General features: G+C 30.8%; 12 protein-coding genes across 28 annotated transcripts; 5 read left to right on the top strand and 7 right to left on the bottom strand.

The window, feature by feature from the left end:
- Window positions 1–19,381: 19,381 nt before the first annotated feature.
- LOC113403070 (uncharacterized) lies at window positions 19,382–21,910 on the top strand. Its single transcript, XM_064217341.1, has 6 exons — window positions 19,382–19,568; window positions 20,295–20,460; window positions 20,707–20,819; window positions 21,062–21,154; window positions 21,275–21,405; window positions 21,640–21,910. The coding sequence occupies exons 1-6, from the start codon at window positions 19,461–19,463 to the stop codon at window positions 21,836–21,838; spliced, it is 810 nt and encodes a 269-aa protein (XP_064073411.1). The 5' UTR covers window positions 19,382–19,460; the 3' UTR covers window positions 21,839–21,910.
- Window positions 21,911–22,530: 620 nt separating this feature from the next.
- On the bottom strand, window positions 22,531–30,770 carry LOC113402942 (palmitoyl-protein thioesterase 1). The gene is made up of 6 exons (XM_026643317.2): window positions 30,699–30,770; window positions 30,334–30,446; window positions 30,009–30,246; window positions 28,507–28,671; window positions 24,378–24,654; window positions 22,531–22,925 (listed from the first exon to the last, which is right to left on the bottom strand). Exons 2-6 carry the CDS (start codon window positions 30,413–30,415, stop codon window positions 22,800–22,802), a joined length of 888 nt encoding a protein of 295 aa, XP_026499102.2. The 5' UTR covers window positions 30,416–30,446; window positions 30,699–30,770; the 3' UTR covers window positions 22,531–22,799.
- A 1,235-nt stretch (window positions 30,771–32,005) lies between these two features.
- Window positions 32,006–51,224, bottom strand: LOC113402932 (uncharacterized). The gene is made up of 2 exons (XM_026643296.2): window positions 50,846–51,224; window positions 32,006–32,440 (listed from the first exon to the last, which is right to left on the bottom strand). Exons 1-2 carry the CDS (start codon window positions 50,998–51,000, stop codon window positions 32,131–32,133), a joined length of 465 nt encoding a protein of 154 aa, XP_026499081.1. The 5' UTR covers window positions 51,001–51,224; the 3' UTR covers window positions 32,006–32,130.
- Window positions 51,225–80,701: 29,477 nt separating this feature from the next.
- On the bottom strand, window positions 80,702–95,792 carry LOC113402907 (peptide methionine sulfoxide reductase). The gene is made up of 5 exons (XM_026643264.2): window positions 95,590–95,792; window positions 91,430–91,590; window positions 87,537–87,657; window positions 84,844–84,980; window positions 80,702–81,666 (listed from the first exon to the last, which is right to left on the bottom strand). The coding sequence occupies exons 1-5, from the start codon at window positions 95,635–95,637 to the stop codon at window positions 81,432–81,434; spliced, it is 702 nt and encodes a 233-aa protein (XP_026499049.1). The 5' UTR covers window positions 95,638–95,792; the 3' UTR covers window positions 80,702–81,431.
- A 1,557-nt stretch (window positions 95,793–97,349) lies between these two features.
- Window positions 97,350–133,469, bottom strand: LOC113402906 (protein phosphatase 1 regulatory subunit 16A). Of its 3 annotated transcripts, none has more exons than XM_026643262.2 (10): window positions 133,237–133,469; window positions 131,534–131,625; window positions 119,451–119,602; window positions 117,111–117,559; window positions 115,249–115,374; window positions 114,719–114,794; window positions 114,361–114,502; window positions 113,772–113,889; window positions 102,918–103,419; window positions 97,350–102,004 (listed from the first exon to the last, which is right to left on the bottom strand). In XM_026643262.2, the coding sequence occupies exons 2-10, from the start codon at window positions 131,611–131,613 to the stop codon at window positions 101,757–101,759; spliced, it is 1,893 nt and encodes a 630-aa protein (XP_026499047.2). In that variant the 5' UTR covers window positions 131,614–131,625; window positions 133,237–133,469; the 3' UTR covers window positions 97,350–101,756. The 3 variants fall into 3 exon arrangements, with proteins under 3 accessions (XP_026499047.2, XP_026499048.2, XP_026499046.2); XM_026643263.2 differs by lacking the exon at window positions 133,237–133,469 and adding an exon at window positions 132,763–132,860 and having other exon boundaries at window positions 102,957–103,419; XM_026643261.2 differs by lacking the exon at window positions 133,237–133,469 and adding an exon at window positions 132,763–132,859.
- Window positions 133,470–134,091: 622 nt separating this feature from the next.
- Window positions 134,092–171,272, bottom strand: LOC113402934 (sodium/hydrogen exchanger 3). 12 transcript variants are annotated; one of them, XM_026643300.2, is made up of 20 exons: window positions 171,141–171,272; window positions 154,360–154,590; window positions 148,888–149,158; window positions 144,372–144,635; window positions 143,924–144,149; window positions 143,621–143,848; window positions 143,257–143,474; window positions 142,879–142,962; window positions 142,420–142,628; window positions 142,211–142,336; window positions 141,976–142,133; window positions 141,716–141,866; window positions 141,215–141,355; window positions 140,307–140,397; window positions 139,783–139,869; window positions 138,932–139,132; window positions 138,169–138,222; window positions 137,871–138,050; window positions 137,032–137,380; window positions 134,092–136,858 (listed from the first exon to the last, which is right to left on the bottom strand). In XM_026643300.2, exons 2-20 carry the CDS (start codon window positions 154,468–154,470, stop codon window positions 136,666–136,668), a joined length of 3,342 nt encoding a protein of 1,113 aa, XP_026499085.1. In that variant the 5' UTR covers window positions 154,471–154,590; window positions 171,141–171,272; the 3' UTR covers window positions 134,092–136,665. The 12 variants fall into 12 exon arrangements, with proteins under 12 accessions (XP_026499085.1, XP_026499086.1, XP_064073355.1 ...); XM_026643301.2 differs by having other exon boundaries at window positions 154,360–154,544; window positions 171,141–171,269; XM_064217285.1 differs by having other exon boundaries at window positions 154,360–154,686; window positions 171,141–171,255.
- On the top strand, window positions 145,305–147,731 carry LOC135193696 (uncharacterized). The gene has a single exon (XM_064217321.1). The coding sequence runs from the start codon at window positions 145,392–145,394 to the stop codon at window positions 147,729–147,731; it is 2,340 nt and encodes a 779-aa protein (XP_064073391.1). The 5' UTR covers window positions 145,305–145,391.
- Window positions 171,273–178,385: 7,113 nt separating the features above from the next.
- On the top strand, window positions 178,386–187,166 carry LOC113402930 (uncharacterized). Of its 2 annotated transcripts, none has more exons than XM_064217306.1 (10): window positions 178,386–178,692; window positions 179,138–179,310; window positions 180,540–180,605; window positions 180,880–181,017; window positions 181,756–182,019; window positions 183,026–183,170; window positions 184,202–184,343; window positions 185,025–185,223; window positions 186,390–186,528; window positions 186,767–187,166. In XM_064217306.1, the coding sequence occupies exons 1-10, from the start codon at window positions 178,441–178,443 to the stop codon at window positions 187,124–187,126; spliced, it is 1,878 nt and encodes a 625-aa protein (XP_064073376.1). In that variant the 5' UTR covers window positions 178,386–178,440; the 3' UTR covers window positions 187,127–187,166. The 2 variants fall into 2 exon arrangements, with proteins under 2 accessions (XP_064073376.1, XP_026499078.2); XM_026643293.2 differs by having other exon boundaries at window positions 180,877–181,017; window positions 186,767–187,165.
- A 543-nt stretch (window positions 187,167–187,709) lies between these two features.
- LOC113402939 (mpv17-like protein 2) lies at window positions 187,710–189,744 on the bottom strand. The gene is made up of 2 exons (XM_026643311.2): window positions 189,563–189,744; window positions 187,710–188,565 (listed from the first exon to the last, which is right to left on the bottom strand). Exon 2 carries the CDS (start codon window positions 188,551–188,553, stop codon window positions 187,921–187,923), a length of 633 nt encoding a protein of 210 aa, XP_026499096.1. The 5' UTR covers window positions 188,554–188,565; window positions 189,563–189,744; the 3' UTR covers window positions 187,710–187,920.
- A 634-nt stretch (window positions 189,745–190,378) lies between these two features.
- On the top strand, window positions 190,379–196,423 carry LOC113402945 (nuclear receptor coactivator 5). Of its 2 annotated transcripts, none has more exons than XM_026643320.2 (8): window positions 190,379–190,516; window positions 190,616–190,889; window positions 191,361–191,491; window positions 192,418–192,564; window positions 192,937–193,051; window positions 194,026–194,225; window positions 194,621–194,793; window positions 195,753–196,423. In XM_026643320.2, exons 1-8 carry the CDS (start codon window positions 190,510–190,512, stop codon window positions 195,999–196,001), a joined length of 1,296 nt encoding a protein of 431 aa, XP_026499105.2. In that variant the 5' UTR covers window positions 190,379–190,509; the 3' UTR covers window positions 196,002–196,423. The 2 variants fall into 2 exon arrangements, with proteins under 2 accessions (XP_026499105.2, XP_026499104.2); XM_026643319.2 differs by having other exon boundaries at window positions 192,418–192,570.
- Window positions 196,424–196,464: 41 nt separating this feature from the next.
- Window positions 196,465–200,117, bottom strand: LOC113402944 (cell division cycle protein 27 homolog). The gene is made up of 4 exons (XM_026643318.2): window positions 199,921–200,117; window positions 199,759–199,834; window positions 199,485–199,632; window positions 196,465–199,223 (listed from the first exon to the last, which is right to left on the bottom strand). The coding sequence occupies exons 1-4, from the start codon at window positions 199,942–199,944 to the stop codon at window positions 197,354–197,356; spliced, it is 2,118 nt and encodes a 705-aa protein (XP_026499103.1). The 5' UTR covers window positions 199,945–200,117; the 3' UTR covers window positions 196,465–197,353.
- A 531-nt stretch (window positions 200,118–200,648) lies between these two features.
- Window positions 200,649–216,848, top strand: LOC113402946 (transmembrane protein 184B). 2 transcript variants are annotated; one of them, XM_026643322.2, is made up of 8 exons: window positions 200,649–200,953; window positions 201,754–201,904; window positions 206,969–207,134; window positions 207,712–207,938; window positions 209,588–209,789; window positions 209,902–210,137; window positions 210,235–210,319; window positions 214,651–216,848. In XM_026643322.2, the coding sequence occupies exons 2-8, from the start codon at window positions 201,755–201,757 to the stop codon at window positions 214,800–214,802; spliced, it is 1,218 nt and encodes a 405-aa protein (XP_026499107.1). In that variant the 5' UTR covers window positions 200,649–200,953; window position 201,754; the 3' UTR covers window positions 214,803–216,848. The 2 variants fall into 2 exon arrangements, with proteins under 2 accessions (XP_026499107.1, XP_026499108.1); XM_026643323.2 differs by lacking the exon at window positions 214,651–216,848 and adding an exon at window positions 210,685–212,101.
- The last annotated feature ends 337 nt before the right edge of the window (window positions 216,849–217,185 follow it).

Raw genomic sequence — 217,185 nt, 5'->3', positions numbered from 1 at the left:
CGTAATATGTTGAAGTGTATCTAATTTGCATTCGTGTGTATGTAAACAGTGTAGAAATAAATAATTCAAATAATCCCATATTCATACTAGTCGAAACATATTCGAAGTGTAATTCCAAAGAAAAAAATGCAAAAGCAAAAAAATACAAAATAATATTTGTTATATTTTTATAGAAAATAATTCCTTTAACGTGCAGGGATAAATATTTCTATAATGTAACTACTACTACAACGTGACGTTTATTTTCAGAATAATATACATATATGTCAAAGCTACATTGCTTAGTAGGTTTGCTTTAATAATAGTTTGTTTTTATACAAGCCGTATATCCCTCATTACAGAAACCCACCGGATATCATACAGAGCGGATTTTTTTTTTCATTTCCATACAAATTTTAATTCTCCATTTAAACTGAAAAATTTCATCCTGTTAGAATGGTTTAGGTTGTGCTTTCTCAGTCAGTCATTTTAAATGTTATTTATTAAATGTAATATGTAAATAAATAAATGTATTCCAACTATATTATAATTATACCACAGTATTACAGATATTGTACTTCTCAAACTTGCTCGAACGATATTTGCGCCTGCAGTGTACGCTAAGCGATCCCCAAAGACTATGCATATGCGCACTGCTGCAATCAGCGATTGCTGCCATTGTGGCGCAGATTAAAATTTTAGGGTTCACCCGCTAATGTGATTGCACTCTTTTCTCGCTACGGAACCAACCGGCTCATGCTATTAATCGCTATTTTAGGGGCGGTGTGTTATTTTTAATCACATTCGAGAATTGACGGTTGTTATGAAGGGTATTGAAGTAATCTGACAGTGTTCTGTTTAAAAAATATTAATATCTATCTATTATTTTTAATGTGAAAAAGGATTTACTATTTATAAAGTTCTTTCGATATTTAATGTTTTATGTATTTTATAAAGATTACTTTAATAATTATAAAATTCGCTATTTTGTGTTCGCTAATTCGACTTTCGTTACCTACCAATATTTAATTATAATTGATTAAGTTTAATAACTTTAATGTTCTTATATTACTTCTTATTATAATTTTATAGAACGCAAAAAATATTTCTAACAATTGTACATTTCAATTCTAGTTACATCAAATAACTTACATAATAAACGGATCGAATGATGATAAATATCTCAACAAGCATCCCCGAGTAAACTTTTTAATTTGAATTTTCATTTTTCAATAGCGGAGAGATGATTGAATACACAAATTGATTGCACGGCGCGCATTGTCGGCTATCGGCTCGCAAAGTTGATTAAAATGTCTACCTCCTCACCCCTCCCTCCCCCGATCACCATCCGCCACTACTTCATTAATCTGATTTGTTTATGGTTTAATTGTTTGTATATTTCAAACGTTTTTTAAAATCCATTATAAAATACATAATATTTTTTCTATCTTTGTACACTAATATTATCTAAGTGGATTTTAATTTAACAATGTTTATTATATAGTACGCGAATAAATCTAGATAATTAATTAATTACTTAAGAATATTTTATAAATTTATTTTTTAATTCTATTGTTAGTTTCTAAAAATTGTAGGCTTTCTTTTAAGAATGATTTTAAATCTAAAGATTAAACAGAATGTTAATAATTACTTAATTTAGTAGTCTCGATAGCTAGTCCAGGTTAGCGGTAGTAATTAGAATAAGTACCTACCAGCCGCTCGTCAATAATTCCACATTAGTGTTATGTTTTAAGATGGTGAGTAAGCTTGGGTACTAACGTCTTAGATCCCATGGGTGGCAGCACACCAATGTTGTGAGAAATAAAACTACGAGGTTGTTAATATGCGTTCCTTAAAAACGCCGATAATTATAGTGTAAGGATATTAAATAACATAGCATTCTTGCCACCATTCCACGCGGTCAAGATTTATACAGTAACTATTTTTAATTCATATTTGTATATATTTAACTTAATGTTATCAATTCTTTTGTTAATAAAGATCTATATATAGATCGAGATAGAAGCAATAACATAGTCATTTTAGAAATTAAGTATATATAAACAGCAGGTTATATGAGTTAAAAAAAAAATTGGTATATATTGAAACGTTTCGTAATTTGTATTATTAAAGAATAACATTTCACATACATTCGGTATCTCTTTACAGGAAAATGCGCCAAACAGATTATCAATAAACATTAATGCGAACATCTCATTTCAAATAAAATCTCCTGGGAATATCACTTGATTTTCATTCGGCTCACATTTTGCGAAGCATTCATTCAATATTTCGGTATAAAATAAATGTATTCAATATTCGATATTAATGTATTCAGCAGCGCCGGGCCGCAATTTTCATTTTGTAATTTTTACCGAGTGCGCATTCGGTAGCTGTCAACATCTCAAAGAACCTCAGGTTCTTTATAATCAACTCATTGTTTGGTGCAATTCGTAAGTAAATATAATATAAAAAATAAACCTGAATGAATACATATAACAACGTCTGAATCTTTACATATAACAACGCCGTAATATGATATTTATTTTGTCTACTTTTTAATAAGTCATTACCCAAATAATATTATGGATACAGAAGTTGGAAGCACAAAATCATAGATAAATAATTTATATTACATCTTATCTGTATTTTAGCGAAAATCATTGAATGTTCCTAATTAATAATAAATAAATTAATCGTTGTATTTTTTCCTACTTTATGCATTCCTTTTATCAATTTCTGTGGAATTGTTTTTTTCGTGCTATAGGTAGGCGGACAGGCAAATGGGCCACCTGGTGGTAAGTGGTTATCACCGCTCATAGACATGTACATTGTACGTATGTATGTATACGCTGTAAAAAATAGTAACCATTCCTTACATCGCCAATGCACCACCAACCTTGGGAACTAGAATGTTATATCCATTGGGCTCGTAGTTAGACTGGCTAACTCAGCTTACTATGTATTCCTGTTTGGCGGAAGAATATCTAATAAGTGAACGGTACCTTAACTAGACAGGCTTGCACGAAGCCCTACCACCAAATGGTACGGAATTGTTGTGTTCCTGTTTGAATGGATAGTGAGCCAAATTGATTACGAGCAAAAGGAACATGTTATCTAAAAATACGCGGTCATCGGTATATTGATAATGTAGGGAAGATTTTTTTTCATTACATAGGCATAATAACTTAAAGCCTAAGTCGAATAACAAAATACTATCCACAAAAAAAATTATAAGGTTAAACATCTTACGTCAAACCGAACATTCAACTGAAAGTACTTCAATGTTAAGAAAATAATAATCGAAAATTACTAATAGTTGAATTAATAATAGTTTTGTTTTTATTAGAGACTTTCAGAAAGGTATTATGGGTAAAGAGGTTTTAGCTGAAATAATTTTGTCTTGATCATACTGAGAGAGCAAAAAAAAAACATATGTATATCTATAGTCCATAATGTTTTGTTTTTTTTTTCTCAGTAAGGTGTTTTTTCGTAACCTATTGTCTTGCCACTACAGTGTGACACCGTTAATTAGTTGCTCCGTGCGTGTCGCGGGCTCCAGCGAAGTAATCAATCTTGCACCTGGTTTTTCAAGGATTTAGTGATAGTTGAAACGACATTAATAAGTCCTAATATGTATATTATGTAATTTTCCAGAAGTATTATAACTAAAACGATAGTTTTTGGACGTGATTCGATTTAATTTTTATTGTAATACATAATAAATATTATGTATTACAATAAAATACATGCCAAAAATATTTGTATACAATAGTTGATAGCAGAGCTTTTATCGATACACGAACAATACAATGCATTTTTTTTATTGAACTCCGTAACACATAACACGAACATTACACGCAGAAAAAGTTGCGTACATTAGGCACTAGAAGTTATACTATTATACACAAAGTCGTTTTTATTATTGAAGATTGAAATAAGAATCATATCCAGTGTGTCTATAACATGTGTGTGCCTTACCTTGCGGCCTCACCTCACCTACGACAATCATCTGTCTAGTGCATTAGTTGATGACGTCACGGGCTGGCGCTCTCGTAGCGATTATATGAGCCACATTGTCACACGATAATTCGCCTTAAAAGATTGGAGTACCATTTTATAGTTAAGGTGAGATGCGAGGAACATGTTCTTTTATATTTTTTTTATTATCGCTGTAATATACGCTGAATAAAACAGTAAATTGCTACTCGACTGGGATATGTTGAAAGTTTTATTATCTCAACAAATCGTATTAAATTTTAAATATAATACCTAGTTAATATTTTGATCTCAAAGGTAAAAAGAATATTATTTTTATTTCATATGGTAACATAAAGAAAGTATGATATAAAAGGCTTAATAAAACCTTTGAGGTAAAGATACAAACAAACCGGTTGCAATTTTCTATGTTATTAAGCTTCGCTATTTGCGTTACAAAGTAGAAATAATAGAATTGAGATGGTTACAATTATATTGTATTTAGACTCTAGGAACTCCTTCTATCACTAAAACTGTTATTTTCATAACTATAAAGGTAAAATGTAACCCCTATCAATTTAGAATAATGTTTTAAACATACAACAAATTTTCTGGAAGGTATCCGGAAGTTATAGTGTCTTATATATTTATATAATAATCTTCTGGCACTATACTAAGTTTAGACGAAGTATAGCCAATGGAAGTAAGGTACGTATTTTATGCGATTTGCTAATAACTCAGCTATATTGTGCACTACTAAGATGAATATATCTTTACATAAAATACAATACCGTTACACTTAACTACTTATACCCACTTAAATTTTACTTCCAGAATGCTGATTTACAATTTCGTCGACGTTCAAAATGCCATCTTTTCGCAAATCCATCGTGAATATATATATCCATACGTTAATCAAGCTCTCGGTTGGAATAGAGTATAGAGGATATAAATATATATATTACAGACGATCTTAAAGCTAAGCACGATATTATAGTAAATAAGTAGTAAGTAGGTAGGCAACCGTACTTGTCTCGTCACGAAATAAAACATTTTCAGATGTGCTATAATCTTAGCTACATTTTTTCAAATGAATATGTATACAAAAATATATAATTATACAATTTGTATGTTCATATATACAATAAAAAAAATACTTGTTATAGTTTTGTGTAATTAAATACCAATTAATTAAGTTTTCGTTATGACTTATAATGATTTATTCCAAAGCTTTGAGTAAAAATAATGTGTCTTATTAATTACATAGTTTATGTAACTATATACAGCTACATAATTATTACTATCTGTATCTATATAACAAATATACAATACAATTAAATCATTCGTCAATAAGTAATTCATTTTCATTTTCTAATTTTCATCTACATTTTTAAAATTGAATACAACCGTCTCAAGAATTCTACAAACAACAAAAGAGCAGGTAAGTACATTATGATACAATACATTCAAAAGGACTAAGCAATCGCTAAGCGAAAACAAGAATAAAACACACAGAATAGCATTGTGGAAGAATGGAAATTTTATAATACCTAAAACGAATGACTGTGCAAGGCCATTGTTGTACCCACAGAATATCCCAATTACGTTGCGGTGGAGAGAATATAATCAAAAGTGATCCTCCGGTAAGGACAGAGGGAATGAAAATTTTTAATTTCGAATGCAGTTTGTTAAAGCGCAGAATACGCTCCGGGAATTTTTAACTGAAAGTGGATAATGTATAAAGAGACTTTTGTTCGCGTCTGATCATTATTGTTGGTTTGTTTTCACTTCGAATGTACCAAAATTTATTTTGTTTAAGCTTATATATTGAACTTGTATCGCAATTGTATTTAACATTGTAAAAAAAAAGCAGAGACTAGAGCTACATACATAAACAATTGAAAATCATGCGTTGAATTATTTTAATTTTCATCAATTTTTTTTTTAATCATAATTTATTTATATGAAAAACTGAAAAGCCTATAACAATATTTTTATAACAAGTAGCACTTATATTTGTTTGATTTTCTCTGTATTAAATACTCGAATGCTTTGTTTTTTAAAATATATTCGTGCTTGAATCCATCTTTGAATGGTTTCAGGTAAATTTTCCAGAACCACCCCTGACCAAAGATTTTTCAGTTTCAGTGAGGGCGCGCGGCGAAGGTAAAAAGTAAAAATTTCATTTCGTTTCACCACCTGAAGTACTAACCGTATCCGGCTACGATCCGTTTGATCTCAGTTAATAAAATACACGTACGTTTCGCATACAAGACTCGCTTCACGAGTTTACGTCTCTACTATATATTCATGCTAGTTTATATCAGTTTTGTTTAGCTAGTGATTTTTTTTTAATAAATAAATAATCTAATTACATATACTGTTACATTAAACATAAGTATCCTTATATATTATTTCATTACTTACAATAAATCAAGTAAGTAGATACATATATCTACTTACAATTGAATTGGATTTTACAAATATTGCTTTCGTTTTTTTCCTTATTAAAAAAAAGTAAACTTAATCCGATATGGTCACAAATGTTAAAATTGCGAAACCAAAATTAATGGTATTGTATTTTTTTTTCAGTAGAAAAGCACAGACAGTATTACTTTGTATACAAGTTACCTGAATAGTTTCCGCATTCGATACGAATGAACGGTAACCGTATTCGACGGGCGGCGGCGGACGGAAAAACAGGTAATCCTTTAATTAAAGCACTGCGGTCACGGCAAAGACAGAGTCCCGTAGGGTGGCTTGACAGAACGAGAAATAGAGACTTGTAAAGCTTACATGTTATGGCTTTGACAGTTTTTGTTAATTATAAAGAACATACGAGTTCGGAATTTAAAATTGCGAATAATAAAAATAGCTTTTATATTTTTTTAATTTAATTTTAAATCAATAACATTCGTTCAATTGAATATAATATAGTAGACGAAGATGTCGTCATAATAAAACAATAATAATAATATGCAACGGAAAATTTCATTCACTCGTTCACTCATCATGAGTTTTCGAAAATAATTATGTACGTGAAGTATTTTACGTGTATTTTTTTACTGGACGGATTTTGGTTTACGTCCATAGTTTTTATTATGAGGTAAATGAGAATCAATTATTGTACTAACAATGAATGAAACGCTCTCTAAAATTTTTTTTTTTTACAAATGGACATAAAATAAAGTACCTGCTACACATTTTAAGCTTGGCTCTTCAGTTTATGAGTAGTTAAATATATTTAAAGAAAAATAATCTCCTTAAATATAAAATATGGCGACCCTATTTAAACTAATTTCTATCGGCACGCTTCATTTCGAGTAATTACTTTTACGCTTTACTTTTGCGGAGTAATTTACAAACGTTTCTCTAGATTCAAAGTTATCTGTGATTCATTTATCTTAATTAAAATCACTCTATTAGCTATTTTAGGAGACTTGTACACTAAAACGTTTAGACAGCGTCCAATGAAGATTACATCATGAGTTATTTGATACCTTTAAATATAAAATGAATGTTAAATTCGTTCATTAAGTGCCTATCTGTAAATGGTTGAAAATAAATCTGTCTACAAGTCGCAAACATGTGTAATATATAATTTTTATTATTAAAAATTACAACAGTGTCCTGTCTAGGACTTTTGCAAGCCAACTGCTTACCCATCATTCCACTGACAAACGATTCTTATTTGTAATTCTCTGTTCCAGGTTAAGTAGTAAGTATGGGATCTAAGATAATATTTGAATACCCTGGGTTGTATCTATTAATACTGATTAAAATACATTTAAAAATTATTTAACGGTAACGATTTTCATATTCATTGATTCCAATTTAAAATTAATATATTATTTATGGAATGGAAGTAATCATATATAACATATTTTATTTTCAATCTTTCTATCTGTCGTGTGTGATAATCTTCACCACTTTTGTAACCGAGTTTATTACTGATTTAACTAAATGAATTATGTATATTAGTGGCATTGCTGATGTGATGATATGATTTCGCAATGTCACGTGGTTATATCAAACAAAATCGTTATTAATTTGACGATTTTTAGAATTGGATTCAATTATTTTTGACTAAAACCAAAAATATAAAATGACTGACTTTGATTATTGATATCACCATTTGCAAAAGTATTAAGGAGTGGTAAATATGCAAAGGTACGTACGTAAAGTAATAATAATTACGTTCTTTTTAAAAAATCATCTTCTATATAAATTATATTTTTGAAAATATTAGAGGTGACTTTTTATGTTGGTGTGGTACAAACTACGTAAAATGCAATGAATAGAAAAAAACATATGTCCACATTCCTGCGTGTTTCGCAAAAAGAATTTAAATAATGAAAGAAATGTTAAAACGACAACCTTAATAAAAACGGCTTTTTGAGCAAACAGATTTTTTTGATTGCACTGATCTCAATAAGGATAAAGATATATTCAGTATCATCTCTAAAACCGGAAAAAAATTAAAATCCTTTCAAATGTTCACTAAATTATCTGTAATCTAATATTTATATGATTTTAAATTAATTTACCTGTTGGGATGAAAACAGACGATAGCTTAAATAATAGTCAAAATCTAGTGGTCAATGATGTTACAGTTTACAAGATATGACGACTGATATAAATGCGAAAGTGATTTTGTTTATTTGTTTGTTCGTTTAACTTTCACGTCTTAACTAATCAGTCGATAATCTAAATAGTCAATCATCATAAAATGTTTCTTAAACGTTGTCAAGAGTATAGAAAACTGTACCTAAGGTAACGTGTACAGGATATATCCTGGTAACAAACCACCAGGGGTTTGGTACAATGTGAATGATATGTACCTACATTTTTAATTGTTACGCATATAATTGCGTATGTGCGTGCATCTTTACCGATGATTGCGGGTTCAAAGCTAGGCAAGCATTACTGAATTTTCATGTTCTTAATTTGTGTTTATAATTTTTCTCGCGCTCGGCGGTAAAGGAAAACATCGCGAAGAAAACTTCCTTTGTATGATTTCAACGAAATCCTGCCATATTGTATCCACCAACCCACATTGGAGCAGCCTGGTGGAATATTAACCAAACCTTATCCTCAAAGGGAGAGGAGGCTTTATCCCAGCAGTGGGAAATTTACAGGCTATTAATGTTGTTATGTAAGTGCGTGTTACGAAGTTTATTTTTATTATAAGTGTAATATATGTATGTTTTAAATGCACCTTTTGAAATAAATAATAACTTGTAATGATAAACGATGATCGATTTGAAAAAACAAATCTTTTTAGTATGTAAATTTTCGATAGTCAGTAATCATTCGTTCACTAATTAAACAAACAGCTGAATTTAAAATATACATAATAACCTATCATTTACAATGTTTAATTCATTCAGGTAGTGTAGTAATTAATCCCTTAAACCTTAATCAGGCTGTAATGAATTAGTCCGACCGCACGCCGCAAATCCACTAATCCGCCACTCGATGGTAAATTCTCTTTGGTATAAAATTAATTACTACATAAACTGTTTGAAATGAAATTTTGAAGGATATTATGTTTAAACGTGAATATTTTTTGTATACTTAATAAATACATTCGGATAAGGTTTAAGTATTATAATTTTTCATTTGAAGTTACTGTAAAATAAAAAGTGTAGTAGTTCGATTTTTTAAGTATTCCATTCATACAAAACAAAATCCTGCTGATTTTCTTTCGCCGGTTCTTCTCAGGTTCGAGGTGTTTATTTCCGAACTGGTGGTAGATGTTAGACGATCAATATGCAAGAGAGCAAATGTAACACTTCTGTATTGAATAAAGATTTTCGACTTGACTTTGACTTTGACCTTCTGAGTCCCCCTCAATGTCCTTTTTGTTTGTTGTTAGATGGAGGACTGTATGTGCCTATGCAACTATCTATGTTTATTATAACTATTGAGTTGCGGTGCGGTGATTATATTATTATTAACGTCAAATGACGTGAGCTGGATTTTAAAATACCTTTCTGGTTCCCCATGTAGCTGTAACTTACTAAACAGAAACACGTAACCTTTGAGAAAAGTAGCTATCGAGTATCGCTGCTGCAAATAACAGATAGTGTTTTCTTAATAAATTGTTAACTTAAATCTGGTTTATTTTTTATATATTAGATAGAGATTTAAAAAGGTAATAAATGAATGTACCAATCGTTGGTTTGTAAACGTTGAACTGCTTTTGAGGAGATGGTTTAGAGTGTAGTCACGCTGCTCCATCGCGGTTGGTGGATACACATATGGCGGATTTAGTCCCACACATGAAGATTTCCTTACGATTTTATACTAAACTGGTGAACGCAAAAAATAATTAAACACCAAAAATCAGTGATACGTTTCTAGTTTTGAGTCCGCAATCATCGGTTAAGATTCACATGATTCTAACCATTGAGGCATCTCGGCTCACATACATCATACCTACATGAGTAATGATCTATAGTTACATTTAAAATATTCCGAAAATAATTTACCTAAAACCAAACAGTACAATATTGATATAAATCATAGATATGGCTTTGTTTCTGTCCATGGATTAGGTAGGATAAAATCTCAAGAGTTGATTATAGTAAAACCACGCAAATTGACCACCCCGCACTCTCGTATTGAGGCGCGATCATCTGTGAGGGGGCGGGTGGCAATTATTGAGCAAATGTAATAGCCGCATTGTGATAGAGCGCTCAGCGTTGAGCTCAGACGAGCGCTGATTAGTGAGCATCGACAGGAGCAGAGTCGAACTTTGATACCATTTATATAAATATGTTTGAATACGATTGATATATTCATGAAATAAATTATACCTTCTGCAGTACGATACGTATTCGTTATAAGAAGAGGTGACTGCACCTTTTTGTTTTATAATTTTTAATTAATAAATATACTTTTGTATTTTCTTAGATTAATTCCGTCGACGAACAGGATATGATTTTTCGATTAGGATTTTCGGTGAGTTTTGCGCAATCTATTCAAATAATATATTATGTTATGAATACAAAAAGATCGCCTAATATAGCTACTTAATATAAAACAATGTAACTTCCCCCCGTCTTTATGCTTAGATATTTTAAGTTACACAATGAATTTTAATGCGGTTTTCATCAATAAACAGAGCGATTCAAGAGGACGGCATAATACATACATATGTATGTATGCATACTAAAATAGAGAATTTCAACTATCATAACCGGAAGTAAAAGAGAATTTATATTTGTTCTTCAATTTAAAAGTTTTATATATACCCTTATTATAGCCGTGTGAAGTCGAGACACGTTGCTAGATATTTAGTAAATCAAGAGGCAGAGGTTACGATAAAATTTTAGCTAACATTATTTTACGATTGAAATTAATTGTTAATTATGTTGGATTTTTTCTATACGCATAAAATAATTTCTGTATATTGTAATAAAAGTTATTATCCTTTGAGATGTATATTGTTGTACCGTCGACTATTGATATGACAAGCATCAAACAAGCTTATAGCCGCGATCGGTTTTGGTTGCATCTCCAATTCTCATCCACAGATCTGATTATTATTTTTATTGAAATAAAATACAAAAAATTACATAAAAAATGGTCCAGTCGTGTTTGTGTGATTCTCTAATATACATAATTCACAATTTAACTGAATATATAATATTTCTGCGTTTTTTCAATTCTACGTATTTTTTATACATTTATAATAATTACAAAACAATAACAAAACAGCACATCTCCAATGTAATTTCAGTTCTTGATTATATTTGCGACGAGCCACGGACACGCCCCTTCCATCCCCTATTATATTAACCGAAGATAGCAGAAACGACTAAAGTACTTTGAATTAAATAATAACTTTAAACTCTATTCCAAAGCGTATAAGGGTCAATATTCTGTAAACAATTATACATTATGTAATCACATAGTCCTGTTCTGTTTTGATTTGTCCATAAAATAATACACTTTGAGCTTTGTCTGAGATTCATTGGAAAGTAAGTGATGTTTTAGCATTCAATGAATTTAATTAATTAAAGCTGTAATTTTTATTTCATTTTCTATATTTAAGTAAGTATTAATTGATCTAATTGATACATACAATACAAATCACATTTAATATTATGATTTATTTAATCAATGCACGAATCGCTTTCTTGTAACGACGTTACATACATACCTATTTCTAACAATCGTATTATACTCATTTTGATACCTATTGTCCACTTTTCTTATGTTGTTTACGTTTTTATAACATTTTTTTAAATACTTAAATATACTATCATAATATGATAATTTTTCATATATTGTTATAACAAATGGGTTAATTTAAAAAACAATAAAGAAAATTTGGCTTAAGCTTAAAATGAAACGAAATTACTATACGTTAATGAAATTCAAATAATAGTTTTTTATATTAAGCCGATACTGTACAAATATAAAGCCCTATTATTATCTTTATTCCAATACAGTTCTGATAAGAAAGAAACATTAATCAAATGCTTACTTTTAGCTAAAACTAAACATTTTAATACAAACAATACGTTCATCATTACCTGTATTTCTCGGTTTCGCTTTTGAAAAGAGTTCCAAACAATTTCTCGCAAAATTTTTATTCTTTGAATGTGCAATGCGAAACGTTTGTATATAAATGTACAATGGCGAAGCGCGTTACTTGCATTGCTAAGAGGTTCTATTGTTTAATGCCACAATTAGTTGCGAATTCTGCTCCGAATGAAAGAAGCTGCCCAAGTCGCCGACTGGACATCATAGCGAGGCGCAACCCTCTTTGATACTTGTATAGATTTTTTAAATTGTATTCTGTGATTTGGATCTTGGATCAGAGTTAACTTTTGACGTGATTACTTTGAACAACTAAATTTAATTTGAATTTTTTCTTATAAGTGCCTCGTACATTGCTTGAAATAAAAGTTATCATATAATTAAACTACAAAAATAATGGCCTTAACATAATAAATTCCATTTGTCATAATTATTATAATACAAGCAGATACCATACAGTAAATATTTAAATTATTTCGTCTTTGTTTTATATAGAAAATTCATTTACGATAAAACTAAAGCTAGAAATATAATATAATCTAGTGGTTATGTCCAATGACTAATGTAAACATTGGCGTTTTCAAACTTGTAATATCTACCGCCAAATGTGTTACTTGTTGTTAAGATAACAAAATTCCCGCTAATTTTGCTGATTATCGAACGCGACAAATCATTGCGAACTTTGTCACTAAAATAACAATAAAGTATCAAAACGTATTCGTCAATGTGTACCATATTTGGGCGGACGGACGGCGCTCAAGGTGGCCGTTTTCCGAATACCCGTCTAACAATGGGATATTATGGAGTGGACTGACGTGACGTATCATGGATATGTCTTACATATAAACTTTTTTCACATTTCAATATACAACTATAATATACATAACTATATAATATTTGTTTATTTAGCTAAGCAACTATCTAATACATCATATTCAAAAGAAATATGTAATTAAATAAAACAAAAGTTAACTATGTTCTTACAAGAAATAATTCAATGAAACGAAGTTTTCGTGTTTATAATATTATTACGTTTTACTTGCGTTAAGTACTCAGGAATAATCGACGTGTTTCGGAAAGTACAAGGCAATGATGAGGAACATCATCAATATGCTATGTTCAAAGTATTTAAAATATAGTCATGTAAGTAACTTAAAATTATAAAACTAAAATACGAAATCGCAGACACTTATTAGTATTTTTTTATGAAGTCGAGTCCATTCTATGACATGCGTGCCGTTCGCTCATATCAGTAATGCAACTGCCAAAACAATCATCAATTTAGCAATCACGCTCTGGCTTTCGGTTCTTTACTCACGGCTACCACTCATCCCAGGGCTGATCGTCCTTGGATTTTGGGAGAAAAATATTACATTTACATGTAAAATGATGCTACTCATTTAATTCGATGTACTCATAATTTTTATTTTTATGGAGTATAAAAACGTATAAATAAACGGGAAGCGTTATACAGAAGTTTTATCTAAACAAACTTTTGTATTTAAATACCTGAAATATTTTTAACGGATACTTTACAATAAAAATTGGTAGTTATATATGCAAATAATAATAAATCCACTCATAATATTAACGTAATAAAAATTTATAAAAAAATTGAAAAATAAATTAATAAATAAATAATTTAATAAATTTAATTAGGAATAAAAAACATTTAAAAAAAATCAGAATCTTTAAGAATATATCATTATGACGTTTACAGACCAAGCCTTTATTATATCTCGAAATAGTCCAAGTCGAAATTAATTTGCCTTCAATGGTACAAACGCTGGATAATTTTCTATCTGGTTATATTATAATTTTATATATAATTTATATCTAATTATATACATACATATGCATGTTAGATATCAAGTACTGTACATTATTTAATTTAAATATATTATTATTTAACTGTAATGTATTTATATATAACGCGACTAAAGTATGTGTTTATTGGTGTACAATAAAGAGTATTTTGATTTGATAGGCGGTTCAAATGATGACGCGAAATGATTCAACAAATTTAAAAGTATCTTATACCTATTTACATTTTAATTTGTCGTATATCTTTATTATTATGTTTAATCATTTATATTAGGTATATAGATTCATTTTATTGGCGATTCGTCGAACTGATGAGGTGTAAGACCGAAAATTGTAATGTCGTTTGAGAGTACGACGTTAAGAGAGACATCCCTACATCCGAAATATGTCTATTTCACGTTCACCTAGCCTCTATTGTTATTAAGCCAAAAAAGTTTCCATATTTTCATTGTTATGCTCTTTTGTTTTATGGAATGCATAGGCTTTATATACTCGGTTTTTATATAAATTGGGAAAGAGTTATACGGCACATGAATTTTGGGCATCAGGTATATTTGTACGGGTGAGTACAAATTTACATCACTTTGTGTGTGTAACATACTCAAATGCATATTGTTCATTAGTACATTATTGTATTTAAATAATTATACGTGACTGATTTGTCATTTTTATTTAAAATTTAGAACAAGATCGGATCAATTCTGTATAATATTTAATAAACCTTTTGCATATATACAATCGTCAGTGGAAAGGGTTCTCCCTTTTCCTTTCCTAACGCTACAGCGCCAAAATGTACTTTTGGGAAATAAGATTTAAAGTGACATAATTTAAATCTTTTGTCTAGTTTTTTACAAAAAACGTGGCACCGACTTGTTAATATATTCAATGTGGATTATTAAAAAAATATTACATTTACATGTAAAATGGATGCTACTCATTTAATTCGATGTACTCATAATTGTTATTTTTATGGAGTATACATATATCTAAACGCATAAATAATCGGAAGCGTAGTTTTTTACAAAAAACGTGGCACCGACTTGTTAATATATTCAATGTGGAATATTAAAAAAAATGTGATATATATCTAGAATTTATTAACTAAAAATCTGATAAATAATATACAAGTTTTCAGAATGTAATCTAAATATTGTATTAGCAATTACGACGTTCAAGCAAATGCAATTTTATACTTTGGAGGAATTTTGGAGACATATCAATGGGAGGATTAACCTGTCATTAAATTTGTTCGATACATGCAAGCTCCCACGCGAAGTTTTCGTAATATGAAATAAATAATAAACAAAAATGACCACATTAAAAATCAATGGTTTACAGCCTCTGGGCCACCAGTCCATCTCGTCCACAATCCACAGGGACAGGTGGCCCTTAGGCGGCTCTTAAACAATATATCTAGTATGCTATACGTAATTCATAAGACATAAATGTCACGTATGATTATGGACATTACAAGGATATACTTGATTGAAAATGACGCCGAAATCAATTAAATTCTCATAAGGCACAGGTTATTTATTATACACAATTATTTTCTTGCCAACTAAATTGTCAAGGTAAATGTCAGTATATTAATTATTATTATTATGTGACAAAGTTATTTATTGAATTAAATGTAGCACTTTTGTACAATGACTAAACACAATGTATTAACGATCATTCTAATAGAATGCCGTAGAATTAAAATCTACGAAGTATATAAGAACCAAGGGGGTACTAAAATTCGTCGTTACAATAACACATTTAATTCGTAATTTGTGCTCTTGTATTGCCAGTATAATAAATAAATTCATAATACTATGAAATCTTACTCAGTGCTGTTAAATTAAAAAAAATAATAATTTCGAAAGGTGACAAAACAGAAATGTTCTTTGTAAGAGTTCTTTGTAAAATAGTTCACGGCATGTGATCGTGTATAGAGACACACAGTTATCGGAGCAAACCACACATATACGACCTTAAATAATGAGGAAGCGCATCTCATCTTCGCGACGGTAATTATTTCTCATTCTCAGCATACATCTACCTGCCGTGATGAGGTTGCACTATGCATTAGGTGATGACGTCACTAGTTGATGAGAAACTGTTGCTATTACTATAGCCTATTCCAATGGCAGGAGAAGTGAACACAAATAAACATCTTTGACATTACATTCACATAATATAATTACAAGGATCTTGAAAAATCTAGGAATTCGGAAAAAAAAGGGTTTGGAATTGAAATTGAATTAGAGTTAAATAAGTAGTTAAGTGGAATAAATTTGTTATAAATAAAGATATATGAACGAAGAACTGTTTGTAATCCGAAATTAATACAGTTGTAAGTCAATCACAATGAATATGTGAATCTAATGTTTTGTTCTCTTTAATCCTTCTGCCATTCGAATGCACAATAGTATATATCGTACTAGGTACTGCGCCGACTTTGTACGTTATGGCTAAGGTTTAATTTTGGAGTATTTTGTTTCCTAATCTTTTTAGAGTTATAAACAATTCATTAGTTCTTTTCTATGTGATTTATCCTAGAATATACAGCTAGCACAAACACAGTACTCCTTATCTAACCGAAAGAACGCCACATCTTTTCTTGTTTTACTGTTTATTATTGAAATATATAGTCACTTGACATACAAGTATACTATATGACAATCTATTCTCCCAATAAATGTATTTCACATATCTGTCACAATATATAACTTAGATGTATATCTTTATACCTATACTTTACTGACTTTACCATTCGCGCTTCGACTGTCGAAATTAAAAATATATTGTTACGTTTTCAACGCAAAGCATGTCGTTAAAATCACAAATTCGGGTTAAAGTAAAATGAAAGTACAAATAAATAAAATTTCAATTAGATTTTTAGTTTTTAACAAAATGTAAATAAAAAAAATATATTTATATGACATGGTCAAAAAGACATTTTCATTTATTTATTTTCGTATTAACACTACTCTTTTTCTACTGTTTTCAGTGTTGGTGGAATTCAGATGTTGGACGTGTAGTTCGACGAGTTGTCTAACCAAGTTAGTGGTATCGACATTCGTATGGACGATTAGTTCAAATATTTTCAACTGTTCCAATGCTTTCCAATCATCCTTGTGTTTAACAGCCACATTAAACAATTCACTTAAAACCTCTTTAGTTTTCTTTATCATACTTAAAATGAAACCAGCTCTGTAAGGCCCTTCATCTCTATGTTTTTCTTTTAATTCTTTCACCGTTGATATCTTTCTTTCGGTGTCGTGTACAGTCTGTTCGACTAGTGAAGCGATTTTACTTTTAAGTGTTTCATCCTTTTCATCATTATTTGTATTTTTGTCTTTAGATCTGAATTTAAAATCGGAGTTTACAAGCCAAGATCTTCTACCTACATTGGGTTTAATAGACTTATTTTCAAATGAGTTATCCAAAGATGTATCTGTTTCTATAGAGTGTACATCAATATATTTCAGTCCGATGGAACTTTGTATTATATGTAAAATACCTAAAAATCACAACGAGTTTCATATACTACATATAGAATATATTCGAGCTTTATACCATATATTAAAAATAAAAAGTATAATTGACTTTGAGGGGTTTCGACAATTCTCTGGCGAATACAACGTGTGACCGAAACTGATGCATATCATGATGGATTCTTTTGCATGAAATTTCTTAAAACATAATCTATACAAATCTCTCTAAAATCGAGGCGTATCTACGCCATTCATACGCCAGCAGGTCATCTGACCTGCTGTAAAAGGTCAGCCGTTGGGACGTCACTATGTATTTGTAAATGTCGTTCCACTATCACAGAGAATTGTTTTTAAGGATAGTGCCAGACTATCCTCAGCCATCCACAAACTCAAATACAAAGATGCAATAGTTTCTCCTAAATGTTATAACTGGAAAAACTATTTTGTTACATGATTGGAATTTTGAACTATTAAGTATTAACTTACCGAAATAGATACCGAATTTTAACAGCATACTAAATTAAACTGTGAAACATTTTAAAACTAATCAGTTTCCATTACTATCAGCGGAAATATCATGAGTGACCATACTCTTACTTGAGCGACCATAAAAATATTTTCTCATTTCCTTGTAATGAGTAAGTTTTACAATTAGATTTTAAATGCTCGTAATATTTGTTATCGGTATCAGTTATTAGTAGTTACTATAATATGATGGTTATTATTAAATGCAGTTGATTTAACAAGTAAATTATGAAGTAAAATATTTTTTCGTATTCTTCTTAATTATTTATAAAGAAACAAGACTTGTAGGCGCAAGATGGTCAACTTTGTAAAACGCCTAGGGGTGTTTTATAAAATTGTCCTCCCTAGTGGACTACACAAGTATCTATATTAATGGAAACTGTTTAAAGAGTATATCCCAGATAAATGATAAATTATTCATTATGACATTTAAATAATGCTGAGATTTTTTTCAGTAAAATAATTGTTAGTGAATTCTAAGATCCTAATCCTAAGAAAATCCTAGAGCACATTTATACATTGTATCTTGCTTATATGAATATAATTATTTACATATGAACAATAAAAACTATTTGTTTGGATTTAATTTTAGAATATATTTTTAATCATTTACATTACAATTTGACTTGATTGATTTATGTATTTATCGACATTTTACTGGCAATATCAGGATTATTCATGATAAGTTATATTGTTATATTACAAAAGAATAAAGATAATGTTGGAAATTAGCGATTCGTAGCATACGTGGTGCGCGGGAAATCTTGAACGTAACTGTCGATTCAAGATGGCTCCCGCGCTACCCTCGACGCGACGCTTCCCTAGAGCGCCGTTCAACTTCCATTGACACTCTTTTCCAACCAGTATGAATAAACAAGATGGCGCACCATGCGCCGTCATATTTAAATTATGTAATTGTTTTTTTTTTTTTTAAGTGACATTGTACACGCCTACACATACATGAGCCAAACGCTTTATAGCTCGTGATTTTTTCTCGTCGTTATAAATGATACTGAACCAAGAAGAATATAATCATTCAATTAAACTGTCACATTACGTCATTATTGTGAAAAAATATATAAATATCTTTTTGAAAAATAATAATAGATAAATCTTACAATGTTATCATTATTTACAAGAAATCTCAAAAATATTGAATTACAGTTTTGTTTTGTACGAAAATGTCACAGTCTATTTGGAATTAAAGATTTGGTTCGCCTAGAAAAGGTAGGCTAAATATTGTGTAATAGTGTGTTAAATATTTAGTAGTTATGTCTATTTAAGCACAAATATATTAGCAGCTAATAGTTGAAATTAGCTTGAACTTTAATCAGCTGAAAATCATTAAGAGATAACCCAAATTAATTGATTTTTTTCTCCTTAAAAGTACCTTTTTTATTATGATTAAATAGATCAAAATTATAATCTGAGAGTAAATATAATCTTACTAATATTATAAATTATTATACGCAAATGGAAGGATGGATGTTTGTTACTCAATCGGGCTAGAACGGCTAAACAGATCGGAATAAAACAACAGACAAATTATAGTCTGGTATAGCATTATACATATCGGTTACTTTTTATCCCTAACACCTGCAAAGCCCCCTCCTGACTTCATTCACACGCCGGCAAAGCCGCAAGCGGAAACTGAATTTCATAAGGTGTATATTTAAAACAAACTTATTCATATTTAATGAACGAATATCTTTTAAATTCATATTTTTATGATTAAAATTAGATGTTGACAAAGAAGTAGGTAATATGTCAGCTGGTAAATGGTAAATATACTAGAATACCTATTACATATACGAAATATTAACCATTCAGTCCAATTTTATTCGTTTCAGTAATTTCTTACATTGATTCAATCACTTCATCTTCAAACTAGAAAATCGCAATACAAAGTATAGCTATTTGTCAGTATCTATAGCTGATTTATTTTCTCGACAGCCGCATACTTTCACCATTTCACCCGTTCAAAGCAGTAATCATGGAATTGCGATCGATATGATAAAGCAATATTACCTGAGAGAACATGTTCTTGTGCGCGCGCGCAACATGGACCTTTCCGACGATCGAGCAATTGACGAATACCTCACCGGCATATTGAAGCAGGGTAAATCTAAAGTCATTATAACACAGACACTTTAAATGAAATATATAAAAATAAGAAAGTGAGCGAAAGTCTTTCGAGACGGAAATTATTTCAGAAAATTAAACTTTATTAATGTTTTATTAATATTTAAAAATGGAAGTTTAAGCTATTTTAATTCAATTGTATAGATATGTATTTAATATTAATAAATACCCTAAAAAGTTAATCATTGTGGAAATATACTTAGGTATAGTAATATTTTAACAGGTAATTCGCTTTTCGCTAAAACCGAAGATGGTACCGCTGCAGGGATCTGTATGAACTTCGTATCTAGTTCAGTGGACGCAAAAAATCTGCGCAGCTATGCGTTTTACAGACAAGTATTTACACAATACGATAAGTAGTACAAAGCTTTATTAATTATTCCATCCAATACTCACTTGTACATATATTTTTAAATAAATTTATAAAGCAAAGGAATATAACAAACGCTTTTGACTATTAAAAATATTAACCGTATTCTTATATAGCGTATACTCGTAGATATTAGTCCTATATCTATCGAATAAAATTACATTTTAAAATTGCATTTAATCTAGTCATATTCATAACTTTTTGACAGGATCCTAATACCAAAGATTTTCTTTACTTCACCGCGAAATTACAAGAAACGCCTAATCTTTGGAATATATATAAACAACGTGAAGTTTTTGAGGTTAGTCAAAAATTTAATGCTTTATTATATTTCATTTAATAATATTTAATTTCCCTATTTTAATAATTATATAATTTATATTTTAATAAAGTAATTTTCTTTTAATACGCCGCCATATAGATGAAAATGCTAGCCGTATTACCGGAGTTTCGTAGGCAGGGTGTGGCCACCATGTTAGCTGAGAAATCTAAAATTCAAGCTCAGGAACAGGGGTACCAAGTTATTCGTATGGACTGTATTAACCCTTATGAGTAAGAGCGATTTTAACTATTAGTGTATTTAACGCATAGTAGATGCGTGTATTGATGATCTAGCTTTGAGCAAATTTGCAAGCTCATCTGGATAGATATTAAAAGTTATTGGTCCTTCAATCCTAAATGATGTAAATTCCCAGTGTATTACAAATACGAGAAGTTGTCTGTAGACAAAGTTGACCACTTATAATTTTTACTTAAAAAATACAAAGATTTTTTTTATTATTACAGCTACAAAATAGCCGAACGTTGCATGTTATCATGCCTATTAAGGTTCCCTCTACACAAGTTGCGCGGCGCACATGCACCGTTTATTAAGCGAAGTTCTGAACACAATAAGTACGTGCGGGTGTACGTCACGCACGCGCAGCAAGATTTGCCTGATATAATTGTAAAACGCCACGAAATAGATGAAAACATGATTGAATGAATGTTACAACTTAATTTTAAAACTCGTTTAAAATATCTTGCTTCAAATACAAGTTGATTGATTATTTAGTAAAATTAAAAAAAAAAAAAGGTTTGGCGTATGCAATTCCTTTTCACGGAAACTTAGATATCATGATTTAATGTTTTGATTTAATTCTCTGTTATCGTTTTGTTTTGGATGTTTATACTTATTTTGGTCATATTTTAAATTGAAATTATAAATAAAGGTGAAGTTCTAATAAAATAGTTTATTTCTGCCCTAATGATGATGGCCGATTTCAGACACAGTGGCCAGTCTTAACTCCCTCTGGTCTGGTCTCTCTTACTCTCCAGCTACACAGAACATAATATAGTGCTCGAGTGTGTGCATAAACTCGGGTCCATTCTACATATAATTCCGACGGGACGGCAAATCTGACTCGACCGAAAGAGAGCATCGAGCTTTATGAGGTACGGTTCACACTTCCAACTACCAGACTTCGACTTTAAAAAAAACTATATCAGCCCAACCTAGGGTTCGATTCCAGTATCTGGGAAACTGAGGCCTAGCTAGGAACCGTAACAACGAGGCAGTCGCCTACTATACAATGTACCCACCTATAATATAAAGGATGTCTACACACAACATAAACAAAACAACAATTGTTATATATTTATTTATTTGATAACCATTATATTAAAAAACTAAGCAAACGATATATTTACTTAACCCTCTCCCTGTCCTGCGTATCACATACAATTCATGCTCGTGACCTAATTTTGGACAGGGAACCTGTTTACTCACGTCAACGTCCTTAACACAAGCTTATATAACAACAAAGTTAATAGGATATTGATCGTTATAACTTATCTAACTAATGCCAATAACTGTTTAATAATTGCACTTCAAGCATAATTAAATTCTTTAATAAGATCATTAATGAGATTTTTTTCTATTTTGCTGATCAGTCTTATCGCGGTTATTATAGCAAGTATGGTTTTATAATGGTATCTATGAACCAGTCTTCAGAGAAACGAAGATGATCGCCCGGTTGCGAAAGGAAAACTAACTTCCCAGCTTCGTCCATTTTCTTTAAGCCCAATCGATCCTGGAATTATACAAGATTAATAATTACAATACTAATATTTTCTTCTTTTTTTTTAAAGCGGGTTTCTTTGCTTAAACTCGTTGAAAAAAAAAGGTATTTGAGTTAATAATAGGTGACAAGTCGTTAAATTCGTTTTTATAAGTTTTTTCGTCACATATATTTAACTTTCAAACCTTTTTTAGAGGGAAAATTTTGAATACCACCTCGTAAAAAATTCTATCATCAATAAAGTTCTATATAAACATTAAGTTTATAGTATTTACGCTTTGACAAATTTGTGTAATTAGTGTATAAAAATCTATTATTATATTCAATTCATATATATGTATACTCCACTTAATGAAGATATTAATAAACTAAATATTGGTAATATTTAAAATTAGAAACTCCCAACGGTTTAGTAGTTTTTTTATTTACGCCTCCCACTCCTACAATACAAATAAAAACACCGAAGCTACGGAATAAACGGATGTAGAATGTCCTGTATAAATATTTCGCACGTGCGCGGTTTGAATTAAAGATCGTTCGCGTAAGAACCTGTTTTCACGACTGGCAACAATATTAAATTGATATTACGTTATGTTTGTATGACTCGAAAAATTTTCTTCCAAGGAGTAACACCGCGTTCTTTATAGAGTACTTACAAGCAGTAATTAGTCGGGTTTTAGTGTCGATGTTTTTCATAGATAACTTTATTATTATTTTTATGTCATATATGTAGGTAGACTGGCAAATAGACCACTCGATGAAAATGATAACCACTTCCGAAAAATATTGGCAAGATAATGTGCTACCAACCTTGGGAGCTACGATGTTGAGTCCCTTGTGTCAAATATTGTAAATTAAAAAAATATGTTTTAAGATTCAACAATATTCTCATAACTAATTTAAACGCTGACATGCATATGTAGAATAATAAGGTATTTTTTTAATATTTTTGTTTAATTTCTGTTTATCTACCGATTTACAGTTCTACAGTTCGGTGTAATTCGGTCGTAAAACACGCTTCTAAGAACAGACGACTATATCTTACTTTCGTTGTCGTCAGGACTCATGCATAGTAAAATAGTGAACGCTCTCCCTTGGAGTCCAAGCTTGCTTCAAACCAAGTGTCACTAAATTCGGTTGACTGGTTTGGCCGTGAAAGAGCAACATACAGAAAGGCAGATAGGCAGAGTTACTTTCGCATTTATAATATATATATATATATATATATACATATATATTGGAATCCATGTTGAAATATGTTTGTTTTGTTCGTTTAATAGACTGAGACTTGACTGATGAATGAAAATAGACATATTTTATGGAGAAGCTTCATTTTGTGTTAGTTGGCGCTGCAGCATAACAATTTATCTACGGTTCAACTGAACGCCACGACAATTACAAACAGACACAGGCAGGCCAATGTCTGTAGTGTTTTGCTAGTGTTAAATAAAAAAATATACAAACCTTTTTGTAAATAGCTGATTGTTGTAAAGTTATAAGATCTTTCGCCTGTCCGGGGGCATAAAACCCGAACCACTCAGTTTCTCTGGGCTGCACGATGCTGTCGCTTTCGAATTTGACCATCACGAAGTGTTCCAGTTTTATCAAATTGTCAATGTATGTTTGGTTGATCTGCAGTTCATTGTTGATGTCTGCGAGGAACTCGCTGTTCTTCGCGTATTTTTTCTCGTCTAGTGGATCGTGCCAGTACGTAGCTTGAACGAGGGAGTTTTGAACCCAGCTGTAATAAATAATCACATCAATTCAAAACAATAATTCCATATTTACTATTTAATTACTACCGTAATTAACAAACAGAAGAGCTTTTCTGTGAGAATAATACTTTAAATACAAAGTAGAACACGATCTTAAATTATCAGTGATATGCGACTTTAGGCTGTAATGATTATATAATTTAAAGGTTCCACGCATCAAAATAGCACTGACGCGCACGTTACGTACCGTCAACGTCATAGCCGACAGGGTAGATTTGTTTTATTGCAGCTTGAGTGAACTCACAACTATAGCCACTTGGACTATATCATATATAATGTACAGACTTATTTTAAATATTTTTAATAAACGTGCTGTAATATCGAATTAGGACATCCATGTCCTGTAATGTGATATGTATACAGTTTTGTATTATAAATAAATAAATAGTATACCACCGTAAATCAAGTACGAAACTCAAAATGATGAAATTTAAACCAATATGCGACATGACAATAATAATCATTTAAAAAGTGTTATTGCTTAAATTTAGATGCAAGCATTAATTTGCGTTTAAGTCTATATATCACTGTAAGTCGGTTTTCAACACTCTACGATTCGATTCGATCGTGATTACTCACATAGCACTTATTCTTGTAAATCATTTATATATTTTTCTTAATGAATTTTGAGAAAAAAAAAACAAGCTTTGAAAAACGGGGGACTTTATAAAGCACTGAAATATTGTTAGTACACTCCAAGATGCGATTTATAAACGAATTATTTTCCATGTGATTAGTGATTTTCTAAGTTCATCTCATACTTTGTTTCTGATTTCCAAAAATATCCAATAAACAACATTCATCATCCCAATGATGTAGTTCATTAAGTTTAATTATTGTATAAATTATTTCTGTACAAAGAGTATGACTTTAAGGTTACTTCAGGTCGAACACATATCGAATTTTAAAAGCTAAGGCGACAGATACTTGAATTCAAATAATTTATCGCTGCTATTAATCGAATATATAAAAGATTAATTGTCAGAGCGCCTTGAACTCTATATTGGATATAAAACAGTATGTAACTCGAATATAAACGTGAGTTGACTAACTTAAATGGACTTGGTCTTAATATATAAAACTAGTAACATTAATTCCTCTCTTATATTTAATACTATTATATAAAAAAATGTTTATACGGGATAATCTCCAAAACTAATGAAACAATTCTATATTTTATTCACCGATAGAAAGTTACATTATACCCAAGTGCTATATTTAAACATTACATTATAACTTACATTATAATTAATATTATTTTCTTTATTAATAAATTGCACGCGTGCGAAGCCGGGGCGTGTCGCTAGTAGAAGATAAAATATTGACAAACAATAACCGCTAAGCTTATCTGGGTTATTAAATGTCTCATTAATGTATCATTAATATAAAGGTCAAATCTTATAAACATAGCTATTAATAAATAATTTAAAAAAATCAAATGCTTCGTACAGAATTCACAAGTTTAAACTATACTGATATAAAGGCAGTACTAGATATTAGTACTAGATATATTGCAGGTTCACACCGAGCAAACGCGTCCGAATTTTCATGTGCTTAATAATTTTTTACAATTAATCTCATGATCGGTGGTGAAGGAAAACACCGTGCGGATACCATGTGTATCCACTCTGTATTTCCACCAACCCGCATTGGAGCAGCGTGGTGGAATATGCTCCATACCTTCTCCTCAACGGGAGAGGAGGCCTTAGCCCAGCAGTGGGAAATTTACAGGCTGATTATGTTATTATGTTTTATTATGTATTGGAGCAGCGAACAATGACCTCTGCCTCAAAATGAGAGTAGGCCTTAGGTCAACAGTTATTTAGAGGCTCTAACGTACTCACACACACTGTATATTTTAATACAAACACTCTGTATATAGGCTAAGATATGACAAAGTACTTTCTACGATAAAATTTCAAAATAAAAACCATAAACACTGTTAGTGGAAATTAAAAAATATCTACAAAAATAACATTCAACCGAGCTCGTTGTAATATAAACACTGATATACGATAACCTCTGCCTGGACAACTAACTCGTGTGACCTACGTCTGAGATATTATTCAAGCATACATATATACACTTAACACTCGCAGTGTTGAAATTAAGCAAGGATGCGTCAATAAAACATTTTCCTTAAGAGACTGACGAAACATTTTACTGACAATTATTTTGTTGCAAATGGTAACACATTAAATACTTATTATATATATTTTAGCAGGAAAGAAAGAATTAGCACTATTTCGGTCCTGACTAATTATTTAAATGATTTTGTACACTGTAAATGCATACTGAAACATGTCATAATTATTTTAGTAACAACACTCAAATTTGTAAAAAAAAAATGTAAATTACACAGATGATACTAGTTTAAAAAAAAACACTTACTATATAATGAAGATTTGATAATCGAAGTTCAAAGGATAATTTTTTTTTAGGATGACATTTAAATAAAAAAACATCGACAAGTTCCAAGTGATATACTTTTAAGAACAACAAAACAAGGATGTATGTTTATTTTGGTATTCGGTAAACGTGTTGCGTAAAGGCACATATATAAGTAGATTTAGAATATCGATATTTAATTATCTACGGCGACGCGGCGGCACGACGATTAATTCTAGCACAATATATTTTTTTTTTGACAAATATTATTGAAATCGAACACTTTAACTTTGAAATAATAATGTACAAAAATATAAAAGCACGAGTTTTAGACCGCGGCACTCGAATTTTAGTAACCCCTGAAAGTTGTCAGGTGTTAGGCATAAAAAGTAGCCTATGTCGTTCCTATGTTTGGACTTCAAGCTTGCTAAAATTTGGTATAAAACCAAATTTAATCTAAATCTATTTGACCGTGAAAGAGCAACAAACAGACAGACCGAGTTACTCGCATTTATAATATAAGTATAGATTAGCAAACTGTCTTATTGTTAACCTGGGGACAGGAGGTCTGATTCTGGATATTTTCGGTGTGATAATCTAAATTGTGTCTAAATACGATAATCATTCAAAGTGGAGAAGCGCGCTTTCGTGATTGAAAGTGACATATACCAAAGACAAATTAGTGTTTTCTTAAAACGAATCCCTTGCACAAATTCAACATATTATACTACACTTTACTGAAGAAGTGATCTTAAAGTTCTTAAAAGATAGTCATAAAGATACATCGGCATCTCACTTCCACAATCTATATTTCTATTTCGTCACCGTACAAATGATACATATCTACTTAACTACATGAGTCTGTATATGCACTTAAGAATTTCCTATTATTATACAACATGGTCATAATTTATCTCTTCGGTAATCGTAATTGTCAGTCGTACAATGTACCTATTGCATAAATTCATTGTTACAATTAATAGGAATACTGTATAATAAATATTTATCATAGATGATCATAGTTTTAAATTCGCAATAGTTATTCTATCTATACGAATATATTTTTTTTTTTTATAAAGCGTCCTGAAAAATCTATTGAGCCATGGGCATAAAACTTCTACCAGAAGATGCAGTACGTTCGAAAATGTTTTATTATATAATACTTGCGCTTCGTAGTTTTAATTTTAAATTTAGACTCTCATATAATATAAGCACAAATCTATGTGTAATGTGCTAATAATGAATACTGTTATGATAATAGAAAGTAGGTTTTTAATAAGATTTATTATTTTATTTAATATAGAACAATTCAAAAAAGCTCGTAAAACTTTTGTCGTAATAAGTTTAAGTAATAAATAATTCGTCAAACGAATTTTTCTGTAGTAAAAGAAAATTTATACATATATATACAGTAATAAAGAAAAAAATACCTGTAATATGCTGCATAATTGAGTAATTTCCGAACGTAGTCACAAGTTTCGTGCTGCAAAGCAAAGCAGTGAGGAAGACCGTACACGCCCTGATGTTGGCCACCAAGCGTGATCAAATTCTTTATTGGCCCCAATTTGTGGCCACATCGCTGCACCACTGCTCGTCTGTCAAATAGTAATTTGTATTGTATTGTCTGCCACATGAAACAGGGTTTTGGAATAATAAATGAATAAAATTCAAACTTTCTTCCTCGAGAAGAGAGACTTTGGCCAATCGTGGGACTGGTATGTTACTGATATATAAGAGCCAAAATAGGGTTCAAAGCCGCAATTATTAATCCACACGTGTTTAAAATCTGCATGTGTCAAATAAATGGAATTGCTGAGAAAAGGGATTTTAAGACATTACTGTTTTTTTGTGGTAATAGTTTAAAGTCTTTCTATACAATGAACAGTATACCTTGACATCTTAAAATGTAAACATTGTTAACTTGTGCTATCATTACACAATGTCACTCAACAAAATGTTAGTAATACAGACTGTATTACAAACATTATATCCAAACATGTGCATAATATTGATACTTTTTCTATGTAAGTGCTTGACATCAATACTCCTTTAATATTTAAATTTCGAATACAATTTTTTTTTACCTCCAAAAATGATGGCTGTAACTAGCCATCATTTTTGGAGGTAAAAAAAAAGTCAACTTTATGCTTGTACCAGTAGCCAGTATTTTTTTTAAATAACCCTAGTAAATTCTGTAGTAAACAATACATTCCTAATATGATACAAAATTTAAGTCCACTATTTGTTAAAATAAAAAAGTATTGTTTGAATTAATAAACAATTCATGGCCAAGGTAGGGCATTGACTTAGCTTTGTATTCAGTGAAGCCCATTATGGAATCAGTACAATTTGAATTAAATAATTATACTACAACAAAGTTAGTTACAACATGTAAAATAAGTACTATTAATAAAATATACAGTGTAATAATGTCTTATTATACTTCTATATAATATAATTCATCAATCTAAATATTCTAATACTGTCATTGACAGTTTTAAAAAAAACTTAAAATTGTGAACCTTATATTTATACATAATTTTATCAATAACTCATAAAAACACATATTAGAATGTGCTATACTATACTGATAGCATAGTAATGCAGTATTTTATCAGTATATAAATCAGCATTTACATTAACATTCACAGGTACTTAGTTACCATTTTTTTTTTAATTTACATACAATTAAATTATGTGTTCAATCAGTATAATTGTTTAAGTTTTTTGAACTTTAATATTACAAAATTTATTGAAATATTAAGAAAGTATTAGCTAACATCAGATATTTATATATTTTTTATGAAGCAATTAATAAGTATTTTTTGAACTATACACATATGATTAAAAATATTTTAATAACATAAATAAGATCACTATTCTTTATGTACATTACAATATAAATGATTTTTCAAATCAAAAAAATACTCACAGGAATTGACTTCCTTGTGAGAATCCAATACCATTGAATCCATTTTGAAGGTTTGGATCTTGGGCCAGTGTTTCACAAACATATTCCACTTGTTTATTTGGATGCATAAAATATCCATTTTCTAAATCTTCCACCGTAGAATTCCCAATTTTTAGAGAAACTACATAAACTCCAGGAATTTGTTTTTCTAAAAACAACTTGAATAGACCAAGACTGTATGCTAAACAGCATGTGTCACCTATAAAAAAATACATTGTATAAGTAATTTTCAAAAATAATTATCTTATGAATAGTTTTACAAAATAAGGGAATGGCTTGAACTTACCCATTCCATGCCATAAAACTATGGGAGTAGGCTCCGCAGAAACATATTTCAACATTAATAAAAATCCGAACCACCACTTCATTATGATAAATAATATTATTTATTCATTAAACCTTAAATCAAAAATATTATTTTAAGTTACAAACGTTAATTTAAGTTGATACCTAGAGTACTTACATAAATAAATATAAATCAAATCGATTTAAAAAATTATATTTTAATCTAATTAAAAAAGCGGTATTGTCATAAACTATTCATTTTAATTTAAATTATATATTATTAAAATATTTAATATAAACAACCCTCAATCTAAATTATTTAGACCTTTTCTTTTATTAACAATACGCGGAACAACATCAACTTACACAAGTTTTAAGTAAACATTTAATGAATACAAGCCGAGTGCTCCGAGTAGTAGACAGTGGTCTTTGCAATAAACAGTTTTCCTTTTCTTAATATATGTCAAAAGTGTTTTCTTGTCAGCTGTCAATGTCATCATATTTTTCAATTAATTGCAAGTAGCAGAGCCACCTACCAGATTAATGTAGTACTAGACGAAGAAACAATACCTTGTTATAACTTCTAGTTAGCTTCCAGTTTATGTTGTGAAAAAATAGATGGCGCTGAAAACACTTTTATTAAAAAATAAAAGAAAATGAACAAGAAAAATATAGAATGTAGTTGTCTTATTAATATATTATATAATACATAACGTACTAAACGAAATGAACTTGGGCCATGTAATTTGTTGAAGGGGACTAGCTTAATTAGTTATTCAATAAAGAGCCAAGTCTTTTTTCCCAGTAGCAATATTCAATCAGCGGCCTAACAACATTTCAAATCGCTATTTTTACGTTACAATATTTGCTGAAAGTTTAATTACTAACATTTTATTTAAACAAATACATAATTATGTTCCTACTTCCAACCTAACCTAATCAATATATTTGAATGTTTTGATGAGATCTTTAGGTAAATACTATGTAGGTGGCTGGCTGAACGGCACCATTTTTGTTAAGGCTAAGCTGTTGTTGTAGGGCAAAGTTTTTAATAGAAAATAAATACCGTGATATAAAGTTAGAAATAAAACTTACTTAATCTTTGGGTTTTGAACATAATTTATTTGTAAAACATTAATTTGACATTCAAAATATATATCTAATGACATTAAATTTCAGGTTAGACCTAATGCTTTTTTATTTCATTATGTTTTACACAAATTCTCAAAGGATATATTCCTTCATTAATTCAATAAATATTAACAGTTTCAATTTTTAATTTTTAAAATGCGAAACTATTTTGGTATACGAATATATTTTAATGTTAAATATATAATTCACATGTCTTTATATTTTTAGTTAAAATTTTTAAAGAACATCAATTATAATTATTAACATTTTATACAACGTCATCATTAAAATCATAAAAAGGTGGCACAAAAATGCTTAATAGTAAATAATAATTAAATTAACACTTACAATATTATAAAAATATTATTTCGTAGGTTTATAATGGTCAATTAACCTACATTTACTAGATGCACAGCTTAAAATATCTTAAAATCTAAATCACTTTTTCATTTTAGGCTTTAGTTTATAAATATTAATATTTAGCAATTAACATTCTATCTGAATCACAGTCTCATATAAATCACTAAATCTACCGATCATCGGGATCGTGTTTACTAGAATTGCACAGTCCATTAGTACGTGTTACATTTTGTAACACGGTCAAAGACAAAAACTAGCATTGAACTAGATTATTCAGCCTCCTTCATTCATTCAGATCTTAGTAAAATCAGAGAATCCTCATTGAGTCTGAGTGTTTTATGATGTTGTGTTCTATGCTTAATTGCTTTGGAGCTTCAAAGTCGCTCGAGTCCGAGGAATCTTGAAGCCTACGTCGATTGTAAGATGCTATCTTTTTCGTACGCGTGTCTGAGTCATATGTGAGGGTGGGATGAACACCTTTTTTTGATCTGAAGGTGAGGCGGTACGGTGTACTGCTTTGGACATCTGACATCGATCTGATGTGTCTTCTGAATTTTGATTCCTTTGATAGTGGTGGGAACATGAATGAAGTTTTTGTATCATTGTCTTCAACAGACCTGAAAACAAGAAAAATATTTCGTTAAAAACATATGTTACACTCCTACATAGAAACATTACATATTTAGGTAAATTCGTATTATACTTATATTTAAAAGACTTCAATAAAAATATAACAGATTTCAATCTATATTTACTAAATTGCAAATGAATGTTTTATGAAAATTCAAGCAGCTCATGTTCCAAGTTAGAACCGAGGTGGGCACTATAATCTAATCTAGATTACAAGTTCAGACTCCATTTTATATCATTTAAAAACTCTATAGTGTAGCTAAAAGTGAGTTCGAAGAGATTGGTAAATATTTAAGTATGGAAAGTTCGTTCTGTGAAACCGGTGGAAGGACGTTACGCGTAAGTTTGGTAAAGCATCAAGGAATCGATAATGTTTTCTTCGTGTTTTCGTAAAGAAAACATTATCGATTCTTTTGCAACTGAGACTTAATTTATTTTGCTTTGACACTGAAATGCTGTTTCCTGTAAAGAGATGAAAAAAATATTATAAAATTTGGATTCGAACATTATTAGTACCTATTTATTTATAGTTGAAAGTGAAACCAATATAAAAATAAAATACAAATTTAAATATACATAAATCTTAATGACGTCACTATTATAAAATGATCTAGTTTGATATTTGTTTTAAAATTTCCAAAAAAAATATAGATCTATTAAGTATAATATAGTTCTCGTATACCCATAAGCATAAAGACGCCATTTTGATGTATGTATACATCGTATATTAATTTGCCGTAATTGTATCAAATTCATTATAATTTAAATAAATATTCTCAGATATATTATAAATTCGAAATTCAAATTAATTTATATTAAATAAAAATGATTAACATATTTATATACTTAAGAACGTCACTCAAAACAATTGAGAAACTAATCTATTCTTATAATTAAGTTAATAAATATAATATAATTAAATATAAATAACTACTCAAACACAACAAATACAAATCACAAGACGTCATGTGCAAATGTTTAACAAAACAAACTAATATAATTGTTTGCTGATAAGGTGAGGCGTTCTTGTATTTTTCCTTTGTTTTAGGTATCTACTAAGTTACGTAAAAATAAATTATACGTATATATTATACCAGTTTCATGTTAATTTTAATATTAGATAAAATGGTTCCTATTAAACTATCAGTCTTGTTTCTAAAAGAATAAGTACGAATGATATTACATACTATACCCCTTTCTACAGTTGTAAAGTCGTACTTAAATTTATAGTTGCATAAAATTTACATTATTTTAATAAAATTGATAATCATTTTACATTTTTTTCAATTTTAAATCAATTTACTGACGAATTGATTCCAATAATATTTTAATGATTCATAATAAAGTTTCCTTACGTTAAGTCCCTACGTGTAATTACCAATATAATTTAGACGTTATAGTTAAATTCAACTTCATCAACTCATTAAGATAAAAAGCGAACTAGGAATGTTATGTCGAGTGTTCCGTTAATGATGTTAATAACTTACAATATTACAATAACTGCTCTTAATTATCTGTATTAAAACTATTAGTACTTAGTTTAATTATATACGACAAATGTAAATTTAAGAGAATAGTTAGAAGGATATTTTAGGATGGTAACACAGCTCAGGAGTAAAAGGAGCCAGGCCGTTTGAAATACAAATATAAATAAATACTTCATAATTGTTAAAAAAAAGAATAATCATGATGTGTTTCTTTAAAAATCGGTTGTAGATCGGTTGATCGGTTGACAATCAATTAGTACTTAAGTGTATTGCTTCTATATTGAATAAGGTTTTATGCTACCTCGCTTCATAGAGCCCGAACGTAATTTACTTTTCATTAAGTATATATATGTTTTTGTTATGACAGCATTATGGGTTCGTTGTAATATATTGCTAACTTTTCATAATAATTAAAAAGGTGAAAGTAACTTCACTAGCCATCTATTCCCTTTCAAAAATAAATACATATATTTTCGACAATTCAAGAACCTAAAGCCTAGAGCCGAGATGGCCCAGTGGTTAGAACGCGTGCATCTTAACCGATGATTTCGGGTTCAAACCCAGGCAGGCACCACTGAATTTTCATGTGCTTAATTTGTGTTTATAATTCATCTCGTGCTCGGCGGTGAAGGAAAACATCGTGAGGAAACCTGCATGTGTCTAATTTCAACGAAATTCTGCCACATGTGTATTCCACCAACCCGCATTGGAGCAGCGTGGTGGAATATGCTCCATACCTTCTCCTCAACGGGAGAGGAGGCCTTAGCCCAGCAGTGGGAAATTTACAGGCTGATTATGTATGTATGTTATAAGAACCTAAAACATACATAAAGTGTAAAAAAAATGTTATATTTTGGAATAAATAATATCAGTGATGTTGTCTATGCCGTTGATAACAATTAACCTGTGCCATTATCTTTCATCCATTAGCGACACACGATTTCACTTTTATTTCTATCTATAAAAAGACTAATATCTATAAAACATATCATTTAATATCTTTATATATATGTACATATAGTTTAATCACGTCTATAAAAATCCACATAATTAGCACAGAGCAGATCAAATCAATTTGTTTATTGTTTTGAACCCAGTTAAATGCCTGTTAACCAATATCTAATGTATCGACTGCATCCGCGGGTCCTCTCAATAAATATAAAAAGGACATAATTAGATACGAGTATATCTGTGAATCTATAGAATATGAAAATCAGCTCGTCATACAGTGATAGCGATAGAACGTCCATCCGTCCGGGACATCCCGGATTTGTCTCAATTTGATAGTCGTCCGGAGTGCGTCCGGACTATTTCTGACGAGTATTTTGAGAATACCTTATAAGATATGAGTTCATTTCATTAACTTACATTGGTGTTAATGGAATAATCAGTTCATTAATATGCCTTTTGTATCATTTGCGGTTTTATTTGTGCAGAATAACTTTACATAAAATTACAATCTAGTAAATTGATTCAAATGTTCTATTAAGAACCTACTTGAATACATTTTATTTTGATTTTAGACTTTTATAAGTATGTACTTTTGAATCGTCAAGCGCTACCACCGTTCGAAATCCTCAACACATTAGATATTTGAGTTTCCTTTATTCTACGTTGCCAAGTCCATTCTTTCACTGAGTATAAAGGGTTTTATTAGAGAAATATTTTTTTTTTTTTAAATGAGTCTGAATAGAATCATCATGTGACTTTATTAATTAAATGGAATCAATTAAACAGGTATGCACTGTTAAGTAAAATAATCGGTATTATATTGAGGCTGATGGAACTAATAAAATCGCGTTTCAGCGTGTTCTTGAATGATTACAGCTATCATTATCAAGGGAATTACCTTCAAGCGTTCCGTTTATATTTTGTATGATCAATTTTATTTATTAAACAATTTTTTAGGATACTTATTATAATAATATATAATATCTTAAGCAATTGTCTATGGTAATTTGTCTTTTATTTTTATATTGAATATAATGTACGCAATATAATCTTATGAAGTGCATTGTATCATGTTTCAATATTAATATATAGATATAACAATACGATTTGTATATTTAACTTTATTGAAATTTAATATAATGTTGAAAAAAGGTTAATTAAGACATCGTTTTTGTAAAGTCTTCCAAACTTAAGAATTATATATGTCCTTCTTTAAGCAATTATCGGTATATAAATATTTGGTAATCATCATTGATAACAATTGGCATAATTATAAAAACTAATTTATTTTGGTGAAAATTATTATAGAAATATAAGTATATCATCATCATTATTACATAGTATAAAACTAAGTCGCTTACCACTGTCTGACCCTCTGTATGTATGCTTAAATCTTAAAAATTACAGAACGGAATTTGATGCGGTTTTTTTTAATAGATTAATTGATTCAAGACGAAGGTTTATATGTATAATACATGCACAATATAGTAGAGAAACACTGATAATTTTACAGGTTTCTAAAGTGATGTCTAAATAAACACATTTTTTGCGCTTACATTGCAAATTCTGGCTGAACCCTACGAGATAGATCAAAATAATTTACTACAGTGTTGTATACCTTAAAAAGGTCTTCAAAAACCACTATAACCCACAATAACCATCCTTTACTTTTTTACGAGAAATAATGGCTTATTTTCGAAGCGATTTTAAGCAATACGTTATTAATACTTATTCAATTAAGTACCTGAACATTTTCGACGATATTTCACGTTGTTAGACATTCTGTAGTAAGTATATTTAGTGACAGCTTTGCACCCGGTGCGAAGCCGGAGCGGGTCGCTAGTAATATTATCTATTAATGAATCATCTTACTTCGGTTATGTTCATTGGACCCTGCCTATTTAAGAACCCATTTGCTGTTTGATTTATATTTTATATAAATAAATAGGTTAAGCTGGCATGACTTTAAAATTATGTTATATGTATATTATTTTCGTCAGCAATTTAAAAATATTTGCCAAATTAAATGATGCGTCGCATTTTAAATGAAAATAAAACATCAATAGTCGTGCCTCAATAACTCGTATCTAAAAGTCGAGCGCTCATGATCGCTACGTCATACTTTGAAGGCCATAGATTCAAGGAAATTGAGTGTTCCGTGACCTAACAGCATTGCAAACAAATAATATAGGAGAAATGTTACTGACATAAAACAGAACACGAACTATCAAAATGATTTTAAAATATTTTTTCTTGAACTGGAATATTTTGAATGATTAATAAATCTTTAAAGTAGGGAAATTAAACAGAAAGGTAAAAAAACGTAAATTCTGCTGAAGATACTTTTTTCATCAATACGCGATTTTCTCCATTTTAAAGCAAAGGTAATATTTATAAAGTAGGTACCTACACAAAGTATCAAATTGTTTTTATTGTTATAGGAAATGATTAAACGTTAAAAACAATTACGTAAATAATATATTACAAGCGATGGCTTATTCATTGATTAAATTATTTTTGAGGTGACGAAGCAATATTCCAGATATTGTTATCATACTTACGTTTTTGATTACTAGAATCAAATTACATTCAAATTAGTTGTTCATTTAACATTCATTTTCATTCATTATAGACGGAAAATGTATATGTTTATAACCAAGTTAATGATATAAGGGATTCTTAATACTCAGTGTTTATTAGCCGTATTTGTGTGTATGAAAATTTGACAGTGCTTATAAAAATATATATATTCTATACAGTGGCACTAGTATTTTAATTTATATTAAAGACTCAAGTCCATACCATGTGACATCATATTACCCCTGGGATAGATTACATCATTCGCTATTCAATATAAACTTATTAAAATTTGATTTTGTATTTTATATAGGTCAGCTTGGTTTATATAAACTATATTAAAAACATTTTTGAAGGTTGTTGTTTACGCCTTTAAAGACTGTTGAATGTTACCCACATCAGATATTAATTTTAAGTGCCTAGTGATAAGTTGAATTTTTCAATAAATAAACTAATTAATTAATTAATATTAAATAACTTAAATTTATATTACAATAACGACTAGATATAGATAGATAGATATACTTGATATCTTTAACGCCAAAAGAACTCCGTAATCCATAATAATTATAATTATAAAGCTTAAGCTTGTTTGTTTTAACGCTATAATATCAGGATCCGCACAAAAGTTTTTTTGTGGAGATAGTCTATTTATTGAGCAAGGTCATAGATTACATGAAATAATCCTCTAAGCCAAGTTTGATTTAAAAGTACTATAGTCACAAACATTGTGGTATAAACCATCATAACTACCATTTTAAACGATCGCAGTCAATCTTTTAAAGAGGTTAACGGCGGCAAAACGAAATTACATATTGAAAGTGAAGGGTAATTAGTGATAATAACTTTTATTACTGCTTGAAGATACACATAACCTAACCGTAACAAACGTGAAGAGAAAGTGTCAAAGAGAACTGTCAATTGCGACATGTATAACTATGAAGTACTATATTTTTTATGGTTAGAGGGTAACTGAAGAGACAAAGACTTAAGGCTACACATTCAATAGGACATAATTAAATTGACATTAACATCTATATCTCTACATTATCTTAAAAAGTATAATATGATAAGAGAGAGAACCAGACGTATCTAGATGTCGCCACATTTGTAAGAAAAATATTTGAAAGAAATCAAATTAGTAAGAAAAGACATTTTTACAACATTATTATATTTTATTTTAATTACTTATATGGAATATGCAAGTCATAAATAATGAGCAAGAAAAATAAGTATATTTCCTTATAACAATTATTTCGATGACGGCATCCGCGGATGTTCGCTCCATTTGTTTCGTGTCATTCCTACCTTCAAATCGCTTCTAAAGTTTTTGTTTTGATTACCTTATTCTCATTCTAATTTTAAACTTCTTTCTTCAAATATAGCACATACTAAAGATACTCCAAATATTTATCAATCATTTTTAAGATACGTACGTAATATTTGATTACAGAATTTTCAGTCAACTCGACCAATTTAGCTGAGAATACACACTGATGCCGGTGACAATTAAATCTAGTATATATATTTTTAAATATATTTAATTTAGCTTGAAAATATATGTCATTAATTTTATCAACAAATATATACATATATAGATAAAAATGATATACCGAATGAATAACAGAAAATGTTGAACAACGCAAAAATTCCTTCTCAGCAAATCTATCAATTCTTTATCTGTGAAATCAAAAGCGATTGGTTGGAAAATCCGGCCCTTGTTTAAAACTGTTAACGGATTGATAAACAAACATATTCATAATAAATGCTTCGTAACAAATCATTATATTATGTTTTTTTTAAGAAAAAATTGTTTTGAAATTAGAATAAATTAAAAACATAAATTTATTAGTTGTAAATTGTTAAATTGGCGATTTACTATTAAGTACCTAGTATGTCTCATTTGTACGAGCATGGATAATACATGAGCTAGTGTAGTCGTTGACACATGGGGCATTAAGACTAACTCCTATAGTAGAACGTCCACAAACGGTATAGCGTAATAAATACTTCTGAAATATACAATATGTTTAATCATTATGGTAAAATTAAAAAGGAATTTATGTTAATTTCTATCGGTATAGACGAATATAACATTCACTATTAAATTTATCGAACATATACCCCATTCCAATGACAAGAGTAGAGACAAATTAAAAAAAAATATATTATTATTATTATAAATTATTAATCTATGGTATTTAGTATGGATTTGCAATATTTTTTTTATATAAATCTACCACTATCTGCCGCTGTACAGTTCGCATTAATTAAAGTTAAAAAAATACATATCAAGTCAAATATCAGCTGATGTAATGACTTCACTTGAAATTTCACAGTTCGATCTAAATTCGTTCGAATATATAAACGTAATCATTAGATAAGTTATATGCTTTCGATAGAATTATATATCTAGGTGTATGTGTAACCAAATTGATGACAAGTGATTAGGCAATTGCTGATTTTAGTTAATATTTTATGATATTTAGATAGCGTAGTGTTTGTGTTGTGTTTAGAAAATGGGAAAAAATATTGATAAATTTTATATCACGTTTTATTTTATCAGACAGAATTAATCCTTATCTTAAATAATGACATCATTTTAAACATAATATTGCACTACAATATTGCAAAGGCAAACGTTTATACTTTGTAATATTGAAAAAAAACTTACTAAAACATTATCTAGTTTATATTAAAAACAACTTGTTTTTATTTATATTTCCCTTAGTAAATAAGCTCCAAGTAGCTTAGGTGCAATAATATAGTTCATTAATACAGTATAAATTAAAAAAAATACTTTAAAATGTAAAAACAGGAAAACTAGATCATATGTGTAATAAAAAACCTACTAAAATATATTAAAACTTTCTTCGATCCGAAGCATCATAACATGTTAGGTTATGATGCTTAAAAAGTTAGGTTTGAAATAAGTGACACCACCGACCATAGACATCTGCCCTGTAAGAAATATTATTCATTACATCAGAAAACATTTTTATTGACAATCACGATGTGTTTTTACTATATTACTAAGTCTTGTCATCAGACAAATCAAATAAGAACACGTTTGACGTCAATTTCAGTAATCATTTCATTTTTTAAAACATTATTTTCAAATTATTTTGGTAGAGGCATAGGCGGTTGCCTATATTGCCTAACGAATGATGGTCTGTCTCCACATTTTTTATTACGTATAATGTATATACTCCTGTGATGAGCAATAAGCTTTATCTATTAAAAATAGCCTAGCCAGAGTTCAAGTAAATAGAAGAAAAAAATTATAGACAAAGTGGAAAGATAAGGAGACTATATTGGCAACAATCTCTTCATCTCTTTCCAATAAATAAATAAGACGAATAATCTAAATGCAAAAAGACTAATCAATAAAATAATAAGGAATCCGACCACAAATGTAATGAATCTGTTAGATTAATATATAGTTAATTTACTAATAAATCACAATAGACGATGTCTTTTACAAGTATATATCACATCGTCCTTGCTATAGGCAATCTCTGTTCGGTTATTTTTGATATTTTCCTAGTACTAGTTTGTACCAAGTACTGAACGGGTAATAATAGAGATTGTTATTGATTATATCAAGTATTTAAATTTTATGTAAATCGGAATAATAATTAATAATGTGGTATAATTACAGACTGTTACTTTATATTTTATAATACTAATATAAATCAAAGTTCATTTTGATATTAGTTAATTCTATTGTTTGTCCAAATACCCGTAAGTATACCTGATTTCGCAATTTATTTTAAGCTATGAGATATTGTCTTCGCTTTATCATATATATAATTTTATTTATCATATATTAGTATTATTTTTATATATGTTACATATGTTCGTTTTGTTCTGTATGTTTTGTGGTTATTATTACAAAGTTTTATTCAACTTGCAACATTTATTAGATAGGTTAAGTCAATCAATCAAATCAAATCAAAACCAAGATATACTTTCTTTCATCCCCCGGAGATGGAATTAACATGTTAATTGTTAAGCGTGATTCTACAAATAGGATTGACTCTACCTACATATTACTAGAGTCAATTTTTTTTTAAATTGTTTTAAGGGACAAAACGTAATACTATTAAGATAATATCTCTTCTACGTCTAAGCAAAGTATCTTATAAGATACAAATGGTATATAGAGCTAAGCCCTTACAATAGTGAGCTAATTAAGAAGCTATTTACGTAACGATGTCACGGAGCAATATTACAAAACTATATTAACACAATTAGATCTATAAAAATAGGCGGCAACACGGCTCAGTTCTTACATTCAGATCAAGGCGTAAATTGTTGTAACCAAGTTTTAAATAGGTTCACATACACTTTTAAGCTCATTGGTAAACGTTAACACTCCTAACTTCGCAGGTTTCAATCAAGCCCCTTGCGCTTTTGCCAATCACATGTTATTCAATGATTACTGTCAATGTAGTTATTTTCTTTCTGACATGTCACGATCGTGTAACAATAATAATCATTCGATAACGAATAAAACTTACATCGAATTGTACGATGTATATATTTATATGACATCATATACAAGAAGGGTATGTGAATGTCTTTGAGGTAAAAATGCTGAAAAATTTTGGTATTTGTTATAGATGAGAATTTAAAAAAATAATAACTGGTATTACGTTTAGAGATAGAGTGGAATAGAAGTAAAAACACACTGCAGAAACTCCAAATAAAGGGGAATGGAACAATCGAGTAATATTGATTCAGCTGTAAATTTTGTACAGTAAATAACATAGTATATAAAACAAAGCTTTAAGTATATTTTATTAGATAAATTGTAATATGGTATGTTAATGTTATTGTGTACCTCATAGGTAAATGTTCAATTCATTGAAATACATTTCTATTGTCTCAATGGTATCGCTTAGTAATTTTCAAGATGGCTTCGAAGACCTACATTTAACCGTACAAATAAACAGAGAAATTATGAAAACAAGGCGAGTGCCAAATGGAACGAATAATACATATGTCTGAGAGTCTAAAACAGTTCGAATAAAATTCGATTATTTTGAATTTAGAAGTTGAAATGTGGGTTCATAGTGTACATATATTTCAAGAACAAAAAATGCTATTATTGTGGATTCAGAAGCTGAAATTACTATGTAAGGTCGATATGATGGTATATACATATTAGAGTATCGACAAATTGTTCATTGAATCGCTGAAGGTCAGTATTCACTAGTTTGTGACAAATATTTTAAGGCCTCCCGACCATCGCCTTTATTTTATCCTCATCGGTGGCTCTAAGATGTGTTTCATTGTGCAAGTTATTGTATTTTTTCCAGGTGTGTATGTGTGTGTCGTATGTTCGTACTATACATATATCTTTGTGAGTGTTTCTTGACATTGTAGGCCGACTAACGAGACCAATTCTTACCATTTAGATACCACTGGCGTTCATAAATAATTGAAAATGTTGATACTGACAACATTCATCCGTGGTTTAGCATAAGCGATGCTACATTAACCAGTAAGGGAAACATTTATGAGTTTGAAACGTATTTTATCAAGTCAGTTGTTGATTAACGTAACCAGTGAAGCAAATAATTGGCATCAAACTATAAACACTACTTCATTACATGAAACTATCGCTTTGAACTTGACCTCTATGCTATTAACATCTAGGACATTTGGACATTATCCAATGAGCTATTATAAAGAACACTCGATTTTTAATGATTCATTTCTGATGATATTTGAAAATGACAATCGTTCATTTGTGTTATTTTTACAAAATATTCTCATTAAATAAATTTAATACAGAGTGACATATTTTTGACTATTTATTGTACTACAAAACTTATATTATTAAGTCGGTGCCAAGCTCTTTGATAATAATGCGCATCAAACATATGATCGTCCTCCTTTTCGATAAATAAACGTTAAATCTAAATCATTAATTAATATATAAAATGATTAAAATTAAATTATTGTTATCATTATATAATCCAAAAACGATAATTCCAAGACGAACTCAAGTCGGAGAAGAAATTATCTTTAAATATATATTAATTTTACTCTAAATGGAGCCGAGATGGTTAGAACGCGCGATTCTTAAGCGATAATTGCGGGCTAGAACCCAGGTAAGCGGCACTGAATTTCCTTGTGATTAATTTCATTTCAATAATTCATCTCGTGCTCGGCGGTGAAGAAAATTATCGCGAGGAAATCTGCATGACTGTGTCTAATTTTAATTAAATTATATCAGCGTGGCGGAATAAGCTGCACCTTCTCAAAGAGAGAGAAGGCCTTAGCCCAGCAGTAGGACATTTACAAACTGTTATTGTAATTGTATGTTTTGTAGGGCACGTTTAGCGTTTCATTAGTGAAACCTGTGTCTTTTTCCTCTATATACGGAATCGATGATGTCAGAAGAAAAAATCAAAAAATACTAAATATTCGTTATACAACGTTTATATGTAAGGCCGTGAGAATATAATATGATTAAAGTATTCAAGCGTACGTACGCGTTAGGCCAACAGGAAGTTAACGTTAATCGTAATGCAGTTTATTTCACTTGAATCAACTTAATGCTAAGTGATGATAAAACACGGAAACGAATAAAATAACTACATGATACAAGTATTACCTTCTAGTGTATAAACATGATAGGAACTCAATTATTTATGCGTCAATGAAATTGAATGCCAAAATGCTAATCGTTATTAGACAAAGGTGACAATTATATTTGTCACCTAAAAAAAAAAAACTCTTTTAAGATAATCGTTTTATGATTAACGAAATTAGTAAAACGGTTTTTTTTTTCTTCAACTGATATTGACTGATTTGTGAGGCTTTTTGCAAGCTTGTGTGGGTCCAACCACGATGCTATTGTTCAACCTCTAAACATCAATTACAAGTATCGCTGTTTCGATTTGAAGGGCAAATGGAATATTACATCTTATTACCCCTGTCTGGCACATGATGGTATATGGAATGATTAATATTTCTCACACTGCCAATCTCTATGGGTGCAGATAATCATTTTTGTTGTGTGCATATAACTGTGTTCAAAATTAATTAAATACAAGAAAAATATGCCCGCCATGTGAAAAGTTCGAACTTGACGCGGCAAGTTATCTTTAAATCTGCATCGGCAATTATGTGATAATATTTTTCAGTTACATGCAGACTAATAACAAAAATGTGCGCGTCTCTGGGAAGCTAATATTTTAGTTCCTGTCAGCCGTTAAAATTCATAAATTTATTTAAAGAAAGTTCTCTATTCAGCTTGAGGCCATTTTGAACTAATTAATCATGAACTCGGAAGTTACCGCCAAAAGACCTTCGTTCGCAAACATACATACTGACTCACTTGTTATTTTTAGACGAATGCGCCTATAATAGCTTTGATTACGATGCAATCAAATGCGAAAAGGTAACACCACACTAGGATATAACGCGTTGAAATAGTCGGCGTACATGATTCGTACCACGTGCTTATTGTATAATTAATGTTATTGTTTACCTATAACTATAACACGTAATAATTCGGCTTTCGAAACTTATTCAATAAAAAATAAAAACATTATAAATCGAGTTATTAAAAAGCTAACTTGTTTAATAGATTATATTTATGTACTTTAGTTGTGTATTTTTTATTGACAGAATATTAGGTTAGTATATACACGGTCATACCAGTTTTTTTTTTAATTATCGTATTTGTAAGGACTTTCAAATTGTAATTTGCTTGTAAATTATTATCTTTATAAGGTCTCTTTCCTTTATAACAACAAGTCTTTGAAGCCATTAAAGACTTAATATGATCACAATGAATCTGTGGATGTCAGTGAACTCACCGTGATATCTTTGTGTATTATTTGAATTTGGAGAATAATTTTACGTGACGACAATGCTTAAACAAAGAAATATGTATAAAATCGAATGCACGTTAATTTCAAACTTTCCCAATATTCGCTATCTCTTTATATAGAAGTTTCATGATACCAACATAGTTTCATGAGAAAACATGTTGGTAACATAGGTCAGCTATGCAATTTTCAAAGGAAATCACATTATTATGTATGAAATAATTCAAATTTGCAAACCGCTTGGAGGAACTGGCATGAACGCGTCATCACGCGATTCAATCGTTACAATGTTTATTTTTGAAGCAACTTGAAAGTTTCCGTACTTTTAATTTTTTGGCGCGCACGTTTTTGTCATTATCTGTAATGTTATCAGCTTATATACATTTTGTCACTAATCACTAGTGTTGCCATGCGAATAATTTAGATATAATTTTATGTGATAAAATTATTATTTCGATAACTTTTTTTTTGTTTGAGTAAACTTTCGGATCTCAACAAACAAATATACCTACTTATTGTTTAATAAAAAACGTTACATAATGACGTTTTTTAAAATAATTAGGGTCAAATATTTTAAATTCAAAATCAAATTGAACCTGTTATGAAACAATTTCATATCATATAATGAAAGGGAAAACGTTTACCTATAAGTATAGTTATGATGTCATATGTTACTTGCTGATTTTTTATCCAATTACGATATAAATACATAAAATGCATTAATCTATATTTATGACAATAATCAAAAATGTGCCTATCGCGTCTCTATTACAGCGCGACTTTCACTTAATGAAAGTAAGCGAGTATTTATATATGGTAACACTGGATATAGTTGATAGTAGACGTTGTATAAAAAGTGCACCACAAGAAAAACGCCCTATTAATTTAACAGATAAATATTAATGACGATTGGTCACGTGTTTGATAGGAATTTGTATTGGGGATCTTTGCTTTTAAACACTGGCATTGTATAATTCAATCTTTATTCCATCATTGGGTCCACATAAGAATAAGATCTAAAACAGTAGTTCCCAAACTTATTTTTCTCGTGGACCACCTATTGGCATGTGTCCGTAACCACAGTTTGAGAGAAACACTAAAATATGAACTAAATTTAAATTTGTTTAATATTGCTTTTAATTCTATCCTTAGTAACCCTAAGAGTATTTCAGCAATTAAAATCTATGAATTTGTTAGTGATTCTCAAACTGATGAAGGGAAAAAAAATATAGGTACCTTTTTAATGTAGTTAATTTATATTATTAAGTGGGTTCGTTGTACTACAGGTATTTTATACAATATAAGAACAGCTCGTTCGAAGTTTAGGTACGAATTCTGATGAAATTCAGTTTAATGGTAATCATTTGATTTAACATACGAGACACTCAACTCGTATGTTATTAAGTAATGATCTCGGAAAATTAAATAATAAAAATAAAAAAAGCTGTATTGCCATGCTTATTAGCCATTTGAACCAATTCTATAAATGCCACCGCAACGAAACTATATCAAGAGAATGGCGAGAGGATCGTATTCCCATTGAAAATGTCATGGTTGTATCTGTGAACTAGCATGACTTTACGCTATTTATTAAAAGGTTAGGGATTGAAATATTAACAGAATTTAATACAGTACAATTTTCCGTCTTTGTATAAAATAGACTGCCAGACGGCTAAATGGCACCTGATGGTGAATTGTCACCATTGCCTGCAGACATTGGCGCTTTAAGAAATATTAACAAATTCTTACTTCGCTGATGCGACGCCAACCTTGGGAAGATGTTGTTTCTCGTGCCTGTATTTACGCTGGCTCACTCACCCTTCAAACCGAAACACAACGATACCTATAACGATAAGTATAGGTACCTGTTTTGCGGTAAAATATGTTTTGAGTGGATGGTATAGTATAGTCAAAGTATAATGTATTTTGTATCTTCATTTATAAATAAAAAAAAGACTAACATGAAATGCTACAAAATATATTTTAATTGTAACGTATGAAGTATATTAGGCGGGTGCAGATAATTATTTAAAACCAGATCTGCCAAGTTACCAGTTCCTAGGAATGATTATTATTAATATTTTACCCGGCGAGAATGACGCTCGATCATCGATGCTATGCATGTTTCTGTTGCAATTACCATAAATATTTCTTATAATATATTTAACCTTCTCCAACGATGCCAGTTTTAGATAAAATAACGTTTTAAATAGTATTTTAAGATTATCCATAAAATGCAAATGATTTTATTATTTCTAGCTCTTTCTGCTTAATTGAAACTTAAAACATAGGACTTTTGAGTATAGTTAAAAAAAAAAAGATTTTTATAGACATCACACCATTGATTACCTCCACTGTGACAGCACAGCTGGTCCATTTTTCATCCACGGAATTGGAATCAAAATCAAAATATTCTTTATTCGAGTGGGCTCATAAGACCACTCTTGGTAAAGTAGATCCTACGAGAACATACAAGATACTCACTATTTATATTGCGATTCAACGTGGAATTATGGTTTTGCTTAAACCTTCTAATACCGTTCCATGCGGCCATAATTGGTCGCGACCGTGATTTTAAATTTTTTGTCAGTGGTTATTTAATGATTTCGTAATTAGTCCAATGTTTAACAAAATTATAATATTATTTAAATAAGTATTGATCACGAACAATAAAAAGGTATTCATCTAATATTTAATTAAAATAATAATAAAGACCAACGTTATTTTCATGTCGACAACGGTGACGTCATACCTACATATACGTCTAAAAAATGGCCTGTCAAATGTTATTTCGACATGCCAACCAAAGTTAATGTTATGATTTTCATAAAAATAGACAAAATTTCAACGAAACTTAACAACATTACTTTGAATGTTACCCACATCGGTTATTAATTTTAATTGCTTAGTGATACGTTGATGGTCTAAAATTATAACTTAAGCCTATTATTTTGTATCCGTATATTGGTACTGATAGAAGATGGAGAAAGAGCTCCATCGACATTCCTGCTCTCATCGAACCCTCTAGAATTTGTCGTGATGATAGGCAAGAGTTAATGGCGAGACGCTAATTCCCTGGGAATGGGGACGGGCCCTATTGTGGGACGATGTTATGCATTGACGGTCCTGCCTCATGGCAAGGAAACGGTGTTAAGGCAAATGATACAACATGCAAACGACGAAAGTATTAGTCTTAAACTAAAATATTAGTCCCTAAGTCAAAATTACGCTAGTTCTTTGTAGTAAGAAAAGCAACAACGGGAATGCAAAATTAAATTTGTCGAAGCAATCTTGACCGTCCATATCCTCGTGTATTGTATATTTACTTATCATTTTGTATAAGTCTTCATACATTCTCATAAATAAACATTTACCATTTATTAATCTTTTGAATTGACGATGTTTGTTTTGTAACAATATTCCAATATGTATCAAACAAGATTGTATTGATATATCAAGTAAAAATAACAACAAACACATTGTTTGGTCCATTGCTGGACGAAATAAACATCGGATGATTAAATTAATATATGTGGGAATCATTTGTGTTTATCAATATTGACTTCGGGTTAGCAAATATGTAGGTATACACATAATTTTATATATATGTGGAAATGATCTCACCCACAAATGATTCACAGAGAATTTATTAGCGTTATCAATATTACAAAATTGAAACAAATACATTTATCATACAAAAAATTTGCTTTTTTGGAATATCATTTGAAATTGCTAAGATATCAAAAAAGCAGACACAGATAGAGCAAGACACAAATTAGAATATACCTGATATTGAGTTTAGATGACGTAATTTAAAAAATACTCTTATTACCGGTTTCCGACAACTAGGTACGACTACATACAATTTAAACGGAGCTGTTACCGACAGCTATAAAATAATGGATGAAACAGCATAAAAACTAGCTTTCACATTATTACCGGAGCCAAACTGAGATGGCCCAGTGGATGGAACACGTAGGTCTTATCATTTGAACAGAAAATCGTAAGTTCAAATTCACCTCCATTGATTTCATTGCGTTTATTTTATTTCGATGTAGGAAAACAGCGTGATGAAACTTGCACGTATCGGATGAAACAAACCACATGACTGCCAAACCGCACAAAAGTGACGTGGTGGAATAATCTCTAAAATTACTATTTAACAGTTAAGACTTGATAAGTCCTACAATCAGCAGTAAAGAGTTACTACAATAATAAATTCCTCCAAAAAACATAAAATTAGTCAAAGTCAATGATTATATAAGTTTCTACTTATTGGCTCAATATGGTTATAATATACATAATATATAGATTTACAAATTTAAATTTAAATTTTTTGAATTTTTAACAGAGATTATACAAACTAAGACGCCAATTCTTAACAAATTATCATTTTCTTGCAATCGAATTAAAGCATAATTGTTGCCGTTTAGCCGTTTTCCTATTCTATTAACGTAACAACGATCGAGTTGCGATTCAGTCGAATTTCGATAAATAATTGGGATCTTATCATAATCATAATTGTAATTGAGGAATCGGCGAACTTGAATCGCACTAGAATCGGAAACGTAACATTACCGTTATGTTAGTAGTTTATCCCCCATTATTACTTTATTTTTGTAAATCGATTTCCGAATGGGACTTCCATAAAGGGGAATTCCGAGAAAGATTTATTAAATATGTATTTACTACGAGTTAACAGTGGTAACATAATTGATACTTTTGCTTCACTACCTTTTGTATATATTACGTACCTACATTCATTGTATCAGTGTTGAACTAAATATGTGTAAAATATTTATTGTTAATAAATATTAATAAATTCTATTTTCAATGTGTGAACGACGTTGTTGGATTTGATTCCCGTTTGAAGAACTGTCTTCACAAAAATAAAGATAATATTGTACCATTATATAATGGAGTAACATTATTAAAAGAATTCAATTAATTAAGAATATTATTAAATAAGAGTGCTAACAATATATACCCTTGGCATATTTGTTAACATCGAAACGATTTTTATTATCATTCTAAAGAATTTTGTTCACAAACGAGTTTGAATACTTGGAACAGACGACTTGTTTTAACATTCTTTGTGTATAATCTTAATAAGTATAAAAATATGTTCCTACAAAACATTATCATACACATTATTATTATATTTTAAGTATTAAACCAAAATATATTTGCGAAATTCGACACTAATTTTCGTTACATAATAAACAAAGGTGCAGAAGATCGCTGTCAACTGGCACATAATTTAAATTATTTGATAACGAGTATTGAACTACTTCCGCAACATTTACACAACAAAACATTTCATATTGCCTTGGAATTCGATAAAAACTTTATTAATAATTATTATTCCAATACACATCTCGGTTTTTTATCATAATAATTACACATACAAAGATAATCTAGTATAATCTAAATATTGAAGGCAACGCACTTATTAAATACACAAAATAAAATAAGCAGACGAAAATAATGCACACGTGACCAATAAAGTAGGTATGTAGGCACTTACTTTTGTTTAAAATAGTCCGATATTTGACTAACTTTCCAGAACATCTGCACCAACAACATGAGTAACGTGTGGTTGATCCATGTGTATAGTTTGTAACAGGTCTCCATTACGCCTCTTTCTCGATCCCAGAGAAATGGTAACGGCACCTCAGTCATTCGTCAATCCTTAATTTACAATTGTAATTTAAAATATCCGATAGAACAATCCGATTGCGAGTACGCCGAGTTTAAAATCGATTTCGAAACGTGCTACTCGTTCAGCGTTCAAGGGTTGATTGCTGGCTTATCACTAGTGAAGTGCCTTGAATGAAAATAACTACAGATACGCGCCAACAAGTTTGACCGCGCTCGTTCACCGGTGCACGCGAACTGAACTTATGAACTGACTGACGCTATGTGAATTACTATCGCGATGACGACACATGACTCAGTATCGACTATTTGATACCTCTGTTTAAAACTTTAAAAAGATGTTGATGGAAATTTGTATTCGAATTCTATGTTAAAGTAATAGATTTTTTTTTAGTACTGATGAGGCACAAATTTAAATAATGTTCTTCGCTTTGAAACAACACAAAGCATTCTATTGATTTTGAGATAAGGATTTTTTTATCGCTTTGTTAAAAAAATATACCGATACTAATAATACTTATGGAATAATAAATAATGGTTGTGTCATAGCTATAAATTTAAAGTGGTTGTTCCAGTTTAAAAATCCAACTACTTGTAGCGATAAAAACCATGATAACAGTAGTTATATTAATTTGTAGGTTATGCTGGTGGCGTTATCATATAAAAAATAAAACTACAAAAAGGGTTAAATGTATCTTAATAAAGTAATTCAAAATAGATATTGATCTTGTCACTCATAGAGGCGCGTTCAATATACGTTAATTTTTTTTTTAAATAAAATAAACTTTACTAATAATCTAATTTGTATCTTTATGCTATCTTTACTCTTATTCTTCTCACTCACACTAAGACAACATGTAAACACGAACATCACTCAAGTCATGCACACGCCGATAATGTGACGTGGAGGGGCGCGCCTTCATTGGTGCATAAATCTGTATGCTTGACTAGTTGATTATGGATGAAAGAAAAACATGTTATATATTGTGAAATAAAAAATAATCACAAACACATGCAGTTCTAAAGTATAGTTTGCGTAACGATTTTTAAAAATATAATTTACCCTAAATCTATTTCAATTGTTGATTCCATTTAATTTTAGAGAGTATTTACGTAAAATTATATATACCTACTATTATAAAAAGTATTTTTTAGTCTTTTTTTAAAAACCGTACAATTCAATAAAAATCTTTAGAGAATGAGGCAGGAAGTTGGGAGTCAGATTCATGTGTTACGATGTATAACAGCTGTGTGTAATGAAATTTTATCACATTAAATTTATAAATTTTATGTATTCGAATTTAAACGTTAAATACTAAAAATGTAAGAGAAGCTTAAAATTATCGCAATACGTTTTTTAATTGCGATTTATTTTCAATGCTACTTTCAATGTTAAGTTTGTTGTTCATATTATTTTTGTAGAAAGTAAATATTTTAATATAATACATTTACATTTATTTGACGCCATTAATTTTAAAATTTTGGCTCAAAATCAACTTGCGTTACAATATATGAGTAACAATAAATTTAAATTTAATTTTCGAATACCTACTGGTGGTAATTGGGCAATGGCATCTCTATAAAGTTGCCACCCACGCTCGTCGTATCCATAGTCTCCGTTGTTCTACAACCTAACAACAATGTTTTGTATTTTGTTTAGTATTACATGAGCCAAATATAACAAGGGAAGTCGTTAATTATTAAAACAAATAAAACGCGAAATAGAAATATTAAGACAAATTACAATTGAAATAAATCCGAAAGACTTTTCTTATATAACTTATTTTATTTTCGTTCTCGTATGCTCATGACGTCATAAGTGGTACCCATTAGCTATTTCATATATTGCTAACATCGGTATTTTTTTTATTTATGCCGAAAGGGCACATAATTACGACAATATCACGCGCGAACCAACATCAGTAATTTATGGTAATTGTGACGTTTTGCTCTTTTTTCAAGATCGCAACAATTTAACAACCTGATCAAAGTATCTTTATTGAGTGGATGATACCTACGTAAATAGATCAGTACCTACTGAAAGTTATCACGAATAATACTAATTCTACTGTATCATAAATAATATCGCGTGTAGTAAAATTCGACTAGTTTGTCGACGTCTATGCCGCAGTACCTTTCGAATGAAATGTTTTACTTGGTGGTAGGGCTTTGTGCAAGCCCGTTTGGGTAGGTACCACCCACTCATCAGATATTCTACCGCCAAACAGCAGTACTCAGTATTGTTGTGTTCCGGTTTAAATTGTGAGTGAGCCAGTGTAACTACAGGCACGAGGGACATAACATCTTAGTTCCCAAGGTTGATGGCGCATTGGCGATGTAAGGAACGGTTAATATTTCTTACAGCTCCATTGTCTATGGGCGGTGGTGACCACTTATCCTCAAGTGGCCCATATGCTCGACCGACAACTTATGACATAAAAAAAAGAATTTTTCGAATATTATTTCCTTCTCCTCATTTATAATAAATAATAAAAAAATGTAGAATAAGCTTTATCTACACAACATGAGAGTAACCATTTGAACAACCGTTAGCCATAAAAACTAATATAAATTATCTGCTAATCTGAAAAAATACATTGTAGTTATACAATGATTAATGATGTATTTCTCACGGATTATTCCGGCAAGTATTCTCAACGGTATTAGTTAACTATGCGGGTATTAATAGTGCACAAGTATGTCCATAAAAACAGGTATGGTCTTTATTCTCTCACCCTCAAATCGTTTCTTGTCATGGCCATCAGATATTCCCGTAGAGAGATCGAGGTACAGGAGCGTAACAAACCACACAACGGGAAATTTATTGATTTGAGGAAAGCCTAATAACTCTTATTTATTCGACCTTTAGACAACCCGTGACTCATTGATCTGCAGCTGAACAAGCTAGTTATTAGAATTAACAAAGCATCTTGTGATAAGATATTTAAGATTCTTGTTATATTCATACATATCAAGGTTAACAGCGGACTTCGATAAGCTCTGCGTGATCACATACAGCTGTAACTAATAAAAACAACGATAAGTTAAGAACGTCCTCGACGGGTCAGTAACCTCTGCGAACGAAACGGAACTAGAAAATGGTCAAGAGTTAATTTATTAACCCCCTGGGGTGGGATTAAGGTCATTGGTGACATTTTTAACTGTAGACCTGAAAATTTACTACCATCTATGTGGTTCTGCGAAATTAAACTTAACGTTTACATTTTATTTAATGGAAATTCTTTGTTTCACTGTTTGAAATTCGCGATTTACTTTTGTATATTAATAAACATAAGTTTGGTTAGTACTATGTGCTGCGAAGACCGTGATTTTGTGTATTGTATCGTATTTTGTAGATGACAAATATCAATTTCGTTACGTCTTAATAAATTTTGGATTACATTTGAATTTTCAATTATCCCTGTTAATTGAAAGTGACGCAAACCACAAGACAATAAGTCAAAAAAATTTACTAATACGTAAAAAAAAGAAAATTTACTTTACTTGGTGGTAGGGCTTCGTGCAAGCTCGCTCATCTGGTTAGATATCACCCCCTCGTCATATATTCTACCACCAAACGCTACTTAGCATTGTTGGGTTCCGGTTTGAAGTGAGCTAGTGTAACTAAAGGAACAAGGGACATAACATCTTAGTTCCCAAGGTTGGTGGTGCATTTGTGATTTGAGGAATGATATGATGCATACAGTGGCCCATTTTTTCCGCTTAAAAAGCCCACCTTTGAATCCTTTGTTTCTTGACATAAAAAGTACAAATATATAATAACAGTCTCATAGTTATTATTTTTATGAGCTTAAACAAAATAAAATGTATACAATCAAATTTCTCTCAGGGCGCCAGGCCCTTCATGAGAAAAAAAACTTACGACTTATATTCAAGTATATGTTTAAGTCAGTCAGTCAGTTTAAGTCTTTAAAATATTTCTCTCTTATGGTAGTAATGTAATCAGAAAATAAATCATGAAAAATCTATTTGGTAATCATTAATGAACATGACATACTTGTATGTATGTAGGTCAGACGTTTTAAACTTATGTGAAACCGTGATAAGAATAAAACAACTAAATGTGTAATTATACTTACCTTGATCACAGATTACGCACTATAATGTTTGTATAAGGAAATTTTAAGGCCATGAAGAAGAGGATATTCTAATTGCGAATTTACTTACTCGTGGTTAGGGCTCGTGAATGGAAACCGAAAATCGCAGGTTCAGATACGAACAGGCACCAGCAGGTTTTCATATAATCATATCCAATCACGTGCTCAGCGGTGTAGACACATCGTGAATTCATTTATGACAGATGCAATTCAGCCACATGATAGCATAATCCCTTATCTTCAGGAGGAGAGGAGCACTTCGTCGTATGCAATACTATAATTAAGAAAGACAGTCTAGTGTATACATCGCCTGTTATGAAGTAGTCAGTGACCATAGAGACCAAAAAGGCCAGGGGCTTTGAAAGGAATATAATTGTATAACTATTCTTATGCCGTAAATGTAACGTCAATCATTGGATCTCAGCCATGTTCTAACACTCACTTCACAAACACAGATAGCAAAGCAAAAAATAAAAAGTATTGGTGTTTGGCGGTAGAATAATTGACGTGTATGTGGACGGGCCTGAAAAAGGTTCTACGACCGCCGGTGGACGGTATAATGACTATTACCGATTAGTGCCATTTTTGTGACTTAAACGCAAATTGTCACGTTTTCATTTTATCAAAATGTACAGCTCGTATCGCCTTGAACTATTTAGTAATATAAGAACTTGCAAATGTCCACTACATTTGAATTAGTACGTACGAATATATCACCCATTCCCTTTATTATTCGTTCCCTTTTATTCATAATATATGTTTTAGAATAATATCTTTAACCAGCCTGTGTCATTTGACCTTTTATGAAAATACTCCTTTCATAGTTTATTATATGCGGATGTACAGACGAATACGATATCTTTAAAAGTTTAACATCAGCGCTCATACTTACACTTTAGTTCGATACCGTATGCAGTTAATTTATGAGACCAAAACATTGCGACTAAAATAACATTTATTAATGTTATCAAGTACGCGATAATTGAATATTCTATTGTCTTCGTTACGCTTGAATACTACGACCTTAATAAAATCTTTGTTGGCACAAAATGCTTCCCTTAATCGGCGAGCAAGGTCCACTATGAGAAAGGTATACATATAATATAACTCCGCGCCGTTCTTGCCAAGACTTTGTTATTTAAGTACGAAATTTATATTAAATATAACAAAATATTTAAAGAATCTTAAATTACAACGCAGTAAGAAATATTTAATTAGTAATACAAATTTAGTATTTTTGGTGTATGTAAGTCGTATTCGTATAGTTTTGCAGTGAAAATATTTTGACCAATTTTTTTTAGGACAATCCAAAACGACTTTCGATCTTTCACATCTGCCGGGTGTCCCGTGATGCCTAAATTTTTATATATTATAAAAGCGGGATAACGAGCCAAACATCCACGTGATGGCAAGTGTCACAATCGCCTGAATACATACATTGGCATTGTATGATTGTATTAGAATTTCTTTCATTCATCAATACTGGAAACGAATTTCTGCAAATTCATGGGTGAAATCGAACTCTAAGATTCTTCTGCATTGTGCCTTTAATTATACCATTATATCTTATTCTAAAACCACCGCAATACAAAGTATAAGTCAGGTAGATGTTTAGTGTGATACCCATTGAGGCGGGATACAAATGTTGTAAATAGTATGCATAACCTTCTTCCAATTCTTCTTTAGTTTAAACTGCAACGCTTTATCTAGTCATGTCACCGTGTTAAAAAATAATGTTAGTAATGTAATGTACCATGATGCGCTTATCATACGTTATATTTAGACATAATCACTGGAAAAAACGTTGGAAAGCTTTGTTAAACCTTTGGACCGTAACCGTGATAAAAATATATTGCACCTACTTAAAGTAAAAATATACTTATCTTGATATAATTTAATTCAAATATAATTGTGCTACGAATGTTTAAATAATGATTGCAAAAAATGACGTCGTCAGTAATTTTATCTGAATAAACATTTGTTTTCTCGAGGAGGGTTCTTAACGTCACAACGCGTAAAGATTATTTAAATGAGAAATTCATGTAAAAGTTATAACGTCCCTTCATCTAGAAATAGAATCCTATTTATAGATCAAGGGATGTTATATTAAAGTTTGATAGTTAAATGCGTTGTTACAATTTATAATAGTTGTTTTGTAATGAAGTGATACGTCTTAATAATATAAAAAATACGCCTATACAATCTTTTCCAGTTTACAAGCTCATGTAACGTACTAGAGTAAAAGTTTTAGTGATAGCCGTTTTTATAGTTTATCCTGTGCTCAATATCATAGTTTTAGCTTATAGCAGAATCATTAAAGGATTTCTATTATTCATATTAACTATTATTTTTTTTCAATTAGGGTCGATCAATATTAATATTATGTCGCGTGATCGGTAAAATGAAGGCTCGCATGTCTAAACGGACGGCGTTCATTTTTTAATCAGTTATCACATTTAAAGGTCAGATTTTATTGGATATTAGTTTTCATATTTTAGCACGATTATTCCGTACTTCGTGACACGTATTACGAGATCAATCTCGAATATTGGCAATCTTCGCGTCTAGAGATAACAATAAATAATAAAATGTAATTATTAACAAATGTGCTCAATATAAATTTGTTTGACAATTGTCAAATATTTTTTGACTATTACTAAGCAGAAATACTATTTAAGTAACTACTAAGATTTTTTCGGGAATACGTACGTATAAGCAGACCAGCATACCATGACATTTCAAAATAAATGTCAAGTTACATAAATACATAATTATGTAAAAGCAAAAAATCACCAATTTATTCAGACGGTACAACATATTTATTAAATTATCACAATTTGTAATTCAACTAATATATATCATTGAAATACTGTATTACATTAAAATTACTTGGCAATATAAAGTAGCAGTATTATTTATAACCACGCCAAAGTACCTAATTACGTAGCAACTACACCACAAAGCATTCATCTATCCAATCAGAGTACAGCGTCTCATCTCATCGTGTTTAGTCTTTATTATCGGACTGATTCGTTTGATGGCTGAGCCGTTAGGAGCAAACTCTGTTTACATTCCAACAATGTAATGAAGACTCTTTAAAGATATAAAACACTTGCTCGAACTTGGCTGTATCCCGTTAAATACATTTTTGTATAAATTAAAAGTATTTTTGACACATAAACTTGGTGTTATAACCTCAAATAGACATGTAAATAATTTATTTGAAGTTTTTTTGGCTCCATTTTTTATTTTACTTGCTTAAACAACGTATGAACAATAATTCATTCATCACACATTCATTCATCATCATTGATCATTGTTCACACAAACATTTCTTTAATATTGGAACAAGCTTTTATTTTAACTTTTTATTAGACATTAATATGTAAATATTGGCGCGTGGGTGCGTTTTTACGCTGGGCCTTTTTTATTTCCGCGCTTTTTTAAAGTCAGAGCGCAAAGAGCGCAATATTTATACATAGGGATATTAACAAAATGAGCGAGCAAACGATTTTTAAAGCTCACCAGTCCGTGTGTAAATCAAAGATCACACTAAATATACCTAGGACATGATTTTCTCTAGGATGTCGACAAGTATTTAAATGTGTATTTATAATAACACATATTTTATGGTTAATGATGGCACGTAGATAAATATTGGACAACATCACATACATTACTCTGATCCCAATGTAAGTAGCTAAAGCACTTGTGTTATGGAAATCAGAAGTAACGACGGTACCACAAACACCCAGACCCGAGACAACATAGAAAACTAATGAACTTTTTCTACATCGACTCGGCCGGGGATCGAACCCGGGACCTCGGAGTGGCGTACCCATGAAAACCGGTGTACACACTACTCGACCACGGAGGTCGTCAAATCTCTAAGATTGCTTTTCTCGTTCTATATTTTATGAAAAGAAAAACTAAAAAAGGTATTCTTAGCGCAATGCAATGGCAAAAGATGATTATTTAAGCGCTCCCTCGTTTGAGCATCGTGAGAGCATAGTTGTATAAAAGCTCCGAGCGCATTTTACGCAACACTTATTTTAACTCATGTGAACGATCGCTTACTGACAGGTTACGAGTCTTCGTACCTGGTTAACCATCCATTATTTATGTACAACCTAAGACTTATATATTTAACCATTATTATCACTTGCTAGATATACTCTTAATGAACCACGTATTACTACTGATAATAATGTCTAGTTATCAACAGTACACGTTTGATTCTATGCCAAATTTGATGTAACATTTATTCAATCAATCCGTACTGCGTCCGGGTGAAATGAAAATTTTACATATCAAGTCCAATCTAAACCATCTTCGGACTCACTATAGTTATATATACACAAAAAATCATCGAAATCAGTAAAACCGTTTAGGAGGTGTACAGTTACTTACACAAGTATAGAAGATTTGTTTATTCACTAGTGGGTCTGCCGCGAAACTTAACGTTTATTCAAAATATTTTTAGGAATTTCTAAACCTATGACAGGTTTTGTTTTGATTTCATTGTAACTCCAAGTCACTCATCTACATTTGGCGCCAAAATGAATGATGAAACCTCTTTTAAAGGATTTTTTTTAATATCAAATAGTATACTAGTTCAGTATATATTAGTTTTTATTAGAAGTTTGTCATAAACAATTTACTTTAATTTTGTTCACGTTTTTCATTGTTTTCTTATACATCCAGAGCGCCGCTCTCTAACCGGCTAGTAACATTTCTAAAAATAAATTATTTGTTAATTCCTAACAATTCAGTAAGATGCCATCAAGAATCTTCTTTAATTTTCTGCACTTCTACGGCTAGAGCTCTTCAAAATGAGACCATAACCGATTTTTTATATGCAGCTATCGACCCATAATCACTGGGACAAAAATCGGCTTACGCTAATATATAAGATTTATTTGGGTAGCCAACGTGATATACAAAGTATCTAATTCTATATAAAAATGAAAGTCTTAAAAATATGACCATGTTCATCACTCTTACAGGCTAACCCGTCATGTAATAACAAGAATAAAGAAACAAAAAAAATAATACTGTGCTTACTAAAGAAGAAAACAAATAGATAATATAAAAAAATACATTGTACAAAAAAGTACATTATATAAAATTAATTTATGTAAATATTGCTTTATAAATTTTAATTAAGCGTGTCGTGTTACTACTTTCAGTACAAAGACGCAAAAATATTATAGAAATACATATGTTTTAAAATAGTTACATAAATTATAAACTAAGTTATATATATAACTATTTTCTAAGAGTAAACAAATACTCGTAAATTTATAATTAAGTATTGGTTATCTAAAACGAATAGGTACAAAGGTCCACATTAATAAAAAAGATATGTATTAGAATCACCTAGAAAGTTACCGACTCCACCTAGTAATAGGAGGGCCGCTGACCTCTAGACGTGACCTGACTTTATTACTTACTTTACTTGATATCATAATGTTTCGTTACTAATGTTGCCATCGTAATAAAATGTTGAATCAAGTGTAGTTTAAAAATAAACAAAAAAAACGCAGTTAATATATGATATTACCTGTTTTCTGTGCGTTGGATGAATATTATATACTCGTATATGTTGACATTTGGATTCCGCGACAATTATTCAGCGACCTTTAAAATAAAATTAACATCATGTTTAATTTGGAAGACATTATAAAAAATATACGAAGTTTATTTATATTTTAACATGTTATAAAGTTTATTTTAACATGTTATGTTATGTTATTTATCATTTATATTTATTTCACCGTTACTTTACCCTTTTTACTAACCACCCAATGTACCACAAAAAAGCAAAACTCTTTATTGCTGCGTTTCAGTTTGCTGTGAACCAGTGTGATTACAGGTACAAGGCAAAATATCTTAGATGCCTTTGTTTACGACGTACTGACGGTGTGAGCAATAGTTTATACTTCTTATACGTGTATAGGCGAATAAGATATTATGCCAATTTCTTGTCTGTTGTAAAATAAATAAATTATTGGATTTTTATTCATTTGCCTTATGTTATATTTTTATGGTATACTGTTTCTACATTTTTATTTTCGTAAAATAATATTACAATGTGCAGTCTTAAATACATAGACATAAAAGAGTATCGGAATATCGTGAAGAAATTAATTTACATACAAAGCTAGATATAGTCAATTAGTATTATTAAGGGTGATTGAGCCTGTGTGACTAATAGGCACAGAGGGCATAACATCATAGCATTCAAGGTTGAGAATGGTTACTATATCTTACCGTGCCAATTTCTAAGGCCGGTGATGACTTACCATCAGGTGGTCACCATTTGCTGTATTAGTCATTCCAATGAAAATGTGTTCAAAATTATTGACACTTAGATATAAATAGCAAAAGTATGTGTCTATAATAAAATAGGGTATTAACTACGGCGCTGTGAAGGACTTTAATGTTTGGGTAACACTAATATACCGCTATTTTTATAATAAATGCTTGTTTTAAACTCGAAGCAATGAAGATTATTTAAAGCTATTTATTGTACCTTCGCTTTTCACGCGTTTAGCGGTTATCATAACATTTCCAAGGTCGCAGGGCTTGTATGAAATTAGACAAACGACTACGGATATAACCCAGAAAATATCATAAATATGATTTACAGAAAATCCGATGTGACTCAGCGGCTAGAACAAGTAAATCTTAACAAAATTAAAATTGCAGCTTCAAGCCCATCCAGTTGTGGTAAATATTTTTTTTTCGATTAATGATACATGATGTTTGTACGTATCTTTTCTTTTAGTTAGATTTACGTTTAATTCGATGGGCATCCATGTTTTTATTTCTTTATATATACATTCCAAGTACTGGGTTTATAATTTTAATGGTATTTCATCATACTAATGTAATAATACTTTCTGTTTAATATTGATGTTATGATTTCTGAATAATGATATGCATTAATAATTTATTCAGTAAGTTTTGTGCACCTCGTCTGGGGAAGTTTTTTTTTTTTTTATGTTAGAGGTGGCAAACGAGCAGGAGGCTCTCCTGGTGGAAAGTGACTACCACCGCCCATGGACATCTGCAACACCGGGGGGCTTGCAGGTGCGTTGCCGGCCTTTCAGGAAAGAGTACGAAAGAGTTCCTCCAAAAATGACATATTCTACCTAAGGTGCGGTAGAATATATGACGACTGTGTGTTTCTAATGAAAATATGATAATATAATATTTCAATAAATAATAATTTCCAAATAAGAGAAAATAACATAAAAACTGAATGGTACATAAGTTCCGAATTCAAATGTATTACATAATTCGATCGGTCTTATTTCATCCAACAGTCTGTTTCATGCAACCTTTTTTTAAATATTTTATTTTTAAATGCAGATAAAATAAATGTTTTATTAAGTTGAACGACAATATTGACAATAAACAAATAATAATATGTGTGTGGCATAGTTTTAGATCATTTTGCCAGAGAGCAAATTGTCAGACCAGCTGCTTTCCAGGCGTGTTATGAATCACTTCGCTCGATACCGATTCAATTATTATATTTGTATATCTCATTTAAAAATAAACAACGCGGTCAGGACAGATAACTCGGATGGTTATCTGAGACCAATCCCGCAGCCTCGCTAATTCTCTGATCCATGTCGGGAACGATCCATCGCAAGGGTTTTAGTGGGCTAGTATTCCATATAACACTAACGACAATTACAGTTGAAACAAAATCTACTGATACCATTTACTCTGTTCATAATTAAAACACTAATGATTAAATTGAATACGAAAATAAAAGCCAAATAATTATTATCTCTATGTCGTCCTAAATGAAAAAATATTTAAAAATGATAACTATACAAAGGTCTCACAACGATTTTTTTATATGATATAGGTAGGCAGACGGTTAAATAGGCCACTTGATGGTAAGTGGTCACCACCGGATTGTATTTGCATTATTTATTCACCCTTTACACCGAACAGTGCTGATATATATAATAATAGCAATACTTCTAGTATTGCTATTTGTCCTCTTTTTTTATATCATTGATAGGCAGGCAGGCAAACGGGCTCTAACCTACCCATAGACATTAACGCTCTAAGAAATTTTAACCATTCCGTCACCAACCTTAGCAGCTAAGATGTCCCTTGTGGGCAAAATTACACTAGCTCACTCACTTGGCGGTAGAATATATAATGAGGTTGTACTACCCGGACGAGCTTTGGAAAGGATAGAATTATTTTTAGAATCCTATTAAAAACTAAAAATATTTTTATAAAGTTAATTTATGATCGTCACAAGACAATAATTAAAATTTCTTGCATCAAGTTAAAACATAACACGCTACGTATTTAAATAAAAAATATGACATTAAATGTCATTTAAGAGAGTTCAAGTTAAACTAACCACTTCATTGAAATCATCAAAGCAGCAGGCGTCCGCCATCCAAACGAGGAAGCAATTGACTCTGAAATTGGCCTAAAGTGACCCCTGAAATTATTGGCCTGATTCAACAACAAAAACGTTTTTGTTTTTTTTTACAGCTTTATATTGTATGATATACTAAGAATCTATACTAATACTATAAAGAGGTAATATTTGTTTGTTTGTATGTATGGTTTAATAACTGAAACTATTGATACATTTTTTTTTACTGGTAGTAACCGCTATATTCCTGAATTCTATGGTGTATAAATTATATTTCTATTATATAATTTACTTTATTAATAAACTGCACCCGTACGAAGCCGGGGAGAGTCGCTAATTATCAATAAAAAAATAGAGTAAACATATATTTTTTTTAATAAAAAAAACCCGACACTGGTGAATATTTATTTTATATAAACTAAAAATCTTTTTTATATTTTATATAAACTAAATGAAATCTTTTAATTGAAACTGAATAACGCCGACCAGTGCCATTTACATAGCGCTGTTGAAATTTGTTATGATAATGATGTTTAAATGATCATTAATAATAACACTATACTATTTGCTCGCCGTGTCATTGTTAATTATTGTCTTGCAAATAATTAACATACATTGAATATTTGTATTTAATTTGCTATTAACATAGTTTACGATTAGATAAAGTTCTATTGAAATGTACTCGCTTTAAATAAATTTACAAGTCAAGGCCTATAAAAAAGAATTTACTATATATAGACATAAATTAATATTTTATAATTTCATAATTTTTTTGAACGAAATTCGACGATTCCTTTTTGTGCATGTTATAAAAATTAAATTTTAAATAGCATTGATTTAATTAAACAATAATTAACAATATTTAACTTAATGGTGTTTACATATTAATATGTAAATAACATGTATTAGGTACTATCTTGATCTTACAAAGTTTCGCAAAAATACTTAGTGATTCCGTGGAAATGACGAAAAGTGATAGTGTTAAATAAGTATCCGTATTCCTAAAACCCAAACTTTATTTAAATGGTTTTTTTTTGTATAAAATTAAATATTCACAAATATTACACTATATCTAAAATGAATATTAGATGTGATTGTCTACGTTATCCTACTGTCTTTCTCTCAGGCCCTCTCTCTATGAACGGTAAAGTAAAGTTCATTGTAAGATGCACGTTTATAATTCGTATATCGATTTTGATTAAAGTTTTTAGTAAAGCAATAATTAACTTATTAAAATGATTAAAATTTTACTTTATTATATAAACTATTTTGCACAAAATTTACTTAACTAAGGCCGGAAAAACGTTAAATCCAACATAAACGATATATGAATTTAATCAATCAATTGGAAAAATTACAACTATTTACTTAATAATAGCAACATTACTTAACTCTATATATATATATATATTTATATCTGTCTGTAAAATTAAATAATTTGCAAATTTTTATAACCCAAGTGTGACACATCAAAAATATATATATATATATATACTATACTTATAAAAATATGTCTTATATTCTGGTGGTTCATTGGAATGGGTTCTTGTTTCGTTCTTTTTGCTCATTCACTCAAAGAGATCGAATCTTAAACCCGATTGGCGTTCGGCATAAAAATAACTACCTATTCACGTGTGAACGTTTTTCATACTGAATGTGTCTCATGTCACCTTTATCTTCAGTAGAGCTATTCTGTACGAACAAATTCGAAACTCACCATAAAACACGATCCTGAAATGTCAGAAAGGTGACATTGACTACAACAATAATATAATTAGCGTAGCGTAACGTAACCGTTACTCGATTTTCAACATGTCAGGTAGGTACGGAGTGAGTTTTAACATAATAGCACTGTTGATTAAATAAACAAATCGAAGCATTAATTTCTACGTATTTATTTATGAGCTACAATTAATATTTAATAGATATCGTGACAACCTTAATAACCACTACGATGAACTTGACGAGGATGGAATATAAACGGCGTAATTATTTTCGAAATAACGCTAATAGCTTTAGTTATCTTGAATTCAATAAATGTCTGTTCGGCATATCCTTCACTCTTGCTAATTACTGTATCATAACATGTACATTAGAAGTGAATAGATTGCTATTTATATTGAAACATACAAAATAAATTTAGAAAATAAAAAAATAAAAGAATCTCCTTAACGTCGAAATAAATCGTACTGATTGTAAAATATTTTTACGGATTCACGCAAATACTACTGTTTCGTTTAATGCAACTTTCAGATTGCAATATCTTTTTCGGAATAGATATATGGATAAAGTAAATTTATCTGTTTTCCTTTGAAACAGGAAATCATCAGTCCAAGAGCACTCGTAATTCACACAACACTATAAATTAAAAAAAAAATAGGTACACATAAACACTTTTAGATACAACAATACCTAGGAACTGTATTTCAATGTAAAAAACTTTATACATAAGATTTACAGATAAAAAAAATATCTACGGAAAGGTATGCGACAAAATATATCCTAGTATTCTCTATTCTATATTTATGGGTTAAGTCACAGAAGCTATTTTTACATTTAAAAATATTGTAAAACTACGATAAGTTTATTTCTATTAATTTAAAAATAAATACGTATTTATTAATTAATTAAAACGTTAAATTAAAATTAAAATATTCGTTTCAATACAATTTGAAATAAATTTTTTAAAGATCATTATCAAACACAATAAAGAAAAAAAGACGTGTCGCGCTTTTGATAAATCACTTGGCTCAATACGTGATCATATTTTACATCTTCATATTTAAAAACGTATACCCATAGGATTGAAATCTAAATTAACTCGTGCGAAGCCGAAGTCGTGACGGCTAGGCTAGCTAGTGTTAAATAAATACGCAACAAAAATAGTAGGTACTCTTTTACATCTATGAGTGCGACTTCGGTGCGCGAGCACTCATGATTCATAGTTCCTTTACGTTTACGACCACAATCGAGTGAGACGTATATGAAAAATGGAATTAAATTGGGCACTAATTCATATCTTAATGTTTATTGCGCAGCAGATAACTAATAAAAATCCTAACGGGGTTTTGCTTTATGTCACCTTAACCTTGATGATAAATTAAGATTCTGTTAGAAATTATTTAGAGTAAAAAAGTGTATTATTTGGATTACAGTTTTTTTTTTCGTTGTTGATTGGTAAACATTTTTTTTTTTGAACGCGGTTCAAAAAAAAATTTTTAATGCATAGGAAAGCGGACTATCAACTGGTCTGAAGGTTAATGATCAACGCTGCCATAGAAATTGGTACAGCAAGAAATTGAAACCATTCCTCATTTCGATAATACGGCACGAACTTTGAGAGCTGAAATGTTATGTCCCTTGTGCCTGTGACACTGGGAAGTTATATATATATCAGTGAGTAAATTTATTTATTAGTCAGGGTCACGCGGCAACATCTGTTAAGGTCAGAATTTTGTTTTAGCAAATCGTATAACAATGGTCAAATGTAATAATAATAATATAATGCACCAAAAACATAATATACAGATAACTTACGACTAAAAAAAAGAAATAATGAAGAAAATAAAAACATATATTTTAGTATTATTTTATATTATTAAATATTTAGGTAAGTTCATAAATTAAATTGGATAGAAAATTATATAGAGTATCATTTTAGGACTAAGAAATGAGAAATTTTCGTCGTATAAAGTTATCTGGACCTAATACATTAGAGCTCATGATTATGACTATAAAGTAGAATATGATAAAAACCAACTGTCATTGTTATCTAATCAACACTAGCTTTCACTCGTCAGTCCTCGTCACTGAAGTGACTTTGAATTATTACATAACCATTCACAATAGGGCTCACGAAGCGAACAATGAACTCTTGTCTGACAGCATACTGACACCATGTCACTTGTACGAAACAACGTTTTCGTCATTCTTACTTAAACGTAATATAGGACAAAACACATCATAAAGTTAGACTTAATAGTTCTATAATGTTATTGCTCAAAACAAGGTTAATGCTAAGAACGTAAAGCAATTTTTCCTACGCCTGAGATCTTACCCTCCCATAGGATTGTTTGAGTAAGGGTATAAAGAGCGCAATTTTGTTTGCCCCATTTGAACCCGGCTTTTTTTACCGCTGAGAACGGCCATCGTTACCGAAATTTGTCCGGAAGACATCACTCACAATGCTATTATTGCTTTTACATAAAGTTTTTATTTAATTCTGTTCTTTTTATCGATCTTTGGTTCGTTTGGTTGGTTGAAATGTCTGTTAAAAGTCCAAACCTTAGTCCACAACACTGTGGTATTAATAATATTTAATATACAATGTTGTAGAATTTTATCCAACACATGCAAGCTCCATAATTTGAAAGAAAAATATCCTAAGGATATTTTACACGTATAAAACAATCATGCTTGTCCGGATCTTTGGATACCTTGTCTTCAATTAAAACCCGTGTGTTCATACACCGCTCTTTACATCCCAAATGTTTAACCTGAACTTCAGAGGTAAATGATATTGATTGTATTGTTGATGAATGAAATTCATCCCTACTTAAGTTTCTCAATCCAATAACGCCTACTTTGCCTGAAAAAACAAAAAGTTTAGTATAGCACCTTACAGACTGAATCAATTCAATCATATAAGAATGTTATTCTATAATTAAACTGCGTGATTTTTAACGTTAATAACCTGTTCATACTATTCATTTTCTTCTCAATAACATTTTTTTTTTCATAATGAAAGCACCGTCCATAGGCTCCCAAGTAAATACGTATAATATTATTAATTATTTACAAATGTCATTAGGTTATAAGTCAATATTAAACACGCCAGCCAGGTGAGAATTTGTTTGATATCGCTAGACAATTACAACAAACACGCGAGGACACGGGCCTTACACGTGTAATACACGTGTACTGTTAATAATTTCACTTTAAGTTTTGCTAATCATAATAAGCTCATTTGTGTTTTGTTATCACTTATTAGGTATACACTATAGTCTATTCCGATCGAAGAAGAAGTAAAGTTAAACAAACATTAGATTTATGTTTCATGCGATTTGCTAATAACTCGGCTATAGTGTGAACTTATTAATTATTAATTTATTCTTGATTAATATGACATTATTTATAAAACAACACAATACTTTTCTACTTAGCGACTTATATTTTATTTTTCAAATTTCGATAAGAGTTTCGTTGATGTTCATAACGCATTTTTTTCGTAAATCCATAATGTATTCATAGATACATCAACCTCTCGACCAATCATATCGCGTCAAATCAATGTCAAATGTTGTTTATGTTCTTTTGTCTTTGGAATAGACTATATATACTAACTATTCTCTCCGGACTCTGTTATGTCCTCCGTCATAAACTACTCATACATAACCTTCTGGCGTACTGTCAAATATTATAGAAACTAACTAAAAGACAATGAGATTTAGACATAGACAATTTTACTTATTTTTAATGAATTGATATATTCCTAATAACACGTTGCAATAGTTTTTCTAAAATATGTTTAGATTCTCTTGCTTTCAATAGATATTTACTGAAATTTACCATTGTTCTATGTTATTGTACAACGTTATACATATATTAATTTGATTCAGTGAGCCAGTGTATCTAGCCTCCAGGGTTGGTTCCAGGGATGTACGGAACTTTTAATATTTCTTACATTGCGTATAGACATACGGGCTTGTTGGCCACTTATCATCAGGTAGTAATTTATTCAATATATAAACAATAATAAAAAAAACTCTTAGCTACTACTTGGTATGCGTTGCAATGCCTCTTTAAAGGAATGCTAAGCTTAAAATTATTATTAAAAAAAACGCGTCATTTTACGCGTAGAGAACATGATTCTAGAAGCCTTGGCACGATTGTGCGAACAAAAATACTAAAAAAAACTGCAACTTAACATTATCTACTTAGTAGGTAGTAAAATTTTGTTACACAAAATAAAAACATTATGACTATGAAGAAACATTGTTGAAATTTTATGATCTATAAAGTAACAGACAACATTCTGCGATAAACTGATAGTTTTTTCCTAATGACTAGTAATATAACATGTTGAATTTTATGTTTCGATGCTTCCTAATTTGAATCTTTAATATTGATATTCAAAATATTTTTATAATTAAATATAATTGAAGTTTAACAGATAAAGTTGCAACATTTAAATTGCCTTCATTAGAACAAATAAGCTTTTTATTAACCGTGCAAATACGCTCCATTTTACAGCCAAGTAAGCAATGGTAACGATTACTCATACCCAAATGTTAATTTTCCTTTTAACTTTATATTAAAAAAGAAATACATACAACTTTAAATAAGATTTTAAATTAACATGGTTATTTTTATTACTAACATTATCTAAAACGGGATATTTACCATGTTTTTTATTTTTATTTGGTGGAGCTCGATATTTCGACATTATCTACGAATGTCTTGTTCACGAGACTCATTCAACTCATTCGACATTATCTACGAGTCTCGTGAACAAGACATTCGTAGATAATGTCGAAATATCGAGCTCCACCAAATAAAAATAAAAAACATGGTAAATATCCCGTTTTAGATAATGTTAGTAACTTTAAATAACTCTTAAATTTGACAATGGTATTTAAAGAAAATTATCCTTGTATTGTATGCTTTGTTTTGTATTGAACCATTAAATGGGAGTAAACGTGATCTTGAAAACAAAGCTAAATGCAAAGATTAGCACATCATAAAAATGAGGAGTGAACAATACTCACGTTGATGATTCAGCTCAAGGTAGTAATCAAATAACTTATGTAGTCATTATTATTATTACCAATTTTTGCGGAAAACAAAGAATTCCTCTCGAGAAAATACGTATAGTCTGTTACGTTACGGTTCATAGAGGTAAATAAATTCCAAGCATTGAAATACCTCACACTTATAAATTATGTTCTAAACAATTTAATTTCAAATATTTTTCAGAAAAATAATTTGTGCAAAAAGATTTAGACGACCATCAATTTAATTTACTAAGTAGTGATGTTCGAACAGGCGCAGACTGAGAGTGGTCATAGGGGTCAAGAGAAAATGATACATTTGTCAAATTGACAAGCTACCAAAAGACAATTTACAAAAAAATATTAAAGGAAGCTATAATTCGTCGACGACAACAAAATTAAATTATAATTGCTAAGTCGTCACAAAACTTGCTTGAGAAAAAGCATATTATCCACAGATGGCTCCAGATGTCTCAAATATAATCAACCGATTGCCAATAAGATTAGAAGATTTACTGTATAATTTTATCCATACTGTTATACTTATTAATTCCTCGTAAGTTTTCTGTGCAGTAAAGTCTAATTTAACAAATAACTCCTCCAAATCTTTGTTTCAAAATAAAATAAAAATATAAGTACTGAGCCATATTTAATTCACCACCAAAAGCTAGTCATTTTTGCGATTCAACGGGGAAATGCTGCTAGCATTCTTGCCTTCATAATTTATACAGTAACTATTTTTAATTCTTATTTGTATATAGTTAAGGAACTAATGTTAATATGTAATTCATGTGACTAAAATAAAAAATATATTATATGTTTCTAAGTTTGTAATATCTGTGTTTTTTTATTCAACTTATTATTAATTTCGACTTTTTATTCAGATAAACATTGCCTTTCACATATTTTAATATTGAAAAGCTTCAGAAATATTATGAAATATTTAAAATACACGTTAAAGAATACTCGGGGAAGAGTTGTACGATATATTAGTCCGGGATCGGTTGGCGAATATTTTTAGGCATCCAATTAGTTAAAATACACTGGTTAAAATGTGTGGCGAGTTATATACTACGGTAACTGAAGTCCGAAATGCGTTACTATGCCCTATTAATAAACTTTTGCGTTTCTTGTGAAATTCTCCAAACATTACACAATTTTTTTTCATTTATTTATTTTTGTCACTAACAGTATATTGCCCATAAAAAATCCAATTGCCCTTGAACGAGATTTATTTTAATAATCATAGATTAATTTTCATTAGTTTAATCAAATCAAATATTATTTCACTACAAACTATTGGCGCCGGTGAGATCACTCGTCGCTCAGCGTCAATCAAGCTTATAGTAATTATGAGGATGTTGTATTTTGTTATCTAGGATTTTCTTATGACCTTGTTTACGTTGATTATCAAGGTTTTTAAAAAGGCAATTGACCGCCTGCCAACAGATGTGAAATAGAAATAGACTGGTTATTGATATTGATATTAATATTATAAATGCGAAAGTAACTCTGTCTGTCTGTCTAATACGATTTTACGGCGAAACCACTGAACCGAATTTGATGAAAAATGGTACGGAGCAAGTTAACCCCGTGGAAGGACATAGACATTTTTGGACCTATATTAGAGCGGGTTAAGACACAGGCGACAACTAACTTTATGATTAAAGAAAACCAATAGATAAATGAAGTAAAATAATTAAAAACCCAGAGTTCCGTTAAAAAGATATAAAACATTTATCTTATTATTAATAATGTAACGAAGTATGCAGTATACGCTCCACGCCCATATGGGAGTAAAGAGCTGCTCCGGATAGGGGGTAAGAATGACGGTATAGGAGAGCGTCATGCCGTTTGTCGTTACGGCATACGAATCGGTCTTGCTCTTAAGGAACGCCAATAGCTTTTCAAATTTTAATTTATATATTATTTACATTATGACCGCACATCGTTCCAACTTAAATTCCGTGGTTGCCGGAGCAATGGCAGTATCCGATGGATTTTATTAAAGGTGAAGGTTACACTTATCATCAGATGGCCATTTTTTTCACCTCTTTTAAAATATAATTAGACAAAGCTTGTCCGGCCTTATTTTTATGTATTCAGAATTTAAAAAATATGAGTTTATGTTTGAACAAATAATAATAATAAAATATTTAAACGCTAAGCTCATTGTAATTCATCATGACTTCCGCCCTGAAAAGGAAAAAAAAAATCGATAGAATGATTAATTGTTCTCTTAGAAGAGAGAAGCTCGGCAAGCTGTGAAATATTACATACCCGACAGAACTAAAAGTCTGTTCTTTTGGAAGTCAGGTCAGGATTTCACACTCCATTTCACTTCCATCGTTTCTATGTTTAATTTTTCTGTTCGCAATCCTACTCTCTTAACACTTTCATAGACTGTATAATAGACACACTATCTAAGTAATTATTATAGCTTCCATAGATGCATATCCCAGAAAATGCAGCAATAATTGTAAATTACTTTGAAGTAAATAAACTGTAGCACAACAATAGTAGAGATATATTTGAGCCAAAAATAATCTTGAGAATACTAATTAACCATTTTATTTTAAAGTATTGATGATACGTTTACCAAGTCCGATATCGATTTTCGATATTTTGCAAATATATCACCAAATGTCAATCGAAAACAATAACAAAATCTATTTTAGTGGCCATTAAAAAACCCAAATCTGAGTAGAAGAAATAAATGAGGGAGGTATAACTCAAAATCAAAAGTTATGAAAGAAAAATTGTTGCCATGTTTTAAAAATACTCTTCAATTTGAGATAGAAACAAAAAAAGCACCACAAGTAACAAACAATTTCATTATTTTTGTTGACCAATGTAATTAATAAACGTCTGTGTTAATAAAAACCTTTTGTAGACCTTCCATAATATAATGACACAGACCAACTGATACAGAAGCTCGTATTAAATTAATATTCAGAAATAACTCAACGTAACTTCATAGTTCGTATGTACTTCAATTAAAGCAGCTCCGTATTTCTTATTATAATGAGTTTTATAAATACTTATTGCTCCGCTCGCTTATGAGAATCAAGTTTCTTGTTACAATCTATTTTTATATACCAATGAGGGAGTTGAACTTGATAAGAATTGTAAATTATTATTAACTCTGTACGCAATATGATAAAGTATCTATTATTAAAGTAATCATATGATCGCATTATTTTACTCTTGTATATGTATTTCCTATTGCCGGTTGTGTATAATAGATAGCTTATACTGCATGAGCGCAAATGGTTCTGCTTTCAATTTCTGACAATGACAGTTGATTAATTATTTTTTTGTCGGGCAGCATCTGAGATGTTTGTATTTAGAATGTTTGCAGTGTTACACTTCCGTACTTCGGTAAATCTGTTGGTCGTATTGTCGTCTCATACGATTACGAGAGTAAACTAAGTGTGCACGTGTTTGCACACTTCTGTACTGATTCTGATTTGAGCTAGCTCTTGCAGTGATATGGAAATTCAGTTTATAGACTACAAATTAAATCGATAACTAAAAATCAATCAAGCATAGTATTAATGTTTTTTTTTTTTTAACTTCTGTCAAGTATATATGTTATATATGTTATAAATGCACTGTCACTGACTTTCAAAGTAGAATACAGAGAAACAAAGTTATAGTTAGCAGTTGAATAGTTAATTAATGGTACTTACCCAGACGGGTCTGCGCAAAGCTCTATCCCCGCTAGAATCATTCCAACTTTCATAAATAAATCTTTTCACAAATATAAGTAGGTACTTGTTCGTATAGCCATTCACGGATTACTCTTTCATCGATCAATTTAAATTGTTGCACTACGTAACATAAGATCAATTACAACATAACTTGCACTAAATACATCTAAAAGTGACTGATGTATTTAGTAATTCTTAATATAGACCTGACAATGATTAGTGATGCAAAAATACTGACAATCAACTATACGTCTGAATCAGATTAATTTCATTTCCGTTTTAAAATGTTGTCTTGACTTTTTGTCAAAGTAAAGTATTATAGTAATATTGTAGTATTCTTGATACTGGTTATTCTTGCGTTCCTAAATAAAAATAATACCAAAGTTATTCTATTATATTGCCGGACTTTTTATTTGAGATAAAAAATATCCTAATATTGATTCAATTAAATGACCGAAAGAATTACAATACTAATAGTCATTGAGTGTATAAATAAACGTATTAAACAACAAAAAATAATATATTTTATTACAACCAGATTCAAGTACGATGAATGCTGTTGATGATTAATTTACATTTGAGTCATTAGTTTCAATGGAACAAGAATACCGCTTAACCACATAATACGTATTACATTACTATCAGTGAGTACTTAACACTTATACGTCATATGTATTGCGTAAGTAATATTTACACTGACGACGATGATCCTAAATTGGTTTTTGGATCATCTACTTAATATACTGTTCATATATGTACGCGCGAGAGAAAAGTGGACCGTAGTTAAGGAAAAAAGAGGAGTTGTTACCTCAAAACTGGGCTTTGACTTATTAAGACACGTTCTTCTTGGGAGCGCTCCCTTGGTCTTCATACACTCGAAGAACACAGCCAAAGGGATGGGTATATTACAGGAGAAGGATAAGTCCGTTAGACAAGCGAATTTCAAAAGCGCGGCGCACTCACATTACACACGTTACCGCGGCTCACACGAGAAGGGAAGAGAAAAAGGAAGTACGTCATACGTCAAATCATTCCATAGACAAATATTGCCGTTTCAATGTACGCATAAACCTAAATACGCTACAATATATGTTTGATTTCAAAATGTTTATTTCGAAAACGCATGTGGTGTCTACTACCATCAGGTCGCCCAACCATGGGCCATGATGCCATAAAAAAGTGGTCATCAATTTGGTTGGTTTACATTTTAGTGCGAGTCGTATCTGATTATTGTTTACAAACAAAGTGAAAGAGGCATTGCAACGCATATTTATTGTCTAGTACGATTGTAATTTAGGAAAAAACGAGATCCATCTCTCTATCTTTCGTTGTTCCAACAACGAAAGATAGAGCTCCAGGTAATGCGGTCTTCTTCTAAAATATACGTTAAAACGTACAACTTTATTATGTTATAAATAATGAAATAATGAACGTCTATAGAAGTTATTTTATTTATATATTTTCATAACTGGAGTAGAATTTTTTTTTTTTGGCTTCGACGCGGTTCGGAACGGCTGTCCCTCCCTTGCCGTGTTTCACGCGTAGCTCAACGGAGCTCTCCTCTTCTGGGGGAAACAGTTACCTATATACTCTACTCTGATGCAATAAGATATAGTAATTTTAAAAGATAATAATTGAAGCATCAGAATGGTATCACCCATTATTATTTTATATTAATTAGCATATCTGTTCCTAAACTATTCTATGCCGATTTTGCGAAAATTTCTACATGAAACATTTACTGGAAAATTCTAATATGACATCATGGCATTAATTTTTTTTACGTCCGATAAACAATGGCAAATAAATAAATGTACTTAATCAATGTGAATGACCTCACGACTATAAAGTCACACGACTTTAATAGCTAATATCAACATGCTCATTACATATAATAATTGCTAGAATCTCATATTTTCAGTGCATATGTAATAATTGACGTTAATATATATTAAAATAAGTATTATTGATCTTACTTAGTACATTCTCATCTAGGTTAGTACCATTCCCTCACCTAACAGCACCACTTCACGTAATTACAGACACAAGGGTATAACACCTTATTTATCATAAATGTCATAAATGTGTAAGAAATTGTTAATATATTTACAGTACCAGTGCCAGTCAGCACGTATTATCGGGCGGTTTATTTGCTAATCTGCGTTCCATTTATAAAAAAAAAAAAAACAATTTATGTTCACAATATTATTTTTACAGTGCCCGTATTTATCGACATTTATCATCAGGTGGTACATTTGCTCCTCTTCGTTCAATTTATTAAAAAAAAACATAAGCTACATTCAAAATATTAAACACATTCATAAGTGCGGAAGTGTTCTATGTCAAGTAAAGTATGGCTTACACAAACTCGCCGTGGGAATACGCAGTCTCAATGGTTTTATAATGTTAATTACGTATTGTAGCCGAATATGTTTTTCATAATAATGCAAAATTTTCACATGCATTATGCATTATATTGTTGATATTATTGATATGTGATAGCACAGGGGTTGTGTTTCGTTCATTATGATTACGGTGACATTCATTCATTGTTTTTACGACTTAATAATTTCATTAAAGTTGGCAACTGACCTGCATCATTAGAACGCGACGTTAAACGTTACAATGTAAGTATTTCAGTGATACGATCATACGAATACGGAGTATAGTCATTACAGAGATACGAATTAACTTTAAGTAACAGCATAGTTCAAAAAAAATATGTTGTCGTTTAAAAAGGAAGTAAAAATAAAAATATAACCTCCAAGCATAACAAATATATACTCAATAACAATGCTGCGATTATCCGTGTACACTGGTCAAAAAAATACTTATATTACAAAATAACCTTTATTTTTAAGAAAATAAGATCCATGAATGTATTACGTGGTGTCACTCACTGTACGTCGAGTGGACGAAGCGAATTATCTTGTTAACTGAAAGACATCAACTGATCCGGTGCAGATTCGGTGTGCTGGCACTTGGCCTCTGACCAACAAACACAGTTAATAAAATTATGTGATACTAACAAGTGCAACTAGGGCTCATGTACCGAGGGTCCCTTGCAATATTGCGACGTCACACGGCGGTAAAAGGTGGACTATGATTTGTTATTACTAACGTTTCGTTACAATTTTTATTTCCTTTGAAACTATGTACCGATGTATGATAGGAGTTAATCCTATAATTTTTGTAGGAAACAATTTTATCTTTGATCAGTATTTATTACAATAAACAAGAACAACATTTAGACTTGAGAATTAAATATCCGAAAATTGAAATTATCATTTATTTGTGTTCAACGAGTCCAAATACAATTCAAGTAAAAAAGCTGTATGATTGAGAGGTTGAGCTGTATGATGGAGAATGCGGAATCCGAAAATTCCATATCGATTTTTAAATGAATGTAAGTCGCGTTGAAAATGCACTAGCGTTGTTATTGCTCTTGGACATGTATTTGCGATATTCACTCATGTACAAAGTATTGCTTTTGACCTTTTTTATATCATTAGCGGACAGGCAAATTGGCAATCTGATGAACCGCCGCCAATAGACAATGTCGCTGTAAGAAACTTTCAAACTTCATACCGGAATACAGCAATACTATTGCTGATTGGCGATAGAATATATTATGTAATGATGTGTGCCTATTTACCACCAAGTAAAATATTTGACCAGTAGTACCTACCCAGTCTTATACTCCATTAAAAAATTATAATGATATATATATAATTAACATTTTCCAAACTACTGATAGTGTCAATATATTTATAACAAAAAACTGTTTATAAATACCACAATGCGATAGAGCCCTCATTGCGATTAAAACATTCTAAGTCAAAAATTACTCGCTAATGAGTTATTGACGTACATGTTGCCGTTATATTATAAATATACGTATTTTTAAAATATCATCTGGTTTTCATTAAGTTAAATGTTATTTTCCTTTTGTATATTTACTGCTGCATTTCCAAATATAGCAAGGATTCTACGAAGAAGTAAATTGGTATGTCAGAGGACAAACAAGGAATATTTTCTCCTAATATGATATAACAACTAATACAGTTAAAATAATACAAGCCCTAAAACTGTGTGAATAATTTCAAGCTCAATTGGTTTTGTGAAACCGGCATAAAATTTAGTTGCAAGATTTTAACTGCACAAACTAATAGATACAGTTCTATAAAAACTTTAGAGAAAATCAGCAAGTGCCGGTCCATTAACTGGTATAAACTCTATCTTCTGGTAATAGTGTCAGAATTTCTCCTGAATAATCCTTTATAATAATAATAGTTTGTGTTAATAGCTCAATTCTTCGTTCACCTTCACCGCTCAGTACGAAATAAGCCACAAACACAAATCAAACACGGAGGTCGTCGGTTTCTGTACAAATGTTCTGTACATATGTACGTATATCCGAATGGAAACCATCTTGGCTCTATATAAAGTGAAACAAAAACGCAGATTTTTTAAAATTTACTGTGAATTTTAATTCTATATTGTTTGTTATAATAATGCCACTATAAAAACTCTTCCATTTATCATTGGCTACATTTTGGAGTCAGCGCACGATTTTCAGCCGAGATGGCCCAGTGGTTAGAACGCGTGCATCTTAACCGATGATTTCGGGTTCAAACCCAGGCAGGCACCACTGAATTTTCATTTGCTTAATTTGTGTTTATAATTCATCTCGTGCTCGACGGTGAAGGAAAACATCGTGAGGAAACCTGAATGTGTTGAAATTCTGCCACATGTGTATTCCGCCAACCCGCATTGGAGCAGCGTGGTGGAATATGCTCCAAACCTTCTCCTCAAAGGGAGTGGAGGCCTTTAGCCCAGCAGTGGGAAATTTACAGGCTGCTAATGCTAAAAAAAAATAATAATGTGGGTCTCCCGACTTCAATTATAGTTGAGCTGATGGTTAGTAAAACTGGGGTGTGGTCAGATGACCCATCAGCACAAGACTCGATCTTCATATACTGATGGGAGAGTCCTTTTGTTAGGAAGAAGTCAAGTATGTCCGGGATTCGATTGTGATCGGCCGGCGAGTAAGTAGGTTCTGATGGTGCAATTGTATTTAGGTGATTTATATCGACGCTCAACTTTAATTGTTTTCTCCTAGTTGTATTAAGTCTTGAATCCCAGCGAACATGTTTGGAGTTCCAGTCGCCACCTGCTATGAAGCGATTGCCTAGGCTTGAGAAGAAGTGAGAAAACAAGTCGGAGTCTATTCGATGTTTCGGTGGGCAGTATACAGCTGAGGCATTAAGGTGTCCACATCGGTCTTGTATTGCGAATGTAGTGGCTTGTATTTGCTCGGTTTTATACTCAGGCTGTAGATGGTGCTTTATTTTGTCTCGAATAATTATAGCTGACCCTGCATGAACTGTACCGTTAGGGTGGTAAAGGGGTCTGAAACTCGTCAAAAAAGTCTTACGTAATAAATGAATGGCCTAGGGATTGAGATAAAAATCATTTTGAGTATTATACTCATAGGATAGTTTTAGTTGGTGAAATCTTTAAAATAATAATCAAAAAATCATTGAATTTTTAGATATATTTTGATATTATTTAAACGATAATAAAACTTATGGACTTTTAATTCAAATATATTGTTTATTTCATAATATATATGTTCTTAACAAATTGCGCAAAAAGTACACGTTGCTAAGTATATACAACTGCGTACAAAGCCGTATTCATTATTCCTTTGTAGTCAAACACATCGTGATTGTAATGTTAAATAACTTGTATGCAACGATAATATATTGTTGTGAACCGTTAGTTGTCCTACTGAAAAAAAAAAACTAATTTAGTTTTCACCTCGAATTTTCTATTCCTGCCAAAATATAGAAATATTATTTGTTTTGTACTAGAACAACAGTAACAAATAGTTTTTTTTTTTTATTATATTATTCTTTAAAGTAAATATCTAACGAACCATATTAACATTTATAGGAAATTTTGTAAATAAACGTACCTATTTTAATTTAATTATTTACCGGTTTATTATTATCTAGAGTCTAAATACTGTTTTTAAAACATTCGTTAGTATAGTAGCGCCATCTATCAATTCATTCAGACTTTAAATTGACAGTGCCGCTTACAAGTTTGATCAATCGTTCACAGATAAAGGTTTTAACAATTTGCAAACAGATGTCTCTGCTAGTAGCAAAAATGTATTTTTCGGCAACAAAATACGCGAAGCAATATCCGATGCGAATAGGCGAATTATATAATAAAGTACAGCTAACTTACTTATATAATAAAACTTTATAAATAAAACCTTTGCCGAAACGAGCTTCACTAAGTTTTATGTATATGTATGTATATTGTATATTTATTGCAAAAAAAAACGTCTTCTCATTTATTATTAAATTATGTATATGTATACGGATACTTGTGGACAAAGAAGAAAGTGGTTCAGAATAATACGTATTATTAAAACTTTCAATTTTAGAGATTTATTTAAAATAGTTTCTTTGTGATTTTTATTGAAAGAAAAGATGACATATTATGGTATCATCTTTTTTTTTTGTTTGATGATCTTGTTAAAATTACTTGAGAATAAGAGCAATATAGAAATTTAAGGTCTTCCGTTTCAAAAAAAAAATGTGAAGGAAAGAATATGCTATGTGGATATTATGACAACGATATATGTCACATATTGGATAACTAAAATACTAAATAAATGAAACAACTGTCTTAATAAAATACGTTTTTTTGTGTTTTAATCTTCACAATATAGTCTATTCTTAAAATTACGATCGAAATTGATTGAAAATTTAAAAAAATATATGAAGTGTTGTCTAATGGATTGATTTAGGTCGGCGCTACACTTGGGTGCAAACATTCGAGCAAGTATTTGATAATTTTGTACATATATTTAGTATATATCTATCGATAAGCGATTAATACTATTATAACTCAAGAATTTGTAAATGTTAGCGTTTATGTTCGTTGAACTTTTTTTTTTAATATATGGCACCGACATTATACTTAATACAGAGAACTTGGCATAATGAGAATAAAATTTACAATATTTAAATGTGTCATGATATAATTGCTAGTATTCATTTTAAACTAACATTGTAATGGAATGAAATAAAAAATGGTCCTAAATAATATTTATAGATCAAAATGCAATGCCGCCCCTAATGCTATCGCTGTAGGAAAGATAAAAGATAATTTATTATAGATTTGTTCATATTAATAATTTAATAAAACTAGATCAATTACGAAAACATAAGATATTTTTATAAGGGCAGCATTTGCTAGGTCCATACATATGTGGCGGTTAACCTTTTTTTATATTCCACATTTTATTAATTGTTATCAAGTGAATTTAAAATTTATATTGATATTTATAATGGAATTAAAGTGGATCTCTAATAACTTCCGATAGATGTATGGAGCTTGTTTTATAGTCTATAATTTAACATGCTAATCCACCGCCCTCATTGCGTTCCAATTCACGGCGGACATACTCCGCCTGTTTCTCGCTTAAGCCAAGACGAGTGACCTCTTGTTCGAACTGTGTCATCCCGCCAACACCCACGAGGTAGCCGTTGAGTCTAGCCGCCAAATGTGAGGTCTGCAATTTTGAGGAGTCGAGGCCCAAGCTTCGGCATAGATCTTTGTGTCCTTGCAATCGGTATTTTTGATGGTAACTGAAAACATTTTGAATAATTTTATATAAAATTTTGTACTTAATGATTTATTTTTTTGTTATTATAAATAGTAAAGGTAAACATTTATAATCTATCTTTAATTTTTTACTTTCTATCCAATGATGAAAAGCAAAATTATACCACACTTAAGGCTATAAATAAAGCTCATTGTGGCTTTCATATATAGTTTAATATATATTAAGTTAGCATGGTTATTATTAGCAGTTAAAACAGTTATAACAGCGAATAGCTTGCAATTTAAGAATGGGGTCAATGTCCACAAATAAGTGTAATAATAAATTAATATTGATCGAGGGATCAAATAAGTCAAATCTCCAATGTATATTTATCAAAGGAATCAAATGTTAACTGATCAATCATGATCATTGATCATAAATTGAAACACAATGGTTGAGATTCAACACTTCAAAAGCTGTCCGACTTTGTCATATTATTTGATTTAATAAATAAAAGACGGCGTAATGATTGGTTATCAATATCTCTCTAGTAATGAAAATGATAATCCAAAATGGAATATGGGGAATATGAAGAATCAACCTGAACAACTGGACCCAGACCCTAATAAAATATTTTACACAATGTCAATCAAAATATATAGCTTTACAATGTTTTGAGTTGACGATTATGTTTTTGCTAACAAAAATTATTAAAATATTTATAAACCAGTTACAATGTTATAGATCGTGACCGTGGAACATTAAATTAGATATGGCAACATTGAATTTTATTTGTCATACTTTTTATGTGAGTACATAAGACTTTGTATGAAATAAAGCAAAAAAAAAAAAACTAATTTAAATATTTAATTGATCTTAATGATACTGTGCACTAAACTTGAGCAATATGGTATCCACGGTGACCTATTGCGTTGGATAGTCTCATACCTTGACAATAGAAGCCAGTTAGTTGCTATTAAAGGAGAAGTTTCTCTTCCAGTCAAGGTTACCTCTGGCGTCCCAAAGGGATCTCATTTAGGTCCCCTGCTCTTCATCACTTTCATTAATGATCTAATTGAAAGATAAGAATCGCCTTGCTTATTGTACGCCGATGATCTTAAAATTTTCACTATTGTTAATAATTTTGAGGATGCTATGATACTCCAATCAGATTTAAATAGTGTAGATAATTGGTGCAAAGAAAACAAAATGTTGTTAAATGTCAACAAGTGCAATGTTATTTCTTTTACAAATAAAAAGCATAAATTTCAGTTTAACTATAATTTGAATAATGTTTGCCTGGAAAGAAAGACCATCATTAAGGATTTAGGTGTTTTGTTTGACGAGAAGTTGAGGTTTAATAGTCATTATGATTACATAATTAATAAGAGCACACGTCTTCTCGGTTTTGTTTATAGAGTCACTAAGCATTTCAAAAATTCTTACAGCTTTCTACGTCTTTATAAATCCCTCATTTGTAGCATCTTTGAGTATAACTCATGTTACATAATTTCAATTTATTTTAATTTATATGTTTTGCTGTAATTTAGTAATTTATTAATTTTTGATTATTATATAAAATAGTACCAGACTGCATTGATATATAATTAATATGAGCATGCCGTGTACACATGCTAAGGAATGTAATCTAGCTCAAAATTGTGTAATTCCGTAATTTTAATGTATGTTCTGATTGTATTCTGTTTGTGTACCTATGAATAAATAAATAAATAAATGATGTTCACATGATAACACGCATCAGCGTGTGATTGCTGTTGATATTAGTTCACAAGATCTTGATAGTTGTACCGTGATTGCAGATTAATAAATATAATTTCGTAATTATGTAATTGGAACAAAACTGAAGATTATTATTCATTTTAGTCCTTTTATTATAGATCTAAAATATACTAACTGTTTTTATATGTGATAGGTGTGTACATTTGGCAAAGTCCTTTTTTATGGATACAAAAAACAGAGAGATTGGATTGATCCCAATATCAAACAACAATGAATCAGTCTAATTCATCACATTTCTCGTTGATATAATTGAAGTGTGAAAAGATCTACTTTGGCTTGCAAATGTATGTATATATGCCTGCTTCCTAGGTGTACTGGTCAAAGCCTTAAGCGCTTGATTAAGATTTTAAGCAAACCTTTGAAAAATATAGTGAAATTAGTTTTCAACAGAGATTGGTTTGCTCACATTGTTCAGATTTTTTAGTATTACATTGTTGTAATACTAAAAAATGTTATGAACAGTGAACATACAAACACGATTAATCCTACTATTATTGATTGTCATTGAACCGGCAAAAGAAGCGCATCGGTTTTTTTTGTCAATTTTTGATTATTTACATATGTATATTCAATATTAAAAAAGAACTATTTCAGGAGGCGATCGTTTCATTCCCAAGGTGTAATATGAACTCACTAATTTGCTTTACTAATTTAAACTTAAAGCGAATAGACATAAGGACGTCTTTGTTAGAATAAAGAAGTTAGATATATGTCCTTATAGTTTAAACCGGCGACACGTGATATGAAAACCAATGACATTTAAAATGGAGGTTAATACATACAATTGATGATTACTCAAAAGGAGCCGGCCATGACATCGTTATTGTTATAATTGATAGTTAACATTATGTAGTACATTTGAATATATTGTTACTATGTTAAATATTATTTTGAAGGTCAATTAAGACTACATACATAATGTTGTCATTTAAACTTGAATGCGGGAAAGCGTCACTGAGGTTTTATCCACGACATGTTTTCAATAACTAGGAAGGACAAGTTACTACCGTATATGTTACGTATCTATACACATGGAGTGTATGCGTTTAAATCTTTCGGTGTCAGCTATTCGGTAAGAAGAAAATCGAAACTCAACGCAGAAAACCAGTGTGAAATGTCAGAAAAAAATGTGTAGAACACACGTATCAATACGGCGTATCACTCTCAGTCGATTGTCAATATTTCACGAGTGAGATACGAAATGAATTCTCACAGAATCGCACTGCAATCTGCATAAGCGATCGCTTAATATCCGTTTATAAATCATTTCGTGTAAAGCGATGCCAAGTGTTAGATGAAATCTGTCATTTGTTTAGCGACTAATCTTTTATTAAGTTACTTACGAGTACCGCCACAAAGACTGTTATGTCTTATAAGACTTTGTACAAATGAAATAAAAATATTATTAAAATAAACTCACTCTTCTGCAGGGTAAAATGTTCCAGCAGGCGCTATTTCTGTTCGTAGCTGTCCGTTGCAGCGGATTTGCATCGTCTTGTGAGACGCCTCTGCAGCCAGCCTCTGTTCCTCGTCATGATACAGAATCATGGATTGATACTAGAATTAAAAAGTAAATAGTTTTAAATAAAATAGCTTAGGAATGCCTAAGCTATTGATTCGAATGTGATGAAACTTTAGAGATTTTTTTTTTGCAAACGGTAAAGGGCCAGAAAAAACCTTTTATAGAAAACATGCGAAGCCAGAACGCGTAGCTGATAAATTATAAATATTTACACAGTAAACATTTTGTATGAAAATATATAGAACATTCTAAAGATTCCATTCTTTTTAAATTATGAAACAGATCTATTCATAAGTCTATAAAGATAAATCCTATTATTTTCAGCCAGGATTCCTTTCGAATACAAAGATATTTTGAAATAAGATAATAAATGAAGGTATACGAGAGGAGCAGAGAGAAAAATAGGGATTATTTTGAACGGTTAAAGATTGAAGAAAGAAAAGAGGAGGCGTACAATTGGATATCTACTGAATGATGGTGATTATAAATATAACATTGTATGAAAATTATATCGCGAAAGTAAGACACTGACCTAGATGGTGTTCATAATATAATACGTATGTCGCATCAAATTTTATTAAAATTCAATTTTTAAAACGCCATTCAACAAACTTCCTAAATGGCAATCAGTACTACATCTTCCGTTCATCGAATAGAGTTTACTTTCACGGAAAAAATATATTTATATTGGTTATGTTAAATATAAACATTATTAGTATTTCGAAGAATAATATTTTTTATATTAAGCAATTAACATATTTCTAGTACGTCAATGTCTATTTTCTGGAGTGTCTGGAAATGGCAAACACTTGACTAGTATTACTGAAACATTACACGGCTTATTTCTCCGACCTCGACAATAATGTGCTATTTATTTTTCGAACACGTTTTTGTCATAATTATTTTATCAGTTATTATAATCAATATAAGATAAACCAAGAACTAACAAAATGTAATTTGTTTTCAGAAGAACGAACAGCAATTTATTTATTTTAAAACTATTGCATTTGGCACAAAATATCTTAATGTCAGAAGGTTGGCAGAACCTTTGGGCTAATCAGAAATACTATAAATAAAATAAATTATACATAAACGTACTGTAAAAACTATGGAAATATGGTATACAATGGTAAAAAAAATAACAAACAATGTTGCAGCAGTTAATAAATGTTTTGTTTTGTTGATAATCTTTGGCACAACAATTAACATTGTTGTACTGTGATTGTAAAACACTATTTATATTTGTGAATGTTGTTATTTTATAAAAGCTAATAAACTCAATGTTATTTTATATAAATATCTGTTAATAATATAATATACATACCAAACCCTTGAGTACATTTATAACTGTTATAATTAAAAATATATATATTGAACATTTTTACACAACGAAATTAACTTAAGTACTACTCACTTATCATATGTTCTACTGCTAAACAGCAATACTTTGTATTGTATTTCGATTTGAAAGCTAAGTTAGTGTAACTACAAGCACAAGGGACATAACATCTTAGACCCCAAGGCTGGTCTCGCATTAGCGATGTAAGGAATGGTTAATATTTCTTACGGCGCCAGTGTCTATCAGCAGTGGTGACCGCTTATCATCAGGTGGTATATTTGCGTGTCCGTCGAATTATTTTATAAAACAAATTAAATTATATATTATCGTGATTTTACCAAAGCTCTTACTATCATAAATAAATCAATATATTATAACTATTACTACATATTATAGTCTGTTTGTCTGAACGCAATAAACTCAAAATCTACTGAAAATATTTTCATACGGTTTACACCAATGAACTGAGTGATTCATGAAGAAGGTTCTGGTGCAACATTAATAAATGATTTGTGAAATATGACGATGATTGTTGAATGTCGATGTGCGAAACGTAAACCGATAGAGATATAGGTATTACGATTAAAATAAAATTTATAGAGACTCATTCTACCGGGTAGTAAAGTGTACGGGTACTCTACGGGTAGTAAATTGTAAATACAAAAAATACCTTTAAAAACAGTCTATCTATCTCTAAACCGTTCACCTAATTAATAGATTAATAAAAAACACCATTCTTATATTTGTTTCTTTCAATTCTGCCGAATATGGACATTCCTAATTAATAGAAAGCTGCATACATAATCATAATGTTTATCTCTATCTTGATGCGAACAATGACATTTAAATCCATATAATTGTGTATACACACTACAAGTTTATAAAGGATTGATAAATTTCTTACATGAATCGTAGTAAATTAATCCATCATAATCGCACATCGTGTTTTATTACTCGAGAAAGTAATTCTTAATCTTGCTTGTAATTACGAAGATTATAGTATTATTATGAGTAATCGGCTAATGTTACACGCAGCAAATATAAGACACTTCAGATACATCATATATACTCTAAGGTTTTGTATTCCATTATATTATTAAAAATGATTAAGGTTCCCAAAATAAATCAAAATTAAAAATATTTTATTATAAGAGAACTAATATCAAAACAAAGTCATTCGTATGCATATATTTATAATATTTTAATAAATCTAGCGAGGCTTTAAACTAAAGCTAAATGAGTTGTGACTTACCTGTCGTTTTAGCTTGGTGGTCAGCCCGTACTCATGGTTACCCCAAAACATATCAAGAAGATCTTCGTACGTAACGGTTTTCGGATCGTAATCCAGCTCGATTACCTCCGTGTGATCACCTCTGCGAAGAGAAATGTTACTTTCTTAAATCAATTAAATCAAAATATTTTCTATTTAAGCGGGCAATATTTTATTATATCTTATGATTGAATCGTCATGTTACAGTAATGTATTAATTTAACTTGAATTAATATGCTACCAAACTATTTTTAATTAAACCTTAAAATGAAAAAATAATGGATCCAGAAAAACAATGGTAAGTACCTACCATTAAAATGAAACCTTTAAAAATCCTTTCTATTAGGTAGTACTTATGAAGCATTTACAATAATCTAGATGATGATAATTATATTATTATAGTTGGGTAGAACTGATTTACAAATCAATTCCAATATATAATTAGTGGCGTAGAAAAATACTTAAAATAACTACAATTAGCAGTAGGTACTTAACCAAATCCTATTAGTGAGAAGTTTTATCGCTATCAAAATATATGAAACATGAAATTAATAAAAGAACTGAATAAATAACTGAATTTAAAACAATTGCTAGAAAGCTTGGTAGAAATAAGTTGTTCGTTAAAACTGATCGATAATAGACTTAAACTATTAAAAATGTTTAATTATTTCGATAGATCTTCATTTTGACTTAACGTTCGCTTCGTATATAAAGCGAAGCATGATTATAAATAAAGCATTTCTAATCATCAAAGAGATAAACAATGCTGATAGTGCGTAGTTTGACGACCACCTTGGCCTTGCAGTGCGTAGACAACCTTGACGCAACAGATACATTGCCAAACTATATTAGTTCAACATAATAACCACATCTAAAAGAAATACTTTTTTTTTTGTTTTTTATTCTGGCTTTTATTTGTGCCAAAATAAATACTTCCTTGTCTTCGAATAACCTAATTCATCTTCGTACTCAGTCACGTGACTAATATAAAAATGAACTCGATATACCAGATTTTTTAATCCTGTTGTTTTTTCTATGGTGTACCATAGATAACTGCGAAATGAGTTTACTTAAAGGCTTAATCAGCCTTAATGGAGAGTTTTCCCAGAACTTAATATAATAGAATATCCCGTGGAAAATTGAATTAATATACGTAGAAATTTACTAACAATGTATTAGTTTATGTATATCAATGTTCTTTGGTAGGTACTACATCGAAAAACGTTGAGAGTTGAGACTTAAACATTATTGTTATACAAAAAAATATTAATATATAAAATTGTATTTAAAAAAAAAAACAAAATTTGTTTTTAAATATATTTGGCAGGATACTCTAATACTTATACTTATATTGTTACATTGTCTGTGATTTATTAACACTCGTCAGAGCTTATTCAAAACGATAAACACGCATTTAAAAGTGATTAGGCGAATCTTACTACGAGTAGTCACTATAAATAAATCAAACAGATTATAACGCAACAATAGAGTTGCATTAACATCATGATTGTGTATTATAAAATACTTAAAGCATAAAATGATTCCCTTTTATTTGAACTACGTTTTCAATTAATTTATTACACATTCAATTTAATGTTTCTTTCTAGAAAATACAATAACAATGATCATCGAGATGTGGCAATCACATATAAAATAATTTATCTTTAAGGAAACTACATACACACACATGTGTCTACAAAGACACACGGAAGGCATTCTGCCATTTATACAATATTTCTAATATGCAGAGGAGAAAAGTGGAACACACAACAAAACCCCAAAAGAGAAGAGCAAATAGAATGACCACATTCGCTAGACAATACGACATTTAAGTAAAATATATTTTATAATTAAAAAGACAACATTCGTCACTATTGTGTACGTCATTTATGATACATAAACCTTAAATATAACGATAAGGGACTACACGTGGAATCATTAACAAATGTAGAATATACGTAATTCATTCATACGTAAACAAGATTGCTATGTAAGTTTTACGTAAAAGGTAAAATACATTAAAATATCACGAAGCTAACGTGGGTTAAATCCGTTCATTGTGTATTTATGGGTTTTTCATATAAAAAATAATATCGCTCTAACCGGCCAGTAACTTTTTCCGCTCTCTAAAATTAATTCTTTTTTAAATCGTCACAATTTAGTAAATTGCAATCAAGAATCCTTTTTACAATTCCTATTTTCTGCAATTCAACGGCTGGAGCTCTTCAAAATGAGACCACAACCGATTTTTTATGTACAGCTATCATCCCATAATCACTGGAACAAAAATCGGCTTACGCTACTAATATATAAGATATGAAATATTTAGTTTCATGTACTACTGAATACACAAATTCTTGTCTCATAGTAATTACATTAATTATTAATATACGATTTATGTAGTTTAATTTTATTACACATTGATGTCATTTCAGATTAAATGCTAATGACCTCACTGTTTTATAATTAGTTAATTACCACCACTTAACATATACAATAGCAAAAACAATTGCGCAATAACATAGTGACCATATAAAGTTAATAATCATTGTTATAATAGCAAGTCAGCGCGATTATATGATTAATCAAGAAATTTAGCAAATTACATCTAAGGCTCGTGTAATGTACTTGAAAAAAAAGATAAAAATCGACGTACGCTAATCTATATGCGAATAAAATCTTTGCCTTGACCCTATTTGTCCAACTGACAGTACGGTAGACACTTTGTAGTAAAGACTTTTTATTAATATACTCATTAAAACAGACCATATTTAGTCTAAAATATGTTAAAAGATAAAATTGTATATGAGTAGTATTTTAGACGTATGTTTTCATTAGTTTCTTACTTACAATTATAAGAAGAATTAGTTTTTTTTTATAAATACATGCATACTTGATCTGGTATTAGGTTTCAATGCCACGCAAACATACACACACATATTGAAAAGTCGTACACTGATTGTATGTTAGTACGGGAAATCTAAAACAATACAATGAATACTAAATTTACTTATAAAATAAAATATTTATAAAAACCTTTTTTGTAATGCATTTTAAATAGTTTTAATAATTAAAATCGATTTTTTATTGCAGGGAAAAATTGTGACGCAATGCTTATGTACCGTGAAAAAGAATAAAGAAAATCTCATAACAATTCAAGTTAACTGCTCCAAGTTGGTAATGAACATCTCTTCGTATTACATAATATACATTTACAGTTTCCAGAAATTTATAATTTGATGTACCGCTGTACCGATTAAACCTTCGCGGAAAGAAATTTGAAACGAACGTTCACAGTGAACACTTGCGTATTCAACATGTTTTGAAAATAATTGTTGTGATTTAATTTGCTTGTTTAATAAATTATCCTTAAGGAAAGAAAGCGGTAGGTATGTTTATGAGTTTTTGGTTGAATGATAAAATATTTCCTTTGAATATTTGTTTTACAGAAGATAAATGACGCCTAAATATGACCGCCAATTACTGGGATTTTTTTAGAATTATTTTGTGAGTTATAAATTGGTATTAATAGCAATTAAACCGATGGTTGAAACGTAAATATTGATGTTAATATTTATGTATTAGATCACTAAGGCATACAAAATCGCTCCAATAACAAATCAAATAAAAACGCACCTTTAAATTGACATTTTATAAGAATCAAATTAATATCCAATAAGCGAACATTCTTGATCTGAAATTGTGTTTTTATTACCTCTCGTGTACACTTGCATGATTTTAAGTTGAAAATAATAAAAGTTTGACAATTGTTACTCAAATGACATAAAAAGCCCACGTGCAAAAACATTTAATTTTAAATAAATTCAACAAAAAATAATGCATGGACACAATTTAAATATTATTTTTTGACTTACATGTTTCTGTAGTGCGGATTCTTTGTTGTGCCACCAGCGTACCCAACTCTTGTCCTCACGATACCGGTCGTAGCGCCGAACAGGGAATCGTTTGACCAGAAGCAGCCCATACCGAACGTCGCCTTCTTCGTCGGTATGTCGACATCGTGAAGTAAAGCGGCCTGTGTTAAACCAATAAAATACCATAAAGTATTATTTGTAAAAGTATTTGCAATATAATATCGGATTATTTTTTATTAACCAACGATTGTTTAAGTTATAATAATGTCAAATGACGAATAAGAAATGATGTTTGTTGGCAAAAATATTTCTGAGGATAACGTTTGAAGTGATAAAGAAATCTGATGTCAATGATTGTTCGAATAATTTTTCCTTTTTTACTTGCACTGGAAAAGACGTCGAGAAAAGAGCTCGTAGTAATATATCGCGTAATATAATTACCACCATTATGTAAAAAAGTTAACCGTGCACTTGGCTCCGATGCCCTGGACAACAGGTTTTTTTCTGGAGATGGTTATAATGTTATGTAAAGCAGTTCTCCTTTCGTCCTCAAAGGGATTCCTCTTAATAATAGTGGTTTAACCTGTTCTCGGTAAAACTTTGTTCCACGTCACGGTGTATATATTTTAAAAATATAATTCATTATGAATGTATTTATTTTCGAAAACTTTGATATTTAACTTATGTAAAAAAAAGTAATATCTTTTTCAAATTGTTTTAATGTTTGCATGACTATTGTTAAAATATTAGGTCTTTTAATTATTCGATTGTGCTGTTATCTATCAAGATTTCTTAGAAGCAGCCGTTTGTTAGTAGAATTACACTCACAGAACATCGGACCATGAGAGTATAGTGCACTATAATAACTCCTGTGTAAAGCCACATATCGTGACCGACATAAGATCAAAGATTAAAATGTCGTCGTCATGAATATTATACAATGTATATTAATTAGTGCAATAATATTATAAGGATATATAATTAAGAACTGCGCTGAAATTTAAATAATAGCTGATAATCTCTTCAGACTGATCTATTGTATTACAGCATAAGCATTACTGTTGTAACTAATGCGATGTCATCCACACAATACCAATGTTATCTTTAGTTCAAGTAATCAATTTTAATTAGGTACATGTAATTGCGTTCAATTTTTATCTAGTCCCTCGTTAATTATGCAATTATTTGAACAAATTTTAAATATGAAATGTATACTTTCTAAGTGAGTAGGTATTATGTTACAAATAAAATATCACACTGTTTTAAATTCTACTACATAATGTCCAACATAATTGCTTTTCTTTGTAAATACAATGATTATTTTATTAACTTTTTAATATCTTTTCTTGGTTTGGATTCGAAGATTAAAGTTCATCTCGCTAGCAAATAGCTAGTACAGTACAGTCATCTTCTACTAGTACTACATTCGTTGACACATAATTGATAAAACAAATAACTCAAAGAGAAAAACAATAAGTAATTTATAATATAGATCTCTAATCAATCCGGTTTCTATACAGATCATACAGCTATAATTCCGGTCGACTCAAAATTACTAATGACATTAGATCAGATGTGGACATTTCACATAAATGTAACTCATTTGCATTTAACTGTCACGACATATACTACTGAGTTCGTTACGTTATAATTTAAATAATTTCGAATCTCCTTTTCGAAATTCATCTCAATATCACACGATGTTGTGTATTCGAAGTTATTGAAATTTTCATTTACTTATTCGATCAATCGTTGTATTGTTTTTGCTAGAATTTTAATTTTTGCAGAAGGTATCCAAATTAGTCAAACAACGATCGAAGGTATTTTTATTGCGATTTACGGTACACAGATTTACAGAAACAGTAATGAGGGTTAAACAAAACAATCAACACTATAAATATATATAATCCCTTGTGAACCTCAAAATTATTTGGCCGTCAATATTTATTTAAATTAACATAAAGAAGCTCTCTCTTCCTATCTATTCTTGATTACACATGTGCAAGCTATTTTAATTTGCCTAAGGACAAATTTAAAATTTCGTAGAAGTTGATTCTGTAATTTAATAAAATTATCCTTTATTATATTTATTATATAGTAATTAATTAATTTGGAATTCTTCCACAGAATAGTCGCGGATACTCAAAATAACTTTTTCCCTTTACTGAGAATTACCTACTTATTATTTACTTATGAAAATAAATCACAAATTTTCAAAATATAATAAAAAATATGTTAAAAAGGGAGACGCTATTATTTATTGCAATTGCAAAAGCATCTTTTACACTTTTTAAGTATTTGCAATATCTATTTAAAAAGTGTAAAAGTTGCTTTCGGAATATCGATTTGTAGTTTTATAAGTGTGTTATTTATAAATATAAGTATGAATTAAATAATAAAAAAAAGTTTAGTTTTTTAGTCGCGATGGGACAACAAACAGACAAGTTTCACATCTATAAGATTAACCTCATACCGATGACGGCAAACAAGACGATTTTTATTAAATAATTTTTGAGTCAAATAAGATTTATAAAGACTCTACTTCATAATTATAGAGAAACAATAAATATATTCTTAGTGCTCTGCGCTAATTCATATACCATAAATTAATAATTATCAGATCAAAAACGGACGCTATAAACAAAAAAGCACTATTAGGCCTTAAGATCTATAAACATTAATAAAGTGTGACTTTTTTCAAACGAAACGAATCATACAACGATATTAAATTTGCCACGTCGTTCTTGAACTTTGATCGTTGTTCCACATGTAACTCGTCTATTTCGGTCTGAAATTGAAGACTTCCCTTGAGGTACCAAATGACAATTACCGACACGAGTAACGCTATATAGATTATCAATACAATTGAACGATAAATCCTAAAAATAACACACGAGACTAAAATAAATGTTTATGCGAGATTAATTTGATATTATTAAAATAATAAATGGTTCACTAGAGCTGTATTCAAACGGAATCAATTTAATTAAAATTATATTTATATTTAAACTAAATCTTATAAAATAGCTATGTTCTGTATAAGTATTATAATTTACTAGTTTACATTGCAGTTACAACGCTCAGAAATGTAAACACGTGTTGCAATTTTCTGACAATGAGACAATTAACATCCAATAAAATTTTCCCAGATATGATCACCGATACTGGTAAACTCTACTTTGGCGGTATTAACAAAAAACCTTTGTTAATTTAAAGTTCTTTTCTACGTGTCCCTCAAATATTGCATATACGGTTTTATTGGAACCTGAAATGGATTCAACTCAAACTCTACATTTTTTAAATTAAAACATTTAATAATTAATTTACGGTTAGAGATTCGAAATCTATAATACACAAATGAACACCGGTTTTATATTGTTCTTATTCTTATTTTTAAATGAAAGCCGACCCAAAAATATACCACGACATAAATAAAAAATTTAATTATATCCTCGGGTTCGAGCTCTTCGAATCCCTGTCTCAAAATTCGAGAAAATTAAAAATAGGTCCATTTAATTTATGTTACAGGCTTGTTTAAATATTTTATTTACAAGGAAAGATTTAAAGGAACCTATAGGCATATAATAAAACAGTTATAAATTTATATTTTTATATATAATATAATATCTATTATAAATTAATTTATAATAGATATATAAACAGAAATAGAGTCAGAAATTGTAACAGTTACAGGCTTCAATTGAACTTGTATTGTCATAAGTAATTAGATCTGATCGCAAAAAAATAACCGTATGAAAGAGCTACAAGTTCAACGTCCCACTTTCTTTCGCAAAAACTTCCATACACAATCAATCAAGCAATGTCAATTTGCATGTAGAAATTACACATTGACACATAAAACACCACGTTTAACGCGTGCTTTACATTAGGATTTTTAATATATTATTACGAATTATTCCCTCTTTAAATATGAAGAGATTGATCTAGAACATTTCTCGTATAAATTGACATAAAAAATCCTTTAATATATATATTTTTTTTCGACATTTCGTTTATTCATATATATAATAATATTAATTATTAAATAAACGATAGTTAAATACGTGCGATATAAAAATGTGGGGACATGCTTAAAAGAAACATTAAAAGTAATGATTAACATTCGTAATATTTTTTATAAATTTTATTAAATTACTTACGTTCGTTGGTGGTTTCATGGTGCAAAATTTTCTAATAAGTCTCAGCATGCACGAGGATAAATGATTGATTTTAAATTATTTTCCGGCGCTTAAGCGTGTAGGTTTTGTAGAGTCGCGTGTGTTATACGGATACGGAGTGAAGCCGCGACACGTCTGTACGGTAAGGCGGTCCGGCGCACACTGTCAAATTGTCAATGCCGCAGTAACCGTAATTTTCTAGCGAAATGCCCGTAAGGTTGTGTTTTACAAATCATGCACAGACAGACATCCGATTATAAGTCCACAATCACTGAAAAATACATTATATCTTGTAGCATATTCTACCTATCAGGCTTTCAAAATATCACAATTCAATAAAGGTACCTTATTAAAGACGTAAAACATCTATTTGAATCCCATATTTATTCCAAATGCTGACGGAGTATTTCAAATATAAATTATGTAGGTCAAAAATGATTTCGTCTGGCAAAAATATAGCTACACTCGTTAGCTTATACTAGACACTAAATTTCTCTTTTATTACTATATGAGATTGTAAGGAGTATTGATTGCGTACTACTTTGTGACGAACGCATTTCATTAAACGGCGTTGCTTGCAGTCACTGTTGGCAGATGATATCTATGGCGTAATATACATTTGACTTTCATCGCGCATGATATATGAGCGAAAGTGCAAGTTCATTGGGTTATTCAACTTCCCGTCATCAAATATTTGATATTTCACAACACTGCCGTAATGTTAGTTATCGATCTTTTTTATTTCTGGCATTGAATGACTTAGCATGCGGCAAAACCGGATCGATTGAATCTACCTTTGAATAAAACGTCATAACCTTTAACCAGAGTTCAATGTTACATAATAATTTAAATAACTGAATGGTTTTTATTTATAAATATGTTTTGAAATTTGATTTCAAGGTCAAGGAATATTATACCGTGTGTTCACCCTTTAAACTTTTTAAAAAACAAAACAAATATTTTTATTTATAATCATATTATAAATGCGAAAGCAACTTTGTCTGTTTGTAGCTGCTTCACGTCCAAATCGCTGAATCGAATTTGGTATGAAGCAAGCTTCAACTCCAAGATTTTATGCCTAACAACTGATTATAAATAAGCCAAAAATTTTCCGATATTTATGAACTTAATAAGACCGAAAAAATAATTTGGGGTTTTTCTGTCGACTATCAGTATGCTCAGTCTGGAAGTTGTAAGCTCCCATGCTTCGGAAAGCACGGAAATCCTGTAACGTTAGTAGTGTGCCTAAAATATTCCCAGTCGTGCCAGATTTACCGTCTTCGGATGTTGAGAGTTAGGGAATAGAGTGCAGCTGTGTTTACGCCCACACTTTTGCGATATTTTACAAATAAAATAGTCTCCCTTGATTTTGGCCAATACAATCTATGATACGTCGAATCGTTATAAACTAAGGGATTCGTTTTTCACAATTAAATAGTGACTTTTAATTATTTTAAGATAATCTAAATTTATTAATTTAGATTATTTTAAAATTTAATTACTCCCTTTAGTCAGCTGTGTATAATTTATTGTCATAAATTGATTCTTATTAGCGTGCAATAATACTATTTCTTTTTTGTAGTAATACCTTGCTTCCCTTAAATGGCAATCTTTGCGATAAATTCTAAGCGATTCTCGCTTATTTAACAATATTCTTAATAATTTAATATTTTACATAGGTACGTATTTTATTTAAATAATATATACATTTATATAAACTGATAATAAATAAAAGGCAATAATTAAAACAACTGATTTATTCATATAATATTTAAGTATATTAGGAATCACCTTAATAATAAACACTACTGTTCAAAAGTCAGTCACTAAGTTACATTTTTTATTATGAACTTTAAATATATTAATGAAAAATACAACAGACATATGCATTAGATATAATAGTTTATTAATTTGTACCGACTCAACCGCAATCATGAAACAGTAGTGTAAGAGTATACATAAGTACAATGTTTTAAATAATAAATCACAATATTCAATAATGAGCCTATGTAAACATTTAAATATTTAACTATTATTACGACACTCTACTTAAAGGTTGAGTTTTGTAATATGTGTTCGAATAAAAGCACTTACGTTGGAGAAGTTTGTAATGTGTAAAAATTTTAATGAGTATATTTAAAACCATAGACAAGACTTTCTATGTAGTAGGTATTTGTAGAATTTTAACATTATTTATGCTATTGTAAAACAATTATCTATTTCATTTATGCGCTTATAAGTTCAGATACAAAAATATAATTGTCAAAATTTATAGAAAATTAGGCTTTGTGCATTACTACTAATAACGCTTTAAAGATTTAAAAAAAAAATTGATTTGATAAGACGTTCTTAATAAATTTAAAAAACGGCAAGCTCCAAAAAGGCAAGGCAACGAATTTAGGCGACTATTCTAACATACATTAATATTCAAAAATATGTTTTTACCATCAATTTATACTACTGATTTCCTAGAGAAGTTCAAAATAACTTTTAGATATATTTACATACATTGAGTCCTACTACTTTCGAAAGGATATAATTTTTGAGTGTTTTCTAAAATATTAAAAATATAACATTCTCAAGGCAAGACTAACAAAGAGGCACTCGTTAAGAATATTGTAAATATTTACAATTATTATATTTAAAAAAAAATCTGTTTCTAAAATAGGTATAGGCGTTACGACGATATGAATACAGACAGATATCTTAAGCCGGGTACTCACACACGAGCTGACCGTAACTGTGGCCTGTTACTCGCACTAAAAATATCAGGTGGAAGAGAGGAACGTGCTTCGCTCGCAGCGAATCGACCAGTGTTGGAATTTGCCGAAAATAAGTGGCTCGCTGTGGTCCTTGACACTTCATAGCACACTTCAAACTGAATACCCCGTGCATTTAATAATAATTTGCAAAAGTAATTGGATATAAAACAAATCTCTCGCTTAAAAAACGCATATAAAAAGACGACACGGCTTTCAGGTGTTTTTCTTTAAAAAACAAAATAAGAATGACTATAAAAAAACATTTGAAAGAAGATCTCTAGAATTGGGGATGCAATTATAGCACGGGAACGTGCACTGCACGAATAGATATGTGCATTTCGTGGATTTTCAAACACTGGATAGGTGACCAGCCTACAGTTACTGGCTAGTGAGTCCCGGCGAATACATTAATTATTTAATTTACATTTGAAGTTTTAATGACGTCTGATAAATATTCTTCTAAATAAGGTTGGCCATATTTAGTTAATCAAAAATTAAAGATAAACTACCAAGAACTATATACAGAGTTAAGACATTTTTTTAATTTGACTAATTATCTAGACCATTACTTAATGAAGATATGTTTTATAATTTTTATACATATACTAATAGTAATTTGATACATTTTTGTTAAGAAAAAAACAATTTTGATATAAGAAAAAAAAACAATATAGAAATACAAATTTATCACAAAACGCTATAGGTGTGTAAAATGCTTCCGTAAAATAATACTGCAGGAAAATAAAAACAATCAAAACTTTTGTGCTTATAATATAAGGCCATTGTATATTGCTTAAATGTTCGTCTTCAATGTATACATTAGATATATTTTTGCGACGTCACGTGACATCCAAACCACGTTCCACTTTAAGTACTTTTTAAGTACTAATGACGCTCACTACAAACTATCGAAATAATTATTCTACACTAGTGACTATGATATGGACGAATGAATTACTAATGGATGGGTATTAATGACTTCTACGAGATAAATACGTTACAAAAAGCTTATTTACATAAATATATTTACTTTAATGGAATGTTAAGCTGCCATTATGATGAAGGAATACCACAGATATTGAACACTAGAATTTTATAGAATGATCTCACTCCTTTTTTTTTAATTATTAAATTTTTCAAAAGGTTACTTTTATATATAGTTCTACAATACCCATAAAGTCCGGTTATTAAAAATATTAAAATTATTAAAAGTGTACACGATAAAAGCTGGAAAAATTGGCACGCAGAGCAATTAGCGAGAAATAGATCGTAACGATGATTAAAAAATGCGAATAAATAGTGACAACGTAATAGGAAATAGATATGAACATATTTCACGGAATTTAAGTATATCTTATTTCAAATAAAAACAACAATATTACATCGCATTTTTTGTTATGGTAATACTCTGTCTAATGGTGCCATATTTAAAAAATATATATAAATATTTATACTTAAATATAGATATTTTTCGGAACTACTTTCGGAACAAACATGAATATTATTATATACATTATACGATAAGTTAAAGACAGAAAAATTGTAACATTTAACAGTAACGAGAAACATGAAAAAAGGCACGCTATACATCCGCGCTTTATGCATAATATAGTAAAATGTAAACTTACCTAATATTATTGTTTAAGTGGGGGTTTAGAATGGGGTCTACGAGGTTTTTTTTTTATATAGAATCATATATTATTGTAAAGCACGGATGTCAAAATTCCACTGGAATGCCATGGCCCCCTCCCTCTGTCAACAAACAGCTGCGTTTTGAGAATTAAAGATAGCGATTCGTAGAGCAAATACAAGATACATTTCTGAACTGGGTCATATTGTGTATTTTTTTTATACTATTAAAAAGCTTCATACATTTGCTCATACGATCCGGTTTTAAAAATATACACCTACATAACAATTCCAGTCTTAAACGTTTTGAAAGGAAGTACAAAACATTTTCGTTTGCAAATTATTTTTTAAGAAAAAATTGTATACTTTTGAAATATAGATAAAAAATTGTACATGAAATAGAAATATAGTATCGAAATAAATCGAAATTTAAAACTATTTTACATTTTAATAAATATTTTATATTATCTGTGTCTGTTAATCAATAAACGTTTAAATTAAATGTGTTGATGTTTTTCTCTTTCTTATTTTTTTTTGTTATATATTTGAAAGTATCGTTTCATAGCTCAAATATATCCACGTTTATTAATAAGAATATTAGATGTTGTCAGTTGTATTTATATAAATATTGTAATATAAGAAAAAAAATCCAGCCAGAATCTGTCATGGAAGAAAAAGATCGATTCTAGATTTATTCAATAATTTTCAATTTTGGAATTATAGTTTTTAAACATTATATATATACATAAAAAAAAATATTTTCAGACTTATCTCTACGATAAGTCAAAAATTATATAATGGAAAATAGAAATTGCGAAATTATTTAGGATGAAATAATTGCATTTCAATACTAACATTGATATGGATCTATTTGTTTTCAAAGATAAAATAATTGTAACGTTATTAAATGGTGCTATAGAGCTAAGACACAATACAAACGGTTATTATAATATAACGATTATACAATATTACTTTTAAATAAGCATAAGGACAGTTTGTAATGAATCAAAGGATTTTGACATAATTTATATTCACACTGTATATTTAAATAATTTTGTACGAAATGTGTAAACAAAAACGTCACTTTTTAAATAATATTCAATTAAAATATCTAGAGAAATAAATGCAAATTACAAACAAATTTCATACAAGTTTCGTAAATGATTATAATACTTTTTTAAATTCTGTATTAAATAATATTCTACGATGGATCTAACAGGAATGTTTATTGATTACATAGACATAACCACAAAATAATACACAACACTAATTATAATTTCACAAACGATACTATATTTTAACTATATCAAAACAATAGCAACCATATATAATAATATATTACATTATATAAACCATTGAGCTCTTAACATTATCACACGTTTCTAGCACATTGGCAAGCCCTTGCTCCGTGAGCAAAAATGGCAATATTCATTCCACGAACACTAACAGTATTGGACATTATATTTGTGAATTGTGTACATCATTTATTTCATGATATAGACAATATTTTTCTGAGATATTTCAAATCCATTCCAAATTTAAAAATGTAATCTCAACGTAGAAGACATGACAGGACGAGTATTTTTTTTACAGATATAGAATCACAAATATAGTGTCAACGCTTCAATCTCCCTTCGACATACGCCCCAACATTAAACATAATCTAAGCGAGCGCAGAATAAATTACTTTTTGGAATGACGATCAGACTTGTACGCATCGAATGGTCTCATACAGTAGTGATGGGAAACAATCGATAATTACATTATAATACAGCACCGGTGCGATTTCGTATCGCCGACGACGTCACTGGTGTGCCCCGAAAACCTCGGGACCGTTCCGGTGCTGGGCGTTAGAGTGGGAGGACTTATCTGTACTTGGGTTTCCTGCTTTCCGACCTCCGGTATCGAGGTGAGGCTGTGGTTCGTTGTGGAATTCGCGCTGTTTTCCACTGGACTGCCGTTCGTTCTTATCTGTGCTCGCTGCTTTTTCAAATCCGCTAATGTTCCTGTAACAGTCGAATGTCTGATGAGAGATCTGACCAAGTTCTGTCTCGATCCCTGGTTTTCAGCTACAACCATAATGCACTGTTTTCATACGTTAATAGAATTGTTAAAAGAATTGTTAAATTCATACAAGTTGTAAGAAATAGTAATCGTATAAAAACTAGGTCAATGTTTATTCGAATGTGCCGCGTGAGACGTTGAATTTCTTAATTCGGTGCAAACTTCAAGATTAATAGTTTTATTGGTCGGATATTACAACTAAATGGACGAGTTTGTGAAAACAGTGGCATTATAAGTATAGTTCTTACGAGATAAGCATAACTGTGAAGGAATGTGATGTTTCTTAATTGCGCAGCGACGTTACTTTCACGTGCATGTACTAAACATAATTCATATGCATAAGAGTAATGCTATTATTTACGAAAGTGTTACTAGTACTGACAAAATGTGATGTAACTGGAGTATTTATAATATGAAACATATACTAAGAAAATAAAACATTTAACTATCAGCAACGGACAGGAAAAAATTTAGAAAGGTGATAAATAAACGTGTTCAGTGAAGAGGATACAGAGTTTAAAAAACAGAAATATATCATGCAACTAACTACAAACGGCACATATTTATAAAAAAAAAAAAACAGAAACAACTACGAACGTAACATCTACAAGAAACACTAGACAAGTACACAAATCATGCAACTACAACCGGTGACCGCTTGCCTCAATATGCATCCTCGAGAGACAATCCTCCTATGGCACTGTCCCCACTTCCAAACTTGAATATATTTATAAACCATCACTGTGCAAAACTGTTAGATAAACTTTACGTATAAATTGTTAAAATTTGTGCCTTACATGTATACGTTATAGTGCTTTAAGTGAAATGGAGTTTCGTAAGGATGCATATAATTACCTGCATTAATCATGACGGTGACATGAACATTTATTTTACCATTATTGTCTGTGGTGTAGGTCGCGGTTCCACCTTCAGCGATCGCGATCGGGTTTGGGCTCATTATCACCTCTTTCCTACCGTCAATCGCGTCCTCTGTTTTGAATGCTTCATTGTCTTGACCTTCCGGTGCCTTCCTTATTCCGTTGGGTAATCGCTCGAAGTGTTTCCCGTCATTACTGGTTTCGTGTATCGGGCTCGGTGAATAATGCGATGCAGCGTTCACCCCGAACAGGGGATTCGATATCTTGGGTTGGTTGAAGGTGATGTTTTCGTTTGAATCGATTGTGTCTAATCTATGCGCTCCCTTTTGATTGTATGAATGCTTAGGGACGGCATAGTCCACATTTCCAGACTCGCAACTCTGATTAGATGTCGTCGAGCTAATTGATAACCGAGTATGCGACAAATCGGCGGATATGTTGGCCGTGTTCTGGTCATTTTCCATGCCATTAGACAGCCCCTGCAATTAATGAAACGAACTTGATATACATTAAGCGATATGAGAAGAATATAATCGTAAGACTATAATCGTAGTTATCGATTACAATGTTTTTATTTGTTTGAATATTAAGTTATTATAGTAAATTTTTATGGCGAAAAGGAGCAAATTTTTTATTGTGATCAATTGAAAATTTATTTTCCCTTTACAATAAATACTATAAAAATACGATAATTATTATCGATATTTCAAGTAATAATACATAGAATAAAGCGACGGCTCTAAAATATTCTTAACAAATAACAATTATATACTGCTTTATTGAGGAAATTTGAACGAATACTGAAATATCTCTGTATATTGCATTTGTAATAACAAAATTTGATGTGCAAATAATCTGAAGAATTATGCAAGGAAATTTCCAAAACCGACTTCATGAGAAACTCTTAATCAAGAATTGTTCACGAATAAATTTAGTTAATTCTTGCATGCATATGCAGCGGCAGGAAGACTTTTATTAAAATCTTAATCGAAGAAAATGGCATTGCTTACAACTACGTTACAACAACCACCTTATTGCCATGCAAGAAAATGCAAAGGCATATTTGTATTATTTTATCGGTTCCGTATCTTAATATAGTGATATGAGGGTTAATTATATAATAATCGCATTACTAATTTTTAGTTTTTAGTGACGTAATTACAAATCTGCGGCATGTTTTTAAATAATGTGTATAAGTTTGGGTGTGAAATGTACTTTTAAAAAAATGCTAAATTAGTGTAAATTTCCTTAGAATTTTAAAACATGTTTTAAAGCATGTTCTCTAATGACAGTAAGTAAGAATGTTATTTTAAAGAACCGAGATAGTCCTCTTGTTACAATACGTGAATCACCAGTGATTGCAGGTTCAAACGCAGGCATACGCACTGAATTTCATGTTAATGTTTGTTTATCATACAGATCATGCTCGGCAGTCGAATGAAAATTTGCCATACGTGCTCCATTCCATGATGCCATCCAGAGTCATTTAGAGGATTTACTTTTACTTTTTTAAATATTTAGATTTAATTATAATCATTTTCATTCATGATTTATATTTCAAAATTTAAGCATAACAGGATACTTTAGTGTCATGTTTATTTTTATTTTTCTAGTCACATTGATTGCGTGATTTAATAATTACTAGTTTACTAAACAGTTCTTAAGAGATAAAAATTATGTATCACGAATAGTCGTAGAAGGAACCAACTCTATAATCGAATCACGAATAAGTATTACAGACCGGGCGGCAGCTTTAAAAAATTTAAAGTAATTGCGTGTGGGATGGATTATTATTTCAAGTTGCAACAGGATGTGTGATGAAAGAAATTCAAAAAGTTAAATCATCTCGTCTAAAATGATATAGCGTAAATATAGACCCAACACAATAAAATAAAATTAAGGTGCATAAAATGATTACCGAAAATCATCTTTACCCCCCGGACTATAATCTCATTTATACATATAAATAATAAAAACAATAAAACTATTTAATTTTTTTCAAATATAGGTTTCAAAATATACGATTGAATTGTGAAAATGTGACCATTTAAACGTCTATCTAATTTTGGATAATTACGTACCCTGTATCGTAGACCTAGCACCTGCGGCTCCTTGCGCATACGGTGCAAATTATCGTTTGTCAAAAACATTATATCGAGCGACATTTTCGACAATCAAAGGCACATCCCTATAAACATCATCACTGAATCACGTAACACTTAATATCAATTTTTTTGATAAAATTGCATATGAACAAACTTTTGAACATCGTAATGCATTATCTGTAAAGATCGTTGCATACTGCGTGCGCGGGAGACCCGCACCGACTGCGCGTGCGTCCGCCGCGCGCCGTGCGTGAAGCGAACCGCCGAGGGAAATCGCACGAAAACTTAGGTGATGTGTCGTCAATCAATGTGTGCAACGGAACGGGCGTATCTCGTATTTATTTCAGCTGAACTGTTTAATGTGTCGTTATCAAATTTCATATAAATCCTCATACAGGGTTTTATTTTCCATTTAATTATAAAATAAGGTTGTTTTCATTGCCTTAAGTTTAAATTTTCCTTTCGTTTATGTAGTTCAAGCGTGCTTGACAACATTTAATAACTGGCTTCTCGTCAAGGTTTTAGATAGGTATTACTCACGACTAATACCTATGTGTACGTAATTTAGGTCATAAATGTCGACTGAGCGAAATACACATATTTGGTATAATTTACGCGCAAGGTAACAGTGTAATTAGTTAAGCGTTGAGCAATCTAAAATTAACTGATATATATATAACATATATTAACTGATCATTACAAGCCGTACTAATAAGATCATCTTGATGTATGAGATTGCCTCACTTAATATCCTTGTAAGCTCAAACAGCTCAAAGTTTTACGGCCCGCCCGACGACGTGAAATTCGCAGATTCAATACCGACATTTTTGGCTTTTGTCGACCCTACGGTCCTACGATATACACAATCTTTAATATTTATTTAGTATAAATTAAAATAATTGGCTGCGTCTCTTGAATATATTACCTCGGTAACTTTTGTGACGCTCTGAAATAAATATACGATGTTATACGACAATGATTTATGGTAAAATTGGTTACAAAGTTTCGACTAATCGAATACTATTCTATAAAATTATATAATATAATGTAGAAAGACCGTAAACTGCGTAAACAGGTAAATAAAAATATGTACCTGTACGAAAGTCATTTTAACAAATCTAGATTATCTGTTGAACTAAATCAAAATTATATAAAAGACAAAATGAAAAAAAAAACGCGTCTAACAGAGTGCGATCGGAAAACATAATGTTAAACTATAACACGACATCTTCCTTTTTATTTTAAGACGAAGGATACAATCATTGCCACCTAGTATTGAGTAATTTTAAACATATTTTTAATTTCTAGAAAACCATACATTAGTTTTACCGACTATTAACATGAATTAACTACAAACTGCAAAACATATCGAAGTATATCCAGCTCAAAATATATTTACGAGATCTTGGGCGCCTTACCTATTGGTCCAAAATTTGATCATAACCGGTGAGGTTCCTAAAAATCAGCATGGTTCGGATTTTAAGGCACACCCTGCACCTTGGATTAAGACGGGCCTGAATATATTCGTACATCGGGTTCATAATAATGGCTAAGAACACTTATTACTACAAAACGACATTATATTTACGATTTCAACATTTAGTAATTAAAATTTTGCAATAATAACTATTAAAATTCCTTAGCATATTTTGTTACGTGGCTTTAAAAAAAACAGTTTAAAAAGTTAATTGATGTTGATTTCGTTGTGTTACTGATATTGGTACAGTGCTTACATTTGGACCGTCATCCTATTATTTTAATATTATTTTATGATGACTACTTTGTACTAGTAAATAGGCGGAGTGAACAATTAATTATCTAAGTCCGGTTAATTAATATCGGCGTCGCGTCGAAAGTAGAGAAAGTACGGGAGCATAAAAACGACCCACTTTAATAAATCACATTAACAGAGCATTATGATTTTTTTTAACAGTTTCATTCATTAAATCGTAATTAATCGGAATGTTTTAGTTATTTACTTCACGCATTAGTGTCATGTTATATTAAATAAATAATTTAATACATAATATACAAGTACGTGTATGCTTTCATGAATCGTTGGGAATTCTTATTTGTTTAATTCACCTTTCGTTTGACTACTTGTTAAAATGATTCATTGTAATAATATTGATTTTCTTATTAAGGTCCATTCACCATATTAAGCATTCCTTTATATTAGTCTCATCAGTGAACTACATGATTGTTTACTGATGAGACTTAATTGATTAATGACATGACGACTTAATAGATAAAGCTGTAAATGTGTAGCGATATTGTGACAAAGAGTAACTGTTTTGTCGCTTCTCCTTGGTAAAGTCTACTACGCGAACTAGTATTTAAAATGAAGAATGACTGATGAAATCATTAGATATCATATGATCGCTGATCCCAAATAAATGAAATAAATTGTATGATTGAACTAACTTTCCAATTAAAAATTACAGTTAAATATGAAGCACTAATCTTAAATAGTATTAAAATTAATTTAACAACGTTATAGCCTTCAAGGATCTTAAAGCAATGCAGCAATCAGTGTAATCACAGATGCATAGAATCGTTAGTGTTAATAGAATCTTAACATTTTGTAATATACGCGTATTGTTTGTTGTTTACCATTTATTTAAAAAAAATAACACTATACACGTTCGATTTTTATTGGCCTTCTTTTAACCTGTCCACGCTTAATCGCTGAAACGATTTAGATCAAATGTGATATTGAGTTAGTTAAGAGTCCAGGGGAAGGCTAGAGGCTACATTTTTCAATTCACGCCTCGAGGGTTTCATGATTTGTGTGCTATAGGTAAAGTTTTATAAATTATTCCGCGAGTAAAGCCGCTGTAGCTAAACCTGCGGCTTCACTTTAAACAACTCTTATTTATATAATATAGTATAAGAGCTATATATTATATCTATAATATGTAATTCGTGTAACAATATATATGTATAATCGTATGATTATTAAAACATAAGTAGAACAAGCTGCAACGTTTAAATTGTAAAGATCAAGTTTATGATGTGTAGAAGCGAACTCATTTTAGCAACATATAGAATAGAACCGAATACAAAAACTACGTTATAAGTAAAGTTATAATTAAACACATACTTTCTGCCAATTAGTTCTATACGAGATCTCAATATTTCCTCGCGCACGTCCGCCAACTTTATTGATATTACCATCTAAACGGAAATATGTAAAAATAAGTCTTGTTTTATGGAGTGAATTAATAAATGGTCGTTTCGAAATATTACATTTTTTCATCTTCATCTTAACATTAAATGATTACAACTATCTTTTATATAATTTATTACATATGCCGTTTGTAGCATATGCATTATGCATTTTGTAGAGAACAGACCATATTCGAGTAATACCTATATATAAAAAAAATCGCAAATTTATATTTCTTGGAACGATCTCCAAAAATATTGGTTACAGAATTGGTAAGTGCATTTATAATTTAATATAAAAATAAGAGGCTTAGCTATAACAATCTTTTGATATTAAAGTGTAGAGTTTAACAACGGTTAGTTATTAAACTCTATCCATTGCTCATGTTTCAATTGTTTTTAAATTTTAATTGGTGTTCGGTGGCGAGGGAAATTATTGTAAGGAAATCTGCACTTGTGAGATGGAAATCAGCTATACGTATCATCCCGAGAGAATAGAGAGTTTAATTTTGCCTAGGAGACATAATATCGATAAGGTTGTTATTTAACTCTTTTTGGTATAAAAGTATTTAGTTTTATATTCATATTAAACTGAACTAATCGATATATCTATCTGTTACAATTATATTAAGTAATAGGATACTGATTTTTTTATTAAGGTGGATCCAGTCAACTTCACCTTCACCCCGAGAGAATAAATAGTTAGATTTTGCCTAGGAGACATAAGATTAATAAAGCTGTTATTTGGTATAAAAGTACTTATTCAATTAAACTTATGTACATAAAACATACAATGATGTATGAGATGAATGAATCATTTTGTTCCCTTCAGTTTTATCATTCGACTAAAAACTAAAGGGAACAAAAATAATTTGACTGTTTGTTTACGATTTTAACTGTGCCTTCCGTCTGGATGAATCGTCGATGCGGCGAACGAATATTTCAACAAAAAAATAATAACTACTAGAGATTATATATATATATATAGTGTTAGTATAATAATCTCAGTCGTTTGAACGATGATAACTTTAGTATACCGCTTTGAATGAAACCAAAAACGACTTTCCACTTGATTCCTCCCATCTATTCCCTTGATTCAAATAAGTGATTATTGTAAGTGAATATTTAGTAGTGAGTGTTAAATATTGTTTTGTTCTTTTTTTGTTGAAAATTGCTAGATAGACTGGCCATGGGTCACCTGATGGAGATATTAGAGATCCTTTACATCGCCAATGTGCTACCTATCCTGGGAACTGAGATGCCATGTCCTTTGTGTCTGTAGTTATACTGCCTTACTCACCTTTCAAAACGGAACACAAAAATATTAAGAATTACTGTTTTACCGTTGAATATGTGATGACTGCGGGGGGGTGTATCTACCTAGGCAGGCTTGCACAAAGCCCTTCCACGAAGTTAATGAGTTAATTCCATGAGTGTATTATCGGGGTTATTAATAAATAATCGCCTCATTTTATATTATATAAATATGAAAAAGACTTTGGTCAGTTATGATGTCTTACCATCAATAGTCCGTCTGCCTTCCAAATAAAAAACATGACAATCGAACATTCCGATCCGTTACATGATAGTGTATAAATATTAACCAAACAATAAAATTATTACGAATTTCACAAAACATCTAATGAGCAAAAAATATACCTTAACTGGTTACACAATCAAGTAATTTACAAGATGTTAGATGAACGCTAATTAGTTTTCCCTTTCACGGCATGCTACTTCTTTTTTAAATAATCTATTTACATGATAATGTGATGAGTTGAGACTCTTGCGCAATTATTTTTTATGTTAATTAAATATTTGGATACGATGCGTAAAAAACTTGGTGCAACATTTATATTTACAAATGGTTTTTATGTTTGTGACAATGTCTAAAGGCCGTTGCAACCATTTCTAAGGATTTAAAAAATATGCCTATTGTCTATTGTAATCGTAGAAAGAATTAAGACAAACAACCTCAGATTTACGAATTCCATGCGATTTGGTAAAAGCTTAGCTGTAATGTAGTTCTTGATTAATATGTTTTTATTTATAACAACACTATTTCACTTAACTACTTATATCGTTTTTTTTTTTTTTCGATAATTCATAATGAATATCATAGATCTCGACCAATGATATCCCGTGAATTCAATGTCAAATATTGTTTATTGGCTGTCCTCTTATGATTGGAATAAACTATAAATTTATTAAAACACGCAGTGTTAAAGTTAGTTAAGAGTTGTCTTAATAAATTTTATATTTTATCAAATTGAATTTATTGGACTGGTAATATTTATGTTTTAGAAACATATACTCATATACAGCTAGAGTAAAATCTGAGTCATGCTCGTGGGAATCAGGACGGAGCTAAGAGTAAATATGTAAACATACACAAGCATGCACAGGTTAAAGAGGAAATTAACTGAAAGTTTCAGAAGTATTTTTGTTGTTTTCTTATATCAGACTGCATTAATTTGATAAAAATCACGGTCACTTTTATCGAATATTGGAATCATGTTAAAAACTTCGTCTCTAGTCACTCTAAGGCATGCTATAATTGACCAGGTACTGGGTATATAAATTTGAATTTCACTCGTCATATGTACATTTTCACATGATATTTTAGTTCATCGCCAAACATGAGATATATTAAGACATATGCATATTATTTAAAAGAGTTTTCTTAACTCGCTCGCCGTTTTTCTATTTTATATCTTATTAAGTTTTATTAGTCTTGATGTGGGTTGTCATCTTATGTCATCTCTGCACAAGACGGTCTAATTATAAAGATAAAAAAGCCGAACCGAAGATTACCACTAAGCACAACCAGATTAATAAATTCTTTATATATCAAATATATTATATATTTTACTTTCAATTCTTAGATTAAACTCATTCCATTTTACGATTAATTAAATCATTCGATTGTGTATCTACTGTCAACTTTATGTTCTGTGAAAGTCCATTGTGGAATGATTAATTTGAGTTACAGTTATATATACGTGCAATAAAATATCATAAATTTTAATATTTGTAACGTATTTTAAATTACATACTAGGTGCCCTTCCCGATTTCTTACTGCAGAAATAAAAGCTTTTCTTTTTTAATTGCCATCCAGGGACCCAAGGCACACGAAATGGTCCAGGCATTTGTGAGAAGTTCAATGTCATACAGACGTACAACATAATTGAATATATAAAGATAAATAAAGGTCCGAAAAAATACTATTATTATTGAGACAAATTGATTAATTTTTTACGAATTATTTTCCATTACAAATCTCTTTGTATTGTCACTTTCTAACTGTGATATCCGACCGGAGAGAGATCACAGGACCTTAGACTTGATGTAGTAAGAGCGTAAGATTTCGTCTTTCTATTTCATACGAACTTTTGGAGACAACAAATCTCTGCGTCTTTATAGAATAGCCATATGATTCACGATCAAAAAGTCGTTTTTGTTTAAAACATATAGGCAGACCGGCTATTATGGGCTACCCTGTAAGAAATATCGACCATCCTTATTCGCCAATGCGTCACCATCCATGGGAACTGAGCTATTATGGACCTTCTAGTGCCTGTATTTATGGCTCACTTTCCTTTCAAATCGAAAAACAACAACACTAAGAATTACTGCTCGGTTGTACAGTATGTAAACTAAATTTAATATCAAGCTAGATTTCTAAAATCAAACCAAAGTAATTATTCTTCAACTTTCATTTATTAAATTGAAAACGTATAAACGATAAATTAATAGCTCGACCAATTATTTTGTTACGATATAATTATATCAATTACTGTCTCTAAAAAGAGAAGGCGACACCCAGTTGCAATATATCAGCGTTCTGGTGTCATTCAATACTGTATTATTATTTTAATTATGACAATCAAATCACTGACAGAAGGTATTTAACAGATAAAATAAACACACAGATAAAATACTAAATTTTCGTTTATCACGTATGTAGTGTAAATTTAGAGCGGGTGAAACTACTTGGGTGATAGTATATACTAAAATCTTCTCCGAAACGCACTGCATATTCTCGTATAAGTTTTATGAATATTGATTTTAGTAGTTTAATGATCAATTCACTATGTAATGATATGATACGCGAACGATGACTATGTAACTATATAGGATATATATATATATATATATATATATTTCACACGCTACTCCAAACTACCGCTTATAACAAAGGAGGTCTCGAACATTTTTTCTTAATTATTCAGATACCGAAACTTCTTTGATTAAAGGAATCATATATTTTCGCGGAATGAGTATTATTAGTTTACTATAAACTATATATAGGATATCAATCAAAAATCAAGTACGGATATTTAGAGTAACTTCTTACTGAAACTCTTGCGGGTTCTTAGAACCTTTATCGGAACTTTACGATACGATTTACGATTACTATCCGAAATTTTAAATGTGTTTTAATACATGACATCAATAATGTATATATTATGTTCAAAATATTATAAATTAATTATCTTTTATTCACATTGGAGATAAACTTACAATCACATTCGCCAGTAGTTAAAACCATTCGATAATTAAAAAAGCGAATTATATTATATTTTTAAAATTATGTTGTGGCAGGTAACGTAACAATTGCCAATAGTTTTAGAAATAATTAAGCTGTACGAGATTTTAAATTATTGCCCAATAGTATTCATTATGTTTTTATTAACAATGATTAAATATCAAAATTTGCTTATACAGTACAATTAAACGGCACTGACATCAAAGCCAGTAATGTATCCATTTGGAACGCGATGGCATAATATTAATAAGTGAGCCAAATGTGCAGCTCCTCTGGCAGACAGGTGCACGACAATATATCAAGGTCAGGACAGAATTTGCTACTTTCACATCGCTTTGCTATTCTGTAGCGATTCACACGACAATACTACGTACTATAAAATTAGTAAATATTTATAATTTTCTATACATATAATACAATTGGAGTGTCTGTTTGTAATATTAAAATAACCGCTTTTTACTGCAATGCATATGTATGTATACACGGTACATATAAGGAAATAACAATTTTTACAATTTTTGTCTGTCTGTCTGTCTGTCTGTCTGTCTGTCTGTTCCGGGTAATCTCTGGAACGGCTGGACCGATTTTGACGGGACTTCCACTGGCAGATAGCTGGTTTAATAAGGAGTTACTTAGACTTACTTTTATTTTACTGTCAAAGAAGATCGGGGAGAAGGCGTCGGCACTATGCGGACCTTCTCACGCCGTAAGCGTCACCAGGAGTAGGGGGCGGGGTGTCTTTGTACTGCGAGAACCTCTCTATCTTGGAGGTCCACATAAACAAACAAACAACCAACCCGGGCGTGGGCCAACCTTCAGGTCGTTACGGTAGCACGCGCAAGTGATCCCCGAAGAGGCAGAGTGGGTACTGCTGATTTTTTTACTCTGTATTCCCTCGGCGAGTCCCTCATACCAACCCACATCATATGAATTGCGGAAACGCTGTTTTCCAGCGACATAAAAAAGGGTCATAGGTGTTCGACGAGACAAAGTAAACGAATACGTCACCTGGTAGTCGTCGTCGCCGGCCGAGTCGAAGGTCTCGCGCAGGCGCGCCTCCCCGCGCGCGTCCGCCTTGGCCGCCAGCTGCTTCTCGCGCAGCGACGTGCGCCGCACCGAGCGCACTCTGCGGGCACACGGGCGCCTTATGTACCGCGCCGCTAGGCCGGCGGCGGGCAGGTATTAAGTGTCGGCCATTTTTTGGGTTGGCCTATATATTTCACGATGTTGCCCTTCACCGGGGAGCACGAGATCGTTCAATCCGCTTCAATTATAAAATGTATTTTTGATAGTATGCCGGGATTATTTCGCTCGCTATTTTACCGGTGGCATCAGCCGGCGCCTGTCCGGTCATAAAATTCAACTAAACCATTAGTATAATGGTTTAGTTGAATTTTATGCAAACACACTGCGCCAAATTACTCATTAACGAGCCGAAATTAGGAAAGGTCACTCTCCTCACCTCCGAATTTAGTTTACGTGCTGTAAAGGCCGACCTTTCATTTCGACCGGACTGGACTGCTTACCGTCGGATCATAATACCATAGAACGAGACCCGTACACTACAATACTGTCAGCATCGCAACGCGAGAGCTACCTGCTGGTGGAGGCGCTGGAGGAGGAGCGGCGGGCGGCGCGCAGACGCTCGCCCGCGACGCTGGCGGCGCGGCGCCGCACCTCCTCCTGCTCGGCCGCGAGGCGCAGGATGCGCGCGCGCATCTCGCCCTCCTCGCATATGTCTGAAACCAGCTGCGCGTTACTGCGACGCTCCGAGCGATTTGTTTTGGTGTATGAAATTATCACGGTTTATAATTCATTATTCATTTTTAAGCTAAAGGTAGGTGCGATTGTCCGAGGGCCCGCTTTAACGGATACTATGCGCCTATGAAAATAATTAATAATTTGTATTGTAGAATTTAATTCAATTTTAAATAAAACCGAAACATCGTACAGACCTGCTGGCGTTTCGTCATGCTTGTTTCTTACATTGAGATCAGCTCCGTAATGTACCAATACTTCTAATACTTCTAACTGTAACAACAATAACACTTTTAAATGAACAATTAAAAATACGCCATTTCGATTAACACTACCGCCATTCGTGTACATATAAAAATTTGATGATACCAAACCTTGTGTAAACATTTTTGTTTAATTTATTTCGTTCAGAAGGCACATGTGCCATTTTATTCTGATAGTAAACGGTCATCTTTATTCATCGATATTAGCGCTTAAGAAATATTTACAACTTCTGACGCCATCAATCGCGCCGCCGGCATCATCTTCTGTGATTTGTTGTATCTCGTGCAAATAATAACACAACACTGGATCACTTACCTTCCAAACCAGAATACAGAAAAATAAAGTATTACTTTTTGGTGATAAAATAACTGATGAGTAGGTAGTAATGACCCAAATAGGTCTGCACAACAGTTGTATTAATCTACAAAGCAATCTATCTCGAAGAGTAAAATAATCCGCTCACATGTCCCCAGCAGGCGGCGGCGTGCACGGGCTGCCACATGTCGTGGTCCACCACGTCGGAGGACGCGCGGTGCTCCAGCAGGAACTCCACCACCTTGATGTAGCCGTTCGCTGCCGCCACGTGGAGCTGAAGATAAAAACAAACAATTTAAACAAACTTGTTGCCTCAAGCTTAGGCGCCCTTACAATTTTAATCTTGTGTGGATAATTTTTAACTCATACGAGAATTAGTTATATTAAGAAATCAATTAAACATATATATGGTGGTTAGAACTATATTAGCACTTCTCAGATTTGAAGCGCAATTCTGATTATCTAGGCATTAAAAACAAAAATCTCGCGTTTATTGTTAGAAAAACGAAAAACTAAAAATAGATCGTTGAAAAGGAAAAAGATATCTCGTGGAACATCCGGTTGGAACGAAGTTACTTTTTCTATATTATATTATGTATTCAATAACAGACACAATGAAATAAATAAACAGCTTTTGAGAATAATCAAATGATAAGATATAAAACAATAAGAAAAAAATTATTTGAATAAAACCGTATATAATAGAAAAGGACCAAGAGAAAGACCATCTCTTTAGGTCCATCTTAAAGGTCTCGTGAAGAGGGCGTAACGCCTTTATCTTACGTGACGATTTATGCCAGTTCGCTCTACTGTACTGCGGAAAACAACTTAGTTCCAAGCTTGTCATTGGATACTTATTGTCGTGCCTTTATTTGAATCTTAAAATTTGTTACACATCTTTATAAAATTTATTGCAATATCATTCTTATTTTCTTGTTTTTCTAATTTTTATTTGTTACGTCATAAAAATCATCTTAATTTCTTAAATATAAATCACGGAATCTACTAGAGTTAGAACGATATCATAAACAATTTCATTGTGGTCAATTTAAACACTTGATAAAATAGTTCATTATTAAAAGCAACTTGATATGAACATCGTGTTAAATTTCAAGACCAATTGATTTATATTTGCGTGTAGTAATGAAAACGAGTCCAGTGACGTCAATCAGAGTAATTCCTTAGAAGGAAAATGTACTGAACTGTTGCTTATTTTTGTACATCAAAACAAGGCTTATTTTTATACATTCCTTTGAAAGAAAAGTAATTTACTTAAAAACATTAACTTTTATGCTAAAGCGTAAAAATAAAATAAAAAGTAGACTCTTATAAGCACTTTTGATTCGACATTTTACAATCACCCAAATAGTAATCTTGTAAAATTAAGAAGCTATCGCTGATTCGGAATGTAGATTCAAACTATTGCCAAATATTTTTGCCAAATGATTTTTATCTAGAAGTTTGCTTAGTAAACATACTTTGGATAACTCGTTATAATAATGAGTAATAAGATAAAATACTAGTATGGTCGCTGCACTTTCGTATGAAATATAAGAAAACCCCGAAATGCTAGTCTAAGCTAATCACTTTTTTTGGTTTAACTTTGACAGATGTCATTATGACTAATATCATATTATTTGACGCTATTTTTATTTTATGTCTGTGGACACTAAGTTGTTTTAATACACTTGTCTCCTTTTAGTATCAAATAATTTTTCATTACTTAAAAATAATTAATAGGTACATTTAACCAACCCTATCCATTTAAATGAGGAATTGAACTGTAACTCCTTTATTATTGTCTGATTAATTTAATTGTAACGTATTTTTTATGAATTCCTTTTATTAATTTAACATGCAATAAATAGTGCTTGGCTATTGCAATGTGGGCTAATACAATAATAATTCCAATCACCATAATTTAGAATGAAATACGGTAGACGATCCATATTTTAAATAACTACATATTTTGGTTTAAACTTTTAATTTTCAGATTAAATTTCAACTTACCAAAGTTGCACCCTGGCTATCTCTCGGCTCGTCTAAGTCCATCCCTTGCTTGACCAATTCGTCGACATCCAACAACATTTGCATCTCTGTCGCCGCCCGGGTCTCATCTATCAACCCCTGTGTCACTCCTCTAGCTGCCATTTCGCTTTCGATGGCATCCAGTGTCCTCTCCTCCTCGCAGATATCGTAAGGCATGTTTCCATCACCGTTTACTGCCAGAAGGTTCGCTCCACGCTGTATTAATATTCTAACAAGATTTAGGTTTCCGCAAGTAGCTGCCGCGTGTAGTGGAGTCCATTTTTCGCTGTCTTCCGCGTTTACGTTTGCTCCGTGATCGAGGAGTAATCTCATCATGGCTTCGTTATTGTCGATGCAGCATTGATGTAATGCAGTTAAACCGTCTTCGTTCGTTGCGTCGGGGGTTACGCCGCGTGCTAAAAGTCTTCGAACTATAATGAGAACATGAATAATTATATTAGTACAAGCTTACAAATACCCCCGTGATGAGCAAAAATACAGAACTTATGGAAAATAAATTCTATAGCCGAAACGTCTTGTGTCCGTATCAGAACCGTCACTTTTTAATTAAGTGCCAAATTGATCAATTTGTGTAACATCTTACATATTTTGTACTAGTTGTCGCCCGTAGTTCACCTGCGTTTTAGGTGTCGGTCGACAGGTATTAAGTATAACAAAAGTAACCCTGCTTTTTCTTGTAAATCAAACTTTCTTCATACCAAATTTCATCCAACTCGGATCAGTAGTTTGGCCGTAAAAAAAGCAACAGACAGACAGAGTTACTTTCGAATTTATAATATTACTATATATTTTATCATAATACAAAAATGTTCTACCGATACAAATCATTACTAATGACAAGAAAAGCCATTTAAATAATAAAATCATGTTCTATTGGTGAGATAAAAGTAACAGTTACACGGGTTCTCTGTTGCAGTTATAATCAACTCACCACAGCATAATTATCTATTCGAACTAGTGGAAAATGAATTGTATGAGCTTATTGCTCTATGAAACATTGTAAAGGACAATGATGATTACCAAATAAACATTAATTCAATAACATATTCTAATATCACACGAGACTTTTACACATTTATGGCGTATTTTCTTTCGTAAAAATTTAATCGATAGGAGATTACGAATGTCTACATATGCAATATGTTAGTGTAGTTCGCAGTACCTGATAATGATAATGTCTCCGAGATGAGGTCACCTACATGGAACTAGTCGTAAACATACTATAATCTATGCACTATACATGTTGGTAACATTGTGATTTATTATGTAAACTAAATTGTTTCGATAATTTAAAAAAAAAAAGAAACTTGTTTTATATAAATACTTATTTAAAATACAAATGTTATTTTTCATAATTAATAATGGTAATATTTTTCACATTACTATTTTCATTTACCTTAAATGTGCCTATCTATGGTACTGTGCAACTGTTCTTAATGTAAATTTATTTAACGCTCGATAGAATATTTATGAATTATTAATAATATTATAGCACTAAAAATTATTTATTTATGATTCTCTGTGAAACGTACAAAGAATTAACGAGATTTTGCTTACGTCATCAAGCCGTTCTTGACCTGAATAATATTAAATAGCAAGTACACTATTTCACTTTCGTCTAATTTCGTACGCTTTTTACTTTCCCCGTTACACGGTGATGATCTATACTAAATTCTTAACTGAAATGTTACACTGTTAAGAAATAACAGCTCATTAAAAAAATTTTGACCTATTGATAAAACTTTTGCGTCAAAAACGTTCGTCACATGTTACATGTAACAACGTTGCACTAAAATTCAACCTTGAAGTTTTACTCTTATCGCGCTAAAGAAGGTAACGACGATAGCATGTTACATATAGGGACACTAACTCTACTTTTGACCTTATTCTAGAGGTATTAACCCTAGATTTTTTACTAACATCAACAACACAATTTAAGTATGTTTACTGTATGTAGTTAAAGAATCTTGACATGGTTTTATTTTGGATCTTGATTATTTTTTTTTCCTCACTATAAAATATTTATTCAAAACACGTAAAATATTGTCATGTTGCGCTGCTAACCATGAAAGTCACTTAAATGAAACGAATACAATCTATAACATTGTGATTAGTGATCCAACATTCAATTCGATTGAAAACATAATCATAATATTTCCATTTTAGAACGTAACCCAGCAACATAGAACTATAATAACTTAATGTTTTTCGAACGCCGTCCCGCTGATTATATATATTAATATATGAGTATTGGTGGGTCTGGCTATGTTAACAATATGCATGTATATTATATTTAATCACCTTCCTCGATGTCGTTCCTCGCCGCCGCCTCGAGCAACATGACGCTATCACTAAAGTATATGCTTCGCTTGTTGCTCTTCTCACGTTTTGCTCTCGTCCTCGCCCACTCCTTCTCCCGCTGCTGCCATAGCTTCAACTGCTGCATACGTCGTCTGAAATTACACATACCACTTCAGTAATAATATCAACAATAATAAGACGGACATCATAACATCCCGTTTAATCCGGTAATGTTATGGATTGTTTCGATCTTTGAAAAAATAAATAAATAAGTCATAAATACCGGTACATCATTCTTGTATGATTTAACAGTAACACTGCAGATACACCTATCAAGCCAAAAATAGCAGAGACAGCCGTCAAACTCTTTATCATCAACATCAAACGTCCGATAAAAATGCTACCGAAGTTTATCGATGAAAACTATTGGGTATATTTGTTTTTGTTTTTTCTCATTTCGTATCTAAATGTCTAACAGAACCTATAATATATTACGTTTAACATTTACTTTATTATTTTTATTAAAATAGAAGCAAAGTTGATCACGTGGTAAATCAAAAAACGCCTAAAAGAATAAAGGTCGAATAAAAACACACATACACAATAATATTACCATTCATATTGCGCTTATTATAACAACAGACTTAAAGGAGCCTACCAAATAGTTACCTACTTCGCTTGTCTTTTTCGTACAGTTCAAATATACATATATAATTACCTTGTAAGCTACAGTATTAAAACAATTTACCTACGTTTAGTAAAAACGTATCAATTAAATATTCATACAGAGGTTGACACTTACATCATTGAAAAGGCTCGAATAAAACAAACTGTATCGGTGCATTTTACCGTATGCAATTTAACAGAGAATGTTATTGAAATTGCATTTATTATAACATGTTTGTGCTTAAAAATTACAAACCAAGCTATACGTGTGAGCGTGACATACCGGCTGAAACCGGTTAAGGAGCGGAGAGACATTTGCGAGCTGCCAATCCAGGATACGTACGAGTATATATCATTAAATCTTATATCTACGAAACTGGGACACTTACAAAACAAATTGTTGCATTATTATTATTAATTTAATTACGAAGTTTGCAACACGTTATAGATATTACCTTTGCTTTGAAATTGTACAAGAAGATTACTCTCGACCGGTGTGAGTTTATAAAGTGACTGAGATTTGAATACTGAAACTTCGTGATTTTAGTATTAACGTGTTTAATTTACGAATAAAAGTGTATTGTGCCGTCACATTTTCACACTGTTATTGTAAATCAATTTACACATACGAGCTAAATTATTATTTTTATTTATTTTTGTAACACTTAAAATAGATCTATGAGGCCGTGGCGTCAAGTAAGATTCCATTGCTTTGATAACTGTGCAAGAATTATAGGGAAACTAAATATTAGGTAGGCGTACTAGATAACAGTAATATTACGCGTAAGAGATGATTAGTTATATCTTTGAGATTACAAAATGTATATTTTAAAATCCTTTTGCTATTTTAATAATCAATTTATCAATCATTATATTATGTTTTTTTTAAATCGACGGTACGGATCTTCGATTTAAAAAAATGACGGCATAATGATAAGTTACATGTTTTCGTCTATGGTATCGCCTGCGTGTGATGGGGGAGCGGGTGTTAGGTGTCCTATTTTTTGTATTCCCGCGACAACATGTATACAAAATTTCATGATTATCCGTTGAGATAAGACGTGAAAGCGTAACAAACAAACAAAAATTCGCATTTATGTGTCATTTTCTTTTAGATTATGACACTTGCAAAAGCTTCGCTGAGACAATTCTTAAATTCTTAAACAAAAAGTTAGTAGTATAACATTAATTATCTGTACAATTGAAGACTAAAAATATTTGTTCTGTAATAGTTTCTATATTTCATTTTTACATATACATATGTTTTATGACGAATGATATAATTATAATCTAAAATTCGATATCGAGGCGCCATATGTAAAACAAGAAAACCCGTGAAGATCTATGACCAATAGTGGACGTAACTTGCAGAGTAAGTATTGATCGTTTTTAACATTTGAACATAATTGACATAATTTAGCATTGATGTACCTGCCGATGTCCTCCTGACCGATATTAGCCACGATTCTCAAGGGAGACTAATCAACCGCGCATGACACAGTATAGCTCACAAGCATGCTATTCTATTAACTTCACTCTCATAGTCCACTGGGGCTTCAATCCGACACAACCGGAAACAGTTCAGACGGACCAACCGATTTACGTGCTTTCCGAGACAAGGGAGTGTAAAATCTTCAAAGCCCATTTGTACTTCTGTTTAATGGCTAGAGATTTGAAACGAGAACCTCGGGATTTATAACCTTATAAAGTAGCTGCTAGACCAACAAGACAGTAACGAGAAGTGCGACTTCAAGTACAAAGCATAACAATTATTATTAATTTGGTTCTATAATAGGGCGTATCTCATATATTCTCTTACGAATCGTCATGGTAAATTTGTAACACGTGTCTGTTTATGAAATTTAACCGCCAAGTTATAGAGGTCCATGACACGAACATGCAATTAGACATATTTCAATCACCTCAGCCTTCATTTTACAACTAAACCCGCATCTAGCATGGGGTAATAATTCGTTCGCATGCAATCGTAAAAAGTGAAAACGTTTTCACTTTATACCAGAGAGATATATATTCTAATGAGATTATATCAATGGACAAACTAAGCTATTCTAATTGGCTTAAATACTTTGTTTATTTTACTGCTAATGAAAAGATTTTACGTGTTAATAATTTGGTGTGAATTAATTAGGGGTATTGTAAGAAAACGATTTACATTTTGTTCAAGTAATTAAACGGAAATAAAGAAAGTGCTCATAATAACTCTTTTCATTTATTTTTAACGAAAACTTAAAATTAACGCTCGTCAATACGCACATCAATAGTCTAAATTTAAAGTGGATGAAACTGCGAAGCTACTTACGCGTTACCTACTTTTTCTTTAGCAGTTTCTTCGGTAACGCATTATAAAAAAAAACGATAATTCAACGACATTCAAGTGCGATACACGTACGTAATATACATTATTCTATTGAAATAGGTGTTTATTTCAACATTCATTCAATTTATTGTATGTCTCTTACAATTATTTTAATAATAAAACTACTATGTACAATATATCGCTATCTGTGTTTCATTATCAATTTTACGGTTAGCATAGGCTTCTATTGCTTCTTATCACAGACATATACCGTCGAATTTCAATGAGCTATACACTATTCTTAAAATAATCAGTATAAATGAAATATTGCGATTTTACTATTGATAATAAAAATAATCGAAAATGAAAACAACGCACAGTCTAAACCATTGAATCTAAAAGGATGAAAGAAATAAATTTTCGTACAAAATGGAACGTAGATAAGCACGAAGAATTGATTATTAGAAATTAATCACTTAAAGAAGTTAAATGGGGATATTTGTGCTAAAAATTAGCATTTTACTGGAATCGATATTCAGATTTCTGACCATGGGTTAACGTCAGTTATAACAGAATTTATAAAAATACATCACCTAAAGTTAAGTCAGGGTGTACAAAATATTTGCCTTATTATTTATTTCATGTTTGAAATATTTAAAGGTGTGTGAAATTTGGGATGAAAGGTTATTTGGAAACTCGCCATTTTTGATGTTAGAAATATGAAAATGAAAATTGGTAGTAATGCTTACCTTTAAGAGTAAAAGCCATATGTTATATCGCTTTTGAAAATTAATCCGTAAAGGAAATTAAGGATTCATTTGCCAATTTCAACTTTTAAATCAATTAAGAGTGACTGACATTACGTTAAACGAGGTTATGGGGAATGCTTAAGAAATTTTGGTGGTTTTCTTAATAAATTACAATAATCAAGGCTAGTTAAGTATATAAGAACACTCGCCGGTACACAAATTTCGGTGAATAAACACAAAAGACTTAATTAACTTAAGAGCTTAGATGGACCACTGTCCGAACATGTGAATCTTAACCTCAGATTGCGGGTTCAAACCCGGCCAAACACCTCGGAGTATTAACATACTTAATTTGTGTTTATACGACACTTCGGCGTCCATGGTGATGGGAAACATCATGTGAACCAACCCGCATTAGAGCAGCGTGTTGGAATAAGCTCCACACATTTTCCTTTAGAGGAGAGGAGGTCATCAGTATCATTGGCCTCAACTTATTTCATTTATTTAGGCGCAGCGCAGTGTTTTTCTTCTTAGTTTAACTCTCTAGTCGTAACCTCAGTTCCCTACTACAGACTTGTATAACATATAGTTTTTTTATTATTTATTCATCTCTTACCCGTTCCCTCAATGCCTTCTACCTATCTAAAATCACATCTTCACATCTAAAATCTACACGAATATCTAATACACTTATAATATGACATTCATTATAATTCATCGTGATAATTCAAGTTTATAAATAATTTAATCATGATGATATAATCCAATCATGAAAAAAAATAACATTTACATTTATGCATATGTGATGATAATGTCCTCTTGAGCGATTTCGTCCAATAGAAAAACTGCACGGGATGTTATATATATTATTGTATACCGATGTTTGTGCAAGCACAAGTGCATTATCTCAAAACCAATAAGAATCTAAATAATCATTATTCAAATTGACTCATAAAAGCAATTTTAAATCGTCGTGTTAATAATAAATTTAATTTAAAACTATTATACACCGTATCGGAATGTATTCTATCGATATGAACCGACAATAAATAAGTATAATAAGTTAATCTTCTCTACCAATTTACATAGGAATGATAATTAAATACAATTAAATTTATTATTTGTCTTTTATGAGATCAAAGAATTCTAATTCCCTGCATTTTTATCATCATTACAGTCTTTTATTTATCAATGTTTCTTGACGTGATATTTAAATTTATAAATAGACTATTTACTTTTTAATATATTATATACTATAATATACATATTTATAAATAGACCATTTACTTTACAGAAACGAAACCATACCCCAAGAAGAAATATTTACTCTACGAAGTCGCAAACTAGGTTCTGTGCTAGGGATACCTTTACTCCTCGTATTTATACAATAATTGACGCTGTTTCTTGAAATAATATCTACATTATTATTGTGAATATACATGAAATTGTTGTTAACATTTTGTTCATCATGAGTGTAAGGTCGTTGTAACAGCTTGTATTGTATATAACCGTTCATGCTTACAAGATTACATACGTGATAATGGAACAGCTGTTGCATATAGCTGAACACTAATGCAGAACATATGTACGTTTCCCACATGTTTAATTTGAAAAATCGCTACACACAATCAAAATTATTCTAAAAAACTTAACTTAATATTGATAAAAAAATTAACCTTATCATATACCATAAATTACTTTAAAACGTTCAGTTATGACATTTCTCAATTTATTTTAAAATCACGTGCAAATGGGTGACCTGGTTATGACTGAGTTCATTGACATTTAAAGAGACATTAATCATTCTTTAACAACACTAGACGACTGCAGGCCGAATTCAAATTAAAAAATACTTTACTCTGGGAGGCTTTAGGGCTTCGTACAGATGATGTCGCAGTCGTGGCGGATATACATAGTATATACACTACTGCAATCAGCCGCTAGTTTTTTTTTTTTTTTTTATGGTATAGTTGGCAAACGAGCAAGAGGCTCACCTGATGGAAAGTGACTACTACCGCCCGTCGACATATGCAACACCAGGGGGCTTGCAGATGCGTTGCGGCCAGTATTGCAACTTAGACGCCGTGTAGTGTATACGAAGCTTTACGACTTCGGAATCAATAAGAATAGTTCTACAGAGCCGTTACTACCGGTGGGAAATCAAATTCTACCAACAAGATCAGATATCAAAGATAAAAAACTGATCAGTTACTAGTTAGGTAATATTAAGGCCCAGGTTCTAATCGATATTAAGTTTTTTTGCATGGTATGACAGTCGCTTGATACATTTAAACGAGGAAAAATATACATTTCATCATTATAAAAGCTAAACTTTTGGTTATTAGTACGTTTACTGTGCAAATTCCCTTCTACACTACAAACATAGATAAAACAGCGAGGCTAATCAATATAGCATTTTGGCGCGAAGATATCACAACTAGTGGAAATCCATCACGTAACAATTTTATGAATATCAGATAGACATTCATTGTTTGAGTCGAGGTATCCCAGTGATTAAAACAAGTGAATTTAACCCAAAGTTCAAAACCGAGCAAGCAACATTGTTTTTTTAATTCCACATGTTAATCTTCACCGAGAGGCCTTAGAGTGTTATTTTAAATACATGTATTCTTATTACCTAGTTATATTTGTTTACAACACTCATTGTGACGAGTATTATAAAAAAAAATGATAACTAGGCAAAATCTTTACCAAATTTGTAGATTAAATATTAATTGAATATATCCATATTACATATTATACGAAAATAAACTAATTACGACAAAACATTATCTTAAAATGGCATATCTAAATCATTATATCTCTGTACCTACAAATACAACAAATTTCAGCTGAAATGCTTCAATATGTCAACGTTATCTTACATCTGATATATTGTTTGATATGTATAGATAATATGTTCAATTCAATAAAATAATAATTTCAAACATTTGTCTCGAACAAGTGAAAATAAAACGCCTATGAATATTCCTCCTATGTATATTCCGTTTGATGTCAATGGAGACCAGCCAACTACGCTAGTGATACAGGACGAAATGGATATACACTTTCGGGCACTTAGTTTAGTGCACAAGTGTGTCCAATTCTTATTTCCTCACTTATATTACAATGGGATGGCAATCCGATGCGACCGGATTGCGTTCAGGTGCAAGACACAGGCTTTGGATGTTTTTCGAAACACGTGAATGTAACCATTGTTTAATTCCAAACGGAGAATTTTGAGACAAAAAATTGTAATATATATTTTTAGTGATCTGACCTGATTTGAACCTAGGACTTCAGAACCTGCAGCCTTATAAGTTGACTATCAATGAGTCAACTAAAGGTAATAAAAGTAGGTCGTTACGCATTCGCATTTTCTCTCGCTGGTCAAGATCTATAAAGCGCGCTTTCAATACAGTGTAAGTTTCCAATCTTTTACCAAAACTGCGACAACATACAATTTAATATATAAAAAACAAAAGCGTAACAAAGCGATTATCTTGCTTGGCGATGACATTAGAAACAAAAAGCTTTAATCGTAGTGTTACATTAGGCAGGAAATTATGAGTGGCTGTTTCAATTTAGCCAAGATGTAACCGTGTCTAGTACACACAAATTTTAACCGAAATTTACGGGTTCTACCCGGACATGCACCACTGAATTTCCATGTATATAATAGCATCCCGTGCTGAGATTTGTAAATTCCATTTCTTGGAGGAGATTATGAAAAATTTGAAGTTGTTTATTATTATTTTTTATTTGTATACAATATATCAGACGGTATATAAACATAAAATTTATGATATTTGGCACGTATTCAAATAATAAAAAAAATACAACTGAAAATATATATGAACTGGCAAATAATAAAATTAGGTACATTAATCTTAAAATTAGTTTATGTTTGGGTTACACATATATTGAATACATATTATTACACTAAACTGTTCAGTATAGATAACCTGATGGGTTTTATATTAACCCTTCAATTAGCAAAACAGAATTGTTTCGGTTATTTTAATGAAGTAATCAACGTTTTTTACAATCGCTATTGAAGCGAAACGTTTATGAAGCATTGATATCTCTGTTCCTTCAATTGTAATTGTTAACCATTGACTATTCATTCATTAAAAAATAATGACGAAGCATTCATTTTATGAACAAAGATAGAATTAGATATAGAAGAAATTGAAAAATAGGTCATTAGCTTAAGTTTTCAATATATGTATATTAAAAAAATATACCGAAGCCAAACCTTTCCAAGGGAAAATGTTGGTCGTATTTTTAAAACGATATTAAATTGTAGTATACGTATTACAATAAGATATTTATAATTATATCCTGTAGAGAAATGAACGTCCGGTTTTGTAATAAACAAGTCATTTGTAACGCGTACTGATGGAGGCTGCGGCCGCTGTGAGAGGTTTGTTGGTAATGTTCGATTTACGTCCGCGTATTACAGTTATTATTGATACAAATTATGAACCATAAACATAATTACTATCGGATATATTTGATATTTACGGCTCTTTTTATTTATTAATATATATACTAAAATAACTCCTTTGATTGATTGATTTTTAATAAAATTTATTAAGTACCCAGATTGCGTGCAAACAAAAATATTTACATACTATGAAATTTTTTTTAAATATTCCATCCAAAACTAGAATCTAGGAACAAAACAAATTGCTACTTATTAATATGAAATATATATATATATATAAACATACATACATACATATGTGTGTGTTTGCGTAACGTAAATTTCGCAATAAAGTGTAACAATCGAGTTTACGAGGTGACCATTTCCAGCTTGCGTCGAGTGAAAGTATGAGAAAAGTGAGTATCATATCATGACTAACATTACGCATAACTAAGAATTTAATCTTAATTTTATGGATATTAAGTAAAATGTAAGTCCTATTAGAGAACGGCTATCATAACTAACTTAAATCGGTTGTTCAATCGAGTGACGTCATCTCGTTTCGTGTCGTTTAGTCATAATTATTTTTATATCTTTCACCTACATTAATCGTATCTGACCTTAGACATAATTATTTTAAGCATGAACACTTTAATTTGGATTCGGCTAATTGTAAAAAAATATATTTAACGATTTTCTTCGGTGTTAAGTTGCGATAAATCATAAAAATGTTTCATTTAATCGCTGTACTCTAAGAAAACATTTTCCTAAGTCATTATTCATTCGATATCAGTAGTTCCCGATTCCGTGTCCCAAAATAAAAGAAAAAACCAAAACAGACTAAAACTAATTCCCAAATTTCTCAACTTTACAACTTTCATCACAAAGTTTTTATTTTATGAGACAAATATGTAAGAAAAAATATATGTATGTGTCTTCCAAAAAAACCTCAAGCCTTAAAATATTCAATTCAAACTAACAACTTTCTAGCAACCTTTCCAAATTATCTAAGTTCAAGGTCGTTTTATGACACTTTATATATATATTATAATTATTATACATATAGCCCTGCCTAAATAACGATACAGCGTGGGTAAAGATAGCCTTTACTGAGGCAAAACCAATGTCCTATTAAGAGACTAGACCTTGCTAGTGTCTTAATAGGAGATTGGCTAAGACAAAATCAAATTAAATAAATCAGAGATTGCGAGAACAAAACCTCTGATGAAGATTTTCTAAATCATATGAATTCTAATGTGAATAAGTTAAGCAAAAAGAATAAAAAAACGTCTATAAAAATATCTGTACAATAGACAATCTTATCGCTAAGAGACCACATCCAGACGACCTTTAAATACAGGAAATAAGAATTATAGCTTATAGATAAACAATGGCGTAAAAGGATATATACTCGTAGTACAGCAATGCTTGGAAGTGTAAGCTCTTACCGGAAACTGTGGTCAAACCGAGTAAATTGATACTTTGTAATAACCAGGTGGTTTTAAAACGAATCTCTTGCAATCATAACCAAACAATAGCGTTAATAAATTCCTAATTCAATTTACATATCGAAGATTATTAGTATTAAGGATACATCAGATTTTTATTATATACATAACTGTATACTATATTACTTATGATTCGATTGTCTTTATCCTATTTACTTGGTATCGTAGTGTATCAAAGCAGAAAAATGGGAAAAAATAACGGCCGGCAACCTGCCTAATCTCCTTGAGAATTATTTAGCTGGTTGTTTTGTGGAAATGAGACGACGCTGACGTACTAGGTTTTTGGTTGCACCTAATAAAAATTCGGACGGTTTTATATGTTACAATTTTACTCCGTTCAAACGATATTTACGGGTACTATTACAATTAAAAATTTGAAGTATAAGCCCCATAAATATTCCACCGCTAGACGAATGTAGAATGCAAAAAATAATAAGATTTGTAACAAATCGTTGACACATTTTTATAATAGAACACTTCTCATATAATTCCAGCGCTATAAAGTTTACGATAATACAGAATCATAACCGGTTTCGTAATTTCTGTTGCGTTGTTATACGTACAGACAAACTTTTGACATTTGCTGCCTAATGACATATATTTAAAGACTCGTGGTTTGTTGTAGCTTCGCACGCATATCATTATTGATCTTATCTGCGTTGGTATCACTACTGTCGAAACATTCAACGCGTTCAACCTTCCCAATCCATCAAATCTTGTCTGTTATATCTATTATATTAAACTTACTATTATTTTACTTCATAAAAATACAAATACAAAACTAACCACTTCCTTCGTTGGACTGGGTGTTAACTGATTATTAACAATCAATATCATATAAACAATAATATTAAAAAAATATTATTTTATACCTATCTAGCTAATCCTATAAGCCTATAGATGTTATCTTGGGCACCACGATCAATCTAAGAAGTAAATACTTCGTCGATCTGGCAACAAATGTGACAAAATGTATCAGTTACATAATTAATTTACACAGTTCAACGATCGAACTACACCTATAGAAATCCTTATTGATTTGCATGAATGTAATACAAAGTCAAAGAAAGGTTAGATTACAATTGCAAATGGACCATTTGATAGTAGATGGTCATCACCGGTCAGACCCGTGTTACTGTAACACATCAACTATTCCTTACACCGGCAATACGGTGCCATCGCGCAGGTTTCATCTCTTGACAATAAACATATTGATTAATGTATTTTATAAATGAAATTTTGCTCATGTTCCCAGGGGTAAACAAAAGGAGATAGGGTGCATAATACCTGCACAACATCCTCTTAAATGCGGGGGAATCCGCGGACGGCAACTATTGTATATGCTGGTTTCTGTGCTCAATTGTGGAATTATAATTATATTTAATACATGTATATGTGTTTAAATATCTTTACCTTTATTCCTACTATAATACATGAATATGTTAGCTGGACTATTAATGTGCTCATCAACATTCTCATTAAGTTCACATAGTGCCTGATTCATGCAACACCTGCTTCATGAATAATAGAACTTTACATTATTGTTTTCTATAAGCAAATTTAAACAATCATATCAATTATATAATGGAATAATCTCTAAAATACGCTCATTTGACAGGACTCAAAAAAATCTATCTCTTTTTTATGTTTGCAGTTGGAAAGGATAGCATGATTTTAAATGAACCTGATAAATGACCTTGAATGTTTATCTCTACACCCTTAAAAACGGAACAATATCTGTTAGTAGAACAACTGATATTTGAACAGTAAGCAATTTGGTGAGACAGTTATTTTAAATGCAAAAGTAAAAAGTTAAGTTAATGGTACTTTAGTTACTTTTCACTACATAGTATAAAACAAAGTCACTTCTCGCTATCTGTCTGTACCTATGTATGCTTAGATCTTTAAAAATACGCAACGGATTATGATACAATTTTTTAAATAAATAGGATGTTTCAAGAGGAAGGTGTATATATATAATAAATCCATTATATAGTAGAGAAACACTGGTAATGTGATGTCGTTAATAAACATATTTTTTGCGCGAACCCTACGAGATAGATCAAAATAATGTACTATAGTATTGTAAACCTTAAAAACGTCTACAAAAAAAGCATTTATTTAATTTTTTATTTAAGGCAAAGGCATTTAATGTTGACCAATATGGCTATTTACAACATGTAATTTATATGAATATTTTCAAACATATTACAGATTTAAAATGCAGGGACATAGCGGTTTGTATTTTCTAATGACAAAAAAGCTGTGAAAGTTGTATATAAAGACATTTTATAGTATATTTAGTATCAGCATTGCACCTGTGCATAGTCGGGGTACGTGGCTAGTAATAAATAACTTGGAAATCTATAAAATAACTAGAAATAATAAATATAATAAATAACTACAAATCTTACCTTCGAGCCAAGTGGAGCCTCTCTTGTGTAGTTAGATGCTCCACCTGAGCCATCTCGGCTACCAAATCCGAATGCTCCATTCTTGCTGCTATCTAAAGAAATACAAGATATACTTTGTTATTATAAATATACGACTAACAACATTCATTTATTAAAATTTTAATTGTGGTATAAAATAATTTTATTCTTTTTATTGAACACAGTGAACTGAAACATTAATTATTTACTATATATATATATAAAATATAACCATATAAATATATATAATTGCATGTTCAATACATCTTATTGTTAATTACAGTTAATTTGTTTTCTTTTTTTTTTCATATATACAATAGCATCCACAGCTGTTTTCCCTGCATTAAATTTTGTTAATACCAGTTTTATACAGTTGTTTAATTGATCAAGGTTTTTTGTATGGACTATAGGTTTGTGCTAGACCCCAATTTTGACTTATTCAACACAATTAGTCTGTGATTCTGTCGAGATTACGTTAATTAAACTATAATCTTAAATAAAGGAATACTGCCAATTTAATTGTATAAGTTGTGAATGGCAGAGATGATTAAATAAATATATATAAAAATTCATCACTTCACCTAATAAGACCATAAAATATAGATAGATGTTGAGATTAGTAAATTGATACTAGCTTTGATTTTTAAATACACTGTTATGATAAGAAAAATAACTTAATGAGAAAACTATAATGGGTTCCTTATAAGAACATAAGTCATAGTTCTATCTAAGCATCTATCTATACTAATATTATAAAGAAGTAAACTCTGTTTGCTTATATTTAGGGTTAATCTCCAGAATTAAAGATTCAACTCCAAAATAACTTCACATATCATATCATTTCCTTTATCCGTCACTAGTAAATAATATTATTAGATAAAATTATATTCACTAAAACATTTAAAGTTAAATAAATAATGTTTATGGGTCACTTAGTATATAACAATATATATATAACATTCCATCACATTGTATTTTTATATAATTTTCAAAAAGAGAAGGTTGTTATACTTATATGGTTTATTATGTGTTCTTTTCCTTACAATAAATCACAAATTATTAATAATTATTATTATTATAAAAGATTTAATTTGTATCAATTACTTCAGAGATTAGTTACACTTATGGCTACACATAATATATACATACAGTTTAAATAAAAATTGTTTAATTTAACTTTCACCAAATATAAAACATAAAAAGATAATTACATTCATTGTCGAGTTAAATACTGTTTATTTTGTACACATAACAACTGGTAAGAATAAAAAACTTATATTTATCAAATATTTTATAATTATTTAAGTTCCAGTAAACCGAATATTATTTCTTTAAAATTTTAATTGTAAAAATAGACGGAATCGGTTTTTTTGAAGGGAAAACTCAAGAATGAAGTACACTTGTTGATATCTATCCTGATAAGATTAGGATCCATGATAAATAAATGGCAATAGAATTCATTTTGTTCGGTGGATAGCTATAGGAGATAGGTGGAAGTATTTAGTTATTGTAAACAAGTATACCCATATTAACTTTAATAAAAATCGTAAACAATAACAAAGATTTAGAAAGGTTCCTTTCCATTAAAAAAAGTTGACGTATGCAAATTCTACTAAAAAAAATTCAAGCTCTGATAAAAATGTTTAAAAGCCCATTTACTCGTTATTAATTTCGATGACACTTACCGCTTTAATTATTTATTTCAATGCAAAAGTATGTTTCATTCTCGACTTGATAACTTTACCACTCATAACACACATAAACAATTAACTTAACACATAATAGTGGTGAAATAATTAAGGTTTAAATCTTAACATAAAGGTTTACAGTTACGCGGCATTTTCCGTTATTTTTCATGAAAATTATAAACAGGAAGAAAAACTACTACACAACAAGCATACGGACTAGTGAGCGGACAGCAAACTACAGATAAATTATATCTTTAGAACGTATGTCTGACTGATCACGTGATATGAATCGTCCAAAAAGTTATTAACGATTGGATAAATAATAATTAAAATTGAAAGATATACTACCTAATTGTTTACTTTATTAAAAGTTTCACGAAAAATTCGAGATATTTGATTTTTACTTTTATTTTACTTCACATTAGGTATATCGTACGCAACGCCATCTAGTTAAAATTCAGGATAACCTCGGTATATTTGAAAAGGTGGAAAATTCAAAGTTGTTTAAATTTGTATTAAAGATAAAAAGTAACAATCTCTTAATATCCTACTGCCTGACAGTCTTCTCTTGCTTGAGGAGAAGGTTTGGAGCTCCACCACGCTACTCCAGAGAGATTTGGTGGATATACGTTTACGACGTTTTATTTCACCGCCAAGAACGAGATTAATTATATACACAAATTAAGCACATTCATTTAGTGTTCCTTGCCCAGGGTTTGAACTCTGAATCTTCGGTTAAGATTCTCATCTTGTAACATCAAGGCTCATCTATAATATAATGGAAAAAATTCAACAATTAAAAAGAGGTTGGTAGCAATAATATTAATGTGGAATTGAAATAATAAGAAACAATTCAATTCATATCATTTATTTCAAAGAAATGCTTTACATTCTATCGTTTAATTAATTTATTTATGATAGTACAATAATGTTAAGATCATTTGAACAATGAGTTGTGGTTATCTAAGCTAGGCACTATTTGTTTTTCAATTGACACACCATAGTTCATGAAAAGCTTATTGATATTAAGTAGGTACACTTAATATTCTAGTTTAGATGTTTAATAAGACCATATCAAATGGCTTGTAGCAATATTAAGTGCGACCGGTAATTAATTTTAAAACCTATATTATGCTTAAAGCAATTGTTTATTTTTATTTACAAATTTGTTTAATAAAATTTACAAATGTATGTAACACTTCATTTGTTAATGTTAAATTGAACACGACGAATAAGTTTGTTACAAAAAAGGTTCTAAGTACTTTAAATGAAATAAAACAATCTATTACAATATAACCATTGCACAAAAAAGTAGCAAATACGAAGACGGAGAACAGTAAAATCGTATAAAAAGATCACTTGTAGGTAGTTAATTGACGAATAAAAAAAATAAGTTCAATACATCTAGTCTTGATCGTATTTTTTTATTTCGTACTTCTAGATTCAAAACACTTTTAGATCTATCAGTGTAGCCATAATATAACGTTAAATACTTTATTGTAATTACAAGCTTGGATATAACTGTATTTAAAACAAAATAAATAGATACATTCGATGAAATTCGAAAATCATCGGGTGTTAAAAAAATTAAGACTACCACTATTGTCGAACTTCTATCTATATTTCAACTTTTTATCTACGCATTAACATATTTTTACTTAGATAGAATAAATACATAATATAAGAACACTATTTACAATAAATATCACAACGCCCGTGATGACAATAAGTAAAATAAAATATTAATTCCTCCATACTTTATACGTGCTGTTTTTGTCATGCAACACAGGCATACGACCTAAGTACTTCAATATTATATTCATATTAAAAAAGCATACTATTCAATATAAAGACATTATATTTGTTGTCTGTTGAAACTTTTTAGTAAAATAAATCCAATCAACTAAAAATAAATCAATATTATAAATTTCATTTTTCGTGTATTTTTGCGTCACTAGCCTTGGTGTACGTAGGTTTTGTGGTTAATTTAATTTAATCAACTTATTTTTATGGAAATAAAATAAACACGAGCGACAACTAAAATGTGTTATTTTAGGTTTTAAGCTTACACATATCAACTTCATATGTACCTAAAATGTTTTAAAATAAAATTGTTTTAGGCCTCTCCATGAGACTAAAACTCGGACAATAGATATATTGAACGAAAATTAAGAAAAAAACAATGTAATGGGTACTAGCTCTATTATTGTACTAATTGTCTTAAATGTATTTATAAATGTTTCTTAATTGATCTAAGTACACAATTAAATTTTCTAATGGCAACAATATAACTTTTAGACTAACTAGCTATTCTTTCAAACTTACAAGCACTTTATTCAGCTTAATTTCTAACTTAAGAAAGATCTCTAACATTGTGACGTCACATTGCCAATGACAGTAATATTAACATACTTTTTAGGATTCCGTACCTTAGAGCGAAAATAATGATCCCTTATAAACATTCCCTTATTTAATTACAGGGACTCATTTGATACATATTTAATGTTGTAACTGATACAGGTAACAAGTAACTGCATTTCTTCACTCAAGGTACACTATTTAGATACAACCATTGTGCTTTATTCGTAAAACATAATTTTTAAGTAGGTTTTTATACCGCATTATGCAATATTACAAAGACTATTTTGTTTTTGCGGCCAATCTATAAAAAATCAACAATATTTGTTTGGATTCAGTCACTGTGTCAGTATATATTAAGAAGTTATTATAGATTTATGAGATTTTAATGTAACAATGATTATCTACATAATATTTATTATATATACATCACACTTAACCATATATGTATTGTCATTGGCAATTGTTGCCATTTTTAAAAACAATTCGAAAACCGCGCTACTTTTTTTAAAATTACCTACTGTTTTCTATATAAATATTATTATCTATTTTTATTTGATTGAAGAATATCACCAGTTGAAAAATTTATATTTATTAAAAGAGCATAGAAAAATACTGAAGAGTATGAACTGACTACCAGCATTTTGTTTTATTGGTATGATTCGTATGGTTGGTGATAAAAAAATAAAAATATAAAATTACATAGTATGTAAGTAATACTGTTCTCTCAAAAATGTTCTAACATTTGAGCCTAACTGCATAAATTGGTTTTGTTAATTTTATACAAACAAAAATTAAACGATTCGAAAAACATATTGTTGACTAATTGTTTTTTTATGAAAAGTTTCCATCAATCGTCACTACACGATAAAACATAATATGTAAATATTTAAGACAGAGATCGTTAAAGTACTGTGCGTCAAATTTTTTCAGCCCAAAAGGTCTTTGATTGATCACAAAATATTCTTTTACATACAAAAATATGAAAGAAATCTTGAGATTCAGCACCTACTCTAGTGTTCTGTATTTAAGCAGTGGCAACCTATCTTGGTTACCACGGCGGCGCACTCAGGTGTTCTCATCTGACGATTCGTCAGACGAGGAGCTCGTGAGAAGATTAGAGGCCATGGTGAGCTGGCGATTGAAGGGTTCCCTGGGTAAACTCTGCTGACCCAGAGCAAGTCGTCGGACTCCCATTCGCTCACTCTCAGGCAATGATTTACTGCATTTCTCTTCGGTTATCGCATCACGTGACAAAGATCTAAAATGAACACCAAAGATATTTTGTAATATGAGGTTATATAAAAATACTCTTCATTATTAAACAAACTATTCTTAAGCTTTTATATACAAATCAAATAAAAAAACATTACTATCATTATTCTATGAGGTTTCTAAAATATTTATTTATTAGATATATAGTTAATGACATACCCCGTCAGTTCCAGCATCGATCCGCGTCTACATTGTCCTCGATGTGGTCCCTGCATAATACTAGCCGGTCGCGACGATGCACCAAGAGGATCTGAATGAGCCACATCTTCCATGAGTAGAACCGAGGGGCCACCGAGACTTGTACTTCTTTTCGACAGCAAACTCGGTCCTTGCTTCGGTTGTGAGTATAAAGATTCTCCTTTCATAGATGAACTATCACCTTTAATAGAATCAGCTTTTCCTTCCGAATCAGAGGCAATCGGTAGATCTGCAGCTTGCGTTGAACTAGAACTCTCTCTTCGGAAAAGACCTATGATAGATTTTGGGTGTTTTGGCTTCTCTATACCGCCTATTGGGATGATGTAGAGGGTGTTTCAACGGGTAGGGGAAAGTAAGGAAAATAAAAAAGTATGAGAAGATATCGACATATTATAATATTAATTAATTTCTTTATTTAAGTGCTGGATAAGCAATGTATTTACATGAATGCCAAAATTAACCTACCTAAGGAATTTTAAATACAGTAATAATTTTAAATAAAATTTGAAAGATATTATTGGATTTAATCTGCTCAGGTTAAATTAAACGATATCGTGGTGGGTGCTAGAAAGTACTTATTAACAGAGTCATAAAAAATAACAACTGAAGGCGGTGTGGGTTACAGACAACTGGTATGCTGTGTGTACAAAGTACATACCATAACGAAAAATATTACATATGATACCTTACTACCTAAACTAGAATTAATTTAACTTCTGAATTATTTATTTTTTATATCTATCTCTATATACTTAAGAATTGCATTTAAAAACATTAAATAATCTTTATTTAAAACTTACCTAGAAAAGTGGCAGAGGGTGAGCTATAAGCTAAGTATTCTTTATTCGATGCCCAGGAGGGGAACTCGGATTGCTTAAGGGCGGTTGTCCCTTCAGCTTCCTCCCGTTTCCATGGTAACATTGTCTCTGTCGCCGTCGGAGTGGCGACGCGGGCTTGTTCCGCTACTGTCATATATGTGTCTATACAGAATGAGATATGATCCTTTATGTAAATCAAATTTATTTTGACCACATTCAAAAACATACCAAATTGTCGAAATATTTAGAAAAGAATGTCTTATGATATAAAATACTCTACCATTGTCATCCGACATTCGCCTCTCGTCTTCTTCAAGAATGTCTTCATTGGGAACTAAAAAAAAACAACGAATTAATTTCTTCCTTAAATATAGTAATATAATTACCTCATGCTTCTAATATTTGGCAATGGTCGCGGAAAATGCATTTGCTATTTTGATATTGGCAATAATTCAAACGGAAGTTTACAAATAATATTCATTGCTTTTGTAATTAAATTAAACTTTTAACATATAATTTAACTTTTAATTATATAACATAAGATATAAAATTGCTGAAAGACAAATACTTACAAATCCCATGCGTATGTTTTTTAAAAAGTTTCATTAGTCAAAATGGAATAAAATTGATCTTAAATGACATATTTGAATAAATTATGATGATAACATACAATATACTAACGTAATGCGCCTTGCGTACAATAGTAGAAAACCAAATATACAAGATTTATTATTATTTAAAAAATATATTAGTTACTGTTTTTATATTATAGTTAAAATATAATGTAAATATTAGTTCTCGAACAATTGGTTTTCTTATTCTATAATGATGACTGTAACAAACATCTACGAGATCACATATAAATTAGAAGGACATCGACATGCAAGGGAATCTCAATTTTTGTTGGTCAGATGACCAAAAAAGCGCCGATACTATATAACAATAACATAAAGATATAGCTCAAGCAGAATGCGCTTTAAAGTAAACCTTTGGTCATCCAGAAGCGAACAATTGTTGTTTTAAATTTTTGTTAATACACATACCGAAGTTATACGTGGATCTGTCCCTTCTCCACGGTAAAGATTTCTCAACAGCTGTCGGCAGTATCTCTTCAGGTGTTTTAGCGTACTGTTTTACGATTCTCGCTTTCAGAGGATTGAAGCCAGGCAGGTTAGCCAATTGATTTAGAAGAGAACTACTATTCTCTTTATGCGACGACGTTGGACTGACTTCATCGTATCCAGCTGATAATTTAGGATCGCCAGGTTTCGAGAGTATTTGTTAGTTTGCGGTGCCACATGAAGTTGCCAGAAGGGAAGAAAACGACGATCAAACACAAAAAAATGGTAAAAAGCGGATATGAGCAAGTGAAAAATACGTATAAAAGGGTTACGTCACAGAATTCATACTAGCAAACTTAGCGTTTTTTTAGGTATAATATTAGTCAATTAAATGTATAAAATGAAGACACACGCGCATCAAAATACAAGCGACTAAGCTATCGGTTTGATTTCATAATAACTTTTAATTTAATCGTTAAAAAAAATATTTATAAATCGTAATTTTCAACATGCTATCATTCTCATATAAATAACTGTGTCGGAAGAAGGTTTTATTTATAGTTTTTAAATACGTACCAATCTGTTAATCCCATAACATTTTAGTATAATTTGTTAAAGTAAGTAAAAGTAAACTGTAAAATAAGTAGCCAACAACACTTTATCCACAACAACAAGGTTATCTGAATTTGAACATATTAAGAAATTAATAAATAATTGAATTATAAACGATAAACGTCAACAACAGACGTATTTAATGTTCAAGAAACATTCAGTAAAAGAAATGTTCAAATCCAAAATAAGGATATTCGACGTATCACATGCAAAATACCTACGGGATTTTGCAGTGAATGTTATACCGCCATCATCATTCTCACGACGTGGCTGCTCCTCGTCCTCTTGCAATACTTCATCAATGTAGTCTGTTGACAATACATACTGACTATGATTGAAATTAATAACCACAAAATAATGAATATAGATATAAAATATTTTTAAAATCTTTTATAATTTATTGAATCTTACTTGACATCACCGTTTACATATCAAATTCAAATATTTTTACTTATATATTCGTGTTGGGCGTAATGTTATAATTCAAACACATCAAAGACAGTTATGATCACATGTATGCAACATAATATAGCGTGTATTATACAAAAACATAAAACTTTGCAATATAAGCTTTGTGATTTTATAAAACAAAAGCGTAATACCAAAAGTATAAAAAGCGACTAAGAAATCAATTGGTCGCAAATTAAAGAAGAATAATGGTGCCTGCAAAAAAATATAAATAATTTCTGATCCCACACGTGCATGCGACTGACACTCGTGTTAGTATTAAAGAATTATTAAGTACCTAATCTATAATATTTTTTTTTACCGTGCGTGAACTGTTTGGCCGAACCGTTTTGCTGGAATTCGGGGAAAGTTACATGATTTTTTCCATCCTGTAATAAAAAAAACGTTGAACATCAACATGCAATTAACCGATAATAATAAGTATTAAAAATTCATTAATAAATGTTAAATAATACAGTAATCTTATTTCAGGGATTTTTGAATGGATTGAAGAATAGATGAAATACCATAAATCTTTGAAAAAAATTACACAAGAAAAAATAATGAGATTTTAGTATTTGGTAATAATTTGGAGTCCAACAGTGGAAATGGAAATACTCTGGATTGTGAATCAGAGTGCCTTAAGTGTGGGTTCTGTATGGTTGTGACTTAAATGTCACACTAGTGGTTAACTACCAAGCTATCATAGATTGCACGTCATTAAACTGACCGATGTGCTACATATATATTTATTTTTTATTTTGTCGGTAGATGGATCACCAAATGTGCCACCTGAGGGTTAGTGGTCACCATCACATTCACCATTCCTTACATGGCCAATGCGCCACCTACCTTGGGAACTAAGATGTTGTGCCTGTAGTTACACGGGCTCAACCACCCTTCAAACCGGAGCACAACAATACTGAGTACTTCGGTTTGGCGGTAGAATATCACATGAGTGGGTGGTACCTACCCAGACGGGCTTGCACAAAGCCCTGCCACCAAGTAATTTGTATCGCTCGTGTCGTTTTCTTATTATTTTATAATTTTTAACGTATAGGTACTCTATAGTTCATGCACATATTCATGACTTATAAAGGTTTTATTGATTTTAATTTTTGTTTTAATTCCTAATAAAGAACAATGGCCGTAATATCTAAAAATTAAACACGTACGTTTCGTCTAATCTAAACGCTATGTACTCACTTGCTTGCCTCTCTTACTGCGCTTATGGTGGTGTTTGCGATCGCCCACTAGTCTGCGTATATTCATATGCGTTTTGTAGTTAACCTGTGTGCCCAAATCACGATCGTTTACGGCATGTCGACTGTAACTCAAACGACGGTGCTGGAGACAAATATAAGGAGATAAATAAAGGATTTTATAAATTTATCGTTAAATGCACATCTGATTAATGGGTTCAGACAAAATATTTAGATTTCTGAGTGTTCATTTTAATTTTAATTTCGATTTAAATGTTTTATTTTTTATTATTAGAAATATTCATTGCATAAACTGTTTTTTATGCATTGGTTGTTCTCAATTACTAATGGAAAATCTCATCGTCTTGAATAAGTAATTAGAAACAAAACAGAATATCGTATTCTCGATTTTTGCCCTACAACTCAATCTGACCTGGGGTAGGGAGAATTACATTCAACTGGCCATGATGTGATAGTGATTATCAACATAACTATTAACACTTACGCGTCGATATGGTTTGCATAGTTCTTCAGCAAGCAAATGGTGAATTCTAGCGTCTGTTAAATCCTTTTTGGACGGATTATATTCCAATTCCTGCATGTCGATATTCCAAGTTGATGAATCTAATTGAGTAAAACTCGGGCTGAAACATTTTCTTTTTTGAAAATAATCAAAATGTTGTTATGCAAATATTAGAAATATTATTCCAAGATATTTTATTCTGATGTATTTTTATCGAAATTTCGTTAGTTAATAATAAATACCTTCCATTGAAGTTAGAATTAGTATAATTCTTAAAGATTGCTGACATTGACTCAGCGCCGGAAATGTTCCCAATGGTCGAGGCATTCCTTTGCATGTATTCAATGGCGTCTCTCATAGCAAGCTTTGAATAAGTCTCTAGAATCTTTGGCTCAGCTCCCTGAGAATTTAATCAAATTAATTAAAATAGAGGTTTATCTATCAATACTGATCACGCATTTTATTCATGTTTATTACCTGATAGTTCCTTAGCAAGAATGGTCTTATAAATTTATTGTCGAATCTCTTAAATTTATCTCGCATGTGGTGGTTACCATGTTTTCCCGATATATCTTCTATGCCCGCCATCAAGTGATCCATGAACTGAATTTAAACAGCAATTTAGGAAATTTCCACATCTGCTCAACGAATAGAATGTATTTTAATTTTAATACAAATAAATTTACCCTCTCGTGTATACGTTCATTCATCGTTGGCTTTCTCTTCTCTGCAGTTTTGACGTTTAATATCTTCACAAGTGGTTTTATTGTTATTCCCTGAATGAATACCGTAAAGTATATGACTGCAATCGTAGTTGTTACGAACATTGGCTGAAGTTTCACTACTTCTGGGTCTATTAATAGTACCAAAGCAAATGCGACCGCGCCTCGAAGACCTGTGTAGTAAGAGTAGATTTAGGCCATGGGTGTAGTCGTTTACATAGAATCTTTTATTGCTTGCACACATAAATAAACATGCTAGTGTGAATTACTGGCAGTTATTTGAATTGGGTCGATGGTAAAATGTAATATCATCAATGTTTGGAGCAAGATAGAAATAAAAACGTTTTAATGGTCATTCAATTTTGTTATAAAGGTATACATGTGTGTAAAAATTACAAAAATGCGTCTAAAAAAATATTTTACCTCCATATGACATGACGAATTTTTCAACAGTATTGAGTTTGTGCAGACGGAACTTATTAGCTACTGCACTAAATATATAAACTCCTAAAAGAACAAAATAAACATTTTAATTTTATAATTTCTTTCCATATTGGTCTAGACACAAGTCTTTAAGACTGATTGATTATTTATTTAGCTAATGGAAACAGAAAATATACTCAAATAAAAATAAGTATAGAAAAGTGCAACATAGAAGAATTCCAAACCTTTTTGGGTATCATTCGTTGTAATACCAAAACGCTTATGGCATATTTACTAGGAACGTCTCTACGTTTATGAATGTACATGGATTAAATTACTGCTATGTTGCAATTTATAATTGAAATACTAATGTCTCACCTATTATGCGAAAGACTGAGCAAAAAACGATGGTCAATAAGACAAACCAAGTATTCCAATCATGGTTGTTGTTGACAGTCGCCACACCGAGGAACATGAATATAATTGTTTCCGATGAAGACGATAACATCTTCATAGTATATTTGATGGTTGTGTGTGATTTGTGCGATATATTGCCTTCCACATAGTTCTTCATTGTTATCCCGCAAAATGTGATACTAATATAAATAAATAAACACGTTAATACTGATCAATCTGATGGTAAAAACCTTTAACTTATAAAAAACGTTACGCGGATAAGTGTTTTTATTACAGTTTTAAGTGTCATTTTATACGATATATTTTGAATAAGTATGGTACTCACGCTAATATTCCGCTCATGTGGAACATTTCAGCATTTAAATATGCTAAATATGCCATAACGAATATAAAAATGGGTTCAATAACTCTCACTTCATTAGTGAAGCGAGTTACAAGGCCGGTACCAAAGCCCCATATGACACCAATGCAAGTACCACCAAGTGCTACTACCAGAAAAGATGCAAATCCAGCAAGGAAATCAGTATACATAAGTCGAGATGCACCCATCTCTCTGCAAAATAATGGTGTTATTTTTATTATGTTTTTCGATACTTTTTCAAACATCATAGCTGTGTAATTTACTTACGTATATGCCTCAAACATATGGTACAATACTACAGTAACAGCATCATTAAGTAACGATTCTCCAAATACAACGATATAGAGTACTTCGTCGACATGTATTTCTTCAAAAACCGCAAGAACTGCCACTGGGTCCACTGCAGAGATCAGTGCTCCAAATAACAACATGTCCAGTAATGGCGTTGTACATCCAAACATTCCAGTTTGACCACAAGCCCATAAAGACGCACCTATTAACAAATAATTGTTATTGTACAAATCACAAAACCGTAAAACACATGAAATAATTTAATAATATTTATTTATACAATATCAAAGATTACTTTGCATCAATAGTTATATAAAATATTATATAAATATCCAAAATTAACAAGACGTTTGTTACTCACAACAAAATCACGTTAAAAAGTACGGGTATACTTTTGTTTTTATCATATGTAAAACCAACGTACCTATTGTTAAAGTATTGAACACGGTACCAACTACGGCAAACAGCAGAATAGTTCCGAGATGGTCGAAGAATAATCTATTAGGCATAAAATATCCAGCGTCTAATATAATTGGCGGTAACATGTAGAGAAAGAACGTGTCAGGTGTGAGCGGCTGAACATGGACACTGTGAGTACTCAAAAGAAGAGCACCAATTAAAACTCCAACAAAGATAAGCAAACATGATTCCGGAAACATTTTAGACAATTTTGGTGCCATGTGAAACCCTGAAAAATAAAAAGCCACATTGAATATAAATAAATGAAGCTCCATACAATACTCAGTGTGGGTGAATATTTTGTGACCTAATATGTCTTCGATAGTACTAGACTTACATATGTGACGTATTGTATAATCTTACATTTGTTTAAAAGTTTATTACGTATTAACTACCTACTTACTATATATGCATCAGGTTTGCCACCTACGTCAATCGTAAAGCGGAGTATTATGTTTTTTCATCATTATCAAATGCTAAATTTGAAATAACATTTTCCTTTTTTAATTTAAAAATATATTATACATAGAGGTATCCCACTAAATTATATATGTGCGTGGCATTAGATATTATACAAAGTAAAAATTATAAGCGGGTAAAATGCAAAAAGGTTTTCTTTCAAATGTTTTTGAAAAATATTGTATTTGCATTTATAATCTTACTAAGAAATACTGATTAGTTTTTGTACATATTTTATCATTCTCATAAATTGAATTAATTATCATATTATTTTATATTATCTGATTCATAAATAATACAAAGAAAAGTCTTATATGCCGCTTTTATTTCACTTTAGCCATAGAGCTACTGATAGAAATTTGTGACTTAATATATAAGTCAGTGTCAATATCAAAATATTGAATTATAAAATATTTACTTAAAAACATTGAAAGATTTGTAAAATTTCCAAGTGGCTTCGAGACAAGTTAAAATTTGATAATGATATAGTTTGTTTTTCATTAAATGTTTTACAACGATTTAAGATATGAATAATTCATTAAACTTAAAAAGAAATCAAATAAAATCCTTAACAAACTTAGTAGACATTTTTACTCCTAGAAAGTTTCATAATGTTTATCATACTCAAAAAGGAAAAAATGTGTATGTTACACAAAACAACAGAGATTGTTGCAATTACAATAATAAAAGAAATTCATATAGCATTGAATCTACTTTTATAGAAACACCTTACGTTACAAGTGAAAAATATCACGCTTTAAATAAAAATAGTAGTGACAAATCCGTTATAAGATCATCCAGCACCTTTTTTTATGACTTGGATACAATAATTAAAAGACACTCGTATCATTGTATCCCTCAACTAGCAGTTTTAAGCAATAATATTAATGTGGGCGATAAAACCAATTTAAGTGGATTTAGTGGTAAATCGGAAGCTATTGTTCAAAAATGTTCCACTTTGATTCAACCAAAGTTACGTCTACAGGATAGTTTTCATATAAATGTTAAAAAAGTAAAGAAGAAACGCTTAAATAAACCAAAACTATCTTCGGATATTTGTCTTAATGACAACGATGATGCATACTATGATGCAAAACTTTTTGCCAAACGTAAACACGATCGAAAGCAAAAATTTTGGTCGTACTCTAAATATCATACGGATTATGATAAACCAGAACAAAAAGAAAAAATATCGACGAAGAAAGACCGTGGGAAGCGTACTGAAGACCCTTGTCCATGTCAATTATTTTCGTATGCTTGTCCATGTACAGATAAAAAGTCTCTGACTGAACTGGCTAAAAATAACAAATGTCTAACAGTAGCCGATCAAATTACTAGTACTACAAAATTTGCGTCAGATTTGTTAAAACAAAATAAAAACGGTAAATTGAAAGTTTCTAAGTGTGATCAAAATCATGGCAGTAAATCCATAAATATTAACGTTACTGAAACAATAGAAAAATGTGATATGGAACACAAAACTGTACCTAAACAGAATGTAGTTAGTAGAACAAGAGTAAATTACATTAAAGTTAAAGCTAAATCTAAAAAGCTCATAATTTGTCCAAAATGTAAAGAAAAAGTTGAAATTTTAAGCACTACAGAAGAGGAAGATTATGTGAAGCCAAATAACTCTCCTTTAAATGAGAATATTAATTTGAAAGAAAATATTATTAACAAAGAGAATAATGATATCTGCAGTCATAGTCCGCCTTGCGAAATGATACCAATTTGTCAAATTTTGCCCACTGAAACATACACAAGTTCGAAATGTGTAGAAAACGTATCTACAATAAGGAATAAAACAAAAATGATAAGAATAACAAAAGCTTGTAGGCATCACCCACCATGCATTGTTGTGCCGTCCTGTCAAAGAGCAAATGTTCTTAAAAATAATTGTGAATTTATACCGCCTTGCTTGCACCACCCTCGATGTATTAATTTGCCTCTATGCGTGCCTTTTGCTAAAAACTTTTATTATGATGACATTTTAAATAAAAATGAGGAGATTATTAGCACTGATCGTAGTCCAGAACAAAGATATATGTTCGCGAATCAAGGAGAATCGCTCATTACCACTGAAGACCAACATTATAACACAACACAGAATACGTGTGAGTATTTTAGCGAATATTCGCCCAGATTTTCCTTGAACCCTAAAATGACTTGCATATCACCAACATTATCACCTTATTTTCCTAGTCCAATGCCATGTAAGTGTTGTACGGCTAGTAAATCTTGTCAATACGATTGTATTGATTGCAAGTGCATACCAAATATTAATCTAAAAGACAAAGCAAGCGTCGATGCAATTGTATATATTAGAGACGTGGGTTGTCAATTTAGAAATAAGGTCTTTTCTCCCCGAGATTCATTGCTTTATTCAAAGACATCTAGCAATTCATTTAACTTAAAGTCAATAAGCAAAACTGGAAAATATTCCAATAAATTTCATACTCTACGATATGAAGATAAATATACACATCCTTTTTCTGGCGAAGAAATGTCTATGTCAATTTTTACAACTTCTTCTTTGGAAATTGATGCTGATTGTCCATCACATGGGAAACAAACTGGTAGGGTGTATACTGATTTTAGTCCAAAATCAACAGCATCTCCTTTTGTAACTGTTCCTACAGGTAAACCTTGTACAAATCAAGTATTAGCATATTACCTACCAGTATCTAAAAGAATCAGCCAAAAAGTTACCAAGAATGATAGAATTAATAGTATTTCACACGTAAATGTAAGCAAGACTAAACATCGAAGAAGCTTATTAAAAGGAAAACGCAAAAATGTATTTACTGTTAGACGACAAAAAAAATCCAGGCAACGCTCAAAATATGCATGGAATTCGAGTTCTTAAGCTGTCCTTATAATAATATTATAAAAAATTGGTACAATATTTATTGTTCAAATCTCATTTATACATAACAATGCATAAAAAGTACATGTTGCCTTATTATTTCAGAAGATTTTCTACCCAATATGTATATGAGTTTTTATAATATGAATTTTAAATTTTCAAGAGATGCACTAAAGACAAAATCGATCATTTTTTATACTATTGATATTAAAGTAAAAATTACAGAACTGTGCTCTTAATATAATTTTATGATTGAATTTTAAATTTGAATGATGGCCATTGAAAACAGTGTCTAATGTGAAATGCAAATTAAAACGGTTTTTTCTTTTGACTTAAGTTAAATTTCTGTAGATTTATAATTGCTTCGGTTTCGGCTTTACAATGAGCGTGAAATTAAAAAATATTCAACGATCGATGTTGAGATAAAAGTATATAGATTCTAATGTAAATAGTATTTAGAATATTGGGTTTCTTATATAAAAAAATATGCAGAAATGACACAAATGCCTTTAAATGTAATTATATGAAAACCTACCTAGTAAATTTGTATTCTACATAAGTGCTATTACGTTGTAGCTAAAAGCGAGTTTATACTTAATAGTTACGTAGAAAGCTCTGAAGTTACCGTGAGTCGCATCCTGTAAGTGATTCGAGTGAAGTCTTGACTACAAGCTCTTAAAAGTAATTAATGTGTTGCTATTTTCATTGTTCTAATTCTGTCTACAACATGAATGACCTACACGTACTAACGGCTGATACTCTGCACGTGTCGATATAAATAGCATCTAATGCGAAACTACTATTAACTAATATCGAAATTTTCGTATGATTCTGCCTGATTATAAAAACAGATAGTATTTTAATTCATACGACGGAATATATCCGATTCACACAATCTGTCAGTGTCAAGTGTATAATTTTTCTAAATATTGGTTTAAAGCAATGCTCATAACGAATTTTATCAAAATCAACGTAAGAATGTCCATATGATCAGGCGGACTGCGTTTCTTTTTATTTTATATTTGGCTGAATATGTATAAATGTTCATTAAATTAAATATTGATACCTACTAATAATCGTAATAGAAATCGATTTGAAATGTCACTGTTTTCAAAATACACATACTATATTAAATAAGAATGTAGAAGAGTCCTACCTATTTTAGCGAGACTGGCAAAGAAAATCCAAACGCCAATTAGAAACGGGGTCTCGACTCTGTGGAATTCCACGGCTGCTATAACAAATGTCCTTTCCTTCTTTGGTTTGGCGGTGGTCGTGGTTTCCGTCGTCGTTTCCTGTTGTTGTCGTAGCTGAGTGCCTGGCGGCTCTCCTGGCATCGGAGCCACCGGGCCCATAGGCCCGAAACCGAGCCCTGGATACGTGGAGATCCCATCGACTGTTATGGACGGACTCTGTTTTGTAGTGCTCTAGAAATATATAAGAAATAACATTAATTTGTTTCTTTTTATTTTTAAGCTACTTGTTATAACAATAAACAAATATATTTACAAATACGAATTAGTCACCGATTGTGTTATATATAAGTCAAAATTTTTAGGTAACGAATCATTTTAAAACAAAACTTAAACAACCTTTTCCAGCGATTTAAGGTAAATCAATGCAATAGCGCTAAAATGAACTCATTGAAGTGTTTTTTTTTTTTGTAAAATACATTTATTTTTGTCAATAATTTTTTTTTTTACATATAATGGACAAACGTACTTCATTCTTTGTTGTTATCCCCAAAATCCAGCTTTCATTATATTTGCTAATAAACAAAACTAATAGGGTGTTGATCTTCTGAGAAGATATTGAAGCATACATTTAAAATAATGTATTAATATTATTCATGGCTTTTTGCCATCGAGTTTAATAGTATAAGACATACAAAAATATAATATAGGTATTAAATATAATGGGTACTAGATGAAAACCCGCTCGGGTAAAATAAATAAAACTAAGCAAATGTAAATATACTAACTACCTCAGTACGAAATTATTATTTGGAACACACTTTCTGAACGCACCCATAAACGTCAAACATGGCCGCCCGTTGAACTGTGATGTCATTGAATTTTATGGATTTAATATCGAAATAAGAAATAATCTGTGCCCTGTCAGTACAACTAAAAGCCATTAAACTAAGAATTTAATATCGAAATACCACAGTCATACAAATTTTGCGGATATATGTTGTCGGCTAAGAAATCATAATTTTTTAACGATCTATAATTATGGATTGATTTTGATCGGTTCTATCGTAGACTTGAACGAAATTATTTAATGGGTATGCCTAACGTAAACATTTGACTGACAGGTATAATCAATTAATTATATTTTTTCAATACCATATAATAAGGAACCAATCCAATACAATTTATTAAATATCTCGAAGATACTTAACAAATTAAAGAATAACAATGAAACTTTAGACTCTTTAAACATTTTTATATCGTTTCATAATATTAATACCACTCCTTAACACTGTTAATTGAGTTTTTTAATTACTGTCAATATCAATTAAGAAAAAAATTAAAAACTTTACTAACAGCTCGTGTAGGCTCAATTATATTTAATATACAAATTATAAAATTTATAATTAAAATTCATGTAATAGAAAAAATCTATTATAATACCTAAGCCGTTTTTTCTTGATCATACAATTAAGGAAAGTTAATATGGAGAATAAAATTGAGCAATATTGTTATTTAAATAGCTTTAATATGTACTTATTAGATCATATATTATTGAAAGGCCAATATATGTTTAAATATGTTCGTTTACATATAAAACGGTTAATATTGTAAATTTTGTTTGTGCATTTTTAAAAATTTTACGTCATCTTGATTATCTCCTTAGAATTTAATATTGTCTGATTGAGCAATTGCTGAGCTGAATCAAAATAACCGAAAATATTTACAGCGGTTGGATTTCATGGTGACGTTAACGATAATTTCTATCCCAAAGATGAGTTCTTGTTAAAATCTACATTATATAATACAGTTTCTTAAAAAAATTGCACCATATAAACTTACTGTTCAACTATATTATAACTTTTACAAAATTATATTTATATGATAACTACAAAGGCGGTTTAGTTTAAAAATAACAGCTTTCTATTTGTCTTTAAATTATATATATTATGAATGTATGAAAATTAATTGATTCATTTTTAACCATTCATTTCATTTGAAATGTTCATAACTCATACATACAGGTAATCACTTTTAAATATTTGCTGTTATATTTGTTATATTTCACAGCAAACATATTTTCATCATTTAATTTCAACGTGGTCTTAGTATTTATTGGTACTTATTGTCGTTGTAACTACTGAATTTCCTGATTTCAGTTCTACTCGGTAGAATCTACTTTACGAAGCGTGGTAGCTTTACATGACGTACGACATGCGTACTGTAACATGACGATTCAAAAGTGATTTTATGAGACTACTTGAATAAATAATATTTTCATTAGATTTGATAAAGGAACACTGTTAATAAAAGAAAAGTTTATATTTTTTTTTTTATTTAACTCCATTAGTAAGTTTTCATTTTTGTTCCAAAAGATACATATTGTTCTGAATAAAGAACACGATAACAATAAGTTCAACGATAACTGTTATTGTATACAAATATCTATTTTGTCTAACCAACCAAAGTACTTTCGCAAAAAAACTTACATCACAAGTAAAGGTAAGAGCCTATTTTATAACGTACAACAACTGATTTTCAGTTTCATCTTATACATCTAGTAAAGCTTAATGTTATAGGATAATAAAATAAAGCTAACCTTTAAATATATGTTTTTATTTAATCAATATTATCAGCAACTACTACAAATGAACATATATAGAGATTCATTTTATTTTGTATTTCATTTTAATCTCTTTTTACATTGAATTATTTTCTAACCTACTTATATAATAAAGGTAAAAGTTTATGAAGATAGATGGGTTTGTTACTTCATCACGCAAAAAAATTGAACTTATTTCGATTTTAATTGAAATTTGAAATAAAAATAGCTTAAATCTTGATTTAACGCATTGGCCACTAAACACCTGCCCTGTTCTCCTTATATTTTTGTATGTGAAAACGCTCTTCGTATTAAATATTAATAGGTTATCTGTTATCATGCTACAAAATTTAACGATGCTTTTGGAATATGAAATTTTATAGTCTAAATTAAAAAAAAAAGAAACTATTAAAAAACATCATCAATGCGATATATAAAGTATAGATCGTTATCCATAATTTTGGTAACTTATTTAAACCATTGTTTAAATTCTGCGGAGTGAGGCTGAATTCTTGCCAGCTGCAGATTGTATCTTGACCTTTCTGCAGACACTTTGCCGGTTTATGTGACCTTGGCAATAGATATTCATTAGACTTATCTTTATACATTTTGCTCCCAATAAACTCTAAATTATTATTATAAAATAAAAAATATTATAACAAAACATAAACATTTTTCTATTTAATCTTTAAGACCACCAGAAAGAATTTTACCTTTACCAGTACCTACATAATATTAGACTTAATAAATATATATTCGTTTTGGTATCAGTCTGTAGGTTTGTTACTGCTGATGTAAGGCCACCTTCTTTGGAGTGGAGAAGAGTGGAGAAGATTCTACCATACTGTTTCGGCGATTTGAATGGTAACACATCAAGAAAATTTCCTTCACAGCCGAGCACTAGAAATTGCTTGCCACAGGGTTTTGTGGGTTTCAGTCTGCAATTTTTGAGACTTACTTTTTTAACCACTGAGCTATCTTGGCTCAGTTTCTATCTAGTTTTTTTATATAAATGCATTTATCACATTGATTTTTATCGGTAAGACTTTTACCAGACCCGAGTCTGGATAGATCCCTTTGGTTAATCTACCGCAAATCAGCAATGTTTTGTATCAACAGGTATAAGACAAGTAATACTAAAAAGCAAAGGTGAACTAAACTTTGTTCACAACCAAAGCCAACATGAGCGCAGATGAGACCTAAATAAGGGAACTTTATTCCAAAACTGGACATTATCTTTTATAAAATAAACGTTACGATTATTTTAATAATTTATTTGAGATAATTTTTTAATAAATTCTCAGCATCGAACTTAACAGAATAAACTGTAAGTTCAATAGATATATAGTTCGATAGGAAGGCAATCGGAGAGAAATGAAGTGCGGGACAACCTGATTAAGTATTTATCAGGCACGGAAGTGTAACTGCAAACATCTACGGGCTACTATTGAGAACTTCTAGACAGGAAAACCGTGGCATTTTAACCTGCATCCTCACGTTTTGCAGTCGTACAAGCTTGCCACCATAATCAAATATAATTATAGTTAGTCTAACGCAGCAGTTAATTGACCTACAGGTTATGTATGTGGTCGTGTATTTCCATAAATATTTATTAAACTGATTTTTATTGAAATCAAATCATTTAATTTGTGTTTATAATTGGTCCGCAATCAAAAATATATCGTGATCGTCAACATAAAATGTCAATGCATTAAGCATGCAAGAAACATATTGTATCGGTTGAAATCCTGCCACGTGTTCTTTAAATGTATCGATCAATCCGCACTGGGGCAGCGTGGTAGATTAAGCTCCAAGCCAATAGAACGCCTGAACCCAGAAGTGAAATTTATTACTGTGGAGCGGTATACTATTTATTACTATTACCTTTGCACGCTACATTACAGAGGTTTAATACCATTATTATATATACAATGCATTAGAGCAGCGTAGTGGAATAAACTTTAAAACTTTAATTTTAAGGACAATACGTCTTTACCAAGCAAGTAGGACTTTTATTGTTTAGTGTTAATACTATAATGATCCGTGAATTCTAAACTTATTTAGATTGGAAAAGTAATTTTCATTGTTACTGCGAATAAGAAATCAATTACATACATGTACATACATTTCAAAATATTTTGACCTTGAATTTATTATCTTTCATTAGCTGTTTGTCTTTAAAAATAAACGTGTACAAAAATATTTTCATCTTTTGATAAAATAAAGTTTCTAGAATGTACATGAAAATATATCAGCGAAATGCACCCACGATTTTAAATGCTGAAACACATAAAGGTGCATGTGTAGGTACAATGCATAAAATAGTTCCACAAAACTATACATTATTTTTAACATGTACAATTTCCATACACAGGTATCTAACGGAATATTTCAATGTGATTTTTCTTCGAGACGTCTTTACTTGAAAATTGGTTCGTGTTAACGGTAGATATTAACACAATATAAAATGTGAAAAAAAAAATAAAAAAGATGTCGTTGTATCCTGGCCGAGATCGCAAGTATAACGAAATAAAAAAAAAGTCTGGCAATAGAGATTGCCTACGCAGCGGCCTCCTAGAGTCTTAGTTATTCTTTCGCGTGTTTTTTTATAACTATTATATCATTTTAAACTATGAAGTTGTATCAATGCATGCTGGACAAACTAAAAAGATGCCGAACGTTCTTGAATAAAATAACATTCAGTTTTAGCATCTTAATGTTGTTAATTTGATAAGAGAAGCCAGTATGGGCTAAACCAGTAAAGTAACGGTCGTTTGACTAACTATACTACACAAATACAGATATAGGTAATATAATAAAAATATATACTCACTTCGATAGGACTCGCTACCGCAACAGCTAGGAAAGCAGCAGCAGCCAAAAACTTGATGTAAGGCCTACATGCACGCCGACTCAGGTTCACTCCATGCTTGAGGGAAGTCATCGTCAAACTCGTTTCACCTCATAGATATGATTTAATTGGTAAAACACATTTACTCATATAACTTTACGGTCCCACTGTTTCAACATAATATTTAAAATTACACCTTACATTTGACTCAAGCTAAAGTATTATGCGTGTAAAGATTTATTGAGTTGTGGCTCGCGCTCAAATTATTTACCGTTTCGAATTTAACATTCACCATGCTGATAAGTATAGCTACCGAAGTCGTTGTTTAATGGCAATGCCAAGGCATTTGGCATTTGTTTTAGTTAAAACAACCTCATACAAAGACGGTGCGTATATTTATTAGTGTGTATTACATCTATCCGTATTTACATTTAATAAAATAATAACTACAATAAAACCTTTTTGTAACCTAAACAAACCTTCGTATGTGAATCGTGTAGCAATAACCAATATAAGTATAATGTTAATAGCTATAGCTATCGTCATATTTTATTTATTAAAACAGAGATTGAGAGAAGACTTGGCACTTTACTGTTTAGCTTTTTTGATTAATAATCATTTATTATTAAAAAGTGGAATTCCAATTAAGAAGCCCTTTTATATCTCTCCGAAACAGTTTGGTATAGTTGACAAATATTGTTTACAAGGACCTATTCACATTTAACTCATTAATAGTCTAAATTTAAAGCGAGTGAAGTTGCGAAGCGCAACTACTAATATTATATATCGAAACCTTCTCCGAAGCGTGCTGCATGTTCTGATGTAATAAGTGTTACGTATTTTGGGTTAGTAGTTGTTTCAGTTAGTTATTACAATAAAAACGTCTTCTAATTTATAAGTATAGATAAAGCTAATAGGCGTAAATAGAAAAACATCCTTTATTTATTCTCTTTAATAAGGTAATTTCTAAGTATGACTATCTAAGTGAAAACACTTCTGATCTTCATAAAAACTTATAGGTAGATTTGTTTTCAATGTGTGCAATTTTCTAACCAACAGACGTTTAGCAATAACATTAAGGACATTTAGATTCTTACAGGCATTTGCAATGATAAATGTTCGGTTCATGTTTTGAAGAATGAGGCTAAGTGTTTGGGAGCGACTTAGTGGCGACTAGGCGCCGCAATGCCTCGCCTTGAGACACTACAGGACATTTTTAGTGAGTTTAACCTTGGACCTTGTAGTTGACTACTATGAGAAACAGTTATAAATAATATTAGCGAACGAAATATATTTAACACACGTCGAACGTCGATTTTATTTCAGTCATTTTGCTTTAGGTGGCTTTTGTTTTCCATCCAAAATTATCTTAAGGAAAGTGGTGGTTGCAACCTACTCCTTATTATTAAAAAAAAATCATCAATTTCAAATTCTTACTTACCTTTAATTACTTTGTATATATATATAAATACTTTCCTTTAATTACTTTGATTATTTCAAGCAAATATATGTTACGTAACACATAATTAATATTTCTGATGTGAAACCGAAACAATTCTAGCAAACTATTTAAATTCAATGTTCTTCAAATAATGGCAACATTAACGTTGAAGTCGTTTACACACGATGCTTTGCAAGAGAAATGTCAACTACAGAATTTCTCTCGAACAATCTCCAACAGAGCTGTAGCCTCGTTTCGCAATCAAATGCCCTTCAAAGAGGACGAAATTAAAACGATTCATAAACACGTGTACACCACGTTGCTAGGGAATACAATGAAGTGCTTGCCGTCGTCACGCAATATCAGGAACAAACTTTCTAAATGTAATTAATTAAATAATGCTATTTTATTACTAAAGCTGAAACATAAAAAAAAAAATTAAAACAACCGCAATTATTTTGTAGCGAAAACTTAAAATACTGGCGACGGCTTCGTGCAGGCCTGTCTCGGTGGGACAATAATACCTTGTATTGCTCAGTTCCGGTTTGAATGCTGAGTGAGCCAAAATAATTTCAGTAGAGGAATATAATATATATCACTAGGTGACCCATTTACTAGACAGTAAATGGGTCACTTAGTGATATTTTAAAAATATAGGCAGATGGCAAAATGGACCACCCGATGGTAAGTGGTCACCACCGTATATAGACATTAGCGCAGTTAGAAATATTAACCATTCCTTATATCAATTTAATATTATATATTTAATATTATTCAAGTAAATATTATATAAATATTTTAAAATAAAACCGACTATTTGTGGAATGTAAATGTGGAACGTACTAGGTTTTATTACGAACAAAGCATATTGCGATCGTGATTGCTCTTATAGAAATAGAAGATAACTACGTCGTAACACGCGACACATTTTAAGGTAATCAAAGTTTACATCAGTTAGTTACTATGACTTCATACAAAACTAGATCTTACATATATTATATATCTACTAGCTGCCCCCCGGCTTTGGAAGGATAGAATAACGATTACTAAACGTTTATATTAAAGAACAAACATAATATAGAGAATAAATCTTGTTTATATGCCGGGAATTTTCGTCCTCCATTACAGATGATTGATATAGCAACGCAAATTTTAATTATTTAACAAGAAAAGATAAGTGCAATGACAGCGATAACAATCGAAATATATTTCATTCAATTCTATCCTACGATAGAGTAGAGTAGATAAGTCATTTTGCACTCACATTCTACAAGTTTGTTAATGTATGATCGTAGTACATTATGTCTTATTCTTATTTTAAACGGTACAACCCAAGGAGTCAGGATTATATCTACGACCTTCAGATTAGTAGGTGGTCGGTCTAGCATTATGGTTATGTTGGAACAACTAAGATTACAAAATTCGGTATTAAAATAACTCGAACACGAAAATTTATTGCTTTCCTTGAGCTCATTCAAGTCTTAATTTAAGAAACCTTATTTTGAAATTGAAATATAAATTTATTATTATTGATTACATAGAAGGAGGAACGCACAAATATATTCAATACAAAAATTCAAACTTAATAGGTAGTTAAAATTATTAGATAATCGCCTCTTCACTGCTTACAGTAATTGGATTTGGAAAGATTGAATTGAATATATTTTTTACGCTAATTTGTTTTTAATAGAATCAGTGGTAATGTTAGTAAGTCACTACAAAAAGGTTTTTCTTTTTTTTTTTGTAATAACGTAAACCTTCATTTAACTTAACTTAAAACATATAAACGTCGCTCGTCATTCCTTAAACTATTTCATTATCGTAAAACTAATTCATTTTTGACGACGTTCACCACCTAGACCTTTGATTTTATCTAAGACTAACCCTTGGATCCAAAATCAAGATCTAAATAAAAAGCGTATTCGGTATTTTGACGAAACTCGGAACTAGTCATTTGGCAGTCTTACCTACATTGCCACTAGAGCCTCGATAAAGCATATAGAGTATGTCAGCTCTGAGCGTGATCTCTTTCGATCAACATTTTAATATCCCGTCCCATTCTTCCTTTCTCTCCCTATTTGCTCACTTACGGTAAATAAGAGACTAGAGAGTGTACCATATTTGCTCATACACTCGTACACTATCTGCGCAATGTACTATAGTCACTGATATTAACCGCTCTTGAAAAAAAGTAAATTCGTTTACAAGGACCATTCCAAAATTTGAAATATCTTTTGATTATATTATTATATAAAACAACTCCTTCATAACAACGTTCCAGTATTTTATATTATAAAAATACTAAGCAGTGAGGCCTTCTTCTCGAAAGTACTATTATTCCTACTTTTACCAAAGATCTAAGACAAATCTCAGACTTTTATACACTTTACTATTGTTGAGCTATAAATTATTATCTTTATTAAGCGATTGAACGTTTCATTATATCTAAATATAAGTAACAGAATAAGACGGATTTGATAGACGTACGAAATTAACTATTCACGTGAAAAGTCTAGCGCGCACTACACGTGACTATTAATACGCTTACCCACTCTAATGACGTGTCACATACATACAGATGGAAGGGTGGTTTTCTACTTGTGTTAACACGTCGTACATTCATGTTAGTTAGTTATGCTAAATTGTACATACAATTTAGCATAACTGGTAAACAAAATATAATAGTAATATAGCCTATTTAAAAAAGTATTCTGCTTATATATTATTTATAATATATTTAAAATACCCTTTGTGGTAGGACTTTGGCAAGCCGGTATGGGTAGATACCATACACGGTATATATTCTACCACCAAGCAACATTACTTAGATTAGTTTTTTGTTTTGGTTTTGAAGGATGAGTACGCAAGTGTAACGGCAGGCACAAGAGCCATAACACCTCAGGTTCCAAGATTGGTGGCGCAATTGCGATGAATATTTAAATTTTCTTCCAGCGCCATACCATCAGATAGCCCATTTGCCAGCCCGCCTACCTATACTATAAATATATATTTATATATATATCACTAGAAATATTTGGTTTCATGTTAAAGCAGAATAAATTAGTTGTAATCGAATAGGCAATTATTGCTCGCATAATGTATGAAACAGGCATTCTGAAGGAAACACATGTATTTAGCTCAGAATATTACGGACCATACTTATACCCTCATGACCTATTTGTAGTTAGCCCTCAATACATTGTAGCAAATAGGTCGATACTCAAACTCTATGATTAGCTTTACGTTGTTTAATGGTAATATCGACTCCGGCTTGCCGAAATAATATAAATAAAAATATTTGTAGTAATATAGAAGTACTCGAGAAAGACAGTAAAATGTTTCCTCTGATATTTTCTATATAATACGAACTTTTTGGTTATCTATAACTTGTTAATGTCAGGATTTATTACTCTGAAAAACTTCTGGCGGTCGATATCCCATTTATTGCAAAAGTTTATAGATTTAATAACATCACGCTACAACACACGGGGATGCAGTAGTAAGGTTGAAGGCAGGTAAAATAACCTTGGTTAAATAAGTTAAAAACCTTCTTCTAAAGAATGGTAGTTTTACATAATGCAATTTACAACAGATAAAGAGCTACGTAAAAAAAGCGCAAAGACAAAAGACAAAATACAATAATAAAAGATATACAACGAATAGAAAAAAAATAGAAATGACATAAAAGGTGACTGAAATATCAAAAACGTTAAGAGAAAATTGAAGAATAAATAATTTATCTGTTCTGAAAAGTATAAAATTGGAATCATACGCACGATAACTTCAAACCAGCGGGTTTACAAGTCCGATGGTTCCGACACAGCTGAATAAAACTACATTATGTCAACCAACTCGGGTTGAAATGTCGTTTCAACCAACAGCCTCCTATACTTAACTGAATAATAAACCCTGTGTTTGATATAATTGTATATTTAATTTAGATTGTAGTGATAGTATAATTTATTTTAAGCCCAAAAAATCTGATTTGAACAATGGAGAAATGCAGCGAGTATTCTTGGTAACAATCTATGCGGTCATGATTTGTGCAGCAGCTTTTTATAATTTTATTTGTATATATATTTGTTCTGATCCTCCAAGTCAGTCGTTGTATAGTAGATTGTTTTCGATTTTTTTAATTACATTTCAGTTGTGTTAGCTTTGTTTCATGAACACAAATAAAAAAAATTAACGATGTCGGTTTTAATCAAAATTACTGCACAGATTTTTTCTATTATTAAGCCTAACGTAATATTATGTCCGTGTAAAGGAACTGTTTCTTCTTAAGTGCTTAACAACCGTTTCCTTCCTTAGAACCCTTTACCTACATCAACGTAACCGTACCGTCTAGAGGTTTGTGTTAAGTACTAACAATTAAACCAGTAGAACGAATGTCTTTTTTTGTAATAATAAGCTATATACATATAAAATTACTATAATGTGTCGATTAGCACCGATAAATTGATTATGAAATAATAAGGAGAAGAAAAAGCACAACACCTAAAACTATTTCTGAAATACAACGAATACATTTTATTGAGTACAGCAAAAACATTATTTGTTTTTCTAGATTAAGCACAATGTTCTTACTATGAACCTAACCTAACTTTCCCTTTATTTTTTCAATTTAAAATGAATTATTCATCAATTTATTTGTAATGTTTATTTGGCAGTAACGTCTGTTTCTCATTGTGGAAAAACAATAAAATCACGAACTAAAAGAAATAAGTAATTAACACGATCTTGAATTGACGTATTTTTTGTATACGTATTATTTTTGTGGATTCTATTAAAATTGCTCCATTGTTGTTTATATTAATTTTTAAACAATTTTAGACCTTGAACTTTAAATACCTAACAGTTTAATTTAGAGAAAAATACTTAAAATTTAAGCATGGTCTTATAAGTTGATTAGTTTTAAAGAAGTATCGCTCTTAGTTTCATGATTTTAGAGATCAAATCGTGCTGACAGTGCGCTTTAGAGGCTTTAGAGGTTTCAATGTAGCTCATTCATTACCAACGTCACATAAACGACTTGATGCGGTAATTAAACGTGACTGCGGCTTGACGAGGGATGGAAAATATTTTAGAAGCTGTTTTGTATTAACACAGTTTCAGTAACCATAAAAATGCTAGTCATTACTGAAACTGCTAATAAATGATTCCAATAAGCTGCCATTATTTAATTTTTTTAAGTATATTCATGAAACAAAACTAACACAATTGAAATGTATTTAAAAAATCGAAAACAATCTATTAATAGGTAGTACTGCCTGTTGCACCTCATGCAACTTTGTGTTGCAATATTGTAATTTTTAGTTTTAAGTTTGGGTGCAATAAATAATAAATAAATAAATAAATACAGTTGACTTGATTAGTAAATTTGTTTCTCTTTTATTAGTCTTTTTACTAACACTGCTTTACATCGAGGACCAGAACAAATATATATACAAATAAAATTATAAAAAGCTGCTGCACAAATCATGACCGCATAGATTGTTACCAAGAATACTCGCTGCATTTCTCCATTGTTCAATTCAGATTTTTTGAGTAGGTGAAAACGAATTTCCCTTCACATATAACAGGGTTATGATTTTATTGTAAGCTAGGTCATAATATAAGCTTTTTTATTTTATTTTTATAACACAAGGGCGGAGGGGCAACCTGATGGTAAGTGGTCACCGTCTTGCACAAAGCCCTACCACCAAGTAAACTTTTTTATTCTTATTTTTATAAAAAATCTTTTGACATATTTGAATTAATCTATTTATAATCTTTTTAATGTTTACACTATGTTACACTATTTGGATCCGATACTCCAACTTTCTTAAAGAATATACATATGTACCTATATTGTAAAAGTAGAGGACATTCGTAATGAAAAATATAGTCTATTAACTCAGTATAACTTAAATTATTATATTCAGTTCACCTTTATTGTATAATATAATAAAATCTCCTTTGTAATCATTATAATTAAATAATAATAAAAGTAAAATTATTATAGAAGTTGTCAGTGTGGGTACATGAAGTTACGCTCTGCGCCATTTTCCAGCGTTGAAATTAAATACATTTTTGCATATTTTGTTAGATTACCATCTTAAAATACATAATTAAATAACTTTATTTTTAAAATATAATAAATATGTTTATTTATTTAAGAATGAAGCAAAGATACGTGTTATGTCGTTCATTTGTACTTTGAACTAAAATGTTTATTAAATTGAAGAACCTCAAAACCAATTTATTATAATCTATACTAATATTATAAATGCGAAAGTAACTTTGTCTGTCTGTCTGCCTATGTTTGTCTGTTGCTGAACCACCGAACCGAATTTGTTTTAATTTTGTATTTAGCAAGCTTGGACCCCAAAGGAAGGACACAAGCCTTTTTATACCTAACACCTGAGACTAGCCTCTAAAACGCGACCGAAGCCGGGGCGACAACTAGTGTTTATAAAAATGTTTAAAAATTAAATAAGACATACCTTAATACGTCAAAACTTTAAAACATTTAAAATGAACTAAACGAGCACTTCTTTGGGTACATCATTATAGCTATTGAAAGCTAGAATAACGTCACCTGTATTTGACTACTCCTAGAATTGACAAGCACTAAAGGAATGATTGCTATTATGATGACCACTTCGTTGCCTAAAACGCCCTGACCTTTCAAGACACAATGATCTGATAGTTGTGACTTTCAGTGAGGAAATGCCTGGGTAATGAGGAAAGGCCGTACCCGGCCTAACTTCGTCCAGTCCGGAAGAAGCTAAGGGACAAAGGCAAAAGCTTTCAAACGGAAAACAATCTTGTCATAATTGCATTCCTCGTAATTTTAAAGACTGACCATCCAATCTATTCTTGCTCGTGGCTAAACTTGACGGATAATTACATTCTTTTGAACTGAAACTCATAATCAGACGGTTAAAACGGCATACATAAAATCAATACCGACTCTTCCGTAGCACACGTAATTAATGTTGTATATTCTATTAAATTTGTATGAAATACAGTTACTCGTAGTCTGAGATCGTAGTTTATTTTCAATTTATTTTTAAGTTTTTAAACAAAATAATACTAATATTAATAATGCGATAGTAACACTGTTGTTACCTTTTAATGTTTAAACCGCTGAACCTATTTATATGAAATTTAGTATGGCGATAGTTTTGGTCACGGGAAAGAACTTAGACTACTTTTTTAATTTACCCCTAAAAAGATAAAATGAGGGTAACGGTTTTTGTTCTATAGGTAGTTTTAAAAATTACGCGCGGGTTATAACCGCTGGTTCAGCTAGTCATAATATAATCTAAAACCGTAGCGTAAATTATCTCCGTGTTATCGATACATATCTAATGAACAAATAGGATTTCAAATTATCATAAACCAACCTTTTTAGTGATTTTGTATCAGTATAATTTAATAGTATCATATCATGATACAGTATAATTATTGTATCCGTTTGAAGTACTCGAGGTACTTCTCACCGTAATCAAAAAAGATATACATGCTTACAAAGAAAACAGATATTATATTTTGAAGGTTATATTATAGAGAACTATTCGGTTTGACTAGGGGTCTACAATTGATGCTGGAATTGCACTACTTAGACGTATAGTATATGTGATGCGCGGGAGAAATCACAGACTCCTATTGGCGTATTCTGCAATTTATCCAATGCGTTTAAACGAGCACGAAACTTTCTTGTAAAAGCTAAAACATTACCGTGTTAATGGTAAAACTCTGCTTCATATTTGAGTCAAAGAATTCAACAGGTTTCATTGTTCTATTAATGGAATTAAGTCCTCTGGATCTGTATTAAGAATAGATCTTCGACAAGGACCAATTTTGGATCAATTTTTGTTTTTGTTACATAAATAAGGAAGGAAGGTCTTCCTTTTTTATGTTAAAGGCATTGAATTGATTGCTTATTACTTTTTTAAGTTGTCAGGAAATAAGCTAATTATGACGATGTAAACAATGCAATTGCATGCATGCATGCCTGAAGCATTGCATGCATTCGAGCAACGTGGTGGAATATGCTCCAAACCTTCTCCTCAAAAGGAGAGAAGGCCTTAGCCCAGTAGTGGGAAATTTACAGGCTGTTAATGTAAATAATGCAATTACAATGATAAATAATTTAGTTCTAAATGTCATAAAAGGCAAAATGCGTACTGTTTGCTTTACCTATTAAGTAAGAAAGCAAAATTTAAAGCTAACTTTATACAATATTACTAGGAATCACTTTCAACTCGAAACTTCAGCTGAATCATTTATCGCCTACAACAGAGTCTCAGTTACAAAGCATACGCAGTTAGAAAAGTTAGACAACTACCTGATGTTTAAATTACTTTATTATTTATAGTAATTAAAGTACTTTGGATATATTCATAGTATTATGTCTTACAGAATTTTGCTTTGGGGTACAGATATTAAAACTGTTGACATTCTGTAAAAAATAGCTGTCTGATCTATTTATAGTTTTAAAACTTGAGGCTCCATTCGGGATGTTTTTAGTGAAGTCACAGTTGCTTCACAATATGCTTACAACGATATTATATACAAATGTTCACAATAATATAGATCTTTTACAACAAACAAAGACAATCATTGTTTACACACGAAGAGAAAAGGTGGTAAACTTATAACGTCTAGTTTCTGACTTCGCAAAGTCAATAGGTAACATGCTTCCTGGGGCACGGTATTCTTTTTTATAATAAGATTCCATATAACTTGGCCTATTAATAAAATTAAATCTCATGTCAAAAAAACATTAATAAATAATGCAAATTACTAAATACATGATTATATTAAAATTTAAAAAGCAGGATATTTATGTCGGAGTAGCAGGATGCCGAACAGTTGGGTTCGGGGATTGATCCGACATTTGGAAGACTATGTGGGCGTGCAATGGAGATATTCACAAAATAAAACATATTTAATAACATCTAATCATTGTATTAATTGATTCAATAATCGTACACCACAATAATATCAAAAGATTACAATAATTCATCTCGATTAAGAGCAAATAGGTTTGCAAGCAACCATCGCATTCGAGTAGCCTGTCAAAACATAACAACTCGCGTTGCCATAACACTTACAACTCCATTCGGGGTGACCCGTTCTTAAAAGTAAATCAGCCATCAAACATTATTACCAACTACTCGATTCATTAATTATCCAAATCAACAACCAAAGTAACCGCGCCCCGTTATATATATTAATTGAATTATACTCTTTTGTCATACGCTTTGCAATTAGAATCTTCTCGTACCAAAGATTGTAATACATACTTTTTAGACATTAATTTTACTTCTAATGTTCCGATAAGAACTTCGCCGACATTCACCGCCATCATTTTCCATGTATCCATATTGAATACCATATTATTCAAAATTGATCGTGACCAATGATATCACGTCAATTCAATGGCAAAGATGTTTATGTTCTATCCGATCTATTATTTTATATATATATGAACGTCAAAGGACAATAGATTTGAACTTTTGTTGTCATGCTTGCCAATCCGCACAATTCTGAAACTGTAGAAATTTTGAATTCAAACTATAGATTAAATGGTAATAAAAATAAATTTATGCTTGCAGATCTAACAGGTCAACTGATCTGTCTCAGATCTCAGGATTAACTGATATATTATTTAATTAATTGGTCAATTATAATTAATGTATTCCGTCACCATTATATTTTTAATACTTAACATATTAATTTAACTGATATCAAAATGAATGCTGGTTTCTGATCGTATTTAATGCATTTGTAATTTAATCATACATATAATTATGTATTGTACCGTGTCGTATTAGGAGTTTTTGGAAATTTTGTATATATGTTGTCGACACACACGTGAATGTTTCCGATATAGTGATAGTTGATAAAAAAGAAAAGAAATTTAAAGACGAAATAAGATCGATATTAAAGTTAAATCGATATTATTTTGAATGTAATATCTTATTTCAAAACAAAAAAAAACGATAAATAAATTGGTAAATTTAAAATTAATCGTTTTTCTAGATGTTTTATAAAACAAATAACCATTGTTGCTTAACTATTAGTTGAAACTCAATATTTTTAGAATTTAATTATAGTGGAAATGGATATAAGAATTATTAATTAAGAACTTAAAATTTTATTCTATTATTTTAAGAGATTTCTGAAATAAAAAAATGACTGAAATGTTTCATTCCATAATAGACTCTGATTTAAAAACCGATAATGAAGAAAATAGGGCCTTTCTTATATAAAACAAGCTGGAATGGTTCATAAGAAAAATGATTCTCATACAATGAGTGGAAACTCATTCTGTTGAACGTTTAAAAATAGACTCCAATGCATATGCTCGTGTTTTCCATTTGCCCAACCGACTGTGTCAGATTGCGGACTGTTTGTACACGTTGATAATACCAGTAATTTTATATATAACATAAATAGACTGTGTGGCAAACAAACAACAAAAACAACAATCTTATTGGTATTATTAGTTTTGTAATTAATTTTAATTTTATCCTCAGAATTTTGTAAATTAAAGTTTTTCATAAATTTTATCATTTTAATTAAATTCAGTAGAGTTCTAAGCGCTGCTAGTGTAGTGCTAAAGAAAATTTAAAAGAGTTTTAATTTTAGATTTTTCGGTAAAAAGGTAAAAGCTGAAAAAAGTTTATTATGGAGACAAATGTGAACTAAGATAAGAGGACTAATTTTGATAAAATCACAGTTCACGTTCGTCTGAACTTATTAGTGAGTATATCCTTTATGGTTTTTGCGGAATACGTTCGCAGTCCGTGGCAATTACATTCATCAGCTCTCTAATGGTCTGCGGAGCCGAGTGCACTGATCTCAATCATCTCGTCGCTTCAGAACATTCTAGACATGATGAGGTTGCGGTCGAAACTTCGACCTAGTCATTTCAAACGACAAATTGGTACCCCTAGCATATACACTTCGATATCGCCAGACTTGTGGGTTCGAGCTATGTTGTCTATTAATACTGAATTTTCGTCGATGTTGATTATGTATGAGGAATCGAAACTTCCGTTATGAATCGATGTCTAGTCAGTGTACCGTTTATACAGAATGATCTCTAATGCGACATAATCCAACAAATTTATTCCTGCCCAAAATAAGGTGTGATTTCTTCAAAACATGTCACTGCAAAGCATTCTTTCAAATGTACTTTAAACATCACCGCATTTTTATAACCGGCCATAATATATTAATATTATTTTCGTATTGTGTCTCAAATAACTCCAGACAGTATACCGTATTTTTTGCAAATAACTATATTATAAATCTAGCGAAATCTAATAAATTAATATCTAAATAATACTTTATCTCTTATTATTATAGCTATAAAGATGCAAATTGTTATTAAGAAGTATTTGTATTCATGCAGCCAACCTAAGTTTTGTAGTCTTTAAAACAGTGCATTGACCCGGTGGTGTCCAGACTTATTGTTAAGTACACTAGTCTAGCTTAGTTTTATCTGTTTTGTAAAGCATAGCTAATCCTACGGGATTACAGCAAAATGTGCAAAGGAGTTTAAAGATAGCTATCTCCCTCCCATATTAGAAACATAAAACTAAATAGACTAGAACCCCGTTTTTAAAATGGAACAGTTAACTATTATTACACTAAAATAAAAGTTTAGTTTTATAGTAATTTTGTACAATAAAGACTTTATATGTTTCATTGCTGGGCAAAATAACTTCTGTTTTAAAGCGTATTTCTGCGCTAATGCAGTACATGTTGACATATCTACAATTTACGAGTATAGTAATATGTTATATGACGCATGCAGATTTTCTCACAACGAATTCCTGCACCGCTGACCAGGAGCTGATTTAAAAATACAAATGAAACACTTTTTCGTGTTTTTTAACTCACTGATAAATATTTTTTATCTGATTGCACTGAAATTTTGTACACACTTTGAATGCTGGTTCATATTACAAACTAAATACGTACATATATATTTTTTTAATCTATACTAATATTATGAATGGGAATGTAACTCTGTCGGTCTATCTGTCTTTATGTTGCTCTTTCACGGCCAAACCGAATTTGATAAAATTTGGTATGGAGCAAGCTGAAATCCAAGGGAGGGCAAAGGCTACCTACCTACCAGGTTTACCTAATACCTGACGACCAACCCCTAAAACTAGAGTGAAGCCGCGGCCGAAAATTAGACATATCAATAAATGAGCAGAAGGAGTTATTGTGTTCCTTAATTAAACAAATATAACAGGCATTTTGCAGTTTCAAATGTTTTTAATTAAGACTATGTTCTTCATTTAAATAAAATAGTTTTTATACTGAAACTTGTTTTAAGTTTCATTACTCAAATACGTTTTGCGTTTTGAAATTCAATCAAGTCAAAGCGCTACACATTGAAGTCTGCATAGCATTCGCTGTTGTTACGTTAATCGTCTGGCGATTTCCAACGACTTTATTTATTTCCTTAGTCGACCTTCATACCATACGTATTTACTTAGTGGAATGTTAAAAAGGTAAACATGAAAATATTTACTCGACCGTGTTATTTAACAGTCTACGAGTTTACGATGAAAAGTTGTTTATACGTCCTGAAATAATCGTTGTTTTAAAAAAAAAGTTTTAAGCGAAGTCTGTTGTATATTTTAAATACTGCGTTTTCTAAAGCTTTCTTTTTCGGCATTTTTTACTCTTGATTTTTCCTATTTTCATTGAAGTCATATAAAAAACCCTGTGACACTTATAAGACAACAAAGACATAAAGCGCGATTCTCATTGTTACTATAGAATTCGATCGAAAATTTAATGGATTATGAAGATTTTCTATGCGAAGAGTATTACATAAATGATTTACATGGAAAAGTTGTGTTATGTGTGTGTAAAAAACATCTCAATAATCATGCAAAGACAATGGATAAATGCTTTTTGTAAATACAAGTCAATTTATCACAAATAAATTACAATTTATTTTTATTTAAAAGTAAAAGCTGATTTTAAATGTCCTACTTCGCTGGGCTATGGCCGTCCCTCCTTTTAAATAGAAGGCTTATACCACCACGCTTCTCCAATTCACTTTTGGTCAATTTATATTCAATAATCAAAAATAAAATAGCATTTATACGTATTTATAATTTGTCGCTACTTGATTTCATTTATTATTATTATTAGTTATGATATTAGTATTTATTAATATTTTTTACGAATTATATAATGTTGTTTCGTAGTGAAAATTCATGTTTGTACAACATTAACGAACTTCTATACACTATGATTTTACAGAAATATAAAACCTAACATGAATGGATAATCAATGAATATAATTATGGATAAATAATATGAAACTTAAATTAAATCCTCTAAGAAATATTATGTCCTATTCACTAAGACTATTCCAATGATCTGTAAGACGATGAGGAATTGGGTATCCTGCTGATTCTAAATTTCAGGGTCACGTCAGGGCTACCACATTATTGTAATGTCATTGTTATCACAGGACAAAGATACACATACATACAGAGACACAGTTACTAAATTTTTTAATCGATCAAACCGCAGACTGTCGAAGTTTCTTGTTTCTTTAATCATAGCTAAGAATGTTTCCAGTCATAAAAAACAAAATGAAAATCGGTACATCCGTTTGAGAGTAACGTTAACGATACACATATACACACGTTAAACTTATATGTAGCGGTTGAAAAGCTATATTCTAATATAAATATTGGAAAAAAATTAGAGTAATTTTTTCGAAAATGGTTTTAAAAAACACACGACTGAATATTTAATAATATATACATTTTAATAAATATCTAGATTATTTGACCGACACTAAAATAGTATGTTTTTATTCAGATATGATATACGTATAGTATATATAATACACAACACAAAAATAAACATATATGTTTATAAAATAAACTTTTATCGTATTTTGCAATTTTAATTACAAGTTTCGATGCTTCGAGAATATTTTAAAAACATTGAAAGTAAAATAAAAGTTATATCCTTAGCTATTTGATACTTTTAGAGCTTAACAATATTTTTATACTTCACGAACTATATTAATGCGTATATCTATCAAAGAAGACGGATCACAATTATACAACTTTGCCACCCGATCTTGCTTATTCTTTTATTTTCAGATATGTTACAAATTATTACTGTATTTATAATGGTATATAACTAAAACAGATATGGTATATATACATATACAATCATATTTCGTTTTAAAAATCATTATATATTCAACTGATTCTTAGTTTCCAACATATATTTCAATTGTATTGTTATTGTATTTGATATGAAATATTGCCTAATTCGTAATAAATTGTAGTACTTGTGCTTAAGAAACGTAAGGTTAAATAACATAACAAGCTATTGACTTGTCTTCGAGGCTTTTCAGATGTACATTAAAGCTGATCGTATTAGAAGGACTTAACGCTTAAAGAATGCGGCAAAAATCTACCGCTTGATAGGTACCCTATGTCACATATTGTTTGATTAACGGTTGAAGGTTAAAGTTGCCGCAGGATACAAATCTTAACCTTGTCTATACAAGTACTGGGTAAAGTCTATTAAATAAATATTAGTATTATAAGATACTAATCTTATAATACTAATATTTATTTAAGATTAGTATGTAGTATTATAAGACAGATATCGAAATAGGAATAAATAAAATATCTCTAAGTTTTGAATGGACGCAACTTGGTTATTCGTCCGGTTTTATAGCTATTCCTAATTAGATCACCGCTGATCAACAAACTAACCGAAAATAGGATCATGTAAGCTGTTCAGTTACGTCACGACAAGGATTGCGTTATATAATGATAAAATTATTTTCCAAGCTCACAGCTGTGCTATATGATCAAAACAATGATCGTACTTAGATATACGACGTAAGACACACATTTTCGTACATAGAACATAATTAGTAATCAATATATTTTTTTGTTAATTTAGTTTTAAATAAAATCAAAATATCAAATTTTATCGTTATATCGACCAAGGACTACTGTATATTTCTGAAACGTCCCGGACACCGCGAGAAATTGGGGTAAATAAATGTATCGATTTTAAACATGTTGCCGCGAGACATTTACGTAACGCTACGATAAAACACCGTTACCTACAGACACAGAGGCATAAATTATCCAAACTATAATAACTCACAACCAGATGTATATTCGTGATTGTCGGCGATCATGTGTTTGCTATGGTCGCCATGTTTATGGTGATGACCGCATCAGCATAGGGAATGTTAAAATCGAAAACACTGAACTATTACACGTCTGATAACTAGTTGTTTTATTACTTGTTTATATTCCAGCTTAAAGGACTTATTTATTTAAATACTGTGTGGTTGTATTGATCGCGTTGGGATACGTGGTTCGCGCTGGCGGCCGATAGAGCCGCGACTGTCCGCCCGCCGCAAAACGCTTCCTTTACGTCTGCGCGCTCGCTGTTGTGTTTCCCCCTTCTCTCCCCCTGAACAGGGATTCTTGAATCCAGATCCACGTGAATAACGTTGTCAATAAACTTGCCAATGTATCATAAAATATATCTCATTGAGCCTGAAATAGTCTCGGACGTTTTTAATGGACGATGTTGTTCATTAAATTGAACTTTGAATTTCAAAAATTCCAGTTTTCAATTTTCTGTAAACGAACGCAGCAGATGTTGATTTCCCGCGAGATGTTCATTAAATAAAAATGTTCGAATGGAAAGAATTGTTCGGCGTTAATATTGATACGACTACGGACAGCATGTTTGCCTACAAGAATATAATCAAAAAATATTATTATTATTACTTTCCATAAATATAACGAACAATACCAATGCATATAATATTATTCAAACTACGCTTTTTAAAATAAAATATCAAGTTAAAATAAGAAACCTTCAATAAAATCTAAGCCCTAGTGAATAAAATCTAATATCTGTACCAAATTTGTTAGCAAAATTTCAAACTAAATTTATTTAACTACGAGTTGTAGTTCAAAATTCACTGGCAAGATGAACATTACTGATTAGTTCGTGTATTATTGGAATACGATTTAAACTGCTATCATAACTTTTTATTATATTGCCTGACATTTCGACAGAATTGGACCTGACGGGTTAGAACGCGTTCATCTGAACCGATGATTGCGTGTTCAAACCCAGGCAAATACCACTGAATTTTCATGTGCTTAAATTGTATTTATAATTCATATCGTGCTCGGCGGTGAAGGAAAACATCGTGAGGAAACCTGCATGTCTAATTTTAAAGAAATTCTGCCACTTGTGAATCTGAAATTGAAACTGAAATTTACAGGCTGTTACTGTTGGACCTGACATGGTTTCGAGCTTACTGAGAGCTCTGCGTGCCTTTTGAAGTCAACTGAACAATTGTATATTCGTCTTCATGTCTTATTTACAATCGATCGAAAAAATCTTTGGGTCATGGAAATAACTCACATGGAATGGCTTGTAGTGAGTTTTATCAGGTGTTCAGCTACTGCGGATTTGTTTGTTTGTTTATTTACTTATTTTAAACTGCTTTTATGTTTCCTCTTAGTTCAACCAGTATAGAAACTGTCTGTTAGCTATATTTGGTTTTATAAACGCACGGAGTTTTGATACAGAATTACATCCTTTTTAATTTAAATTCAAATTTATAAAACTTTACCTTTAGTACGCAAACAGTTACCTCACAAACTTTATTACCTCGAGGGCTGAATTAAAAAAGTAGCCACTATCCTACTCCGGGACTCAAATTATATACATATCAAATTTCATATAAATCGGTTCAGTTTAAGCTTGAAGAGGTAACAGACAGAGTTACTTTTTAATTTATAATATTAGAATAGATTTCATAATCTTAGCCAAAGGTCTGAAAATAGCTTTTTGAATCACTGGGTGGTAGGGCATTGTGCAAGCCCGTCTAGGTAGCCACAGGTACCATCAGATATTCTACTGCCAAATAACATTACTCAGTATTGTTGTGTTCCGGTTTGAAGGGTGAGTAAGCCAGCGTAACTACAGGTACAAGGGATATAACAGCTTAGTTCCCAAGGTTGGTGGCGCATTGATATAAGGAATGGTTAATACTTACAGCGCCATTGTCTATGGGTGGTAGTGTAACATAAAAAAGGGACTACTCTTTCCTGATTCTAGCACGTTATATGTACGCTATTTGATAAAACAGTTTTTTAGTGTAGAGTCAACTTTATCGGCCACTTACTTTCATATATGACAATACGATGACAAATATTTTTTATCGAATTGAATTAGTGCATTTTCTTGAGTATTATTATAATGCTATATTTAGATAGATCTACGCTAGTGATAATTATCTCATATATAGTATTTGGCGCAATCAACCTTTGGCAAGAAGTTTATTAATTTATGACTCAACGCATGAAACAAATATGAAAATCTTCAGTTCAATAATCATTAAAATGAGTCATTCAAAATCGTAATCAGGTTTTTGACTAGTTTATGTACGTGGAAACATATTATAAATTTAAACTACAATAAACTCAATATAAATTAATCATAAATATAAAATGTTAAATCATAAATTAATTATTATTTATCAAAACCAATTTTTAAAATACTTGATATTTTTGAGCTTTGCTGTAACATATACAGAAACATCTTTCGTGTGGTGGTGTGGCGGATTGCCTAAAATTCCAAATCCTCACAGTTAAACAACACGTCCATCCTAAAACCTTAAGCTTAGTATAAAGTATACAATCTTTAAGATATATTAAAAGTACCAAAAAATCTAGAATAAATAACGTTATACATTAATGACTATCTCGGCTCAATCTAAAACAGTTGTTTGTACAGTTAGCTTATGCAGTGAAGGAAACCATCGTAGGAATACTTTCATGTAATGGATGGTTGTCTGCTACTGGCATTGGAGCAGCGTGGTAAAATTAGCTCCAAACGAGAGTAGAAAAGAGAATAGGCCGTTAATTTTAGATATTAATAATGTATCTGACTCTCAAATAGTTGCAAAAGTCAAAATAAATAATGTAGTTTACAACCAAATAATAAGGATTTGAAAACTTACAATACGATTTTGAAATGAACACGCTTGAATTATATATTTATTCGATGACTCAGTGCAGGTGATCAATCAAATCGAATGACCCAGTCGTGTTGAAGAAAATTGATTTGTAAATTTTATTCGAATTGAACATTCTAGAAAATATGAACTCTTCCAAGAATTTTGCTAAATAATCATAATTTGGAATTGGATCGACACAACTTAATGGGGTTTTCCATGAAAAATCTCTCAGTAGTAGCTGGCCATAGCAGGAATTGATTGCGCCTTTCGATACCTTTCGATTTCCGGTCGTTACGGACTGCCGTTCCATTAGACTATGAAAGTAAAGGGTCCAACCAAAGCCTCTGTTTGAGCCACGCACCTGTGAATTATAATTATAATTAATACGTGCCTGACTGACATAGTATTCGGTTGAGGCCTCAACGGAATTCCTCGTATCCTAGATCATAGTAGTATTTCCCGGTTCAAACGCAATTTCAATTCTTTAGGCGGAAAGCGATAGCTTTCATTTTTTTAATGTCATAAACTCGTATTTTAAAAGTACTATTTATTTTTGCAAACAGTACCCTACAGACCGTAGGATTTTAATTTGATCTTTTATTTATATCAATTGTATCCTACGCTAATTACGTAGTAGAATATCGGTAGAAGCGTAGCGGATTTTGTTCTCGTATAGAGTTAAAGCTAAAGATATGTTACAAGATATACAAAATAATTATATTTTTATTATATCTTAAATGAAAGTAATTGAACACTTACTCCACTGTTTTTAACATCTACGTATATAATGTTGTATCGCAAAAATGTTTTATTCTTCAATGTTTAGTATAAAAGTATTTCCTACATTTTCTTATATAATGCATATCGTGCCTCAAGCCACATATAATACATCCTGTATTGAGTTGGCGAAGCCGGAAACTCGATTTTATAAGCTTATCTTTACTTCTCGTGTTTACACAATGTTTTGTCAGTGTTTTGATCAAATTATTAGGGTAATATATAATATATAAATTTAGATATTGACGTAAATATATTGTGTATAAACATAAAATAATATCGTTAAACCATCTCGAAGGTTTTTAACATAATTTTTACCAGCTATTGTGCTAATTATAATACTACTAGCGACATTATTTTGATCTATCTACTAGAGTTCAGGCAGTTTTTTCAATGTAAGCGCAAAAAATGTATTTATTTACGACATCATTTCAGAAACCTCTAAACATATCAGGGTTTCTCTACTATATTGTGCATGCATTATTACCTATAAAACTTCCTCTTGAATCAATCTATCTATTAAAAAAACTGCATCAAAATCAGTTGTGTAATTTTAAAGATCTAAGCATTCATAGGGACAGACGGCGGTAAGCGACTTTGTTTTATACTACTCGTATGTACTGATTAGACAGCTTTTTTTCTAAGATATTTAAAATATTATATTTTCTATAATTGAAGTGTTAGCCCAAAATAAGACGTTACTTTTCTAACCGTTTATGGTGCGGAGCTATTTAATATATGTACATCAATTATTTGTTATTGAATATTGATCGACTTTAAAGTAAAAATAGTATTTTCCGTAAGTGCAGTTGTAAAATTGATTCTCGGCACCAATCCAATAAAAGCGTACTGAACAAATCCAATTACTAAGGGTGATTGAGAACATGGCTGGATTTAGAAGTAGCTTCAACTTTAAAGTCACTAATCCGCGCTTCACACCTTCCGAAGTCGACAGGTTAATAGCCAGTTTTCGCACTGCCCATTTTTCTGCCAAAGTGTAGTGAGAAATGCTACCGAAGACTTAATTAAAACTTTTGTTTTTATTATAAGTTCACACGAAACTCGTAAGATAAAATTGACTATTTTTCTGAAAATAGTAAATAGAAAGATTATTGTACATTGTATTTATGAATAACAAGTTATCGCCGGATGCTTCACTGGCGTATTGGGGGTTAGCCTATGCATACCACGCTTGGGGTATAAGCTTGCTTCATACTAAATTACATCAAATAAGGTCACTGCTTTGGCCGTGAAGGAGTAACAAACAAATAAATAAACAGTAAAACTGACTTAACTTAAGTAACTTTCGCATTTAAAATATTATTATTTTTAAAAATATTAAGTAGATTTATCGTCAATTATTTCATTCAATTAACTTATTCTTATTTACGACAACAAACCATATATAATAAATTCATATTACATTTATTGAGTTCTTATAGAATTTATTGTTTTTGTTAGAATTCATATTAGCAAAACCTTACATAGTTATTACGTTTTTTATAACATGTTTTCAACTTTCATGGAGATCAGTCGAACTGTTTACAAATTGACGTACAGAGCCATCTAGTTGCGAGTTACAACAAATTGGAAAATATAAAAACCTTTTCCATGAACAAAATACACACATGCCAACTTTCATGACAATCGATCAAAAGGTGTCAAAGTGTATTAATTTTAAACGAATATGCCAACAACGATTTTATAAATACATATCTACAATCTACATATGTATATACTGTCGTCGTTGGCTGGGAGTGACGTCAATATGAGTGATATAGAATCTTGAAATTTGATTTTCTCAAAACACCTGCAAAATATCTTTAGCACATCGTACCTTAGTTTTACGTAACTTTTGACCTACGACCTTACAGACATATTGATTACATTTATGCTTTACTTGAACAAGTTATTGCTTCCTACGCAGTACGCTTATATATATATACATACATATTTAAGGTACGATATAATTTTGTGATATAGTATAATTTTTATTGCTTGTTAAATTATTGATGAATATATGAATTGTGTTTTTGCAATTATCAATATACAAAGTTAGTATAATTGTATTTAACCAACATGACTGTTTTTGGATATTGAAAAAGAGTAACTACTAAGTTTCTTGCCGGTTCTTCTCGGTAGAATCTACATTCCGAACCGGTGGTAGCTTTACTTTAAATAGTTTGTTAAATGACGATTCAAAAGTGCTTGTAAATGCCTACTAGAATAAAGTATATTTTGATTTTGATTAAGGTAATTGGTTTTATTGTAATTATTAATTGATACAATATTACGATTACTACAGCTATTATAATGGTTAAATAAATATTTGTGTTTTATATAGAATCTTTTATTGTCTTATAACCTTAAAATATAATAAAATAATAAAGAAATAGAAATTATCTTAAAATATCCTGACATAATGTATTAAGTCTCTATAAAAAATGTAACACACGCATTCAAATTTTTTTTATAACAAGCATATTTTCTTATTTGACGCATTTAAAAATAAATACAATACAAAATATAAAGATACGAGTTATTATTTCAATTTTAAATTTATTTAAAAAAAAATTCTAAATTATTGCAAACTCACGTCTATTTAATACATAATATGATTTGAGTTTTAATTTGTTAACAGTAAGAGTAGGTATCCCTAACGAAAAATCATTCTGCAATTAAGTTGCAAACACGCTCATTTCGCTTCCTCCTTCTAATTGTACGTAGCGTACAATTATTACATTTGTTTCATAATGTGTTGTGTAAGAAGAACCAATGACGCATATCAAAGTTTTTATTTGCCAACTACATAAGACATATCGTCATCCAGTACATTCAATTTTCAATCACCTCTGTAAAATTTAAGATTTGAATTGAGTTTGATTTTTTTGTTAACAAAGATCTATAAAGTCTATGTATAAAGGCGAAGATTGGAAGCCACGCTTGTCTTGACGCCGATAAGCTATATTCATTGGTGAATAAAGGTATTAGGATATATTTTCCAATCTTTTTTTAACTCCATCTATTAGTGCAGGGTATATGTGTGGAATCAAATCATGTAAATGAATGTCGCAGCCGATCGAGCGTACCCAAATGTTGACAGTTTTGTAACTGATCACAATTCAATTTAGAACACAAAATGTTTTTCGTTTTAGTGCAAGGATTAAATAAAAGTTCGTTACAAAAAAATATATATTTATTTGTTATTATTTTATATTATCTAGCCGGTCTTGAACGGGTAAAATAGGGGTTTACACAAAACTTTTATACTTAAAGAAAAGAGTTATATGTACAGTCAGCGTCAAATAATTAGAGACACTCAGGGTATTCAAATAAATAGACGCAACAAAAAAGTCAATAATATCGGTACAAACAAAGTTTCCTTATTGTTGTCAACAATATACTCGCTCAAAAGGTCGAGACGTTTAAAATATGGTTACAGTCATCTCCTAACATAACCTAACCTAACGATTATAAACCATTAATAATCGTAAAAGATCGTTCGATAAATTTTGAGTTTATCACGTTATCAAAAAGACAGAGAGACAGACGCAGCGGTGGTTTATGAGTAATGCGTAATGATAATACAACGTTTATTCCGTTAACAAACACACGGGATGAACGTTGACAAATTAGCAATACCTATCGTAATTGTTTCACAATTAAATTAACAGTATCTTATTAAGTGTCCGAGACACTCAAGTCCGCAGTTGACAAAAACAAACATAAACGACAGAACATCCCTGAGTGTAGATCTAAAAAAAGGAATAACCTAGAAATGCCTTCAGGTGTCATATTCATAATATATATTCCGTCTAGTAACTATGAATATATTCTCAAATTTGGTAAACCCAAAGAAATGCTTCCGATAGACGGAGCGTCGCTTGAAAAGTGTCGTTTGGAAGTGGAGCTGCGTAATAAAAAAGCGAATAGCATTCCGATACATTTGACACAGGGCTACGATAATGAATGCTTTAATCCGAAATTGGAAAACATTAACGAGGATATTGAGTTTATTACAATGGAAAGCGTAAGTAGATAAGTTGAATATCACCTGGTTTATAAATTATTACATAAGAAATAGTTTATTTTTAATTACTAAGTATTAAAAATGGGGGTAGGCATTACAGGGAATGTTAGATTCGTAACTTGTATTAATAATATTGACTATTAAATTCTACCAACATTACAAATGTATTTATCACATTATCACCATAAAATATAAGTCTGTATTATAAAATTTGGTGTACCTACTCCAAAGTTCAATTTTTTTACATATTGGTGTTTATAGCCTAGCTACAACAGCCAGATTCAAATTTCATTTAAAAACGATAGGCAGTATTGAAACTCGAAAATACAATCCAATATACATATAGGTATTGCATTGTATATTCACAATTACAATTTAAGATTATAGATATTGTATAGTTTTTAGCGTGATTATAGCGTTCTCAATTTACATCTCAATATTGTAGATTTTGGAAGAGCTGTTAAGAAAACTAAAGGTCGAGCACGCAGTATGGTTGGGCGACAAATTAGGCAATTACTACGAAGTCGTTTTTCCATTGGCCACTGGGGACCCATGCGAGACCATGCTACATTGTCTCACGCAACTAGGAATTGGCGTTCGGAGCAAATCTATAGTCAGGTCAGTCTAACAGTGTCAAAATTAACACTAGAACATTGCAAATTTTAAAAAATATATTATATAATTTAGCTCCGATTTCGTAAATGTTTCTCATCACTTGGTGATATGGCTTTGTGCAAGCCCGTCTGGGTAGGTATCACCCACTCATCAGCTATTCTGTCACCAAGCAGCAATACTTGGTATGTTGTATTCCGGTTTGAAGGGTGAGTGAACCAGTGTAACTACAGGTACAAAGGACATAACATCTTAGTTCCCAAGGTTGGTTACGTATTGGCAAAGTAAGGAATGGTAATTATTTTTAACAGCGCCAATGTCTAAGGGCGGTGGTGACCATTTAACTTCAGATGGCCCATTTGCTGGCCCGCCTACATATTACATAAAAAAAATTATTTAACTGCATATCATTATAAAATATATAACTTCTGACTTACAACAAGTCAAATCATTTCTTTTAATGTACATGTACATCTCGCTAGTTATGTATATATAAAAAAAAACATACAACCCGTTACACATTTAGATAGATATATAAACGGATTACGTAAATGGGTACAGAGTAAGATTAATTACATTAAAGGTTTACAGGTTAGGTTAGGTTAGTAATATTATTAAGCTATTTATAAAATTACAGCGAATTCATAAATCCCTCCACGGCAACATACTCCTATGTAGATCCTCGATGTACGTATTAGTATCACAATAAGTTTAGTCTCGTTTATATCTCAATACTCTATATACGTATTAATAACGGTACGAGTGTTCGGTATAATCCCACTCATTCATAGCCTTTTGGCTTCCTGACAAATTATATCAAATATTTAATAACGAACATTAAGATGATCCCATTGACAATAACTAAGTACATCGTATCTAGCAACACACATCCGAAGAATATTCAGGCACACTTTTACAATAAATACATGTAGAATTTTAAAGTTATTATTTTGGTACATTATTTAAAACGATTAATTAAAACGTAATATTTCTTCTGGTTTGTAATGTAGTACTACCGAGAAGACCACAAAAGAGACTCAGTAGTTACTGTTTTTTTTTTTTTTTTAATTGAAAGATTCGTAGATTGTCAAATAGGCAATGGCGTGAAAATCAACGATTATTATTAACTCCATGCTGTTCTATCATGTAATGTAATATTCTTAAGTGAGTATACACTTGTACATCCTTCTTTTTTTAAAGTTCAACACGACGTTTGTTTTTTTTAATTGTTTTAGCGTTCTACCGTGTAATGTGGTGCATGCGGCGATTGAATTTACTGTTGATGATGATGACGCAATGCTGTGAGTTACTTTTATCTTGTATATTATTAATTGTTATAGTTTCTTATTACACGCATTAAATATTTAAATATCAAATTTAATCAGAATAAATGTGATATTTTATTCATTGTGACCAATGATACTTAGATAGGATATTTTGTGGTCACGTTTTTAATTGTTCCAAAGTTATACTAAAAATACAAGTTACTATAATATCCTAAAAAAAATTAAAGATAAAATCAAATAAAATCATTGTCAATTTTAAATTCTTTTCACACAAAACTCGACCCAGAAGAAAAAACGAAGAAGCAAAACGATGGCGCAATTTCGTTGAGTCAATTAGGTCAAAACTGACAGTCAAGCAAGTTGTAGACGGCGTCCGGGGCGGTGGAGAGCTATCGTTTGACTATCTTACGCTTATTATAACTGCCGAGTAAGTATTGAAGTTCTTACGCGATTTTATACTTAAATATAATAATATTACAACAAATAATATGGACTTAAAAAGATATTGAATTGAGACTATTATAATTGGCTACTTTTCGTAAATAATTACTCAATTAATTAATACGTATGTATTCAACCAACGTGCTGATTTAAATATTTTTGCCTTTTATCAAAAATTCGTCAGAGGATCAACACGTACATACGATAGTGTAACAAAACTGGGCTTAGGATTTGTAGAGCGGGCATGCGCTACGTAATGTAGCGGCTTAAGGTATGTAGCAGGATTCTGAATGTAGACAGTCAACTATTGACATGCCTACGATGGATTCAGTTGTGCATAAAAAAATCCAGTAATTTTATTTTGTATGCTGTAACACAGTAGGTCGTTTTAAATTTTACAAAATAAACAGCAGTATTGGTTTATTTTATTGCTTGTGCAAATATTCCTACCAAAGAACTTATAAAACATTCATATGTTATCTAAGTGACTATAAAGATTAGTAGATATATCTTATAATACTTAATTCATGTCTATGTCATGTCATGTTCATCTCGCTGGAGGAAAAAATATTGCGGAAACCTGAATGTATTGTTGTGTTAGATGATGGATACACTGCAACGTGCCATTCTGAACCTTCAATCAGCTCCAAAAAATTTTTGAGAGGAAAGGATTTTTTTTTTTTATTTTAATAGTGTTCATTTTATGTCATATTTACTTTTACAGTTCCTTAGCAGCTCTGGGCCTAGTCGAAAACAATGCGTCAAATATAGTGGCGGCCATGTTAGTCTCACCTCTTATGGGGCCTGTGATGTCAATAACATTCGGTACAATCATCTCTGATAGAAGTCTGGTTCGAAGCGGCTTCGAAAGCTTGGTCCTGGGGATGTTCCTATCACTCTTATTTGGATTTATTTTCGGTTTAATTTTGGGAGCTACCGAAATGCCTTGGGGTTTTGGAGACTGGCCAACTGAAGAAATGAAGTCAAGGTAAACTAGTAATTACATTACTAACGTAACTTCACTTGGTGGTAGGGCTGCGTTTAAGCCCGTTAGAGTAGAATCCGAAAAGTCACAACATATTCTACTGCCAAACAACAATGCATAATATTGTTGAGTTTGTTCCTGTTTAAACGGTCATCGAGTAGATGTGACTACAGGCACAAGGGATATAAGATCTTAGTTCCCATGGTTTGTGACGCATTGGCGATGGGAGTGATGCTTTATATTTCTTATAGCACAGATATCTACTAACCATCCGGTGGAAACTTTTGACAATTTTAGTTGCTATATCAAATAAAAAGGCGTCATATAAATGTATATAATAGTATAATCATATTTTTAAAAGAGAGTTCGTTTAAGACTCTCAAATATCCACTCATCATCAAACATCTACTAATGGAAATCCCACTCAAGGAAACTTGAAAATTTCACACAATTACTCACCGAAGCGTATCGCACCACTGAAAAGAGCTTCGAATGCTGAAACCTACATGTAATTTATCTTATTATACAAGACAATATTGTATAATTATCACTTTTGAGTTCTTGGTCTTGTTTTATTTAAAGACTTTATTGACCACCACAAATGGAACAAAAGCCGGACTTAATGTCTAAAGGCTCTGCCAGTCATTCTTTTGATCAAATAGAAAACCATGAAGTCAACAGAAATATACATACTTATATAAAAAACTATAGAATAAAAAATATATATACATTCACATATAGTATCTACAAAATAAATATCGAACTATACTATCTATAGTAAAAACATACAAATAATTGTAGTGCATTATAGATGTTAGTATAGTATGTTTAGTAAATATTTACACTGATAAAACACTGCATAGTCCTCCGGCATAGACCCTACTCTAGCATAGCCTTCTAACGTACTCACAAATATAATAGATATCAACTAATCAAAGACAATAAGATTCAGACATAGACAAGTTTACAACTTTTCTGTCTCCGTATATTACTATTGTTTCTTTTCTAGAGGAAACGTCCGTTCGTTATGGATGGGCGTGCTCTGGGCTTTAACCTCCGGAACGGGTGTGGCCCTCGCCCTTTTGCAAGGCAGCGCTGGACCTTTAATAGGCATAGCCATTTCAGCTTCACTGTTACCTCCGGTTGTTAATTGCGTGAGTATTATATTTAACGTTGACAGGCTAATGTTGTTTATTAAGGTCCACACGATAATTAACACCAAGATAATTTAAATAACGTTTAAAATAACAGTTGCGATATAAATGAAAAGGCAAATAAAGAATTATTTCTATTTCATTAGAGGTGATTACTAGAAAAGCGGTGCCCAGTGGCTAGAACAAAAGATTTCTCGGCGAGTTCTACGCCAAAATATTCCCTATATATTTCCATCAAACCATCAAACATTTAAAAACCGAAAACAAACTCCTAACCTTAGCCCAACAATGGAGGATTTACAGGCTGTTATTTTAATAAAAAATTTACTATTATACTTTATTTGTGTGTTCATATTGGATTCACGCAAATACTACGAGGTAGGATTGGTTATAACATTTTGAAGGGACATATTTTCCACCAATTGGTGACCATTCACCATCAGGTGGCCTATTTGCCAATCCACTTACCTGTATACTTTATTTAAAATACATTTTATTTGACAATATTTTTTTTCGGAGCGTGAAATCATTCAGAGATTATATTTTTTTGGATAATGCTAATAAAATCAGATTTAAATACACAAAAGTTTTACTTTAAAATATTGTATCGAAAATGTCAGTACTATAAAATGACTGATATTTTAGATAAACAATATTAATATTTTTTGTTTATAATATTATAAAACTATAGTGTTTTGTTAATAATTAAAAATGATGCAACAACGGTAACTTAGCCCAATTCTTAATAAAGTAAAATATATCGAGTTATAAATAGTAGTAACAAATAATGGAAAAAACAATAATAATGTCAGAAAAATATATGATCCTAATATGATATGCACATTTATTACAATTAAAATTATAAATAAGATGCGCTTCAAAATGAAGGAGAACATTGAGCGAAAGGGCAAACGTGTACCTATGCATTAAAGACGCTAACCAACAACATTAGACAAGGTTAGATGCACGTATGTAGATGTAAAATTCATGACATTACGTAAAGTTGTACGCTGTACGTCATTTATCTACAGGGCTTGTTTTGGGCGTTGGCGTGTATATGGCTGTTGTATCCAGGCGTGAAAATACCCCACATCAAAGGGGAGCCGTATTACGGTAATTCATCTTACGTGCCGCTCTACCATGAATACATGCCTATAGAGTTCGCTGTTAATGGTAAGATTTGCATATTAAGATCACTTAAATGTCGGTCGTTCATGCCCTTTACCTGTATTTACGTTCTGTTCAGTTCTAGTAGCTATCTAATAAATTATTCATTGACACTATGAACTCTAATAAATAGATATATTATAATAAGTTTAATTCGCTATTTTTTGGAACTTTTTGTAAAATGTAAAAAAATCTTGCAACAAAATCCTCAAATAACTACAATGAAAACATACTTTTTTTTCATTAAAAAAAATCTGTAGATTTTTGTAAAAATGTATTAAGAACGACAACAATTGATTATTTCGGTATACCAAATAAAATAAGTGTAATTCGTAGGTATGCGAAAACAGTAACCATGTCGATCACCACCCGTATTAAAATCGCCTTAAAATTATGGTCATACAATAATATTAAAAATGCATTTTTAATCATGCCTACACTAGGGCAACTCTTTCGCGTTTTATGATGACAAAGAAATTTATAACTTTCGTTTTAATTAAAAGTACCTACAGCTAAAATTTCAATGAAACTTTTTCTATACTTAATAATATCCGCCGTGATTACATTCTTTATGATTCAAAGCATCATTCCAGTTTTTCCACGTCATAACTAAAAGGCAGTCTAATGATGTAGGTGCATATAGTTGTATATATATTCAAAATTATAAACTACAAATGATTATTACAGGAATCGTGAGTTGTTGTCTGACCATCGTGAACGTAATCTGCATATTCATAACCGCCATCATCTTTCTCAAAATCAAGGAGGTTGCCGCCCCGTACACCTCTACTCCCGATTTAAGGAGATTCTGGGAGAAGGACATCAAAGTAGCAAGGGAAGCGAACCGTGCTAATCTGTATAAAGCTGAAGATGATGAACGAACTGAGTAAGATATCTTAATTGTTAAACATTTTGGTTTGCATTTTTTCGGTATGGTGATTTTCGTCACATTTTAAAAAAATTACAAAATTCTTGAAGAAGAAGAAGAGTAGAAGTAGAAGAAGATATTTCTGAAGTATATATCTATTATTTTTTTATTTGAAAAAAAAAGAGTTAGTATTTATTTAAAAAAAAGAAATGTTACTTACCATAAGGGCTAATTGAAACTATGTTTTCATTTTCTGATCTTTCGTGTTGGAAGTCAACCAACTTATTTTTAGTCTCAACTAAATGCAATGTTCGCAAGACTAGCTTAGAACGTCTATCGATTTTCATTAACCTTAACTAAGAAATATCGAAAGCGGATTTAATTAACGACAAAATGAAGTAGGTAGATGTTTCTTGAGGATAGGTATACTGAACGTATGCCTACCTAAAGTATCATCAATCATTTAGGTTCTAAGGTTTACTATTATTATAAATAAATAAGATCAGTTAATTAGAGTATTTGCAATTTTAAAGTTATCCGACACAAGTATATTTTAATTTGTGAAAAGTAATATTTATGATGTTCTATATTTTATTGTTTACACTTAAATACCAGTGAAAATACTTAAATGTACCATAGGTTAATGATGCATTGAACTCCATAAACTTTCACGACATCAGCTTCGATTAAAATAAATATCTGCCTACTCAATTCACTATAAAAAAGAGTAAGTCATTATTGTTTAAGGTGTCTGCCCACTGACCATTACACCGTATCATACCATGACAAAACATATTCTTTGAATTATTAAGAAGTATCTGACTATTCTACCCAATAGTAATAGTCAGCCTACTGGACCGTTACGACACCAAACAACACCGTCGTAGGCCATGCACGGAGCGTCAACAATAATCGGTAAGTATATTTTGCCAATGCTGATACGCTCTGTGCATGGCCCGCGACGTTTCCAAACCTACACTAACTACTCAAAAAGAACTCAAAAATGTCAAAAGAACGGGAACCACACAAAATTATGACATGCGGATGATACGCGGATGCTAAAGTCATATCACGCATGATACGTTCTGCTAGGCACAGTAGCTCGTATCATGCTTGTTATCCTACCTGATAGGCACGGTGTAGTGGACAGACTCTTTTAACATGATTACAAACATTCTATCCAGGTTGGTATTGGAAGATTTACAACAAAGCAACGATGAGGAAGTTAAAGAAAAACTGGAGGCAGCCGTTCAAGAAGCACTCGACGATGAAACGTATAGGAAAGTTAAGAGAATGAGCTATCAGAGCCATACCGCAGACGAGGTACACATATACTATATAATTATTAGAACTCGTGTACTTAATAATCATGTCTCTGCCATTGCCAATATATTTCAAAAAATATATTTTAAAACTAAGTCATTTTTATGTTAATACGATCTCAAATTAAGATTAAAAAAGAAGTTAAAAACTTAGTCTCATTTATGTGGTTTATTAGATCTCTTATATATGTATATGTAGAGGTACTTTTTTTTTTCAATTGTGTCTATTCATTCGTTAGGTAATACGTACAATTGGACTTCAAGCTCGAAGCCCAGCTTCGATCCGATCGAGCGTAATCGCGTCTGGGGTAGCGACCCCTCGCGGTAAAGGATCAAATATCAATGACATCGCTGCTTTGGATAAACTGCTGACTTCGTTACTGGGCTTACAACATAAAAGGACTAGATCGTTCAGATCACATTTTGGAACGCCGAGAACAAGTAGATTACCGACCTTAGAAGAATTTGGACGAAACAGACGCTCGGAGTCGTGGTCAGATAAAATATTTGAAGATTCCGTTGTTCGGAACGTCATTAATAGCTTGAGGTCGAGCAAAAGAAATTCGGCTGCTGAAGAACCTTTTTTGACTCCCAAATAATAATTAAAGAATAATTTAGGTAAAAGTAGAGTTCAACAGTTGTTATAGTTATTCAAAATGCTTTATGCAAAAAAAATGCTGTTATATTAAAATATGAAAGTTTATATTTTTAAGGTTACTGGACTCCTTATGCAAAATAAACCACATATTTAAACATTTGGTATAAATCTATGGGGAAAACTTTTGAAATTGATAATATCCGTATATTTTAGTAGGATAATTCAAACATTGTTAATTGTAATAATTAAATTTGTATGTTTGAAATTTATACTTTTACTTTATTTTCAATTGTAATTTTTTTAGAATAGTAGGAGTAGTAGGAGTAGTAGTAGTAATGTCCCATTAAGAAGTATTACTAATATTCCTATTCACTCCTCCAATCAAGTTTAAAGCTTTTGTTTGGAGTGGAGATGACAATAGCCCAAGGAGTTAGGATTTAACCAACGACTGTTTACAATCAAATTTGAAATATTCTAAAAAATACCATTGAAATTAAATCATTTCTCAAAATATACATACTCTTTTGATATATATATATCGGTACTTTTATTTTAGGAGTTATATTTACCAGGAAATAAAACAATTGTAAACAGTTTTATATAATAATTTATAATTATCATATAATAACAATGTTTAACAAAATAGTATTTACTCAAATACAACAATCACAGCCAAGCTTTATGGATGATAGAACTGTTTAAATCATATTTTATATTACAATTGATATGTACAATAGGTTTGGTGTGCTATGTGAAATAAATTGTATTGAATATAAGATAATTTATTAATTTCTGTCATGACGATTTTGAATCCTGTGGGGGAATTTTTATTGTTTTTTTATGTTTAACTTGTGAAGTATAAACATCATATCCTAAAGATATTGTATTATCATACAAAACTCTATATTTAGTTGGTAAGAAATAAAAGTTGATAATCTGCGCTGGGGGCCATACTAACCACTCCGCGTGATACAATGTAACAAACTTGTCTCTCACTTCTTCTTTAAAGTTACCCACAGGGTCTTTTTCGAAAAGCGCCAAACTACCGAAAAATGTCACAATCATAATTGGTGAAAATATTAATTGATCAAGTAATAACTTCTTTGCTACCATGTCAAATGTTTTACCTATTATAAATTTGTCTAAAATTTTATACCAGTGATGGCATAAAACACCTACCGCAGCACCAGAAAAAGCCATGTGCATGGTTCTTTTAGCATTATATTTATCTTGTTCCTTAGTGTATATTTCATAAGTTTGTTCCATAATGTCACCTATAGATGATAAAGTTATGGAAATGGTAACATTTGTGTATAATAAATATTTGTCACTAAAGGCAACATTTACTACTTTTCTTGCACCAGTAGCAACACCAAGACTTCGTAAATTGCTTGCAATCCTTCTCCAGGTAAGGCCTAAAGCTTGCATTGTAAATTATATCTGAAAAGAAATTCAATAATACAATCAATAATTTGATACATTAATGGTCTGGATACATGATATTTATTATCTTCTAAAAAAGGACTACTAGCATTTAAAATATTAGGTACCTATTTATATTTGGTAATAACTAATAATACAGACTACAATATTTGGTTTAAAATGTCTAGAATTTTATTTCAGCACTAGACATTTTATAATCTAATAATTCTAACAGGAACAGCTTTTAAATTTCCCACAGCTGGGAATAGGTCTACTTTTCCTTTAAGAAGCTAATTCCACCACATTACTACAATGTGGTTTAATTGGTACACATATGGAAGAAATTCTTTGAAATAAGACACATGCAGCTTCTTTGTGATGCTTTCCCTGGTTGCTGAGCATAAGATGAATTAAAAACAAAAAATAAGCATGTGGGTATGCAGTGCTGCTTGACTGCGCTTGAATCCTTAATCATCAGTTAAAATGCATGCAATAGAACCACTCACCACCTTCGCTCATAATAATAATAATTTACAACACTTGTTAGACCCATTAAGGATTTATACTTGAATGTTATTGTGTTTCTAAAATACTTAAAACAATGTCAACAATATAATAGAAATTATTATACAGATTGACAGTGCCAGGTGGCAAAACAATTGTCTTTTTTTTAATTTTAAAGAACTCATGACTTTAAAATATATTGACGAAATTATTTTAAAGTAGGTTATTTCTGCCATGTTAATGATTTTATATCTTTATTCATAAACATCAAATTCCTCTTAAATTATTTTTTAATACAAAAATAGTTCGCAATTTTTATTATCTATTTTTGGCCTTGGCGATGCTATCATACCAACCTATCGTTTTTAGCAATCTACGCATTTGAGTATATTTTTATTTTTTTATGAAACTTGTCATGTGACTATTTTTTTTTTAAATATCATTTATTTATATAAATATACTATTGTGTAAGAGATTATTATAAAATTTAGAATTATAATTTTATACTCACATTTCCAATGAGATCTTTTAATAAAACTTTAATGTCTACTTTTTTAGACACATTTACAACTTAAAAGTACAAAATTAAGTAGAAAAATCCCAAAATCATTTTTTTTATTAATTTCATTTTTAAACTATTCAAATATCTAACCTAAATACTAAACCAATGCCAAAACAACTGACAGCGACTGACAGACGACAGTAATGAGAGTATCAAATTGTCATCCAAAGATGAAAACTGTGACGAAGGACGGAATAGTATGGAACAGATGAGGGTCATCATTTAATTTTTAACAATTTTACTCGTAAGATATGACTAGATCTCGAGGGATTAGTCAATTTTACATACATCATGTTCATTTAAGTTTTTATTATGGTGAAATGTAATGTATGTTATATTAGTAACAGATTTAATAGATTACCATAAAATGCTGCTACAAAAATTAAAGCAAAATAATATTAAAACGAATGCCACAAAGATTTTGATGTCTCAGGCTAGCTAGAAAACGTAAGCTTAATATGTGATTTTACGTGTGCTTCTGAGATTTTACTCATAGGAAAGTTATATTTCATTCGTATATTAATGCAGTCATACTCAGTAGGCAACAAGTTTATTAAAATTTTATTTCATATATGTTTTACAAGTATAAAGTAAGTTGTTATCGAGCTTAAAGAAAAAAAAAAACAAACTTAATATGTCATTTATTTTTTACTTTCGAGGTATTATCTATCTGTGAACATTGTTAACTGAGTCAAGTTCTTATCTGTGAATGTTATTTATGTAGTGCTTGCTATTCTATCAAATTGCTATTGTTTCATTGTTTGACATTGACAATTTACTTGTCTCAGAATATATATTAATTTTAAATATTTTCAAAAATAAAGAAAACAAATAGTTTAGAGTGTATTATATTTGGCGATTTGACTTTATTTAAGTTCTGCTTATAACTGTCAACAATGGCAGGTTGTTTTAATGTTAAAATACTATCGATATGCTTATTGAATTTTACTAATATATTGGTTATAAAAAATAAAAATAATGAATGTAATTATTTTGTTTTAGACAAATTAACGCTAGATAAGCAGGCAATGAAAGATTATTCGACGGCTCATCTTCGTATATACGTTGGCGGACTCACCGATGATGCTAATGTCGACGAACTTTACAATCATTTTATCGAATACGGCAAAATTGATGGAATAATCATAAACAGAATATTTGGATTTGTACAGTTTCAACAGGAGTCAAGTGCGATCGAAGCAATAAATAAAGCTAATTTCAGTGTCTTTCAAGGGAAAAAAATAACTGTCAGAGCTGCCCAACGTAACGGACCAAAGTAAGATATGTTATTACCAGTAAAGTACTTGTTAAATGCATAAAAAAAGTAGCAGTAAGCAGAGTAAATAAAAAAAAATACCTTAAACTTACTCAATCTTATCTATAAAGTACCATAACATGATGCCATAGCATCTCTTGCATAGCAGCTCTTGTTTTCATTATAATGTTAACATTGGAATGATGTGATGAAAGTATGTCTCATCACATAAGTTTGTTTAGTTGCTATTCTTTGACGTCTTAATTACTCAACTAATCATCACAATATTTTGCATATACATTTTCAGGGGTCCAAAAATTCACATAGTGTACCTCATACTTGCACTTTCACATATACTCGAAAAACAGTCTAAATATAAAACATAAATGCATATAAAACATAACAGTATAAATATAGTCAAAGTATAAAGACATAGTATTCATTTTTAATTTATAAATGTATTTAACATATTTATTCCTGCTACCAATATAGGCGAGAAACTGATGTGGTATCGATTCAATCAGATAAACCCCCGGTTGCAGTACCTGAAAATATACCTAATAAAAGTGGGGATGATATCACTGAAGATCCTTATGACAATTATGGAAACTATGTTGGTGAAAGTAAGAATCATTTCATATTTTAGATAAAAAAATATAGATTAAAAATAATTAGAACACTTTATACTAAAGCTATATTTAAGAATACTTATTTTTTTAATAATGGCAGTATATATAATTATGAGTAATGTTGTATTGTTGTAAACTTAGAAATTCCCAGGAAATATATACATTTCTTAACCTACTAAAGCTTCTAGCTAAAAATAAGCCTAGTACTAGAGGTAAGCTTATTTTAAACAATATTTCCTAGGCAGGACACAATATATCACATAGATTTTTTTTTTTTAAAAACTCTTTGATACATTTCCTGTCAAATATTTGTAATTCCTAGGAAGTGTTTGCAATTTTGTGATAGTTGATGATATCAATTTATATACTAATTATACAAATAGTAATTTAAAATTGAATTAAATTTTTACCATAATTTAATTAAAGATTATTATTATTCTGTTAAATTTTTTATAGGAAATATTTCTTTATCTGTAGTGATTAAATATTATAATGGAAAGCATTTAAATGCACTTTGCATAAAATAATTATTTTTATTTCTTGAATTTAATTATTGGAATATACAACATGTATATGGCGAAGATATTTTATTGTTTAATATTTAAACACCTGCATGTATAGCATGTAAATGTTCCACTACTGGTCAAAATGCTTGGAGTTTGCTACACCATGCTTCGTCATTGTGGATGGGTTAATATGGGTTGTGAGTGGGAATTTCACCACACACATGCAGTTTTCTTCTCAATGTTTCCGTTCACCATGAAGCGTAATGAAATTAATTTAGTCACATGATAACCAAATGGCACAATCTAGATCTTAGTGTCTACAATCTAGACACTAGGCCATCTTGGTCCAAATATATGAATTTGTTTCAATAAATAAAGCTTTAATACTAATTAATATTTCTATTAATGTATCAGATTATAGAGAAGAAGAATTTGAAGAAGGTTACAATAAGCAGGGTTGGAATGAGCGAGATGCGGCGCCTCGAGGAGGGCCGCGGGGCCGCGCTCGCGGGCGCGGGAGGGGGCGCGGCGTGCCCCCCAACTTTAGAGAACGATCACCCGGTAGAGGTTACATGTTTAACTATTCGTTAATTTTATTATCAAAAAGTAAAAGTTAAAAATAAAAAAAATGTTATACACATTGGTAAAGAACAGAAGAACATAATTTCATTTCTGTATATAAAACCATGGATTTATTAAACCTAATCTACATTAAATTCAAATTTAAATATATTATTCTTTATTCTGTACATGAGCATCACACTTATTGATAATGATAATTAATCAAAGTAAAAAGTACCACAGGTTCAGAACTGAAAATAAATCTATTATTGGCATAAATGAAAGATCGGCAGAAGAAAGGCCATGGGTTTTTTATTAGTCAAGTGTATTTTTTTAAGAGCATGTCAATGATCGTCATTTTATAACTTACAGGTAGCGAATGGCCTGAGAGAAATTATGACAGATATCCACAGCCCGAGTATCCAAGGGCATTACCAGTACCCGAGAGGAATGACTGTGAAATTATAGTAGTTTCGAAAGCTCTAACGTAAGGAAATGATTATAATATTTAATTAGAAAACTCTGGGTGGTAGGCCTTTATGCAAGCCCGACCACCCTACTGTCTGGTTAGATACCACCCACTCATCAGATATTCTACCGCCAAACTACAGTACTCAATATTGTTGTGTTCCGGTTTGAAGGGTGAGTAAGCCAGTGTAACTACACGCACAAGGGACATAACATCTTAGTTCCCAAGATTGGTGGTGCATATATCTTCTTTTTCGTAAAATATATGGGCATACTGGCAAATGAGCCGGTAGTGGGTAAGTAGTCACCATCACCTATCGACATTGGTACTGAGAAAGACATATTAACCATCCCTTCCTTATAGTCGATGAACTATACTTTATTTTATTCCAGTCAAAGAAGGAATAAAGATAAACAAACCTTAGATTTACGTATACCGCGCGATTTGCTAATAGTTCAGGTATTTTGTGCTCTACTAACAATTATTGTCTATATATCATTATTTATACAACACTATTCCACTTAACAACTTATATTCACTTTAATTTTACTTCCAAGGTGTCGGTAACAGTTTCGCCGACGCCATTTTTCTCAAATTCGTAATGAATATAATAGATTATTCAAGCTCAAATGTTGTTTATTTAGCTTTTGTCCTCTTGTGTTTGGAATAGACTGCTTACACACACTTTTCGTTCGGCTCATTCATCCTTCAAACTGGTATACAACAATACTCATATTGTATATTGCTGTTGCTGTTTGGCAGTGCAATTATAGGGATGAGTAGGTATCTAGCACTGCCACCTCGTAGTGTTATCAATTTATTGACCAACATTTGATGTAGTTTGGGTGGACATTTAAGTTAAATATCAAAAATCAACCTCGCATTTGTTTTACGATTTTAATTTTGTATGGTTTTACCAAAATCATGTTCTCCAGTCACATACACATATTTCTATAATAAACGTGTGATTTTAATATTTTTCTTTATTGCAGAGAATATGCAGAGTATATTGAAGGGCGTCTACAACGGCTAGGAATAGTTGTAGATTTACTATTCCCAATGGAGGATGTTCCCATAGGAAAAGTACTCGGAAACATTGCGTCGCGAGGCTGTCTTTATGCTATATTGGTAATGCCATTGAACTTGGAACACAGATCCTTGACACTGACAATCCTCCATGGCTTGCCACAAGGTAAGATGTTTTTTGTTTTTTATTTCTTAGAGTTAGAGACGGATTGGTAAGTGGACAACCTGATTGTAAGCGCTCACCAATGCGCCACCAACCTTGGGAAATAAGATGTCATACCTATTGTGCCTGTAGTTACACTGGCTCACGCACCCTTCAAGCTGGAACACAACAATAATAAGTATTACTGTTTGGTAGAATATATGTTGAGTGGTTGATACCTAACCAGGGTTTGCACATACCCCTACCACCAAGTAAATCAAAATCAAATAAAGTAAGTAGTTTTTAATCGGTAACAAAACTGCAAAACTTGTGTTTATCTCCATTTTTTATTTACTATAATGTTCAATTGTCGACAAAATGTTATAATTATATAGTTTCATGATATTCTTTATTCATAGAACATCGTAATATGCCACTTGAAGATGCGCTACAACTGCTATCAAGGAACTTTCAAGAAGTACAAAGGGGTGGACCTTCGGGGAGAGAAGCGGTGTATGCTCTGCTCGGACAGTTGGCAGATGGAAGTACCCTCACCGTGCTTCAATACGATAAAGTTATCGAGTATCTGCAGGTAAGAACATTTACTAAGTTTTGCGACTTTGACAATTTTATCCAATATGGAAGAAAACTTTATGTGATCTTACTTTTTTCGTAACATTTTGTTTACACTATATTTATATATGATGATGCCTTCCTGAACGAATTCGAACTTGGCAGTCAATCTCAAGGGAGACTAACCAACTACACAGGACATAATAATATAGATTCTTTCACTTATAAGAATTAATAATATCAACATCCCAATGTTGTCAGTGAGTTAATGATGTAATAGTACATTTAGACCATCGCGCGAGTGCAAGTGGGGTATAAGAAGTGGCTTATATGTAATCAAAATTATTTTGAATTGTTATTATTTTTATATATCTTGTTAAGTTTTTTAAGTAGTCTCTTGAACTAATTTAGTTAGGAATATTAAACTTTCGGCTTCGGACAGTGACCTTGAGTTGGATACTAGTAAATTTTCTGAATATTATAAACACACTATCAATTGAAAGACAATAAATCAATGTGTTTTAATGCAGGATATATAAATTGAGTTATAGTTTACTTGATAGTAGGTCTTTGTGCACGCTCATCTGGGTAGGTACCTCTTATTAAATATCATGCACTACCGTTACTACAGCGATACTTAGTATTTTTGTATTTCAGTTTAAAGGGTCAGTGAGCTAGTGTAACTAGTCATAGGCGGACATAACACCTTAGCTCCCAATATTGGCGGCGCATGGATTAATATTTCCTACAGCGCCTGTCTGGGCAGCAGTGATCACTCACCATAAGGTGGCCCATTCGGCCGTCATCTTAAATATGTAATATGGTAAATTGCCACTGAACAGATTTTGCCAGTTTTTCTCGATAAAATCTACATTCCGGCCCGATGCTCGGGCTCTTATAATATAATTTATTTTGTATTATTTCGTGCTAAAATGCTTGTAAGTCTTCGTGTGTAAAGTATATTTATATTTCTTATAGGAACGCAGAGAACAACAAGTCAAGATAGAATTAGGCGAGCCATTAACCACTGCGACTACTAATAGTAAAACTCAAGTGGATTTACAACAAAGAATATTGAATATACTCAACGATAAGAAATCTTTGGGAAAATCTGAATCTCCGCCCGTCGCGAGTCCGCCAGTGACCAAGCAAGAATCACAGAACAAACTGTTAAATGATCCGACAGTCAGAAAAGCTTTAGATTCAATATTACAAAAATTTGTATAACTTATGTTCATAATTTTCAAAGCTATAATTATTGGAATAGTAATATAGCAGTATTAGAAATAAGATTTTTCATTTAATAAAATGTAATGACGACTACTGTTTGAAGTTCATTTCGTTAAATAATAATTGCAGAACTTTTTTAGTATACGTAAGGTGAAATTGTAGTTTTAAATGTTAAATTATGCTCAATAAAGCTATCGAAACTACACAGGTTTGGTTTATCAGAGATGAATGCGAAATAAAATACAAAATATCCCGATGCCTAGGATTTAATCTGTGACGAATTATTTGTGTATACTTTTGTTACAATATGGAAACATTTTTTATTAAAAACGATTTTGCGTTTTTAATAAAGATTTCTTATTACAATTATTAGAACAATATGTAATTTTAAGAAAACAAATAAATGAATTTTTAATTTATTATTTCGTATTATTTATGACGTTAGAAATAAAACACAAGATAATTTAATATATTTTTTATAAGTTCACATATAATCAGGGTGGTGTACGTCTTTAGAGCTAGCAGTTGATTGGTGATTCAAAGACAAACAATAGTGTATTTTAGTATTATATAAACGCCACAAATAATTTCATATACATACTATGAACTAATATATGTTACGACTGTACATATTGTTCCAGAATTTAACTGCATTGGGTACATATCGTATAATTAGACATAACAGTATAGAACATCCAATTACTTTTATTTTTACAAGTTTTTACTTTTATCAAATTACAAATATTTTTCATGCATATTATCGATTTCCATATGTATAAAGAATTCTATATTACAAAATTGATTACTAAAAATCTATGTTAATGAAACACCGCCAGCGGTTCTCTTGTATAAGCTTTCACAAGCGGATAAAAAAAATACTTCCGTGATATTAGAAACGAAATCACTTACGGACGTTTCGTATCATAAATTTACGATGTCAAATAAATTGCAGTCAATGATATTAATTTGCATAGTACATTTATTTAGAATAAAAAACACCACATTGAGATCAAGGCCCTGTGTGTTTTAGGTCTTTCAAAAGCATATTTGTTTAGTTATATTCTAGGGATTATTTTCTATACAAGATATTACATAATAAACTAGGATAACTTTAGGAATATCCACAACTTACTCTATATAAACAAGTCCACATACGCTCTTACTACTACAGCAACTAAATGCGTCACACACCAGTCGATCTCCATAAAGCTAGGTTTGGAAGATTTGGTGTCAATTCGGAGTTCGAAAGGTGAGCGCCTTATTTACAAGAGATATCAGTCATGTATGACTACAACACCCACCAATGTAGACGAATCAATAAAGTTCATTTTGCAGTAGTCAGATTATGTTTAAGATGGTCTTTCAGGGGCATCTTCTTGTTTTGATGGGTCAAAACCTTCTTTTATATGTCCACCAGTACCTTTCGGATCTAAATCTGTGGCCCAGCTGAAATGCATTAAAGCTAAATGAGAATTACCCAATTTATTATGAACTTTACCAAGTAAGTAGTACACTAAGGATTCCCTCGGAGCAATATCCTTTAAATGGTGCAAATCAGCCAAAGCATCTTGAGGTCTTCCAGCACGCAACAAGACTGAGGCTCTATGAAAGCGGCATAAAGGATTCTCCGTATCTAATGAGACAGCTCTTTCGAGAGTTGCTATTGCACGATCCATTTTACCTAAAGCTGCCTGAGCTAAACCGAGTTGGCAACGTAAAACACCTGAGTGGGGATGAATAGCTAAAGCTCGACGTATATGAACTTCTGATGCTTTCCAACGTTCTTGACGTGCATAAACTGTCGCTATACCGAACCACGCGACGTAATTGCGCGGGTCAATACTAACTGCAGTTCGAAAACTAGAGAGGGCTTTATCAGTTTCTTCTGCTACAGCATACTCATGGCCTAACAGAGCATGGGCATAAGCAGCATCAGGGTCTATTTGGACAGCTCTTTTGAAAAATTTCAGAGCAGTTTCACGTTCTTTATGTAGAGAAAAGCAATTGCCTGCTGCTAACCAGGATATAGAGTCATTTCTATTAAGTTCTACCAATTCTTGTGCTAATGCTGATAACTGTGCTTCACGCTGGAGATGCCAGAGACATGTACTGTAAATATCCATGCCTTCTGTACGATTCGGATATTGTTTTCTAATTTCTGAAAAGATTTTAGCTGCAGCCTCATATTGTGCTAGTTCGTAATGAGCTCGAGCTATCATAGTCTGTACCCATGGAGATGCTTGCTGTTTCGGTGGAATTTCTTGAAATAGTTTAATAGCATTTTTACAATCTAAAAATGACAGCGATTTATAAGCCTCTCCTAGTTCCTTTAGTAGGTGTAACAAAGCTACACCATTAGTATTCTTTGGTGGTATTGTAGGTGTAACTTCTATGCTTTTATTCCTTTCGTTAGTGTCAGAATTTGTTTTCATATTTTTGGCTGTACGCTGTTTATTTTTTCTCGAAGGGCTTTTAGGAGCTACAAATTTCCGACTAGGTGATTTATTATTTTCTTTAACTGAATAACTACTATTGTTATTACTGAACAACCGTGAAGATCTTCTTGGAGCAGGGCCAAGTGTACATCTAGGTCCTGGACTGAACACTGCATCTTTTAGTTGACCAACATGTGCTCTTAAAGAGTTAACTATTTTCGGTAAAGCTTTCTGTTCATTTGAATCTGTTAAGGTTGGTGTATATAATACTGGAGATTCTTCCATAGGCAGCATACCAAATGATGGTGAGAAAGGTATTGGTGCCATACCACTAAATACACTATGCATACGTTTAACTGGAGCTTGTATCTCTGGGGTGATGCTCGTCGACATAGACATGGGAGTTCGAGAAGCAACATTATTTGGTGTTACATTAGCATTCATATTAGTATTACTAGGAATGTTACTATTAACAAATGAAATATTCTCAGAATTGCTGACTAGATTCACTAATGTTGAAACACCAAATGTAAATTCAGTGTTATTTATTTGGAATACGATATGGGGGTCTACTTTCTCCCCCATGTTGCATAGAAGTGCAAAAGATTTCCACATAAATGGATTTAAAGACAATGCTTTCCGAAGTGCCTCAGCAGCTTTACTTCTCCTCTCTGTGATGTTATAAATTTTTGCCAGAAGTTGCAATGCATATGGTGCTTGTTCTCCAAATTCAGAGGCTACAATATCTAAATTTGTTCCTAATGCAATTTCAGCATCTTTGTAACTGTAAAAAGAAAATCATTTATTTTTTTATTGATAGGAATAAATTTAATTTATTGAATAATATTATTACAGCTTTACTATCAATCTATCTATATAAAACAATGAATATATAACAGTAAATTACTATTTGTGTTGCTGAAGTGGACTTAGTAAGTATATGTTTATCTTTCTTGGTAATTAATTTATTAAGAAACGGTGAACATTAGCTATTTCTATATAATAATTACATTTTATTCATCTTGAAGATTAGTTAATTACTTACGATTTGAGTTCAAGTGAGCATTTTGCTAAAAGAAACCTTGCTTGTGGTAAAGTGAGTGATGTATTTTGTAATAAATGTTGAGTTTCATTAACACGTCCAGCTCTGTAGTAACAAGTGCCTAATAAAAATGCTGTCTCTTCGGAAGCCACTGAAATAATGTTACATATTTAATGATCATGACACCCAAATTAAAATTTCATGCAAACACAATTAATCAATAATAATTTGATCTGTTAAGAGGGTATGACATATTTGAATAACTTATAATCCTTACCTTCAGCATGTAATCTCTCTGCCAAGAATATAGCATTGTCATATTCATAATTGTTGAGACAATCCCAAACAATAACCTGTAGAAATTCAAATAATTTAATAAATAAAATTACCTACAATGCCAATACCTTGACAGGTATGAAAAATATTTTTAAAAACCTACCTGTATAGGTTCTTGGACAATCATTTTATTTTAATAGTGTACACTTTAAAGAAAGTAAATACTATAAAATATTTCACATATCTAGCCACAATCACTGCACAGTCACAAAGTAAAATAAAAACGTTTCTTTTACGACGGACATTTTCATTGCAGTTTGTTGATTGTCTATGGGCGGATGATTGTTGTTACGAAAGCGATGGTTCGCTCAATAAGTATAAGAGCTGCATAAGTTACCATAAGAATCAAACATTTTAATGTTTTTTTCTTTTCGACTCTTAACTTACTAGTTTTTAACAATAAAGTAAAGAAAGCTAAAGCTTTTATATTTTAATTTTAAATTAGTATGCTTAATTAATATGGTCAACATTTCAAAAAATTTAACGATATTTTGAAGTATCATAGACAGAATTTATCAGTGATTACTGATTCAACAGTTACATTATAAAAATAACTTATAAATTAGGTTCCTTATGATATTTTTGAGAAAACTGTGGTGTGGTGTGGTAAGTTCCACGTTATTATTATTTTTTTTTAAATACTTAATATATTAATTTATTTACAAATTCATAATTGCTACCTATAGTTTTGTTTGCAAGTGAGTAAGTTGATTCTTTTGGATCATTAAATTATAATGTTAAAAATCTATTTCAATGTCTATGGTAAAACATATGTTACAGTGGCTCACTGGCAGAATATTTACGTTATCTGTACAACATTTGTTTATGTATTATCTGTATTTTAAATTAGCAATAGCAAATAACGAAGAATCGTCACCATCGTATGAGTAGTGCAAAATAAAATGAGAAAAATATGAAACAGATAGTTGCAAACGTTTAATTTTCGCACTGTTTGTTTATTTTAGTGATTGTTTACGTTTAATGTTTACAAAGTTATTGTGTGGCCTTCGATGTGAACAAAATCGATGAAATCGTGGATACAGTAATTCAGACAATATGTGCAGTGGTGATTACGATTGACATCTGTAGTGAAACAAAAGGAAAACGAACTTGAAAAGCTCCGAAAGCATATTAAGGTAAACCTTAGGATTTCGTCATGCAAATTCCCAGATGCTGTCTTTAATCACGTAGCGAAGCCTTTTCATTTCGCCCTTCACTATTCTTTTGTATGTAACACAAACAAGTATCTTTCAATATATTATGTGACCTCCAAATTATAAGATCCGTTTTATGTTGAGTCCTAAAGTATACTCAAAATATAACTAATTAGATAAATAAGTCGAATCGCAATGAATGACGCGTAAACACTTATTGTTCTACTTATCATGTAGGTGAAACTGTATGGTGCTTGCACATCTTAATGATGTGTTATTAGTTAAATTATTGACTATCTCTTGCTACTTACTATGAAATGTTCCTTAGAAGAGATATATAAGAATAAAAATAATTAATGCCAAGTGTTTATTCAGCTGATACTAATGTACAAAACTATGTAATTAAATGTTGAATGTTATTAAAAACTGAAATATTATTCATTGCCATTTATTATATCTTGTCGTTTTAATTTTATTATTATTTTTACCTCCATTTTGTTTTAATATTAATTTTATATTTTTATAACATATTAATGTACACTTTTTTTTTTTTATGCTAATGTGTAATAGTATTTCCTTTCAGCTAAACAAAAATAATGAAGACTGACAGAAAACTGATGATTTATAGAAGTCACCACATTTTTCTTTTTCTTTTAGTTTCAAATGTTACACAGTAGTGTTATAATATATCTGTTTACTTTTATTATTATAAATGATGTAGTTCATAGGTTTTAAAGATTTGTTTTTATTTATTAATTTTTTGAATGTTTCATTTCCTACAGAATGAGTTCAACTGATACAATAAATGTAACAGCACAGCCTATCTCGAACAATACACACGAGATGTTGACTTCTGTGTTCCTGGAGACTCGCTCTGCGCAGGTCATTGCCGGCATATTTGTATGGGCGGCATTATTCTTAACTTGCCAACAGGTAAATTATATTTCCTGATTACCAATAATGTTTGAAAGAAATCATTCGTTATGAATGAGGCTACAAAGTGCTTCCGTAATTAAATTATGAATTCATTATTTTCTTTATAACTGAGGGTTATAGTTTATAGATACAGTGTTATATAAGCAATACCTAGATATTAAAAAAACACAAATATTAACTTAAAATTAAAATGGATACATAAAAATAGAAGGGTTGAATTTTTGTTTTGGTAACCTTAGTTTTATTTAATTTACATAAAGTCTTATTGCAAATATGCCATTTTCAAACTGGTAGCAAAACTATTAAGGTAATATTGTGTTACTTTAATTGGCTACAAATGAAAGATGTCTATTAATTATACACTCTATTGTACACAAATAGATTATACAAACATTCTAAGAAATGTTGATGTGTATGAACATTTTATTCATACACATAATTGTTATTGTCAAACATTCATAATATTTAGTTAATAATAAAGTATGTTGTGTTTTGTAATCTATGTATATAAAAGCGACACCACCAATACACAATACCACTCACCACATTAATCATGAAATCATTAAAATTGGGCAGGTAGGAAGTAGGTTGGCTATAAGGATATAGGATATAGACATCCGCTTAGTTTGTGTTTTCTTAATTTCGCGCGGGTAAAGCCGCAGGTTCAGCTAGCAAATAATAATAGTGTCGCGTTTTAGGAATTGGTAGTCAGGTATTAGGTATAAAAAGTAGCCTATGTCTTTTGGAGTACAAACTTGCTTCATACCATATTAAATCAAATTCGGTTCAGTGGTTTTGCCGTGAAAGAGTAACAGACAGACATTTATAATATTTATAATATTAGTATAGAATTGTTACAATGTGTTCCATTCGATCCATTAGTGTTTATGTTTTACTCTACGTAATAGGGATGTCGTTTATTATATTACATTCTCAGGCGCAACTACGCATGTAAATATAGAATCCACGTCAATTTTATTGAAGCAAGCTTTTTTAATCATCATTTTGAAAGGTATAATAAATCATAAATACATTTTAAAATAATATACAAATTAAATTTATATATCTCGTATAAAATCAACGGACACAAACTCGCCGCTTTATTATCAGCTGTAAAATGTTAGTTCAGCACTGACACTAATGAATACTTACACAGGGGCCCAATTCTAGTAATATATAATATAATATATATATATATATATATATATATAATATAATATTATATATATATATATAATAATATATATATATATAATATAATATTATATATATATATAATAATATATAGGGTTATTCTGATACGTTCCTTATTCTATTCCGAACCAAATTCGATTATTCCTAACAGAGATGAAGAGAAGGGCAACGATAACGTTTCGATTCGATTGCAATAAAATGTTAATATGTTTGTAGAATTGGCGCCCAGCTTATGCTATCGTCGCTACGTTTCACCGTAGTAGTTAGTGAAAGTTATTCTACCAAAGATGGTGATCTCACGATTTAGCAAGTTAATCGGTTATAGCCTTCATTTTTAAAATGTATTATATTTCTATTTTCCGGCATCTTAAATAATGTTATTGTATGAAATTTGTAAATAATTTATAATAAAATTCAATGTCACTGTCAAATGCCAACGTTTAACGAATCGATATATCGATTTTGTTAACGTGCGTTTTTGAAAGTATTTTTTATATCGTATACTATAATCAGTAATAATAAAGAACTATATAGCGGGCTAATTATTTTATGGTTATATTTTTTTTTAATTCAGTTTTGATATTTCCCACGGTTTTAGTTGTATAATTTTAAGCAAGGTCAGTTGAGATTTATATGCATTCAATTATATACTTAATCAAGAACAGATTTTCGCATTTAAATTAAAATATTTTTAAGAAAATATGTTATAAACCAAGCACATCAAAGGGCCCGCTGAAAATAGAACGTATATACTCAGTATTATTGAATATTCTTCTGAGAACATTCGAGAGTCGATACGAGACGCTGTTTTCATTTTGCTCGTGTCCATGATGTCCTTAATGTCAGTTGTCGCAAAACCACTTTAAAACTAGAAACATCTTGTCAAGGTCGTTTAAAGGCTTGAATTTATTACGCAAAATCTGTATCGATGTCGCTATATTCGGATGAATTAATTACGCGGTTTAAATATAGCGTAGTGTTTACTAATATATTAGGTCAAATATAACAGTATTTTACTCTTCGAAAGTCGAGTATACACAAATATCATCCCAAGCATTAGCCGAAGTGGCTGCTAGCATCTGGTATTTATGTGGGTATAAAAATACGACTTGTATTATAAAAATACTTATAGATCTATTCATAATAAATATAATAACAGCGTGATTATTTTGTTCATTGTGTAATAATATGTTTGAAAAAATTAAATTGGCTAAAATATATTTAATTAATTTGCAGTCGTACCGATCGAATCAACAAAATCGTAATCGTAAATAAAACGTAATCGAATCAACAAAAAATATCAGACTAGATCAATAGTTGAAGTAATATAAAACTTACGTTCACCAACTATAGGTCACAGTCGGCCTTGACGGAAAAATAGCACAGAAAGTGCAGTTTTTCTTGAAACTTAAAATTGTTGTAATAATATAGTTCCCATTTATATGAGCACTATTATGTCGAACAATTGTTATCGGCCTTATATTCGCTAAAGAGCCTAATATGTAGGTACATTAGTAATACGGGGTAGTTTTTTGAAGAATTAAGTAATATGTATGTAGAGATCTATTTACTAACGGAGGCCCGAACCTTTACGTTAAAATATTATTACCGACGTGCATTATTTGAACATGTTTACAAAATTATCTTAATGTGCGTGAGATGATTAATACTGCAAAAAAAAAAAACAAATTAGATTATATTTTTTTTTTTTTATTAATTAATATCATGTAGAAGGGCGTGCCATCGTGAGCCAATAGATCGTACGTCGAACATTGTATTATTATTCGTAGGAGATAAGTTCCCATCACATTAATATAATAATCATAGTTGAACACATAAAAGTATGTCGGAAATGGTATTTATTAGTATATTGATAGTACTTTCTGCAATAAAGGTTATTTGAATAATGAATTGATATTTGCGATAAGGTTGATAATTAAACATAATAATGTACGCTTATTTCACGTAGGAATACTCAAAGATTTCAACGTTATCGTCGAGCAACGTGCCTTGTTTTAACAGCTGATAATACGTTATCCTACTTTACGGCGTATATAACAATAATAACTATGTTAGCAAAAGAAAACTTTCTAGGTTTTTATTCATATTTATAATAGAGTACAACGAAAGATACACGCTTCCCACGTCTATATTTGGAACTCAGAATCGCATTATTAATTATATGGCAGTGTAGACCCCTAACCGAAAGGGGCTAGGCAGGCTAAAATTGGGAAATAAAGTATAAAATTAGTTAGTTAATGAAATCGTTGAAGCTAAACATTTCCCCTATGTAATTTCCTAATAAATGTCAGCATCCTTGAGGACATATTCGCGTAATATATTAATAAAAATATCGTAATTATTAATAAAGTTATAAGAAGTTGCTGGTCTTGGGGCACCCAGTTGCTTAATCCGTCCCTGGTGAAATCGCGAAGCGCATCTTCTTATTACTTGGAAATGGTCTACATAAGATTTTTCCAAAGTTTGGGAATTTCGCTATAGTTTTGTTTTATTATTTTTCATTAACATTACAATGTACTTTTTCAAACCGAATCTCCATTTAATAGAATACATTTAACTCAATGGAAAACTTTTTTTTAAGGCTTTCCAGAATTTTACGGTATCTCCACCTGTATACACAATAAGTGTGAAACAGAATAGCCTGTAGTTTTTTTTTCGAGATCCAGTGAGTAAAGTGGAAGTAGTTCAAACTGTAAGTCGTTCAAAACTTTTCTGGTAATACGATGCCATAACAACAGTCTTGTAAACATACGTTTATGTAACTTTGTGGGCCGTTTTCTGACAAATGCCTGGTGCAGTAGTCCGGTTGTTGTACCTTTCGTCAAATAATCGATAAAATGGTCGGATCGATCATTTATATTGCAAGCACTACCTTTCGAACAGACTGAACTTCATGCGCATTAAGTTCCATCTGTTTCCTCAAGTTAAGGGGGAAGGGGGTCTTCTTCAAGTTTACACCATTCTTTGGACTTAATTAAGATTTCCGGATAGAAATAAGGAATCCAGTACTTATTATGTAATGTCAAATTCATTACCAAAATCGAAAAGGTAGCATCTCTTACAAGTGTTAGACTTATTGAGTTTCTGTTACGGTCACAACAGTCAAGGGATCCAACGGGCTGACGCCTGACCTTGCCCAGATGGCATAAACTTGAAGTGTAACTATTCTTAGGCGTACGCTAAAAGTAATTCGCCTGTTGATTGAAAGAGGTTTCGAGAAAATTTTTCTTTTATTTTCATCCTATCCACCGATATGCAGCATATTTAGAATCCGCTGACTCACTAAAACTCCATAATATCAATTTTCAACGTCTTCTTAAAGACGTTGAATATTTTTTGGAGATTCCACACCATCTTTGCAACAAATATAAAGGTGTTACAAAAACTCTAATAGATTGATATTTCGAAGACCTGAATCAAATTTAACAATATTACACTTCATAATAATGTAAAGTTTTGTCTATCATCAAAACAGTTGCCTATAAGTTGTGCGAAATTTAATTAGAGCACTCTTTCGAGAAAAGCCAAGATAGCCAAGCCAATATCTTTTTAGTAAGATAGTGTATATTGTTTCAGTTTGAAAATCCAAAAAAAAAGTATCATTTCTCAATGTAGATTTATTGTATCTATTTGTAGTTCGTTGTCCATTAATTTGTTTACACTTGCTGCTCAATTTAACAATTATTTTTATACACAAAGTAACTACACATTCAAAATGCGTTTAATAATTGAAATATGTTAAATAGTTGTCAGGGTTAATAATTGTAACAATGTTGAGTACATTGTTACATTTATTATTATTATTAAAGATTACGTTTCAATAACAATGTGTGATATTCATTGCAGATTTATCAGCACTTGCGCTGGTACACGAACCCGTCAGAGCAGCGTTGGATTGTACGCATATTGTTTATCGTACCTATCTACGGCTGCTACAGTTGGATCTCGCTTCTCTTCTTTAATGGCAATTCATACTATGTTTACTTTTTCACGGTTAGAGATTGCTATGAAGGTAATTATTTATTTATACAAGAATTTATACTTTTGTAATCAAATTATACACGATAAAAAAATGTTTTGTGTTTGGCCTTAATGTCGAAATATTACACGATTATAACTTTAACGTTTGTGTGGTTAATCTAAATATTTCCAAATTCGAAGCTATATTTATATTGACTTCTAACGTTTATAGTTATTATCTTGTTTTCTAATCAGCCTGGAAGAATATCGAATGTCCCTTTAACCTTTCTCAATACATAAACTGATGCAAATGCGTGAAATGGGGAGACGATTAAATAAGTATATTTCGAGGTTATTCGTTAGAGCCCCTCTGCGGTTTCTTGTACATACAATATTTGTATTAGAAGCCAGAATTTCAGTGTAAGTTACCGCCTGTTCTCGCCACAGACCACAGGACGAAATTCAAATAGAAATTTCATAAATATTGATTGGCGTCGAATATGTCACATAATTCAATGTATTATTCATATATATCTAACTATTTATGGTTTCGTTCAACCATTCCTTTATTTAAAATACTAAATACCATTCAGTAAATAATGAACTACGGTACGTCGAATATTTTCCAGCGTTCGTGATCTACAGTTTCCTGTCCCTGTGCTACGAGTACCTGGGCGGGGAGGGCAACATCATGTCGGAGCTGCGCGGGCGGCCCGTGCGCGCGTCGTGCGTCAACGGCACGTGCTGCCTGTCGGGCGCCACCTACACCATCGGCTTCCTGAGGTTCTGCAAGCAGGCCACGCTGCAGTTCTGTCTCATCAAGCCCGTCTGCGCTTTCATTATCATATTCTTGCAGGTATTTGAAACTCGTCTTTGCAGGGGTAGACTAAGGGGCTACATAATACGGTTATATCAAGTATGATGGTCGGAAAAAATACCGGCCAATAGAAACGTTGAACAGTGATAATATACATCTTCTGCTATCATTATTATATTTCAGTAAATTTACACAAAATCCTAATTAATTATACAATCAAGTCATGACTCATTGCTTCAATTTGTGAAATTCGTTTAAAAATCCGTTTAGTAGTTTTTGAGCGTATCGCATACATACGCGGAAGAAGGACTGATAGGATTTATAAGATATAGTGATTTGTGAATTAACTATAATTTAGGCTTATATAAATATTCATTATATTATGTTGCCATTGTAAAGATTACAATCATATTAGAAATGTTTACAGAAATTAATTTCATTCGGACCATTCAACTCGAACGTTTGTAAGAGGGGGGGGGGGGGCTCTATAAGATTCTAGCATTAAACTCAATAAAATAAGTAACTAGTGAAAATGTTTATAACGAATTTCATTAAATTTGTACATAATTATTAGAATTTTCCAATCTATGAAATATCCATTTGTATCTAATCTGCGATCATGTACACGTGTTCACTGACCATTTACTTAAGCTGTATTTTCGAATGAGTAATCGATACACATAACCAAGTAATTTCTTCTACGTGTGTATTGCGTAAAACAACCATTTAGCAACACAAACTGACCTCTTCCGCACGGTAAATTTTTACATAATTTTATTACATAAAAATACTTAAGTATACAAAATTGCAACACGTAACCAGAATTACTTCATTCATATTCATGATGACTAATATAAAACGAAAAATACTCGTATATTGCAAGAAACCGATTTTATCTAGTTTTGAATTTTTAATGACAAAATGTTACAATTTATTTGTATCACCAGAGTGTTAATTTATCATTATCAATAATATTCTATTATCTACGTCGTCAAAGATAAGAATGATTCATGGCATTGATTTGATTTTACATTTTATTTTATGAACTATTTAGATATTTTTATACTTGTTGATTATTATGAATTTGTACAAAGATAATTTTATTTCTTTATGTATGAATATTTAAAAATGAGTCACATCGCTAATATTGCGTGTATGTAATACGCAATCATGGATATATGAATATCATGTTTATTTATGATGATGATTTTTTATGACCGATTCCTGTCACGATGGAAATTAACCACGGAGATAAGCCAAGTGTGCTGACAATATTCTAGTGCACGAGTGTGTTTGTGCATTCTCTATTCCCACACCTTATAATTTTATGGGACGGCAATCCGATACGATCGAAGACAGATCAGACAAAATCTAGCGTATTTTTGAGCCTGGAGGAAACACCACCAAGTTTTTATTTCAGTTTTTCAGTCAATTTTTTTGAAGAATATTATAAGATTAAATAATTATTTTATACATACTTAAAATAATAACAATTTTATACTTAAAATAATAGAAACACGACTGCTCTGAATTTATAAACAGTGTCAATGGGGATGATGTAAGGATTCTAACGTTAACCCTTTCTAAGGCTTAAAAAGCTACACCCCTTTTGTGGGCTTATGTGTGTCTTAAATAAAAATATATAGTTGTTATTGAAAATGGTTAAATAAAATAAAATATGTTTTTAGGCGGCCGGACATTACCACGACGGTGACTGGAGCCCGGACGGCGGCTACCTCTACATAACAATAGTTTACAATTTCTCTGTGAGTTTGGCGTTGTACGGTCTCTTCTTGTTCCTGGGAGCGACTCGCGAAATGCTAAAACCATTCGACCCAGTGCTCAAGTTCTTCACTGTCAAATCGGTTATTTTCTTATCATTCTGGCAAGGTGAGAATAGCTGCGATATCGAAAAAATATATTTAATTAAAATATTTTCTAATCACTTTTAGCCCATTCACTGCGAACAAAAAATGATCGTAAAATATATATCAACTTACAGGTGTAGCTCTGGCCATCCTCGAGAAGGCAGACGTCATATCGCCCATCATAGACTCCAACGGCGTGCCCACTACGGCCGGTACGGTGTCCGCCGGCTACCAGAACTTCCTGATCTGCATCGAGATGCTGGCGGCCGCCGTGGCGCTCCGCTACGCGTTCCCGGCCGCCGTGTACGCGCACGCGCACCGCGACCCGCACCGCTCCGTCACCATGCAGTCCATCTCCAGCAGCCTCAAGGTGATACGTCCACCCGCTTCGCCAGGCTGTCCGTTCCCCGTTAACTACACGAGATTTTGTGTAAAAATGTATACAAATCCTATCAATTTAATTCCAGGAGACAATGAACCCTAAAGACATAATGACGGACGCGTTCCACAACTTCCACCCACAGTACCAGCAGTACACGCAGTACAGCTCTGGTGAGTGAATGTATTTAGTGTTTGTTGCATGGTTATCTGCTGCCTGATCATTTTTATTTGCCAGTCATTCGACGTAACTAGTTCTTAAATGAATGAATGAATTAAGTAAATCATTGTTCAAGTATTATTTAGTTCTAGTGTAATTCAAGACAATTTTGATGATATTATAATCAAAATTTAGTATTTATTTATTTTTATTTAATTCGACATGACGGGGATTTTAATTAATTTTAAAATATCCAATGTTATGCAATTATTAGTAATAGTGTTGTAGTTAAACATAGGATTTTTATTTCGGTAAGTGAACTAAGTACTCCCGGTAATAGAGGAAGGTATTGTTATTTTTTGGTTTTATTTTCTTTCAGATGTCACTTCCCACCTGCCTTATGAGAAACTATAAGCTCTGCCATAGCTGTGCTCTGCATGAAGTGCATTGCTGTCTGTCTGTCCATTTTATACATATTTAATATATAACAATCATTACTTGATAATGTAACATGCCAATTAAACAACCACAGCAGCAAATTATATAAAAAAAAGATATAAATTGGTTATAGAAATAATAATTGGCAAGTTACATTTTCTTCTGCCGAGCATGGAAACGCCATTTACTCTTCATAGTCTAATCTTAACATTGGGAACAAAAAAAAAAAAACGATGCATTTATAATTGAGAATTATATTTTTATAACGATATAGAATCCTAAAATTTAAAACGCTCTAAATATTTAATGATTTTGTGGTTTTTAAATAATAAAACCATTTACTAGTTTGAGCTATGATTAATGCATTGTAATGTCGGCAATAAAAGAAAAAACATGAAAACGTAAAATGGGATTTGACGAATACCGTCGAAACTTGTTTTCAACTTGAAAGATTTTAGATTTCGGTGCTCGGTTTTAAGACCGTTAATAAAGTGTAAGTTAATTTTTAGTGTATCTTTACTTTTTATAACAATTGTCGAGGTATTTGGCTAGTCCGATTTTAATCGCGTAAATCGGTTTCACACATTGAATTATAGTGAGTAAAAAAAAATACAAAACAAAAAAAAGACCTGCTATTACTACGTGTGACACTGGTTTTAAATGATTAGTTACAGCTTAATAAATAAATAAATGAAATATAAAATAATAAAAACAAAAAAAAATATATTTTTATGTTGTTATTCATTATAATAATAATTAGTTATTTAAGTTCGGACTAATCATTGCCATTTTATTACAGTCGTAGCTATTTAATTTGTACTTAAAGCCTAAATTATATGTTAGTTTTGGGTAGAGTGTAAATGTTAATTTTTCTGTGATTTTTTTTTCTTTTTTGTATATGTTTTTTGTTACTCTTCTTATTAGATAGAGGATTTAATCCAATAGAAAAAGCTAGGCTTGCTTCAGTCGTCAAAACTAACGAATTTGAGTACAGGTTTAGTTTTTTACCAGTAGTTTTTTTTTTAAGAAAGGTAAGTCGAAAAAACAGTTTTCCTGACCAAAGAACCAACTTTTAGCAGGATGGAAATAAAGCACTGGCAAATCTGTTGAATAAATATAAAGCTTTGTATTTACGCAATATGTAAATGTTCTGTTTTTTCTTATTTAAAGTTTAATATAAAGAGTTACATGTAAGTTTAATATTGTGTGAAGATTCAAGATTACTCTAAAAATGTGTTAATGATATTGTCTTTTATGATAGAGATTAAGTTTTAAATCGTAACCATATCAGCTGTGGACAGTTTAAATAAATAACTTTGTACTTGGCATCAACTACACTAATAAACAATTCTATCTATTGTTGTAGTATTTATTTTATATATTTAATTTTAGGAGATGGCCCTGAACAAGGTGAGTTTAAACGTTTTTTTTTTTAAAGCTTTTTATATTTTAGTTGTCAGCATGTTGCTATGTGTGTTTTCATAAATTTTGCACAGACTTGTTATAATATTGGTATTGTTAAAAATATTACAAATACTTAATTATTAATTTACCATTGAAAATCTAATTGTTACAACATAAGGCATCAAAATAACCTAATAAATAAAATATTTCCATTTAGCTTTTGCTTGGTTGTATAACAGAATAACTTAATATGTTTATAAAATATAACAATGACTGAGTTTTTGTTTTTATAATGGTCATTCCATTATCATGTTATGGCTGTAGATGCTGCATTGGTTACCTTGCCACTATTTAAAATATTTATACAGTAGCACTTTAAATTTTTTCGGTAATATAATATTAATCTTGGTTTGGATGTAAATAAAATAATCAATCTTTAGTACTGACTCCAAATAAGGTAAATAATTGTATTGCAACATTTTTACCAAAAACAAATGAACAGCAAAATATACTCTGAGTCTGCGGTCAACGCTCTTTACTGATTGCGTAGTAAAATCTACAATACCTAAAAAAAATTTACAACTGAAATAACGCTAAAAGTTCTTGTTTAGTAAATAATGTAATAAAAAGAGTTCGTTCATTCGGTTTGCGGGAATTTAAATTATGATTGCAAACAATTTTATTTCAGTTGCCGATAGTTTTATTCAAAAATATTCCACAATTAGCAACTGCACATTAAAAGTTTGATCTTGACTCATAATTCACATTACACTATATACGGTTTAGAAGTTGACCAAGCACTCATTGAAATATACATTATAATCATCGCATTAAACACGAGTCAATGACATTTGAATTTCATTTACACATTGTACACAATATTTCGTTTGGAAACGGATTTTTGGGAAACGCAAGATTAGCGGTTTATATTTTTCTATTTAATAAAAAGATAATGAAATTAACTAGGTATAAGTGAGATTACTCAAAACCCTTTCAAAGTAAAATGTACATTAGGATTAGTATTCAACATATAGCGACTTATGCATATAAATAACAGGATTGTTAAGCCTTGCATTGTGAAGTTAGTTAATACAGATTCTACGCAAAATTTTCGTATTTTCGACGAGCATCATTTACCACACAATGCCTTTAAAAATTTAAATTACGTACAATAGGCTATTTGACTGGTTTTTAAAATCCAATTTATATTATTTAGTAGAGGTTAAGGAAACCAGTAAAAGTTGTTCTTTTTTTTAATTCTATTTTATATTTGCTGAAAAATATCAAATTAAAAATTCCATATTTAAATAGCGCGTGAAAACGCTACTTTGACAATATGGCGCTGCAATGGGGTCGGTGACGTCACTTGCCTGTTTTGTAATCTATGGCTTAAATAATCCACATACAGTGGGTAAACGAGGTTAACAAGCAAGTGACGTCATCATAAGCCCGACCAATCAGGAGCGTTTTGTGTCACGTGACAAACGTTTAAAAAAATGCATTTTTATTTATGGATTTTTGAATAAATTAATTATTATTTTCAACTTTCGTTAGTAAATAACCATTTTTAAACTCATAATATATACTGATTACAATAATTGACACTTTATTTTTCGCATTGTCAAATAGCCTATTCAAATCAAATGTATTTTATTCAAGTAAACTTTACAATAAAGCATTTTTGACTCGTCAATGTTTAAACTCTAATACCGTTTCGTAAAACAGTCTAGCGGGAAGAAATGGCAAGAAGCTCGCATAGTTACTTTTCAAATAAAGATACAACATTACAATGCTGTTATTCACAATTATTGTTCAATTAGTCCTGTGATGAAACCCTAGACTAAACCCAGGCGATTTTTTTCAAAAAGTTTTCTTTTAATGAATATAAAATTTATTGAATAATTCAGTCTTAATAAACTTTTTAAATGGTAAATTGATTATGTTTTCCGGTATTATATATGCGTATATCATTTTCCAAAATCATTCTCCGTCCCAAATGCAAGCGAAAGGTAGGGATTACAAGTTTATCCATTTTTCTTGTTTTAATAGTACTTATGTATATCAGCTTTTATTAAATATATTTGTATAATTATAAATTTTCTGTTTCAAAATTATATTATCATAAATATATTGTGAATACGTTAATAGACTTAATTCTTTAACTACGTTCCAAACGAAAATCTATAATCGACTTTGTATACGGAACCAAATTTAGTCGAAAACAATTTTCACGAATCAGGTTTTCGGTTTTATTTAATTAGCATTTATTGTAATATTCATTCGTTGATTTTTCTCTAATATCTTTTAAAATCCGTCACAAATATCATAAACGATAGAGATATTTTTAGTGTGTTATTGTAAAAGTATTATAATAGTTATGAACCATTTTTTACCAAAAAACATAAATGTATGCAATAAATCCGGTTGCCGGTTGTTGTTTAAACTTTCAATCATTATTTTTTTTTATTTATGTATAACATATCTGATAACTTTAAACATTTAGTGATGCGTGGCGCTGGGATTGGCAATCGCGGTTCAGAGGAAGGAGCAGCATTGGCGCCGCGACCGCCGCCGCAACGCGTGGCAACCATCAGTCATGCTACCAACTATCACGAAAAAACAACTCTACTCAGCTCTGATGACGAATTCCAGTGAAATAACAAAAGAATTAACATTTGACGTCAGAATAATTTTGGCGTATTTACAGATCCAAATGCCCACTGTTTAACAAAATGAAAAATAAATAGTGATGTGTAACTGGGTCCTTTTCGATTTCGACTTACCTAAAAAAATCTTTACATCATTGTTTTTTTATGAATTATACAATGCTTTTCTTATTTTGACCAGTGTTTGGTCATTTTCTCTGAACGTTCCTATTATAATTCGAAATTAGGACAAATTCCGTAAACCGACTTTAAAATTATGATAAAATCAGATCTTCCAAAATTTGTAAACGACGATGTCGGCGTGATTAAAACGCGACAAACGTAAATACCAGTGTGAATATAAATATTCGATTATCTTTTTAAACGACGACTATGGCGCGCTACTGTTCTATTGTATAGTAAATTTTAAGGAAGCTCGTAGTTTTATCACACTTAACATCGGTGTACAGATAATCTAATTTAAAAAAATGAAAATATATATTATTTCACTTTTATATCTTGCACTGGGTCATTAAAATAGTTTTATAATATAGTTTCATAGCGTATTTACAATGAAAAAAATGTATCTAAATATAAAATAGAATAAATTTAAAAAAAGATTATCATTGATTACCTTTTTAAAATATTGTCAGCAAAATCTTTTAAACATATGTTTATTTTTATTTGTAGAATAACTAAAGTTATAATTTTTTTATTAAAATAATTGGTTATGTATAATTTATATTTGTTAAATTAAAAAAAAAAAACAGCTTATAATGATATAATAATAGCCACTGCCCAATCTCGAGGTTCTCTGTACAGTTTAGAATTGTAGTCACAATAAAATATTTAATATCCTGCTTATAAAAACATCATCTCGAATAACATATAAATCGATTTTGACTCATTGGATGAAAAATAAAATATCTATAATCTTAGAATTCTCATAAATTGATAGGACCATTCCTGCACTGAACACTTTCTAGATAGCTAATGTATAATATTTGTCTCGATCTGAGATTGGCTTTAATTACAAAACTGCATTGCTTCGCCGTCCAATTAAAATTTCTATGCACTTCCATATTCTTAAATAGATAATATCTAAATACAAATATACCACGTAGACGTTGCTTTCTTTTCATTTTATGCCAAAATTTCTAACTTATACTATAATAATAATAAAAACCGTAATTGTTTTTTTATGATAAATTGTTTTATTGGCTATGATTGAAATAGGTACGTTATGTTGTCGAATAAGAGGAACTGCAAGTGCATGAAATGTTAGACAAGAACGCAATGAGAAAGAATAATTTATGCTGTGGGCGCAAGAATATTGTACAAGTGTATTGTCCAATATTATAATATTACAATATATTATCATATATCTATAAACATGACGATTATTTTTGGTGGTTGACGTTACAGATACAGTGTGTTCAGTTAAAAATTTAATGAATTCTTTAATTTTTGGCAAAAAATGTAAAAAGTTTTAATTAAGTTCTGAGTTAAAAATAATGTGTGAATAATTTTTATGTAACCAGAAAATATATTTATTACAAATGTAATTTAAATAAGTGTCTAATGTACCTATGTATATTCTATATTAAGAGTGTTTTATGACAAAATGCATAAACTTATATGTAAATAATCTTTAATTTGTTATCTATTATAGGTTATGTTGATGTATTATTTTGTGTTAAAAATATACATATATGTTATGAACTAACGTAGAAACTGAACGTAGTGTTTTATAATATAGGTACTTACATTGCATTATATAATTGTCAATTAACCCTATAAAGGAACACCTTAGGGCTTATACGACAATTAATGTGACATTATTCATTAAATAGCCCGATATTTTGTAGATTTTTTAAATTTATTTCTTCATTATCAAATATAAAGGAAATTATTTTTGTAACAAAAATAGAGAAAGACAGACATAGACCAGAACCATTGTTGAAAGAAGATATAAACAAATGAATGTTAGATATATATAAATTGAAATGTTTTAGCTCCAAGTTTTTAAGATTATAAATACCTAATAACATTAAAATTTAGTGTTGTTTTATTTATTTTATTACCGCAGGTCGACTGGACCATCTACGCGTGGCAAACAACTTTTGTCAAGATTGATTTTAATTACTGAACTGAAAATATTCGACATAACCTGTCCTTTTAATTCCAATTTTAAGTATAGCAACGTATGAAATAACTTTAAAGAAATTATTAATATTCTTATTTGCCCCTGCAATTAAGCGTTAATCTTATGTAGGGCGACAATAGCCCAAGTAGTCAGTATCGAAGAGGCGGCTTTTACATTGATGCCATTGCGCTGTTGAAGTTTGAAAAATAATATTGACTTAAAAACAAACATTTTTCAGAAAAAAGTT

This window comes from Vanessa tameamea, chromosome 16, assembly GCF_037043105.1.
Source record: "Vanessa tameamea isolate UH-Manoa-2023 chromosome 16, ilVanTame1 primary haplotype, whole genome shotgun sequence".
Classification (NCBI taxonomy): Eukaryota; Metazoa; Arthropoda; class Insecta; order Lepidoptera; family Nymphalidae; genus Vanessa; species Vanessa tameamea.
Note: the sequence above shows the minus strand (reverse complement) of the source record. Positions and strands in the feature narration are given on the sequence as shown.

What these genes read in the sequence shown, in the direction of transcription:
- LOC113403070 (XM_064217341.1), top strand. Translation starts at nt 19,461, where the DNA reads ATGTTATCATTATTTACAAGAAATCTCAAAAATATTGAATTACAGTTT. An exon ending in ATTTGGTTCGCCTAGAAAAG is followed by an intron (nt 19,569 to 20,294) that starts GTAGGCTAAATA and finishes TTTTCTCGACAG; the next exon opens with CCGCATACTTTCACCATTTC. An exon ending in GACTGTATTAACCCTTATGA is followed by an intron (nt 21,406 to 21,639) that starts GTAAGAGCGATT and finishes TTATTATTACAG; the next exon opens with CTACAAAATAGCCGAACGTT.
- LOC113402942 (XM_026643317.2), bottom strand. Translation starts at nt 30,415, where the DNA reads ATGAAGTGGTGGTTCGGATTTTTATTAATGTTGAAATATGTTTCTGCG. An exon ending in TCACAAGGAAGTCAATTCCT is followed by an intron (nt 28,672 to 30,008) that starts GTGAGTATTTTT and finishes ACTATTTGACAG; the next exon opens with ACGAGCAGTGGTGCAGCGAT. An exon ending in AATTATGCAGCATATTACAG is followed by an intron (nt 24,655 to 28,506) that starts GTATTTTTTTCT and finishes TATTTATTACAG; the next exon opens with CTGGGTTCAAAACTCCCTCG.
- LOC113402932 (XM_026643296.2), bottom strand. Translation starts at nt 51,000, where the DNA reads ATGACTGAGGTGCCGTTACCATTTCTCTGGGATCGAGAAAGAGGCGTA. An exon ending in TCGGACTATTTTAAACAAAA is followed by an intron (nt 32,441 to 50,845) that starts GTAAGTGCCTAC and finishes TCTTGTTTTCAG; the next exon opens with GTCTGTTGAAGACAATGATA.
- LOC113402907 (XM_026643264.2), bottom strand. Translation starts at nt 95,637, where the DNA reads ATGCTGAGACTTATTAGAAAATTTTGCACCATGAAACCACCAACGAAC. An exon ending in CCATGAAACCACCAACGAAC is followed by an intron (nt 91,591 to 95,589) that starts GTAAGTAATTTA and finishes GGTTTAACACAG; the next exon opens with GCCGCTTTACTTCACGATGT. An exon ending in AATCCGCACTACAGAAACAT is followed by an intron (nt 87,658 to 91,429) that starts GTAAGTCAAAAA and finishes TTCTCTTCGCAG; the next exon opens with AGGTGATCACACGGAGGTAA.
- LOC113402906 (XM_026643261.2), bottom strand. An exon ending in ATAGCCAGGGTGCAACTTTG is followed by an intron (nt 115,375 to 117,110) that starts GTAAGTTGAAAT and finishes TTTTATCTTCAG; the next exon opens with CTCCACGTGGCGGCAGCGAA. An exon ending in CCGGCGACGACGACTACCAG is followed by an intron (nt 103,420 to 113,771) that starts GTGACGTATTCG and finishes CATTAATTGCAG; the next exon opens with GGGCTGTCTAATGGCATGGA.
- LOC135193696 (XM_064217321.1), top strand. Translation starts at nt 145,392, where the DNA reads ATGAATAATTCATTAAACTTAAAAAGAAATCAAATAAAATCCTTAACA.
- LOC113402934 (XM_026643300.2), bottom strand. Translation starts at nt 154,470, where the DNA reads ATGACTTCCCTCAAGCATGGAGTGAACCTGAGTCGGCGTGCATGTAGG. An exon ending in CACATGAGCGGAATATTAGC is followed by an intron (nt 143,475 to 143,620) that starts GTGAGTACCATA and finishes TATTTATATTAG; the next exon opens with TATCACATTTTGCGGGATAA. An exon ending in AATTCTAACTTCAATGGAAG is followed by an intron (nt 141,867 to 141,975) that starts GTATTTATTATT and finishes TTTTCAAAAAAG; the next exon opens with AAAATGTTTCAGCCCGAGTT.
- LOC113402930 (XM_026643293.2), top strand. Translation starts at nt 178,441, where the DNA reads ATGCCTTCAGGTGTCATATTCATAATATATATTCCGTCTAGTAACTAT. An exon ending in AGTTTATTACAATGGAAAGC is followed by an intron (nt 178,693 to 179,137) that starts GTAAGTAGATAA and finishes TCAATATTGTAG; the next exon opens with ATTTTGGAAGAGCTGTTAAG. An exon ending in ACGCTTATTATAACTGCCGA is followed by an intron (nt 181,018 to 181,755) that starts GTAAGTATTGAA and finishes TTACTTTTACAG; the next exon opens with TTCCTTAGCAGCTCTGGGCC.
- LOC113402939 (XM_026643311.2), bottom strand. Translation starts at nt 188,553, where the DNA reads ATGCAAGCTTTAGGCCTTACCTGGAGAAGGATTGCAAGCAATTTACGA.
- LOC113402945 (XM_026643319.2), top strand. An exon ending in CCTCCATGGCTTGCCACAAG is followed by an intron (nt 194,226 to 194,620) that starts GTAAGATGTTTT and finishes CTTTATTCATAG; the next exon opens with AACATCGTAATATGCCACTT. An exon ending in AAGTTATCGAGTATCTGCAG is followed by an intron (nt 194,794 to 195,752) that starts GTAAGAACATTT and finishes TATTTCTTATAG; the next exon opens with GAACGCAGAGAACAACAAGT.
- LOC113402944 (XM_026643318.2), bottom strand. Translation starts at nt 199,944, where the DNA reads ATGATTGTCCAAGAACCTATACAG. An exon ending in TTGTCCAAGAACCTATACAG is followed by an intron (nt 199,835 to 199,920) that starts GTAGGTTTTTAA and finishes GAATTTCTACAG; the next exon opens with GTTATTGTTTGGGATTGTCT. An exon ending in AGAGAGATTACATGCTGAAG is followed by an intron (nt 199,633 to 199,758) that starts GTAAGGATTATA and finishes ACATTATTTCAG; the next exon opens with TGGCTTCCGAAGAGACAGCA.
- LOC113402946 (XM_026643322.2), top strand. Translation starts at nt 201,755, where the DNA reads ATGAGTTCAACTGATACAATAAATGTAACAGCACAGCCTATCTCGAAC. An exon ending in GGTTAGAGATTGCTATGAAG is followed by an intron (nt 207,135 to 207,711) that starts GTAATTATTTAT and finishes AATATTTTCCAG; the next exon opens with CGTTCGTGATCTACAGTTTC. An exon ending in TTTCTTATCATTCTGGCAAG is followed by an intron (nt 209,790 to 209,901) that starts GTGAGAATAGCT and finishes ATCAACTTACAG; the next exon opens with GTGTAGCTCTGGCCATCCTC.